At 40.3% G+C, this 288,358-nt stretch overlaps 1 protein-coding gene across 4 annotated transcripts; it reads right to left on the reverse strand.

Annotated features, from left to right (window-relative positions):
* Positions 1-44,713: 44,713 nt before the first annotated feature.
* EPHA7 (EPH receptor A7) lies at positions 44,714-216,650 on the reverse strand. Of its 4 annotated transcripts, XM_045010812.1 has the most exons (18): positions 216,477-216,650; positions 211,767-211,831; positions 206,765-207,434; positions 151,030-151,185; positions 149,811-150,146; positions 139,081-139,122; positions 77,934-78,058; positions 74,640-74,808; positions 68,972-69,080; positions 68,182-68,237; positions 63,742-63,867; positions 60,644-60,829; positions 60,021-60,082; positions 58,828-59,037; positions 57,728-57,877; positions 52,809-53,002; positions 48,190-48,345; positions 44,714-46,907 (listed from the first exon to the last, which is right to left on the reverse strand). In XM_045010812.1, exons 1-18 carry the CDS (start codon positions 216,571-216,573, stop codon positions 46,793-46,795), a joined length of 3,024 nt encoding a protein of 1,007 aa, XP_044866747.1. In that variant the 5' UTR covers positions 216,574-216,650; the 3' UTR covers positions 44,714-46,792. The 4 variants fall into 4 exon arrangements, with proteins under 4 accessions (XP_044866747.1, XP_044866749.1, XP_044866748.1 ...); XM_045010814.1 differs by lacking the exon at positions 139,081-139,122 and having other exon boundaries at positions 44,715-46,907; positions 63,742-63,855; XM_045010813.1 differs by lacking the exon at positions 139,081-139,122 and having other exon boundaries at positions 44,715-46,907.
* Between the last annotated feature and the right edge of the window lie 71,708 nt (positions 216,651-288,358).

Raw genomic sequence — 288,358 nt, forward strand, 5'->3', positions numbered from 1 at the left:
CCTCTAATTGGCTTCTCTGATCTTTCTGAAAAGTGTATATGGATCTTTTCCAAGATTAATAACTGTACATCTGTTAGTTTAACAGTGAAGAAGGTTTGTGATCAATAGACCTACACGTATATCTGAAGTGATCAGTGGCACTGCAAGAGTCTAACCATGTAATTACAGAAATTGGGCCTTTTTAAAAGTCATTTGTGTGTCTGTGTTTTGATGACGTTTGATTCTGCTGCAATATTTTGAGTGTTCCAAAGTACACACCACAGATGCCCATTTTAATGGCCTCCTGGTTAACCATTTATCAACTAGAATGAAAGACCACTCTAAAGACCATACACAACTCATATTCCACAATATCAGAGCAAGCAATGATGATTGAGATAAATTAGCACAAGGGTACACAAACTTTTTCATACTGTGGACCACATCTTAATAGACAGATTTTCTTGGGCACAACTTTTCCCAATCATGACCCAACTCACTTGCTTATGGTGAAGAAATAACATGGAAAATCATTATTAGGAAACATACTTGCTGGATTTTAGCTTCTTTTAATGTGACTTAATAGCTGACAACAAGGGAGAGACCCACCACCATGAGTCTGATCCAAGCACATGAAAGTGAATGGGTAGACACCAATTGATTTCAACTGGATTTGAATCAAGCCCCATGGGATCAACAAACCCTTTACAGTACCACCAAGAGCTCTGTGAGCCACATTTTGGGAGCTACTGAGTTAGTGGGACATTTTTCTTTTGTGGGGGATCAGTCTTATTATTTTTACATAGAAGTGAATGGGCTAGTAGATCTTAGTTTACCTCCCCACCACTCAAATAACAAAGCAAAGCCCCCAAACCAGCATAAGCGCCAAGAACCTGTAATAACTTACAGTTTCCCTACAAACAGCCTGAAGCTAGTGATTGGAATAGCCCCTGAAAGCACATCTCCTGCATAAAATATGTTGTTCAGTGGAGGCAGTGAGCTAACAGATCCAAGCTGCAGACAGTTTCCTCCTGAAGATCTCAGAAGATCCAAAGGTTTTGGGGAGGGAGGGTCAAACCCTCACCTTATGTGAGAGAGAAGAGTAATATTATCTTTCAGTGCAAGAATGCAACAGAAATTTCCTATACTTAAACTGTAAATTTCCACTTCCTTATTTGGGTTGCTTCTGCTCTGAATAAGCAGATCCGAATTTTGGCCCCATACAAATACATATGCACATTACTTCACTTACGTGACTTCACCTCTAGGCAATAACACAAGAACATTACATAGCAGTTTAGAGAGGGAAGTGAAGAATAATGCATCCAATTATGACTTCAAGAGCAATTGCTATTACTTTATTTGTTATTTATTATTAATTATTATTATTTTTATTAAACATTAGTTATAAGGAAGATGTAATTACCAAATTAGAGTCCAGTTGAGAAGCTAAGATCATACCCATACTTTTGTGAAAAGGGTTATGGGATAACTAGTTCTGAATTATATGTCTTTTCTCAATAATATACAGGAAGATTTTCCAATTTTTGATTATATAACACTGAGGAATCTTTTGTTTTTATACCGCTCTGCTGCTACCTTGTACTAAGGTTTGATAAAGCCTTAATTGCTTTTAAAAACAGCAGCATTTGGTCTCTAAATACTGTTATTTTGGCCTTTTGTTGAGGCTTCCTTTTAACTTACAACCAGAGATGCGCAGAGTGTGTGTATCTGGTTCACATGGTTGGGGAAGAATCTGGATGAGAGCAGGAGTTCTATCAATTCTCCTAAAGGACACAGCTTTTCAAGATGAGAAATAGCTAGATTCTGATATCAACTTATAATTCTTCACACATTGGCCCTAGTAGTACCTCTTCACAGTGAAATCTTAATATTTGACATATGAAAACACTTTCCAATCTGAAAAGATTGGACCAATGTAGGCATGAAAAGTATTTCACTTATCACTAAATCTCATTTTGGGATTTTTTTGCTCAGATATCTAAGGATGTAAGTGGTTGTGGTTGACCTCAATGAGACTATTCATGTGCCTTAAGTTGAACATGAGTATAAGTGCTTTGCTATGTTGGCCTGAAAGTACTAAGATTGCCATGGTCATTCATTTTTTCTCTGACCTCTTACATGTAGTGTTCACCTATTTGCCTAAGGGTGTTCTTAGCGAAAAGAGAACTGAATTATTTTATTGTTAGTCATTTGGAATAAGTTAATGTTCCTCATTCTTGCCTCTGCATTGTTTTGTTAAATGAGCAGTTTAAAATGACATTTGAAAGCTTGAAGCTGGAAGTGCACTAAATTATTTATTTCTCTGATACTGCTTTTTCTGCACAGCCACATGGGAGTTATGAGTTTGATTTCAGATCCCGATCACCTTCCTGAAGAGAGTCCATGAACAGTAACTGATTGTTAAGAACCTTCGCCAGATTGTCCCCTCCCCAAATCTCCAAGATTAATCCCCACAAGCCCCACACAAATTCCTGAGAATACAATTCCAGATGATATTATCTTTTCTGTGGTGCCTCTTTGTACTGAGGAGCCATCCTTTCAAGTGTGGTCTATGAGACAGCCATAATCATGGAAGGCCCTGTTAACGTGGCTCCATTGCCAGAAGGCTGGACACCCAGCTAATGTGAAGGTGTACGGCTTCCAGACGGATAGTGGTTGCATCCTGTGGCTGCCCAGTGAATTCTAGAGGGTGAACTGTATTCCATAGCAGGCCAAACTCTTCCCATTCTCTTAGAATGTTTCAGAAAAAACTCTGCTAAAAGATCCATGCATAGTTTTCCTTTCCAGAGGCCACCCAAACCATGGGTCTTTCCTAGGGAGAGGATGTTCTAGACCTTTATTTCTAAGCTTGCAGCATTGTACAATATTTCATAATAAATATAATAGAACAGCAGAAACATTGCAATTTAAAAAAAAAACTGTTGGACTACATATTTGTTAGTTAAGTTATGAATTACATATGTGTGTATGTATGTATATAGATAATTAGTGGAATGTATACTTTATATTATCATCATAATTTTTTGTTTCAAAAAGTAGGTGTGCCTTTAAGAGCTCCTGCAATTGCATGCACCCAGAAGGGAACCAGCTACATCCAGTTGTTTTACAGCCACTGTGATCTCTGAAAGGCTGCAATGAAAATTTGTTTGTTGGACCTTCTGGATTGTGCCTCTGTGATAGCTGCCTGAATGTCCAATTCCAAAATAGGGGTTTTCAGTAGTGATCTGGTTGCGTGCAGCATTCTGCCCACACAACAATGGGGACTAATAAAGGCTGTATATAAAATGATGGGAACTGTTTCATGAAGAGTTGTCTATATCTTTGTGGAGATCATTTTTCATACTTGTGAAATTTTGCATTTTTTGTGAAACTGGTGAATAGAAACACACAAAACGTGTATACGTACCATGAAAGTTTGCTGGGACACAAGAAAGTTTATGAATGGGATGATATGACAGGGTTATCTGTGATAGCAGTGGACTGGACTCAATAACCCAGGATGTCTGTTCCAGTCCTGTGGTCTTATGGAGTATAGACCAAGCCCATAAATCAACTTTGTGTGTATAATATATTACGATTGTCTCACAGGCTAGTAAAGGGAGAGAAGAGATGAGGAACATATGAAACCCAAAAGAGCAGTTTTTAGAATATTTTCCCTTCTATCATAGGTGGGCAATGAGCTTTAAGAACATGAATTAAATTGGCCTCAGCCTCTCTGCTGCAGATGGGTAAACTGAAGTACAGAGAGATTCAGTGGTTTGTCCAAACTCTTACACTGAGTCACTGGCAGAACTGGGAAATGGAACCCATCAGTCCTGACTAGGGAGATGTCTGAAGTATTCATAATGAAATGTAAATCTAAATGAAATTGTGGAGGTATTTTTGTTACATCCTTGAAATTGGACCCCAATGGAACATTTCCTTAGGGGATGAAAATACTCTGAGGAAAATTGGGATAATTTTTAAGCAAAGACTTGGCTGGTTTGAGATGGAAGTAGGCCCTAGGAAATGGTTTGGCACTTTTTATGCAAATAAAGTTACATTATTCAAATTAAAAATAAAGCAAAAATGATGAGGCTACAAAATCATACCAAATATACAAATTTATATTTCATGTAAAATTCCGCAAAAGCAAAATTGTGAATTTCTGCCAGCTATAGGCCAGACTATGACTCCAGCTCTAGTAACCACTAGACTACGTTCTTTTAAGCACAGATTTTTTTTTTCTGGTAATTGGTACAAGTTGTTTTATATTAGTTGTGACCTCTTTAGAAAGAAAAATGGTTTTGGAAGCAAGGAACCAATCTAAAACAATTCTGTGCATTTTAGGGATTTATTTATTTTTTATATTGAAAACAAACAGACTTAGATGAAGCCTTTGGTGAACTTAAAATAAAAGTAGAACACATTTTATGTGCTTTATGATGTTTTTGTTCTTAGAGATGTATCTGATTATATTATGTCTGGCAATAGCAGGCATGCAGCTGACAACACAGCACAACAGTGACAGCAAGACATTGTCTCTACTCTCAGTGTGAACTGGGCAAGAATTCTTATTTTATGTATTTTCCCAATTTGCTCTAGTGATGAAAAAAAATCCAGCTAACCTTGTCACACACTGACATCAACACAAAGAATAATCATAAATAAACGTTGGGTTCTTATTGGTTTTGGAAAGTTATCTGAGACGTTAGATGCACAAAGCAGATTTCCTGGAGATTATGTGGGCTTGTCTAGCTAAGTCTAACCAGAATGTCATGATCAGCAGAGCACCCCGGCAACATCTGCCTTAGTTGGGAAAAGATTTCACGATGTGATATTGCAAGCTACTGTATCACCTTGTCACTTTCACATATTTTCCTTGTTTCATATTTCAGTGAAATCTTGTCGCCTGAGATCAGTGCCATCTGGAGCATAGCTGAGGGCCCAATCCAGCAGCCATTGAAATCAGTGGAATGATGGATCGGGGCCTTTGTGTGGAACAAAGCTTGCTTGAGTCTTTCTCCAACCAACCATGCCCTAACATATAGTATCTGCTGTTGGTTGACTAATAAACTCAAAATCACTCCCCTGTCTGATATCGACAGACAACTGAGCCACTTCTGATCCACTTGTAGAACTTACTAAATGTCAGATGCTTTACTTGAGTAGAGAAGGGAACTGAATAGAGAATTTTTTTTTCTTACTCTGTGTCTCTCTGTGTAACTATCTACTCATCACTATAGTACAGGGATCAGCAACCTTTGGCACGTGGCTTGCGAGGGTAAGCACCCTGGTGGGCCAGGCCGGTTTGTTTACCTGCGGCGGCCACAGATTTGGGAGATCGCGGCTCCCACTGGCTGCAGTTCGCCGCTCCAGGCCAATAGGGGCTGCAGGAAGCAGAGCAGGTGGAGGGATCTGCTGACTGCCACTTCCCTGGTGGTCTGCGTGCCAAAGGTTGCCGATCCCTGCTATAGCATGTCTGATATTACATGTTGGAAGGGACTGGGTGTATATTACAAGTGACTCAAATGAGCTTTGTTCCATAATAAGCTATGGATATTTTTTCTGTCAGTATTTTTTTTAATTACCAATGAAACATGCTAATACAGCATAGAATTTTCCCCTTAGTTCTCTTTTCAGATATTCACAGTTTTCATCAGAGAAATGATTAAATGAAACTTCAGTTTGACAAAATTATTATAAGATTTTGATCTGATATTTTCTTTTCTCAGTACCTATCAATCACAAATGTAATATTTTCTAAAACATAAGTAGTTTGAAATGATTACATATTTACATTAATACTAGCCTTAAATCCAACCCAAAACACATTAACTAATATACAATATAAATATGCATCAGTCCAACACATGATTATCTACACAGTTGATTAAATCAGTGCAATTCCCTCTAAATAGGGCTCAGATCAGTCAGAAGCTGCAGCTAATGAAGAATGCAGTATCCTGCTTCTTAAATAAAGTACATATTACGCTGGAGCTACATGAACTACACTGACCACGGGTTGATTTCCATGTGTCATTTGAGCTGTTTGTTTTGACCTTTTAAGTCCTAAGGGCCTGATATTCAGAAGTGTTCAGTGCCCCAGCTTCCATTGACTTCAGCTGGCACTGCCTTCTGACAAATCAGGCTTTAAACAGTTTGCATCACAGCTCTCTTGGAAAATGTCCTCTCCTCCTGTGTTACCAAAGTCATTGACGTGAACATGAGAAGTTCAAGTTAACAACCCTTTCCAAATACAAACTGAAGGGAGGCAGTAGCATGGAGTTCTTGGCCAGGGCAGGGTCTTTGGCTCTGAAATTCAGATCTGGTATTGCTTAGCAAGAATCTAGGCACTGAGTAAGTTACCCAGGATTTCAAAACATACTGCTTGTTCTCCCAGGCATTTCCTGGAGAAATAGTTTAGTGGTTTGGGGAGAAAGGCTGGTTGAAAGTAATAGGGAAGACTAGGTTGGAAAGATATTGTAGTAATTCTGAGTTTTGGGGTTTGTCTGGTTTTTGATTTGTGGGGTATGTTGCTTTTTGGTCATTTGTTTGGGTGGGAGGGATTGATTTTTTGGTTCACTGGCCCATACAACTGTTTGGGTACCCTCTTCCAATATTTTTTATAAAATGCTTTTTAAAAGTAAGTTCTATAGTAAGCTCAGGCCATGGAATAGAGTGAAGAAATATGAATAAACTGTTAAATAAAATGCTCCATGTGTATAATGGCCTGCAATTTTGGGGGTACCCAAAGACTTGATCCAAGACTTTTTCATTTTTACTCTTTTCTAATCCTAGTAGTTTGTATCCTTGTATTGATCAGAGTTCTACCAAAAGAGAATATATCCTTATTATAAATCTTAATGCCAACATATATGAGGGCCCCAGTTCTTCAAGTTAGTACATCTGGGTGAGGCCACAGCAGCCACATAAAGGTCCCGAACCACCCACACCATTCTCCTTGAACTGTTGAGGCACAGAGCTATAATATGTTTCATATTGTTAAATAGATACATACTTAGATTGTAAGCCTTTTCGGCAGAGACTACGTTTTATACAGAACTTAACACATTGATTATATATATATATATATATATATATATATATATATATATAATCAAACAATAAAAAACATATGGGATAAAACATGGCCAAATTAAAATTGCTGTAGGACACACATCTTCTGCATGTCCTTCCTTTAAAAAAAATGTTAACATTGCTTTCACAGGGTTTTTACTTTCCCTTTCTTTGGTGGTTTGTTTAACAGAAAAAGATTTAAAAAAATACAAACGAGCCATGTTTAATATTAGCCAAAGCAGCTTGAAAAAGGCTGACTTTTTTTGGTGAAAAAATGTTGGAAATTTTTCACTGAAATTTCAAAAACTCAGAACAGTTCAACCAGTTGTAATAATAGCGTGTATTGTAGGGCTTGATGTTACTCCCATTGAAGTCAGTGGCAAAAACTTTGACTAAAATAGGAATGAGCCCTTAAATGGTCTTCATCGGACTTTGAAGTTCATATCTCACTGAGGTGAATGAGATAACTGCGGAGGGAATGGTTCACAAAGGTGAATTTGATGAAGTGACAGGTTGGGACAGTGCAGATATACAGTACAATAGAAGGCACATTTTCTTTCTAATTGATATTATTTTTGTTCTGTACAGAGGTTTTCTATGAAGATGACTTTACACAGCCCTTTTTCATGTTCTGTTTTACCCCTTAGTTTGACTTGAAACTGACAAGCCAAACTTGAGTGATTGAGACTTTGAAACGTGAAACTCTCTAGAAATTATTTAAATTCAGTGTGTTGCAATTTCTTTGTTCCCTTTTTTCCTCCAGACAAATGCTAACCGTATACAGCAATATGTCACTGTTATAATTAGTTAGCATCACCAATAATAATTAACAATAATATTATTAATAATAATTAGCAAAAAAAATTTTTACACCCAGACAAAAAATAGGACTAGCTAAAAATACCAGCCAAGTTCTTGATGGCATCCTGATCAAACAAGTTTAATTATGACCTCCAGATAAAGAGACTGCCATTAAGTCATTAAATTATCACCAATAAGACAGAGAGTTTCACTCATTGTCTGATAATAAATCACAGCTAACAACAGCAAGGAAATCAGAGCTTAAACTGCTAATCCTTTTGAGGTTTGTGATGAACACCAGTTCTCCTACTGTTTTGCATCTATTTATATTGCACTCAGAACCCCCAGATGGCCTCTGCTTATCTACAGCTGTAGATAATTTATGTTTTCTGGTGTGTCACCTCACTGTGGTGGCTGTTATCAGGAATGAAGGGGGCTTAGGATATCTGATCCACTGAAATGCTAATCCTCTGGAGATTACTGAACATAAACAAGTTTTCTTCCTTGAGTTACTTTTGTTTATTTGGAACTGGAGACTGTATGATTGCAGTTTGAGACAACTGATTAGTCCAATAACAAAATGATCAATTAATTTCTAGTGTTATCTCTTTAGAAAGTAACTCGTTTATAAAACATTTTGATTCAAAAGTCTAGATTTTTTTTATTTGAATGTCAGTTATTAAATAGACTTGTATATATTTTTATTTTCATGTGAGCGCTGATCTTAAAAGGATCTTCTTTTAGGCCCCTGTTCTGCAAAGCCCTTAAGCCCTTGTGTAACTTGAAGCAGGTGAGTGGTTCCATTAACTTCAGTGGGACTTTTCTTGTGCTTAAACTTATGCACATGCTTACATGCTTTGCTAGATCATACCCTTGCAATCAGGGGTGGGCAAACTTTTTGGCTTGGAGGCCACATCAGGGAATAGAAATTTTATGGCAGGTCATAAATGCTCACAAAAGTGGGGTTGGGGTATGGGAGGGGGTGAAGGCTCTGGTTGAAGGTGCAGACTCTGGGGTGGGGCTGAGAGGTTTGGGGTGCAGGAGGGTGCTGGGATCGAGGGGCTGGGGTAAGAGCAGGAGGGGTATTAGGGCTGGGGCAGATGGTTGGGGTGTGGTGAGAGGCTCAGGGGTGCAGGTTCCAAGAGATGCCTACCTCAAGCAGCTCCTGGAAGCAGTGACATGTCCCTTCTCTGGCTCCTACACGTGGAGCGGCCGCTGAACCTGCTAGAGCGGGGCCATGCAGCTGCTTCCAGGAGCTGCATGGTGCAGTCCCCAACCATGTGCCCCAGAGCAGGGCCATGCTGTAGTGCCCCGGCACCCCAGCAGGAGCACCAGAGTGGGGCCATGCTGTGTGGTGTGGCCCCCGACCTGGCGCTCTGGCTGGAGCACCGGAGCAGGGCAAGCCCCAGACCCTGCTTCCCAGCTGGAGCTCGCAGTCTGGCTTAAAACGGCTCAGGGGCCAGATATATAGGGTACATAAGTACATAAGTGATCTCTCTCCTGCCATCCATCTCCACCCTCTGACAAACAGAGGCTAGGGACACCATTCCTTACCCATCCTGGCTAATATCCATTAACAGACTTAACCTCCATGAATTTATCCAGTTCTCTTTTAAATGCTGTTATAGTCCTAGACTTCCACAAGTTGACTGTGTGCTCTGTGTAGAACTTCCTTTTATTTGTTTTAGACCTGCTGCCATTAATTTCATTTGGTGGCCCCTAGTTCTTGTATTATGGGAACAAGTAAATAACTTTTCCTTATTTACTTTCTCTACATCACTCATGATTTTATAGACCTCTATCATATCCCCCCTTAGTCTCCTCTTTTCCAAGCTGAAAAGTCCTAGCCTCTTTAATCCATCCTCTTATGGGACCCATTCCAAACCCCTAATCATTTTAGTTGCCCTTCTCTGAACCTTTTCTATTGCCAGTATATCTTTTTTGAGATGAGGAGACCACATCTGTACGCAGTATTCAAGATGTGGGCGGACCATGGATTTATATAAGGGCAATAAAATACTCTTCATCTTATTTTCTATCCCCTTTTTAATGATTCCTAACATCCTGTTTGCTTTTTTGACCGCTGCTGCACACTACGTGGACATCTTCAGAGAACTATCCACCACGACTCCAAGATCTTTTTCCTGATTTGTTGTAGCTAAATTAGCCTACGGGCCATAGTTTGCCCACCCCTGCTTGCAATGATGGGTTTCTCTCTGTTGCATTTAGGTTCTTATATTGATTCTTAATACTGAAATATGATTCTTGACTCAGAATTTCATTAAATAAGTTTTTCTCATGCCCTAATACTATTCAACTTTTATAAAATCTTATCTTTTAGAATTTGATGAGGTTGTTTGGCTAGTAGCTAAATGTCTTACTTTTTAGTGCTGTAGAACATTCCTAAATGAATAACTACCAACCCCATAAAATTCACATGCCTATTAGCATAATATAATGAAAGGTTGAACTGCAAGCTTATACTGCTGCTGAAGATAAGTGGACTAACCACATAGATTTAAAAGATTTCTATTTACTTTTTTGCATTCCTTCTAAAGTTCAATAGTTAGACTGAATGAGATCAAACCAACTGAGATGATTGATTAGTAATTAGCCAAGATTTCTTATAGTAGCTATTGGTGCCAGTTATTGAGACACAGTAATAGGTGATAAGGAAAGCTAAGAAATTAACTTGACCTTGAGATTTCATTACATTTAATAGCATCTGATATTTTTATTCCTGGTTGAATTCTCTCCCAAGCCCATTCCTATTGGCAGCCACAATGGAAAAGAAAAATACCTGAGTTTTAGAACTTATGCAGTATTTGCTCTGGGAATATTTCATTATGAAAATATAGATGAGGATGGATATTTTGTGATTCTATGCATCTTCTCCAGAGATACAAGTGGGAAAAAAACAGAAGATGTGTTCAGATATAGAATGGCAAGAACGAAGATTACATCTCTTTGTGCTCATTTTTGCTCCAGCATTCCAGAAAACTACCTCCTCATTCATCATTAATATAAGGTTTCTGTATAATTTCAAAGGATAAGTAATTCCCTTACTCATGCTGAGCGTGTCTTATACCATAAGTGACCTATTGACTTCAGGAACAATTGGAGAAGAAAGGCATTTTTCAAAAATCACTAAAGAAATAGAACATGGCCTTTTGGGAATCACCAATGACAAAAAAGAAAAAATGGCATGAGCAAGTAACATGCATATAGCCAAAACTATAGGTATGAAAATGCTGGACTTGAACCAGAATAGTATTTAAAATCAGCTTAGTTTGAGTTTGATCTCAATTGAAATACCAGTAGTGGTTTGTAAGAATTATATGTCTCTCTGTCAAAGCCTATTCCAAATTTTATCTGATTTGTAAATATATTTAAATTATACATACCCTCAGCACTACATGGGTGCATTTTAAAATAACAGAATAAATGGACTATTGGTTAGCCATATACAGTTTGATGGCTGCTTTTCACAAGAAAATTTTGAGGTAGAACTGTGATTATTTGTATGCATTAACTAGAAATCAAGGTTGACCACTAAACAATTCTAAAGACTAAGTGAGTTATTAAGCAATTAACCTAAGGAAAATTAGACTTGGATTTTGTGTGACCACTGTTATAAAATATGAAGTCACACATACCAACACTGTACGTATACTCAACTCAGGGACTGTTACATAGCATACTTAGCATATGATATTTATTCTTTCCTTCCTCTGAATCTATGCTGGTGTAAAAAGAAGTTCTAAGGGGTAAAGGAAGATTATCTTGTTGGAAAAGGTGAGAAAGAGAAAGGATTTGATTCATGACAGCTCTCATTCTTCGGACAAAATTACAAAAGGAAGGAGAACAAAGTAGTCTGACACCTCAAGGAGAGATCAAACACAAGGACGTGGCTATTGTGTTTTATATATAGCTGTGTTGTCTCATCCTCTGCTGGTTGGTCATCATAAAATAAGCTTACGGTTCCTGCCAACTGAGGGATTATTATCCCTTTAGCTCAAGTGGTAGAAGCCTGAGCTTTTGGTTCTGATTATCTTAGGTTCTCTCGCCACTGATGACACAGGACTTTGTTACATATACAAAATATTAATACATTTAGTTAATCTAATCACTTGTGCCTTAAATGTGCATCTGTGTCCTCTCCTGTATTGTTGCAGGAGTGTTTTTGTTGCTGACAAAGGTAGCAGGTTTATACATCACTCAACGGGATCCTGTGTTTGTGGTATTGGTAAGGGGATACCACCACCTGGGCTTAGGGATCCCACAGCCTTCCTTCTTGGGGCTGTGCTAATTCAGCCTCCCTGGAATCTTAAATCAGCACCTCCCCAGCTGTCCTCCTTTGTGGTTTACTCCTATTCCTTCCTGGGCTAAAGGAGCTCAGCAGGCCTTGCCTTGCTGGTGGTTCTCTTCCTATGAGAGAAGAGACAGGTTATAAGCCATCCTCCTTGTCAGGATTCATCTTGGTTGGCTGGAAGAGAGGGAAGCCTTGCCCCCACCCTACACTACAAGACTTCTGGTCCCAGGCCCTTAAAGTAATAGTAGCCTAGAAATACCCAACTACTATTTATCATCTTGTGAACACTTCCTCTCCCAACTATTGCTTCTGCCATTTCCTGGGCCAGTGGTTCTCAAAGCCAGTCTGACGCTTGTTCAGGGAAAGCCCCTGGCAGGCCGGGCCGGTTTGTTTACCTGCCACATCCACAGGTTTGGCCAATCACGGCTCCCACTGGCCACGGTTCACCGCTCCAAGCCAATGGGGGCTGCAGGAAGTGGCATAGGCTGAGGGATGTACTGACCGCCCTTCCCATAGCCCCATTGTCCTGGAGCGGCGAACCGCAGCGAGTGGGAACTGCAATCGGTCGAACCTGCGGACGCGGCAGGTAAACAAACTGGCCCGGCCTGTCAGGGGCTTTCCCTGAACAAGCGGAGGACCGGCTTTGAGAACCACTGTGTCTAGGCCTTAATTTGTTCCAGTATTCCTGGAGTGGGATAACCTGCCCTCCCAGACTCCTCCAGCCTCTTTTAAAGGGCAAATATACCCTCTTACAGATACCTAAAAGCAGATCGCTAAGTGGCAACTTCTTGCAATGCTCCTTGAGAGACATTGGGGCTGGAATGAATGGGATGATTGAAGGAATCATCATGTAACAGTTCATGATTATGTTATAGTTGAAGTCAAGAATAAGGAGTGGGAAAGCATTTTATGGTAGTCTATCCAGCCATGCACTACTCTTTTCAAGGATCTCTTTTGGGAAAATGGCTGTCCAGAATAAAGAAAATCCTTCAGCATATATCTGAAGAGGGTGACAGTGGTTCTTTCTCTGTTATTATCAAAATAATGCTGCTAAAAAACCTTTCTATATTTGAACTCCTTATCTTGTATTTCCTTGATATATGAGTGAGATAAATGTACATGAGCAATAGTAATTAGAACTGTTATCAGTGAATTGCAGATTAACTACCACCTTATTTATTAGTGAGGAAATTAGGCTGTTTGGGGCCAGCTTTTGTTCACATAAGCTGCATTTTTTCCTGTTTGGTTTAGAAGCATAATAATTTGAAGTTTGGCTTGTTTTCTAGATTTCATTCTCACTTCCTTTGTGCATTGCACAACCAGAGATATAAGAATGGAATCATAGATAAGAATTATTTCCCCACATAGGAACAGGAAGAAATAAATCTCAACATAAGGAGAAATAGTAATAGTCTTTGCAAGTTAGGTACTAAATTGGGATTCAAGAGACCTAGGTTCAGTTTAGCTCTGCCACAGACTTCCTTTGTGACTTTAGGCAAGTTATTAAGTTTATTTGTGCCTCTGTTCCTCATCTGTAAAATGGGACTATTACTTTCTTACCTCACAAGGGCCCTAAGAGGATAACATCTGAGATTCACAGATGTGTAGGTCAGAAGGGATCATTAGGTTATCTTGTCTGACTTCCTGTATAACATAAGCCATACATTTTCTTGCAGTCATCCTGTAGAAAGCCAGAAAGGCATCTATTCATTCATCAGTATTGTAAGGAGCTCAGATTCTATGGTGGTGAGGACCATATAGATAGATGCTTCAGCATTTACGCCCATATCTACTTAGTAGGCATTAGAATGAGGGACATGATTATCCCACCTCTGAAGTTCCTTGTACCATTTTCTGAACTCTTTGGTTCTGACCATTGTCAGAGACAGGATACTGAACTAGATAAACCATAGATCTGATCCAGTATGGCAATGCTTGTATTCCTATGACAGAAACATGTTAATGTGTTATACCTACATTAAACTGAACTCTAGCTTTCCTCCAAACTCTCAGCATTTAGTCTCTGCTTATTGTTTATACAAATTATGCTCAAACTGTGATTTTTTGGTGGAAGTGAGTACTATAGCATGACATTTTCAAAAAGATATATCTATATATGATGTGTTCTATATTTTCATAGATTACTTGGCAAGTCTTTGACAGTTTAAATATTCTAAAAAATGCAGACCTTAAATTTTCTGCAGGAGGCCTGTTGGCTCTGCCTTTTTTAATCAAATTATGAAAAAAATATTATTGCATTATTTATGCGTGGGAATAGTAGCTTGAATACTGGGTCACAGAAGGGTTTGAATTACTGTTATCCAACCTAATACTAATTGTGGTTGACAAGGGTGAATCCTTTTTTAGAGTTCCACAGCTGATCAAGTATCCAATGAAGCATAAATCCAACCTTTAGAATTCATTAGAAATCCTGCCTCCAAGCCAGCCATCTCAATTTGTTTTCTGGATATCCCAGCTTTGATAAAATAGCTAACAACTGGTTGAAGTTTCATATGTAATGTTAATAATGTCGGGGGGGAGGGGGGGGAGGGACAGCGGGAAAATCATGCCTTCTGTTTTCAGGGGTGCAGAAATATGTATGTGTATGTGTATGCAAGTGTATGTTGCAACAAATCAAGGCTATGACTAGCAAAAGTAATTAGTGATTTGGGGCAACATGATTTTTGAATGCTCAACTTGAAGAAGCCTAAATTTCAGAGGGCAGGTACTCAGGTCTTTCAAAAAAAAAAAAAAAGACAGATCCCTTTAAAGTGTCTCAAGTTGGGCACCCAAAAATGGAGGCACCCATAATTGCTAGCCACTTTTGAAAATTGTGGCCCAAATGCACATTCCAGGAAATGCCAATAAGAAACATATTTGTTTTTGTAAACCTAGAGGAAAACAATTATTTCCTTTTCTTCAAAAATTGCATCACTTCATCAAAGCCACATTCTTGTATTCAAACAGTGAATTGAAAATTATGTTCATCTTTCAGTGACAGACATACATTTCACACCCTAGTTGTAAGCAAGGTTATTTGGAATCTTATTCACTCAAAACACAGAAACTTGATACTAAGGTACATAAATATCAACTTTATTGATCATTCTTGTACTGCACAAAGTTCCAAAGTTCACATCCAATACACACAAGAGAAAGACAGATTGATTCAGGTCTTTTTTTATTCTCAGACTCTCTCTCATCCTCTTTCCCCACTGTATTTTTATAGTTGTATTTATTTGCTGTACTATTTATATGTACCACATTTAAAAGTGGGACGAATTAGATCGAACATAAGATTTAGAAGGAAAAGAAAATGCAGAAGCAGTGTTCAGACTGAGACAATAAACTCCTATAATAAACTGAGGGGATACAAGATTAGTTCTGAATGTTGGAGTTATCCACACTTAAGCATTTATGATTATACACTTAAAAGATCATTAACAGTTAAAAAGGAAGGCACATGACAGTTGGATGACCCATTAATCTGTAGCGTCATCAATTTTTTGCACATTACTTTTCAGAGTTCAACTGAATTCAAACAATGCATATAGATTGTAATGGAACAGACCAAAATTCATAATGCTTTGTCTAGCAAAGTCAAAGATCTTCTATGACAGCTAGTCCTCTTTTGTTACAAGCCAGTGAAGTTTTTGGAGGTCTTGAAATAATCATTTTTGTAACTAAGGGGAAATAGACCTACTACTACATTTCTTCCTTTGCTTTCGAGTCTCTATAAAGGAAAGGGGTTCTCTTCATTCCGCACATCAACTATCCCAAGACGCATCTCAGCAAATTCCAAATGTCAGTCGCCAACCACTTATGTTCCCTACTATGTGAGTATTTTAAATATGTTGTGAATACTGCATGGGCTTTTATTAACTGTATGGACATATGCATTTTCAGATTTTGTATACGGTAACTAGGGTAGCTGGGTATAATCTATTTAACTTGGGGTGCACAATTAGATCTTGGACAATTACTACAGTGGTATTTCAGGGTAAATAAGATATTTATTATAAATAAGCTGGTTTGCCGAGTCAGGGTTCAACAGTATTTGCACCCTCTTTCATAGATATATTAGCAAGGACTTTTCCATAAAAAGTAGAATGGTGTTCATCCATTAGGATAAGATGGGCAAACACATGATAAATTTCTTGTGATTGCAGGGAGCAAATATTGGTAGACTTTGACCTCTTTGGTTTTCTTTTTCTGTGCTGCATGTCTCTAAATCTAGGCTCATTAAAATCAGTGGAGAAACATTAACTACAATGGGAGTTAGATAAGGCTTTTAGTCTGAATATAGCTGAACACTACAAATATATATGAGGAGATGTAATGTGCTTTTCAATTGTACCCTCTTCCTGTGTTATGGACTCTAATATGATGTGTATATATAAAAATTAAACTTCTACCAGCTCTTCTAGTCTCTGCCCACAGTTCAAATTCCAGCTGAAGACCTGTTCCCATTGAAGTCAGTAGGAATTTTGCCATTGACACGAATGGGGCCCGGATTTCTACTTCCCTGTTTAAGTGCTGAGTTTTCCTACTTGAAAGTATTATCAAAGATTCCCTGGTAAGAACAGATGCTGTAGAACAACTGCATAATAAGTAAAAGAATAATAATAATAATGGAGATCTCAGTACAAGTAGAGAGGGAACCCACATTACTTAGTTTAATGTATATCAATAATGCTTACCATTTATGTAGCTCTGTAAATGTTCAAACACTATACAGATATTAACTAATTAATCTGCAACACTCCTATGAGGTAAGTGAGTAAATATAATTACCTACTCTTTTTCAGATGAGAAAACTGAGACAGATGTAAAGTGACTTGCCCAAGGCCCAGGTAAGTCAGTGGAGGCAACATTATGCATTTCTTGACTACATATAATTGGTAGAAATGTTGAAAATATAATATTGCTTTATGCTAATTCTGTTATTCCAAGCAATGTAGGTATATAGCTGATATGTTAATAGGTTCCTGTCAAGTCTATATAATTAATAACTGCATTATTGTGACATGTTATGACATTCCCTTGTCATCTTTTTTTCCAGGATATGTGGAATGTAATGTCCTTTTGGGTTACTGTGAACTGTAAGAGACAGGAATCTAACTAAGGTATATTTTGCAAAATGAGTATTCACCATATGGTTTAACTCAAATGCCCTTGCCTGTTTCAACAAAACTTTTTTGGAATGACTCTTGACGGAGGAGGTGGGTTTCTGTCTAGAGTTCTGGTCCTGCAGCACTCCTGGGTATTGTGCATACTTTCTGTATTTACTGTGTATTAGCTTCAGTTCCTGAATAGTTTGAAGGTATTGGCCCTCATAAATCTCATTGCTGAAATCATACCCTGAGGTGACAAGAGCTTAGACAGCTGTGCCAAAGTTCAAATAGCAGGGGATAAAAAGTGTTCTTAGCAGCTTCTGCTATCTGGGAATCCAATAAACCACCATTTTATGAAACCTTGAAACAAATGACAGAGAAAACCAGTCATTCAGGGGTTGGAGGGTGGTATAATTTCAGCCATTTTTTTCACTTATTATCACCAATATATAAATATTGAGTCCTATCTGAACTGAGGTTCACCCAGCCAGTCTCTATCTAAACCCTAATGTCCAATGGGTAAATTGTTCCACTGCTAGAAGATACATAAGTTTAAAGATGGGCATCATATGCATGAGGAAAGACAGCAACCTGTATCCCTCCTTCAGTCGCCATATATACACTGAACAAGCTGAGTGACACATACAACCCTTGGGAGAAAAGAGCAGCTGCCTGATACTGCACTCTGGAAGTTCTGAGAAAGAAGAGTGGAGCCATGCAAGTGACCTCATTGGCCTCTGTTAGGGTCCACAGAAGCATCAACAGTTTGCAGTCAATACCAAAGGAATCTGTGACAGCTAATGGAGTCAGCATGGATACACATCCAGCAGCAGAAATAGATCCTCAACCATCCATTCAATGCAGTTTCCATACTATAACCACATCTAAAAACAATTTGAATCAGAACAAAGATGTGAGAATTACAAATATGTCTGGGAATATTTCACCATAATGTTCTCAGTCATTTTCCCCACCCAACACAGAAGACTTGAGATGGGAAGGTAGAAGAGAAATCGCCTGTGACTGTAAATAGTTTATTGTGCATAGGTCTAACAAATGCTTCTTTAAGAAGCTGTCCATTTGCATTCCTGGGGAGACATTGGCAATAGTGTTCCCCTTTGCCCACCATCTTAGCTGTGGGACAGATGCTTGATTGGTCTGGAAAAGAAAAGATAGCCCCTCAGGTCGTGAGAACATGGGAGAGGGATGGGCAGGCTTGACTGCTCTGAGGCTTGCTCATTTCTCCCCACAGGCCCCACAATGCTTATATTCTAAAATGGTCAAAAATGTTCTGACAGAACAGTTTTCTGTAGGAAAAGGCTGATGAAATGGGTTTTAGCCCATGAAAGCTTATGGCCAAATAAATTTGTTAGTCTCTAAGGTGCCACAAGTACTCCTCATTGCTTTTGCTGATACAGACTAACATGGCTACCACGATGAAATCAAAGTGTTTTATGAAAGAGTATGATTTTGTCAACATTTTTCAGTAGAAAATTGTTGAAACGTTTCATTTGTATAAGCTTAAAACATTTCATTTTGATATTATCATTTTTACTTGTGTAGTTATAAATTACATAAGAATAGCCATACTGGATCAGATCAATGGTCCATCTAGCCCAGTATCCTGTCTTCTGATGGTGGCCATGCCAGGTGCTTCAAAGGGAATGAACTAAACAGGGCAATCATCAAGTGAGCAATACCCTGGCAGTCACTCCTAGCATCTGGCAGTCAGAGAATTAGGGACACTCAGAGCATGGAGTTGCATCCCTGCCTATCTTGGCTAATTGGCTCATGCAGCACAGGTCCATCAATGGCTAATTAATTATTTTTTTAATTCAATGTAGCCTTCAAAACATCTCCTGCAATGAGTTCCACAGGTTGACTCTGTGCATTGTATGAAGAAATACTTCCTTTTGTTTGTTTTAAACCTGCTGCCTATTAATTTCATTGGGTGACCCCTGGTTTTTGTGTTGTGTAAAGGGGTAAATAGGACTTCCTTATTCACTTTCTCCACACCAGTCATGATTTTATAGACCTCTATCATATCCCCCCCAAGGTTTCTCTTTTCCAAGCTGAGTAATCCCAGTCTTTTTTAATCTCTCCTCATACAGAAGCTGTTCCACACCCTTAGTCTAGTTTTTGTTGCCTTTCTCTGTACCTTTTCTATTTCTAATATATCTTTTTTGAGATGGGGCTGTGAGGGGTTCGGTCACAGAGACCCCCTTGGGACTGTCACCCAACGTGCTGAGATTACCTCTGAGCCTGTTTTCCCTGCCATCCTGGAACTCAAGAACCCTGCCTTGTTGAGGCAGATATGCCAGCCTGCTGCAACACAGACCCAGGTCTGGTCCACGTTCCGAAAACTGCAGACTTTAATCAAAAACTGCTCAGCTGGTCATCTATCTCCAGCACGCAGACATTCAGTTCCCAATGGCATCGAAACCCCAAATAAATCCATTTTACTATGTATAAAGCTTATAGAGGGTAAACTCATAAATTGTCCACTCTCCATAACACTGATAGAGAGATATGCACAGCTGTTTGCTCCCCCAGGTATTAATCACTTACTCTGGGTTAATTGATAAACAAAAGTGATTTTATTAAGTATGAAAAGTAAGATTAAGTGGTTTCAAGTAATAACAGACAGAACAAAGCAAGTCATCAAACAAAATAAAGCAAAAACATGCAAGTCTAAGCCTAATAGATTAAGAAACAAGTAAAATCTCACCCTCAGAGATGTTCCAATAAGCTTCTTTCACAGACTAGACTTCTTCCTAGTTTGGGCCCAATCTTTTCCCCTGGTACAGTCCTTGTTAGCTCCAGCAGCCATCTTAGGTGAAAAGCAGGGTCTTTCTCATGACTGGGACCCCCTTTGTCCTGCTCCACCCCCTTTTGCACCTTTGCACCTCCTTTCGCACTAGGCAGGACCCTTTTGTCTCTCTGAGTCCCCACCCCTCCTTCTAAATGGAAAAGCACCAGGTTTAAGATGGATTCCAGTATCATGTGACTCGGTCATAGGTCCTGTGAGACTCCAGCCTCCATTCTTGCAGGGCTGGCTCATAGGAACAGAGGAAGGTCTACAAGTAAACAGAGCCATTTACAACCAATTGTCCTAGTCAATGGGAGCCATCAAGATTCTCAACCACCATCAATGGCCCACACTTTGCATAATTACAATAGGACCTCAGAGTTATACTTGATATTTTTAGCTTCAGATACATGAATGATACATACATACAAATAGGAGGAATATAATCAGTAGGTTATAACCTTTGTTATGATACCTTGCAAGAGACTTTTTGCATAAAGCATATTCCAGTTACATCATATTTATACTCATAAGCATATTTCCATAAAACATATGGAGTGCAACGCCACAGGGCCAACCAGAGCTGCAGGCAGAATTCAAGGTGTAGGCACATCATGGATTTAAATAGTGGCATTTTGATATTTACTGTCTTACTATCTATCCCTTTCCTAATGGGTCTTAAGATTCTGTTAGATCTTCTGACTCCTGCTGCACATTGTGTGGATGTTTTCAGAGAACTATCCACAATGACTCCAAGATCTCTTTCTTGAGTGGTAACAACTAATTTAGGCCCCATCATTTTGTATGGATAGTTGGGATTATGTTTTTCAATGTGTATTCTTTGCTTTAATCAACCTTGAATTTCATCTGCCATTTTGTTGCTCAGTCACCCAGTTTTGCGAGATCCCTTTGTAACTCTTCACAGTCTGCTTTGGACATAAGTACCTTGACTAAAGTTGTATTTTCTGCAAATTTTGCCATCACACTATTTACCCTTTTTCCAGATCATTTATGAATATGTTGAAAAGCACCAGTCCAAGTACAGATCCCTGGGGGACATCACTATTTACCTCCATTTTGAAAACTTACCATTTAATCGTACCCTTTGTTTGCTGACTTTTAACCAGTTACTGATCCATGAGAGGACCTTACCTCTTATTCCAGGACTGCTTACTTTGCTTAAGAGCCTTTGGAGACGGAACTGGTTAAAGATTTTCTGAAAGTCCAAGTACACTATATTCACTGGATCCCCTTTGTCCACATGCATGTTGACCCCCTCAAAGAATTCTAATGGATTGGTGAGGTATGATTTCCCTTTACAAAAGCCATTTTGACTCTTCTCTCCTATTTATTAGGATTTAGAGAATCCTCGTTAATAAATACTACCCTATGGGATTTCTGTCCAAACCATGTGTTCCACTGCATGTTTAGGCTTTCTTCCAGCCCTTAGTTTAAAAACTCTTCTATGATCTTTTTAATTTTACATGCCAGCAATCTGGTCCTGTTTTGATTTAGGTGGAGCTCATCCTTCCTGTTTAGGCTCCTTTTCCCCCCTAAAGGTTTCCCACTTCTTAATAAACTGAAACCCCTCCCCCCTAAACCATTGTCCACCCACTCATTGAAACCATGCAGTTCTGCCTGCTTTTCTGTCCATACATGTAGAACTGGAAGCACTTCAGAAAATGCTACCATGGAGGTCCTGGACTTTAATCTTACCTAACAACCTAAATTTGGCTTCCAGGACCTCTCTCCTACCTTTTCCTATGTCAGTGGTACCTACATGTATCACCACCACCAGCTCCTCCCCAGGACTGGAAATAAGTCTGTCTAGATGTCTTGAGAGATCTGCAACCTTTGTACCCAGTAGGCAATTCACAATGCAGTTCTCTCAGTTATCATAACCCAACTACGTGTGTTTCTATTACTATTACTATTACCTGTGTCTTCCTAATAACAAGGATTCCCTTCTTCATAGAGGTATCCTCAGTGTGAGAGGATTCATAGATTCATAGACTTAAGGTCAGAAGGGACCATTATGGTGATCTAGTCTGATCTCCTGCACAACGCAGGCCACAGAATCTCACCTACCCACTCCTGTAACAAACCCCTAACCTATACCAGGATATCATCTGGAAGGAGGGTCCCAACTATGGGATTATTTCCCTCCACTCCAATTTGGTGTTCTCCTTCCCTGAGACTTTCATCCTCCTCAACAGCACAGGCACTGTAAAACTGGGGGTGGGACTGCTCTGTGTCCCAGAAAGTCTCATCTATGTACCTCTGTCTCCTTAGCTCCTCCAGTTCAGCACTGTGGTCTCAGGAGCCTGTACTTGGTCTCTGAGGGCCATGAAGTCCTTGCACCAAATGCACACATACACCACCTGCCCACAAGGCAGGTAATAATGCATGCTGCATTGAATGCTATAAACTGGATAGTCCCCGCTACTGCTGGACTTCTGCCAGCATTGTTTTTTACTCCTCTTTTTTCTGTTGGTTTTTTTTTTTGGGGGGGGGGGGGATTGGTTATTGGCTTATGCTTAGAGAATGTTTATTAGGTGTACCTAGCTCTCATGTTCCCACTTTACACTCCCCTGTTTGCTAGCTCCTCTGGTTGCTTAGGAAGTGACTTTTTAAACCCCTATTCTCCCTGAGTAGCCCCTTGGTTAAGAGTTAATGGTTCTTAAAGGGGTTAGGGATCAAAGCCTCATTAAGAAGCTCTCAGCCTTGCCTATCAGGCTGCTAGGCTCAGCACACATCCCCCCAAACAGACCACAGTATATACCATAGACAAGCAGCAAGCATACGACAGACAGACAGCAAACTCACCCCAGTCAAATCATCATCAAATCAAAACATTTCAATGTATAAACAAAATGTTTCAATAAGGTCATTTTGGTGTTTCCAAAATGAAATATTTCAGATTTGCAGCAAATTTCACAGTATGTTTCAAAATTTCATCTTTTAATTCTGATTTGGAATGAAAGGACATTTTGAAATGTTAGAATCTTCCTCAAAGCAGATTCAGTTTTCCAGCCAGCTCTATTTGCTACTAATCCCAGTGACATACACTGTTTGCATGACTAAAATAAGTAAAATGTTACCTACATGTTTGCTAGCAGTAGTAGAAGCAGGGCATGAATCCTTGTTACTCAAGAGTCCAGCTTTCTGCCCACCAGTTCATGTGGGAGCTGCCTGGGAACACTAATCCAGCAGCCTCCCCTTTCCCTCCCAATTCTCAGCCAATGTGAAGGAAGTAACTAAGTGGAATGAGTTCCTGTGACAGCTTTAAAAACCCAGTCCATTGCATCTCTTCTCCCTGTCATCAGCAGGAGATCACACCTTTGTCGTCCTAATGGAATCATCAAGCTCTTCAAACTTCTCCTTTGACTCTTGGCATATTTCACAATGACTGGTTGGTCAATTGTGCGGTCTCGCTTCTCCACCACTCATCAGCGTTTACCACATTCTTCCCACAGCTGCCAATCTGATTCTCCTCCTCTGTGCTCCTCCCCATCCTTCTTTTCCTCATCTCCTCCCTCATTTTCAAATGCCAACCATTTATTTCCCAACTTTCTGTTCCTCCCTTCACACCCTTCTTCTACTTGCCTTTTGATCTCAGTCATCCCCTTTAATACATAACTTGTATGCTTGAAACACACACCCAGACATTCACTGAGCCTCCAAAGAAAGCTCATGATCTTATGTTTGTAACTCTTGTTCTGTTGCCCCTTAGCTGCTCTCTTTGCCGTCATCTTCTGGAATCATGTTATCTCTATTTAGACTGTCAACTCCTCGGGAAATGGATCTTTGTGCATGTTTTGCAATGCACCAGGCATTTTTCTGGGTGCTGTCAAACAAATAATTATAGATATGAAACTGGCAGCCTGGCAGAATGCTGATATCAGGAAGAAGTAGAAGCAAATTACATTATTTCTGCCATTCCATGTATATATTGCCACTCACCAACTTTGATAAATAAACCAAAATTTCATGAAAAGTTCTCATTGATTCACTGGATAATATTGATAGAAACCAAAGATCCCCAATTAACCCTAACATTGATGTATTGTAAAGATTTCCATTGTGTATCTTGTGAGGCTTTAATGAGTAAAATGGCTGAAATCTCACATAACACTTTGAATATTTGAAGTGAAGGACATCTATGAGGTTAGGAATGTTTTTCAAACATGTATTTAAAAAAAATAGGGAAAGGTCTGTCTATTTACTGTGTAGTAACTAGGCTAGATCACACTTTAAAATACACACACTATTGGCATTTAACAGTACATATTTTCCAAAAGGGCAGCATCTCAATTTTCCTGATGATGTGATCAGAAACTCACAGTATCACTGAAGAGTGCTATCAAAAACCTTCACCGACTGACTTGTCTCATCATTACATTATATCAGACATTCTAAGAACTTTTTAAACTGCTTACGTTGCCAAAAGAAACAAAAACCAAGAAAAGAAGCTGATTATATTCTGCTTCTAGTGACAGGCCAGCCAAATATCTTTAAAACAATATAGCTCAAGGAGTGATGGATTTAGGCCAGTATTTAATAAAAAAAATTACATATGGTTAGCAATCCCCTAACTAAATTATTTGCAAATTCCTGAGAGAAAAGCAATTTATTACAGACTTTGAGACAAGCCAATGTAACACTAATACTAAAGAAAAATAAACCAGCAAAGGAATGTCCTCCACTTCCCCCTTCATCAGCCCAACCAATATGCTTAGGATTGTTTCCAAAGTATTGGTTGTCATTCTGGCTCACAGATTAGAAGATTATTTAACTGTGTGAATCAAAGGGAAGATCTTCATTCAAGAAAAGAAAAGAACATTATTAATATTCTATAACATGCCATACATCTCAATCATCAGATTGGACAAAAGAGAGCAGATGTTTCATTAGAAGTTCGAAAGAGAATTAATAGCGATACATGTTTGAGGTTCAGCAACAGCCGTAAGAAGTGATCTGATGAAGAGAGAACTTTTATGTACCCAGGTGCTATAATTTTAACTAATTGTACATTAGAAGGCTGTAGCTAAGATAAATCCTTCTTCCATTACTTGTTTTGCACCTGCCTTAGAATACTGGTAATATAGAGAATGAATTGGAGAAAAGTGTGGCAAAGAAATCACAAACACAGCATTGCCCCTGACAGTGAGAGCTTTCTATTTAGTTTGAGGACAAATGAATTACTCCTTGAATTAGCAAAGATGACTGATGTATGAATTTATTCAGGTATAAGGATAAATGAGGCATCCACATAGCACAGTGGTGGCCACAGGTATCAGAGCAAAATAGAAAAAGTCATACTACTTTCTTTGAAACAAATGGAAACCACATTGTTAGGTAAATATCAAAGGAAATGTAAAGATGTACAAAAGAGATGAACTAGGGGAACAGCTGTATAGGATATTACTTTCCTTGTATATATTTCTATTCTTCAGCTGTTGTGAGGATATTTGCATTTGAATAAGGTTGTCCTCCCTGAGGATCCCATTTCTCCTTCTGTTTGATACTTCATTCCCCTCCTGAATTTGTAACACCAAGGTCTATTTACTTGGAAATAGCTGATAACACATGCAGATAATGATGACTTCACTGAATGAGCAGAAATTTGTCTAAGAAAATAATTCTGATTATAAGCAAAACTGAGGGGTTGAGGGGCAGGAATTAAAACAAGTGAGACAGTAGATGTATTTGTTCAGTCTGATACATGGAAAAGTTTCTTTCTGTGAGAAAGACCCTCTTTAATGACCCATACTTACACAATTAAAACTATATTTTGTCTGGGTGCAGACATATCACCAGACATATCACGCATGATCCCCTTAACGTTACACTAACAGAGGGAAGTTTGGAAACTACATTTCTTGAGTTCGTGCTGTACTAGCAGAGCAACCAAAGGGGAAATAAGCTATGAGTCCAAGTGATGCTGAAGAATTCTTCTAATTTATACACTCTATACAAAACAGTCTTTTGCCAGTTCTGAACATATCCCTGATGAACTGGGCAAAGAAGATCAACTTCCTTTTTTCTTGGCAGGGAAATTTAATTAAGGAGCCCCCTAAAAATTTAGAGTATCTTATATACTTCTAAGGCACAGTGAAAAACTAAGTCACTTGCAAAACATGTTTAAGTTGAGCTTTGTGATTATGGCTGTATAAAAAGTGTATCAAGGGAAAAATTAACCAGTCTTAAGCTGCTCTGGAAGTGACTGCTGCAGCTAAGTCTCCTGACTCCATGCATTCTGGAACACCTTGAGGGAATTCTGAAAGACCTTTGCAGTTGGATTTTCAGTGCTGAGGGCATTTTGAAAATCCTATCCTTAATGTCTAACAGGCATAAATATTCTATATGCATTTTGATTTTTTTTTAAATTATATGGTGGTGCTGTGTTCCCAAAATGGATTAAATAGATGTCATTTATTCCAGCCTGGCTTAGTCCACCTCCCTGCACAGACACAAGTGCTGGATCCCAAGTGCTTATAACCCCTTGGGCTTGGGCAGTGTATGGTCATTGTTCTTACCGCTGGATCTCTCAGGTACACTCTCTGTGTCTGACTGCCTTTACCTCATAAAATCATAGAATTGTAAGGCACTCAAGAGGTCATCTAGTCCAGTCCTGTGCACTCATGGCAGGAATAAGTATTATCTAGACCATCCCTGACTAAACTGCTCTTAAAAATCTTCAATGACAGAGATTCCACAACCTCCCTCAGCAATTTATTCCAGTGCTTAACTACTCTGACAGTTAGGGAGTTTTCCCTAATGTCCAACCTAAACCTCCTTTGCTGCAATTTAAGCCCTTTGCGTCTTGTCCTATCCTCAGCAGTTTACAAGAACAATTTTTCTCCCTCCTCCTTCTAACAACCTTTTATGTACTTGTAAACTGTCATCATGTCACCTCTCAGTCGTCTCTTTTCCAGATTAAACAACTCAATTTTTTTCAATCTTTCCTCATAGGTCATGTTTTCTAGACTTTTAATAATTTTTGTTGTTTTTCTCTGGACTTTCTTGTATTTGTCCAGATCTTTACTGAAATGTGGCACCCCGAATTGGATACCATACTCCAGTCGAGGCCTAATCAGTGCAGAGTAGAACACAAAAATTACCTCTTGTGTCTTGCTTACAACACTCCTGCTAATACATCCCAGAATGGTGTTTGCTTTCTTTTGCAACAGTGTTACACTATTGACTCATATTTAGCTTGTGATCCACTATGACCCCAGATCCCTTTCCGCAGTACTCTTTCCTAGGCAATCATTTCCCATTTTGTATGTGTGCAACTGATTATTCCTTTCTAAGTGGAGTACTTTGCATTTGTCCTTATTGAATGGCATTTTATTTACTTCAGACCATTTTTCCAAAATGTCCAAATCATTTTGAATTTTAATCCTGACGTCCAAAGCACTTGCAACCTTTCCCAGCTTGGAATCATCCGCAAACTTTATAAGTGTACTCTCAATGCCATTATCTAAATCACCGCTGAAGATATTGAACAGAAACTGACTCAGAACTGATCCTTGCAGGACCTCACTTGATATGCCCTTTGAGCTTAACTGTGAACCACTGATGATTACTCTCTGGGAATGGTTTTCCAACTAGTTATGCACCCACCTTATAGTAGCTCCTTCTAGGTTGTATTTCCCTAGCTTGTGTATGAGAAGGTCATGTGAGATAGTATCAAAAGCCTTACTAAAGTCAAGATATACTATGTCTACCACTTCGCCCCATCCACAGGGCTTGTTACCCTGTCAAAGAAAGGTATTATGTTGGTTTGACATATTTGTTCTTTACAAATCCATGCTGACTGTTACTTATCACCTTATTATCTTCTAAGTGTTTGCAAATTGATTGCTTAATTATTTGCTCCATTATCTTTCCAGGTGCTGAAGTTAAGATGACTGGTTAATTCCCTAAATTGCCCTTATTTCCCTTTGTATAGATTGGCACAATATTTGCCCTTTTCCAGTCCTCTGGAATCTCCCCCATCTTCCATGGCTTTCTGAAGATCCAGTAACCACCCTGAATACACCAAGAAATCTGTTATATTCAGTCAGGCACTCAAATACCACAGAATATGCTCCAAGGAGGTCTGGGATATACACCTCAACACATTTACAAGCACCTTCACAAACAGGGACACTTCACCAGAGAAGTAGCTCACCTCATGGAATAGGCCATCCATATATCCAGAGAGAATATATATATATTTCACTACAGAAATAAAACCACCTCTGACCAAAGACCCCCAGTTGCCACCTACCACCTCACAGTGGAACCCATGCGGGGTATCACCCGGAGACCACAGCCTGAAAATAACATTTACTGACCCCCCTCTTCTGGCCTTCAAACAACCCCCAACCTCTTCAAGCTTATCATCAAAAACTCCCCGCAGACCAGGACACACCAACTAAAAATGGCACCAGACCCTGTCAGAACAATAGATGCAAAACCTGCTGATATATCTCCATTGCTATAATGATCATCACACCCCACAATACACCTTTAAAGATACATGGGTCTTACACATGCCAATCCCAACATGTGTTTTACCTCATTCAGAGCACTAAATGCCCCAATAGCAACTATGTGGGTGAAATGACACAATAACTATGCTCTCAAATGAACTCACACAGAAATATGATACAAGACAAAAACACCATATCACCTTGGGTGAACAATATAAAGTCATCACTCTGTATATGATCTCTCAGTCCTCATCCTCAAAGGAAACCTGCATAAAATCTTCAAAAGACGAGCATTGGAGCTCAACTTCATAACTTTGCTAGACGCTAAAAATCATGGACTGGATAGAGACACTGGATTCATGCCTTATTACAACAATATATAACCTACGAATCAACGCCCCCACCAGTGTTTATTTTCCTTCTTTCCTCCCTATAACTAGAGAAGTATTAACAGGCCACTTCACCTTGAATGGTTCCTAATAATATGTGCTAACTACTTATGTTAAGCAATGTATTCTACTTTGTATTTAGCTGTGATACTATGAGTACATTTCCAAAACCTGAAGAACTTTTGTAAGCTCAAAAGATTCTTTCTCTCAACAACAGAACTTGTTCCAATAAAAGATATTACCTCACCCTCCTCAGCTCTCCTTTATCTGAAAATGTTATTTTCCCTCAGTTAAGACAAATTTTATTTAGTCGCCATTTATTAATACTACATACTCATATACCTCAAGGCCAGAAGGGACCATCATGATCTAGTCTGACCTCCTGCATATCTCAGGTCACAGAACCTTACCCCCTGACTCCTGTAATAGACCCATAACCTCTGGCTGAGTTACTGAAATCCTCAAATCATTATTTAAAGACTTCAAGTTTCAGAGACTCTACCATTTAACCAGCAAGTGGCCTGTGTCCCAGGCTGCAAAGGAAGATGAAAAACCCAAGGGTCTCTGCCGCTCTGCCTGGGAAGAAAATTCTTTCCCACCCTAAATATGAAGATCAGTTGAACCCTGAGCATTTCAGCAAGACCCAACAGCCAGACACCTGGGAAAGAATTCTCTGTGCTAACTCAGCGCCCTCCCCATTTACTGCCCCATTTCTGACCATTGGGGATTTTTGCTACCATTGGTTGCAAATGGACAACATAACATTGGAGGCAGTTTCATCATACCATCCCCCCCTGGAAAAATTATCAAGCTCAGTCTTGCAGCCAGTTAGGATTTTTGCTCCCACTGCTCCTCTTGGAGGGCTGTTCCAGAACTTTACTCCTCTAATGGTTAGAAGTCTTCACCTAATTTTAAGCCTAAACTTGTTGATGGCCAATTTAAATCTGTTTGTTCTTGTGTCAACATTGGCATTTACTCTCCCTCTCTGGTATTTATCCCTCAGCCTTCATTTGGTTAGGCTAAACAAGTCAAGCTCCTCAAGTCTCCTCTTTTGAGGTAGGTTTTCTATTCCTCTATTCCTTCACTGCATCTATTCCAGTTTGACTTCATCTTTCTTAGACATGTGAGACCAGAACTGAACACAAGATGAGGGCTCATCATTGCCTTGTATAATGGTAATATCACTTCCCTGTCTCTACTGGAAATACCTCGCTTGATGCATCCTAGGATTGCATTAGCCTTTTTCACAGCAAGTTGCTGAGTGCAATGGCTTACAAACAAATACACAAACCCTGAATTATTAAGTGGATATGACCAAGCTAAATTACCATGTCATCTTATTTGTGCAACCTTGAAACTTACACCCTGTTTTTGTAGTTCTCCTTGTGTGTACAATATATCCTGATCTAGGCTGCAAAGTCAGTGGTGCATAGCATGGACACAAAGGTTTATGCAGTAGGACCCCAGAGCAGTACTGGGGTAAGAAAGGCTGGTCTTCGTGGGGAAGGGTGCAATCTTTCTTATGTATGTTCTTGTTATGGGTGGGGTGGGGCCAGAGGCTCTGTTGTTGTATTCTGGTTCTCACACCTAGAAGCGGGGATTCAGCTACCAGCAGAAGTAACCTTCATGGAATGGCTCCACACTTTTAATGAGAGGGTTCCACTGACCTCAGCCCCTGTGCATCTGCTCAGCATGGAGACCAGTGACATGAGTTGGGTATAGGACTGAGGATTTTGGCTCACAAAAGGCCAGTGAATATTATCTTAAATGATTAAAAAATAATTTTAAAATAAAACAAGTAATAAATCAGGGAAAAAATAACCAAAACCAGGAGATGGAAAAGGATTAATACTACCTAATATAAACTTTTCTTCAGTCAGGGAATGTCACACAGGTATAAACAAAGGTTTATGCAGTAGGACCCCAGAGCAGTACTGGGGTAAGAAAGGCTGGTCTTCGTGGGGAAGGGTGCAATCTTTCTTATGTATGTTCTTGTTATGGGTGGGGTGGGGCCAGAGGCTCTGTTGTTGTATTCTGGTTCTCACACCTAGAAGCGGGGATTCAGCTACCAGCAGAAGTAACCTTCATGGAATGGCTCCACACTTTTAATGAGAGGGTTCCACTGACCTCAGCCCCTGTGCATCTGCTCAGCATGGAGACCAGTGACATGAGTTGGGTATAGGACTGAGGATTTTGGCTCACAAAAGGCCAGTGAATATTATCTTAAATGATTAAAAAATAATTTTAAAATAAAACAAGTAATAAATCAGGGGAAAAAATAACCAAAACCAGGAGATGGAAAAGGATTAATACTACCTAATATAAACTTTTCTTCAGTCAGGGAATGTCACACAGGTATACATAATGACACAGGACTTCTGCTTCCCTCATAGCTGAAGTTAAACGTTGTGAGTTTAGAACTTGAAAAATCAGCCTTAAGCATCATACTCCCCTTAAGATGTGGAAGAGAAAATATAAAATATCCATCTGCCTAGGATTTTCAGTTTAAATTATTTCACAATAGCTTTAAAAAATTATCCAGGTTTACATGATCCTATTCCAAAATATTGATATTAAGAGCAGCATTGGATTCTCTGCTAACTTATTTTATAATGATTTGCTCTACGTTTTGCATAGTTATTAGACAACTTTGATATCCATAGAGTATGGGCCTTTCTATAGATATCTTTAAGCTAAAAAAATAATTTTAGTGCAAACTGCTTTTTCTTCAGAAAATAATTCAGAAAGAGATAACAGAGGGAGAGAAGTAGTTTCCATACAGTTTTCATTAATCCATCTACATATTGTGAAATGCATAAGCAATAAGTTTGTGATACTAGTGCAGGCCTAGGGAAAAAGAATGTGAGTGGAATTTTCCCCCTATTAAATTCAACTACAAATGTGCTGATCTGCAACGTATAAAAATTAAAGAAAGTTAAATAAATAACCACCCCCCACAATTTCAGCTCTAACTGTAGTGAGATTTTTTGATTGTGTGTTAATTAGTAAAATTTTCAGATAGGGTGGTGGGTTTGGGTATTATTTCTAAAGGTGTCATATTATCTCATCTTATCAGGGCTCTTGTTGCTTTAAGAGTTCATTGTTGTTTTAACCACTCAGTATTCAACCTATTCTTGTCATTGTCTTCTCATGTTGCCAATCTACTAACTGTTTCTGTTCCTAGTTAGGGCCACACCATTCTTCTGTCTCCTGATACACACAAACATAGTGTTTTCATGGAATGGATGATGGACAAATATAGGGCTCCCAGAAGTAATATCCCTCTTGTCCAGAGTCTATGGACATCCCATTGAAGGAAGCACTTAGGTCTGGTATTTTGCAGAGTGGCTGGGGAGTGGCAGGGAATGGTACACAACACCAAATTCTCAGAAATTCCTCAATGGAAGTTAATACTGCTGCTCACGATGGCGTTAATAATTATTTCCCATTACCATGGTTCCTATTCCTAACCCTAGACCATGGGTTCTGTTGGGTAATTAATACCAGCACTGTCATCCGGGGAAAAGGAGCCCAATAATAATTATACCAAGACCTAGAGGGATCCCAGAGTATTGATTCAGCAGGAGGGACATACTCAGCTGGATGGCCATGTTCTTGGTCATTTCCCTTGGAGGGGAACTCGAATTTAAACTCATGGGATTAACATTCACTCCTCAGTGATGAAATTTGCACCTCTCTGCATCAGCTGTATATGCAGACAGACACTGCAGCTATTTCACATGCAACGTCAATGGGAGAGCAGCTTTAATCTGCAACCATGGCTCCAAACGAACACCATTGACAAAATCTAGCTGACAAATGAACAGAATCTCTGTGTCTTGTAGGCAACATATCTCTAAGATAGTTCTATGGGTGCCATCAGCCTAGCCTCTGAGTACCGCACAATCTTTAGTGTATTTATTTTTATACCACTTGGGTGAGGTAGGGAAGTGATGAAATCCCCATTTTACAAACTGGGAACTGAGGCACAGAGAAGTTAAGTGACTTGCCCAAAGTCAGCCAGGCAATCAGTAGTAGAGCAAGGAACTGAACCCAGCTCTGTCAAGTTGTAAGCTAATGATCTAACCCCTGAAGCTGGGTCCCTAGTTGGCAGTAGAAGCAGCAAAGAATCCTGTGGCACCTTATAGACTAACAGACGTTTTGCAGCATGAGCTTTCGTGGGTGAATACCCACTTCTTCGGATGCAAGACATCCGAAGTCTTGCATCCGAAGAAGTGGGTATTCACCCATGAAAGCTCATGCTGCAAAACGTCTGTTAGTCTATAAGGTGCCACAGGATTCTTTGCTGCTTCTACAGAACCAGACTAACACGGCTACCCCTCTGATAGTTGGCAGTAGTTACTTTCTTGTCGAACCAGGGGTTTGGTGCCTTGAGCCAGTGAAACTTGCCTTCACATAGACTTACCTCAAAAGCTGGCCTGTAGATAGTTCTGCAATAAGCCAGTGGAAGCCAGCGTAATTCTAGGTTGAATAAAAAATGGGTACCCGCCTTTTAGTAACTGTTGTTCTTTGAGATGTGTTGTTCATGTCCATTCAAAGTAGGTGTGCACACGCCGCGTGCACGCCAGCCGGAAGATTTTCCCCTAGTAGCGTCCATAGGGTCGGCCCTGGCGCCCCCTGGAGTGGTGCCACTACAGCGTCCTATAAAGGGGCCCGCTGACCCTCCACCCCCTCAGTTCTTTCTTGCCGGCATTCCGACAGATGGGCAGGAGGGTGGGTATTGGAATGGACATGAACAACACATCTCGAAGAACAACAGTTACTAAAAGGTGGATAACCGTTTTTTCTTCTTCGAGTGGTTCTTCATGTCCATTCAAAGTAGGTGACTCACAAGCCTAACCTTAGGTGGTGGGGTCGGAGGTCACTGCTGACTGGAGTACTGCACGACCAAAGGCTGCATCATTCCTAGCCTGGTGCGTGATGGCGTAGTGTGACGAGAACGTGTGGATGGAGGACCACGTGGCCGCTCTACAAATCTCCTGAGTCGGGACCTGAGCCAGGAACACCACAGAGGAGGCCTGCGCCCGAGTGGAGTGGGCCATGACCGGAGGGACAGGGGTCTTAGCTATACGATAGCATTCCCAGATACAGGTCGCGATCCACGAAGAGATGCGCTGAGAGGAGACCGGGATCCCCTTCATCCTATCTGCCACTGCGATGAAGAGCTGAGTCGAGTGTCTGAACGGCTTGGTACGCTCGATGTAAAAAGCCAAGGCCCTGTGGACATCCAGGGAATGTAACCTCCGCTCCTCATTGGAAGAGTGTGATTTCGGATAAAACACCGGGAGAAAAATATCTTGACTCATGTGGAACTGTGAAACTACCTTGGGTAGGAAAGCCGGGTGAGGTCTAAGTTGGACCTTGTCCTTATAGAAGACAGTGTACGGGGGCTCAGATGTTAATGCCCTGAGCTCCGACACCCTCCTGGCCGAGGTGATCGCCACCAGGAAGGCGGTCTTGTACGACAAGTACAACAGGGAGCACAAAGCCAGAGGCTCAAAGGGAGGCCCCAAGAGGGCGCAGAGGACCAGATTCAGGTCCCAAGCAGGGGTCAGCTGATGAACATGCGGAAATAGCCTGTCCATACCTTTGAGGAAACGCCCGACCAGCGGGTTCGCAAACACCGAGGTACCCCCCTCTCCCGGATGGAAAGCCGAGATGGCCGCCAAGTGAACGCGAATGGAGGAAAGGGAGAGGCCCAGCTGTCTTAGGTGGAGCAAATAGTCTAGGACAATGGGGATTGGGACACCCAGCGGATTGTGACCTCGCTGACCCGACCATATGGAGAAGCGCTTCCATTTGGCCAGGTAGGTGTCCCTAGTTGACGGTTTCCTACTACCGAGCAGCACTTGTCTGACCTGCTGGGAGCACTGCATCTCCACCGGGTTCAGCCATGGAGCATCCATGCTGTGAGGTGAAGGGACTCGAGGTTTGGGTGGCGGAGGGAGCCCCGGTCCTGCATGATCAGGTCCGGGAGCAGGGGCAGCGTCAGGGGCGCCTGAACTGACATATGCAGGAGTGACGTGTACCAATGCTGGCGCGGCCACGCCGAAGCTATCAGGATTACCCGTGCGTGATCCCTGCGAATCTTCAAAATCACCCTGTGTATCAGGGGGATCGGAGGAAAGGTGTAGAGCAGACCAACCCCCCAAGACTGTAGGAAGGTGTCCGACAGAGACCCCCGACTGCAGCCCAGGAGGGAGCAGAACCGTCAGCACTTCCGCCAAGGCAAACAGGTCTAATCGGGGAAAGCCCCAGAGCTGGAAAATTGAGCACACCACATCCCACTGGAGGGACCACTTGTGACCCCGGAACGAGCGGCTGAGGGTGTCCGCCAAACCGTTCTGCTCCCCCGGAAAGTAGAACGCCGTCAGGTGGGTAGCATTGTGGATGCAGAAATCCCACCGTGCGAGGGCTTCCCTGCACAGGGGAGAGGAGCGTGCACCCCAGTTTGTTCATATAAAAGACTGCCGCCATGTTGTCCGAGAGGACTGAAACACATCTGCCGGCCAGGTGGGACTGGAAGGTCAAACAAGCCAGGTGAACTGCTCTCAGCTCCCTGACATTGATATGCAACTCAAGGTCCGCCGGCGACCACAAGCCCTGCGTTCTGAGGTGTCCCAGGTGCGCTCCCCAACCCTGATCCGAGGCATCCGTTACCAGGGAGAGGGAGGGCTGAGGGGCAGCGAAGCGGACACCCATGCACACTTTCTGCGGGTCGAGCCACCACTGCAGCGAGCTTAGCACCAAGCGGGGCATGGACACCACTGAGTCCAGGGGGTCCCTGGCTGGGTGATAAACTGTCGCTAACCAGGACTGTAGCGGGTGAAGCCGGAGTCTGGCATGGTCTACCACATAGGTACACGCCGCCATGTGACCCGACAGCCGGAGGCATACTCGCGCCGTGGTAATCGGGGCGCAGTGCACCCCGAGGATAAGCTCGGAAATCGCCCGGGACCTGGATTCCAGCAGGTATGCTCTGGCGTGGGTGGAGTCCAGAACTACTCCTATGAATTCTATTCGTTGCATCGGAGACAGGGTAGACTTGGCTTCGTTCAAGAGGAGGCCGAGATCGAGAAAGGTCTGCCTGATGAACAACGACCTGAGCCAGTCGTCCAGGTAGGGGAATACCTGGATGCCTTGCCTGTGCAGGAAGGCTGCCATGACTGCCAAGCACTTTGTGAAGACCCTTGGAGCACCTGACAGGCCGAACGGGAGCGCCGTGAACTGCAGATGGGCGTCGGCCACGACAAACCTGAGGTACCGACGGTGCCGGGGAATTATGGCAATGTGGAAATAAGCGTCCTTTAAGTCGAGGGTGGCATACCAATCTCCTGGATCCAGGGAGGGAATAATCGAGGACAAGGAGACCATGCGGAACTTGAGCTTTCGCACAAACTTGTTCAGCCGCCGCAAGTCTAGGATGGGTCTCAGGCCCCCTTTCGCCTTCGGTATTAGGAAATACTGGGAGTAGAAGCCTTTGCCCCTGAGCTCCCGAGGAACTTTCTCCACCGCCCCTGCCTCCGTGAGGGACTTCACTTCTTGAGTTAGAAGTTGCTCGTGAGATGGGTCCCTGAAGAGGGACGGGGGCTGGTGGGGCGGGAGGGAGGAGAACTGGATAGAATATCCTCTCTCTATCGTGCGGAGCACCCAGCTGTCCGACGTGATTTGGGACCAGGCACGGTAGAAGGGGGACAGACGTGACCCAACAGGTAGGGGTAGAAGGATCCAGAGTCTCGATAGGTAGGTTGCCCTCGACCGTACCATCAAATAGGGGGTCTAGGCCCCGATGGTGGTCTGGATTCACCAGATGCCTGCCGGAGGGGTGGCGTTGGTGGCGCCTCCTGCCATTTCTGCCCCGCCTGCGCCCGAGCTCCTGGCGAGTCTGTGGCTGGTATGGGCGTGGGGCCGTCTGTGGCCTAAACTGTCTGTGCTGGGTCGCAGGGGTATGCAAGCCCAGCGAACGAAGCGTGGCTCTCGAGTCCTTTAGGCTATGCAGACATTTGTCTGTCTTTTCTGAGAATAACATCTGCCCCTCAAAGGGGAGGTCTTGAATTGTCTGCTGGACCTCATAGGGCAGGCCGGAGACCTGGAGCCAGGTTCCCCGCCGCATGACCAGGCCCGTGGCCATGGTGCGCGAGGCTGAGTCCGCCGCATCTAAGGCAGCCTGGAGAGAGGCTCGGGAGATCAGCTTCCCTTCCTCCACTAGGGCCGAAAACTCTGACCTTGAGTCCTGGGGAAGGAGCTCCGTAAACTTCGACATGGCTGAACACATGTTATGACCATATCGGCTTACAATTGCCTGTTGGTTGGCAATGCGGAGTTGTAGGCCTGCCGTGGAGTACACCTTTCTACCAAAGAGCTCGAGTCTTTTAGCGTCCCTGCTCTTTGGTGTTGACCCCTGAAAGCCTTGGCGCTCCCGCTGGTTGGCCGCATCCACTACCACGGAGTCCGAGGGGGAGGGGGAGGGTGTACAGGTGTTCGTGCCCTTTAGAGGGGACGAAATAGCGCTGCTCCATTCTCTTGGCAGTGGGGGCCAGTGAGGCTGGCGTTTGCCATAAGGTGTGGGACGTATCCGCTGTAGTCTTTATCAGTGGGAGAGCCACCCTGGATGGCTCTGAGGGAGCCAGGATGTCTACTACAGGGTCCGCGTCCACCTCGATTTCCTCAGCTTGGATTGCAAGGCTCTGAGCTGCTCGCTGGAGCAGTTGTTGGAGGATTCGAGTGTCCTAAATGCGGCACCGCGACCGGTACCGGGGTTGCCAGTGAGCGGCTTGGCGTATTGGGTGGTGCCTGCGGAGCCCGAACTGAAGCCACTGCCGGTGCCCGGCTAGGGGGTGCTGAACTTGGAAATGGCACACCCCTGCCCGGCGATGGTGCCGGTGGAGGAGGCAGCTGTGCCGGGGCCACCGACGCCGAGGAGACCGAGGCCGACCTTGATCGAGGACCAAATGCCTGGCCTACCGACTGGTGGTAGGCTCAGGGAGTCCAAAACGGCCACTGCGAGTGTGGCTGCCATTGTTGCTGCCATTGTGGGTAACGCCCGTGGCTCACCCCCCCCGAAACTGATCTCCTGCTCTGCGACCGGCTGGAGTGGTAAGAGTCTGCCTCTGAGTCTGAGGTCTCTGAGTATGAGGATCTGGGGGGAGCAGCACCTGGTGCCGTTGGAGAGCAGTGCGGAGGCGGCGGGGAGCCTCTTATCTGGTCCAGTGCCGCTTTAGCGGCACGGTGCAGGGAGGGAGGCGACAGCATGGCCGGCTTGCCCCTTGATTGTACTGGGGGACAGACCACGGTAGGCAACTCCCTATGGTGCAGGGAGGCTGGCGCCAGGAGCCCCATCAAACCTGAGACCGCCTCGAACACCTCCGGCATCGAAGGGAAGCGCAAGTCTCCGCTGAGGTCCGGGGATCTAGGTTGGTCCGGACTCGACCGCCCTCTCTGCGGTGCGGGAGTTGACGGAGCCGCCGAGGGCTGTAGCCCAGCCTGTCCGCTTGCACCCGCGGACAGCGTCGGCCTCAGATCCTGGTGGGGTGACCGTTCCCTCACCGGCTTTCTCTTCTTGGCAGGCACCGGCGACGGTGAGTGGTGCCGCACTGAGGCCGACTTCCTATGACCCGACTCCGTCCGGTGCTGGGTCTTTGACGACTTGGGCTGGGCCCTAAGTCCTGATGCCGGTGCCGGGGTGCTCCACACTGAGGAAGATGTGCTGGGCACCGCGTCGGCTGGTTCCGAGTCTGAGGGTGGCCTCAGGGCAGCCTCTATCAGGAGGACCTAAATCTTTGAGCCCTGTCCTTGAGAGTTCGCGGGCGGAAGCCTCTACAGATAGAGCACCGGTCTTTTTGGTGGCTCTCTCCGAGGCACCTCAAACAAGCCGAGTGCGGGTCACTCTTGGGCATGAATTTCCCGCAGTCCTTGCAGAGTTTAAACCCGGGGGACCCAGGCATGCCCCAGCGGGCGACGAAAACATGGGGGGCCCCCCCCAACTACGAAGAACTATATACAACTATATAGTAAGTAAGCTAACTATAATGCAACTATATACACGGACTATACATAAAGATAGGACACTGCAAACTTGCTATGTGCAAGAGAAGTTCCAGCTAGCTGTCACCGGCGGTAAGAAGGAACTGAGGGGGTGGAGGGTCGGTGGGCCCCTTTATAGGGTGCCGTAGTGGCGCCACTCCAGGGGGCGCGAGGGCCAACCCTACAGATGCTGCTAGGGGAAAATCTTCTGGCTGGCGTGCACGCAGCACATGCACATCTACTTTGAATGGACATGAACAACCACTGGAAGAAGAAACACTAGTTTCCTAAGTAACATATCCCCTTGCACAAAATGCTGCTCATTACAATAGTTGTGTTTCTTTCTTCTCCTCTGTTTACAGATCTCCTCTCCCCAGGTAAAATCTTGATTGTATTGAAGATAAGGTTGAGTTCTATAGGAGCCATATTTTACCCTATGACTTAGATTGGTTCTTTGGGACAGGGACCCTGCCTTTTAATGTATTAAGTAAAGACAGATGTAGATTTATAACACTGAATATATTTTTCAGAGCATTAGTGGTTCTTTTAATGTGCACTCCCCCCCACTTTTTTTTGAGTATTTAGTTGACTAACTGGGTATCTGGCACACAGCTAGAATAAAGCATCTGAGAGCTCTGATATCCTACTTTAATATCAGTGGCACAGGTAGGCCTTTGGCTGTAACACAAGCTAACCACTGGATGTGTTTTCCCATGTTAACCACATTATTTTAGATGACCCCTAAATTATTGCTTCTTATTCATTATAAACTCTTACCTTTCTACAATCAGGTGCTCAGTTCAATTTAACACAGGCAGTTTGGTCCATAGATAAGTACATTTGCCATTCTTGATTTAGCTTCTCAGGTTTTAGAAATTATGTTCCCTTGTCTTCATCCAATATGCATTTGGCTGACTGGATTAGTTTGGCATGGCTATATCTCATCTTCTTCATACTTTGTCTATGATGACTGTGATTGACTCTTCCTTGACTTGGGATTCTTTCCTGGTCTAATCAAGTCTAATCAAGAGTTCACTTTGCCCAATTTGCATATCATCAGTGCTGAACTCTGCGATCATTACACCATTCTAGATTCCTCTGAGAGGAAATATCATCATACTTCACATTTTACTTTCATGCCTTTAATGTAAAAGTTTCCTTTCATGTCTTTTTCAAGTCTGCTTCAATGGGCTGTGTATTACCAGTTGCTTTCCCATCTGTCTCAATTTAGTTTCTTTGACAAATTCCAATCTGGCCTTCAGAAAAATCATAGTATTAAAAACACTCCTCTCAAGGTTATTAGCCATATTTTATTAACTACGAGACTTTAAAAATAAATCTTGATGTTTCTTGACCTCCCTGCAAGCTTTGGAGCCATCACATGACTCCACACTGTAAGAGTCACACATTCTAAACATCTTCACATTTCCCCCTATTGTTGCACTCACTTTCTGGTTCCAGTCACGTGCAGGACAAGGTTTTTCCTTTTTGATTTTTAATGCTCTTCATAATCTTACTGCACATAACCTTCCAGGTCTCTTAATTTCATAAACTTCAAAAAGTACCCATCCCTCTTAAACTGTACACCATTTATCTGTCCTAAACACCCACGTCCAGCTTCATGGATATCATCCATTCACTGTTGTGGCCCTTAGGGTATGGAAGCCTGAACCCTAACACGGTGGCTTTCAACCTTTCCAGACTACTGTACCCCTTTCAGGAGTCTGATTTGTCTTGTGTACCCCCAAGTTTCACCTCACTTAAAAACTACTTGCTTATAAAAATCAAACATAAAAATACAAAAGTGTCACTGAAATATTGCTTACTTTCTCTTTTTAGCATATAATTATAAAATAAATCAATTGGAATATAAATATGTACTTACATTGCAGTGTATAGTATATAGCGCAGTATAAACAAGTCATTGTCTGTATGGAATTTTAGTTTGTACTGACTTCACTAGTGCTTTTTATGTACCCTATTGTAAAACCGGGCAAATATGTGCTCCCTGGATGAGAATCGCTGCCTTAACATGTGTAAGCCACCCAACCTAACACATTTTAAATATATTCTTTAAAACAAACAAACAAAAACTATCTAGTTTGCTTTCTGCTTCCTTTCAGCTCTAGGATACAATGCATTTTTATTTCCGTCTTTTAATCTGGTATGTAATATGCCTCAGTAATTATGCATATTCTGCAAAGCACTACATAGAATGCAATACCAATAAGGACAGGAGAACCCAAGAATATTTTGGGTTTCATGACATTTATGGTCTCTTTTTGGTCATATTTTTTCACCAACCTCTTAGTCCCCCCCCCTCCCCCTTTAAACCACTGTTTTTCAAGGGAAATTTAATTTAAGACTGTATATTCCTAAGTAGATGGAAGGCTGCATTATGCAAGCAATAAAGATTCTTGCTTGAAAGTAATTGTTGGCCAGACTTCTGATTCTTAGGGGACTAATGGGGAAAAACATGCTGCTGCCCAGAGTTTGTGTTTTACGGGAACTAAAATGATTCTAAAAGAGCTTGGCTTGTTTAGCCTAGTAAAATGATGGCTGAGAAGCAATATGACTGCTCAGTATAAGTACATCACAAGAGTGCTATTTAAGATAAAGTACAATGTTGGCACAAGAACAGGTAAAATCTGGCCACAAATAAATTTAGGTTGAAAATTAAAAGAAGGTTTCTAACGATCAGAGAAGTTAGATTTTGGAACAGTCTTCCAATAGCTGTGGAGGCAAACAATCTAACTAGTTTTTGCTTGAAAAATGTATATACGGGATTTATGACAGGGTTCCCTGTGATAGCAAGGGACTGGACTTGATGACCCAGGAGGTCCCTTCTGGTCCTGTGTGCTACCTCAAAGCTTAGACATTTTGAGTTGTCTCCTAAATCCAGAATCTACCATCTTCAGGTGGCTACCAAATTTGATAAAAAAATAACTTTCCAGAACCAATCACTTGAAATGTGAGCTGGTATTACTGCAGCCTCAGCTCAGGTGTCAGAGTTATTGTAGGCAAGCATTTGTATCACACATTTCTTATACCGGGATTTCTAACCTGGACCAGGGAACTGTTCTCTTCCCCTGCCCTCCATATACGCTCTATTTAAATAAATAATTTTGAAATAGAAAAACCACAGACATTTGTGAAAATAATTGTATCATTTTAAACTCCAGAAATAGTATGGTTGGCTTTAAAAAAATGTAGATTTTAATCTCTAACTTTTTTAATACTTTTTTTTTTAAGTGAAGTGAAAAAAGGACATACTCTTATTTTGGTTCAGTAGCATCATACTCCATGCCTACTGCCAATGATCTGATCCGTTCTGTTTCTAAGTGGTAGAATGCTTGCTGAAACTTGCCCTGGGCCAATGTACTTCTGCATCACTTCTAATTATGGGCTATGAATAAATGACACGAATCTACCCTAAATTAGTAATATAATTTGTTATATTGCTGTTATTTTGCTATATATCAATTCTTTTGGAAGCTAAGGACAAATTCTGCTTTATTTCAATTCTTACCTGACAATCGTAAAGTAAAACTCATTCCCTACATTAAAGTAATAGTTTTTGTAACATTCCAAACACTGGGAAACTATTTTCTGTGAATTATTAGTGGAGAAAAGCAAATGTAATTTAAAATAATTTCTCTAAACTAACTCAGTGGATGCCAAATGACTTCTGTTTAAACATATCAAAAACTAATTTTAAAATGGAGAATACAAAGAGAGCTGAATTATTGAGATATTAAGAACAACATTCAATTTTTAGATACATAAAAGCATTCCTTCCTGGAGTTTTTTTAACATGTCAGAGTTTCAGTTAGTTATTATTTGGATAAAATCATCTTTATCATATATTACCATGTAGCCTCTTGAGTGAAGCTGTATGTAAATGAACATTTCAATTTATTTTAGATGTTATAGAACTGCAATTTACCGGTGGGCCAGTTGGGTCTTTCACTGGAACATCAACAAAATTAGAGCAATAAAGAATTAATATCTTATTTAAAAGTTGCAGGTAGATGAGCCATTGCACACTGTTGGAAGGAAAACGATCCTCCACACAATGTGTTTTGATACAATCTGGAAGATATTAGTTATAAAACCAAAATTTGGTTCATGAGGAAGAAATAACTTTCCAGCAGTCAAGCACACACAAGGAGAAATTTTAATCTGATTTACGCCCTGTACTTCAGTGACTTCAATATAGTTGGATGGGGTACAAGGCTCTAATTTGACCCAAGTGATGTTTCATTATCTAACCAATCATAATCCTTTTTTTTTAATTTCCACTTTTTCTTCTATTCCTCTCCAAATGCTTGCGTCTCAATAGACGATTTCAACCTTTTTCTGCCATTGTTTTCCTTACCTGGTTCCATCTCTCCTTCAAACATAGAGAATTTAAAGCAACATTATGTTAATGCTTTGCCAGTTAAAAATTGGATATGCATACATATACTCCTAATTGCAATAATGTTCTAGACAGAAAGATAGACTAAGTATTTGAATATTGATTGTGCTTTGAAGGTCTGTCCTTCCCGTTCCAAAGGCATACGAATATGTAGCAACTTTAAGGCAGTCAAGATATATAGATGAACAATCAATGTTATATTATCTATTCAAAGCAGATGGCTTGGCTATGACTGTAAAGGAGAAAGATAAGGTAGCCATAAGCAATGTTATGAGCCTCATTTTAAAATTTCATTGCCTAACGTTAATATTTCAAACCTGCATTGATGGCTCCATGCTGCCAGCAACTCCTAAAGGTGCAGAGCAGCCCTCAACCCTTACTAAAAAGGAGTAGCATTGCACCTTGCATGAGCGAGCCCCTAAACCCCCAAATCTTCAAAAGTGGGAGCATGAAGTTCAACTCTTAAATCCATAGTTAGGTACTTAAGTAAGTGGTTTGATATGGAAAATAATTGATCATCCTACAGCTTCTAAACTATGAGGCCCCAATATAGCAAGGCATTTAATCACGTTAAGTTAACCCTTATTCAGCAAAGCACTTAAATATGTGCTTAAGGTTAAGTATGTGCCCAAGTCCCATGAAGGGTCTACAAAGTGAACCACATGATTATATGTTGCTGAGTCAAGGACTGAATGCTGGAGGAGGCTCAACACTTTTGAAAGTCAGACCACTTATTTAGAACTTCTTCTTTCATATGGCTTGGCTAGGTAGCAATTATTACAAATTTGTATCTAGATTTGATAGCCAGAACTGGAGAATGTCCTTCAGGCCCTTGTTGGAAGAACAAAGGGGACACTCAGATATGATGTGCATGTTGAACACAGTCGCATACAGGTGTTTGCCTCATTTTCCATTTAAAATGGGGTTTGTCCACATCTCCCATGAGATGTGTATATTTAGAACTGGGGCTTTCAAAAGGCAGTAGTGGAGTTAGGCATCCAAATTCCACTGCAATATGATGGGATGTGGACAGCTGAGTACATTAGGCCCCTTTGAAAAGTCCAGCCTAGGTTCCTTACTGTAGATTTAGTGTCAACATTTTCAAAACTGGCTGCCTACAGTTAGATTCCCAATTGCTAACTTAAGTGCCTGATGGTTTAGGTGCATTAGTTTGAAAATTGGACTTGCAGTGCATTTTGTCTTCTAATATATATATTTTTTTAGAAAATTATTAACAGTAAAAAAAGCTTGCTGACTTGTGTGTATGCAAATAACTCAATTTCTTCTGAGTTGATAATCTAATAGGAAATAAGAATTTTCGCCATTCTTTCTTATGGCCAAACGAGGCCATAAAGTATGCTTCTGAACATGACTCCACAGTGGTGTGAAATGCATAAACGATCATATATGGACGCTGAAAAATAATCCTTGTGAACGTTGTGTTATAGTTCCAAAAATATATTTACAGTCTATTACAAAGATTACAAATGGAAGTGTCTATGTAACGGGATTATGCTAATTAAAAGCTTTTTACAGATTTTCTTCAACAAAGGCAGAGGGAGAAAAAAATTGGTATAATCAAACTGATTTTTCTAACCAAACAAATAAATAAAATGGAAAATGTAACACTGCACAGGAATAAAAAAAGGGTGTGGGGAGAGAGAGGAATGATCCATTTGAGTTTTCTGTAGCTGTCTTTGGTCCTAAATGTGGGAAAACACATTATGTAGCACTGAAAATACATGTTTTTTGTGATGCTCTGCAAGTAAAATAGAAAAATATAGTGCATTTTCAATGTATTCAGAGCTCACTACACAGAAATGTGTGTACAAAACAAGACAGTATAAATTAAATTTACAAGTTTTACAAAGGAAGATTTACAGTTTTTTTGTGGATGCCCACGTTATCAAACAAGACCAATTATGACTGATCCCTGGGATCGTTCTCTATCAAAATCAACAGAAGCAGCCCAATTCTCTTTGGAAGTTCAGCATTTCACTGAAGGGGTAGTTCACGATTTTCATAATTTCTGAAAGCATCTCTCTCTGATGTGTATACATTCCTGCAATATCTGTAGCCAGACTTCCTTATTGCTTCTGGTAGTTTAATGTTTTAGTAAAATAAGGTACATATATAAATAAAAATGGCGTAAAAGTTTTTAATTGAGGAAGTACTTTTGCTCTCGAGTTCCCAAATGAATGTGTGTGTGTACAGTGTTTGTGTTGAGAGCAATAAAAGCTAGTAAAAAAATGTGAAAATTCTGAACTGCCCCTTGCCTCCTGCTCTACAGTTCTAATATAAAAGGAAAATCCTTATTCTCACAGCTGGACTGCACTCAACTGAAATGCATATAAAATATATGCCAGCCATTTCTCTCAGATTTGCTAATGCAGAGCATTGAAAAAAAATGTGATGTGCTCAGATTAAAATAGTTAGGTAACACTGGAGAACTGCACCTGACTTCTGAGGCACTCCATAAAATACCTCAGTAGGTTTACAGTTATGGATCTACTCCTTAGAAAATCTCACCTTAAATCTAGTCCACTAAAATCATCTTGCAAACAATTTGTTAAAAGTGCCTAGGACTACTTAGGGGTCATTATTGCTTTTTTTTCCTTTTTTCCTTTAAAAGATAATATATGTTTAACTTTAAAAAATTCTTTAAAAAATATCAGAGCTCTTAGCAACTTGCATTTTCTTGACTCCCTGCCAGTTAGCAAACCATGTCAATACACTGTTGATTTAACAGAATAAAATGGCACAAAAAAGGATACCAATGTTTGGACGGATATATGTTGCTCAGTCATGCTTCTTACATTTCTAAAACTTCTAGTAACCTTTCAGAGGTACCCAGTGTAGTAATGTGTCATAGAATTAGCCCTAGAAAGGTCCAGAGATATAAACATCATACTAAAAGAAGGTCTTTATGAAGAATAAACACAAATGATTAAAAAAAGATTCTTAAATCAAGATTTAAGGAAAATATTTTGCTGAATTTAACAATAATATCATGATTTTATCTGACAAATATATTCTTTTTTAAATTCTTTATGTACATTTTAAAAAGTCTATTAGATAAAAAGGAGGTTAGAGAGCTCAAGGTGTTTGTATGTGTTTCAGGTAGTACTTTGTTTATTGTCACTGCTGTTTTCCTTGCCATCAGTGGTGGATCCCAATTCCCTTTTAGTAACCTCTGGTGGCACTTAGGAGTTCAAGTCTGTAGGTGCTTCTTGTAGATCTTCTCTTCACTGCAGGAAGGACCCAGGAGATCAAGTGTCTTCTAGCAGCACTTCATATATAGTGAAGGCCAGTGTTGTTCTCTCAGTCTGTCACCTCCCTCATAAGGGAGAAATGTCTATCACACTTGGATGCCAGTGCCATGTAAATGTAGCATTTGTGCTCTCATAGTCTGAATGCTGCTCATAATTTTCTTTTGATGACCAACCAACGTGATTCCTAAACTCATCACATCACTGGGAAAGATAAATGTGTACAGTATTAATTATTCAATGTACAGTGCACTTATATAGGACAAAGCAGTCACTTAAAACTAACTAGTACTCTGGGCACCCATGTTTGAATATACCAAAGCTATACTGGAACCTTGTATCAATACTGTGAATTGTGCCTAAAACCCTACTCAATCTTTTCATCAGAAATGTACGTTTCCCTAGTTTTGGGAGTGAGACAAAATTATTTTGCATCACTTATCATGTGTAACTGTGCCTATGAAGAAAACTCAGTGTAGGAAAACATTCCTACTGGGATGCTTTCAGGATGAAGTCACTGTATAAGGGGAAAATTACTGTCACTACACTGTGCCCTTCAGAGACATGCATGTAGGAACCCTCTGCATACGGATCTATCGCTGCCATATGGTAGGTGGAAGGTAGGGAGCAGCTGCCTCCATAACACCATCCCCACTATGTTCTGACCTGCAAAGCCTCTCTGGGAAGAGGGTGGAATGGGCAGGGCCTGAGGCTCTGCTTCCTGGAAGCCAAGAAGACCTATAAGAGACAGCAGAGCCAATATAGAGGCACACTTGACCTCCAGTAAATCATTGTGCCTCATGCTAACCATCTGCTTCCTTTGCAGGGATGCAAACCCCTTTCTCCCACAACACAGACAGCACGCAAAAATCTGCAGGACATTCTACAAGGGGAATCTCAATATCTTCCATTCTTTGAGATATGCTCGTTAGCAAGGAGTGATCTGGGGGTGGGGGTGGTGATTTTCATATAAATAAAAAAATGGGCTACAGTGTCTCTGAGAGTCTGGCACATTTGTACTGCTCAGGTGGCCCAAAAATTCAAACACTGGCCATATCTGGGCAGCTAAGAATTCCCCCTTTTAGGGGGAGCTCTCAGCTGGCATGGGCAGCTTCTAAGCCTCCTGCCTCCTCAGCCCTAGTATAAAGACATGCCAGGGAGGAGAAGGGGGTTGTTTTTGTTCCACTGATGTCCTCCGCCAATTTTCAGTTGGCAGACAGTCCTAAAATGACTGTTACCAACTGGAGTAGGTTAGAGATGCTGCTGGGCTGCTCTAAACTACACTAATTGTGCAGGGCAGAGAATCAAGAAGCCATGAACTGCTCCCTGGACTCACTCTCCTGTGCTGAGTAAACCTCAGTGAAGGACAGAATCTCACCCTATGAATTGAGTTTGTACTGGGTCTAGTACTTTGCAGCTTAATATTATTTGGCTTTTACTTAGAAGGTTGCCAAATGTAGGTCATACACGCTCAGTGTCAACTTACTCAATAGTCATCCTGGCTACTGATTCAAGAGAGTTGTAGCCTGCTGCTGTGAAGTTATCCTTATATCTTTCCATCTTAATAGCTTGTAACCATTCTCCTACAGAGCAGAACGTGGTGAAATCAGGAGTGTTCTGGTCCAGAAGTGGGCTGATTGGTCTAGGCAGAAGAAATAGTAACATAAATTGTTTCCTAAAATAATTAAACATAAGGGAGTATTTGGCAGAGTCAGAGAAGGTGGGAGTATTAAAAATTCCTAAGGAATAGAAAATAATAGGGTCAAATATTCAGTTTCACCTGTTCTGTTAATTGCTTTGCCACAGCTATCAGTCACATATGTAAGAGTATTTTGCAGATTCTGGTAACATTCTCCTTAGCATATTGTAATGCATGACAAAAGTTCATTAAGAGTGAAATCAACCTGATGGGCTACTGTTATCAACTGGAAATCAACATTATTTTTTTTTATCTGTAGGGCTGTCAAGTGATTAACAAAATTAATTGCAATTAATCACACTGTTAAACTATAATAGAATACCATTTATTTAAATATTTTTGGATGTTTTCTACATTTTCAAATATATTGATTTCAATTATAACACAGAATACACAGCATACAGTGCTCACTTTATATTTGTTTTTTATTACAAGTATTTGGACTATAAAAATAACAGAAATAATATTTTTCAATTTACCTAATACAAGTACTGTAATGCAATCTCTTTATTATGGAAGTTGAACTTACAAATGTAGAATTATGTACAAAAAAAACTGCATTCAAAAATAAAACAATGTAAAACTTCAGAGCCGGCAAGTCCACTCAGTCCTACTTCTTGTTCAGCCAATCGCTCAGACAAACAAGTTTGTTTACATTTGCAGGAGATAATGCTGCCCACTTCTTGTTTAAAATGTCACATGGAAGTGAGAATAGGTGTTCTCATGGCACTGTTGTAGCCAGCGTTGCAAGATATTTACGTGCCAGAAGCGCTAAAGATTCATATGTCCCTTCATGCTTCAACCACCATTCCAGAGGACACGCATCCATGCTGATGATGGGTTCTGCTCGATAACAATCCATAGCAGTGCAGACTGATGCATGTTCATTTTCATCACCTGAGTCAGATGCCACCAGCAGAAGGTTGGTTTTCTTTTTTGGTGGTTTGGGTTCAGTAGTTTCTGCATCAGTGTTACTCTTTTAAGACTTCTGAAAGCATGCTCCACACCTCAGCCCTCTTAGATTTTGAAAGGCACTTCAGATTCTTAAACCTTGGGTACTATCCTTGGAAATCTCACATTGGTACCTTCTTTGCATTTTGTCAAATCTGCAGTGAAAGTGTTCTTAAAATATTTACTCCTGGGGGAATTTTGCATCACTGCGTGTGTGCAGAATTCATGCTCCCCCTCCCTCCACAGATTTCTTTGCTTCCCCCCAGAAAAATGACTTCTGACAGGGAAGCAAAGAGAAGCCACAAGAGCGGTCACGCACCCTTTTCCGGCAGTGGAGGCAGGTTGGTTCACGCACCAGAGCAGCCAATAGAGACGTAAATCACCGCAGTCATGTGAGTGAGAGAGAGACTCTCTGTCCCTCTCGCTCGCTACTGTAGCACACTTGGCGTGGAGGGGCAGGGCTTCGGGGTGTTTCTGAGGATGCAGGCGTGGGACAGGCATTGTCCCCTCAGGCGGGGCAGAATATAGCAGCCTGCTTGCTTAGTGAATTGTTCCCATTCTCTTTGTGAATACCCCCAGGAGTAAAAAGGTGTAAAAGTTTTAAAGCTCCTTTACATTGCCAGACTGTTGTAAAGGACAGTATGGCCTTATAAATGCTTATGATGCTTTAGTGATCAGAATTGGTCTAAATCTTTGGACTAAATTGTGAGCTTGATTCCCCAGCCCTCACTTGGTCTTCAATTGGCTATGATGTAACACTGAGCATGTGGCTGCATATATTTGTTGATTAATAACTAGAAATAAAGGCTTAAACCTAGTTACATTACTGTTAGGCAAGGGTATTGGGAATTTTCTCCAATGCTCCCCACCTCAATTCTCCATCCATTTTATAGTAGTTTAAATAAATTACCACAATAATTGAAACCAGAGTGATTATATTGTTATTTTGACAAATAAAGTATGCAGAATTCTATAATATCTTGCGCAGAGTTTTTAATTTTCTGCTGCAGATTTTTTAGTTTTTTTGGTGCAGAATTCCCCCAGAACTAGCCATGACATGAAATATATGGCAGAATGTGGGTAAAACAGAGCAGGGGACAGACAATTCTCCCCAAGGAGTTCAGTCACAAATTTAATTAATAAATTATTTTTTTAACGAGCATCATCAGCATGGAAGCATGTCCTCTGGAATGGTGGTGAAGCATGAAGGGGCGTATGATGTTTAGAATATCTGGCACGTAAATACCTTAAAATGCCAGACACAATAGTGCCATGCAAATGCCTCTTCTCACTTTCTGGTGATATTGTGTTTGTCTTAGTGTAGTGGGGTGGACTGCCCCACTCCCTGTGAGAATGGGCTGCGGCAGGCCAGGGCGCCTGCGCAGACAGGGAGCCAATCAAAGAAGGGCTTACTGAGAGCCAATCAGGGCCCAGTTTGGAGACAGCCAATCAGGGCCAGGCTCAGACATATATAAAGGCTGCACAGGAAGGGAGCAGTCAGTCTGTCCCAGGCCTTTGACAGGGGAAGGTCAGTCTCCAAGGGTGGAGACTAGCACCACGGACAGCGCAGTGCTGGCTAGGCTCGGGGAGGCTAGAGAGCTTGAGCCCATAGCTGCCAGGCTGCTGGCCCTGAAGGGAAGGGCCTAGCAGGTGCAAGGGGCCGTAGGGGAAGCGGCCCAGGGAAGCAGACAGACGAGGGGAGAGAAAGAGGACAGCGAGGCTGCCGCCAGAGGGTCCCTGGGCCAGGACCCAGAGTAGAGGGTGGCCCTGGGTCCCCCCCTACCTCCCTTGCAGTACACCCAGCCACTGGCCATAGGGAGCGGCCATTGTGCTATGCCAGATCCCTGACAAGAGGGATTGGATGCAGAGGGCGGTTGGACATGGTGGCTGGGGTGTAGGACTGCTGATCACCAATCCCCGGAAGGGATGCAGATGGACTAAGGGGCACTGCCGGAGGGCAGTGGCCTTGAAGAGGATGCCGCTGAGCAGGCAACAACGTGGGTCCAGAGACAGCAACAGAGGGCAGAACGACGGACGGGACACCACCAGGAGGAGGCGCTCCACTGGACAAGCTAATTCCCAGAGTCACCAGCAGGAGGCGCTGCAGGGGTGAGTCCCAACCCATTACACTTAGCAATTGGCTGAACAAGAAGTAGGACTGAATGGACTTGTAAGCGCTGAAGTTTTACATTGCTTTGTTTTTGAGTGCGGTTATGTAACAAAAAAATCTACATCTGTAAATTGCACTTTCATGACAAATAGATTGCACTACTTGTATGAGGTGAATTGAAAAATACTATTTATTTTGCTTATCATTTTTACAGTGCAAATATTTGTAATAAAAATAATATACACTTTAATTTCAATTACAACACAGAATACTATATATATTTGAAAATGTAGAAAAACATCCAAAATATTTAATACATTTCAATTGGCAGTCTATTGTTTAACCCAGTGCAATTAAACTGCAATTAATTGTCATTAATTTTTTAAATCATGATTAATGGAATTAAAAAATAGAGTCATGAAAGTAAAAAGGAGAGTTCACTCTATAGCACAGGATAAAAAGGGTGGCTATATAGACACTGTATTTAACCTTGGCAGAATTTGATTCTTTTTTTATAATTTTGACAGAAAACATCAATGTTTATTTTTAAGCAATTTTTTTATTTTTATTGATTACATTTTCACAGTTCTGGGAAATTGGGGGAGGGGTTCTCAGACAATGGTAGGATCAGACAATAATTATTTAATGACAGCTGACATTGAGATTGAAAAAGTTAAAGCTTTTTAACCACTGAAACAAAAATTGTCAACATCACGTATCAAAATAAATATCCTTAAATCAAACTCTAATTAAGTTCTCAAGCTGCCTTTTTCTCACTTTGCATTTGTAAACGTTGATTATTACTGATGGGAATATTTTGTCATCGGTTTGCGTGTGAGCACAGTGAAATTGAAGTTTACCGATTAAAATCAAATTCTTCCAAGCTTAACTGTATTACTACTATTATTTTTATTGCAGCAGTGCATAGAGGCCAGGACCCTGTCATGCAACTACAGAGACAATGATGGTCCCTGCCCTGAGGAATTTATAGTCTCAATAGACAAGACATACAAAAGCGGTGGGAGGGGAAAGAGAGGCGGAAATGGGCTAGAACGTACAAGCAGAGTGAACAGAGTGATGGTTTGCCAACAGGATGAAAGTTAGTGGCAAGATTTTTTTCTTTTATTTGGTATTTTTGTTTTAGTTAAGTCATTTTTGGGTGGATTTTATTTTTATTGAATGGCATTTAGGGCAGAAATGGGGAGAGAAGGAACAAAAAGGGAAGAAAGAAAGGAGAGTAGCAGGATGAACAGCTGGACGGAGCTGGATCCAGCAGCTAATCAGAACACATTCAGAGTCAATATATATTCAGAGAATTATAAACCCTCACTGGCAGTTTTCTTACCTGCTGCAGGTTCCAAGAGGGGTTTTCAAACTGTTTGGGTTCCGAATCATTTTGTCCAAAATACCAACTATCTGCTCAAACTTTGGCCTTTCACCACGTTCCTTTTGCCAACAGTCCAGCATGAGCTGATGAAGGCCTGCTGGGCAATCCATGGGTGCTGGCAAACGATAGCCTTCTTCAATTGCTTTTATAACCTAATGGCCAGAACAAGAGGATGTCATCAAGGCAGAAATATTTAAAGAATGAATTTTAATAACTGGGAAAAAATCAAGCAACTAAATTAAGCAGTCAAAGTATTATGAAAGCAGAGTCTGTTGTTTTGACACTAGCATTCTTGTTTTCATATAATACCCTTGATTTTTATCTTCCATGATTATTAAACATATTACTCTATGGTGTGCAGAACATGGTTATATAACCTAGTCAAATCAGCAGCAGGGAGCAACAATTAAATTCACCTAGGGTGCAATAGATAAATGGATAGATGGAGATATTCTAGAAAGCAATATTATTTGCCCAAAGGCCTTTGAGAGAGAGGATGCAGTTGAAGACTGATTTGTAAATGGATATGAGTCTGTGCATTTACCCACAAAATCCCAAAAGCCCAAAGACTTAAAAAAAAATCAGGAAATATTTAGTGGACAGGAATTATTAGGAAGAAAAATTTGCATTTTATGCTAATCTGTGTTATTAGAGGCAAACAAGCAATCTGAATACAATGTGAAATGGGAGAGTGAGGCCTGGCTGAGTGATATCTTAATGTAACAGTCTAAAGCAAGGTCAGACTTAATATGAGAAGGTGGCACATGGTGATATGAGGGAGGACATAATGTCTGAAGCAAGAATTACACCCACTATTTGACTTCCTCAGTCAAGTCCATTTGGATTTAAGAGAAAGATAGAAATGATTAAAGAAAAATCACAGGAAACTGCTATGCACCTTGCGGGCAGGATAAGAAAGCATGTCAGGAAGCAATGCAGATAAGAAAGGCTTGTAAAAAAGGGCTAAAACACTGTTCATGAGAGATTTCAAGTACAGTGACATTGACTGGCATAACTGTATTAGAATTGCTATGGAAGGGTGCTGATTCTTGAAGGGGGGTACACTGGGCTGTTTCCTCTCAGTTTGTAGAGAAACCAAGATCAGGTCTGGATCTTGAAACGAATCTTCCGTAATAAATAAAAGTTGGTGGATATCCAGGGTTTAGTCAACACAATAACTTCATCTATAAAATACTCCATAGGATGTGTGAGAAAGTGCAAGAGCACTGGACTACAAACTAAAGGCAACTGCAGAGAATACAGAATGAACTTCAGAAAGTTGGTTGGAATCAATGGTTGTATCAGAATCTTTTACAGAGGGGAAGTGAAGTCCCTGGAAACATGGTCTAATGGAAATGGCTCTCATCAGAGATGTGTTCAATACCCTGCTCTGCCACAGACTTCCTTTCTGACATTGGGCAAGTCACCCAGCATCTATGTGCCTGCGTACTATATATGTAAAATAAAGAGTAGCACTTCCATACCTCACAAGGGTGTTGTGAGAATAAATACATTAAAAACTGTCAAGTTCTCAGCCCCTTCAGTAATGGGGGCTATATAAATACCTAAGATAGACAGTGATGAAGAATACTCAGAGGTAGTACAAGTGCCACTCAGATAACAGGAGGGTGAGGGGACAAATAATGGAAAGAGCTGTACTGTATACACACAGGGAAAAGAGTAAAAGATAAGATCCATTAGTAAGATTTAAGGGGAAAATCCTCACATTTAAAAGCAACAAATGATTCAAAATGAAAAAAATAAGCACTATTCTGATATGCTAAAGAATGAATACAGGAATTACAGACAGAAGAAAAACACACGTCAAAATCTTCTTTTGTATCTCTCGTTATAAAAGTATCAGTTTTAGGTCAGGCTTGTAGAGACAATCAGTGAATAATGAAAATGCATCCAGACAACACCCCCACAGCCATTAAAAGGTTAAAGGGATTTAAAACTGACAAGACTCCTAGGAATGATAACATACATTCAAGGGCTTTAGAGGAAGCGGCAAATGAAATGAGAGGCACATTAGTAAGTATTTTTACATGCTCACTGTGTTCTGGAGAGATCCCAGAAGATAGGAAGTGACTATGATAATGACATTATTTTTAGAAAGGCCTTAGGGATGCAGCAGGACCAGTTTCTTTGACATCTGGTGTGAGCAAACAAGTCTGAAGGATCAAATTGGGAAACAAAAAAAGAATGGATTTGACTATAGCCAGAACGGTGGGAGCAGGAAGAAGGTGATTTCCAAAAGATTAAAAATGTAGTCTCTGCGTGTTCAACATTCAAAGAACCAAACTGACGGCTAATAGCTAAAATTTTTAGCAACTTTGGTGCCTTTAAAATATTACTAATATCTAAGGGGAAAAAATAGTTCTAAACTAGATAACAAGCAGTAAATAAAAAGGAATGAATGAAGGGATTTTTTTCTATAAACTATACGATTATAGTTTATAGAAACAAATATAGCTAATCAAATACAGTGAGGATTCAGGCTAGTAGCACAGATTTGTATCACTTACATTTGCCTCAATTCTCTGTTCCTCCATTTCTGTGCTTGGCGCACTGTTTCTTTTAGACACCTTTGTGCTTCCCAAATTCCCAGGCTGCCTGTGGACTTGCCTAGTCTTAGCTTCAGATAAGGAGCTACCAGCTCTGGGGACAGAGCTGTGTTAATTGGGTACTGTGATGCTTTGTTTGTTGTAACAGGTCACTGCCAGGGACACTCCTTTTTTAAAACGCCACAACAGAAAACAGTTGAGTAAGTGAAGGAAAAACATCCATTTGCAGGGCGACATCCTGCCCTTTGAGGAACACAAATATGGAGAAAAAGGGAGTGTAGTGAACTCCTCCTTCCACATAAGTATGGGGACCAGTAGTCCTGTACGGGACACACACCAAAGCTCTAATGGGTACCAGAGAAGGGTAATGAGCAGTAGTTGAGATAGTTAGTGACTATTGTTTGCTAGTTTTGGCAGCCAGGGTTAGGAACACACAGGCACTGTGCCTGCAGAAAGGCAGCAAGCAGGGTTCTGTGCCACTCACCCTGAGCCATCCTGCTGTGCAATTGCAGGATTGCTCTTGGGTTGAATGCTCAGCTAGTACTTCTCAGCTCTGTATGGATATATCCACTGAGAACAGGAATGTGCTTAGACGGTCATGACTGTGTTGCTACGCACAAATCCATCCAAAGGCACTGAAACTGTTAGTATAGGATAAAATAGTATAGTAGAGGCTAAAAAAAAACCCTCCAAACTCAGGAAACTCAATGAGGTATATTTTTAAAGGAAACATAGGTCTGTAATTCTGCATCCACACTCAATTGTAGGCACAAATGATGCATTTAAGTGAACAAACTGCTGACAGTATCTGCAAATCTGGTAAAGACACATTTAAGTGTTGTCATTTGTGTCTGCAGTTAGTTGTAACTGTAATTCATTGTGGGTAATTAGAGGCAGTTTTTAAAATTTAGCCTCACGGGTTAGTTGGTGTGCATGTGCACACAGTGTGTTCATTTTAGGGCACACCTGCATATCACAATACACATCAGTGTCTGAAATTATTTTACTAGGAATTTATAAATCCTTAATCTACATGCTAATTGGGATATAACTTTTCATTTCATTTCTTTTGTCATTGTAAGGATTTGAGATTACTGTTTTTATGAACAAGGATAATTTACATGCTTCTCTCAGCTGTTTACAACACAAGGAAATAAATTAAAAACATTTCCAAAATTCAGCCATCAGAAGATACTGGATTTTTTTTTCAGTTTTAAAGTTTTTCTTTACTCTTCCTTGAAAGATAGGTAAGCTTTGCCTTTGAGGCATCTTATATTCCTGTCAGACCCCTTTTATGTTTGACTCGAGTACAGAAGGAAGGTGTCAAAAGAAATGAAACTCTACTGGGCATCTAGGGAATGTAAATATTTCTTTTTCTTTGCCTCAAGGACTTGTTTGCCCATATTTTGACAGTCCATGAAATCTTTGACACTGAGACCTGTCAAATATTAACAACTTTGCACTCTGCCAAACTGACTCATCATTTACACTTTCATATTCTTTTTTTTTTAAACTCTGATGTCGAGCATTTGAGCAAAAAAAACCCCCAAAAATGAACAACTGAGAATGATTCTGGCATATAGAATATCATAGTTGGAAGGGACCTCAGGAGATCATCTAGTCCAACCCCCTGCTCAAAGCAGGACCAATTCCCTGACAGATTTTTCCCCCAGATCCCTAAATGGCCCCCTCAAGGACTGAACTCACAACCCTGGGTTTAGCAAGCCAATGCTCAAACCATATATTTATGTACAGAGTCGCTGTGAACAAATATCCTTGTAAGAAATGCAAGATTAATACTATTCTGTGCTATTGCTGATGACCTGCTGCTTTAGGTAACATTTTATACTAACAAGAGTATTGTTAAAATATAGTGAAATTGCTAGAGTATGTCATTAACTGTTGCCTTGGACTCTGGACAACTTTTTCCACTTGACTAACCATAATTATGAGTTCAAGAAACTAAGAATTCTTGTTTGAATGAAAACATGTCATTCTTGCTAAGCTTAATGTAATAAAATAAGTACTTGTCTGTCTTATCATTTCTGGAGCCCCAATCCTGTTTCAGACTCATGATATAAACCTAAAACCCATACTTGTGTCAAAGAAGATGACAGTTTTAATGTTGTTGGCTAAGTAATCATCTATTTAATTTTTCACTATATAAAAATCCTAGAATATTTTTACAAAAATTATTATGCATTAAAACAAGTTATGTCTTTGTGTGTAGAAAGAAAAAAAATGATATGAACATTTATTTATATGTACACATGTATGGAATCATACAAATATAGCAAATGTATAGCTTACATCTTGATTTGACATGTCCCAGTAAGGCCGCTCTCCGTAAGACATTACTTCCCACATAACTATTCCATAGCTCCATACGTCACTTGCTGATGTAAATTTACGATACTGGATGGCTTCTGGAGCTGTCCATCGTACTGGAATTTTCCCACCCTATTTAAAAAAAAAAAGACTTGTTTATAAATAAAATTTCCATAGTGTTTTTCTTAGTGGCATTTTTACAATTATTTCCATTAATCCTAGCACCAAAATTATGCCATTCTGAAATGCTGATCAATGTTGAAATTTTCAGAGGAGTTTCAAGTGGGTCTGACTCTCAGGGAATTAGGTGTTCAAATCCCACTGAAATTTCCTAAGGCTCCTTTGCAATCCATGTCTGATCACGTAGGGCCAGATTGTCATTAGATTTAGTGTGGCAGAAGTGCCAACTCTAGCCCTCTGTGCGTTCTCTCTGGATTGTTGTTCCAGTGAGGGATCAGGGATCAGCTCCATGAGGCAGTTATTATCTACACCGTAAGTGAGCAGGGTGAGGGTAGGGAGGAGTGGGAAGTGGAGCTGGCTGGGCAAAAGAGTAGAGAAGTAAGCTGTGTCCTGTGAACAGCTATGGCCAGGTGATCCCAACCAGGAATAAGGGAAGATCCGGGGGTGGTGGGGATTGTTACCCCTTATGTGGGAGTAGCAGCAAAGTTTCAGTCATGCCTTACATTAGTTAGCTTTCAGGTGAGATTAATTCAGCTCTGAAAAAGAAGTACCCCTGGATTTCTGTGTAAATACTTTTACTTAGCTCAAAACGGAGATAAACAGTTTTATAAATCAACCTTCCACATCCATTCATTCAGAAAATTATAAAGATATGAGTGAGACACTAAAACTAGTAAAAACTTCCAAGAATTCTCCCCACTAGAAGATTATGTTATTAGATATTTATTGAAAGTTATTTAAAGCCAGGTTTCTGAAGACAACTCATAACTCCCTTGGACTACTTAGCACCTCTCAGGCCATTAATGTATTTCCCTCAACCATATCTTCAAGAGGCTATTGCCCGGTTTATAATAAGATCTCCTAACCCCTAAGAAATATTGTCAAATGGCTGGGTTTCTTACTGTAGTGGTGTAGACAGCTTCTGGATCATCTTCTATAACTCTGGACAGGCCAAAGTCTGACACTTTACAAACAAGGTTGCTGTTGACAAGAATATTGCGTGCTGCTAGGTCCCTGTGTACATATCCCATATCAGCCAAATATCTCATTCCGGCAGCAATTCCTCTCAACATTCCCACTAGCTGAATGACTGTAAATTGCCCATCATGTTTCTGAAGGGAAGACAGGAGCAGCACACTTGTTAATGCACTTGAGGGGGAAAAAGAAAATCAGCTTTGCACACTTTCTTCACTCTAGTCACTTATTACCCCAAAAGCAATGCATCTCGGGGCAAAGCAATCCACTTTAAACAAAATTGTATTTGTTTTAGCCACAAAGGAGGACACATGGTTGAGAAAGGCCTGAATAGCTAAACATTTAAAATGAATGGAACCTGTTAAAAGTTATAAAAGCCTAATTAACTTGTGACATGACAGGTTCTTTTCTTTTTTTAAAACTACTTTATATAGCATTGTTTGTAACTCACCTCCATGTTTGTCACCTTTTACAATGATCAATACATATAAAAAATAAACTGTATTACACTTTTGGGATCAAAGCCTCTGTTTATCCTAAATACTGAAGATTTATTTACAGCATAGAATTTTTCAAGGAAACATCATCATCTTTCTGCTTTCTCTACCATCTTGCAAGTCATTCTACATTTTATGGTTTGTACATGTGGAATGTTAAGATGGTGAAGACATTGCCTGGCAGTTCTGAGCACTCACTCAGCAAATGCTAAATTGTCATAAAGTAGTTTTTCTTTTCCCTTCATTCTTCTCTGAAGTACTGCTGTACTTCATTTAGGGATTCCTGTGCAGTGACTTTGACCATGCTAAAAAAAATAAATTGCTACTCTAAACAAATGTGTTCACACGACAGGGCTTCAGGTATCGTGGTATTAACCTCAATCTCCGATGGTAATCAAAACCACGATTTCTGTACCACAATGGATCACTTAAATGCCAAGAAATGTATCAGTTTGATCCTGTCAGGTCTTCTGATTTCTAATCTGATTTTGCTGGGACAATTTAAAGATCTGTTGGTATTTGCCATGTTCACATTTCAGACTGCGAAAATGTTTTATTATGCTAAATTGGTAACATACATAATATATTTTGAAGTACTGTACATATTTCCCTTAGGTACTCACCCTAAGAAATGCATCTAGGGCCCCATTCTCCATGTATTCTATTACAATCATGACTGGTTTCCCTAAAGGAAAAGAAAGGACATTTTGTTTGAAAACCCATAATCTGAACTGAGTGCCTTTTTCTGATAAAACACATATTGCTCCTATAAAAGGGCTGAATAGTTGAGACCAACATTCTTGAAGCCTCTAGCACTGTTATTGAGCTCTAAGTCCTTAAATGTCTGCATGGAGCATGGTCACGATTCGCAAAATTAAACTGTACAAATCAAAATGTCAGCGTGTTCTCCTGACTCCTGCTGTGTGACGAGGACTCTGAGAAAATGACACTTCAGATAATATGAAAGGACATAAGAAACCTTATCTTCCGGCATGGTCTTTGAGGCTAATTGAACCTAGAAAAATAGTGTATTTCAAAGTACTCCATCTTTTAATCATGTGTGCATCTTAATTTTTTCCTTAGGTTGTAGCATAAAGTGAGTATTGTTTTAGTTAGTTATGCCTCAGGAGAAAATCCATTAAGAATATGCAGTACATTTCTAATTTGAATCTCTGACCATGGACATCTTATAGCAATTACTGCCAGTTAGCTTATTATCTGACTGATACATCTAGTCACTACTTACCTCTGGTAACTACCCCTTCTAAATGAACAACATTGGGATGGTCAAATTGTCCCATGATGCTTGCTTCACACAGGAAATCTCTCCTTTGTTTTTCTGTATAGCCAACTTTCAGGGTTTTGATGGCTACTGAAACATCTCGCTTGCCTGGAAGTTTCAGACGCCCACTGCACACTTCACCAAACTCTCCTAAAATAAAGCAGATTGACTATGAATGACATGTCATTTATATAATGTCCTCTCTGGGGCCCTCATTCAACATGGCACTTTGTACATGCCTAACTTTAATCCCATGAATCATCACATTGATTTTAACTGAACTACTCAAGAGCTTAAAGTTAGGTACATGCTTAAGTTCTTTGAGGAATCGGGCGTAAACAGAACACATTTTATGTCAGTCCCTTCCCCGCCCCCAATATTTGTCTTTATAAAATATCAGTAATTTTTTCTTTAAATATGTAAAATAAAATAAAATAGTTTTGTAATGGATGATGGATTTCTTTGCTTTTTTTAGGCCTGATTCTTAACTCACCCCTGTTTTCAAGTTACTTCTAATTTATACTGGTATGAGGTCAGAATCAGGCTGTAAAGAACTGTAAAAAAATAGACTAATCACACTGAAGTTTAGGAAATGGAAGATATAGATTTAATTAAGCAATGAAATGGGTAAATTCTCTCTCCCATGCCCCAACATCAAAACCTTTCTAATGAAACTTTCATAGAAACCAAAATGCTCTGTTTGATTAAATGATGAAAATGCATAACAGGAACACACATACACATAGTAAAACAGCGCAGGCTGGCAAAGTCCAAATGCCTTCACAAACACTGCTTGTCCAATCATAATGACTGCTAAAGTTGGTCATCTGGCATAGGCATTCAAGGCCAGGCCCTTAGATGGCCCCAGAAGATATGTCACAGAGTGTGTAATACTCACAGCCAAGCATCCACTGGCTCAGCATGTCACCAGGGAACTGGGTAGAAACAAAAGGCTATAGTGTAGAATAAAGACTCAGCACAGTGGCACTAACTCCTGCATATAACAGCTGGCATCAGCAGGATGGCAATGACAAAGTTAGCAAGAAAAATCCCATAACCCTTGTGAAAATCAACAACCACATGCTCACACAGCACTCATCCAAGACAGGCTCAGTATTCTATCCTACCATAACAACTGAGGCACACTGAGAATTCTATGTTGCTTTTCTGCCTGTCCCTAGCAGACGTTCTATAGTCTTCTTTGCTGTGTAGTCGAGCGGTTCCTTTGTGTCTCTGTCAGCCTGCTGGAAAAGGTATACCTTCCCTTTCAATCTTGCTAGCTAATCACATCCGCTGATTTGGACCACAGCTAAACCCAGCAAAAATGACACCTGCACCACAATAGAACTCTGCTTCTAATTTACATGGTCCAGAAAGCCCATTTTACCCACTGAAAACAAACTGCTCTTGCTTATGTGTGTGCAAATCCAGAGTAACTCCAGGGATGCCAACAGTTATTCTGGATTTACACTGTTGTAAGTGACAGCAGAACTGGATTTCTGTCTTAAATTCCACCTCGTTTACATGTGATGTTTTTCAGGATTTCGCTCAAAGTGACCTGACAAATAGTATTTCAGCCTAATCAAAGGAGGAGCACAAGAGCCTTTTACTCGAAACTGTTGATGTGGTAGTTTCTCATCTCAAACAATGGATTAGCAAACCAGCAAAGACCATATTTACTGATTGTACTGTGCCAATCTAGAATTTAAAACCGGAAGCATAAAAAGTAATGCTCCTCTGAAAGAGATACTGTTGTTCTAGTATCATGCTAAATGTCACTTACTTAGAGCTAGTCCACACTAGAAGCGCTACATTGGCACAGCTGAACATAAATCCATGAGGGGCAGTAGCTATGTTGGCAGGAGAAGCCCTCCCTCTGTCCATACTGGTGCTTAGTCGGTGTAACTTACGTTGCTCGGAGGGGCGGGGTGTGTGTGGCTTATTCACACCCCGAGCGACGTAAATTATACCAAAGAAAATGGTAGTGTAGACCCAGCCTAAGAACCTGATTCTGATGCCTTTACTCATTCTGAGTAGCAGCTTATTGTGTAAGAAGTTCTATTAAGTTCAGCTGGGTTACACCTAAAAGTAAGGTAACATTCATCATGTGTAAGGGTACCTAAGGAACATGATTCTGAGAGTGGAACATTAGCTAATTCTAAGTTCTGTCATTCTTTTTTATAGCCTAAAACTTAATATTTGTAGAGTTTTTTTTAAATAGCAATGTTACACATAATATACAGTGCTTGACAAACCATAGTAGAGTGATTGATAAAGTATTCTAACAATACTTGATAAAAAGAACAGGAAGGCAAAGGAATGTTTCCTCCAGGAATCCAAAGTATTTGATATTTTTCTTACCCATGGAAACTTAATTTCACTACATCGACTAGTGCAATAAAAATGTCACATATCTCATTAATGCAAACAAATGAAACTGCTTTTTTAGAGTATGAACACCACACTGCTTAAATAGGTGGTAGACAGTTCAAGAGGAAGAAAAACAATGTAATGCCAGTACAATTACAATCCGGCATGAGAGGTAAAACAAGAACTTTTTTGTACTAATAAAATATATTTATTTTTTTTAAAAAGAGTAGAACAGTTACAACAAAAAGTTTTAAAAGAGGATTCTGTTCTATTAAAAGGGCCTCATTAGACCATACATTACAGGCTGTATCCTGCTTTCTTAATGCATGGAAGTCAACGGAACTACTTATGTGAGTAAAGTGAGCAGGATTTACACTAACATCCAACCTCTATTCTGACAATGAACAATAGGTAAAAAAAAATACTTTTAAAAAAGTAATAATATTGTTTGCAATTTTTTAAATGGATCTGGAATTAGAAGCATACAAGCTTTTAATCCCACACAAGCCTTTTTATTTTTCTATAATTATTTTTTACATTTCATAAGCAAGTGCAGCTTCATTGCTCTATCCGCTCTGGTAAACGCAAAAAGTACTATACTTGAGGTATAATTATTTGCCTGTCATTATGATGTATGAGTTTTGATTCCAGCTAAATGGAACAGTTGAATACAGAAGCCACAGCAGCCTTACCTGCACCAATCACACGCTCAATTTTAATACAAGAGGCATCTAGCTCCTTGGCGAATTGATGGACAGCTCTATTTGGGTCCTCGTAGGTTTCAGGGTCAATGTAGGTTTTGGTGCCTGGAAATTTAACTGTAATGATGTAAGAAAGCATGACTGTGATGAAGCAAAGCACTTATTGTGCAGTCAGCCCAGGAATTTCATTATGCAGAATGCTCCTTGGAACAGTGAACCTGCTTCCATGCCACCTGAATCAGAGCAGCTTTAAGAGGCAACTTTAGTCTGAAGCATCATCTGTAAGCTTCCTTGCACAAGTGCATGATCCTTTGTCATTAGCAACTATATCTGTGGCTGGAAATGTGAAACATTTAATAGAAGTAATGAATATTAAATAGTTTTCAATGGGTGAAAAGTAATCAGGGATTAAAGTAAGAGGGAACTGGGAGGAAGGAAGGGACAGCTCCCTCTGCAAAAAAAAGTAGAGGGGAGCCACCTGGCCTGGGTAAGCAGCACTCTCCCACAACTACCCCTTGTCTTTGGATGGGAGATGAGAGCTCCCACTCCTGTTTCAATATACTTTAACAGAATTTAACAGTGTTTATAGGCTATGGTTACAGAAGCTAACCATCATTTCGTAGGCCATATTAGAAGGCTCCTGAGCTGGTGTGCAAGGGAACAGCAGGGACGTCCTTACTCTCTGTGGGTTACCCACATCAATGGAAGAAACCCAGGATCAGAGAGCAGATTCTGTGGGACAAATACTCCCCTTACCAAGCAAGGGAGTAAGTGAGTGGAAACTTGGGTCCTCCCCTCTTCCCCTATGCACCAACTATCTCAATTGAGGATGTAAGTGGCACCAGTTATATGGCTGACGCAGTTTGCTTCCTTCCTGGAGAAGAGGGGTAAAAAAGGGACAATCGGTTTCTGCTTTGCTCCCGGGGCAACAAAATTACAAGTTGCCCTTTGTTCGGGACTTGTGGTAAAGCCAAAAGAAGTTTGAGAGTCCATACTAAAAGTCTGTTAACCAAATTATTGTTATGGAAGAAGTTTGGATCCCAATCATTGGCTGCAATCAAATCAGCCTATTTAAAAAGATACAATAATTGTTCTCTATATGAAAATAAGGAAGAATGTTCTTATTCTAACAATACTGAATTGCTGAAATATTGAGATGTAGGAATTGGATCAGAAGTCAATACAAAACACAGATAATTTATGCAACCTCTTAGTTATGTATGAATCTATTGCATATTTTGAAATGTAATTATTAATAGCTCAGTTAGTGGTATGTGTTAATATGTTTCAATTAAAATCATTAAAAAAAATCATATAATGGAAAAAGGCAAAACCAGATATAGGAAGTTTGAAGAGCCAAATGAATATACCAAATTCCTGTAGAAATTATTTAAGATTTCACCAGAAGTTAATTTTTATTATAATCTGTATTTTGACAGATTTATTTCTAATCTTAATGACAATGTTTCAAGTTTCTGAGCAGATAAACTTTTATTTGTCATTTAAATGAAACAAGAAGATCTGAGAAAGAAAGAAGAAAACAATAGGTTAACCTCCTATATTGTGCTTTCAGGCAGGCAGATGGAGAATGAGCCATCCTCTTGTGTCTGTGATAAGGGCCTGGATTGGAGGTAACCTTGTGAATCTCAAATGGGGCTCTGATGGTTCTTTATTCAAGCTGTCATAAAACATTTTGACAGGCCAAAGCTATCTTGGCATACCAACGTGAAATAGTGCTGCTGTGGATCCGAACACATTGTTAAAAGAAATGGTAGGAGGAAACAAAATGTAAATTGGAATTGCTTGACAAAACTCCTCCATTGTGCTTATATCTTTAAATGTAGCACTTGGGGCCATGGAAAGTTGAGGAGGATTGAAATAAAAGATTGGACATTCTATTAAATGCAGTGCTCTAAAAGCTAGTTAAATGGTTGTTTTCAAGTTACTGTAAAAATTGAATCTGTGTCTTAGCACATAAGAAAATTGTCTGGATACTAAAGGAAAAAAAGGACACCAAATTGTAAATAGCTGGTGACCACAGTGTTGTGTTTCATCTCACTGGGGAGACAGTCATCAAATCAAATTAAATACCAAACTTTCCATCAAAAACATTAAAAAGTAGCTTGGTAAAAAAGTAATTTTTAATATTTCATCCTACAGTATTAATAAAGGCAGTGTATGTTAACTGTTCTGACATATTTTCCAGTTATTGAGTATTAAATAACTAGATTTCTAGACAAGAAAGAAAGAAAGAATTTCCTGACCAGCTGCTGAATATTAAGCACTAGCTTCCTCGTGAACCTTTTTATATCTTCACTGAAACTTAGAATCTGAAAATGACCATTCACAATTTATACTGGGGGAAGGAATTCTTTAGCTGGTATATTCTTTTGCCTTTATAGGCAAATCAAAGAAAATGCAATTGATTTCTCCCCTCCCACATAAAAAAAGAAGTGGATCTTTTGGAGATGTATAAATCCTATATTATAAACAAAAAGAGGCAATTTTCAAATCTGTCACCCTCTAGAGTAGCTACAGTTAAATAGCATTAGATTTCTGATGCATTTTTAAAAAATAAGCTAGAGTGAAGGCTATGTGATAATTAATCCTTCTCCTATTTCTATTTTCCACTTCTTATGTACAATATAATAGGTTGTCTGATTAAGGCTGTAATGATGTCACCATTTGATTTAATATACCCTGCACATAAATGAAGTGACTTAAGGCAGTGACACATCCAAAACTCAGGGAGTCCAAGCTGACCTAATATTGTCAGACTAGAAAGGTCAGACGGAAATCTTGCCACAACTTTGACCTGAGTCTTTGGCTAGCCTTACTAATTTAAAGAGTTTTGCACTAAGAAGATGCTAGAAAGTAAGGTTTGTGGCTAGTAATTGTCTCATCCACTATGTGATACCAGACTCTGATAAACTACTGACACAGTAACTTTAACACAAGGCAATAGAAGATTTAAAAATGTATTTTTGTGGGCAGTCACTTGTAAGAATTAACTTATGGCTGTAGTGACAGTAATTGATAAAGATAATTGGTGGCAAGGTAAGAATCAACAGAGTATTCTACTGGTATTTAAATTATAAGGTATGAGAGGATACTGGCATAATCAGAAAATTATTTTGTATCACAACTTAAAATTAGAGCTGGATAGGAAATGGTTTTTGTGTCCTGTGAAAATTTTTGAGATTAATTGAAAAAAAAATCCTGTCCTAAATTGTAACAAAAAGACAAAAATCTTAAAAAAAGAAATTGTGAACTGAAAATAATAATCATAAAAAAATTCTGTTTGCATCAGTTGTAACATTTTCTTCCAATTTTGATCATTTTTTAAAGTTTTTGAATTTATTTCTACTACAATTAGCTTACGTTTTTAAAATAAAAAGTTGATTCTAAAACTGGAATTTTTTGTTTAGAAAATGCTGAAACAAAACATTTGGACAATTACAAAACTTTTTCAGATTTTTTGAGTTGAGAAATTTGTTAGTACCATCTATGAAAAGTTTTGGTTTTGATAAATTGGCTTTTTCCAATTTAAAAAAATGTAGTCCAAATATTCCTGAAGGCTCTACTGAAAAACAATTACGCTGTATTTTATTATTTTATATTACCTGTCTGAACTGATACAGATGGTCAAACTATTTTTGCACGGTTCTAAGAAATCTTATAATAATCTGCCTAATGAAGTATGAGAAATGGGCACAGAACCAAAATGTATTGAGTATCAATTAACCTTCTTGTTGTCTTGACAGCATTCCTTAATACTGGGTGAACAGGTATTAGGCCAATCTTTCACCACCAATTTCAGAAGGAGCAGTTTTTAGTGCTATTTTTGCAGCTAGGCAAGTGACTCAATGCAGAGATTGGGAATTACAAAGATGAGCCTTTTTCACATCATTTTATTTTTATTTTCTATTAATATTACGATCGACAAATGTCAGTGATGCAATGTTCACAGTAGCAGAAAACAGTTCTTGACCAGAACAGTTTCGCTATTGGGGTGACACAGTGACCCTTACTTTCTTAATCAGAAGCTTGCCTGAGGGAAAGCTCACACAGTCACTTGGCCAAGGACCTATCAATTTACAGCATCTCCAGGGGGATCATTAGGATGGTGTGAAACAATTATTCAAAGGAAAAATGCAGAATGGGAACAACAGTATATCACACAAATGTACAGAAATAAAATGCATGGCATAAACAATGTTGATTATAATCTGTCTCCCTTTTTGTGTAGGTCATTTATTTTTATGGTTTCTAAATTCACACTTGCTGTTTACACAGCATTTCAGATTTATTATAGCACTTTCTTTATAGAAATGTGGTTTGGGTATTGTCTATATTCCAATACCGCTAGTCCAAATGTCTTATAATTGGCTTGGGAATTCCTGAGGGGCAGGGGGGAAGCAAAACACTTACAATGAAAGTAAAGTTCTTCATCCCCTTCTTGATCAGCTTTGCTATAGCCACAGTGCCTGAAAAAAAATAAAATAAAATAGGTCACTTTTACTGGAAAATAATGATTTACTGCATCATATTTAAAGTTCTACCAGATTGGAATTTTTGGAAGTTAGCAGCCTAACTCCAGCAGGCATTTTAAAAATATCCCAGCTGTAATTCTTTCAATAACAGGTTTTAAAACAAAACACAAACAGTTCCAATCAAAAGGCTTTTGTATCTAATAATTGCTGGGAAGAGTCCTAAAGGCTTAAACAACAAAATTGCAGTCCTCATTAGAAACTTTCTGTGATGCTATGAACAAAATAGCCTGAAGATTAAAGAGTCTGAAGAAGGAGTGACAAGCCTGGTATTTTTGACATGATGCTGCTCTTAAATTTACTTTTCTGGTTCTTGTCCCCAAATGCAAGTGTTATTTGAATGGCTGAATAGGTAAAATGTCAAGTTCTCTATGTGTGAACAATTCAACAGAAATAGCACACTTCAAGGAAAAAGATCAGAGAAGCTGCAAATATTTAGAAGACACCTACTATAAGACAAAAAGAATTTCTTAAGCTAACAGAGTCCTTCCAAATGTAAAATAAGTGGACTAATTTGTCATCCTATAACGGAATTTAGATCTAAATTGTCCACATTAGATTATACATTGCTTTCGTTTCCATTTACAGATTCTAAGATACAGGCTGGTATAATTCCAAGGAATCTACAACAGCGGGGCCAGAAATGCCGACAGCTAGACAACGTCCAGTACCTTCGTCCAATGATGAATCCGAACACCATGAAGACCAGAATGATGGTGCCTGCCACAGCAACCACAGCTATGATAATGACAGGATTCTGCTCACTGGAAACGGCTGTGGCTACAAACAGAGCAAAGAGCTACAGATTAACTCAAAATATACTGTAGAAAGGAAATGCAAAGGTTAAATAAACCCTCATAAATCACAGACAGATAGTTTACCTCTTCTGTAACCTGAAACTTTGTACAGACATTAAATGTTACGATAATGTTGGTCTAAAAGAAAGGCATCTATCCTAAGTTCACCAGAAATGTTGGGTGAGTTAATGAGTATCCAGGGGGAACAGGACTTTAGAAGTGAGGCTGTTTTAGTTGAAAGCACACAATAACTATTTTCTAGGACTGTACCCAACCTAAAGGAGCCCTATGTGCATCAATTTCTGAATGAACACATTTTTGTCTCTTGTTGATCATTTTCATTGCTGTAATTATCATTACTATTATTTATCATTTGTTTCCAGATGCTCCCCCTGTGCTAGGTGCTTTCCAAATGCAAGAGAAAACACAATCCTTGCTTCAAAGGACTCCAAGAAATCTGCACGATTCCCTTTTTTTTTTTTTACTCAGTGACTCTACTATTGTTAATATATATGTCATATTAATGTAAACTGAGGATATAAGCACCCTGCTTCAGGAACCTCTATGTTTGAAATGCATGTGGCTTGCTCACCATATACTGAGGGGGCAACATGCTCAGAAAGGGTAAATCAACAGAGCTCTACTGAAGTCAATGGAGTTCTGTTGATTTACACCACTGAGGATCTGGCCCATGAACTGTACACTCAAGTAACAGATGTCAGGCAACATTGTTGAAAAAAGCATTTTGGAAGTGAGTCATTTGGAGGCAGTGGAGGGATAAGAGCAAGGAAGTGTGGCAATGGCTCATTAAATAATCTGAGGTGGTACTTTTCTATGATTAAGACTTTGTGCTGTTAACTAAACAAGAATGGCTGGAGTCAGGGCCCTGTGAGTTCCACAGGTCTGGGGCCACTGAAATAACCTCAAAATCAGGTTCCTGTTCCAGAATTCCCAGGGAAACAAAACTCACATATTCTTTGCTCTGTTTGGCAGCAGGTGAGCCAATCAGCATGATTCCTCTGCTTCTTACAGTGGCCAATACCAGTTGCTTCAAAAGAATGTGCAAGAAACCACTCAGGAGGCAGTTACAGAATAAACTGCCAATAAGGGACTTTTCTTCCTAACGCTCCTAAATTTGGAAAATGTTTAATCCCTGAACAATGAGGATACAAACCCCTTCCGAACTATATTTTTCAAACTTCCTATCTGATATAACTCTGGAAGATCTCATTATTCGTATACATGTCTACTCTTTAATCTGGAGCACATGAAATGTCTGTTGTACAGTGCAGAGAGGCAATGGGTCCTCCTGGTGAGAGCACTGCTCTGGCTGGAACTGAGGAAACCCAGGTTCTATTCCTGGCTCTATCCCTGCCCTGTTAGGAGACCTTGACCAAGTCACTTCACCTCTCTGGGCTTCACTTTTCCCACCTGTAAAATGGGGATAATGATACTAACCTGCTTTGTAAAGCACTTTGAGATCTACTGATTAAAAAGTGCTAAATAAGGACAAGAAGGTATTAAAGGTAGTCATGGGTAACTATGATTTGGGTCAGCTTTGACAAGCCAAAGGGTTGAAAAGTTATGGAGATGCCTAATGGACTACCTCTGTAGTGGATAATGGGAATATATGGAGATGGACTTAAATTTCTAACTGCCAATTATGGAGTAGTTATTTTCACTAAACACTCCTTGACTCCCACATTTATGAAGAGGATAGAGTTTCCTATCAAAGCCCATAATTTTGAAATGCTAATTCTGGACGAAATAGATTCCACTTTGCATGCTTGTGAGATAGGTAACTCATTCCAAACTACAGTTGGATGCCTGGAATATTAAATAATTGATTCTGATCCCAGTTATCCCCCACCCTCCCACACACACTGGAATCGTGAGTAAGAAGGGTTAAAACAGGCTCCCCACAAAAGCTTTCTTTGATACTGAAGTCCTCAAGTGTATATATCCCCATCTAAGAACAGGCATCCCTGTTTAATGCTCTGTCTGTGGTGAAAGATCCCTCAAACTGTGTGTGGTCTGATAAAAGCAGGAAGATTGTAGCTCTACTTAACAGATGTCTGCATACATTCACAAATATTTAGTTCCTTTTTTTCCTATCAAAATTTTGATTAAAATATCAATGCATCCAGTTTTTCAACCAGCTCACTACATACTTCTGTTTGAACTCAAGAGTACAATTCAGGAGCACAATATATTCCATATACTTACTGGAACAAATAGTGCCCATGAACCTCTTCAGATCCACTGGCTATAAGTGAGTTAAACCATCTTTCAAATAAATCCAACAAATCAAAAGACAAAATGATCATTTGAGGGACATCATGTAGATTTATAACACTCCCCAGGGGACTGGTGTCTCTACAAACCAATGAATGAATTATAACGATCCATATACTTTGATCTGTGACATACAGAATACACATACCTTGCTTTACAGATAATCTTAAACTCCTTTTATACAAATATATACAGCACAAAAATTTGTGTTTGTTTACTATATAAAGGGTCTCCTTCTCCCAAGACTGAAGTGCTGCCGTCCAGAATGGAAGATAATATCTGTTTTAGTGAGTACAGCACCACCATTCACACAGCAATTTGGGATAAGTAGTGAAAACACATTTGAAACTCAATGGAAAATTTAGGTGGGCAAAATATATTTATCTGAATTTGGATGCTGAATAGTTATCACCATCACTATTTCAAAATGTCATTCATGGGATCTGATCTCTTCAGCCAGATCCAAGAACCAGCTCAAGAAATCATGTGGAAGATGGCACCTCAGCAGTAGAGAGACTAGGGTGACCAGATAGCAAGTGTGAAAAATCAGGGACCCTTTTTTTTCAGGGAGATGGTATAGTTGCCTATACAGGAAAAAGCCCCTAATATTGGAACGTCCGGTCACCCTGAAAGTGGTCCACCACCACTACTACAGAACACTGGTGTGCTTCTCACTTTGACGGGAGTCACATACAAATTTATCTACTCAGCTCCCTGAAGCACTGTGAGTTTTCTTGGAGGTCTCCCTTCTAAATGTTGCTAAAGCCTCAATTAGATTAAATTATGAAATAGAGTCACAGAGTTTAAAGCCAGAAGGGACCACAAGAACATGTCTGCCCTTCTGAACATCACAGGCCACCAACATCACCCAGCACCCACACACTAAACCCAAAAACAGAAATGAAAGCAAAGTGGTACAACCCACAGGAGACTAGACTATTCTGTCCACAGGCAGAGAACAGGAGGGACCGAGGGACACGATTCCTGAGGCCCCAGCAATGGCAGGGAAATGATAAAGTAAGATATACTCAGATAATCCTTGCAAGTGACTCATACCCACATGCTGCAGAGGAAGGCAACCCCTACCCACCAAGGTCACTGTCAATCTAACCTGGGGAAAATTCCTTCCAAAACCCACATATGGCAAACAGTCAGACCCTGATCATATGAGCAAGAACCTGCCAGCTAAGCATCTGAGAGAAAGATTGCTTAGTGCCACTTCAGAGCCCTGGCCCACCCCACCCAATGTCCCTGATGCTTCAGAGAAAGAAGATAAATAAACCCTAAATCTACTGCGGGAGAAAAAAATCCCTTGCTGACTGCTGCCATTGGCTGTGTGAAGCTCTGAAGCATGAGCTATAGGAACATAAGATATAAACCAGAAATGATATGATAAGGCTAGTAGTATAGATAAATGTGACCAATGAGAATTCAGTGCAAATAACCAACCTAGATTAAAAATATCCTCCATCCCAGTTTCTGAAAAACGGTATATGGAAGAACATATATGGAAGAGAAGAAAAGAGGAGAAGTTGCTTATTCTTGATGAGAGAGAAAATTGTGTCCTGTGGCATTCCTCTCAAAGTAAAAACCAATTTTATTTAAATTGAGGAATGGGGCAGCTTATGTGGTATGTCACAACAGAAAGCTGCCCTGTGACATGCTTTTGCCTATTTCAAATTTCAAAGTTTTGCAGTGCATACTGGATAAGCATACTATATTGTTAGTCTGTCTGAAATTTCTCATAAGAGTCAAAAATGGGATACATAAAAAAGCCTATGGAATATTTAAACTATTGTTTTTCCTGGTCTGTCAACAGCGGTTCTCAACCTGCGGCCCACTGGCCGCATGCGCCCCCATTATCACACAGCTCCGGCCCTGCACAGTGGGAAGGGTCCAGGCTGCCACTGCTCTGCCACCTGGTTCCTGTGGCATATGATAAATAAGTGGAGAACCACTGGCATACATACTGATACTTGTAGATCCTGCCAAAAAATGTTTGCTCCTAAAATTATCTATGCTAATCTCAGTGACTATTCTGGTCTACAACATGGACAATAAACATGGGGAACCTCTTCTTGATTGGTCAACCAAAATGAAACAGAATACAGACACTAAATTAGAGACACTGATAATTAGAACTTAAATACCAAGGTGATGGGTGCCTAAAACAGAGAGAATCATAAATAAGGACTAAACACTGAATTTATTTTCCAGAAATCTATTCAAAGCAAAATCTGTCAACAGACTGGCTAAAATGGAAAGAATAGGATGTGCTATAATTTGCACCGAACTTCATTTTCACAGTCTTCCGTTTTTTCACACAAATAAAGGTCAGTGGCAAGACTTAACTATGAACTTCCTCTGTCTCATGGTTGTAATACCTAACTACAATTTAAGTCAGGCACTAAATGTGTATCTTGGTACAGGAATTCTTCAAAGCATAAAGAAATACCACATTTAAAATACTAACTCCATGGCCTTTTCACCTTGCAAGCAATCACAGGCTACATATTTTGGCTCCACATCAGGGTGAGCTGTTTGGCAGAGAGGTCTACCTGAAGCAGATGACCCAAAAGAGGGAAACCTTTGTTTTAGAGGCAACAGAGTTGTGGAGCTGTCAGGTAGGTAATTCGTGTAAGGGATCTCAATGTTTCTGGAGCTCAGTGAGTAACATTCTCAGGCTCCTCACTCTTCTCTTCCTCTCCCATCTTGTCCCATTTAAGGGGCAAGAATTGCTGTAGTCCTGCAGTCCTCAACATATGTAGCTATGTGGTGGTGAAGGGTTAGGAGGAAAATAAGGCTATGCACTTCTTAGAAAAAATTTAATGATCTGGCAAAGTGTGAGTAGAGGCACATTCCCTATTACTGGAAAGTCCTGTGGGGTCCTCCCTCTTTCCACCAATCTCCTTTTATGTGGGGAGAGCATAGGGTAGTATTTGGGCCAAACAACCTTCTCTCTGTAGAATGGGGCCATCAGACAGGGGTAGCCCAATAACTTACAATTCTTCCCTGGCTATCTACAGCACTATAATTATTAGTAACTATGGTAAAACACAATAGGCAGCTCATCACCCATATCAAAATACAATGGTAGTAATTCATGTCTTCCCAAAGTATAAGATTCCATCCACAGAAAAATACTAAGTTAGTACAAACTCCATCCTTTCTAGTTCAGATAACACTTTAGTATATTAATTTTTTCTACTAAAAATGTTAATTGCCTTCAATCGTGAATAGATTTTACCTGTGGCTTCCTCTAGTGTGGCAACATCTAGTCTGGGACTATAATTTCCATAACCAGCAGCAGTAAAAGCACGAATCTGGAAAACATACACTGTTCCTGGTTTCAAATTATTAATGGAAGCTGAAGTGGACTTGGTTTTTACTGTTGAATAAGTCCTCTCCCTTTGATCCTAGAAACAATAAGACAAAGAATGAAATTATATTTCCAGGTCAGATTTCATTACTGTTGCACACAAGCAACTGACAACTGGTCCTGGCAGTTTATTTCAATTTTCTGGTTTTTTTTTCCATATAAAGAATGTAGCACACTCTGTGGAGCATTACAACACAGTGTCATTTCATTGAGGGGTTTTTAAAACAACATAAAATTTAAATAGAAAGCACATGCTGTTAGTCATAAAAATCCAGAGATTAAATGATTGGCTTTGTGCCTCATTTCCTCAGATTCTGATGTATGAACAGTTTGATCACCAGCGAACTCCAAAGAAGTTCTCTGTTGGCTGAGGAACAACATTAAAATGGTATCTTAACAATTCAGCTCCTACATTTAATGAAAACAATTTCTCATATTGTTCCACAGTAAATAGTCTTTATCTTGAACCCCTTATTCAGATAACTACGACTGTCCTCAAAAGAGATAGGAAGCTCTCTTTTTTCATCAGAGCAGTGCTATTTGCTTTCCTTTTTACAGCTTTCTACTGCTCTTTTAGTGTCAAAAGCAATATATCAGTATCAGGGCCAAACACTGAGGTCCTTGACTAGTTATTAACTCAGATTTCACTCAGGCAAATTGACATGGATTCCATTGCATAAGGTAAAACAGATTAGAAACTGAGTAGGGAGTTCAGGATTTGGACTAGAAAAAATTAAAAATAGCAATATCTATACATAATCATTAATTTTTAATGCTACACAAGCTGTATCAGAAACTACAAAACAATTCAGATAGCAACCTATACAAGGCATTCGCTGGGCCAAATTCTCTTTCTGTGTAAATTTGGGCAACTCTGTTGATTTCAATGGCATTTTGCCCAATTAAACCAGTGTAGAATTCTGTCCACTGTATTTCAGTGTAACAACAAAGCCCTTGTGTTGAAATATAGCATTTCATATGATGTGTCAGATTTCTTGTATAAGATGTGATAATGCCTTCTCCCATGGTTTGTCCACTCTGTCTTTTGAATGAGCATGTCAGTTAGTGTAGAAATATTTTTCATATCTTCCCCAAGAGGAAATCCATCATCTATAAGCATGGTTAGGGATGCTGAAATATATGTGTATTTGGGGGAATGGAGAGAAAAGGGGATGCGGAAGGAGAAGGAAGCAGAAATACCAGGAAATGGTGAATAGTTCTGTAGCTCTAGTACTGTAAATGTCAGTAGAACTCCAGAGTTTGGGTTCAAATACATAAACTAAGCTTATTTGAATTTTGAAAACCTCTTGAATTTGGGGAAAAAACTGGGCTAGAAATCTCACAAGAACAGACTTACCTGTGAGATTTCTGGCACTTCCAGTTCCAGCCCTAGCCAGAAATCATACAGGAAGAAACACTTATCAGAACATTTCAGAACCTCAGAAACTTTTGATATGAGTTTGGTTCTAAAACAAGGTGAATGTTCAGGAAGGTTTTTTTCTTTTTTTTTTATCTAACTATGACTGTTCCTGTAAGCAAGAGTCAGACGCACATTTCAAATTAAAATACATTTGCTTGTACATGCATGTGAGCAGTGCCACTGAATTCAAAAGACTACTCACAGGTACAAAGTTTAGTTTCTGAGTGAATATTTGCAAGATCAGGTCCTTAGTCTTGAATTCTCATTAATTAATTTAATTTTAATTGATGACTGGCAGGTATTTCCCTTATAGCAGTGATTTAATACATTTATTGCCAATCTCTTGTTTGCACAACTCACTGAAACAACACAAATATATTGAATAAATAATAAAAATCATATTCTCATGAGTCTTATTCACAAAAAGTTAAATGTTTTGTGATTTCATCTTGCATTTTCACTGTTTTACAAAGACCAGTGATGATTTTTACAGGCAAGAAACTATTTAGGATATGTAAAAATGGCATTTATTTGCAAAAAATAGGACTGTTTAGTCTTTGGTAAACATATGAAGACTTGTAATTTATTCCAAGGTAGAATTTCACTATTGTGTGTCTGTGAAAAAATGAATTAACTTGTAGAAACAGTAAAATTTTTATTGCAAGCTATAAAAATTGAGGTATGCAGCTCTCTGATAAGTGTTGTAATAAGAGTAATTAAACTACGTTACTCAGAGTTATGATAATTCAATTATCTACCTTTTTACTCTCCTTTCTAATCCAAGTAAAAATAATCAGTTAAGTATATTTGTGTTATTCAGCACAAAAAAACTAGATGAGACATTTGATATTGGCTACAATCTGGTATGAATTTAACTAATTGTATGTTACCTAGAAAGTTGACATACTCAGCTCTGAAATAAATATAATTATTAGCTTGGCTATGGAGTTAAAATGCATCCTCAACAGAGATCACAAAAGCGCTCCTTCCTTTATGATATCTTAATTCAGCCATTTTTAAAAGCCTTTATAGCACTAATTAATATTTTGCATGTATAGAACATTTTTCATTCTGGAGGATTCATATTTTTTTTCGAGATTATGGATAAAATCCTGGCCTCACTGATGTCGATGGCAAAAGAACCCTCATCTTCACTGGGGCCAGGAGTTCAAGCTACATATAAAAGGATGACTTCACCCACCATGGAAATGCAACCACTTTCTACCAACACACTATTGAGAGCTTTTAGGGGACCAAGTGAAAAATAATTCATCCAACTGAAATTTCAGGGAAAATGGATCAAGATTTGAGACATCAGGTCTAACATGCCCCACTCTGGAAAAGTGCCATAGGTTATTTTATTACCAAAAATGACTGGAGCTTCATTTTTTGTCTGATCTCAACAGCATATTCCCAACAGCCTAGACGTATTAAAAACAAGGGATAAGAGATAGAAAAGTCACAAGTCTCTTGCAAAAAACATTCACAGCCCTGCTTAGAACAAGCAAGATAAGCTATCGAGTGGATATTTTCATTTGTGTAATATGCGAATACAATATACAGAACCTATCATGATAATAAATTAATGGGATAGAAAGACGGTTATTAAAAATCAACTACAACCTGAAATGACACAGACAGATAATAGCTGGCATAATTACCATGGCATTAAAATTTGCCCACGGAAGAGTGGGATGACATGATGCAAACAGCACATTGCTGTGCATTTCACATGCACTTACTTTCTCGTAATACTTGATTTCATATTCAGTGATGACTCCATTAGGATGTTCTGGTTCCTGCCAGGAAAGCTCCACGCTCCTCTGCAGCACTCTCTCTTTCATTACTTCGCTAACTTGCGAGGGAGCTGTTTGGATGAGATGTGTCAATAAACAATGAGCAAATTTGCTGGATGTCTCAAATCAAACGTCACTACCGATCAGTCCCATGCTGTGCCACTTTCATTAAGGTAAAGGAAAGCACCTTTTCATAGTTCACAATTCAAAAGTTAATGAATATTCAAGCAGAACCTTATTACTGTTCATAAACCATAATAGAAATCTAATTTAAAGTGCAAACAGCAACAAGATAGCATTGTTCAAGCTAGTGCAAAACTGGAATTGATAGGATCAGAATGACAATTAAGCAAATGAATTCTAATTAAGCCAGGAAAGTAGATTTTCAGATTAATCTCCTGTGGTAAATTAAGAGTCCAAATATTTATTACACATGTTTTGACAAAACATATAAAAAAAGAAAAACGAAGAGAAAGAAACAAAAAGACTATCATATTCGGACTGATTTCAAAAGGCTGCTTCCAGATCCAGTTCAAACAATTACCAGCAATGTTCTTTTATGACCGCATTTTCTTGGTAGCGAAAACTAACATAGTAAAGATTGCAAACCTGTTTCAATTATAAACCTTTGTTTTCACTCACTCAAAACATTCTGAAACTTTCTTCCTTTTGGAATTTTCAAGGCTTGATCTCAGTACTTTATGAAAGTTTGACAAATTAATGAATACAGTATGTTCTTGCAGAGTGAGGAGGTAAAACAAAACAAAACAAAACCCCCAAACCCTCAAACAAGCAAACAAACAAAAAACCAAAACTCCATACTCTATGTTTTTCCTACTGCACCATTCTTTTGATACACATACTACAAAAACCAGGTGAATTTTAGAACTTGAAGCATGGTATGCAAATAGTGTGACACCACAGTCCTATTTGAAAATATATTCGTCAGGTAATAAAATGATAATTAAGTTATAAGTGATTGAAAAGGTTTTTGAACAAGTAATTTTGATTTCTCTTACAACGGATCCAAGTTCTGGGTAAAAATAATAATGTATGGGTAATCCAGTCTAATGATACTGAAAGGTGGCAGATTTTCTTATTTATTATTAAGTGGATCTAGTGACACCATCCCCCAATGGGTACTTCCAAAGGTGTGGAGACAAAAAATTACAATGTGGCATAGAAAACTACCCAAATATAACCACTTTGCAAATGTCAGTTGTATGATATTTTAGCCCTGTTTGATGTTACGTCGTCCTGACAAAAGACAAAAGATTCCCATGGTATACCAGGCACATCAGAGCTGGATCCTACTACCATTCAAGTCAATGGAAAGGCTCCCATTAACTCTAATGGTGCAGGATCAAGTTCATGTAGAACAGGGTTTCTCAAACGGGGGTCGCCGCTTGTGTAGGGAAAGCCCCTCGGCCCACACTGCTTCCAGCAGCTCCTATTGGCCCTGAGCAGCGATCTGCAGCCAGTGGGAGCCGCGATCGGTCAGACCTGTGGACGGGGCAGATAAACACACCAGACCAGCCCGCCGGGGCTTTCCCTACACAAACGGCGACCCCTGTTTGAGAAACCCTGATGTAGAATAAGGTTATTGAGATGGTCTGATCCTCCTCCCACTGAAATCAATGGTGAGATTCCCACTGTTGTTCATGAAAGTTGGATCAGATCCAGAAAATCTATTCAGAGCAATGGATCCATACATACTAGGAGAAATCAAAATTAGAAATAAAATTGATTTTACCTTTGTCAGACACAGGATCCACTGTTCTGGTCAGATGTCATAATCCATGAGAAGTGACCAACTACATATGGAAAGTAATAAAATAGCAAACACCCCCAAAAATAGTCACTACCAACAAAGGTAATGGGTGGCTCTGGGGCAAAGAAATAGAATCACTTTTAGTAACTCTTTCAGAAGATGGAAATAGTCTGAGATTTAAAAGATGCAGTAAAGACTATTCAAGTAGTTCTGAAACTAAAAAAAAAAATGGTTTCCCAGAAGGAATCCCCACACCCTCTTTTGTATGCATAAAATTACATAATATGTAAATTTCATTCCTTCTTAACTATCACAAATTTTCAACCTGAAATCAAGGCACTTAGAACAGACTGAAGGATCTGAAATCTAGTATTTGCATGCAAAGAAACTAGCAACTCAGTTTTGCCATTGTTAAAAAAAGCATATATTGACAAATAGGCTCAAAATATTACCCACCAACCCAAGATGTTGCATATGCCTGTTAGAATAAGCACCAAATGGGAGTCTAAAATAACTTTGTGAAAGAAGGTAAGACTGAGGAAGATGTGGTTAGTATGCTAACAGGCAGGAAGATCCAACTCCTAAAAAAAGAATTCTGCTTCCATTCACTTGAGCTGGACAGGAATACCCATGAATTATGACACCCGTCCAAAGAAGTGAGAACGAACAAAGGAGAAAATCACTTCTAAGCATGCTCCTTGGCATCTAATATTTTTTAAGAATACAAAACTCAAGCCTTAAAAAAATGACAGCTTAATATCAGCAACAGAAGAAAATCATCAGTGAAAAAAAATATTGCGGATCCCATGATTTTAGGGGCTTTCCACAAATTCTCCTGCATTCTCTGAGATTCTGAAAGTCATAAACCGTTAGTCAGGGGAAAAAAGTTATCATTGTTTTCAGATATGCAGATAGTGCATCATTTCACACAGCGATTGCTGTATCTCTAGACAACTAATGGACCTGATCTTACTGATGTCATTGGATTCAGGCTCTATCCATAAGGAACCCAGAGAAGAGCTGGGGCCTTTTGCTGCAGCAAATGAGTGAACTCTGCTTTCCTTTACCCAAAGCCTAATTTGAACCTTTTCCATTCCAATATTAAGCATGGGCATTTTTCTTCTCTTAATTTAAAGAATACACAAATTAAACTCTAACATTTATGCTAATTCAAAATTAAATGTTGTACAAATATAATGAAAAAGTCAAAATATGTGTTGCATGGCCAAGTTAATGTTGCTCTAGAAAACTGAATTGCTGCATTTCTAACCTCTTTTTATTTTAATTGTGCATTACTATATCTTTTAAAATATAACCTCTTTATGTTTCATGAGTGGGCTCAGAGAATCCAGGGAAACAAAGGATTCAAAGCATGCCTGATAATTTTCATTATAACCTATTATGTCATTAGTCAATATAATCAAAGTTGAAGTCCCTTAACATAGGCTGCTGAACTGATAAAATCTAACTGTATCACACAAACTTCATGGTTTAGTAGAAGCATTCCAAATCCAAGATCTCTCTCTCTCTCGATAACTGCATGCTTGGAGTATTTTCACTCTAATTAGTGGCAAATACTCCTTTGGTAGCTAAGACTCTGGAATGCAGCAAACCAATTTGCTCTGTCTAATTTTCTTTGTGATGATTAACTAGTTGTCTTCTTTGTCTAAATGAGTAGCAACAGCATGCTGGCTGAATTTCAGAGGGGTCCTTGTGTTCCATGTATCATATTCTATTTCACTCAGTAAAATGTTTTCAGGCTGTTAATTTAAAATTTTAGATGTCCAAAATTGTTAATGTACATACTTATTCTAATACAATTATACAGTACTAAGGTCATCTGAAATTGTTCTCAATGTTCACTCCCTTTGGTTCTATCTGATTTAATTTTTTCATTCCACTGGTCATCCTATTTATTTTTCTTTTAACCAAGGAAGCAATATGAACTACTCCCTTTGGGATTAGTTAACCTTGCTTATCTGGGGATATTGGGAAAGTAGTGTGTGCCATGCATGGCTCCCACTTAACCTCTGGACAAAGCGTACGATAAAAAAAAGGGTTATTTCATCTTTTCCTTTAGAGAAAACAAATTAAGGGGAGGAAAATTAGATTATTTTGCAAACCTTCCAAGTTATATTGTAGATGTGCAAAACTAGTCTCAGTTGGTGAATCTTATTTCCTGTTAACTGGCAGCCCTATTTTCTTCCAAGACGGATTTGATTTAAAAGCAAAATAAAATACGGGTATGTTCTTTTCCTAGTTAAAGGGAAGACTGTGCTGTGTACTTGTGCTAAGAAAAGCCACAATCAGTAATTCCCTTGGTGCAAAGTGGTTCCCAGATTGGTGTTGGTGGCCCCAAGACACATTATAGCTCTGCTTGAAGCCCCTGACATAGAGCAGGGGGAGGGATGTTGGTAAGGGACTGACTAACCAGAATGTTCTGGGCTGGCAGAGAAGTTCACTGGTGCCTCTAGGAAGCCACTGTGAGTTAGAGCAACAATGTGGGCTGCTCCAACTTTGTCTGGGTGCTGATCCCAGAATTCAACAGGCAAAGCCACCTTATCTTGCCTCTTGGGCTGCATTTTCTGAGCTCCTTTTGAGAGGTGCAGCTCAGAATCAGGGCCTCTGTATTTATTTTTTTCCATTACGATTTTTCTCTCTTGTTCTCTGAGGTCATTTTCCCCATAGTCTCTCTCTCTTAATACTATCTGTTTTGTATTTGAGTTTTCATTGATTCCCCCACCCTGTTTCTGGCTTCTTTCTGATCCTTAAACCCATGCCCAGCTACCTCCCCACAGTCTCTCCTGAAGGACGTGAACATTCATTAATAAACCAATAGAATTTTTTAATCCACAATGTTTCTGTGAGTTGAAAAATTGTCAAACCATGTTAATCCATCCCTTAAAGAGAACCGGTTTAGCTAAAAGATAGTGTAAAAAAAAAAAAGAATTATCATACCCCCAAACAACCCTAAGCAACAAAAACAAACTAGAATTATGGCTACATTGCTAATGTGAGTATTTCTTCATTCCAGTAAACTGGTAACCGCAGAAAGATCCTTAGCAAAGATGCTTGTGGTAGAGACATTTCTGACAGCACCCCCAGTCAGCTAGGAACCTGATGGTAGGGCGGTGTGCTGTGCACTCTTCAACTCCCAGTGCACCAGTGCTCCCAAGAGTCACCATTTCTCAGAATCCAGCTAATTATTTCTATGATGTGCTCCATTGGGGAACACATGCTCTTCAGAACACTGTCTGCTACCAACCTTCTTTCTGACGTTCCTCACCTCCTGTTTCCTTCCTTCGTGCTGACACAACAACCAGCACATCAAACGCTCACAGCCTACCAGGGCTGACAGGTGGATGTCCCTACACATGCTGCAGAAGAAAGCACTGCTAGCATGACAGGCGCTCAGCACTCCCCTTCACCGTTTTTTAAGTGCTTCAAATATACCACTCAGCACAAGAAAAAATTGATTTTTCACTGGGTTTCAACATCTTAGCCATAGAGAAATATAACTTTGCTGGGCTTTGCTGATAAAGCCTTCAAATTATATGGATTTCAAGCTGGTCATCATGTTCAGATCAGGTTGTAGAGAAAATTAAAACTGAAGTGTCAAAAGGAGCAGGATATTCCAAGGAAATACTCTTCTATGGCGAGAACATTGCATTCGGTAGGGCAATATGTTACATCCATCTCCCTAAACCAACCACATGGCACATTATTAATAATATATATGAATACTTATAGATAGAAAACTGCAACAACTAATTAGTTAGAAACTAATCCTTTACATTCAACTTTTTTAACACTTTTTTTAAACACACTACTTGCCCATGCCTTTAACCTATATCTTGAGCTAAATAAATTAGTCTACTTCTCAGTCCTAGAATTTTCCTCAATACAATGTGATAAAATTTCCAAAGCACAGTGATCGATGTGAAATGCTTTCCTCTTTATATTAACCTGAAACTAGAATTAAAAAACAAAACAAAACCATGTCAGCTGAAAAATTGAAAGTATGGAAAGCTGGAGTTTGCTGTGTATCAGCAAGTAAGGTATTGCATGGGCACTTTTAGCACAAAATCAACTGAAATGCAGCTTTCATAAAAATACTCTGCAAAAGAGAGCTACTCAGCCATTTCTCCAAGATTTGTTAGACTTAAAAGTCCCGTACATCAATGCACTGCAATTACACCCAGCAACATCAGTCACGGAAACTTTTCATTTGATGTGCTTTGTGAGAAATCTGTCTTGAAATAACATTTCCAGGCAACAAATATTCATGTAGAAGTGGAGTTTGCATTAAACAAAATTGCTCAAATCCTTAAGGAGTGAGGGATTCAATTCTGCAGCCATGGGTTATGCGAAGAAGTCCTGTTGAATTGATGACAATAAATACTGCAAGACTGGAGGATCCCTATTATAAAACAATAGTAGAACTATGGATGCAACTGGACTTTCCTCATCAGTGTTGCCATAATAATATTATACCCAGTAAGTGAACAGAGCTGACTGTTTGTAGTATATCCATTTATTTTATGACAAAAATAAGACACTTAGGACAATTAGGGCTTGATTCTATACTCATTGAAATCAGTGGCACAACTCCCATTCACTTTAATGGTACAGCACCCTAACAGCATTTCCGCATGAGGAAATAAGGAAACAGATCAACAAAGCCAGACGTGTACCCAGAAGCCTCCTACTGCAAGACAAACCCAAGAAAGAAACCAACAGGACTCCACTGGCCATCACATACAGTCCCCAGCTAAAACCCCTCCAACGCATCATCAGGGATCTACAACCCATCCTGGACAATGATCCCTCACTTTCACAGGCCTTGAGTGGCAGGCCAGTCCTCGCCCACAGACAACCTGCCAACCTAACTGCACACTGCACCACAGTAACTCTAACTCAGGAACCAATCCATGCAACAAACCTCGATGCCAACTCTGCCCACATATCTACACCAGCGACACCATCACAGGACCTAACCAGATCAGCCACACCATCACCGGTTCATTCACCTGCACGTCCACCAATGTAATATATGCCATCATATGCCAGCAATGCCCCTCTGCTATGTACATCGGCCAAACTGGACAGTCCCTACGGAAAAGGATAAATGGACACAAATCAGATATTAGGAATGGCAATATACAAAAACCTGTAGAACACTACTTCAATCTCCCTGGACACACAATAGCAAATTTAAAGGTAGCCGTCCTGCAGCAAAAAAACTTCATTACCAGACTTCAGAGAGAAACTGCTGAGCTTCAGTTCGTCTGCAAATTTGACACCATCAGCTCAGGATTAAACAAAGACTGTGAATGGCTTGCCAATTACAAAACCAGTTTCTCCTCCCTTGGTTTTCACACCTCAACTGCTAGAAGAGGGCCTCATCCTCTCTGATTGAACTAACCTCGTTATCTCTAGCCTGCTTCTTGCTTGCATATATATACCTGCCCCTGGAAATTTCCACTACTTGCATCCGAAGAAGTGGGTATTCACCCACGAAAGCTCATGCTGCAAAAACATCTGTTAGTCTATAAGGTGCCACAGGATTCTTTGCTGCATTCGACGCAGTGGGTATTCACCCACAAAAGCTTGTGCTCCAATAAGTCTGTTAGTCTATAAGGTGCCACAGGACTCTTTGCTGCTTTTAGCATTTCTTGTGTGGCTTTTGGCCTTGCACTTTTTTGTATCCCCAAGGTATGCTGCAATTATTCAGAAATGGTAGATTTTTTGTAGTGCAGTGTTCAGACCCGCTTTTATATCACTGTAAATATTTATCTTAGACTACAATAAAATTATATGAAATATTAACAAAGTTTTTCTATAAGGGCATATTGTACCAATTGACAAAGCATTCAGTATTCAGTATCAGTCTTAAAAATGCAAAACATAAATGGGAGTACCAATCATAACATTACCTATATTTATATAAATAATCTCTCTTTCAAATATATATTGTCTGTCTGTTTTCTGTGGAGATTATTGTAGACTGGAATTGCTTTGAATTTACACCCATTTTATCTGAGCTCAGTATCTGGCCCATTATATACAGTGCATGCAAAGGTCTATGTAGAAAGAAACTGAAATAGGAAAATATTTGGACAGGACTAGATCAGTGGCTCTCAGCCTTTCCAGACTACTGTATCCCTTTGAGGAATCTAATTTGTCTCGCGTACCCCCAAGTTTCATCTCACTGAAAAATTACTTGCTTATAAAATCAGACATAAAAATACAAAAGTGCCACAGCACACTGCTAATGAAAAATTGTTTACTTTCTCATTTTTACCATATAATTATACAATAAATCAACTGGAATATAAATATTGAAGTTACATTTCATTATATAGATACGTACAAATAAGTCATTCTCTGTATGAAATTTTAGTTTGTACTGACTTCACTGGTGCTTTTTATGTAGCCTATTGTAAAACTAGGCACGTATCTAGATGAGTTGATGTACCCTCTGGAAGACCTTTGTGTGCCCCCAGTGGCACATGTACCCCTGGTTGAGAACCACTGGACTAGATTATTGTGGCTGTTAAATCTCCCCACTTCTCCATTATCAGTCCTGTGTAAGGACTGTAGCAAATTACTCTTCCCACAATGCAACTAGGGAATTTTGGAAGATGGTGCAGCTCCACACCACATCTTATGCTAGACTGTAGCTAAATGCCACAATTTAACCCAGAGAGTATATGCTGGCACTGACTTCAGAGTCTCTCTGGGTTTACACAGGCATAGCTAAAATCAAATCTTGCCCCATGTCTGCGTGCATTGTATAACTTTATTGGTGTAAATATTTCCCTTATTTGTTTACTAAATTTCCCACACACATGCAAAGCATTTTCAGGAACAAACCAAAATAGCCCGTGCTCCAGGATGGCACTGATGCTAAGCTTATGACAGTGATCTGTTCTACCTCTCTTCCTAGACCGTGTCTGTTTTGAAACATTTGTGTATATCCGTCTTCATGTTTGCGCTAATGTGCCAAAATCACACAGTAATACGTTCAGAAGTGGCAGCAGAAACCATGGCAGCTCTTAAACTGAATATTTTAAAATAGATGGACAAAAAATTACAGCACTCTCACTTTTGTTACAGCGTATATCTCTGGCCCTCAGTTAAGTCTCCACATGACAAAGCAGCCTGTGATAAAAGGTTATTGAGTACCACTGTATTATGCCATTAGTACCTATTGCTTTGGATCAATGACAGAGAAATTCCCCACTGTGTTTACAAGCTGTAGCATAGAGAAACATATCCAAATAAATCAGTTATTTTACACTAACAACATCCTACAGAGAAGCCACTCTAACTTCTCCTCAGATACACTTTGCTTTCTGGCTCATAAATATAATACTGTGTGCTTACAATGCTCTGTAAGCTGTGGGCAGAGAGGCAACCAGCTCACTGAACCACTTGGGGATTTTTAAGTAGTAGATAGTAAAAGGCACAAACTCAAGTAATAGCTGACTGCACTACTCCATTACAGTTTTTCTCATTGTTTTTGTGGTTGAAAAGCTCCTAAATTACCTGCTGATCTATGGGGAGCAACTGTAAGAATGGCTGTTTGAATATATCTGCAAATTGATTAAGGAAAAACTAGGAGTCAGAAATAGATTAAAAGGAATCTACATTCTGATCAAATGGCTTTAATTGCCCTCCCACCTCACATATTAGCTAAATAGGATCATATTCACACCGTTCTTACTAAAATTACGCAGTTTCAAATTTGCAAGAAATGCCCTTATTTAGTATTGGATGTGCAATAATTTAGTAACTTCACATCTGTTTGTTATTGCTGATGTATTCAGAATAATTAAAGAGGTTCAATGCTAATTCCTATTATCAAGCTTTGTAAGTCAGCCCTGGGATGAGTTATGTGTGCTGTCTACAGTGACACAATCATGGGACAGAAACCAATAAGGACAAAAGAACAAACAAAACAAAAACTCCAACCTTCAAAAAGACATAAAACAAAAACAAAAAACAGTTTATGACGATAAGAGCTAAATGTTTGTCTGTCAAGTATTTCTGGCAAGAATCTGCTCCAAGACCTGTTGTATGCACTTCCCTGTTTCTTTTGCCTGACATCTGGTACAAATATTATTGGCATCTCTGTGTCCGATTTTTTTCAAAGCTGCTGACATGGGTATCAATCAGCACCGAACTGATGCTGACTTGTGTAACAAGTGACAATATCAGTTCCCAAGGCATCCACAACTTTTGCTTCCCGAATGAGTTTTGACGTGTCAGGAACAAAGCGGATTCTTACAAATGTGTTAGAATAATAAACTAGCCTTACAACTAACACAGAAAGGCTTTTGTTCTCTAGCAGTGTTTGTTTTCTTCCACAGAAGAAATATTTTTATATTAATTAGGTTTTTTATTTTTGTTCTGCCTTTTTTTGAAATTCAGCTCTTATACTGATTCTTCAAAAGCAAAACATCTGCCTCTGGATTAAAACCCTGACCCAGAGGTCCTGCAATATATAAAAGTCTCCGAAACACAGAGACATTGTTTTCCCAGTGGGCTACTCATCTACTTTATGTTTTCTTTCTCTTGCTATTAATCTCTAGTGACGAGTGTCAATTATGGACAAAAGGTTGATGGGATGAAAAAATAAAGCACAATTTACAAATCATTTCCCGTGGAAGTGGACAGGTATAATGACAGAGACTGTTTGCTGTAATTGAATTCCTTGCTGCTCTCTACTCAGTCACAAGAAGATGTCAACTTCAAGGATGTTAGTCATGGAAAAATATCTTAATATATGTTGATTTTTCCTGTATAGTTGGTAATACCATTCAAGCTTAACTTGTCCACAAAAAAGAATATTTCTGCAGGGAAATGTGATGCCTGATGAATAAAACAATGGTTTCAGAGGCCTGCACGCTGGTATGATTATGTTTATTAGAGTAGGATGTCCAAGCGATACTTGAATACATTCCAATTTCAGAAAAAAATATTTTGTTTCAGACACAGCCAACAAAACCCTGGAGATGAGTGCCATTAAAAAAAAATCACTGATCAAATATTAACTGCAAAATGTATAAATAGTCCATAAAGATGTCAATGAAAAACAATAATTAGTACCGTGCCACATTCAAGGACATAATTGTGTGCTTGAAGAAAAAAAAAAGTTTTCTTTGCTAGCACTCCTAAAATGTGTACAATTTCTATTTCATCTTTCCAATTTCATTTGAAATTCATTATAATAGCACTGCTAACAGTGAGTACATTTATGCAAGCACAGCAGGCAGCAGTCCCAGAGATTGCAGTGAGAGTTCCTGGAACAGAGGGCTCGCAAGTACACACTATGGACCTGATTCTCTGCTCCTTTATAAATCAGAAGTAACTCTACTGAACTTAATGAAGCTACACAGCTATAAAACTGGTGTAAATTAAGCCAGACTGTGAACTCCTTACCGACAAAGATGCAAAGTTAATCACAACATTAGTCCCATTAATGGAAGTGAGATTACTATTCTGAGTAATTGCTCACTAGTGTGAATAAGGTGATCAGCATCTGGCCTTATGTCTATGAATGTACAAACCTCCTGATTATTGATAAAAATTCCCTTTGATACAATGTTACTTTGATGTATCCGTACAACAAAATGTTAAATGAAAGTCATTTCAAGCAGGAGAATCTTTTTTCCATTATCTATTCCATAAATTAGATCTGGCAAACCAAGACAGAGAAAATACATTCAATCTTAAAAAAGAATCTCTATTTATAAACAGAACAATAGATATTTCAAAGAGAGAACATATATATTCCTTTAATAAAGTCATGCCCAAAAGATATGCAAATATTTGAAGTTTATTATACTGTCTCAGTTTCCTGCAAATAATGTTCAACCAATTATACTGATAAAAATAACACATTTCCAGGGTTTATATAATGTTACTAAGGGGTAGTTTATACATTTATACATATATACAGTGGTGTAATGCACACTGCAGTGGGGAAGGAGGGGATTTATAAAATGTACTAATGTGTTGTGCATTAATTGATCTGTGCAGACATTGCTAGTGAGCACAAAGACTACATCTATATGACGAGATAGGGGTGTTATCATACACATACTCTCACCAGTCCTCATCACGTGAGCACCAATAGCAGCGTAGCCAAGGTTGTACTGGCAAGGGCAGCATGGCTTAGTTGTGTTGAGTATGTACCATTGGTTTCAGGTGGGTTTGTACTCACTACAGCTTGGTTGCACCACTATTTATACTTGAGCTAGCTGTATGAGAGTTCTAAGAGTATGTGCACACAAGCTGGGAATCACAACCCAACCTCACCCCTAGTTTCAAACAGCTCTACATTAAAGTACACCAGGGAACATTTAGTGCACACAAGCAGGGTCTACATGGGTCAGTGTGTTGTAGAACTCATACTACAGTAATGTGCATTGTTGCATTGTGTAGACAAGCCCTAAGAATTTATCTAGCATCATTTTAAAAGATACTCTTATTGTCAGTGTATCTGACCTTCCTCTTGCATAGACAATACACTACTACTATCTTCAAAAATGCTTAAGTCTCATTGACTTTCAATGTGACCTAGGCTCCTGAGTCACTTAGGTGCTTTTGAAAATGTTACCCTGTATCATTTCAGGGAAAGTCTGTTCCCTTTCCAGTTTCTGCTTATAATAGAAGTTTACACATGCACTTGCATGGTGTAAAAAAATGTATGACTGGACAGAAATCAGTCATGTCGTGAAAGACTTAACTAAATGATTTTAAGGTACTAGGAAATTATCAAATTGTTACACGCATCTTATTGGCTACATTTTCCTATACACTAGTGTAGTCTATCATGGATATGAGAGGAACCTAAGCTTATTGCCCAAAGGTTAAGTTTTTGTGTAATTACTCCCCATCAAATTTACTGTTGATATACATTACGAAATGTCAGTTGTGCAAATCATAAATCAATTTCCTTTTTTGATTAGTTCCACTCTTAGCAGAGTCAGATTCTGATCTCACATCAATTATACACTAGTTCAGTTACACTGCTTTCAGTTGAGTTACTCTTCATTTATACCACTGTGAGCAAGATCAGATTCAGGCCCTAGAAGTGAAATGATGCTTTATAGCACAGTTGCATTTTTTTTAATGAATGGAATATGAAGCATTTCCATGCCATTAAAAATTTAATTATTGCAACTGATCATGAACCTAGCTGCATCACTAATCAGCTAGTCTCTCATTTTTCACAACCAGATTAAAATGTCCTTGTGAATTCTGCCAAGGTATGATTATGTTATTACTCTGTAACTAGTTTTGTCTACAACCTTCTCCTATTATCTAGGATTCCCTGTCCTTTTACAGTACAGAAGATGTTTTTCTATGTAGACTGTATAGCACAACATCACACAAAGAGGTCCCAAGGTTACAAAACAGTAATATTTCTAAATATACAATAAAAAAAAATCACAAAAACGTGTTTACCAGTCATATCAACCAAATAATAATTAATGCTTCCATAATTCTCATCCATAGATCTCAATACGCTTATATGAGTGGGCATAATAAACATTATTGTCCACATTTAACAGAACTAGAAGCCAGAAAGGTTAAGTGTCTTTTTCAGGTCACACATTATCCCACAGAAGAGTCAGAAGCAGAACCCATGTTGTCCTGACCGCTAATCCTGTGTTCTGTCTACATGACCACACTTCAATGGAATTCCTTTTTTTCACAGCAATGTAAGTGAGATCAGGCCCTGTATCATAATGAATGCACACACATTGGTAGACTTAAAGTTGCATGGTCAACTGTAGCTTTTATTTCCTGAATTTGAATTTAAAGTACTGAACTTAATGTTTTCACTGCTGTTCTTTGTATAAAATGGAAAAAATAAATTATTTATGATTCCCAGTGCAACACAGACTGGCAAAAAATATAGTGCATGTTAGTTCTTTTTATTTGGATACATATGTAAAAACCCTGCTTAGAATGTTGCTATGCTAAACACTTCCCTGGCTACTCAGTGATAAAAATGTTTATTGACTCATTACTTCAGGATGCAGTTTTCTACGGAGGCCATCTCTAGCTTTTGCATGAGTCCTGCTGGATTCAGAATTAGAGATACAGTTATTCAATCATTCATTGAACGCTTCACTGTATTCAAGGATTAGAAATAATAAAAGAAGCAAAAGAATTCACCTTCTGTTCCAATTAACCATCAGTGGCTCAATTAATCATAAAATATAACTGGTGAGGATAAGGACAAATCTTATTTTAAATCACTTCTCGAGGGTTTTTTAACCCGGTATCTGTCCTTTCCTAAGTGAATTAAGGGTTTTGTGATAATATGGGAACTTGAAGTACTCTTTTCAAAAATAAAACAGGTACCTCCTGGGTAACAACAAAGAGAGCTTCTTACAAATAGGATTTGGGCACATTACCTGGGGTTGAAATATCTGAAATTCCTTTCAGTTTTGGGAAGTTGAGGCACAGCCAGGGCCGGCTCCAGGCACCAGCTAAGGAAGCTGGTGTTTGGGGCAGCCAATACAAAGGGGAGGCACTCCGCCTTCTGTTGGGGTGGCACGTCCGGGTCTTCAGCGGGAATTCGGCGGCGGGTCCCTCAGTCCCTCTCTTCCTCTTTGAGCTGCCGCCGAAGTGCCACTGAAGAGGAAAAAAGGGAGTGAAGGACCCGCCGACGAACTGCCGCCGAAGAGTGGAGCGGGGTGATTGAGCTGCCATGGGGTTTTTTTTTTTTGTTTTTTTTCGCTGTTTGGGGTGGCAGAAAACCTGGAGCCGGTCCTGGGCACAGCCCAGTGTGGCCACAGAATATCTGGGAACTCAGTGGAGAATGAGAGGGAGGCAGCAAACTGATACTTCCCTGTGGTAGATGTCCAGGGCAGGTACTTGTTATGGAAGGGAGACGAGTTTTGGAGAAAATGGATTGAAAAAGAATTTAAAAGAAAACATTCCTTAAGGGAGCTTAGGAAGTGTGGTTCTGGGCTCCTGCCTCTGGTAGAGCACAGAGCCATCCCCCCCTCTCTGGCCCTCTTAACCTCTTACGAGGGGAGGGAGGCAGATGCCCAGACATGGGATGGCTGGGAACAGGTTGGGGATTGTGTGGAAATGATTAAGGACATGATAACCATCTGCACCGTACAATTTATTGCAAGATACGCCCAGCTATTTGAAGTGAATAATGTGGCCCAATTAAACCACATCTATTGCATCACCTGTCTTCTGGCATAGATGGACAATGTCACTTTATTCATTCTGCCTTCACTCAAGCCTCCACCTTGACCTTTTCTCTCTGAGGTTTCTGGAAACAATTCTCATCCCTTATACACTAAAACACCCAAAGCTCTGAAAACCCTTTCCATAGGAATTTTAAAAAATATATATTTGTACCATAGTATTGTGATTACTGCAGCTTTGTGAGATGTAATTCAAAACAACAACAACAACAACAAAAATAATTAGCATAACTAGAGCACATTACCAATTAATGTAGGTTAGACTACAGAAACTCTCCTCACCCATATAGTAGTGATATTTATCAGAGGAACCGTGTCTATGACTCAAGTGTTTAACAAGTCAAATCGTGCACAAACACGATAAATAAAGGCATTCTTTAAAGCTCTAATATTACATAATGGAAATTTCTTTTGAAGAGCTGGCTGTATATGTTCATGGAGGGTTAGCAAACTGTCCCTGCAGGCACTGGTAACATTCAGCAGCATGTCATACAGTAATTCACTCAAAGCAGATCTGACTCATTCTATTGGCACAAACATCACATGTTTAACATTAACAATTTTTACAATCTGTTTTATAAATACTATGTTTTGTTTTCCTTTCCAGATCTGTCTTGTCCTTCCCTTTGTTGTGAACATTTTTGCTTGTCATCTTAGTCTGCGATAGTTTGATGGTTATTACCTTAAGACACTGCAGGTGTTCTTTAGTGCTTTTCAGGGAACAATCTAATTACCTAAAGCATTTAACACGTTAACAGAGAGTTAATTTCAAAGGTTATCCGCAAAGAAATAAAGTCCCCAGGGGGAAAACATCAATAAAAACAAATTGCATACTAGTGTATTTAAAATTCCTTTTAAATTGCAGTAATACCATTTTTTAAAAGATGAAATAAAGAATAATTGAATCAATAGAACTTTAATACTATGGTATTGTAACAGATGAACAAATGGAACAAACTGAGAGTCTATTTATTATTGAAATGACAGGTGGATCAACTGTGTTACCATTTCCTTGCAATCCAGATTGCCCGGCTGTCACTAATTGTCCATGCAGTGGCATCATTTCAGGAATGCTGTTTATGACTAGAGAGGCATCCTTTGCTCCATTCTCTCTCATTAAAAGAGTAAATCTCCTTTTCTCTTTTCCCTCTCTGATTAATCTCAAATAAGAACCGACTTCATTGCTTTGAGATTAAAATTTCACTAAGGGCCCAATGCTGGACACAGAGAGTCAGTCCACTGACTTCTACGGGTGTTGTATGAGGATGTGCATCTTTCCCCCTCCCCAGAAAAATGAGAACAAGATGGAAGAAGATATTAACATAGCTCATACTCTCTCTCTCCTCCCTTTCCTGTGACTCTCTAATAGGATGCTTCTGGATTCTTTGCAACTCTATAAGTCCATCCTTGATCCCTCCCGTTTGCTTTTCCTTTATTTAATTGCATGCATTATTTCTAGCCACCTCTCTGTGGGTCTTGAGCCAGTGACCACTTGAGCATGTGAAATTTAAGTTGTCTGCACGGTGCACTCTGAGGTTTACCAGCAGAGAGTGTGGAATTTTAATTAGGTAACAGTAGGACCCAGCTGAGAGGCTGAATCTCACCGATACCATTACATGAAGTGGTAAGAAAGATCTTAGGCTTCTCCCCTGTTGAGGAATTGTCAATGGGGGAAAGAGAGTCATGAGTCCCCACTCATCCTGCTCTATCAAGGTAACTTTAGAGGGAAGGAGGCCTTTGCCCTAAGCCACATTGACTGCAAGAAGGGGAAGAGCAGGCCCAAGCTACAGTATCAGATAAGTGGGAAAGTATAGTCCTGGTTCTCTTCCAGTCCCACTGCAGAAGAGAAAGGCAATGAGCCTATCTCCTGGAAGTCAGAGAAGAGTCCAGAAGTCAATCCAAATGAGAACAGACAGCCAGGGCTGTTGGGCCGGTCATTGCAGAGAGAGTTTCCAAAAGGGACTTATTAGCACAGCCTCCATACAAACTGAACTCTGTCATCATTTTTCACCTGCTCTCACTTGAATTCATCATTTTCCTTTAAAATCTCACTGCACTCCTCAAAGCCTGGGAACCATCTTTACAGTAACTGCAAAATCATCCTGAGCCTAGCCACTCGGAGGTGGTCTAGGGCCACGTTTCTCAATCTTTTTGATATCAGGGACCGGTTTGCTGCCTTCCCAAACTGTGTCAGGGAGATCTCAGGGACCGGCGCCTGTCCACAGACCAGTCATTGAGAGACACGGGAGCTATCTGCCAGCACTGCAGAAGGAAAATGAAGATAGTGTGTATTGGTGAAAAGGAGGCAGGCTCTGAGGCAGGAGTGTCTGCCAAGTGCTGAAAAACAAATTCTGGTCTTTTAATCACTGGAATCAGCCAACCCAGCCTTAAACCATAGATTGAAAAGGCTGAATTATGCATATGGTATGAAATGATAATCTTAAAAAATTGAATTCTGTATCCCTTCTTGTTTTCCCATTGGTCCCTTTTCTCAGTTTGTTCTTCACAGTCTTTTCTTCACCTTTTTTTCAGACTCAGAGGCTTTGTTTTTTTCCCAAATTCGTTTTCTGTAATTTTCCAATCTTTGAAAGTGGTTCATTTAATTTGTCCTCTAAAATCATTGCACTCTGTTTGTGACATGCTATTATTTATTGATTTGGACACTCTACCTTTATTTTTAACTTTCTAGGTTACTTTGCTTTTGTATTTGTGTTCTCTCAATAGCCCTAGTCGAGACAGACAAAATCAGCTAAGTACCAGGACATTTTTAACCCCAACTTCCAGCACAACAGAGATAACACAATGTGCTTCCATACAAGACATACTGCCTGACTCTTTTTTTTTATATGTTTACTTTTCATTTAGTTTGTTGGCCAATTTGATTCATTGAACATGCACAGAACTTTGTTCTTCTGTTCTGTTTTATATTGCTGTCTGCATAAGTAATCACAGCTACTAATGACTTGTGCTTTGGTGACAAAGAAAATGGTGTGAAACTAATAATCTTTTTAGTCCTTACATCCTTGTTGAGATAATGACAAAATAGTTTATTTGTAAGGGTTGCCTGACTTCTCTATTGCCAAGGCTTTGATTTCAGCAATTAACAAGAGAAGATCTGTGCTCCCAACATCCAGGGCCGCTCGAGGTGGGGGGAGGAGGGGGAGAGAGGCAAGTGTGGCAATTTGCTCCAGACCCCGGGCCCCAACGGGCCCCCCACGAGAATATAGTATTATATAGTATTGCAACTTTTTTTCTGGAAGGGGCCCCCAAAATTGCTTTGCCCCAGGCCTCCTGAGTCCTCTGGGCGGCCCTGCCGACATCCTGGGAAACATCACTAGCTTTCTGAGGTGGAAGATGGTGTGTCTGTTGCACAGTAGGGACATTTCTTAGGAGAATCCATGTTAGGATATGCCCCCATCCCACTCAGGTAGTGTCAATTAGGTGCACCTGCAGAGCATGCTCTACCTGGAGGAGTGGAGCTTCAAAAGGTGAAGATGGCCACAGAGCGGGGGAGAAGGTCAATCCATATCTTAGACCTTAAGAAAGGGCATTCTGGCAAGTGAGCCTGAAGAAAACAAACTGTCAGGAGTATAATCTGGCATTGACTTCTACAACCTTGTCCCTACAAGGTTGTTCAAAATGCCAATGACATCCTTCTCTTTGCATCTCTTCACTGGCTCCCCCCTTTTTCAACATATCAAACACACAATAGTCATCTTTGCCTTGGTGATTAAGGACTCTACTTTACCTTCCTCGACAGTGTCTAAAGAATCTTGTTTCTACAAAAAGAAGCTAAAGTTAGCCTAGGACACACTTCCTTATGAATAGAACAATGGTCAATATTAACCATTCAATTTTTACCCTCAGTCATCACACAAGATTATTCTGGTTATTTCCTATTACAGACACAATCCTGCTCCCATTGAAGTCACTGGCGGTTTTGCCAAGTGTAGGGAAACAGTGATGAGATATCTCGGATCACTGTGTGGTAACTATGTAAATAGCATCTGTTGATGGCAACCATCATAATTCTCTGTATTCGTCAAAAAAGAAGCTACTGTCTTTTGGTTCCATATGAATTGGATGCCCTAGGGAGTAAGGGAAGGTGATTTGGGATGTGATCATGGCTACTTATCTGCTTATGTTAGGATAGCTGGGTTGACTGTGGCCCTTCTTATGCAGACTTAAAGCAGAACCTCAGTTGGTGTAAATGGCTCCAGTAAGTACTGTACATTAATTTATATAGATGTATTCATAATGTGTTTGAAAGACTGATCTATTTTAAATATAGGAGCCAAATTCTGCTCTCTGTTATACTAGTGCAACTTCACTGATGGAGTAACTGAGACCAGAATATTGCTCCACCCCAGACAGATGCTGTGATTAAGAGAGATTTTTTTCTTCATCATAATTTCAGTTAGAATACAAAAAAAAATCCATTAAGGTGTCTTTCATCTCTTTGAATTTAATCCAATTTCTCAACTTTAACAATATATGTGATAACATATGCTGAAATGTTAATGTGCTCATGTGCTCTTTGAAAGGAGCAGAGCTACACAAATGGATCTGTATTCTTCGATAACCACTAAGAAAAGTCAATTGTTAAATAAATAAATAAAAAGAGTTACCCAAAAACTAGAAGGACTTTATTCTATTTTATAAGAAAACCATATATTGATAATTAAAGCAAGATAAAAGATAAAACAAGAGTACTGTCATAATAAACTTGCATAACACTGAAATTGGCAAATAGATTAACAAGTGCCAAACATATTTCTACATACTATTTAAATATTTCCTGTTTTAGCCAAAAATAGAGATATAAGCAATGATACCACTGCATTTCTTGTAATAAACTTGTTTATGGAAAAATTATGAATCATTGTTATGAATATATATCTGGTAATTACTCCTCTTCACTGTATCCAGAAATCTCAAAATAGGTCGACAATCAAAACAGTTAACAGCAGTAACTTTTCTAGAAAAGACAAGTATATTTCTGTGGTCTTGTCTATGATGATGTTATCCTCAAGGCAGGTAAATGCATCAGTTTAAATCCTCCAGAGAAATGACATTTTCGCTTTCCTAGTTCTATGTGAATATGTTAAATCAAATGTTTCTGACCCATAATGCTTCACATCACAGATATATGATGATATAGGTGATCAAGGCTGGTTCAAGTAAATCAGTGGCTACCTGGAAAGCCATTTGATTGGGGCTCCCCACTGTAAGGCCTAAAATTTGTTGTGACACCCTCTCAATCTCATCTACTCCAAATTTCTCTGCTCTATCTGCTGAAAGGATTCAGCACCATGGAAAAGGATAAGAAAGGAGGCAATATGTACTTAACGAAGGGATGGAGATTTCCTTTTAAAATGGTGGAAGGAAAAGTGGGGAACTTGTGATGTGCCCCAGACAATGCCATAATAGAGGGACATATCCTAATTACTCAGGGAATTCAAGAAATAAGAAGCATAAAGCTCATCTTCCCCATGCAGCATGAGCAGTAAATAAGACACTAGCACTTCAATGTGTCCCTGACGAGGGATGGTGTTATTTCTTAGTCTTAAAACCTCTTTGGGTCAGATACCCTTTTATTATTATGTTGCTTATATGTATACACAATGCCCGGCATAATGAGGTCTGGAACCTGACAGAAGACTCTACAACACAAAGAACATATATCCAATAATTAATAATAAAGGATGCCTAATCATGAACTTAGATTCTCCCTCTGTGCAAGACTGGCGGTGTTGTCTGATTTGGCCCTGCAGATGTTTGATATTTTCATTGGCACTTCCAAACGCAGGGTGAAGAAGTTGCTTTGCAAATCAGATTTCCATGGATTTAAAGAGGCACATTCAAAGCAGAGTAAGTAACAGACTCAAACAAATCTATTTATTTTTACTAGTTTTGGACAACTCTTCTTCCCACTTAATCAATTTATCAAGGGTATCTGTGCTGAAACAAGACAGTCTACATCTCTTCCCATCTTCTTTAGCAGGACTTGAGCCTGCGGTGCAATCACTAAGCTGATTTGTGATATTACATTAATTTTCATAGTAAGAGACCATCATGAAAACTTGATTCTGACTATCCTGAAGGATCAATCAGTAAGAGATGGGCTGTGGGAGGAAAAGCACTTGTTCAAACAAAAATATCTGAAGTACATGTAAATGGAGTGGAGGAAAGGACAATTATTAGTCAGTTGAAATGGGTTCCAAGACAAGTGTGCTTTTCTAAATTTTACACCCCTTGAAAGATTCTTTAAACTGTCATGCCTTTGGCACAAATCTGCCATATGTTTGCTTTTGGTATAAATAGGCAAAACAGTTGGGTAACAAACGCTACTAGTATACTTTCTTATCTTACTCTACCATCAGCAAAATCAGGTGTCCAATAATATAGGTGGTAACCTAGACCCAAATATTGGTCTGATTATTATTAATAATGGTTATTTGTTTCTAGTAGATCCTACGTGCTATGCATTGTACAAACAAAAAAGAAGGCAAGGTCCCACCACATGTGTACTATTTATTACTATATACTACTCTATGTATGCCAAACAGAGTCCATGAATGTCAACACAAGCGGTGAATAAAGCAGGGCTCCACAAAACGTATTCCACATGAATAACATGCAATTTACAAAGGCTCATGACTCTGCCAAATCAAAGAAAAATTTCACCAAAATAATCATGGATATGTCACCTTAGTCATGGTTATTTTCCAGATCAATTTTAACTTTCTATCCCCAAGCAATTTTGGTGCCAGCGCTATTCAAATAATATTGCAAGATTCTTTTTTTTAAGCGGAAAAGTGTATTTTTCCTCACCCACTCTTTTTATATCTCCAAATAGCTGAAACATTTTCTGTTAAACAGTTAAGTCCCTTCTTTCTTAAAGAAACAAACAAAAACTTACCTTTGGTCAGAGACCTGGTCTGGAAATTACAGCCATAAAGGTAAAAGTTTATTGAGAAAAAAATATTAATTTAATTATTGCATACATATAAACAATAAAACTGCAAATAAACAATATATGTTTCCTTTTCATTTTAATGTAAACAATTTTAGTGACAGAAATCCCTAGCAATATGCACTCAAAGAAATGCTTCAATATCTTTGAAACCAAACCGTTTGAATGGAGAATGCAGTTGCACCCGGGACTGTGTGGTGACTCGCCTTCGGGTCACACCCCACAATTTGGAAACAATTTGCCCTAGCATAGCCATGGAACCAAACACATTTCAGGCAGGTGTGGCTTTATACAGTTATTTCAGTTGTTGTTTATGATCAGCTTAGTTATGAGTCTACATTTTGGAGTCTGATCCTGCAGCACTTACTCAAAGCTTGTCCCACTGACTTCATCTGAGTCATGGCTGGATTAGGCCTCTGGTTTTTAAATTATATTCCTTTATTACTTTATTTTATTCCTTCTATACTAAATAACCAGATTTCTTATGGGCTACTGAGAGGGTTCACCATGGCTACCCATACTATTCAAATAACAAAAGCGTCTAAAAATTATGGGTTTCTTAGTTGACAAGCTTTATTTGTTAATATGAAAGGTCACTGAAAGGAAGGGGTTACAATAAAACAGGAGCCATCCACACACTGCAAGACAAGATAACCAACCTTAAAAACACAGAGCATTTCTTGTTAAAAATGAAAGGTTCTCTTCATGATAGTATAGGGTACATTTCAATTTTAGGCACAGCCCTGAGCAGGGGGTAGTGTGTAAACTGCAGCCTTCAAGAAGTATCCCCAGGAGGCATCGTGACTCAGACAAATCCCTCTGAGTCACAACTTCTCTCCTGCTTTCTCCTAGCTCAGAGGTGGAGGTTGTAGAGATTTACTTCTGGCCTATACAAACAATAAAGTACTAACCACACTGATGTGATCTTAAGCACCTATATTCATATCCTATACCCTGCTGCAATAATATTTGTGCAAAATATGCCTTATGAGGTATATGAATGCTAACACCACACTGGTTATTAATATCCTTGTAAAATGAATGTGTTAACATTATATGTGAAGTTATGAATTCTGTCTGTATGACGTTACTAGAACATGTTTAAGAACAGCCTAGCCTAGGTAAAGGAATATTAGTTTACCTCAATTTACATACTAGCCATAGATAAAGCCATCAAGCTAAATTGGCGGGTGTTATTCTGATCCTCAACTGGAGAAATAGAGAATTATCATGGCTCCTGCACCCCAGAGAGGCACATGGGACTGAGTCCCCAGGAGGCCTTCCTGACCTGTAAGACAAAGAATACAAGGAACAGAGAGAATCTCCATCTTGCACTTATAGCTTGTGAGACAAAGGAACCAAGTGACTTGGTCTCCGTGATGTGTCCAGTCCAGGTTGATTAGCAAATGCTGGGAAAGAGACTGTAGATGAGAGAAACCCTCTTGAACAAACTGTATCTTGCTAGATTAAGGCTTAGTCTTTTAGATGTGTTTTGCTTTGATTTGCTTGTAACCATTTCTATCTTTGTCCCCTTTACTTGGTATAATTAATCCATGTTCTTTTGTTAATAAACTTGTTTTGCTTTCATTATAAATTATCATTGCTGTGTAAGTTCAGTAAAGTTTGTGCTTCAGAAAGCTGACAGCATGGAGCGTTTTACTGTCTCTGTAAAGGCAGCGAACCTCATATTTTCTCTGTGAGGGTCAGTGAGGGGGACTGGTCCTTGCAGTGGGAGGAATTCGGGGCGGGAAGCGTACTAAGGTCAGCCTGCAAGGAGCAACCGGATTGGGCAAAGCCAAGGTGCGGCTTGTGAAGTGCTGGGGTCAGAGAACTGGTCTGAAGGTGCACAGCCACAAGACACCCAACGTTACAAGGCAGATGGTGACCAAACCCCTTACTGGCCTGGGTGAACCCCAAACGTCACAACTGTTCCCACTTGCAACTACGCTGCTTTGGCCCAGCAGCATGGGGAAGTGAGTGGATTGGGGTGGAGTAGAGACTAGGCTCTTCTCATTCCCTGCCCTACTGCACCCACCTTTCTCAGGAAGGGCGTAAGCGTGTGGCCTAAATGCCCAAGACACAGGTAGCCTGTACAGGGGGCCTAAAATCAATGGTTCTTCCCTCTTACTCTCTGGCATGGGTATGTCATGTAAGTCACAATATACCCTTACAAATACAGCTTGCTATAACTCAGCAAAAGCATTATCCTGTCTTCGCTTCACCCACACACGTGAATTGTTTTACATTTTCATTATTTCTCCTAGCCCTCAATAATAAAAGCAGTACGGTAAGGGAGGGGAGTCTGATGCAATGTACATTTTCAGCATGGAATAATAACTAAAAAACACTGGAACACATCATGTCCATATTATGTTTATTCTGTGCTCCTCCCATGGGACCACACTAACCAACTTGAGCAAATAGTGCACAATTATGATTTAGGCTGACTGCTGTAAAAATATATCCACAGTTTTTGACTAGTTTTATGGTGCCTATCTTCAATGAGATCATAAGTTCTATCATGTTGATTTACGTACTTTGAGATGAAGAGAATTAAAGAGAGGATTTGAAAAGAGGGAGTCATCACCCACATGATCCTGCAGTATATGCAGAACCAGAACCTGCAAAAGCAAAACCAGGCAAGGAGGCGACAGCAGCATGGTGATGAGAGTGATGAGGACACAGACATGGACACAGACTTCTCTCAAAGTACAAGGCTCGGCTATGTGGACATCATGGTGTTAATGGGGCAGGTTCATGCAGTGGAACTTAGCTCTTGAATTTCAATATTACGTTCTTATGAATATGGATGGGTGAGCTTTTTGGTAGGCTCTCGTACCATGGAATATAAAAGGATAAAGTGAGATAGAAGCCTTCTAATTGCATTGTTTTAAAAGACAGATGAGAAAACAAGATCAGCTGCACAGTAAAAACTGAAGGGGTCCTAGTAAGACAATGTATTCTTTCTGTCTTGTGAAATGGTTACTGTTTTCAAGCCTTTGAGGTTAATCTCTATTGAGTGATGTGCTACTTGATAACTCAAAGCTCCATCTCAGGATCTAACCAAACCGAAACTTTATTGCCTCTGAAAACTACAACATATTTCTCAATGGCTTGCTGAACTGAGCTCACATAGTTCCTTCATCACCTGCTCTGGCAAGTGCAAGAGGTTTCAATAAACCCAATGAAAGACCTGTCAAAGGATTGTCCTTTATTAGCAGCGTGCTTTAGAAAGAAAAATGTGGGTTCCAATCTCCCTCCAAACTAAATCAAAACTAATCTGCCTTTAAAAAATAAAAAAGCTGCAGCAAAACTCACAGCTGGTAGAATGCTGGGCTATAGATTAATCGAGCCTAATCTGCAATAAATTCAGGATGTGATCCACTCCGACCTCATCAATGAAATCAGTTTGAATGCTACTTTATAAACCAGTCATTCTTTAACAGGATGAACGTTTGGCAAGATCCTTTTCCTCCCCTCCTCCTGGAAGAGATTACATTTAGAAAAACTATAATTTCTGAAATTCCTCAATATGCTAAAACACCGGCTGCTCAGAAAAGCAGCTTTAGCTCTGCATTTCAACAAATAAAGTGAGAGTAGGAGAACATACAGAGAGGATGACATTTACACTCGTCATCCAGAAAACACTATTTTCTGCACAAACATTCTCTTATTTTTATTGAAATGCTAATTCTGAAACAAAAATAATTAAAAAATCATAAAAGAAATACTGAAGTATTACTACTTAAAGCAATGATACTTTCTATCTGCAGCACACTTGGCCAAATTCATCTCTGGTAGAACTCTGAGTTGCACTAGGAATGAATTTGGACTTGGTGTCTACTCAAACAATCTACCTGTACAAAATAACTAGTCAGGAGCAAGTGCTATTATTATTTTGGTTCACTTCTGTAAATATTCAGGTGATAGTTCAACAGTTAGTTTTCCCACAAACTGCATTGACTTTTTTATCTTTGTTTTATCCATATGCAGTTATAATGAGTCAAATTATACTCAGCCAAATCCTGAGTGGAGTTAATCTGGATCTATATGTGTATCTCCCGCAAACTGGGCACCCAAAATTAATGGATATTTTTTATCTTGATCTCTATCTAAAGATGCAGATAGACACTTAGTGGGGTTTTCAAAAGTGCCTAACCACCTAATTCCTCTGAGTTTTGAAAATCCCCATCTACATCTTTAGGTGCTTAAATACTTTTAAATATCTGGCTCTCTGCACTGTGGTGTCTCATCTGAAAATGGGGATAATAAAACCATTTCACGTAATAGGGATGTCGAGAAAATAAATTCATTTACATTTGTAAGAAAAACAAAGATAACACCATGATTAAACTGATGAGGCTTCATGAACACTTCAAATGTCCAGTTATCAAACAAACAAAAAAAGAAAAAGAAAACCCAGAACCTTATTCATAGCAAAATGTTTGACATAATGCAAACATTCTGAAAAGAAATCATGCGGTTCCATCCCTTAAATCACTGTATTTGTACAGAAATGAGAGACAAATGAGGTTCAAAGCAAACTTGCTTGATTATGACTGCAGCCCTCTGATATTTCTGAATGACATGTTCTGGATATTATTGGATGTCAAATTAGTTTGCAGTGATACTTAAGAGTAAAAAAATACATATTAACTAAATGTGCTTTAAAAGCCGAAAAGCAGCAAGATGCACAGAAAAAGCCTGTTAAATACCTTACCCTGATGCTGAAATTAAATCTTTATTTAAGACTTTCCTTCAATTTTTAATTGTTTTATTAATTATAGTTTGGTTTGGTACACAGAAAATAGATTTTAACATACCTATTCCTTTCATATATCGATTTTCTGTTCTAAGTCACATTTGATGCCTAGTGTTCATACCTTTGATGGGTTTATTACTTCTGTCACAAATATATATAAAATATGTATTTTCATGTTTTTAACAGTTTTGTTTTGATGTTTGATATATCTGTTTTTATAGGAAATAAAACAGCATTAATCTAATTGGAAGCAGGAATCACTTTGTGCAAAAGTCAGACAAAATCATCATATTGTTTCCTTCTATGAACATTATTGTTATCAGTGAACAGGTTAATTTTAGGAACCTCCATGGTCTTTGATATTAAGAAATTTCTTATAAATTCAGGATATGAGATGATCAGAGAAACAGTGACTCTTCTTTGGTCAATTTTAATGCTTTAAAACAAAAACACAGAAAGTGCTTTAAACAGGACCCCAAATATTATATTCTTCTTTTAGCGTGGAAGATGCTACAGAATTGGGTTCCAGAATTTAAGATTTCATTTTCAAAACAATTCGTTTTTTAGTCCTGGTGGCAAAGGAAAATGTTCAAATATGAAAAAAATGCAAATCAATGCAGTGGTGTCTTCTTTCATCTGCAGAAACTCTGAAATAGTATTTCTAAGATGTGTGAACAACTTCTACTCATTTCAGTGTACTATTAATTCTGTAACTTTATAACATTACTTTAAAGTCCACATTATTAATTATTCACAACTAAATATTAAACATCCAACTAATGTGCTTGTAAGGACAGTAAAACTTTTGCCGTTGACTTCAATAGGTGTCTATTCAAAGCCCATTATTACAGATATTCCACTCTGAAATTACTATACTTTTGCATGAAACTAATTATTTATTGAATCTTCCTTGTTATGAGGAATAGTTCTTCTTCTGGCATTTTGACCTTCTGTGGGAGCTAAAGAAACACTCTGTCTTTTGTATTCTACTCCATCATGGTACTGCCAAGTTCAAGTCTGACCTCCAAAAAAATGCATGAGTCAGGCCATAAAAAATCATGAGATTTAAAAAAAAAAAAAAAAAGGATTGTTTTTATTCTGATCGCTGACCCATCAGGGTGCACTCACTGTAGGCTTTCAAGCTTTTCTCCACAACCATGAGGGTTAGAAAAAAATGGTTACCTACCTCTCGTAACTGTTGTTCTTCAAGATGTGTTGCTCATGTCCATTCCATGATAGGTATGGGCGCGCCTACATAACATGGAATCGACATGAGCCAGCACTTGAAGAATTACTATTTCTTTTTAAATGAAAACTTAGGTTCTCATACAATCTCTTGATTCCAGCATCTGGGGCTTTAAGGGAAGAAACTCACTAAATATTGTGAGACACACAGTAATAGTGCAAATATTGTCAACACTACCATTTCTGAAAGCGAACATGGTTGTTTTATCTGGCAACTTCATCCAGCGTTTTTCACATTAATCTAGGTCTTGGATGGATTTTTTGCATTTTACCAGCAGAAATGGGAGGACCTGGTTCCACAATCTGCAGAGGGAAAGGGAATTTACTGCTAAAAAGCTTTTAGCCTATTAAAGTAAATCATGCTATGCTTAACACATTTACTCAAGGTGTCCATCCTCTGCCCTCAGCCTTGTCCTGACCTGCTTGAACAACTATTAGCCTTTCACTCTGAAGAGTCATATATATTGTGTATTACAGCACAGTGTGCTAACACTACACCACCACAAAAGAAAGTTGCAGTTGAAGGCTCAGACTATTATGAAATCACCCCAATATATCACTGTGGAGGGAGGGGGGGAATCAGCATTCACTAGCCCAAAGGATATTTCATCACTTGCCAGCAATGAGGTGATTAGGCATCAATATATGGCACAGGGGAACACATTTAAAATCTCTTAAAAGGGCTTATTCATTTCATGCAATGTAAAAAAACACACACTCCACTTTGCCACTTGTCAGTAGCAACTTTCTTGCTTTCTTCATGATATTTAAAAGAAGAGAAACAAGACTTTTAAAACGGCATTGGTTTAATTTGGAGAACACAGAGAAGTCAAAGACTAGAACAAAAACTAAAATAAATGCAAACTGCTCAGAAGAAGGGCCATACTTACTAAAATAACTTTGATTCTGGCAGTTTCCCAAACCACACTGCAAAGCATATTATAAACCAGCCACTTTATAAGCCAGTGAAAACTGTGAAGGCAGCAGTGTACATTAATCCCAGCCTGCACTTGCCCATCCCTTTTATGTTCAATAAGGGTAGGATCAGTCTCTAATAGCTTTGAAAAAATTGGAGGATATAGAGACAACAAGTGTGGTGCCAAAGCTTGATCAATAAGAGAAAAACTGGTGGATTTTAATGGCAGCACATCTAAAAATTAACGTAGGGTTTTTAGTTTGTAGATCTGTTTCTCTTTTTCCACTCATACATTCATTAGGCTGATCCAGGTATGCTGGATTACTCACTGGCATTTTGACAATACTCCATAATGGTGGCTGGTCATACACACATAAAAGTAAAATAAATCAAGTCATATATTTTAGCTAAATTCATAGCATCCTTTGAAATGGTGAATTTTATGTAAAGCCCTTCTTTCTTAGAACACATTTATATTAATTTATTTTAGGGCTGTCAATTAATTGCAGTTAATACGTGATTAACTCAAAAAATTAATTGTGATTAATCACAGTTTTAATCACACTGTTAAACAATAGAATACCAATTGAAATTTATTAAATATTGTTGATGTTTTTCTATATTTTCAAATATATTGATTTAAATTACAACACGGAATACAAAGTATATAGTGCTCACTTTATATTATTATTTTACTAGAAATATTTGCACTGTAAGAATGATAAAAAAAAGAAATAGTATTTTTCAATTCACCTCATTCAAGTACCATAATGCAATCTCTTTATTGTGAAAGTTTGACTTACAAATGTAGATTTTTTTTGTTACATAACTGCACTTAAAAACAAAACTATGTAAAACTTTAGAACCTACAAGTCCACTCAGTCCTACTTCTTATTCAGCCAATTGCTAAGAGAAATAAGTTTGTTTACATTTACAGGAGTTAATGAGGCCCTCTTCTTATTTACAACATCACCTGAAAGTGAGAACAGGCATTCACATGGCACTTTTGTAGCTGGCATTGCAAGGTATTTACATGCCATATATGCTAAACATTTGTATACCCCTTCATGCTTTGGCCACCATTCCAGAGGACATGCTTCCATGCTGATGACGCTCATTAAAAAAAATAATGTGTTAATTAAATTTTGACTGAATTCCTTGGGGGAGAATAATATGTCTCCTGCTCTGTTTTACCCGCATTCTGCCATATATTTCATGTTAGAGCAGTGTTGGATGATGACCCAGCACCTGTTGTTCATGCAGATTTCACTGCAGATTTGCAAAATGCAAAGAAGGTATCAATGTGAGATATCTAAAAATAGCTACAGGACTCGACCCAAGGTTTAAAAATCTGAAGTGCCTTCCAAAATCTGAGAGTGATGAGGTGTGGAGCATGCTTTCAGAAGTCTTAAGAGAGCAACACTCTGATGCAGAAACTACAGAACCTGAACCACCAAAAAAGAAAATCAACCTTCTGCTGGTGGCATCTGACTCAGATGATGAAAGTGAACACGCGTCAGTCTGTACTGCTTTGGATCGTTATCAAGCTGAACCCATCATCAGCCTGGACACATGTCCTCTGACATGGTGGTTGAAGCATGAAGGGACATATGAATCTTTAGCCCATCTGGCACGTAAATATCTTGCGACGCCGGCTACAACAGTGCCATGTGAACATCTGTTCTCACTTTCAGGTAACATTGTAAACAAGAAGAGGGCAACATTGTCTCCTGCAAATGTAACCAAACTTGTTTGTCTGAGTGACTGGCTGAACAAGTAGGACTGAATGGACTTGTAGGCACTAAAGCTTTACATTGTTTTATTTTTGAATATAGTTATTTTTTGTACCTAATCCTACATTTGCAACTTCAACTTTCATGATAAAGATATTGCATTACAGTTCCTGAATGAGGTGAATTGAAAAATACTATTTCTTTTGTTTTTTACAGCACAAATATTTATAATAAAAAAATAAAGTGAGCACTGTACACTTTGTGTTGTGTGTTGTAATTGAAATCAATATATTTTAAAATGTAGAAAGCATCCAAAAATATTTAAATAAATGGTATTCTATTATTGTCTAACAGTGTGATTAATCACGATTAATTTTTTTAATCACTTCACAGCCCTAACTTATTTATGTATTGCCTATTAAGTTTTAATTTTCAATTCCTAATCATAACAAATAGATTATGAAGTGCCTTTTATTGTCTCTCTGTTTATAATGGTTAAACTTTCCACTTCACCAGTCCATTTTTCTCACCTTCAATCATGGATTACAAACTATTAAGCGAAATACAGGCTTTGTCCTAATTGGAATAATTCTTCTTATCTTCACCATGCACTACACTTTAACATACTCTTTTTCTTCTGATCTCTTATAGCAACAGCCAAATCCTGCTGACCATCACCATGCAAAACTCCCATGAAGAAAGCCAGGCAAGCAAGATCTGGCCCTAAATCTCAACATTTTGCTATCTATTTTGACTTCAGTATTCATCACCAGCTGTTAGTGCAAAGCCGCATCTGGATTTAACCCAAGATCAGTCTGCTGAGTTCAACCTGATGTACGCTGCAAGCTGTCATCAAAATAAAATAAGAGATGCATCCTGAGAGTGGGAAATAAATATTTTTTCGCACCTGCGCTTGGTTTTTTTTTGCTCAGCACTTATTAAATGCTTAGTTTCATTGGAAAAGAGAAATGAGCACGTTTTTAACATACTGCTTTTTTAATGGAAGTGGTTATTGAGCAGACCAATTTGTGCATTTTTTCCTCCTTGAAAAGAGCCTTCTGGAAAGTGAACATTATGTTACTATGATATGCAATGTGGCTGGAGACCAGTTATATTGGCTTTCTTTAAAATAACATGACCATTAGGACACACGGCATTTTAATGCAAATTCGTTACACAGGGGAGAAACATAACTCTCTTTACTTTATTATGAAAATTACCTCGTGGAACATCTAAAGGTGCCATATCCGCAACATTTTCTTTTTTCTATTTTCTCACAAAAAATCTAATCTGGATACAATTAAGTATATATTATCAAAATTGAAAAATAAAAATTTGGGATATTCCTTTTCATTTATCCATAATATAATAAATTATATAAGCATTAGTCTAAACATATAATTTGGCCAAGTTCATATTTAAAGCTTGCATATTTGTGCTAATGTTTAGTGCTCTGGAGCCAGCATGGCCCAACACAATTAGTGAAGCTCAGAGACAACATTAAAAAGCTAAAAGGCAAGATAAGAATAAGCTTACTGAACCACATGTTACAAAAAGAATGTGGATTTCCATACAGTATAATCTCATTTTTAAAGGGTTCCACATGTTCCTGAATATAAGTAACTGTGTTCATGTTCTATGGAAAGAGTAGAAGTTTGAATATATTAAATACAGCCACTGCCTTATAAAATATCACGGCTGTGTATATCATAAAATATTATCTCACCATCATTTGACTTGCATAATTATAACTTAACTGTATGCAATTGCCCAATACTGTTGGAGAAGAGTGTTGGATGCATAGTCCTTAAAAGGGACACTGTCAGTTTGAATTATTTGAAGCTGACTAATTTTTAAAAATGTCTGGTACAGAAATAGAATTACTTAACCTTTTCAGTTTTTAAATGTTCATAAGGGCTTTCCTACTGCCCTGTAGATATTTTTTATAAGGGGCTTTTCAACAACAGAGAATCAAAGGCCCAAAATTCTGCACATGCTTAACTTTTGAAGAGGTGCAGCCCAAGGAAATGGGGTTGTCAGGGCGGCTTTAAGCCACCACTGCACCCTCCCAATCCTAGACTATTCCAGGGGCTAGAGAGGTCCCAAGTGTAACTTTGACAGCCCTGGGACTCTGTCTAAGTTACACTAGCCTCCCAGGCTGTATGGAATCTCCCCAGAGCTGTCTGCTGCAACTTGCCCTTCTCCTCCAGCATGCCCCCCACACTAGGGCTTCTAAGCAGCCCTCAGAGGCCAGAACAGTGCCTGCACTGGGGCTTTTAGGACTCCTTTTTATGCTGCTCTGGCCCTTTCCCAGTATAAAGGGCCCAGCGGATCTCACCATGCTTTTTATGTTAACTTATCTCAATGATAATAACAAAAGGCCAAGTCTTGGTAGCCCCAGCTCTGCCGCCTTTGTACCGAGTATATAAAAGAATCAGCTCCTGGTTTTCAGGTTTTTTTGTTGTTTTGTTATTGAGGGCACTCTCACATTTTAAGGTCAGATCCATGACACAGAATGTTTACTCATCACCAAAGAGGAAACAAGCATCTGTGTGCAGCGAGTAGGAGTAGTTTAGTGCTATGGTTCAGGCTAAGAGAGCAGAACTGTCTCAACTCAGTCATCTATAATGTTGCCACTTCAGATGGCCAGAGAGACACTTATCTCTGCTACTTGTTCCACTAGCAACAAGTAACGTAGTATATTCTGGAACTCCACATGTCAAAAAAGGGAAATTAGCACTGCAGTCTACAGTATGGAAGGGTAAGAGGAACAGATCTCAGTTGCAGTACACAACTCCTTAGATATAGAAATTATACGGACGTGTCCTGTACAAAATAGCATTATGTAATACAATCCTTTACCATTTCAACATTCTGGAATATTGTATCTAATAGAGACCAGGAAAACTAATGCACCTGTCAGAACTTTCTTCCATAGTCTTATGTTTGCAGAGGACCCAAAGGAAAACAAGCAGCACAGAAAGAAAAATTGTGTCTGGAAGAAAGAAAGTATGCTTGATCTGGTCATCCTGAGTACAGTATAATTCCTGTAATACTGTCAAAGTCAGTGGTCCACATTCAAATTAATAAATGGGTGTAACTTTGGCTTGAACCGTTCTATCCATTTTTTAACCCAATTTGGATTTAGCCCAGGGTACATAAGTTTTCTATCACTTGTATGTCTTAAATTTGACTTAGGAGCTTTCAGTTGCAATATGCAGTTTGTAAGTAAGTTTTCAATTCATGTATCTGTCCTCTTTATTTAGCTTATAAACTCTTTGGGACAGAAACTCTCATTATGTGTTTGCATAGAGCCTGGCACAATGGGGCACCAATTGTGGTTGAGGCTTTTAAGCACTATTGTCTTACTACTAATAATGATAGTAATTTATTTGCAATTGTTCAGTTCCTATTCCTCCCTGGTCATGCATCCCTTCTTAAGCTCCATCTAAATTCTCTGCTGTATAATAAGAGACCATGCAGATTCTGTATTCTGCTAGCAAAACATACATGATAATTAAACATTTGCAGATGCATATTATTCGTCAATTAAGCCTTCAGTTTCAGTGCACCCAAGGTTATGATCTGAATGCCCCAGGTTATTTATTAAAACAAAGTTAGAGTAAGTATGTAAATATTTTATTTGATATATTTTTCTATATTATTTTTAAATTTAAAACTTTTCCAGATTGAAACTATTCCTCTGAGGCTGGAGTGCTGAAAATTAAAGAATTTTACTCCTAACTGATCAAATAAAGTATCGTCTCAGCTTCCAGTGACTGCTGCATTTTAGATTCTTTTAGCTTGATATCAGTTTTGGATACAGCTAAATGCCAGCTACTCTGATAAACATGTACACTACCAGCTGTAGCTCCATCTGCTATGCTAAACATTTTCACACCAAATCTGCTGGGGGAAAAAAATACACTGGTTTTGGAGTCAGTTTGTAACAACGAAATATTAAAATCTTCACTCCAGGTGGCTCTTCAGTCTTCTGTTCCTCTGACGAATATATTTAGCAAAAGCAACAAGCTATTTATGTAGCAATAATAGCCAGCCTTAAACTCTCAAAATTCAAAGAACTTTATGGGGAGGACCTTTGGTATAAGTACGAGTGGATGTGCAAATGTAGAACTGCAGAGCTGATGAAACCTTTTTCAGGAGGTCTCTTCTTAGGCCTCCAGCCTGCATATACACGTTTGCTTAACTTTATTATCATGAAAAATCACGCTGACTTTAATGAGACAAATCTTAGTAGTGAAATTAACCATGTGCATAAGTGTTTGAAGGATAAGGATTTAAATCAGTAGTCGTAGTATTCATTCTTTTGGCATTTTTACTTTTATATTTTACTGTGCAAAGAAATTCAATGATAAAAATGTCCATTTTTCCATTTCCCTTGACAAACTAATTTCTTTCAAATTCCTGAAAGCTCGGAACCATGAACTTGGCTTGAATTTGTTTAAATATTGAAAGTTATGTAATCAAGCAAAGCCCACCACAGTAATGAGGGCTCCAATAGAGCCATAATTGTGAATATTTTGGAGTGACAGTCAGTTTACCATATGTTAGTAAGAGCTAACACCTAACTTGTACCAGCTAGTACGCAGGACTTTCCATTCAACTATGCATGGGCTAACCCACCATTAAGGTATGTAACAGCCCAAATGACCGCATCACACCTGAAGCCAGGGGGCTGTTGTCCAGGCTTCCAGAGGAAGGGTAGCAGTTCTTTATGGGTAGTGTGTATGGGGGGGAAGGAGGTCAGAAGCTGCTGCAAAAAGGTGGGTGGGGGTCAGCGTGATGATGTTGACTCATTCCCTGGGAATGTAAGTGCAAAAGGCTTTAAAAAGGGCAAGCCTGGGTGTTAGAAACCCTTTCTCCATGCAGCAGGCAAAGCAGCATCCACCCTCCGAGATGGGAAATATCAGGTTTGGCTAGGATCTGCTGTGGGCATTGCACTGGGGGGAGAGGGGGGCTGGGAAGGAATTTTCCCCTTGCCACCAGATTGCCTAGGTGGAGTGTGTTCTTTTATTTATTTATTTGCCTTCCTCACAGCAGGTTTCAGGGAGGAGGTTCTGGTGAGGAGGAAAGAGGGTTAGGCTATATGTCACAACTCATTATGTAAGTGTGGAGAGGATGTCCAGTGCAGATTCTTGATAGAGAAGGCATCCAGTGATTGGATAAATGACCTGGTAAAGGACTTAAAAGGAGGTGTTGTTTAAAGGAACAGACTGGGGTGGGGGAAGGGCTGCTATGTTTGGTACGGCGGAGAGCCACCCCCCCTTTCCTATAGCTCACTGTAACCCTCCTATGAGGTGGGCGGGGTGGATGGTAAGGTCCCAGCCATAAGTTGGCTGAAGCACCTGGAGGAAGCCTCTGGGCTGTTATTGAATGAACATGGTGCTGCCTGCACTGTACACTTTTATCCGCCGGGTAGTCCCACACATCTAATAATAAATTTGCAGCCTGATTATCAAGTGGCTCCTGTCCTTCTTTCAGTATTGTCAGACAACTCCTCCGTATGTTAGAGCATGCTAACTGAATGTGAGACAGGTAGCAACACTGCAATGGGCCAGGCAGAAAGGAAAGCAGAGTATAGTCACAACAAGATTTTGAAATATTTCTCTTGGTAAACACACCAGTGCTCGGGATCCAGTGCATTAAATCCTTGAATTCCCTTTTCCTGAAAACTGACATGATCTCTGGTTTTAATGGAGAGTAAAATGAGAACAATGGTTGACTGAGTGATCCACGTTGAAATTCATTTGGAACTGAGGGAAAAAAACAAACCATGGCCAGGGATGTATGGGGTGATTTTTCTAATATATACAGTAGTATAAAGCAGTGATTCTCAACCAGGGGTCCAGGGCCTCGAGCAGGTTTCAGGGGGGGGGGGCGCCAAGCAGGACCAGCATTAGACTTGCTGGGGCCCGGGGCAGAAAGCTGAAGCCCCACTGCATGGGGCTGAAGCCCAGGTCCCTGAGCCCCACCACCCGGGGCTGAAGCTGAAGCCTGAGCAACGTAGCTTCATGGGGGGTCCCTGTGGCATGGGGATCAAGGCAATTGCCTTGCTTGCTATCCCCTAATGCCATCTCTGGCTTTTATATGCAGAGAACCAGTTATTGTAGCACAGGTGAGCTGTGGAGTTTTTATAGCATGCGGCGGGGGGGAGGGGGATGGGGATGGAGGGCCTCAGAAAGAAAACGTTTGAGAACCTCTGATATAAAATAGTATAGTGGCAGGGCACAGATGCAGGTGTATTTTGGAGCAAAACACAATTACATCCTGATGGAAACCTAGAAAAATAAAGGGTTGGATACTTCTCTGACTTACACTAATGCAAATTAAGAGTAATTCTACTGAAACAGTAATTCTACCATTGAAAATCAGTGCAAGAGAGATCAGGCCACAGATACTAGAAGTATAGGTGGCATGAAAATAATTGTTAAAAATGCTGTTAAGTTGCATTAAGTATTTTGGAAATTTTGATTTTCCCCTCACCAAACAAAAATTTCTCTTATAAAATTGGGTTTTTTTTTGCATGGGCTCCTATAAAGTCATATTTCCCAATATTTCCATATTGCCAAAAGATAAGGAAGTCATCTACAAAAAGACTTTATAAAATGATGAGTAAGATACTTGGATAAGCAATTAAAAGGGTGGATGCTTATATAGATGTACCTGAACCTCTTCAGTGTGTGACTCTTAGGAGACAGATTTTTTTTAAATGTTTCTTTCACTTCTTGGTTCCTACCAAGTGTAAAATCCAGACAGAAAAGTCTCTCAGAATGCACAGATTGAAAACAACCAACCAACCAAACCAAACCAAACCAAAAATCCCCCTGGGCTTGTCTATACATGCAGCAATGTGCAAATCAAAGGAGTAAACTGTAGAGCAGGGCTCGGCAACCTCTGGCAAGCGGCTCGCCAGGGGAAGCGGCGCAGGCGAGGGATGTGCTGGCCGTGGCTTCCTGACACCCCATTGGCCTGGGACGGCGAACCACGGCCAGTGGGAGCCGCGATCGGCCAAACCTGCTTACCCTGGCGAGCCGTGTGCCAGAGGTTGCCTACCCCTGCTGTAGAGTGTTCTAAAATGTTGCACTCTCCCTGCCCCATGAAGACCTACAAGGTACCAGGACTACATCAAATTGTACTAGTTACCTTTTAGAATGTGTTAGCAGGGTCTACACAGGGCAATTAAAGTGCTCTACAATTACACAATTACACACCTCTGGTGAGCACCAGATACAGAAGCTCTTGGAGCTTTTTAGATCATCAGAAAGGGAGCAGAGTTCTGCTCGAAGGTTTGTGTATATTTTGTCCTATCTGACTCACCCAACTCTAATTTGTACGCCCAGACTAGAACAAATTTTATAAAGTGATAGACAGAAAAAGGACCTTGGGCTAGAATATTATCCTATGAGATCAAAGTGATTAATTCTAGCATCTTCTAACAAAGTTGTTAATGTCAGACACACTAGGATTAAATTCTTGTTGCTGTAATGTTTGCTAGTTGAAAGCTGTTAAAGCCAGAAAGACATATATGTTGTCTTCTTAATCATCAAGTGCTTGATGTGGGAGGCAATGACAAATAATCTCAGTTGCTACCTCCCTATGATAGTCCCAGATCCCAGGTATAATCTAACAATTTCTATTAGGCACTGAGAGGAACAATGTGAAAATACTCTCTCCACCACCTTCAGTAACAGAGAAACCAAAGAAAAATATCAGGAATAGTATCTACAGGCAGAATTGACTGTACAGAGATCGGTTTTCAAATTCTTCCCTGAGAACCCAATATCGCTGCAACAGCAACATGACTAATATTAGGTAAAAATGATTGAATGTCACAATGTTTATTATTTTGGTATTTAATTTCCATGTAAATATTGTGTTATTTACGTTCATGAATACTGGCACAACTAAAGATAGTTTAGCAACTTCTTTAGAAGAGAAGCTTATGAGCCACCTAATCCAACCAACCATCTCCAACCTTTGAGAGCTGCACCAGTTCACACTAGCTGAAGATCTTAATCCCTATAGGATTCTCACCTAGAAAGATCCAAATTCGATTCTATTCTGTATAGGTTCGTACATCACACTGATCACCAGAATGTCTGAGTGCCTGTCCACAGTGCATTAAGAGATGTGACAATGTGGTATTTGTGTCTCATCTTCACCCCAGGGGGAGATGAGCATGCAGCAGAGCGTCTTATTTTGCCAGGGTGTTTTTGTTTTGTTTTGAATATATATGTTGCTATGTATTTATGTCAGAAAAGACCACGTCAAAGAAAGGTGCCTTGCACTTGGAGCAGAAGATGGTGAGGTTTGTGTCGGTCCTTAGGTTCCTGGGGGAGTTTGTTCTACTGTGTCTGACCAGCCCCAAGGAAGTTTTGTCTCCCCTACAGATGAGCTTTACTGTTATTGTAGAGGGTTCCATTGTGCCAGAGGAGCAAAGTTGTTGACCACGGTTTTCATCCCAGAGCTTAAGGCAGTTTAGGCCCAGGTCACACAGCACCTTGAAATTAAGGCCAAGACCTTGAACTTAATTCAATATTGTATGGAAAGCCAATGTAGAGACAGGAGGATAGGTGTGATGTGCTTGTGGTTGTTTATGTTGCTGCAGAGACATGCTGCAGTGTTCTGTACTAGCAGGAGTTTCCTAAGCACTACAGACTTTATGGGCAGGTACACTGCATTGCATAGTTCATCTGAGAAGAGACAAAGCTGTGAATAACTAAGGCCAGGTCAACATCTGCCAGGATGGGATTCAGTCGCCAGCTGGAGAAGATAGAAAGCATTATTCATGGACTGAATCAACCAACTGTGGATGTGAACCTTCAATCAAAGGAGACTGCACTGTGGTTGCAAATTCTTTCCCCTCTCCACTATCACCACCTTTGACTTGCTTGGATTCAGCTTCAGACAGCTGTACCTCATCCATGAGTCGATCATATCTAAGCACTGTGCAGGTTTGGTGGAGTGGGGTGGTCATGTCTGCTGAAGGATATGTAAAGCTGGATGTCATCTGCATGTTTCTGGCACTTCAGTCCATGTCATCTGACCAGTTCACCTATAGGGTGAACGTAGATGTTGAAAAGGACCAGAGAGAAAATTGTTCCTTCTGGGACTCAACAAGTGATAGGTCTGGTAGTGGAGGTGCAGTTTCCCAATATTACTTGCTGGATGCATCCTTCCAGGTAGGACCCAAACCTTTTTAGCACATTTCCCTGGACCCCTGCCACCTCTCTCAGGTGAGACAGCAGAATCTCATGGCTGACAATACTGAATGCTGCAGAGAGGTCCCAAAAAATGAGAACGGATGTCTTTGTCTTTCCTCTATCCATTGAAAGGAGGAGATCATCCATCAGTACCAATAAAGAAGTTTCAGTTCCATGTTCTGGCCTAGATACAGATTGTGCAACGTCTAGAATATTAACTTCAATTTCTTGAGCTTGTAGTTGGCTTCTGGTGAGCTTCTCTATGAACTTGCAAGGGTCTTCACAATTACTTTGTGTGTGTATGGGGAAAGATTGAGAGAGACAGAGAAAGATCACTTCAATCAGGTCTCAGGTGAAATGTGCCAACAGCTAAAGAGCATCTGGAAGATGGAATTACTTCACCAAAGTTTGGGACAGGAAATTAATAGCTTATCCAATTGAACTTACAGGTATGCAAGACATAACTTCTCTAACTAGAATTTGTTCATGACACTGGGGTTAACACCTGTAACCCTGCAAAGAATGCCAAGGCGACATTTGACAGGACTTTGGTTTTGTCTCTCATCTGAAAGGCAGCAACTCCATTGGCACAATTCCTTTTCTCATGGTGGGCTATGGGTTCAGTATGATCCACAGAGAAAGTATCTGTTGAATCATCAACACCATTTCTTTCAATACTCTGATTCTCACTGCAAGTATTCCACTCAATATGAGATATGGGGAGATAATAAACTAAGGTGCTGTATTTACAGACCATTCAACATTCAAACTTTTCCATAATTTAGTCAGAAAAGCATCTCTCTTGACTATACCAAAAGCAGTATTTTGCAACCTACCATAGATATTGGTCTGAACACTGAAATACGTATTGGATAGATGCTAATTAGTTAATTAAGATCTTGTCTACACTGAGAAGTTAATTTGGATTTAAATTTAATTTAAATTAAAGCAGAATAGCTAGTTTTTATTAAGTCCCTATACAATTGTTTTTATTCCAGAATATGAGTGTCTTATTCCAAATTAGCTTAAATCCACTTCTGAAGTAGATTAAGCTAATGTAGACGCAGAGGGTCCACACAAGAAGTTGACCAGGAATAGCTATTCCAGAACACCCCATATAGATTAGTCCCTAGTCTAAACAAGGGTGTAAAACAGGAGAATGCAAATTAAACTAGTAGATTACAACAATTCATAAAAACACAACAAATAAATTTAAAAAGGTTTAAAAGCTGTACAATGTTATAGCCACCTCTTGGCAAATAACCTAAGATTTTGCTGATCTTGACAGCATTACAAGGCAGTTAAAGGATATATTATTCTTGAAAACTGCAACAAGCTGTTACTAATCACCAAAGATTTCATAATCATGGAAGAAAAAACCCAAAGGAAATTCATTCTTCCTTTCTGTTTAAGTTGCCGAATGATAATATAATAAAGATAATAATATAATATAAAGATAATATAATGATAAAGATAATAAAGCGCAAGGGATATGAACTGAAGCCCATGTTCTTAAATGTGGCCTCTAAGTTTGGATGCCTCAAAGCATGATTTTCACAGATGCTGATCGCCTACAACTTCAATTCCAATCACTGATGAAAATCAGGCCGTAGTTATCAATAACTGGGCACTCAAAAATGGATGCTTCAGAATTACAGGCAAAATTTTAAAACCTTAGCCTAGATACTTTATTCTGTATCATATGGTAATTCTGCTAGGCAGGATCTTCACTATCCATAGCTTTTTGGATCTTCCTCCAGGAGTTCAGTGCCATAGAACACCAATGATCTGCTGCTCTAGTAACTTTCTTACAATGGGATTAAAAAACTTCCTCAGTTTAGCACCTGACTATCCCAGTATACTTTATTGCCCCACCCAGTGCTGAGCCATTAGCAGTACAGCATCTGAATAAAGCAGCTTTTCAGTTATCAGATATGGTAACATTAGCAGCACCAGTATACACATGCTCCCTTTAAAAGGCATTATACCTGGTCACCACATAAGACTGTACTATTAGTATTTATACCAAGAAGTTCTAACACTAAGTAGTTCCTGTGCAGTACACAGTAAGGCCAACCCTAGAAACACATTAATAAGATGCACTCAGCATTAAGGCTTGTAAAGTTCCCTATAATGATTAAAGGGAAGGACCCAAAAATGGTTTAATGCAACCCTTAAAGAAAGTTCAAATATAAAGTCATCTAACTCTTGCCTGGATGTGAAGTAATGTTTTCTGGACATTTCTTTTTACTGACTCTAATATAATCCAAGCACTTTTCTTGCCACATACTGTAAAAAAAAAAAAATCTGCTCAGGAAAAAGGATGACGTCAGAATAGAGCCTGATGTATATTTGGTATCAATAATGCAGAATTTACAAATCGTTAACGGTTAACAAAGGTAACATTCATTCATAAAAAACAAGCTGGTAAAAAATCTTTGTTCTGGTTCTGAATTTGTATTGGAATTTGTAAATCCAATAAAAGCAACAAATATTTTAGGTTATTATAGGTTTTGACATCCATATTAAAACAGCAACATAAACTGTCAACATTGTTTATACATAAGTTTTCAACAGTCTTAATGTGAACAACATCCTTCTTGTCTCTATTTCATAATACCCTGTTCACATGTAGCTCTAGGAAACCTACCCAGTATCAGCTAGCTAGTTCTCTTCTCTATGTCCATCCTTTTAAAATAGATGGTCTCTAACAACACATGCCCCGTCTTTCTAAGTTACTGGAAAATAGCACCATCTGATTATAGCAAGGGCATATCTGTGAAATTGGAGAATGGTAACGAGAGCTTTTCACAAATTTGCAGTGGTTAAAAGTTGTTGCCATCTGCTGGATATCCAGCAAGCTTTGAAAAATGAGAGAAGGATGGAATGAGGACAATGCAATGAGAGGACAAATGGTCTAATAGTTAAAACACTAGCTTGGGACCTGGGTTCAAGTTTCTGCTCTGCCCCAGACTTTCTGTGTGACTTTGGACAAGTCACCTAGTCACTGTGCCTCAGTTCTCCATCTGTTAAATGAGTATAATAACACTTCCTTACCTCATGAGGGTTTTATGCGAAGAAATACACTAGAAATTGTTAGGAGCTCAGATACTGCTGTAATAAGAGCCATATAAGCATGATAGACAGATGGTCAGCTGGGCTGGTGTCCACAAAACCACTATTACAACTAGTACCCTGACTTGTCTCAGCAGACAGGCCCAGCGTGGAATGTGTTTGAGGATTAAGTATTTTAGTTTCCACCAAACTGTATAGAATCACATGGGTGAAACAGTAAAGAGAAGCTTGAGTTGGTGCCCATGTTGTCTCAATTCTGCATATAAACACAGAGCTTAATTCTTCAGGGTTGTCAATCTTGTACTTTTCAGAAGAAATATTTTTACCTTTATCAACCACCCAAAACATAAGTGTTAGTAGGTCTCATTTATCAAACTGAGGTGCAGTATTATTGACATTAATGATAAAACCATTATTATGTCCGGAGTCTTAAAATGCCCTTCTATATTTTTTAAAAAGACTAGCCCCAAACAACAAAATAACAACAGTATCTAATGTCACAAAATTGTGGAACATTTAATCAAATTCATGTTAGAGTCAGCCTCTTCTATTTTATTTTTATCACTGCTAAATATTAAACTATATTAAATTTACACCAACGCTTTATTTATTTTTGAGCTCTACTGCAATATATATGTTCACAACAGACAGTAAACAGATGTTTTGTGTGCTTAAAACATTTGAGTAGTTGTGGTTTAATGCATAATCTGTTACCACAGATCAAAATTTGCTGCAGGAGATTTGTCTGTCTATGCCACACATTTCCAATCACCTACATAAAAACTAAATATTTCATCCACTGTAACACTTACCCTTAAATTACTTTGGCTTAGTAAAATGGACTTGTAATTACTAATGCATTTGCTATAAATGGTTAACACTAATCTGGCAAGAGTTTAAATAAATTTAAAACTGTATGTTTAAGCACTTTTACTGTGCAATTAATTTTGCTGCACCTCAATGTACTAATCTATAATTTCGCGTAGAAAACTTACGACTAGATTTTCAAACTCTAGCCTGCATTTCAGTGCAATTTGTGGGTCCAAGCAGGTGTAGGCAGTTTTATGTCCACAATTTAGTGAGTACAATCAAATAATTAATAATCTAACTGGCATAGTATGCACCTGCAAAATCATGAGCATAAAAATGAAGACCCGGTAAGGCTGACCTGAAAATGTGTCCCTTAATGGGTTCCCTTGAAAAAATTAAGATAAACATTCTCTGGAATTTTTAGTATCTTCAATTGCTTGTATATGCCCTAACAAATCATATTGATAATACTATCAAATAGAACAGACTAAGGAACCCTTTTGTGTAGTTGAATATATCTTGGTGGAATTTTTATTTATTTATTTATTTATTTAAAATTTGATCACAACCTACCAGTTTCAAGGTTGAAAGAGTAATGCAAATTAACATGGCTCCCCAATGATCGAGGCAGAATTTACATATTTTCACCTTCACTAACAATACTGCTTTGGTACCACGTACATTGTTCTGCACTGTCATGATACATGACTTGTATTTAGAAACCTGACAGTTTAAGAACGGATCATAGCATTACATTAAGTTGAATATATTTCTCTGCTGCAGAGGAGAAGATAAAGAGGTTTCTCTTAAAAAATAATGTTTTTGCTCCATCTTCTCACTTGGCTTGTAAAACTGGTATAAAAATGCTGTATTTACCCCACTGATAAAATTCTATTTCCTTTGTTTCTAATACCAGGAGGAAAATTTCACTTTTCATTTAATATATCCTTTAACTGTTTTCATATGCTATACGGAATACAATAGTTGAGTATAGCTCTAGTATATAAGCTTCAAGGCCTACCCACAAGTGGGGTCAGACTAGTACTGGAATTCTTTCAAATTTTATTTGTAATCAGATTGACATATTGGTCAGCCTTTGGAAGCTATTAAAAAAGTTGCTTTAAAAATAATCTGTAGCGTGGGAGAAACACTAGTGCTGCTATGCAGAAGATCACCATCAGAAAGGCCTAGGAGAACTACCAGTATGGTGAAGGGGGAAAAAAGCAAAGACTAGAAATACACCATCGAACTGGTCACAACCACTAATTGGTCCCAAGGTGGTGTGATAGTTGTGAGCAAAGGGCTACATAGCAGATACTCGTATTAAAGGGTTTACCATATTTTGGAATAGGGCACAGTAGAACTCATTGTACACTGTGCACATTTGATAGCAAATTAGCCAAAATGCTTGCAATTAATTCTCGCCCATTTTCATTTGCAGTGGCAAAGAAATAATGGGGACTTTGGGAACAGTCTTTTTTATTATTCTCTCCTCCCCATCCCACCCAGTGCTACATATTTTACTTTCCTTTCAACCTTAGAGAAGCAAAGCCTACAATTTTGTGAAAGGTTTCAGAGTAGCAGCCATGTTAGTCTGTATCCGCAAAAAGAACAGGAGTACTTGTGGCACCTTTGAGACTAAAATTAATTTCAGCATAAGCTTTCGTGGGCTACAGCTCACTTCTTCGGATGCACAGAATGGAACACACAGACAGAAGATATTTATACATACAGAGAACATGAAAAGGTGGAAGCCTGCTTACCAACTGGAGGAACGGACTGGAAAAGCTGATGCTGAAATAAATTTGTTAGTCTCTAATTTTGTGAAAGTTCGGAGTGAAAAATCTGACCAATGAGAAGCTGGCTTATGGTCAGGTCATTAACTTGATGTTCATTATGCCTTTTTGGTCTTCATACTGAGAAAGCCAGATTTCTCTTCCTCCACTCGTTGCTTATGGGTGGCTCTCTGAATAAAGAGGTTTGAAAAGCTATACTCTTTTTGAAACTGCAAAGCAATTTAGCATTTGCTCCCTCACACTCTTTCACGTTCATCCCTCCCCTCCCCATTTTTGGATTTACTGTCTAAAATTACGGGACAAGATGTATGCTATGAAGAATCAGGATTTTTTTCTTTATACTGCACCCCTTTTTAATACAGGGTTCAGGGGCGGCTCCAGGCACCAGCGCAGCAAGCGTGAGGGCGACAGTCAGGCTGCCTTCGGTGGCATTTCTGTAGGAGGTCCGCCAGTCCTGCGGTTTCGACGGCAATTCGGCGGCAGGTACACCAAAGGCGCAGGACCGGCAGATCACCCACAGAACCGCCGCCGAATCCGCGTAACCGGCAGACCTCCCGCAGAAACGCCGCCGAAGGCTGCATGCTTGGAGGGTGGCAAAAAACATAGAGCCACCCGATAGGGTTCCATGATTTCTTAAGCAAAACTCAGTGATTTTGTAAACATAATGGTCAGCTATATATTTACAGCCTGATTTTGCCACATTTGTTTTATGAAGCTGCAATTCATTTTAATGAGACTTACAGCAATAATGAAAGTTATAAAATTGAGCTGAAAATCTGCAATCATTTCAGCTGCTGTTTTACAACCTGCCTTATCTTATAAGAGCCGTAGATGTACAGTTGCCTAACCTCATACCAATGCAGACACAGGCTACCGATCATATATACTCGTATACTAGAACAATCTCTCGAGCTTTTTAATGACTGCAAATCAGCAGGTAGGTGACAGACATGATATCTGAGTTTTAGGGACATCTATGGTATATAACATCCTAAGGCCTTTTCATACAAAAGATAAACAGCAGTGATACTACATCTAGCCAGATTAACTGCCTACTTTGTGGGGGAGGGAAGTGAAACATGCAAGATCACTTTAATATGACCAATGATGTTATTTTAGTACATTAGGTGAACTATTAACCACAACAAAAGAGGGCCCTTAAATAAAGTGCCTACAGGGAGTAGTGGAGTGCATCAATGCCTCAATTTTAAATCCACAACTCAAAGACTCACTTTTCTCCCATGGGAGACTGACCTAGAACAGTACAGAAAGATTCACAAGGACCAGGTTGTCAAAAAAAAAAAAAGGGTGTCAAACTGATTAATGATTAAAAACAAAGTTACAAAAATTGTACACAATTTTTAAAAAGTCACAATCACGAGATTTTTTTGGTAAGTGAATATATTTAAAAACAAAAACAAAGCACCACCTTAGGGTTAAATCGTGTTATCTGTGCAGAGCATCTAAGCATGGACTGCATGCAGAGGAATTATTTCAGGGTCAGAGGAGGAGGGGAATGCATAGGGGGAAGTAGGTTAGTCCTCTTTCCAGGCTTCAGTGAGTAGCTAAGCTACTCTGTACATTCTACCACAGTTGTCAGGCTTCGGTAGACTTCCCCACATACTTGTGGCAATACTCACCCAACCCTGCTCCACAACTTTGCACACTAGAACTCAGGGTACCTCTATGGAGCTGTACTCTGCAGCAGGTAGGGCTGCATTCAGGACCTTCTGAAGCTTTAGGGAGAGAGCAGGTGGGTCTATGCAGGGCAGGATTTGCCTGCTATTGAATCGGGGAGGCCAAAAGCTGCAAGTTAGGAATAAAGCCACAAATGCTCAATTTTATTTTATGTTTTATAAAAGAAAAATTTGCACGAAGATTGAGAATTTAGTCTCTCAAAGTACTTATATGGCCCACAATACCTGAGTATCTGAGCTCCACACAATCAATAGTGGAGTTTTCTTTACAACTCCCCTTTGATGTAGGAAGGTTCTATTATCCCCATTCTTCACATATAGAATGGTGGTGCAGAGAGATTAAATGACTTACCCAAGGTAACACAGAAAGATTGTGGGACTGACTAATTTTTCATAGATCTCGTTGAGTCTCAGTCCAACGCTTTAATCAGAAAACCATTTAGCTTCAGAGACAGCAATAAAGGGACCAGATTGCCTCCAAAGAGGTGCAGAGACAGCAGACACCGAGAGAATCTTCATGCTACGCACATGTTCAAAATCTTTCACAGCCCAACCTGTCAGTGTGCCCTTCTCAGACTTTATTCTAAGTCTGCCTGCTTCATACACAGCGCTTTGGAAAACAGGTAATATGTTGGGGACAAAGAAAAATGAGAGTGCATGTGCAAAAATTTGTTCACTCCAGATGAAATGTAACGTTAAAAAGATCAGTTTGCCACTAACCACAGTTGCTAAGAGAGATGGAAATTAAAGAGGGGGGGGAATTAAGAGCACTGAGAAAGCTATGACTAATTTTAGTTTTTCCTTGTTATGTTCAGTTAAGTGAACTGGTTTGGTTTTAATGGTTCACTAAGCAATGATTACAATCTATAGTAAATGTGTTTAAATGTTAGCTAACTGAACATTAGTACATTTTAATTCTCTGTAACAACCATGTAATTCTCTCCATCAGTGGGAATGAGAGACACTAGGGTAGTGTACAATGCAAGTAAGTTAAAAAATAAAATATTGTATTTAAAAGACTATTCTGTTGAAGGTCCTGGCCAACAGTATATAGCAGAAAAATGAAGTTCTTTCTTTATCCACAGCACAACGTATCAGCATAAGATTCTCCATGTTTTGCCTTCACCTAGAGGGATTATGGTCAGGGATGAGAAGGTTCACCATGCCGTGAGCCTTTAATCCTTGCCTTCTGTTTTGGGCCTTCCACAAGTACCAGTTATGATGATGCTTAGACACTGGAAAATGAACCGAGACCTTCATTTGATTTCACATAATTGTTTGCTGCTAAACAACTTTCAGATGGTAACAATTTTTTATCACTACCTCACTAGACTGGATTTGAACTGGTAACCTAGAGGTGAAAGATTCTGTACTCCAATACCAACCCTGTGTTATTCTCTCACTATTTTTGTTTGTTTGTTTTGTTTTAAGGCTTCAAAGTGGTGTGATGTGGGTTAAACAATCGGAAAACCAATTTTATCCCCTCACCGCCCAAATTTAGATCCAGTTAAATTTTTTCAGCCTTTAGATACTGAAGCTAAATTTTCTATATGTAAGCTGTATATTTTCAATAAGATTTCTGTGTATGGGAAACTCTTGATAAAATGAAAAAATATTTTTTTCAAATAAAATAAGACTGTTCCGATTGGACGAGAGATAATCAACTGATTTATATTAAAGAAAGTCTTGAAACCAACATTTAGAATATTTATTCTAAAGGTTTAATGGGGGGGAGAGAGGGAACAAAAAGCATTACAAGTTCTATTGCATCTGTGTTAAACTCCCTTTATGTTTTAAGGGGATTACGCTAAGTTATTAAAACAGCCTGCTACAACTAATTTTAAAACTGCCACTCAGAACTGATCATTCACTTCAGAAATGTTCATACTTCCCAAATGCAGTGCTAAAACACAGTCCAAAACCTTGAGCCTTCTGGCCTTAAGCTCTATGACCCCCTGGAAACCTTGAACTCTGGGGAAGTTTGGAACTGGATATGAGCTAAGGGACTTGGATCACTCTCTAGTTAAAATGGGAGCAACTAGAATTGGATTCATTTTAATTAAAACTCAGATCAATTAATTTTCTTTTTCAAGGTGGAAAAATAAACAATTTTAGAAGCACTACGAAGGTTTTCATAAGATGGATACAGAATTTCCCCCATTAAAGTAGACACCTAACAAGAAGGTTTTAATTGTGCTCTTTTATTTATTCATTTTTACCCTTAAAGACTGTATTTTCTCCACAGCTTCCCACATTCTGTAGCTTTCTAGCACCTGAGTCCTTAGTTACTATTTCTAGGTAGCAGTGAATAAGATATAAGAATAATCATCTCTACAAGAAATGTACATTAATCTGCTGGTTCAGGGCCCAATGTTTCTTAAAACTCTATTTTTCACCCCACAGAGCAGTGAAACTCAATTCCTAATCTTATAGTGGTAGGAGGAATATTAATATGACCTCTGAATGCACCAATTCTATGCTATGAACTCAATAAATTATTCAAGGACTAAAAATTATTATTTTTTATACCTAGTTTCACTGTCTGCTGACTACTACTTCAAAGAGTGCATGGCTCTTGAGATTCTGCTATTTTAATCATTTGTGCTTCAGTCAGTATTTGCCACAGAGTTTAACTTCTGTAAACTCTAAAAGGCTTGATAGCATCAAACACAGCAATTGAGCTACAACAGTCCACAGCAAAGGAAAAACCTTACCGGATAAATTGTAAAGAAAATTTGGAGCACCCAAAATAGTGTTTCGTGGCCTGTTTGGTTTAACAACAGGCCCAATGCCCATTCAAGCACACATAATTCAGAAGGTCTGCCTGCCTGCAATAAAGGCCGAAATTGGATACTTGGCGAGATTAATTACCTAGATAGGGCATGATAATGCAAGTCAAATGGGAATGTAATTAAAGTGCACCTTCCATGAAAATTATTCATTGCTGATGGATCAGGTGACAGATAAATCAAAAGGCATTTTAAAAAAAGAGCTCCAGGTTAACTGGAGGCAGGCCTTTCCTCTTTAGAGGCTACGGTAACTGCAGACATTGAATTCAATTCACGCTGTCTTGCTCTCATCATAGTACTATAAGACAAAAGAATAGATTGTAATGTAACCTCAGAGAAAGAGAAACCAATAGAGAAGTTATCAGGATTGTGCCTGCAAACAAAAGGTCAACTAGAGTGGAACCAGTTGGCTGGCAGCTTTCAGATTAGTATATCTCTCTACTTTTGCGCCATAATAGGAGTCTGCAACCGTAAAAGAAGGCAAGTGATGAATTAATAAGTTGACTAGTCCCTTGGGTACAGTCTTTACAGATGAAAGACATGATGTCATAATCAAACAGGGTTCTAAATTAGGTAAATCAAGTGGCACAAGTAGTATCTCACATTACTGCTATTTAATAAAGTCTTCTGAAATTTGTCATTAACTCTTTAACATCAATATACGTATTTACAGTCCAGAAACAACAACAGTAAAAGAAAGAATGTTTTACAATAATGTGCAAGTGATATTTCCCAATGGGATATTTATTCTAAAGAAGATCACTGCCTTTTACTTTTTACAGCCATAGGGGTCCACTGTGGACTCCTGGCATGCCAGAAGCTCCTCTTGAGACATACTGAGGAAGGCGGACACATTGAAGTAAATGGATTTTTGAATGCAGAAGGAATATAAGATTTGGCCCCCATTTGGCCAGATTCTGCAAATCCATATATATTCAAAGTCCTTGACTCAAACAGGACTACTGAGATGAATAAAGGTTTCCAAGATCTGTCTCTTTTTTACACATTTAGAAAGAAAAATAGTAGGCTGATTTTAGATTTAATATCTGATGGTCAAAGAGTACTGGAACATGCAGCCCAGTTGTTAACAGCAATTCCCCAGAATTTAAAAAATATATATTTTCCTATTGATTGGTGTTGCACATTTACTTTATTTTATGTTGTCTGTAAGATTAACATAATCCCACAATTAAATGCTGTCTCCACAATGAGATTACTCAGGTGAGTAAAGTGAATAGGATTGTGGCCCATTCTATGTGACTTTTATAATAAAATAAATAATAACCACCTCCACCACCATCTTATGGGGCTTGATCCAAAGCCCATGGAAAGCAACAGAAAGATTCCCATTGCCTTTAATGAGTTTTATAGAAAGACAATTATCCTGAAACAGCAAGTTATTACATTACTTCTACAAAAAAGTATATTCAAGATTTTCACAGATTTCCAGAAAATAGTATTGTATATTTAACAAACAGGTATCTTCTGTTCTGTTTTTGTTTTTTTTTAATTCATACGTTATCATTTATTTCCCCTTCTCATACAAAATTGAGAGATAAAAAAAAGAATGCAATTTTTGGCAATAGATGAGTATTTTGTTCATGCTACTTGGTGCAACAGAAAGTTCAAATTCAACTGAAATTTAGTTTACTTGATCCCAAGTTCGGTTTTTTAACTATAACACACTATCTGAGCTTGTCAATAAGTTCTGAAATTGCAGGAGGAGAGAATGCAATACAAAGAAGTCCAATCATTTGGGTGCTTTTTTAAAATTTAAATTTGAAATCATTTTTGGTTCAATAAAGCAATGTACCAAAATATATAGGTCATGGGGTTACCGATTAGGTATTCAATACTGTATGTAGTTCTATTTTCTTAATGGTTATTGATTACATTAAAAAACACAGTCACTCTAAACACTTGACTCATTCTAATGAGAGATTATTTTTTACCTCTCCCGACATGTTTTCACTTATAACTAGATCCCAACCAAGCTCTGAAGCAAAAACGTTTCTGTATGTCAGACTACCAAGCACTCATCTAGAGAACTGTCTGATATTTAGCCACCAGGACACTGCAATTAAGATTCATTCGTCCATTTCATCCGTGGCTCTGAGAAAATAATGAAACATCAGTGAAACAAGATAGCAGTTCACAGAAGGTGATTTAGCACCTTTCCAATTGGAATACCTGTATCTCCTTTGTGTTTTCCTTTCTGTGTTGTAGATTAACTAACATAAATAAATCTACATAAAGTCCATCAGTTTCCTAGTCTGTTTAAATGACACTATTTCTGACATTAGAGTTATCAAGGAAAAACTGAACCAAGAAGAAGGGCCTGATACAGTTCCCATTGAAGGCAACGGGCATTTTGCCAATGTCTTCAGTGGGAGCAGGATTTGGCCTACAAGAGTCATGCAGCAAACATACTAATGTGAAATGCTTCTTTTAACCATTAAATGGAAAAACTTAATTGTCAAGCTGTGCTGCAGTGGCTCAAGAGCATGAGTACAAACCTCAGAGTAGACTGTTAAGATCCAGGGTGCACACCCCAAACTGGCTGTGAGTTCTATACTCAATTTCACCAACCATTTATCAAGTGTTAACTCCACAGGCATTATGCCAGCCTTAACATGGAGTCACAGACAGTCCCCTTGGGAATTCTGGCTTGCCACCCAGGTGAGCCCACCTTTGTGATACATGGCCCCTTACCTGAATACTAAAAAATAATAATAGGAGATATACCAATCTCCTAGAACTGGAAGGGACCTTGTCATCAAGTCCAGCCCCCTGCCTTCACTAGCAGGACTAAATACTGATTTTTGCCCCAGATCCCCAAGTGGCTCCCTCAAGGACTGAACTCACACCCCTGGGTTTAGCAGGTCAATGCTCAAACCACTGAGCTCTCTCTCCCCCCAAATTCTGTTGTGATTCTTGGTGTTACTCCCAATCCCAAAGGACCAGTCACTTAACCCAGGTCAGCTGCACCTTATAACTCACACCAAAGACAAAGCTTGTATCCAAACCTATAATAACCTATCTAAAGATTTATTACATAGGAAAAGGAAATAAGACAGTTATTTACATGGTAAAAGCATGCACACATATATGCCCACAAGTTCCAATTAAGTTTCAAAAAGTAACAGAAGATTCTGTAATAAGTAAGCTTTATATGTATTTTTGGGCTAACGAAGGCTAAGCACCACGGACCTTTTGCTTATGTCTAGTCATCCTTGCCTGCTCCCCATCCCCCGAGTCCCAGCTGCATGAAGATACAGTTCCTCCTTGTTAAGGTTTTTCATTTCCTTCTCCCCTTCTGCTTTGAGCTGCACACTCGGCAGATGGGAGGGATTCCCTTGCAAGACTCATCCTCATGTGGGGAGAGCAGGACAGAGTAAAACTAAGTCTTTTTTCCTCTTTAATGTTCTACTCTAGCCTGTCTGGTGTCAACAGGCCTTCCTTTTCAAGCAGGACATAACACCTTCTGGAAACCAGCATTTCACTCAAATGAATGTCTCTCTCCTGTCTGGTGATCTATACAGTAACAGAGACTTACAATGTATATTCCGAGGGAATTCTGCACCACTGCACATGCACAGAATTTATGTCTCCCACAGATTTCTTTGCTTCCCTGCAGAAAAATGACTTTCTGAGGGGAAGCAGAGGGAAGTCACAAGACCAGGAATTTGACAAATAAAATTTGCAGAATTTTGCAGAATTTTAAAATATTGTGCATAGAAATTTTAATTTTTTGGTGCAGAATGCCCTCAGGGGTAAATGCTAAAATATTACCTTACAATACGAGATACAGATGTTGTAAGTCAGACTAATGCATGAAGCAACTCACAAGCATTCAATGAAGTCTAAACACTAAACAGATTCTTATAACTCTAATACTTATCTGAATAATACTAACACACAGGTGAGCCAGACTGGCTCAAGCTATGTATATGTCAGCGGAGACACGGCATCTTATCATGAGCTGGCACCTGGTCTGCCAATGTCACACTAATATTTAATAGGACTTTATTTGTTTCTGGAGGAGGGATAAGAAGGCATCCCAGTCTTGCTCATGTTACTCTTCATAAGACATCAGATACAGAAGAGTTGCTGAAAGTATTCAGCTGTCAGTTAAGATATGGTATGTGGACTATCAAGAGTTAAAAGAATGCACACAAACCAGATGTCTCATATTGAAAAATAAATGTTAATGTTCTAAGATGTCCCTCTGTCCAAGCTGTTTGCTTTCTTTGAGGGAGCTTCTCCCTGTGGACACAACAAGCAGGGGGGAAAAATAACTGATCTGCAAAAAGAAGTTAGAAAATATATTCCTAGGCTTAAAATAATTTGAAAAATCATAATTTTCACTATTGATGAAATGATTATCTAGTTAAGACAAAACAGCCAGATAGGACTTGACCATTAATAGTTGAAAATCAAGTTCCTTTGCTGTCTCCTGACTTATTGCTGAGTGACTTGACATATTCCTAACTTGAAAATTTGCAAAGTACCTTAGGACAGCTCAACAGGAAGCCAACCTTATAATACAGAATTTTACTAAGGGACTAAGCCTATAGGATAATCAGGCATACAAAATCACCACCTTCTATATAGACTTCAAAATGTCCTAAAATTTCAACTTCACTTGGTGCTTGTCCACATTGCCCCTCGGTTCATACTACAGTGATGTCAACAGCATTGTGCACCAAAGTGCTGCACTATAACTCCACCATGTAAATGCTGCGTGTGCCAATGAAAGGTTCCTAGAATGCATTAGCACAGTCCTCTTCAAACAAGACTACATTAAAGCAAACTAGGAACTCTGCATTACAATGCAGCATTTTGGTGCACCTTTCTATTCACGTCTATAGTCCTAACTGCAGGGTAGTGTAGACACAGCCTTAGGATTATACAAAACAATTATATATTATATTAAAATTAAGTTTGATTGTTTGCATCAGGATGGTAAATGTATGCTACAATCTGTAGTTGTGATGGCTGCCTCTCCATATTAAAGAAAGCTGGACTCCGAGCACCTCTGTTTATCACTATTGTTAGAATTTTGTTTTGTTGTTAATTCACATAGTGGAATTTGCTCTGCTCTTTTAGACACTGATCCTGCTACTGCTTGTGTTTAAAACTGAGACCCCAGGGTCCAATCCTGCAAGCTCTGAGTCTCATAATCTTTTTCCATTCAAGTAACCACATTGACTTCATTAAGGATTAGTCTGCCTCATGTGAGTAAGGGTTTGCAAGTTCAAGCTCTTAATTATCATGGCAGCTTCACAAGAGGCAGAAATTGTTTCAGTGGCACCTAACACGGCTATAGTCTTTCTTAGCTGAAAGGCAGAATGCAGACTTTCTCCAACTAAGGATGCAAAATTCCAACTGCACACAAATGAGGTGCTTCTTTTTAAAAAGCTAAGAGCAGCCCACTTACAACTTTAAAATATCTAATGCACATGGTCAATATCTTTGCTCATGCATGTCTATGCTGATATTATTAGACCAATCAGCTGCCTTCAATACCGTTTATCACAAAGTGGTGTTGTCTCATCTGCAGACCTCAGAGGGAGATGATGGGGCTGCCTTCCAGAGGTTTCATTCTTTTCTCTTGGAGAGATCTCAGTGGGCAGTTGTGGACAAAAACTCAGAGTGCCGCAGAGTGTCATTCTGTCATCCCTCATTCAAAGCATAGATGGGGTCACTAGGAGTGTTTGAAGGAGTCACGGGGTGCAGTCTTATCAGTATGCCGAGGACACCCAAATGTATGTCTCTATCTCATCCTATCTGGACAGAGAGGTTCAGGGCCTCAGGCAGTATCTAGCTGAGGCTGGGGAGTATATGAGAGGCTGGTCGAAGCTCAACCACACAAGATCAAAGTGATAATGGTGGGTTGAGGAAGCAAACAATTGCTGGCAGAGGTAATATCAGACCCTTTAATTCAGGGAATATGTCAGACATTGGTTTCCACAGTTCCCAGCCAAGTGATGATTCTAGACCCCCAGCTGCTGTTAGATAAGCACATTACAGCAGGAGCCAGATCAGCTTTGTACCATCTGTTCCTTGGCTGGAGGTTGGGACATTTTATTTTAGATTGGGAACTTGCCAGCATTATCCATTCTTTTCTCCCTCAAAATTAGACTATTACAATGTACTCTAGTGACCAAAGTTAGAGCAGAATGTAGCAGCTCTCCTACTGAGCAGGGCCTCTCTCTGGGAGTACTTGACACTCATGCTCTGGGATCCCTGCCTACTGGTGCTCTCAGGTGTTGGTTTTGACTTATAAAGCTCTAAGTCAGCTGAGACCTGCTTTCCTGAGAGATCACCTGAGAGGTGCTCAAAATGGATCACCCCCATTTAAAGCAGAGGAGGCCATAAAAAAAAATTTGGTGAGGGCCCCAGACCTTCAGAACTTGCTCCCCATCTTGGTTCAAGGTAGCCTGAACTTGATAACTTCTGGGCAAGAGGGGAGAAAGCTGAGCCTATGTTCCTGGAGAAGGGGGAAGGGGAGAGGGAGGGTTCTGTTGCTCTGATTGAATGGCTAGCTACAATTATCTGTATATATTTATTTAATTCTACTGGCTGGCTGGCTGTGAATATGTATTGCAGATGAATAATCATTAGTATAGGTCTGATTAATCGTTAGGGCACCTAGAATTTTATCTATGGCATTTTTTTATTGTTGCTTAAATCTAAAGAAAAAATGAATAAAACAAGTATTTTATACTGTTATTCTCATTTTAAACATTCAAATATCATATATATTCATATCACACTAAGTATTTAAATACTCAATTTAATTATCCTTATTTTAAAGACATCCCTACATATGCATATACTGAATAAAATGTCTCTTTGTCAGTTAGTAGTAAATATCTTAAACACAATGTACTAATATGATTAAATAAATAGCCTTTAAGGCCATTTTAAAACACTGATTATGTGTCATTAATTTTCTTGTTTAGTTTTTTTTAGTACTTTCTCAAAAATTAATGAAACATTAGAAAAGGCCCCAAAGATATTAAGTATATGACCTACAATTAATTAATTAATATGTTATGGTTGTGACAGGAATTGAAATAAAGGGCCACAAACCAACTTGGAATGCACACATAGAAAGGCAGAATGTAGCCCTAAAGCTCTTTACTTGATTTATCCCACTGGCCTCTATGGATATGTCTACATGGCAATTAAAACACCTGCAGCTCGCCCATGTCGGATGACACAGGTTTGAGGGGCTCAGACTGCAGAGCTGTAAAACTGCAGTCTATATATTCGGGCTTGGGCTGAAGGCTGAGCTCCAGGACCCCACCGGTGGGATGGGGGGAAAAAGCGAGATAGCTTGGACACCAGCCCAAGCCTGAACATCTACACCCCAGTTTTACAGCACCACAGCCCAAGCCCTGAGAATATTTAATTGCCGTGTAGACGTACCCTGTACGATACAAAAGAGTAAACTGCTCCCTCTTCCTTGCTAATCAGATAGCAACTAAAGAAACTTAGTTACATCAGTGAATGTCCGGAGCAATTCCACTGAAGGCTTCTGGAGAAAGAAGTACATTGGCTCTGAAATGCTATCACTCGGTTCTTTATTTCATATATACGATTCTGTCCAAATATTATCACACAAGTGGGTACACAGAACTTGCTGGGACAACAGTGTGCAACAAAACTCTTAATGTATGTGTAAGGGTTTGGAGGATATGCCCCTAAGGCAGAGAAATGGAAAACAGAAAATTACAGCTATAGGGCTATATCCTGGGAGGTCTGCCACAGACTTCAATGGAACTGAAAAAATTGTCCTACAGAGACCAGGAAATATAGTCTGAACCCAGGAGAAAGCGAGAACAGGAAATACTTTAAAACATTGGTTGTGTGTGTGTATCAGAGAGAAGAAGAGAGATGGGATGAAGAAGGGGGGCATCCCCAAACTGTGGTTCTATATGGATTTTTCATAATGTTTTGTATTAATAAACTATTAGGATTTGCATGTAATTAGCTCATAGCCATGCCTTTAAAAATCTGTTAATACTGAAGTGACTTGAGATAAGTGGCCAACGTTGTCTGTGGTATGCTTTGCCAAGAATACTCAACAGTTTAAGGACAAACAGGCAGTGGATTATAGAGGGAGCTTTAAGTTACAAATTTCATTTAAGGCTGCTTTGTTTTGTGGGTTGATATCTCAGTTTTAACAGCTTACCATAAAGGGGCATAAAATGTAGTTTATGGTACATTACAACTTAGTGCATTTGAATCAGTCACACAATAGCAGGATTTCCATGCTGTTATCATCAGCATGATTTAGTTGACTTGTGTTCACATGCGGGTGCAGTTATGTAACACTTAGCTCAGACAAATGTCTCTGCTCTTGCTCTTCTCTAGTCTGCTGTAGTTAATGACCAAATATTGTTAAAAATTGGGACACTAATTATCTGCTGTCGACATGCTATGGATAATTAAGAATTGCTCACACTGAAGCCATGCTAATTGTTTTTCACAGGTCTCCTTCTCCTGTCCTTGTGTCCTCAAAAAGGCAAGCAGCTACAGGTTTGTACAAACATCTCTGTCACGTACGTTGTCACAGAACATACATCATTCTTTCTGGCTCATCCCCGATTAATTTTGCTGGCTTGCAGCAATTATCTCTCCCTTTGTGACTGACCTCCTGGTAAATGGAATGCAGGATGGCTGAATAATTTTTTCCTGTGGATTTTACTACTCCATTGAACCTTGTTGGCCGCCCACAATAGAACACAGTGAACTTAAGTCATAAAGTATTTGAAACTGAAACAATGTAGAAACTGTATTTTAGCAATTGTAATTGATAGCTCTAAAAAGTCAAGTCTTGATAATGTTCTCTCATTTACCCTATTACTTGGATCAGTTATTTAAAGCTGTTAATGATCCTCTTGGATCAATGTCTTTTGCTTGTAGCTATAATTTACTGTATTGGTGGATTAGTACAGATGTTTTCATAAATGGCTCTGCATCATTTCACCAGATTGCTTGTCTGCATCAAATTTGCTTCCAGTCATCATTTATGAAGCAAAGAAGATAATCAGCATCTACTATCTTAAAATTAAATACTGAATGTAGGATAACAGTTTTATTGTTCTCAATTTGCAGCTTCCCACCGTGGTCTTCTCAGATTGCCCTAGAACTAGATCCAATGATATATTTTGACTTTACCACTGATAATTTATAATAGAAATGCAAATGTATACAAAAATAGTTCAACCAATAAAAGAATCACCATTATCACTGCACTATCCAATAAAGAATGTGTATTGAGTCTGATGGCTTGGAGAAAAGCACTGGAAGAAAACTATCCATGCTAGGTCTTGAACACTGGCTTTTTGGATCCAAAAGCAGCAGATTTATCTAATCTTAATATATCCTCATGTTTTGTTTTGTTTTCTATAATGCCCCTCACTAAGCACTCACGAAAGCAGAGGAGGAAGAAATGAAGATATAGCCTCTCTGCCTTCCAGAAACCATTCACTCTCTCTCTCAACACGGACTCATGCATTTTTACTTCTGGACCCCTTGCCAAAACCTTTTTTTTCCATGAAGTTGAACCTCTGCTGCCACTTAAGCAAGAAGAGTTTAACCTTAAGCAGCAGCAGCAGCATTATTATTGTTATTACTATTATGAATCATTTATAATATGGTAGGGCTAATCAGGACTAGACTTAATTGAACTAAGTGCTATATAAACACACTTGGATCTGCTTTTTAAGAACTAGAGGATGGGATTAAACATCCTCACTGGAGAGTTGTCTGAACATCATTTTAAGAAAGCACTCCGCCCAAAGCATTCTCAATCCATTGCCTCATTGCACATTTGCCCTACAAACCATGCCAGCTGTGACAAATTCATCACAGCGGGCATCCAGCTATTAAATAGGCACCAATGTGAGGAATCTATCCCTCCTAGAACTTGTAGACATAGTGTCCTCCCAGAACTCGACAAGATGTTCTGCATAAACTGAGCAGAAAAGGTATCAGAAGGTATCTCAGCACACAGATACTCTCTCATTTAAGCTTAATGTAAAAACTCGTTATCCCTATGTGAACTTTTCTTTACTTACAGTCTTCCATAGAGACCATTACAGTACACTGCCTCTATCATCATATTGTTCATTATGTAGAGATGTTACATTTAAAGAAATTTTAATTCACTACATAGGAGCTCAATTAGGCTTTCAGATACCAGAGCGCTTATGCATTTGCAATAGCGTTTTTCAGCAGTAGTGTTCATTTGCTTATCTAAGAGTGACTGTGAGCCTTTACTATTTAAAAAAAAAATCCAAAAAACAAAAAAACACCCTATAATAACAAGGATGTGATGTCAGCCTACAAAACTCAGGAAATTCTGGGTCAAAAACCTTTTCACATCATCTTTAATCACAATTATAATCAAGCACTGCTCTCAAAACTCTGTTTTTACTAGGCAAAAAACATGAGTGGAAGATTTTAATTCTAAATTTGCCAGTACTTCAGTCAGATCTTTGAAATCATGTTAAGTATTTTGAGTTTAGTATAATTCAAACACAGTAAACCAAAATATCTATACATTATATTATATTGATAATACTTTAAACTCTCATTGTTTTTTCCACTGGAAAATTTCAAAATGCCTTGCAACTCCTGAGAAGTGAATCCTTACAACTAAGGATAGGCTAAGTATTATTATTCCCATTTTACAGATGAGGAAACCAAGGCAAAGGAACTAAATTTATATACTCAGGCCACACAGGAAGTCTGTGGCAGAGCCCAGAATACAACCCAAATCTCTTGTCTCCCAGCTCTCTATTTTCTCCACTATTTTTCCTCAATAATTAGTTCTAAATATAACCACTGCAATGCTGTAACTAATATGATGCATAATATGGAACTTCAACATTTTCAGAATAAGTACTTCTATCCAGATCATGGTCATTGATATATAATTTATTTACATAATGATGCAGGTTTACACGTGTAAAGCATTCCAAGAAAGTGTCCTCACTTGAGCCCCTGACTTATTCTATAGCCTTAGGCACTTACCTGGACTGCTCCATCCCTGCATCCCCAGTGGCTCATTACATCCTAAAAGAGGCAGGCAGAAAAGGAGGTGGGGTCATGACTTCACTCTCAGAAACATTAGCCTATGGAGTTGCTACGTTCTTACAAAGGAGACAGCACTTCATAAAATGGTGTATTCGTGGGTGTGTTGGCCTTTGCACTACAGAGATGCAGAAAACTTCCTGGTGTTCTGTTTTGGGAGGGGCAGTTTTTCACTGACCCAAATGCAAGATTGTGCTCACTTAGCATAATCACATTGGCTGCACAATCTCTCATTTCTGGGTTTAGACTGTGCTTTGTATCTATCAGTTTCCACTACTGGGATGTGGTCACTGATTCTCTATTTGATGAGTCTGCCTTGGTTTTGCACATTTCACTGTGGTGAGATAGACTTCTACAGAACTCAGAGTTAATGTGAGATGTTGGTGAATTTACCAACCACCTGATTAAAAGGGATAATCTGATTTGCCCCATAAACAGTTAGGAGACCACACACACACAAAAATCCATCAGATCTATAAGTCTCTGAGGCTGAGCGGGGGAAAAAAAAAAGACTGACTGTGGTGCTGAAGTAGGCATGGAATAGTGCCTCTACATTGAAATGGAGGAACAGATGTAAGGCCCAACACCAGCAGTAGCTGAGTATCTGTAATTTAATAAGTATCTGCAACAATCAATAATGCACAGACTCCAAACAGCAGCACTAATATCAATTCAGGCATGTCCTCTCTTATATAACCAAATGGTCTATATATATGCAAAGTTAGACACATTTTGGTCCTGTCCAAGGAGCACAGAAAATGGACAGACACTTAAATAAGCTCATTTCCACAGCTGGCCACTTTGTGCATTATAAGAAGGCTGAAAATAACATAGCTACTTCCTAAATCAGTAGGTAGACCATACATTAACTAGATGGAACCACCCAAAATTATGCTAAAATTGGGTCTACAGCATCATCCAAGCAGATCTTAGTGGTACATTCCAGCTGCTTCCATCACACACTTGTTAATTTTTCAAACAAGCACCTCCATGCTTTCTCCTAGGCTCACATTTGGGAAGAATATCCACAAAACTAATCCATTATCCTCCTTCAAAACCCTCCTGAAAACACTCCTTTTCCCACAAGACCTACAAAAAACTTGACAACAGGCTGCTGGTGTGGAGAGACCACTGTCTATCAGGCTGACCAACATTGTCTCATTGTTTCCTTGTACTCCCCCATCTCCAGCTATTTGTCTCATCTTATATTTAGATTGTCAGCTCTTTGTGGGAGGGACCATCTTTTTCTTCTGCATTTGTACAGCACCTGACACAATGAAATCCTGGTCTCTGATTAATATAAACAGTAAATAATAATTGATGTGTGTGACACTCCATGGTAGAGGGATGATTAACGCTCTCTTTGTCCACAACAGAGCTGGCGTTATTCAGCCAAGAAGTTTGATTTCATGTTCCACTTTTGTTCCCACTTTGGAAATTTCTCAAAGAGGGATTCACTGAAGATGTGCCAAGACTTACCTCCCTAACAAAGAGTCATTGGCCTTGTCTACACTATGGGGGGAGATCGATCTAAGTTACGCAACTTCAACTACATGAATAACATAGCCGAAGTTGACATACTTAGATCTACTTACCGCGGGGTCCACGCTATGGTATGTCGACAGGGACATTCTCCCATCGACTCCCCTTGTGCTTCTCGTTCAGGTGGAGTACAGGAGTTGATGAGAGAGCGATCTGCAGTCAATTTAGTGCTAAACTGACTGTCAATGCCTCAATCCCCTCTTGTTGATCCCCCGGTAAGTGTAGACAAGCCCTCATAACATATCTTCAGATAGCCTACTTACACTCCCGTGGCCAGCCAATTCACCCATCCCATAATTTCTCCATACAGAGTCATCTTCCATCTACACTAAGAGAAGACAACGTAGTAAAAAAAAAAAGTTTGAGACATGGGAAATCTGACTACCCAACAGTTAAAGTCACGTAAGTCAAGGTTGAGGACAAAGCCATTTTTCAGCATTAAATCACTGCTTAGTATTAGCATTGCACAGTCCATCAGTAAGCCAATGTTCTTTGGCACATGCTGTTTCTGTGTATCCTATACACCATTTTATGACATTAGTTTAGTTAACAAATTTGGGGAGGGAGGAGGAATGAAGGCACAAAGTAAGTGAAAAGTAGCTTCAATGCACAAGACTGAACATTTAACAATCACACTGCCAGGCCTGATTATCTCTATTTCACATTGCTTTTTGATTGTGTAGCTGGCAACATAGAATTCAGCTGCAAATGTATAAGCCAATTTCCTATTTCCCATAAATTGGTTAGAGTAACCCAATATTATTATTAATTTAATAATATAAATTTCATATATGCTGTGCCACAGATACTTGCTGTATTCTTTTAAATGACTGTGGCACCCTGCTCTTGAAAACTTTCAGGTGTACTGCTGGTCAAAATATGGGAAACATTTCTGAACAAAAAAATTGCAAAAAAAGGCCAATATTTCATCAAAATATCAATTTTGACAAAAAATACTCAGGTTTAGAAAACTTTAAACAGCTGTAGTTAGCAATAAGTAAGATGTGATATAAAGTGAGAGCTTTCTATTCTATTCTATTCCTATATCTTACCCAACGTTACAGTATCTAGCCAGTGCATTAAGGCTCAGACCTGCCTTTCACTGAAGCGAATGACAGAATTTCCTTCAATGGTGCAGGACCAGACCCTAAGTGACATGACTAGCATCTGCCCTGTGTGTTTCTTTCCTACCTCTTAGTTAGGAATATCTACCTAAATAGTAAAACAAATTTAAATCCCATGTTCTGTGGCAAGTTTTCAAGAACATAATCTTTGCTCTTTCAGGTTTTTTTTATTATTAACCTATCAAAACAGCCTGGAAATCACATATTTTGATGGTTGTAGTTTACTGTGACTGAAATCTCAGTGGATTGATTACTATGCTTCAGATGGTTTAAAACTCTTAATATAATATTTAGGGCTGATTCTATAATAATGCCCTAGCTAGCATTTTAAAGTATCTCTTTAATCTTGTGGATCTTCCACTAAAATGCTACATTGACTGACATAATCAGTCAATGGACAAACTCCTTCCTCAGATCTGGTGGTCTCTGTTTCAGACAGAGGAATTCTTATTGTCTTTCTCCATAAGCTTCATTCAGGCATAAAACCAGCTACAACCTCCTGTCAAATACCTGTAATATTAATCTGACAAAATTATTTAGATGAATATGTATTTATTTCAGTGGAAATAACCTGATCTATTTCTTAAAATATTAATAATGTACAGAAAAGGCATAATAGCAATTGTGAGAAAAAATAACTTCAATGGGGCAATAATTTTTTTTACAGTATTACTTGTACTCAACTGAAGCCACAGACTGTACAGAGTTCATAAAGAACTATCCTGCCCATCTTTTGGCTTAGATGGGTGTATGCAAGGTTGAAGAAAATGCAAAGTAAACAAAAGACATTAAGATACACCTTGGACATTATTTTAATAAATAGAAGTAGCAGTGGTTTTCTAACTCTCACTACGAAAACCAAACACAATGGTAGCCTAAAATATAACTATCAGTACGTGTACCCTTCTGATCTCTACAGCTTCAACAGAACTGATTTATGAATGTTACCCTGTACACAATCTGGGGCTTTATTTAAAAAAGTTTGTATTTTTAGTGATAATGGACCCGATCCTGCAAACATGTATGTACATTCTGAACTTTAAGCATGTGAGGCATTTGGGAACGGAGCTGCACACTAATGTGTGTGTGAATTGGTTCTGTTCCAAAGCTTAATATCTCGGAAAGGAGGAATGGAAAGGAGTGGAGAAAGGACATGCTGGGTTTTGTCAGTTTTCTCCTTAAAATAGTTAGTAGATCGGGTTGATAATCCAGTTAAAATCGAAGAAACCCACAAATTTGTGTTTGTTTTTAAATTTTTGAAACAAGTAAAAAAAATTGATTATTGAAAATTTTCCACCAGTTCTGCAGCTGGAAATTTTTTTGAAAAAATTTTTTAGCTGTTCTTTAGTTGAAATTTTTTTGACAAAAGATTTTGTCAAAAAATTTAAAACTTGGAAAAATGTGAGCACCTCTAGTAGTTAGCAAAATCTGGGCTTACAGTGCTGCAAAGGATAAAGGCTTGAGGAAGATGTTGAAAAACATTAGATGTGGTGGGGATTGAAACCTCTGAACACAATGAGAGAGGAGAAATAGTGTTAAAAAAGGAGAAAAAATAAATGTATAGGGAAGAAAGTCTGAATAGTTCCTGGATTTCCTCCAGAAGTGTTCAGAGGCACATAAGCAGAGCTGAGGAAGAGGGTGTGAAGTGCGGGCTAGGGCTGGAGTTTGTGGTGAGAGAGAGGGACAAAGGAATCAACAGTGGAAGATAGAACAGAGCTGACCAAGCAATCCACAGTGCAGAGGGAGGGAAGGAGTGGATAAAAGGTGGCAGAGACCTTAGGGATGTTGATGGATTAAAGCAGGGGTAGGCAACCTATGGCACACGTGTCGAAGGCGGCACACAAGCTGATTTTCAGTGGCACTCACACTGCCCGGGCCCTGGCCACCGGTCTGGGGGGCTCTGCAATTTAATTTAATTTTAAATGAAGCTTCTTAAACATTTTAAAAACCTCGTTTACTTTACATACACCAATAGTTTTGTTATATATTATAGACTTATAGAAAGAGACCTTCTAAAAACATTAAAATGTAATACTGGCACGTTAATCCTTAAATAAGAGTGAATAAATGAAGACTCAGCACACCACTTCTGAAAGGTTGCCGACCCCTGGATGAAAGCATGGAAGGCTAAGTGGTTGGTGACTAGTGCACAAAAGTGAGAGAGATCAGAGTGTGATCAGAGAAGAGGAACTTGGAACAGATGTAGAAAGGGAGTAGCACGGCATGAACAAAAAGTCCAGGGAGTGGTCATTTTAATTGTGGGAGAACTAATCTAGGCTTAAAAGATACATGAAGAAGTAAGGTCCAACAAGTTGGAAGCTGAAGTGTCAGACAGGACATCCGGGTGAGAGCTGAAGTCACAGAAGGTGTAGATGGGAAATTGAGAGATGAATGTAAGTGTTAAGAACTGAATACATGAAGCCATTTGCAGTACATAACCAAGCAAACACTGTCCGGGAGAAAGGCAGAAATGGAGTTACAGAGCAGTAGGCAACAGACTGGAGTGGGAGATCAAGAAACCAATAGCTCTTCTAGTGCACCTTTCCTTGCTCGCTGCCTCTGCTATGAGACAGCTCATTGTTGAAGGAGGAGAGTCAGATTTCAGTGAGAATGAGGAGGAGGACAAAAAAAAGGATGTGGATAGTGGTGAGATAGTTACACCTGGAGCAGGCATTCCAAAGTGAGCAGAAGAAAGATTGAAGGGGATGGGATAGGATGGATGGTGGAAAGGGAGGGGAAAAGGTGTGGGCAACAATCCTGGGAAGTGTCAGGAGAAGCAAGGAGAGAAGAGGATGGGGAGCTGGGGTAGGCGGTGAAGGAGAATGCAGAGGCTTAGATACCCATAATGAAAGAGACTGCAGAAGTACCTAAGAATGCTAGAAAGAAGTTCATGTCACACAACCTTACTAGAGGGATATTTTAGACCCAGTTTAATTGTTTTATCCATTTGTTCATTTCTTATCTTATATCAAATAGCCAACTCTCATGATTGTATTGTGAGTCATGATATTTTCTTTTCTTAAAGCCCCAGCTCTTAGAATCCTATAACAACAGCAAAATCTCAGCTTTCATTTAAAAGGGGCAGGGAAGTTCTAGCCCTAATGATTACAGAGAAAAGCTTGAAAACATCAGTCCTGAAAGCACAAAAATTAAAAGGCAAATAAAAAGAGCCTGAGTTTGTTATTTTTAAAAATCTCATGAGTTTCAAGTTAATCTTTTTTAGGGGAGGGGGCTTAACTCATGGATTTTTAAATGTTTTGGGCTGCCAATGTGAAATGGGTTTGGAACAAAACTACTGGGTGACTTTCACTTGTCGAGACAGAGCAAGCACTCGGCAGGTAATTCCTGACAAGGAGCCTGTGCAAGGAAGGGGGAAGGCCGCTAAAATTTCTAACATCTTATTTATTGCCTCTGCTTGTCACTGAAAATACAGAGTGATCCATCAGTGTTTATTGGATAAGAAAGAATGCAGAATAAGGTAGTTTTAAAAACACTGGTAATAATACACATTGGTAAAAAATGTGATGACTGCTTAAATATCTAACTCCCTGAAACAACAACTCCAATTATATGGGATAGAAATATCAGTGATGTAAATATTGGGGCCTAAGTGCCAAAGTAGTCTAAGTTGCATGCCTGATAAGTACCAAGTTAGCACAAAAGGAATCTAACTCCTTGTAGTCTCATGGGTGGTAGGTGGAGAGAGTAGGAAATCTGGAAGGGAGAGGGAAGGGGGTTGTGATCAGTCAGAAAGAAGATATTCCAGGGGTGCGAAAAGGTGAATTTCTCACAAACACAAGACCAACTGTGGTCCAGGAAGTCATAAAAGGATTAAGAGGATGGTGTAAGACAAAGAAGTTCATCAACCCTACAGTAACTTACATTAGAACAAATGCATTCCCAAGTGCACTCACAAAGCTCTCAGTGGCATCACGCTGTTGCATGCAAGTCTGCTCTTGGATCCAAACAGCATTTCAACAATGAAAACAGGGCTTCAGTGGGATTGTCTGCAAGAATCAGGTGATTACATTTTGGTCCAGTATTCTCTATCAGTATCAATTCTAGTTAACTAACATACATTTACATACAAAAAAAATATATTGATGTATTTTGCAAAGAAATTGAGGGCTATAAGCAAATTACCAATACATAGTTCATATATTTGATCTATTATAAAAGCGTTTGATTTTGTAACATTTTCAAACTTATATGCTGTATATTACTAACAGGCCATTCATTTAGGACCTAAAGTGGTTCTCCATAAGGGTTCCTTTGTGGGCTGACCCTAAAAGCTACAATGGTTGCTCTTTCTCTCAATTTCTTTGGTCTCCTTGTGTTTCGTGCTGAATCAAGTTGAAATGTGCCTGTATGCAAACAGATGACATGAGGTCCAGGCACCATTTAAGCCCCATTTTGAGGATTTAATGGAGTCTTAAATGGTGCACAAGCCTTGTGTGGCCCCTACCAAAAACATAGGTGAATTTCACCCTCCATGAACAACTTTCTTACAGGTCCCCACAAGGTGGGTAGTGCACCACTCCTTTGCCTCCCTCGCCAATGCACTCATCCACTGTGTCTGGGGCTTATACAGGAGTAGGTCCCACTCCTACAAGACTGGCGGCCACTGGGGTCTGCATAGATCAGCTTGCAGGATCAGAGTTTATTTTGCACATTTCATACCAGTAAACCTCAATTTAGATTCATATTCTTTGGAAATTGCTAGCTCACACCTGCGGGCTCACACACTTTTTGTATCTCCACTTCTGACTTTGTTCTTTTGTGTTTTTGTAAAGTAGGCTGCATGGCTCTGGATACAGCCTATAACACCACACAGTTTCTAAACACAAGATCCAACAGCTGTGCATCACACATACGTATTGTGAGCATTGTGGTGCTGGAATGCAGTTTATCCACTTACCTACCTCCTCCTCCAATATTTATTTCACAAAAACAAATAATTTGATCTTAAACATCTAGACCCTTATGTTAGCCAACTTGGCATCCCCTTCCCTGACATGATCTCTTTGTTCCATTAGGGTCCTGTTATACGTGGGAGAATAAAAGCAAATTAATGAACAGAAAGTATTCTGTAACCTCATTTCTTTATAAATGAGTTCATGTCATCATTACACAATTATTTGAATTTTGGGAAGACAGCCCCAGGGATCCATTCATTGAAACAAAACACAAAAAGGGCAAATCTTACTGCAAGATTCCATGCATGTGGTATGCCCAGTTATTACATATAACCACCTAACGTGACAACACAATAGAAAGTGCAAAGGGTTTAGTCAGACACACATTTACACAAACAAAACCCAATACAGGCATACAAAAAGAATCATTTTTGCAAGTAGTATAGAAGAGTCCCAGTAACAAATGAGAGCTGCATGAATTCAAGTTTACTTGGCTATAAATAAATCTAACATTTTTCTTCTCTCCATGGTAAAAATAAAATAGGAGCACAGATGCATTACACTCTCCTTTGTGTAACCAGTCTCTCCATTTTCAATTATAGTCATCAATCTGTTCCATATAAAATACCCTCCCCCCTCACTTAACCAAAGAAATCAGCATCATGCAGCAAAACCTTTTGCTACAAAATAATGTAAATGAGAACATTCCTTTTTTGTGAATATAATTGTTCTTGAAAAATGTAAAAAGGACGCTAGTCTTTTCTTTAAAAGGATTTCTGTAGTTGAGATAGAAAAAATACTTTACATTTATTTAGCACTTTTCATCAGAAGATCTCAAAGTGCTTTTTAAAAGATGGGCATGTATTGTTTCCATTTTACAGATGGGGCAACTGCAGCGCAGAGTTGGAAGACAAACTTTCAAAACCAGACCCATGGTGTGTCACTATTTGATTGCCAAATCAGAGATATCCAGCTCCTGATATTCAGAAGCGATGAGCATCCGAAACCTCAACTGAAATCAGGCTTTGTGCCATAATTTCAAAATCAGTGGACACTTGAAAATGTTGGCCTAAGTGACCTGCTTGAGATCACACAACAAGCCATAGAGAGCATGCTAAAAACAGAATCCAGGTCTCTCGACTCCTGTGCCCTTACAAAATTTACTTAGAGACATGGTGGATTTTCCACCACTTACACGCTTTAAAATTAAGACCGGATGTCTTTCTGGATGAGCTACAGCATTTATTGTAGAAGTTATGGGCTCGATGCAGGAATCACTTGGAGTAATTTTATAGCCTGTGTTACGCAGGATATCAGACTAGATCATCATAATGGTCCCCTCTGGCCTTAAAATCTATAAATCCATGACTATGAAAATACTAGAAAATGTAGTAGGAACAATCCTATATTGGCAGACAGATAGAACAGATGACCTAATAGGTCTTTTCCCACCTCCTTAGCTATGAATTCAGCCACTGGACCACACTTCCTCATACATATTTGGTGTGCTACTGGATCACCAAGGTACATATAATGGAAGTCCGTTTCGCCAGCTAAATACCAGAGAACTCTAATTCTCTTCTCCATAGGATAGTTCAGAATAGATGTACTGCTGTCCTGAACACCGTCCATCTGGTTGCTTGAAATGAGACAGCCATTTAACTAAATTGGTGGCAACTTCAAAAACAATAAGCAAGTGATTTAAAGGCAGCAAAGTAGGGTGCCAAAATGGGGTAACTTCTGGACAGTTATTAGTCTACATTCATAATCCCAACAGAAAGGCCAAAGGCTGAATGAATATGGAAACAGAGATTTCCTATAGGCAAGAAATGAGGTATATTGGCAGATCAGTGTGAAGATACTTGAACTACCCTGACAAAGCCTAAATTTGAGGACTGTGATCCACAGAACCTAGAAATGTCACAGACAATCTCAGCATTAGATTAATGTATAGCCCCTTTTCATTGAAAAGATTGTAATCATTTTTTTCATTTTCAAGGCTGTTTTTCTTAATTATCTCCACAGATCCACCCCACAGCCCTTCAATTCACTATGGAGACCAAAGTGGGTAGACTATGATTAAATGAACTGGTATAGTGAATGCTTCCATAGAAAAGAATACATATATGCATTAAAAAAATCAGATTATGATGATCAATAAAAAGTGATAAAAAACATATAAATTATGAGAAATACTTTAAAACATTACTTAACATTATTTCTTAAACCAGTCTATACACATTCATTTCCTATTTGCCACTTAGAATTCCTTCAGAAACCCAGCAAATGTAATTACTGCATGGGTTAAGACTTCTGCTTAAACCTCAAATGGTTAGTTTCCTAGCAGGGTTACTACCCTGTCCCAGGATCATGCCACAAAGCAAAATACAGTAGAGTCATAAGACCATTTTTTATCAACAAGCAATTTACCATTCCACTATCCTGATATGAGATTTCCTAGATTTTTTTTATTCCACAAGGAGAAAATTGATACATTTCCCCCGCCTGGGCAATATGCTAGTTTGATTTTATTTTCCCTGACATTTCACCTGTCAGATTACGATAAATATAAGAGACAAAGAATAATTGTCACATTCTCACTGAATTTCATCATCAAATATCTGGACAAATTAAATAAATTGGAAGTGTAATCCTGAGGGAAGACATGAATGCTGAAAACAGTGTCAGATACCCAAGTCATCTTCCAGGTACCCAGGATTCTAATACAAGTTTAAAATACTCAGAAAGGGAGCCTATGCAGAAGAACCTTCACACTGTATTTTTTCTTCAGCTCCTTGTAGCACCAATACCATAGTAAGTAGAAGAGAGAATTTTTGTACAGACCCAAGAGAACCTATATAAAAGGATGAAGATAAATACATTCTGCAAAATGCTATTTGCCAAAAGCAATTATCATGCCAAGAAAAGGTAGCAGGTTATCATGATATAGTATAAACATATGCTAATTAGGTGGCAAAATGAAAAGATTCATGAGATAGAACCCATCAAACATAAACCTGAAAAAGTGCACCCGCACTTTGCAGGTTCACAGTCTCTCTTGCTCTCACAGTGAGTCATGAAAACTTACCTGCTTGACCAGTGGTAATACTGACAGCTGCAAAGAGCCTCTGGGAACGGCTCAAGTCAGATACTCCATTTACAGCTTCCACTTCAAAAGTGTAATTAGCATGAGCCAGCAGGTCCAGGACAGTGACGTAGTTATCTACTAATCCAGTTTGCTGGGGCATATATCCAATGTTACTCCCACAGGGAACACATTCACCCTGCTCCCAGCTGCACCTTTTGCACAAAATTCGATAGGTCACATCATTTCTTCCCCCATTGTCGGCAGGAGGACTCCATTCCAAACTCACGGTAGTCTGGTTGATATTGAAGATGAGATTCTGTGGTGCAGATGGAGGTCCTTTGTAACACACAAAAAGGACAATGTAAACATATGAAATCAGTGAGGGACATTTACTTAGTGTTTTAATTACTGAGGCTCAAACTTGACAAAGCATTTTTCTTCACATAAACATTTTATTACATTTACTACAAACTACATAAAAGCCTCCTTGACCTCACTTGGCAAGAAGCTTTATTTATTTTCCATTAAGGAATCAGGATAACAATTGTCTGTGTATTTACTGCAACTGACTTTAGCCATTTTTCTTCTGTGCAATTAAAAGGATCAGTTAACACACCTCAGAAGTTTACTCTTACAACATTTTTAGTATGGGGATTTTCCCCCCTTTTAAGCAAACAGCACAGAATGCATTTAGACATTCCTTAATCAGCTCTGATTGATTTACAGCAGTATTTGGGTACAGCTTTGGATTTTGGAGACTTTCATTACTTGAACCACCAATCTGTGTAGGTTAGTCTATTTGCAGATGGAATGTTAAGCTAGATCCCATTACATTTCAATCAAAGTCCAAATCCACACAGGTTACTTTTCATTTTGCATTCAATTCATTTTTGTGTAGTATCATATTAGGCATGCAGTCTGTGACAATTTTAAGACTTTAGGAAAACCATGCTTGCATTCTTTCTATCATGTCTAGTTATGTATTTACCCAGTAACTTCTTTCCCAAGGTTACATCGGGCAAACATTAAATTATATTTATGTTGATTCTATATTCAGTGTACATTTTCCCATTGCAGTTCAATTTCATTTATCAGTTTCATTTATTACTTTGCAAACATACTGAAGGCCAATAGTAAGTAATGGTGAGAACAAACTACAAATGGCTGCACCCTGTTGGTTAAGCAACGTCCTTCACTATTAAATTCATGACTGACTTACTTGTGCATGCAACATATGGTGGATCAGAAGGCGCTCTATAATAGCTATCATCACAATCACATCGGGAAGATCCTTCCTTGTCAGAGAAACTGTGAGTAGGACAACGAGAGCACTGTAGATCTTGAGAAGATGATTTGTAGAATCCTCGGCCACATGCTAAGGGAGAAGAAGAAAATCTCAGATATACACTTGCATGTGCATCTGCCCTGCTTCCTTCTCCATCTCAGTTATATGGAGAGTGTACACTTCCACAGCACTGATATTGTTGACATCAAATTACTTCAGCAAAAGCAAGGCATTGTGCTCAGCTACTTCATGACAAATATATATTATTCTTCATCTTGTCCATTAACTTGATTTAGTGGCATAAGCTGCAATGCAAACATACACTACAATTGGACCAGCAGCTGGTGGCCAAGTATTTTGACTGTGAAGAGTAAAGAAATATGACAGCTAGGACCCAATTCTCCACTCAGACACATCAAAATCAATTAAGACTGGACCAGAACCTCAGCTGGTATAATCAGCATAGCTCCAATTTAAATCAGCTAACCATCTGGCCTCAGAAGTGCGTATCTACAGGCATGATGAACCACTGAGTAAATTAACTCAGCAAAAGTTCAAATACATTGAAAGTCTTAATAGAATAGAATGAAAATCATGGCTTCAATCAGTACCAGTACTTGTGTTATAGGTACACTGTGGGCCATTTGGTGGCATTTAGCTACACCCCTCAAGGGGAGGCACAATCCCTTCCAGAGTTCCCTAGTACACAGAGAAAGTGTGCATGCTACCCCATTCTTCTGGATCATAGAATCATAGAATATCAGGGTTGTAACGGACCTCAGGAGGTCATCTAGTCCAGCCCCCTGCTCAAAGCAGGACCAATCCCCAACTAAATCATCCCAGCTAGGGCTTTGTCAAGCCTGACCTTAAAAACCTCTAAGAATGGAGATTCCACCACCTCCCTAGGTAACCCATTCCAGTGCTTCACCACCTTCCTAGTGAAAAAGTTTTTCCTAATATCCAACCTAAACCTCCCCCACTGCAACTTGAGACCATTTCTCCTTGTTCTGTCATCTGGTACCACTGAGAACAGTCTAGATCCATCCTCTTTGGACCTCTCTTTCAGGTAGTTGAAAGCAGCTATCAAATCCCCCCTCATTCTGGATTAAGCAGTCTGCTTTCACCAGGGTGCTCAACCAGCACCTAAGGCCAGTAAGAAATGGAGCCTGGTCCTTCTGGCTGTCCTGGACAATTGTGCCAGGGGTATAAGGAGTGGGGAATGGCTCACTGGATTCCCCACTCCCACCCCTGTGCACCCATTAAAGGGCTATGGACAAACTAGCTCATTGTGAAGTTACAATATTCGTTTGCTTGCTTGCTTATTGTACTAGCTATTAAACTGATTTTAAACATATTTTCAATCACCTGCATTTATCTTCTATTAAACAAATCACACTGCGTTTTCTTGCTTATAGAGCAAAAACATTTAAAAACCTACCTGAATGTGATTAATGGATATATTTTTAACCTTTACTTCAGTTAACTACTGGGTGGAAAATCAACCTGCACAGGTTATTAAACAAATTATTTTCTAAGTAATCCTCCTTGTTCCCAAACCTGCTGGAATGTTTCAAATGTAGGATGGCTGCATCGTACTGAACAAAGGGAAATGCCACCAATGGTAAACAGATTATGACCCCATTTCACCTTAAGTGAAGAAGGTTACAGGGGCACACTTGCTAATATAGCAACCATTGTCAACAGAAAACACGCAAGAGTACAGAATTCCTCTAAATGCTTCTAATGAAACTCAGGCTCTTTCAACTGCACAGCTTCATTCAAGTTCTGTTCTCCAATAAATCAGGCAACCACAGCACAGACAATTTAACCTCTAAACCACTGCTTATGTGTGTGAAAAATGTATTGTGGGTATTGTGGGTGAAGCTTAATATCAGGTGTTAAAATCTTCACTGGGAAAAGCTAGTTAAATAGTCCTTATAAATCCACAGAAAAAGCATTTGCTCTGGTAGCATTCACATTTGATTGGTGAGGCTGTCTCACAGCAGCTACTGAGTTACTGATCTTAAAATATTTACATGTGGTTTTGGAGATCAGATACCACAGTGATGGGCACGATCTAGTGTAGTAGCCATACAATTCCACTTAATGTATAGGAGCACTATGAAACTCTGATATAAATTATACAGGTCAAATTTTCCTCACTTGGAATTATAAAATCCACTCTTGATTTAGTTCATTACAGATGAAACAAATGAAAAATTGTCTGATTATTTAACTCTGATTTTTTTCAGTTTTCTAAAGAAAAAGCAGGTCGAAAAGAAAATAATCATGACGACATTTTGGAGTTTGTCCTGTTTAAAAAGTAGGGGTTCTAAGCCAAATTGTCTGCTTGACGTCAATGAAGTTGCATTAATTTACCTCAGAAGAGATTTAGCCCTATGTTTGGAAAATATATGTTCTCTTTCACTGATTGTATCCCTGCTGGGTAACATTCCTAATATAGCACCACTAAAAAAACAAACATCTAACAAGAATTCCTTAGTATGCATTCATCAGAGCATTTTGGAACAAACACTTGGATAAACTTGACACATTGAGTTTTCAGATGAGGGTAGGAGTTCAAATGTAATGCAGAATTAGTCTTTTTCATCCTCTTTCAAGATTATTCCAAGATTTCCAGGACAAGCACTGATGCTAAACTGTTTTGTAAACATGAACTATAAATAAATATTAATGCATTAAACTTACGTCTATTATTCCAGCACACTCAATTAAGATCCAGCCACCTGATCAAATAATAGGTTTCCTGTCTTGTCTTAGCTAGTCAAGATCCTCAGAAGATGAGGAAAGCACTGGACAAACACACTGCATCTTCCAGCACGCAGTCCTCTTGCAGAGCAAAGAGCAACTTGAAAGGCACAGATGCCTACTGTGAATCCAGTCTGTCCCTCTCAGCAGGGAACATTACAAAGCAAAGATGCCAAAAGAAAATAGAGATTTCAGACAAAACAACAAAACAAACAGAAAACCCCTTTACATTTTTTTTTCCTGATGGCTTGATCTAGACATGTATATGCTCAGTCACTTGTTATTTAAAGTAAGTGTGCATTTCTTATTATAGATCAAAGGATTTGAATGTCTGCTACTAGTCTAAGTGAATGCTCTTTATTCTTGTGCAGTGCATACCAGAGGCAGCAGGATCAGACACTCATTGTATCATACTACTATCTCCATCATCTTTAGTTGTAAAAGAGGTCCATGTAATGGCATTTAATTACTATTCCTTCAACTTAAGCACCCCATAAATATAGAGCAACATTATCCCTGCAATGCATTCCTTAACAGCCTTAAAAAGGTGCTTTCAACTGATTCTACCACAAAGTCTAATAGCAAATTGTTACCAATATCACACACAAAAAGGTTTTAAGAAATGTAAAAAGGGATATTTTCAAGGTACCGTACATTATATTAAAAAGGGCAATGCTCCTCTTTTTCTGATGGAATTAAAGAAACAAATTAGCTTATTGCTATTTTTTCCTTTCCAAATTTGGTTTCTGTTCTTTTAAGCTAAGACAGAAATTATCTATTGATTGTTTTTCCCCTTGGCCCAATCTCCCTGAATTGTCAAAATTTAATTTTTTTAAATTATAAATCATTAAAATATATATTTTGATCTAATGGAGAAAAAATGACTAACATCCCTAGATGTTCTTTGAAAGGTCTTTGGAGCTAGAAAATTTACCTTTTTCAGCAACAAAAGTTGGTCCAATAAGAGATATTGCCTCACCCAACTTGTGTCTCTCATTAATTGTAAATAACCGTTTGCCAAAGAAATGCTGCTAATGCTATCCGCAGACCTGTATATATAGTATTATCCTTTTGTAACAGCTACTCTTTAGCCAACGCTGAGGTGGTGATTTCAATTTAACCCCCAGTTTGCTTTTGATCCTGTATCTCTCAATATTTTGATACTTTGCCTAGGTAGCAAGTAGCTTTGTTTTTAAATTTCAGATTTTGCATATGTGGTGGTCCTAAATGGGAAAAAGACAATTTGCCGTGTTTGAAAAAATAACAGGAGTCACATTTAAATGTGGCACGTGGTGCATGATGAGCAAAACAACAAAATTATTGTTCATGCCACATTAGCACCTAGAGGCCCCACATAAGCTCAGAGCCCCATTGTGCTAGGCACTGTACAAATATGTAGGAAAAGACAGCCTATGTCCTGAACAGAAATAATAGAAACAAAGGCACACAGAATGAATGCAAATTGCCCAAGGTCAAATAGTACATCAGAGCTGGGAACAGAACGGATGTCTCCAGAGGCCCTGTCCAATGTACCATACTGGAGTAACTCAGGGTATTTCCTAGTACACATATGGCTGTACAGGGAATTGAAGGGCTGAACCTCTAGTCCAGTACCCTCGAGACCTGACCAGTGCCAAACCAGAGAATTTTCCAAACCATGGGAGGTCAATGCAGAGTGCAAGCGGGTCTCCATAGGTGCAGGAAGTAGGGATGCGGGGGGTGCTGCAGGCTTTGCGTGAAACGTGGCCCCCTGCCCGTGGTCCCCGCTGCCACCCAGGGTCCCGGTGGCCAGCCCCCCGACCGGGGCTACGATGCCGGCCCCAGGTCCCAGCCGCCAGCTCCTCGCCTGGGATCCCAACCGCTGGCCGCTCTGCTGCCACCCAGGGTCCCAGCTGCTGGCCCCAGGTCCCAGCTGCCAGCCCCTCTGCAGCCGCCCGGGGTCCCAGCCATCAGCCACAGGGCTCCACAGCCACCCCCAGCTGTGGTCTCAGCCTTATCCCTCACCTCAGTTCCCCGGGCTGGGACCACAGCTGGGGGCAGCTGTGGAGATCCAGGCCAGGGCCAGGAGCGGAGCCCAGCGGCCAGGACCCTGGGCAGCAGCAGAGCCCTCGCAGCCGGCGGCTGGGACCATGGCCAACAGCAGAGGGACTGGCAGCTGGGACCCTGGGGCCTGCATTGGAGCCCCCAGCCGGGGGGGCCGGCAGCTGGGACCCCGGGCAGCAGCGGGGCCCCACCGGGTGCAAAGCCTGGAGGTGCTGCAGCACACCCCCGGCACCCCTACTTCCAGTGCGTATGGGTCTCTTATTATTTTTATCTCGCCACCGAGGTGAATATACTGAACAATGCTTGCAAGGCCGCCTAACCAAGGCTTACGGCTCACTTCATAACAAAGTGTTACTGTTGTTACCCAATTTACTGTATTGGCACATGGAAATAAGTAGATAAAGCATAAAAACAGATAGATAATAATAAAGGCAAATCTATAATTTACTAATCTAAAATGATTCCTTCCAAAGTGATGAGACAATGACTGCTAACTCAAGTTACATCTGGGGTCTCTGCTATAGGTATATCCAGAATAGATGAAGTGGAGGGTACAGGACTTCTGACTGTAGAGTGCTGTTCCACACTCCTCTTTGCTACCTTTAACCAAACTTCCAGCGGGGCTTGTCTCATGTATTTTGGTTTTTCTGTAATGAGTTTTTCTCGTATCATGTAGAGAGACATGATCGCTTGCTCAGAAATGAAATGTCTTTGCTCCAGTCCTTCTATTAAATTTGTTGCCAACTAAATGCATTTATCGATAGAATTTTTTTCTGTGACATATTCCTCATCATTTTATCACCATCACTGGCTTCTTCGTTATCTTTGTTTTTTTCCCTGCTGTACCATTTGCACAATTTCTTCATCCATTATTTGATTAGCAATTGGTGCATCTGTGTCGACTTCCATCCAGTCTAGTAAATTCTTCTCTCCCAAATCCTTGGCCAGTTCAAGTACTACAGAGTGAGACATATCACTGGCATATTCCATTAACTCACTAACAATTTTTTGGTTTTCAGACCCTTCAAATCCAGTGAACTCGCACTCGTCATTGACATCAGGACTGTCCTTAAACATTAGGGCTGGCCACAATTTGTGCCATCCATTCTTCAGAGTAGATGGAGTTGCTCTTTTCCAGGCTCTAGCTAGTGTCCAAATCATATCCTTGAGGTAAAATTATTTCCTAAATGTTGTCAAACTCTTCCCATCCTTAAGCAATACTGGTGCATAAATTTGAGGACTTCAATAAATCAGACATAGGTTAGGGGTTTGTTATTGAAGTGGATGGGTGAGATTCTGTGGCCTGCATTGTGCAGGAGATCAGACTAGATGATCATAATGGTCCCTTCTGACCTTAAAGTCTATGAGTCTATAAGTCTATAAACTCGGACCTGTACATACACTTCAGGAGCATAAAATACCTTGATCACAAGGCTGAATCACCGGCAGTTTGGGGGTAAATACAGTCCCACCATGTTATTTTTGACAAGCAGCTCTGCTTTAGGGTAGGCAGAGCAATTGTCGAGAATTAGTACAATTTTGCACTTCGGATCCAGATCTACCAAGATGAAATGGGCTCTTGCCTCTGGTACAAAATATTTCTCAAACCACTCGGGACATAGATTAGTTGTTATCCATCCCTTTTTGTTGCCACAGTAGATCACTGGGAATATTTTCACCCCTCTGAATGCCCTTGGGTTCACACTTTTTCCCAATAACCATGAGCTTACATTTGTGAGTGCCTGATGCATTGCTACAACCAAGGACAGTTATCTTGTCCTTTGACTCCTTCATACCAGATGGTGGCTCCTCTGCATCACTAGCCAACATTTTTGTAGGCATACAACACCAATAGAGAGCAGTTTCATCGGCACTGTATACCTGCTCTGGGGATAACTTCTCATTTGCAACTAACTGTGCAAATTTATCAACATACTTAGTGTCAGCTTCCGTATCTGCACTTCTTTTTTCACTGCACACGCAATGTAGACTAATGCCATTCCTGTTTTGAAATTTCTGAAGCCATCCTTGCGAATAGTCACACTCATGCTGCAGGTTAAGTTCTTTGTGGATTATTTTTGCTTGTGCCATCACCATCTCACCTGAAATTCTAACACCTTCGTTCCTACGAAGCTTGAACCAATTTATAAGCGCACTATCTAAATCACTGCTTTTCCCCTCCTTCAATGTCTTACGAATACTCATACTTTTTTTACTGTCACGTTTGGCAAAATACTTAAGGATTTGATTCTCTTGATTCTTCAAATCATATACTGTAGATCAGTGGTTCTCAAGCTATCTGATGTGGGGGACCGACAATTTTTTTTCCCAGTGTGCCAGGGACCAGTGCCATATTATTATCCTATTTGACGCTCTTATGAGGAAACTCGCCATGGACTGGCAGCCGATGGCTCGCGGACCAGCACCGGTCCATGGACCACCACTTTGAGAAGCAGTGCTGTAGATGACCCTACATTGTTAAACTCACACAAAGCACGCACCGATGTGCCCTTTTCCATTTTCTGCAACAATTCCACCTTTTGCTGTATTGATATTGACACATGCTTATGTTTAGCAGCATTATCAACACTGCCACTGCTTGCTGGTCTCTTAGAAGACATATTTACAGGTAAATCTGAGGTAAATACAGCACAGAACACTGAGAGCCAGGACTGGTAGGACTTTGCCTGACTACGGGAAAGTTGGGCCCACCTATGATAAGCAGACATCTGGCTAACTAAATATCATGCTTAGGAGCCGACTCCTCATCTTGCTGGGTGGTTCTCGACCCCACCCCCTCTGCTTGAGGCCCCGTCCCCACTCCACCCCTTCCCCCAAGTCCCCGCCCCGCCTCTTCCTACCACTGCTCCATCCACACCCCACCTCTTCCCCGCCTCCTCCCCCAAGCGCGCCCCATCCCTCCTCCTCCCCCTCTCTCCCAGAGCTTGAATACTGCGAATCAGCTGTTCATGGTGCTCCAGAAGTGCTGGAGGGAGGAGAAGGAGTTGGTAAGCGCAGGGTCGCCGGTGCGTGAGAGGCATGGGGGAAGCTTGGCGCCGGTGGATCTCCGCACCCTCTAATTTTTTCCATTGGGTGCTCCAACCCCAGAGCAGATGTGGAAAGCAGTATATGGCATTTTGGAGTCCCACTTGTGGGAGACAAAGAGGACAAAGAAAGCTGTTAACTTAAGTAATATACATTTTTTTATGCAACTTTAAAAACTTTTCAGTGTAAAAGCTATGAAAAGCTAGAGGTGTTTTTTTGTGCTAGTACAGCTGGGTTGGAATTCAAATTGGGAGAATATGGGAAAGAAGGATAAATTAGCAATAAATCTTGTTCAGATAATAGGAGGAAAGATGGCAAATAGGACTGACGTTAATGATACATTCATTCAGGAGAATTATTGTTATGAAGAAATGTGGAGAAATTAGGGAGAGCAGTTAGATTAGAGAATCAAAGGGCACGCAACCACTCTTTCTACCATTTTTGGCATGGTGGATGCTTGACTGAACATTATTTTTTTATCATAACTTCTCAGTCTGCATGAAAAATAACAAAACTTAATATGTTGCATGTGGTGATTGGAACTTTAATTACTGTTTGTTACCAATATATAATATTAGAATAATCACTGTAAGAAAACGAATAAATATACACTGCGTTATCAGAATAATAGAGCTTATTCAGTAATTCTTGATATGTCATGTTTAATTGACCCTGCCATCATATGCAAATCATACTGGTACAAATATCATAGTTTTATACATAGTGCAGATTAAAGTAATGTTAATAAAACAGTAGCCTCTAAGAAGTTAATAATCCAATGGTGACAAAAATGTGGACCTTGGTGGAGATGAGGGTTAAAACTGCTAGCAATTTACTTATGAATGTGGGGAGAAATCCTGGCCCCACTGAAGTCAACGGCAAGACTCCTATTGACTTTAGTGGGGCCAGGTTTTTCACCCTTAATCATCTCCTCTCGTACATTTTGAATAAAAATTGATTTGATCAACAGGGATTCCCATTTACCTTTTAGTTTTGCTCTGTTCAGTTATTATTATTTTCCCTAGACAGTGGCTAGAATTTTTGTTTTGTTTTGATGTGGACATACTGAACATAAATATCCATTCTCCAGATAACGCAAACCAAATCACAAGACCACTTTCTTGCCAGTAGACATTAAGGGTAATTCAGCTAAGCCCTTCTTATATATATGCTAGGAGTTTGTGCAGATGTTTCTTGGCTGAAGTTATGCAGCTGCAAGGAGCTTATTAATTATAAAACATAAAATGGATTGTTCTGTAATTGTAACTCTCTGGGGTTCTAATACATTTTAAAATTAACATACATACATACTCAGGACTGGGATGGATATTGCTAGATTATTTATTACAGATGGACAGTTTAGTTAATGCAGAAAAAGGCTGGCCTTTCACACTGGAGCTTTCAAATATTTGTATCATATTAATATCTATGGTTCTATAATTCAGAACTGAAAGAACAGCTTGCACAAAGAGTACTCACACTGCTAGTGTTGCTGACCTCATCTAGGATGGACAGGTCCAGAATCTTTATTTTAATCCTATTGACAGTGCCTCAGTGGGAATAATTACAACCATCAGCCTCAAATCCAGACCTCCTGTCACTGATCTATAATGATTTTTCACAATGAAAATGAACAGCAGACTGGGAGGATGAAAACAACATGGTGTAATGATTATGTTAAGATTTGTGAGATCCCTTCTGTATTATCCTACTGCAAAGACATGACAATTTGGCACAGGACATATAAGATTTGTAATCACATGGGCAGTAAATATAGTTACAAACAGAAGTTTTTAAAAGAAAAAGTTTCACTCTTTTACAACATAGACTTGACTGGTAGTTTTAGAGTCAGTCTATTTGCAAAGTTTAGGTAAGTAAAAGCAGATCATCCTATAATAACTCTCAAATGCACAGTTCAGTGCAAAAGGGGGCTGGGGAAAAATCCAGCAGCAAAGGGACACTTTATAATCCCAGATGCCCTTTTCCAGTAATTCATGTGCGTGTTCCAGTCATGACTAAGTTAGACAGTGTAAATTACTTTTATAGTCAGAGATGGCATCTGTTATGCCTTCTATGGCACCTAATATATAGTGTTTTATAAGGATCCCAGACTGTAGTATTTCATTTATCTAACTACTATACAATGATAAATGTCTAGCTGAAAAAGATGTTTATTTCATCTCGCAAATGTTTTTTTAACTGCAATAGTGTCTAAAGATTATGTATGTTTCAATCAAAGAATTATGTTGTATGGTTTAGCCAGAGTAAACACAAGACTTTTAATGGTGCATCAGCAATAGTGTGAATGACATATCTAAATAGGGCTGTCCTGTGACTGCATACCATCACTAGCAGAATGTTTGCTGTTGCCTGTCAAGAATCTCTCTGACTTGATATTCACCTCCCAAACCTAATAAACCCTTGTTGTCCAAAGCCTTACTAATGTCTTCCCTGAGACATTCACATAATGCTGTTTGCACACATTTTTGAACATTTAAATAATACTATGGAGGGTTTTTTTAAGATTAAATGAAAAATCCTACTTCCTACAGATCCTCTTAAATAAGAGGTTCCTTCTGATACATTTAAAATTCAAACAGTGTAGCAAGATGCCAGATCATTTATTTAACTTCTCTAGGAGCAAAGAAATCCAATAGTTATAGAGCAATACTCTCAAATGTTTTGCTGGCTTATACTTAAACAATCACAGAATATAAAGCTTCTTTTAAGTCAGAGAATACACAGTTTCACTGCACTGCAACAACAGAACTACTTAGAGCCTAAATATTATGAATGAAAACGCTGTAATAAAGAATGAATTTAAATGGCAATTAAAGTGACACTAGTGCAGTCTTGAACAAAATTAAGTGTTTGGACAAATTTTACTGTTGCATAGTACCTAACGCTTACCCCCTACATTTCCAAAGTATGTAAAGATTTAGACATGTGACCTCACATTAACCTTCATGGGAATGGCACAGCTAAATCACCACAAACAGCTTTGAAAATTTAACAGGTGAAACTCACAAAAAAAGGAAAATGAAATAGGCTGAAACTCTGTTAATGATGACCTGCAAAAAAGGGGATGGGAAAAGAGGAAAATTGATTAGTTCTTTCCATTTTTGTTTTTTTATGATAACACAAGGATCAAACCTTCAAGATGCTCGAACGCTTGAAGTTCATCACACACTAAGTGCTTTGCTTGATCGGGCCACAGAACTCAAGCACCTTGCAGAATCATACCCATAAAAAAGTGCCTAAAAGTTCAGGATTTTTCCAGTTCCTCACAGAAATTTATTTTTCCCTGCTGGAGTCCACTGAATATTCTATGTTAAACTGGGGAATTAATGGTATTATGATATTACAAGTATGGAAGAAAAACATAATTAATTGAGATGGAAAATGTGGGGTTTTTTTTACTTAGTTAAGTAAAAACCCTGGTATAAAAATGACTATAGTTAATTATTTAACATGCCTAGTCTTTCAAAAGGTTGAGCTGATAGAAATATTCTGAATTTAGATTCTTTTCAAAATTATTTTTGGACTCAATTAGAAATTCTAATGAATGTTAATATTTCAACAAGAAAATTTGGTCAAAATTTTCTTAAAAAGAAGACAAATTTTTCATCAAGACTTTTGTAAATAATTGTACTTGTTCTTGTTCAGCTCTAATAACAGCTGAGAAAACTCCCACTATATGTTTCCAAGTCATGAAAGAAGTACCCCAACGAAAATAGGGAAAACAAGACGACATTCCTGATATTCCAGAGGGGAAAAAAAGGTAAAAAAACAAACAAAAAAAATAATCTTTCCAGGTATCCTGTATACAAAACACTCACTTTGGGTTTGTGTGGACTAGGATAAACAGGGTTTTTTTTAAATAGAACATGTAGCTAGCACATAGTATCTAACAGCTTCTAAAACTCTAATACAGATGAGCCACATTTTACTTTAGTGTGAGCTGCTAAATACAACTCCTTGTATGCTAGAATTTTAGAATCCATTAGTTGAACATGCTAGCTAACATGTTCTAATAACAACCCTTTATCCTATGGGTGAAATTCATAACACCGGGGATACAAGCTCTATGCAGGTGTGTGGAGTGGTGGGGGAAGTGAAATGCATCCCCCAACGGAATATCAGAGTACAGAACTACATCCCCAGCCCCACCAAAGAAGAAAGTGGATTCCCCCTACCAGAACCTGTTCCATTCATTTGGAGACTGTGTGCCTCCACATTTGCTCGGAGGGCCTATCCATGGAGAAGTCTGAATGAACTAGAGGGAATGATGCACTAAGACTCTCCCCTCCCAATTCTGTCTTGGCTCTCCCATTTCAGCTACTGGCCCATCCTTCTCCTTGTTGAAGGCTCTTCAAAAGGATTCAGAGCAGCATGTATGGTTCCTCCATGAGCAAAGGGTGATAGACACCTTCAGAGGACCTCAGGGGAACAATCAGCCCCTAGATTATTATGCTCTCACAGTGAAGTTTTATGATTATATAACACAAATGCTGACAGATCATTTCGCTATGCTGGTTTTAGTCACTAGACATTGTTATAATGAAATAAAACTAGCTACACAAACTCAAACTTTCAATACAAATACAGCGACATTTTCTAAATAGACTCATGAAAGGTTTTTGCTGAAAATAGGTCACAGATTTGTTTCAGTGTGTAGCAAGAAATAGCTCCAAAAGCAAACAAAAAGGCAAAAAAAATTACCAGTAAGGAAATCAATAAAATAGATTATTTCATCAGCTATTCCTTTGATTGTAGCCTGGATGAACCAAGTTGCTTGAAGCTTTCCAATGAGAATGATCCACAAACCAGCTACATTTTGTGCTCTCCTTTTTCAAACTCCACTGCAATTAAACTCCAACTCCGCCAAAATCAGTGGAGGTCTTTGCAGGCACAGGTGTCTGTCCACGCACAGGGGTCTATCCATCAGCAAAGCACAATCAGGGCCTTAGATATCAAGCAGCTCAGGCAAAGGACTGTCTTCTTTTATGTCCTACATAGCATCAAGATTACTGCCAGAGCTCAATAAATAATATTCGGTAATAATATGATTCAATTTTCCGAAAAAATGAAAAAAGCAGTCAAAGCTGCCAACTGTTGTATTTGTCTGAAGGCTTTATAATGAACTACAAAAGATCCATAGATTTCATGGCCAGAAAGGACCACTATGATCCTCTAGTGTGACCTATATAACATATGACATAGAATTTCACCCAGGATGGCTTTAAAATATTTCTATTTAAGGAAGAAAGTTCAGGTAGAAATACATAGCAAGAGCTGAAACTATAGGTTACCATGTGGTAAATTCTGGGCAGCAATTTTTTTTCCTAACACTATATGCTCAATTAAAAAGCAAACAGGCTCTGCTGATGCTTCTTGTTACACAGCCTCAGAGCAGGGGTGGCCAACCTGGGGCTCCAGAGCCACATGCGGCTCTTCAGAAGTTAACATGCAGCTCCTTGCATAAGCACCAACTCCGGGGCTGAAGCTACAGGTGCCAACTTTCCAATGTGCTACAGGGTGCTCACTGCTCAACCCCTGGCTCTGTCCCAGGCCCCGGCCCTACTCCACTCCTTTCCCCCGGGCCCTCCACCCCTTCCCCTGAGTCTGCCATGCCCTTGCTCCTCCTCCCCCCCGCCCCGAGCCTCCTGCACACCGCAAAACAGCTGATCGCGGCGAGTGGGAGGTGCAGGGATGGAGGGTTAGGTGGTGATCGGCTATGCTGCTAGCAGGTGGGAGACACTGGAGGCAGGGGGGAGCTGACGGGGGGCGGGGGCTGCTGACATATTACTGTGACTCTTTGGCAATGCATATTGGTAAATTCTAGCTCCTTCTTGGGCTCAGGCTGGCCTGCCTTAGAGGCTGCTCCCAATTCAAAGGGAACTTCTGCTTTCGCGGCTATCACTAGTTTAGGCATTATGCTGCTGTCAAATAGTTCCCCCCTTTCCCAGGGCTAGAGTCACATACTCTGTAAAGATCAACACCTTTGGCAACTGGGTGCATGAGAATGATGTTAGAGAACACAGTGAACAAGTGGAAGGTTTATTCTTGTCTGATTAGCTTTAGAAGAGCCATACAGTCTGAAGTAGCCTTTCAAAATGAAGTCAGCCAGGGAGAGCACCCAAAACACTATCGTCTCCTTTCACTCTGCTGTGAACAACTGAAATCTGTGGCTGGATCTTCCATATTCCTCTCATCCGATCATAGAATCCAAATATTCAAAGACAATCTGCATTACCCCTGCATTACCCGGCAGAAAAACCTGTGAGAGGGAGTGTGAGGTTGGTTGAGGGAAAATTCATGACATTCTATTTGTGGAGCTTCTTCCAAATTCTTCCTTCAAGGGAGGTGAAGTGGTAGGAGGGCTAAGGAAGGATGTTTTTCTCCTTGTAAAAATAACAGGGAGCTTACTCCCCCGCAGTGCCCTGTATAATTTGGGGTCTGCCAACACTAGAGGTCTATGTGTTCAGATGCCCTGTGCCTCCATCCTACCTGTCCACTGCAGCTCTCCTTTGGTTGCCCATTAGTACAGCTCTGTCAGAGCCAGATTGACACTGGGCTTCCCCAAAAGGCAGCAGCCCCTTGAACAACTTACAAAGGGAGGCTAAACTACTCAGATGAGCGCTTTCAAGAATTAAGGCACCCTCAGGTATAAACTTCTGAGCACATTTCCCCAGTGTTGGCGGGGAAGGACATTCTGAACACTCCCACCCTTCCCCAAATTTGGCCCCATTCTTTTCAGTCCTGGATTCCCATCCCTACAGAGGCTTTCTGCAGGATCTGGGCATTCTGTCTGAGGGCTGTTGACCTCCTTATTCCACATGCGAAGGATGACATGCATCATAGTGATGCGGGGGCGCTGCCACACCCCTGGTTGGAAGTGGTTGCCATTATACACAGGGTTTACAGCTTGATTCAATGGCTCTCAGCACCCCCACTATCAAAATTGTTCCAGTATCCCTGACATGCATGCACAGATCTCCAAAGGACAATCTCAAAATTCTGCTTCACTACATGAAATCTCTGTCACAGATTGAATTACAGGGATTTTCTTGAGAAAACTAAAGTAACCTGTTTCAGGATAAACTATTTTGTTTAATAAAAAAATAAAAGCAGTAAGTGTAGATTTTTTTTAAAATGCTTTGACACGATCTATTTGAATGAGATTTTTAATTTAATTGTAGTAATGCTTAATGACGAGCCAGCAAGAAATAAATCCGGAGGGCTTGTTCGTAATGTAAAACAGCAGCAGACATCTCTATAGGCTTTCCAATTTAAATGTAATTAAAATAATTCAATACCAGATTTTTGTTTCCTTTGGATAGTGTGACCTACTGTTAATGTTCTAGGCCTTGATCCAGCAGAATATATGTGGGGGATTCCAGGCTGTCCCCCAGAACTATACAGCTGGCCAACCTATCCAAGAGAAAGGTCAGCCTATTGTGACAAGGAAAAGCAAAACAGGCCATTCTCTGCATTTCTGTGCTGGGGAATGGAGGACCTGATTTAGGCCCTAATCCTGCAAATATTTATTCATGTGCTTAACTTTAAGCAGTAGGTCGTCTTATTGGCTTCAGAGGGAACAGTCACATGGCTATAGTTAAGGAAGTGCACAGGTATTTGTGGTTTTTGGAGGAAAAATTATGTAATTGAGCTCCCCGTACTCCACAACTAGGTCTAGCTGGGCGGGAGGACTAGAAGGTATGGGGAAGGAAATAAAAACATTAAACTTTTTCAAAATATGGCGCCACTCCAAATCCCACTGAAGCCAAAGGAACTTTTGACAGTGAATTCAGGAGGAGCTTCATCATGCCCTACGTTTCTAATATTATAATAAAAAAATTAAGTTAGATTAGGTTTTATTAATAATCTAAAGAAATAGGCAGCAGTTTCTGAAGAGATAAAAACAAATCTAACATGCTCATTTGAAAGAAATTCAGGAAGAAGGATATTATCATGGTAATATACTAGTACAAAATGGAGTTAGAATAAAATGTGAACAGATTTCTTTTTCTGGGTTTGCTTCAGTAAGACTGTGGTACTAGAAACGGTGATAACCCTATTTGCTTAAAGTTTTCATGAGGGAAACTTCCCAGAATCTCATAACTCTGCAGATCCAAATAGTAAAGCAAGAGGCACAATACTGTGAAATGAAGCTGTCTCTACTAATTGCACACCCTGATCACCACTGTATCTTATAGCTGATATATCAAATCTGCCTGGCTGATCCTGAGGATATGGAAATGTCACTTCACACTAAGCAGCTCAGAGAAAATAGGGAGGAGTAGTAAGGCAGTTCAAAGACAGCACCCATCTGAAATGATAAAAAGCATGCAGAGGAAAAGCAGACGACAGATTGTGAAAACAGAATAATCACAGATGGAGGCCAGGTGGGTGGGTCAAACAAGGTTTTTTTTTTAAATGGTTTATTTTCATACTTAAACAGCTCCCTGTTGTGTAAATGTTCAACAAAGAACTGATAAGAAAATGTATTTGTAAATGCCTTTGAACAAACAAAATGTCTTATAGTCAAGAGGGGCTTAGTTGTATATAATTAAGGGATAATGTGCATGGTTGAAGAGTATGAAGCAACACATGGCTTTTGCAAGTGATTAAACACCAATGCAAAGTGGAGGAGTTGGATGCCTGAAAAAGCATTTTAGTGCCAGCATGGCATGGCATCCTCTGAAGCAACAGACTTTATTCCTGTTATACAAGACAAAAAGATATTCACCAAACCCACACAAAAGAATATTTTTCTTGGATTGGAAAGTCCTATACTGCTCCTTAATCAAGCTTTCTAGCTATGTCACTCTCTGGGAAAAGCTACAAGAAGTAATCTTTTCATGGGCTGCCCTAAAAAAACAAAAAAAAAGGTGGAAAAGTAAAGTAAGAAAAAATTGCAAACCAATTTAGGGATTTCAGGGGCATTAATTTTTGAGGGTAACTTAACATTCTTCTTCTCTGAAATTAACTCCAGTCTTTATTCTGAAATCATTAGCCATTTATCTTGACTGTAGCGTTGACTGTACTGTTCTGAAACATTAAAAAATGCTTCATTGCACACTCATTCACTACACTATATTTAAAGGGTCAAATCCCTCAAATACTGCAGAACATGGATAACCCCATGCACATGAGTAGTTCAACTGAGTTAGGACAGTTCACTGGTTGTGTATCTGCACGTCTGGAGCCGCAAATGGGACTATTCACATGAGTAAAGTAAATTGGGCCCTAAAGACCTGATCCACAGAAGTCAATGGGAGTCTGACTTTAGTGGGCTTTCGATTAGGCCCTGTGATAGTGCATCCAAAGGGCTATTTATTCAAATGCCATTTATAGATTTTACTTGATAATTGCCACTATAAACACACAATCTGCATTGTCTTGTGTGGGGCGGAAAGCTTTCCTTTACAAAGATCCAATGTATTTACCATATTTTAGCGTCAGACTTAAAATTCTGAAAGTTCTGATTTTTGTGTATGTTGTGCCTTCCGCTTCACGTTGGTATCAGAAAAGTGAGGCAAAAGCATTCTAAAGACGCTGCAATGCGATAAAGAAATCAGAGTTCTTAATTTGGGGGAGGGCCCTTTATGTTATCATGCTGCATCTATTAGTTTTGATTGCCAAGCCAATTCATAAATTTATCTAACATGTGTGACCATGACTCAGAGTCCTATTTATGAATAATCTGCCCCCCACGTAAATTCCTTTTTTGAGTAATCATTCAGATAGCTACTCCATGTCACTGGTTTGAGACAAGAACTCTCATCAACTTTGATTTCTTAGTTCACAATAAGACGTGTGGACGTTTGGTCCACAATCTGCTTGCTAGCTGCTGAGCAGGAAAAAAAAACTGAGAGGAATTGGATGGAATTGTTACAAGTAAGCAAAGAAAGCTGATTCACAAAGTAAAAAAATGGGATTTTTTATAAGTCAGATACACAAAGTTCTCCAACTGGCCTAACTTCTGCCCTCATATCACGAAGATGCAATTCCCTAAAGAGTTACTCTTGTGTTATAGAAGTTCCCTAGCAGCTCCATAATTAAGGCTGAACTTAGTTTTACCTCTTAAATCTTTCAGTCTGGGAGGAAAATCTATAGGAATCATTCTCAAATGTTGGCTGCCTCAAGGAAGAGGCTAGAACACATCCTAGGGAGGCAGTGATGGGCATGGCTGGAGGTGCATGGACAGATGCAACATGCAGACTTTGGCAGAAGGCATTCCGCGCTGCCTCTCTGAGCTCCACCATGCATCTGTCCCCAGTCCCACTACACAGTCCAGTGCCCTGGCCCCAATGGGAAGCCTAACTCTCTAGTTTCAGCCTCCCTCTCCCACAATGGCCTTCATGCCTATTAGTTCCCTTGCCTACATCTATGTTCACCCCCTTCCATCTGAGACTTCCTGATGCCTATTACATCTGGCAGCAGGAATATAGTCCAATAGACCTGCTCATTTCAGTCTGAATGGGTTTGCTCTCAGGAGAACTACAGGATGCTCAAAGGAGAGGGTCTCTTCATAACAGATCTGCAACCTTCACTCCTGAGAAACTTACAGCTCAAACTGTCTCTCTTTCTCCTTACCACTTTATTAACAAACCTAGGAGATGGAGTGGAATGCCTGACGGCCACTCCCAGGAAATTTGTGGTGGAGGGGATTGTTGAGAGGGAGGCATATATGGTGACTGCATGGATGGGATGAATAAACACATGCAAGGGAGCTCAGGAACAGAGGTGCTAACAACCAATGCCATGGTCTGCACTACAAAGCTGTGCAGAGACTTGCTGACTAGAGGTTCTAGACTAGTTTCTCAGCTACTCATGTCAGTTCTAATGTATACAGCCAACCACAATACACCCATCCAGTTCCTCAAATCACACTCAAATGCACAACTTAACCCTCAATATTTCATTTTTTCATGCAAAAGTAACACCTTTTTAAAAGTTTACCTGAGCCACTAGATGAAGAATGAAGAGTAATGACAAACGAACATAGTGGATCAATCTCCAAACAGAGTGTTTAAAGCTGTCCTGGGCAGATCATACCTTCCCCTGACAAATACCACACACAGACTTTTGTAACATTTGTATTGCTCTGTCATGCCAATAGAATCTCAGTGACTAAAATGAGGCCAACAATCTGTTTACTGTGGAGATCAGATCTTAATCAGTTGAGGTTGGTACATCTGAGTGTGCATGTGGAGAATTGGTCACGTGCACTGTGACTGGCTATCTGTTGGAACTGAAAGTGAGTTAGTTATAGAGCTGAATCTTCTGAGAGGGTTTTTTGTTGTTGTTGGGAGATATTAAATTTTTATGGTAAGGCACTAATATAGAGTTTGGTGTGAATATGAACATTGGCTTAGCTAGTAATTTCTTTGATTTTCAGTGACTGTATTGAGTGAACATGCACTTGAGCAACCTTAGCGCTAAATTAAGGATTTTCTGTATGTGGTTATATTAAAGAAGAATTGAATCTATAGGGAATAACTTATGTGCCACAGCTTAAAATGTAAAAGCAGCAAAGAGACCTGTGGCACCTTATAGACTAACAGACGTTTTGGAGCATGAGCTTTCGTGGGTGAATACCCACTTCGTCGGATGCATGTAGTGGAAATTTCCAGGGGCAGGTATATATATGCAAGCAAGAAGCAGGCTAGAGATAACGAAGTTAGTTCAATCAGGGAGGATGAGGCCCTCTTCTAGCAGCTGAAGTGTGAAAACCAAGGGAGGTTTGTAGCCAACTACAAAACCAGTTTCTCCTCCCTTGGTTTTCACATCTCAGCTGCTAGAAGAGGGCCTCATCCTCCCTGATTGAACCAACCTCGTTATCTCTAGCCTGCTTCTTGCTTGCATATATATACCTGCCCCTGGAAATTTCCACTACATGCATCCGACGAAGTGGGTATTCACCCACGAAAGCTCATGCTCCAAAACGTCTGTTAGTCTATAAGGTGCCACAGGACTCTTTGCTGCTTTTACAGATCCAGACTAACACGGCTACCCTTCTGATAGCTTAAAATGTGTAAGGTTTTTTTGTTTTGCTTTTTCCTTTTATGAGCTTTTGCAATAATTAAAAGTATACATTCTGTCAGAAAGTAAAATGCAGGAATTGAGTAATAAATCACAAAGAAGGGGGAATTAAAGCATATCAAATCCTACTATAGAAAACAGCCAGTAGAAAATAACACCATAGAGATGACTAAGTATTAAAAGAACTGAGCCTCTTTTAGCTAGTATTTATCAAAGAGAGTGTAGTATAGTGATTTTTGGCATAAAAATAAATTAAACCCTAGAAAGATATTGTAGGAAAGAGAATATCACAAGATATTATTGATATTAATGATATTCAGGGAGCAAGGATTTATCAGGGATTTCAACACCTGAATCCTGTTCTTCACTTACAAGATATGAGTTCTGTTATTAAACTCTAAAATGAAAAAAGATTTTGCATTACAGCGTTATGTAATGGCTTACCATTTTAATTAAATAAAGTTAGTGGAAAGTGATACCAAGAACTGGAAAGGCACAGAACAGAATTTGATAATAAAACTGATAATTTTCTATATGGAGTATAAGTAATTTTATAGAAAGCAAGAAAAACTGAAATTTTATTTCAGATTTTCTTTGTTTCCAGATCTCATTCATTATCTATTTGTTGAGAAAATGATATTAGTTTTACTTACAATAGACATGTTCTGCAAAATAAAAATTGTTGGGTGTTTTTTTTTTGTGTATTGTTTTTTAAGAAGATGTATTTAGTTTTTCAGGAATCCGCATAGTGAATATTAAATCTCCTGAAATTCCCAGAACCAACACTGCTATGCCATGCGCTAACTTTCTTAAAAAAGTTATAGCCACTGGTTTATATTAAAGGTAACAAGCAAATATGAACGCTGTTCCTATTAAGACTTGAGCATATGAATGACTTTAGGTACACAAGTTCCATTGACATCAGTGGAACTATTTATGTTCCTAAAGTTAAGCCCGTGTGTGTTTGTAGGATTGGGGCCTTAGTCTTGGCTGACTAGTATTTTCTTTAGAAGTGCTATCATTAGATCCTTTATTTTATTTAATATACAATGGTAAAACACATCAGCAATGACAGTCTCGATATGCATTGCTATTTTACTTTGTGCTATGACACTCTATACTGGTCTTCTATTTTTAAACTGGTAACTGACAGGAAGAGGTAAGCAACTGAGATGAAGCCAAGAGCAGTTAAACATTACCAGTTAATACTGGCCTTGCAAAACTTCAGATTTCCAAGGCTTTATCGTTACCTTTAGAAAAGTAAAGCACTTTAGTTGGTTTTGCCCATTTTATTTTCCTTTAAGTTTTGAGTCACATCACACACATGACATCTGTGAAATCTCAGATGCAACAGTGACATATTGGACTTAGCCATCATGCACATGGGGCACAATAAGCAGGAAGCATGTACAATGCAAGGTTGTGAGAATCCCTAATTAACAGCCCACCATCACATTCTGCACTGAAGAGGCTGCCAGCTCCTCTGTCTAACCATTAACTACATTGTTCAAATCACAATGCATTTTTGTATTTATCTTTGCTGCCCTTATCCAATAAGGTACCCAAATAGACCAAGCTGAACACTGTTTGACCTGCAGCATTTATTTATTTTTTATAATGGTGGATAACTTTGCCAAGTAAAACAGAAACACTTGGCTAGTTGTAACATGGTTTAAGATTAAAGAGGAACACCAAACTCACCTAAAACCCTCAAGCACTCAGGAGAAGGCCTCATCCTGCAAACTCCTACATGCTTAACAACAATGAGACTTTTCACATGAATGACTCTGCTTAAGTGTATTTTCAGGATCAGGCCCAAATATGTACACAACTGTAAGAGAGTTGTTTTTCAGCCAGTTTTCATTCTTAAACAGACTTCAGTCTTGCTCCTGCTCCACAAACTGCCTCCTACCTTTCCACAAGTGCCCAAAGCTCCAAATGTATGGCTGCTAAAACCTCCATCTCTTCCCTCCTCGCACTAGTACCCCAGCACACACTGCACAATGTGTGTGCATCATCAACAGAAAAATCTGTCACGTAAGTATGAAAATGGGAGGCAGCGTAAAATAAAATGGAATTTAATATGAAAATAACCCCGGGGATCCTGTAATGACAGAATCTGTTATTATATTCGATTCATTGACACAACCATCTTATAGTTTGAGTGAAGCTGCTACAAAATGTCCAGTTTACCACACTAGAGTGGGGTAGAATACACACAGCTTGCTTGCAGGAGTCTAGTCTAGACTTTTTACCTTTTCCAAGATAAAGTTTCTACAACATCCCTTGGGCAGCTTGTCCCAATGTCTAATTGATCTTATAATTGTTCCCCATCTCCCCCCTCCCAAAAAAAAAACTTAATGTGAATTGTTCCTGCTGGAGTTTAAGAACATAGCATCTTTATTTATGCCCACTGGCAGGTGAGAATAAATTATCCCTCTTCTTTTTGGAACACTCCATAACAAGTCAGCAGATTGTAAGACTCTGCAAAAGAATGCAGGGTTCTTGTGTTCTGTCATCTTTGGCTCAAGTACTACAACCCCACATTAAGATTCAGGGGAAATATTGATGATCCTTGCTGCCAGGTGAGTCCAATTAACTCCTACCACAACATAAAGGGGGTGGGATGGGAGGGTGCCTCTTTAGGCCAGGGAGAAGTAGAATAGAAGGACAGGTGGAGGGAAAGCCCAGGGACAGCCAAGCTCAGGAAGGAAGATGAGGCTGAGGTTTATGATGCCTTTTAGGTTTTGATTTACCGATAAAGCCAAACTTCAGAAATGGGTCTTTGTGCTCTGCTAAGTATTGGGAAGGAATCTAACTCATGTACCCACATACCCCTTTCCCTATGCATAAATGTTCTGGTTTTATACTACTCCCATTAAATCCAGGAAATAAGAGTACCATACTATTCTACTGAAGGTCACACAGCCATATAGTCTTTTCTGAGCAGACTCATTTACTGTCTGTATCTGTTAAGCTTTCGGAGGGTAGTCTTAATTTCATGAGTTTTAAATTACTCTAAATTATGATATATAGACACTCCAAATATTGTGGTGCAGTGAGGGGTAAGTAACTTTATAAATTAAGATAGTATACCTCCTTCATTAACCTAAACATTTCCATTTTCTCCTTAACCACAGTTTAGCGGCCGGGATCACAAAGTACATTACTGTTATTTTCTTTACTTCTCAGTCTTTCCAATGAGCTACTGCTGTTGAGTTGGGTAGGTTCTCTCTTGAATATCCTTTTTCTTAGAAGATGATGACCACAATCATTTGATCTGTCCCCTCCTTGCTTCCCGTTCTATAATTGGAGCTTCTAGCAAAGTGTTTCAAGACTATTTTTGTCTGTCTACTCTTCCTCAGATTGTCCAGCTGGCATTTAGATTCACAGACCTTCTGTTTCAGTTTGCACTGCAAATTCCTTCCTGCTGAAACATGCCTATTATTCTTCCACTGCTCATTATTGCCCTCATTCAGGTCTCTATACTGCAAGGTGCTGAGTAACCTCAACTTCCATGGAAGGCAATATAGCTAATCAGAAGCTATATATAGAAGGTGCATTGCACCTATCTTAAAAAAAAATAGGTTTGGGCTTTCTTACTCTGCCTTGCTCCAACTGTCCTTGATATGAGGCACACACATTTTAAATGTCATGCAAACAAACAAAAAAGCACAGCAAGTTTTAATGCTGACTTTTTCTTTTAAAGTTACATATACATATATTTCTTTAAGTATGCAGGAGCAGATTCTCCACCCAGTTCTACTTCCTTTGGCCTGGTCTACACTAAGGGGGGGGTGGTCGAACTAAGGTACGCAACTTCAGCTACGCAAATAGCGTAGCTGAAGTCGAAGTACCTTAGTTCGGGCTACTCACCCGTCCAGACGCCGCGGGATCAAAGTCCGTGGCTCCAAGGTCGACTCTGCCACCGCCGTTCGCGGTGGTGGAGTTCCGGAGTCGACCGGAGCACGTGGGGAGTTCGAACTATCGCGTCTTGATTAGATGCGATAGTTTGAACTCCGAGAAGTCGAACTCTCCGCGTCGACCCGCGCAGTAAGTATAGACCTACCCTTTGTGATGCTCGGATAAGGAAGAGAAAGCAAAAAACAAAACAAACACCCAGCATGGAAGCAGCAGAGAATCTGTTCCATGAACAGATTGATATCTGACTCACATTTTTGGTTTGACTAATTTTTAATCATTACTGGGATACCATCTTACCTGGACAAATTGCACATACAAGCAGTGTTTGTTTCTGTGCAGCACACTGGGCTATGTGCAGCAGCTTTCCAACCTCAAACCTTTTTTTCTTTATTCACTTTCAAGACGCCATTGCTAGCTAAATATTACAGGTGTTTGGTAAGTTTTACATGATCTGCTTTTGCACAAAAAATTGTCTTGCTTGGGAGAACTGTCCATTTCAGCTGATGGCACTAATGCTGACGCAACAGATGCTGTGAAAGCTGCTGCCTCTTCTGTCAGTGTTGTTGATACCACTGTGAGGCAGTAAAGTAAGTAGCCAGGGGACTAGACTGGGAGCCAACAGCCCTGGGTTCTATTCCTATCTGTGCCACTGAGTTTGCCACTTGCCATCTCATTTTCCTCTTTGTTTTGTCAGTTTACACGGTTAGTTCTTCAGGGCAGAGACTATCTCTTACTGGTGTGTGTACAATAGCGAGGACAGTGGAGCCAAGATATTTCTGTAATAACTAAAAACAATTTTTTTTCAATAAATATATACAGCTCCAGAAAGCACTTTTATTGTTTAAAGGAAAATGTCAGTGGAATAGAGAAATTGCCCTAAGCAGTCGATCCACTGAAAAACCCAGCTACAAAAATAATGACTATATTTCTTTCAAAGAATAATACCTGGCTCCTACATAGTGTTTTTCGTCAGCAGATCTCAATACTATACCTATATATTTAAAAATAAATAGGAAATAATGAAATTGGAAGCAGCCATATTGTCAGCCTGATGCCATGTACGTATCAAGAAAAGAAAATCAGAGCTGTAGTAAAGAGGTAACAATTGCCACATCTTTTTACGTAATTGGGGGTGTGCACACGCATGAGCATGTCCATATGCAGGAGGGGCTTATTTTGACTGGTCTGTTTTAATGAAATGCTTACATTTCCTACCTACAGAGAGCGTGAAAAATTCCTGCTGGTCCCTGTGCCTTTAAGTATAGTTTTCTGTATCTCTGGCAGCAGCTCTGGTATTCCTGTCTCAATTCATTTCATCAAAAGGCATTGTCTTTTAGAAGTGCCATTAAAATGGCAGCTTCCAGAGACTACACAGATTCCTCGTTCATATAAAAGATGGTGAAATAGTTCCAGAAATTTTAAAATACTTATTTGCATACTGAGGAAACTGAGGCTGAGGGGCTGAAGTGACTTTCTCAAAGTCCTCCAGCAGGCCAATTGCAGGATAGGGAATGGAGTCCAGTCTCTGAGTCCCAGTCAGTGCTCTATCCGCTAGGTACTCAACACCTCACAGGATTAGGCTGTAGTGGATTTTTTTTCTTCTGTAATCACGTAAAGCTATAGTAAAAGTCATTGTAGCTTTCTTTTAAAAATTCATAATGGTATCAACAATGGTGACAGAGGCAGCAGTTTTCATAGCATCAGTTATATCAAAATTAGTGTCATCAGCATAAACAGATCATGTTTGACACACTTTTCCCACGTGAGTCAATAAGATTCAGCTACTCTGTCCACTGATTGCTGATGGAGGATTCCTTTGAGTTGATGAGTAATGTCTGAAGTTATTTAGCCATATTTTAAATTGGAGCTCATGAATTATTTTCTCCAAATCGCTGTCTGATAAACATACACTGCTACTTATTTGGGAATTTGTGGCTAAGGAATACCGTGCACTCAAAGTACTGTACCTATATGGCAATGTAGAAAAATCAACTTAATTATGATTTTGTCCATACAGGCTAAATAATGGTGAATAAAATGTGAATTCTGAATTAGGATCTTTCCACAACCCCCTTTCTAATTTCCAGTATTCAGAGTCACAATGTCAACCAAAGTCAGGAGAAATGGCATTCCAGAAAGCATTACGACCATTATTAGGATGCTCTGTTCCAACTACTATTAGACTCAAATAAATCTTGATGTCTGTGTGACTCATTACAGTGAAATTAAATGAGAACAAATAGACAAAATATATATCTAGAGCTTTTATCTCTAGATCAGTGAAAGACAGTCACTGAAACATTCTGAGGTACAGTAACCAGCAATGAGTTCTGTAACCTTTAGGAATATAATTTTTGTTACTGTTTGCAATTAGCATACTTCATTAATCTTTATAACAGATAAAACCAACCAATGACTGAACTCTTCAGTATTTCCACACAACAGCCCCACTCTTACACTTACAATTGCCAACCCTCCAGGACTGTCCTGGAGTCACCAGGAATTAAAGATTAATTTTTAAATAAAAGATTGTCATGATGAAACCTCCAGAAATACATCCAACCAAAATTGGCAACTCTTCTTACACTTTAGGTAATAATTGGAGATATACCAATCTCCTAGAACTGGAAGGGACCTTGAAAGGTCATTGAGTCCAGCCCCCTGCCTTCACTAGCAGGACCAATTTTTGCCCCAGATCCCTAAGTGGCCCCCTCAAGGATTGAACTCACAACCCTGGGTTTAAAAGGCCAATGCTCAAACCACTGAGCTATCCCTCCCCCCTTACCTAAAAACTGCCCCCCCCCCCAAAAATACAACATGCAGTTTAATTCTAAAATGTTCCAGGCAGAACTAAAAGCAGCATGGGTAAGCAACAAAGGAAGACTGATCTTATACAGCTAGCAAGAGTGTTAAAACATGTGGTTCCCCTTTTATAACTGCATGCATTGTAAAAGCACAGAAGCTCTATGTTCACACCAAATCAATCCTCCATTTACCCCTAGACATTTTAATCTGTTTCCTTAAAAGGACAGGTGCTGATAAAGATTTGAAACAGAGCCTGAATTAAGAAAATGACAGGAAGAAAGGATCCCTGCTGCTGGTAAATGGCACTCTCACTGGGATTGCATTTCTTGAATATTCTCCTTCAAGGAGAAGAGCATATCAGTTTTTACACTTCAGCCAGGGAAAGCGATTGACTGAAATTAGAGCTGCTAAAACTAAACAGGTACTGTGAAATCTAAGGAAACACTGCACAGAGACCTTAGAAGGGGGAAAGGGGATAAAATTCTCTTTATCCTTAGAAAATCAGCACATTATTCCTACTGAGCTAACAGGCTTAAGCGTAAGGCAGATTACAAGGTAGCTGAAGACAAATGTTTCATTCAGAAATCCATCCTTTACAACAAATAACTTTCTGCACAGAAGCATAGTAAAATCACATCTCTTATTAAATTCACTTCTCCTGTTACTATAGAAAACACTTTAAAAAAAATAGTTCATGAATGTATTGGCAAGTGCTCTGTGCATTGTTCATAGCTGCAAAATTCAACATGGAAAAGTAACCTATATCCTACCTCTATTAACCATCTTTCAAAAAGTTGACAATTTTCCTTTTCACTTCTAATCATTATCCACTGAGGAGCAGCTGACTCATCAAAAACCTAGAAATAAACCTTGTGTGTCATGGACTCCTCTCTTTTTTATTGTCTGGTTTTACAAAACACATTTACCTAAATCAGGATCTTATGTTGTTTAGAAGTTCAGCTCTTGCTGATATTTCTTATCTGAAGTCACTAGTCTTCTGTGACATCAATTAGTTGGCATAGAAATGATTATGCTGTAATAAACAGAATATTCAAAATCAAATCCTGGCCCCTTTGCACTCAATGCGGGCCAGGATTCTACCCATTGATTTTAGCTGAGAAACAATCAGCTGGAACTAAGTAACAAAGACCAGTTTTCATGCAAATATTTGGACCAATCCAATAGTTTTGCCATTTATTTCTATGGGAGCACAAGGAGACTCATCACCTGTAAATAGATAGTGGTAGAAATAAATATACATGCACACATACATGGCAGCACCCATGAAGAAATATTTCTGTGTACTATGGAATGTTTTTCAGACTTTCCATAAGGAACCAGTATATCTTTAAAGTGACCTGAAGATCCCTATAACTTTAGCAATGTGCTAATTCTCCAAAGAGGCAAATTAAGTGAGGGCATTCAGTATAAATGTGAAGGTTACTTTTTTTGTTCTTGAATCCCAAATTATCCTGCCTTGCTCTGAACACCACCTCCTATTTGAATAATGATGGGCACTTTGCTGGTGAGGTTGTATCAACCTTGAACCAAGGAACTGGGTTAAGGAATGTGTGGTGGAGGGAGAAGGGAGGGGTAAGCTCTGGGTTTTTTGGTTTTTTTTTTTTTAAGCATTTCACATCATTTCGTAGATTTGTGGGGAAATGTTTTATCATTCTTTCAGATTCAAAATATTAAGAGTTAAAGTTACAACACCTACATGATATACTATCTAATTAGAGAAGCAAGGTGGGTGAGGTAATATCTTTCATTGGACCAACTTCTGTTGGTGAGAGAGACATGCTTTCGAGCCACACAGAGCTCTTTGTCATGTCTGGGAAAGGTACTAAGTGTGTCAAAACTAAATACAAGATTGAACAAATAGAATACTTGCTGTTTATGCTCAACTAAAGGACCATTCAAGGTGAAGTGGCCCTTAAACACCCCTATACTCAGAGGACAAAAAGGGGTGGTTAGTAAATTACAGATTATAAGAAGAAGCCATAAATCCAGTGTCTTAATAAAGACCATAATTTTTAGTATTTAGCAAAGTTATGAATTTAAACTCCCAGGCTCAGCTTTTGAGAGTGTTGTGCAGGTTTTCTTTGAGAATGAGGATTGATAGGTCAGATATAGAGTGATTGCTTTGTGAAAAGTGTTCATCAACAGGTGAAAAGGGTGTTTTTGTCTTTTATTGTTTTCCTGTGTGAGTTCTTTCGAAAGCATAGTGATTGTCTGGTTTCACTCACATAGTTAGTATTGGAGCATTTAGTGCACTGGATGAGGTGCACACCACATGTTGTGATAGGCATGTGAAGGACCCAAGGATTTTGAAAGGTGTGTTGTGCGGGGTGCTGATCATTGTAACAGTGGAGATATGTCTGCAGGTTTTGCATCCATTGCTCTGGCAGGGTCTGGCACCGCTTTGAGTTGGTGTGTCCTGATCTGCAGGGAGCTTGCATCTGATGGTGAGCTTGGAGAGATTGGGGGTTGTTTGAAGGTCAGAAGAGGGGGTTCAGGAAAGATTACTTTCAGGATGGGGACCTTATCAAGTATGGGTTGTAGTTTGATGTTACCCTGAATAGGTTCCAGTGTGGGGTGGTAGCTGACAGCTAAGGGTGTGTGATCAGAAACGCTTTTATTTCTGTATTGAAGCATGTTCCCTCAGGGTATTTGGGTGGCCCATTCTATGATGCAGTCTACTTCTCTGGTGAAGTGTCCTTGTTTGGTGAAGGCGGTTTTGAGTGTGTTAAGGTGTATATCCTGGACTTTCTCTTCAGAGCACATTCTGTATTATGTGAGTCCCTGGCTACAGATAATAGATTTCTTCATGTGCTTGGGGTGGTTAATGGATCTGTGAAGGTAGCTGTGGTGATCCGGGGGTTTCTTGTATATAGTTATTTGTGAGGTTCCATTGTTGAAGCTCATCTTGATGTCCTGGAAGTTAATGCTAGCATGGGAACATTCCAGAGAGTTTAATGGATGGGTCGTGGTTGTTGAATTTGTGGTGGAAATCTATGAGGGCCTTTAAGTTGTCCGTCCAGAGGATAAAAATATCATTCATGTATCTCACCTATATCATTTGTTTTGTGGTGCATTTTGTCCAGAACAACCCTACAAACTATCTAATTAGCACTTACCTTAGAATTTTAGCAACAGAATGAAAATAGCCGAAATGTAAAATAAAAAGCTGACATCTAAACTTTTTTAATCTGTTCTTGCCCTGATAGTTAATATGGCTCATTTATCACAGAAAAGTAGTGTATGTGCTGACCCAAGAATGAAACTTATTGCAAATGCACAATAGCAAGATACTAATAGCTCTGAGTGCTATTAATACATGGTGGTAAGAATAAACATATCTATGTGATTTTAATGAGTTTAATAGGGATGCTTCTGGGCAACATCAAGGATACTCTTGCTGGCAGGCACTATACACAAATATAATCCATTATTTGTTATTAATAAATAAATCAATTTTCTTCCCCTTCCACCTCTGAAGCACATAACAGGCAATTAAAAAGAAAAGAGGGGAAAATGAGTCCACACAAAACAAGATCTAGCTTCCTTCTCCATCCAAAAATATAATACCACAAAACGTTAGTTGCTTTCCCCCTCCAGAGCATGAATATTCCTCTTGGAAGCTCAAAAGACTCTAGCAGGTAGGCAGAGTTAGTCCAACCTAAACCTCACAAAAACTACTGGCGGCTGCCTAGTGATGTAGCAGTCATCCAGAAAGTCCTGCCATGGGACGTGTAACTTCACCTGTTTGTGTTCCTGTGCTCTAGGAGTCAGACTGCTAGGGTTCTTTTTTTCTGGGCAGAAGGACTTCTGTGTAGCTTCTCCCACAGCATGGTATAGCATCTCACATCACAAGTATGTGATCGCTGTCCCATGACAGATTTCTCCTACACTCTGTGTATGCGGTACAATAATATTTGAAACACATTTTAGACCAGCTGTCACAAAGTAGTCCCCACATAGCAAATGCACATCTGTCGCATGAACACATGAACTTGAGAACTTTGGTACAATCTGTTTATGTCAACAGCCTCATTCTGATTCCACTTACACCCATGAAAATTAGGAGTAACCTCCTGAAGTTAGTGTTGTAAAAGTGATATGAGATCAGAATCAAACCCCAAGTGTTCATGTTCCACTGTCACCAAGGGGAAAAACAACTGACAGGCACTAACATACATAGAGAGAGGAGAATGCTGTACAAGGGGATGAAAAGGAGGTATGTTCACTACTGCCAACATCAAGCACAAAAACAAAACAAAACAAAACCATGAGCCAGGCTCCCCAAAATCATGAACTTGGCTTAAAAGTTGTGAGGTTTTTAAATAATATGTGTAGGGTTCTTTTTCTTTGCCCTCTGGTTTGTGACCCTCTGAGGTACATTCAGGTCACATTTTCCAGCTTTGCTCCTTAACCAAAAATGAAAGCTGAGATTCATGGCTCCAGGAACAGGATCTTTAAGGAGGGGGACGACACACACAATATCACAAGATGTGATAAAATTGTTCAATTTGGAAACACTGTCCATTGCAGAGGAATAAAATTCTGTCCTGATATACATGGCTACGGCATCACATTTAGTGAAGTGGTAAGTGAAGACCTGGAAGTTATACTACCCGACATACCTGCCCACCTCCCCACAGGTCACCCACTGCTCCATGGAGATTCAGTGAGTGATGCTATGTCACCAGGATAAGACATGCCAAATATCAGAATGAAGCAGGAATAGGAAATCCAAACAGGGCTGGATGTTGTGAGACATGAGAACAGAAAAAAAAGGAAGTTTTAAATGTACAGGGCTAGATCTGCACAATGTAAGTGCAGTATTGTACAGTACATATAAAAGAGGATGTGCAGGATAGGGAGAGCAGTGGAAACCAACCCTGACATAATTAGATTGCTTCTGCATAGCCACCAACTTACTCCCGTTCAGCAGCAGTAGTAAGGCCAAATGGAGAAATACATAGCTGAGCATTTGATCTGCAAACTGAGGATCAATTTTCAGCCCACGTTTCCTCAGATATGCTTGCTTTTCACCAGCCCTTCCCCCCTTCCTTTCTTATCCTGCACTTTTGAGTAGAAAGGAGTAGGTATCCATGGGCCTAAAAATTATTCTGCTCAGTGCAGAGGGAATATTCCTAATTCTGAACCCAACTTGAGACCACACGTAGCCTCCGTTTACATGAGGATAGGAATGCAACTATCATGTGCTCCCTGATGTTTACCATAGAAGGATTTGCCATTATGTGTTCAATGTTCCATTTAGCTTGTCCATTGGGGGTATTCAGCACGCACTACTTAAAGCATGGTTCTACTCTAAAAATGTCATTATGTGGATCCAGGTTTATCATCCTTCAATTATTTCTGTATCAAATTTGCTCAGTTTGCAAGTAAACAGGTATTTTTGCTAGCTGCCAACCATGCAAACTCAGTCTGGACTTCTGGACTGTGAAAGCCAAACAGGCTTCTTTCCATCTCAGGCATAATGAAGTTTCTCCAAGCTAAATTACACCCTCAATTATACCTGTGCAACCCCATTGTATTCAGAGAGACCTCTGCAACCCATTTGTCTTCTACGGGTTTGCACAGATATAATCTATTGGAACTCAGTAAACAATGTTGTTGGTGATGATCAGATTTAATAGCATTCTCAACTCACTCTTTCTGAAGTGCGTTGGCTCTGTAGGGCTAAAAAACAACAAGAATATGAGCAGGCCTGACTATGAATACACAAATGGAACACATCTATTCAGTAAGAAGGTCCTATTTTTTACACAGGAATTTCAGAGAAGAACTACACATTTAACAGTGTTGCCAACTCACATGATTTTATGGGGATTCTCGCGATATTTGGTGCTTCTCTTCCGGTATGCCTATGGTGAGGGAAGAGTATAGACACTGCATTCCCAGCTAGCATGGGTACAAATAACAGTGTAGACGGTGAGGCACAGCTCAGGCAAATAGAGTAGAGTGCCCTAAACACCTGAACCCACAGGGTATATATCCTACACAGCTCTCTGTGCACTCAAGCAGTGCAAGCCCCATCTACTCTATTTTTAGCAGTGAAAGGCCCTGGCAGCTGGAAAAAGGTTCTGGCAACAGGCAGGACATGGGGAAAGCCTTCAGCTTCATCCACTTCTGCCAGTCCATTTCCACCCATTTGAGCAGGAAGGTCAGTAGCAGCACCCTGGTGCCTACTACACCCTCCAGTGCAGGGTACGGTGATGCGCACAACCCACACAGTACAGCAAAGTAGCTCCTCATGCTTCCTTAATTCACTGTATGGTGCGCAGCAAGGCTCATAATTGAGCCCTTCATTGTCAAGTTTAGTTCTCCAGGTTAAGGCCTTTGTATCTATCAGAAAATGTGTCTCCAAAAAGAAAGAAAGAAATTGCTATTATATTAAGGTACAAAGTGTACTTTGGAAATAGTATTAGGGGAGAAAAAAACAGTCAAACAGGAACTGAGCCTGCCCCTGTACCCACTGACGTCAATGACAAGACTCCCACTGACTTCAGGAGAAGCAGGATCAGGTCCCAAACTTGTTTTCTTGTGTTCATTTTACCACTTTTCACTAATCAAAACCAAAAGGTACTTCTAAGAATCTCTCAAATAAACCTATTGCCCAAAATGTATCATTCTGTGGCTAACCCCAGGCGCAGCTCTTCAGCATAATGGACATTACCGTGGTTGAAGTGTAGGTATATTACAGTATGAAAACAAAGAAAAGCCCTTTAACCAATTGGAGGCATTATGCTGCAATTGCCCTACTGGTGGAAACAAGTGGACTGTTTCATTAATGTGAGGATTAAAGAATAATATCTAAGATTTAACCAAGATCCTTTCTGCATGTCCCAGATGTTGTTTGTTGTAAAATTATATACTTTGGTTAAATTAGTGATGGGCTATCTGGTCGACTCAGCTTTCAAGGTGACTCTTTATTAGTGTTCTTTTTTTCTTTTAATTGAATAGGGCAGGCTACTCACCATAGAATATTCAGTCTCCTCTTTCAAAATGATTTTTTTGCCTTTTTCCTGCATTAAGTTTTTCAAATACTTTTTTGATGTTTATTCTTTATAAATGTAATCATCTGCAGATGTGCTGAAGACTGCATGGTACACATTCGAAATTTTGTCTAGAACTCAAGAGAACAAAGCAATTTTTCATGCCTAATTCCTTTCTTCTCATCTCCACTGATGTAACTGTCAAAGAAAATCACAGCTATGCTGACAATGCAATTCAGAATGAACACCGATCCATACAGATCTTTTCTACAGAGACCCAGAGGTAGGAGGTGAAAGTTACCCATTATTCTGAATAACGGAAGCAGACCAAAGCCTGTCACTGAAGTCCTTACCTCCTACAAGTTAGATTAATCATGGTAAAATCATCCTAGCTCCCAATGAGAATGTTATATCCCCAGTCCCTGCATGCTCTTTTGCCCGGTTTCCTCCACAGGAACAGCTGGACAGAATGACAATGTTAAACCAGCTATTGGTACTATCAGGCTTATTTCTCCCTTCAAACAGCAACAAAGAGAAAACAGCCACCTCCTCAGACACCCACAGTTCACTATTGGCCTAATGAATCTTCCACTGACATTTAATACAAAGAACCTGTCTTCTGTCTTTTTACAGGGAAAAACAAACAAACAAAAACAGAAAGGTACATTAAACCAAACATTTTCAATTTACATTATTTTTGGATCACTTGCTCAGTTTTTTGCCTATAGAAAGCTAAGATTTTGTAAACTTTCAACTAAAACAGGACTCATATTCAATACCAAAAGGAGAAATGAATCCACTTCCCCATGGTTTAATTCAAACAAGTTTTTTCACCCTCAAAGCAAAACACAGCATTGCGCCAAAAATATTAAACAAAACACCATAGTCCACTATTTATAAGCAATGGCAAAAACAAAAACAAAAAAGTTTCAGTATGTTTCTGGCATTCCACACCTTCCCCAGGATAAACCTGACAAAGGGACAGAATATCAGAACTGAGCCAGAAGTCAGTGGATTTAGGAAATCAAGACCTAGCCCAGAATCTAGCTACTACTGGATATTGTCTGCAAAATAAATAGATCCTTTTAAAGGTCACATAGGTAGTAATTTGCTTATATAGTAATTTTATGGCTTGATCCAAAGCCTAATGAAATTAATGAAAAGACTCCCATTGTCTTCAATGGACTTAGGATGAGGCCCCCTATTGCACAGTTCAATGGTTACTGTATTTCAGCAATTCTCTTGCTTCTCCGGGTAACTCGAGAATAATAATATTGCCCATCCCAAAACCACTGTGAAAACATCCTATTTTAATTAATCTGTCTGTACAAATTGGTCTTGTTGACCACTTCAGAATGATCAGTCCAAAATTGAAAGTGGACCTTTTAATTATTTGCTCTGTGAGATAGACTGCATGTGTCCTCTCAGTCTGTAGGTGACTATCCAAAAGCTAATGGAACGCGGTGCTGTATTTTAAACAAAACTGGTCAGTGATTTCATAAATGCAGGAACATGTTCAGACTCACTCTCTTTTGAAATCTCATCTGAAGATCTGAGTTGGTATCAAGCAAAACCTATAAGTAAAACATCTATCCGATCAGATGCTGTCTAAGTAAATCTGTCATTACAGGAAACATGTTCACAGCTATAATAGATACAAATAAACAAAACTGATGAGGTGAACAAAATCAATACACAGCTTCCAGAAAATTCTAGGACTGTTTACTTTCAGATCAAATATGAGTGATGCCAATTAGATGTAGATCTGTTCTGGTGATTGTCATGATAGCCAGCATGTCAGATAATCATCTACCAGCAATCCCTGTGATTATAGTATTCTCTTCAACCATTAACCCAATCTTTCAGAGGGAGAGATAGCCCAGTGGTTTGAGCATTGGCCTGCTAAACCCAGGGCTGTGAGTTCAATCCTTGAGGGGGGTCACTTAGAAATCTAGGGTAAAATCAGTACTTGGTCCTGCTAGTGAAGGCAGGGGGCTGGACTCAACTCAATGACCTTTCAAGGTCCCTTCCAGTTCTACAAGATAGTTATATCTCCAATTATTATTTGCCAAAAATGTCAGTTTGGGATTGTTTCCTTACAGATCTGGGTTCTAGCCCAAACATTAATAATCATCATTCCACAGAATTTTCAAAAAGACTGATACCTATAATATATTTACAGATAATTCTATGAGGAGTCCTTATGGCATCTTAGAGACTAACAAATTTATTTGGGCATAACCTTTCATGGGCTAGAACCCACTTCATCAGACGCACAGAGAGGAAAATACAGGAGCAGGTATAAATACGTGAAAGGATGGGAGTTGCCTTCTACCAATGTGATATGTGCCATCATGTGCCAGCAATGCCCCTCTGCTGCATGCATTGGCCAAACCGGACAGTCTCTACGCAAAAGAATAAATGGACACAAATCTGACATCAGGAATCATAACATTCAAAAACCAGTAGAACACTTCAGCCTCTCTGGTCATTCAATAACAAACCTAAAAGTGGCAATTCTTCAAAAAAAACTTCAAAAACAGACTCCAACGTGAAACTGCAGAACTGGAATTAATTTGAAAACTGGACCCCATCAGATTAGGCCTGAATAAAGACTGGGAGTGGTTGGGTCATTACAAAACCTAAACCTAATTTCCCCAATACTAATTTCCCCCTACTGCTACTCACACCTTCTTGTCAACTGTCTGAAATGGGCCACTCTCATTACCACTTCAAAAGTTATTTTTCCTCCCTTGGTATCGTGCTGTTAATTGATTTGTCTCGTTAGACTGACCTCACACTTAGTAAGGCAACTCCCATCCTTTCATGTATTTATACCTGCTCCTGAATTTCCCACTCTATGCATCTGATGAAGTGGGTTCTAGCCCATGAAAGCTTATGCTCAAATAAATGTGTTAGTCTCTAAGGTGCCACAAGGACTCCTCGTTGTTTTTGCTGATACAGACTAACACAGCTACCAGTCTGAAACAGATAATTCTGTTATCTATTGCTGTTTTCTGTTCATGGCGGGGACGGCAGGGGAAATGCAACTGTGCAAAGTTTGCTGATGGATACAGCTGGACATACTTGATTAATAATAACTGCTCAACCTGCAGCCATACTTTGCTACCACAAACTGTGATCTCCTAATCTCTTATAAAGTAGCATGCCTGACATGGGACAGCAGATAGCTGGCATACCTGCAGGGAAGACTAGAGGGGGTGATAAGCATTTCTGTTAGATAAGGTAGTTTTCACCTCCAGTGCTAGGTGATATTCGGAAAAGCACTTAAACACAAGTGCTTCCTTGGATCAGGGCCATACACAGCTGTGCAGCATTGTTGTGCTTTAAAAATAGCTGCAGTGTTTCATTTTTGAACTATGTTAGCTGTTTTCCAATTGATTTTATACAGAGATGGTACACATGCATTCAGTTAGTACATCTGTGAGGTGTTTGGGGATCCATTTGGATGAAAAGTACTATATAAATACAGCTATCTGCATAATAATCAACACTCAAGAGAACATATTCAAGAAGACAGTTTATACACGCTCCTTCCTGTGTCTCTTCATTAGCTAATATTTTACTGAACTATAAGTCCTTCTGTGAAAGCTCATGATGATATTTTTCTCTAAAATACATTTTCTCGCAAAGCAGGATTGTGAAAATTGTTGGACTTTCTGTAATTAAAATACTGTTAGATGAACAAGGTTTGGTCATGACAAACAGTAGCGGAGACAAAGGAAGATCTTAGCGATTAATTTTAACAAGGTCTCTCAAAAAGACTTTCATAGTCTTGTTTTAAAATACTGTACTTTCTCTGAATAAATCTATAAATCAAATAAACTCTAGTCTGAATTTTTAACTCATTGGGTTCTGAAAAAGGCATTCTCTTGGCTCAGATGTTCTCTTGAAAACTATTTTAATTTCCTATTCAGTTATCAACATACATACAGTTTTGCTCGCTGGCCTCTACATTTCTTATGCAAATCAGCCGAGGTACCTCTCACAGACTAAGAGTAAGATATAATGATAAACAAACTGAAAATATAACAAAGTTGATTTAAGGCCAAAAAGACATTTGTGATTATGATGGAAAGCAGTTAAAATGTGAGGTGGCTAAACAATATATATTTGTTTACTTGCTCAGCAAAAAAAAAGAAAAAAGAAAAAAAAACTGCCAACATTTGCTTTTTGAAGTGTCAGATAACATTATTTCCAAGATGTCATCAGAGGGCCTTCATTGGCTATGCATAAGGTCAGTGAATATTAACTTCATTTACACTTGGCTGAGAATTGGCTGGTGTCAACAATAGAGGTGTTTAGATCCTCTGCTGAGCAGGGTTCGAAACTGACAAAAAGCTGCCAGAGAGGAAGATGGATGATCATACTAGCTGACCCTATTCCTCTCTAAGTGTCACAGTTTCAGCCTCCTTTCTCTCTCCATAACAAAAGACCCTCTCTGGGCTTCCCAGTGGCCTTCAGCTTTATTGGTGCTAACAGGTCCAGACATTTTCATCGATTGGATTCTATACCTTTTAAACACGAGAGCTTGCCCTCTTTGGCTAGCCAAACCTTGGCACAGATGTCTTTTTCTGTAATTGCTTCTCTGCTGTCTGTTGGGAAGGATGCAATCGGACAGGCGAACATCATGTCAACACAGAAAACGTTTCACCATTTATCTCAGTTTCCCAATGGCATTTTAAGGAAAGAGATATGTGGTTTGCCTGGAGAGTTTAACCCTTTCATATCTTATAAAGTGCTGATAAGCTGAGAAACAACCATTGTAATTTTGCGACCATCAGGGAACAATACGTTTGTCTTGATACCAGACATAATGGCTAGACAAATTAATTTCACTGACAGAAAATACCAAAAAGTAAAGGACTTGCTATTAATTCTCATAACTGTACAGTATATATAGAAATCTGTCTACAAACAGTAGAATTCTATTTTATACTGTTTGCAATCAAACTGAAAGGCTACAAATGTGTAAATAAAAACTAGTTTAAAAACCCTGCACATAATTACCCTGTGGAGCTTGCTGACACAAATAGCACTGAGCCCAACAGCTTAGTAGGATTCACAAAAAGGGTTAAGCATTTAGACGAATGGGACTTTTCACAGTTATGGTAGATAGGATAAAAAATAATCAGAGATTTAAATCCTCCGGCATTCTGATACCATAGTTATGGGCATGGTACAAGAACATGAAAAGAACAGAGTTAAAGCGAATGCTTCAGGGAGGAGGAAAGATGTACAGGGTTCTTGCACCTTCTTCTGAATCATCTACAGATGGCCACTGCCAGAGAAAAGATAATGGACTAGATGCCCCACTGGTCTGTCCCAATACAGCAATACTTACATTCCTACACATGCTATGGAAACAGCCTCTCACAAAAACTTACACATATTGCCCCAGAGTCTGGGCTGTGCTACATTTGTTTTGTACTTCACTGGTGCTTCAAAGTGATCCTACAAACAGTGTAACCAGACACAGAAAGATTGGTCCGCCGGTGCTGTATAGCCACTGTAACAACCCCTACGCCTTTTCCACCAGGGCCAACATAGGTGCCAAGCCAGGTGCAAAGGGGCACGGCCACATACATCTTGCTAGATCCTATCTGTCAGGTCGTCACCTTGATGTGATTTGCAATTGGCACAAGTGAGAACAGCTCTCAGGAGCTCCTGGAGTTGTACTGTGCACTCCTTGGCCACAGCTAAGAATCATATTTAAACTATTTCAGTGATGCATTCCCCAATTAGTTAAAAGTACAGCTGGTCAAAAAATTTCATTTAAACTGATTTTTAACTGAAAAGTGGGTTTTTACTAAATACTGGTTCCCCTCCCCCACCAAAAAAACAAAACATCTGAATGCACAAAAACCAAAATATTTCAGTTCTGAAATGTTGAATCAAGATGTGATATAGTCAGGCAGGATGGTCAAGTGGTTAGGACACTGGCCTAAAACATGGGTTACTTCAGTTCAATTCCCTGCTTTGCCATGGACTTCGTATAACTTTGGGCATGTTGTTTAGCCTCTCTGTGCCTCAGATCCCCATCTGTAAAATGGGGATAATAGTGCTTCACTATCTCACAAGACAGTTGTGAGGATAAATACTCAGAATGACTATGAAGTGCTCTGAGGTCTACTGATCAAGAGTGCTAGATAAGAAAAGCATTTTTATAGTTATTATTACTACTACAACCAGGGACCTGGCCTACACAGGTGAATGGAAGCATGAGGCAGCTGAACTACAACTCCCATGAGACACCGCAATGGCATTTCCAAATCAAACTATTTCAGTGTTCCATCAAAATATTTTGCTTTTTTTTTTGCCAAAAATGTCCCACAGAAAAAAAGCCTATTTCTCAACTAGCTCCAGTTAAAATGAAGTTTCCCTCAATCCCAAAACCAGCAGAAAAAGAACTCCAGTCACAAATTTAATACAGATGTACTGTGAATGACAGCATGCATAAATACATATGAAGCTAACTCCATCTATTTGCCTAAAATTTGATGTTTACTGCATGCAACATACTGCAACTTAAAATATATGATGTTCATGTGAATTTATGCCAACACTCACACTTGTTGGCAATCACTAAAAAATAATAATAAAAAAACAAAACAAAACCCACCACACTACTTCAGGGAATATCGTAATGGTAATAATAAGAAAAACTGCATGTTTCGGAGGCTAATCCTGCATCTTTTTTTCAAGATAACTCCTATTAAAGTGAAGGGGGAGTTCTGCTTTTGTAAGGATAGCGAGTTTGGGCCCATGCTCTTTGTGTTAACAACAGATGGTTCTGACAGGAGGCCAATTCCTGCTTCTTTTTACTCCCACAAGTGGTCCCACAAATGGACTAATTACTTGTAGGTCTAACACAAGCAGGATTTTGCCAAAGGGAAAATAAGCAGTTTTATATTTAAAACAAAGTGAGAAAGAAAGAAGCTTTTGGTCCCGCGCTTCACTACAAGAGATAGGGGAAAGGGAACCTGTGCCCATGAAAGGAGGCAGAACCGCCTCTGCAGTAAACTCCACCCAGCCATGAGGAAAGCTCGAAGGGGTTCTACCTCCACCTAGCTGGAGCGGGAAGAGAGGAAACAGACCAGAGAGAGGGAGATTAGTTCCCTCATCCAAGCCTGAAGCTATGGAAACTTCCACTGGATTGCCCCTCCATGCTACATAAACCCCAAAAAGGGATATCAGTGGGCAAGGGAGCCCAGCAATGCAGCAACTTCCCTAGCTCGGGGGGACCCAAAGCAGAGGTGGAGACATAGGGTCTTCATATGGACAGGTCTGGTCCTTCAGTGGAATGAGAGATCCATCAGCTGACCATGGTAGTTAAGTTCTGGAATAGAATTCCAGGGAGGTTGTGGAATCCCCATCACTGGACGTTTTCAAAAACAGGTTAGACAAACATCTGTCAGGGATGATCTAGGTATACTTAGTCCTGCCTCAGCACAGAAGGCTGGACTTGACAATCCCTTGAGGTCCCTTCCAGACGTATATTTCTATGATTCGATAAGCACTTGAGGCAGGGGAGATTTAAATTGAGGGTCTATTCCCCACAGGTAATCAATGGGGAATGATTTAGTCCAAGAGATTCCCTTCCTTCCCCACCCCATCTTAATGAATAACCCATTTTCTGTTTAACCTTGGTCACATAATGCAAGTCAAATACGATCACTTTGCCGGTTGACTTTACTAAGTGTTAAGATGCAGGAAAATGCAAATAATAATATTTAGTGCTTATACAGCACTCCACAGCTTCAAGTCACTTATATTGTACACCAGCACAAGGGAGTAAGAGGCTAGAACGTGCCCCCTCACTCCTCTACATGGGCTACCAATATCGCAGATTGCAGCACCAGGCCATTGTCCCTACTCGTGCACATGTGTGGGTGGGCAGCAGTGAGACGTGGGCAGAGCTTACGCTGTCCTCTCCTGCACCAGCCAGCACAGCTGAACCAGCATGGAAGGGAAGTTACATTGTGCCAGATATAAGTCTAGGGCAAAATTCTTCCTATTCCAAGGCAGAAGTAACCAGTGACCAAACTGCAGTCACAATATGGTCAACGGTCTGCTCCCAGGGAAGCACAACACCGCAATGCCCTTTACCTTGGGTTTGCAGCAATACCCACAATCAATCCTATATAGTACTTAGTTACTGCACTAGATAAGCAAAACCACAGGTTCATTTCTGCATTATTTTGGAGACTGAAAGCTTCAGTGAAACACTGGGTGGTGCCTTATCAACATCTGAACTCTTCAAGCTCTGCATTTTTAGTGTTCCATCTAGTTGTTCCCCCCCACCCCCCACCCGCTGGCGAGAACCAATCATCTTTAGGTATGCATATAAAATGCACATTATAAAACAGCATAAAAAAAAAAAGACGTGTCAAGCTGAATGAATAACCACCAGATTCCCCCCTCAGACACTCAGCTCACAGCTAGAAGCAGCATGAATACAATTCACCCATATTTACCAGATCAAACTAGACACTTTCCTTAATTGATGACAATGCTGTTCGAAAACTAAGGTTTACCTTATCAATCATGTGAATCTCGGATACTCTGGGATACTTTAGAAGGAAAGGAAAGCCTAAGCGAAGAGTCTTTTTGTGTCTGTGGAGCCTAGCTATAGTGGTTTTTATGTGTTCAAAATGAACTAAGCAGCCTATTCGTGCATATTCTCAGAGCATGTCCATCAATCAATGTCAATATTCACCCAGACTCCATTTTGACTGGCAACTGGCAGTCAGCTATCTCCTGAATGTTAATGAATGATCAATACCCTTGTCATTGCTTAAATATACATACAACTCTTTAAAATGATGGACTTTAAATGTGTGGTTTGATCAGGGAAAATTTAGATTGTGTTTTCATGTACATGCTGTATTAGGAGAGAGAGAAAAAGAAAAGCCTGTGTTAAAAGATTTACATTTAATTTGAACTATTGTGAACATGAATGTTTCTATTTTCTAACAAGGCAACCTTGTCTCAGCTTGTGTTATACAAGCTTAAATCTCAGACTTCTGAATATGCATTTTTAAACCATTCTAACGCACAATACTGTGGCTCTGCAACTCTGTACTTGTGACAGGAAATCTTTATATTAAGGATCAAAAGGAAATATGTCACTCCTCCCCTCTCACTCCAAAAAACATCTTAGAAAGACATTATTATTCTACTTTTCTTCATTTCTTGTCATAATTCACCAGCAATCTCACTGACAAGACTTTTTTTTTTTTACATTAGACTAGTCACAAAGATAAACAGATTCACTTTAATTGACACATTGAAACAACTGACAGACCGCGATCCCTGGAAGGCCAAAGAGTATCCCTTTGTATTCAGCCAATGACATCCTTTATATAACTAACGAGAGGCAAAAGTGAGTGGAATGAAAAGGCATATTCACGGTCCATGGATAGAATATTGTGTTCATAGCCAAGATAATATTTTCTATCTTCCGTAAGATTTAAAATATATATACAGTATGTTACTTTTTGGTCTCCCAAGAGACTGCAGGTTGGGTCTGTCTGAAAATTCTACAGGTGAGTTAATTAAGAGCTGACAGTATGGAATGTTGGAATTTGCTGCCAGTTAAAACAGCAATGCCACTTTCTAAATCTTGCAAAAACAAAAAACAGACAATTTCCTCTAATTCCAAGAGCAACCAGGCATAATTTTTATTTTCCATTTGCATGTTACAAATATATTGCTCATATACAGCAAACATGAAAATAAGTATGTTAAGACTCAGAATATTTTCTAGTGACAGTATGCTCAGTGTGAAAAAAAATAAGTGTTTAATTCTACTGTACAGGGGTCAGATGCATAATAACACACAACCAATATAGCTTGTCAAAACAAAACAAATAAAATGTGAAAGCTGTCCAATCCCAATTCTTTGCCAATTCTTTGGCAAAATCCAGCAACAAATGTTGAAATTTTGAAACTTGAAAGACTATGACCAGCTCTAACAGCCAACTTTAGTTAAATGGTTGATGTATCATGTTCTAAAATATCTCATCAGGAATTAAGAAGGAAACATTAAAACAAGTCAGAAAGCACATGAGAGGCTTTCAAAGAAGAGAGGGATCTTTTAAGAAAAATAAATGAGAAAATCCAGTCAGGAATAAGTATTGTTAATATTATATAGCTGTACAAATAGGACGGTATATGGCCAAATTGAAAACATCAGCTTTAGGTGCACTTAGGGCCAGATTTTTAAATTAATTTAAGCAACTAAAGATAAAAACAGACACCTAGTAGGATTTTCAAAAGTGGCTAGGTGCCTAACTCCCTTTGACTTCTGTATCTTTAGGCATCTAAATACCTTTAAATATCTGGCCAAGGCCTTTGCTAGCTTTGACTTCCATGGCAAAGTTCATACATTAGAAAGACAATTACTGGAACCCTGTGCCAGTTCTGGTGCCTCAGTTAACCTACTGGAAAGGGTTCAGAAAAAAGGTACCAGAATGATTCAAGGTCTGGAAAACCTGCCTTACAGTGAAAGCTCAACTATATAGTTTATCAAAGAGAAAGTTAAGAGGTGACTTGATCACAATCTATAAATACCTACCTTTGGATAAAATTTCTAATAGTACAGAGCTCTTTACTTTAGCAGAGAGAGGAAAAACAAGATCAAATGGCTGAAAGCTAAAGACAGCCAAACTCACGCTAGAAATAAAGTGCAAACTTTTAACAGTAAAGGTAATTAACCACTGGAACAATTTACCTAAGGACATGGGATATTACATCACTTGAAGTCTTTAAATCATGGGATGTCTTTTTAAGATATATACTTTAACTCAACCCAAAGTTATAGGCTTGATGCAGGACACTGGACTTGATGTTGTCCTGCATTATGCAGAAGGTCAGACTAGATCTTAATAGTCCCTTCTAGCCCTAAAAATCTAGAGGTGAAATCCTGGCCCATTGAAGTCAATGGCAAAAATGTCAGTCATTGGGGTCAGGATTTTACCCTATCAATCTATATCTTCTACTACTAATAGGAGGGTAATGGTTAAGGCCTTGTCTTCACTACGGCGCTAAATTGGTGCCACTTCCATCGATGCAATGGCATAGATTTAGCGGGTCTGGTTAAGACATACTAAGTCGATGGCTGAGCGCTCTCCCATTGACTTCTGTAATCCGACTCAACTAGAGGCATAAACTATGTCAACAGGAGAGCTCTCCGATCAACATAGCGCAGTGTAGACACTGCAGTAAATCGACGTAGGTTACATTAACTTCAGTTACATAGTTTATGTAACTGAAGCAGCATAACTTATATTGACTTAGTGCCATAGTGAAGACAAGTCATAATATGCTAAATAAATACATTAATTTAATCTAGACTATTTCTGGTATTTTACAGATAAATAATGGATGGTTTCTGTGATGGCATTTATTTTCATGAGTAAATCAGAAAAGATGGTGCAGCCATGAATGACAGAGATTAGTCTGTGTGTTATGTGAACATCATATGTGATAACTTCAGTGGAGTTACTCTTGACTCATCAAATATTTACTTCCCGGGTATATGTCTACTCCTACCCATATTACCCAAATTCCGGAAAACATATCTATTCAGGAAAGCATTTAAACACATGCTAAACTTCCACTGACGTCAAAGGGACTTAAGGATAGGATTTCAGCATGATACTGCTTTCACAGAAATCAATAGGAGATTTGGCATTGACTTTGATGGACCAGGATTCGGCCCATCATTCCATTGCTTTAAATAGAGAGTTTGTAGGATTGGGTATTATACACCCAAAACTCCAATGTCCTCTAAAAGAAAAAGCATCATTATGGCTTGAAGTCTTTAAATCATGCACCATATATGGCAAAAAAATTACATTGGAAATATTTTGGGATTACTTTTTTAAATTTCTCTCTACAATTGTGCAAGTAAAAATTACACAATGTTAGTTGAGTGCACAATTTCAAAAAGCAACTTTTGAAAATTTGACCGTAACATTTACTCCACACTTGGCACACCATCCGTGGTACTCTTATGCACCGAGCGATATGCACAGTAATATTCTGTGTAAAAACAAAAAAATTAATAACCTAGCTCTCATATAACACATTTTGAAGTAAATATGAAGCACCAGAAACTATAAAAATTGGTAGTAATGTTAATTATTAACATTACTGTTAACTGTTCATTCAAGATGGCTGATGCTATTATTGCAGTAGATCTGCTATTATCTAAAAGGATCACATGAAGCTATAATCTAAAACAGAATCAGCAGCAGAGGATTACTACAGCTGCAGTACATGTAAGACAAAAACCCACAATATTAAGCTCCAGTCCGGCAATCATTTATGCATGTGCCTAACTTTAACCTCATAAGTTGTTCCAATGAAGTCAGTGGGGCTACCCACACAAATAAACAGGGTCTGATAAGGTAAAATAATTGAGTCAGATTCTGATTTGACTTACTCCAGTTTTACACTTCTTTGCCTTTAGTAGGGCTGTTCCTGATTTAGTCCACTAGAAGTGAGATTTGACTGAGGCCCAAAGACAGAAGTTTTTATTGTATGAGGAAAATTATTGCTCAAAGGATATAATAAATTACCTCCATGAGGGAATCATGTCATCAAGAAGCCATGAGTGTATTTTCCCAACTGTTGGTCATTTGTTCAATGCATTGGACAACATTTTTGTATTACAGAGGTTCAAGCAGAGTCACAAGCGGTTGCTGGTGGAAAGGTTTAAAAAAATGCTCTTCTCCCCTGTCAAAAGAGCACCTTTAAGCTCTGGGCAGATTTTGCCATGTTTGGCACATGTCTGACGAGGGTCCTGAGAGGAAAAGTTCTGAGAACACTTTTCTACTATAAACTATAACAGAAAGAAAGAGACAGAGAGAGAGAGGGTCACACACACACACTTTAAGAAAATCATTTTACTTCCTGTAGAGACTAAATGCTTTCAATGACGGTTATGGACAATTAAAGGAGTTTGAAATGTAAGGGAATGAAAGCTCCTGAATGAGATTTAAACTTTAATAATTTGTGAGCTATTAAATTATGAATGAAATTCTAAGTGCATATTAAACTCAGAACACCACAGTCCTGGAAATATCTCTATGTAATAAGGTATAAATTTGCAACAGTGAGAGTAATTAACCGTTGAAAAAATTTACCAAGGGTCATAGTGAATTCTCCATCACTGACAATTTTTAAATCAAGATAGGATGTTTTTTTTTCTAAAAGATATTCTCTAGGAATTATTTTGGGGAAATTCTATGGCATGAGTTATACAGGTGGTCAGACTCACTAGATGGTCACACAGTAGTTCCTTCTGGCCATAGAATCTATGAATCATGTTGTTTCCACCTTCACTGCACCAGCTCAAGGCCAAAGGAGAAGTTGGGTAGTTCACTCATTGTCTGGTAAGGAAACTCTTGCAAACAGCAGGTAACTTCAGGGAATTAAATGACAGGTAACGCTGAATTAAATAGGAGCTGGCCATTGTTTCTTGGGCTTCATGAAAAAGTTGATCACTACACCATATTTTAGTGAAGACTTACAATGGCAAATATGAAGTTTCTCCAATCACATGAGTGATGGGGTCTCTCACATTTATTATGAACCCTTGAATCAACATTAGATTTTTTTTAAATCCAGGTTTTCTTCTTAATTCTGTTCTGATCTCAGCAAAAATTTAGTTCTTAATAATAAAGTATATTTAAAAAGCATGAATTCTAATATTTACAGAAGAATAAAATGTAAAACAAAATTATTCAGTTCATAAAGACCTACTGAAATATTTCAGTAAGTGAATCCACTTAGAAAATTCCAGTTTACCTTTTGCAGAAACAGGAGTTTAAAATAGTTTAATTCATAGTATTTCAGATTAAGTGAATATACATTCACATTCTATGAACATCTTAGCGTTTTAAATCAACCAGACTACCACTGCAGTCCAGGGCTTGCAGTATGGAGGGAAAATATTTAAATCATGTATTATTAATGCCTAAAGTGAGGGAGCAATAACTGTTTTTTTTACTCTAAAAATCTTCAGTGGTAATAAAACAATAGCAACTGCAGGCCCAGATAAAGATCAAAGAAAGAACAACTTCCATGATTTCTCAGGTAGTAATAAGAGCCAAGTATTCTTAGAATGCCTGAGCTAATCAATACTGATGAACTGATAGCTGGGACAAAGTGAAAACATGATTTTATGTCATACACTGTTGAAGCTCTGAAATACAATAAAACTCTTAAAATACTAGCCCAATCATGCAAAAACTTTGCGCATGGAACTTCTGTTGCCTTCAACTCCTGTGCCACACAAGGCAGGTATAGACTCACTTTTTCAACAAATGCCACCTCCTGCCTCTCTTCTTTTTTGTTTCAATAAATCCCTATTACTCCCCCACTGCCCCATATTTATTTCAAAAATAATTTACCCAAACACATTTACACGTTTATCAGCACTTGGATTCCAAAGTGACAGAGGTCTTATATATACACACATGCTCCCCTATCTCTCCTGAGAAAACACAAAAACAACCATCTGCTCCCCCACTCATTTGTAGTCTCTCTGCTGCTTCTTTAGTTCCTCTTTGCTTGCAACTCCTTCTAGCCCCATTACTGCCACACACACCCTGTCTCCCTCACTCCAGCTGACTCCTTGATCCCTCTAAACAAATGTAAAAAGTGAAAATGGAAATAATTTTATCCAGTGAATCAGAATTCTACATTTTATGATTCACACCAGGTGAGCATCAGGTTTGTAATTGCTCATTCTTAAGCTAAAATTCTTTAGCCTGGGAAATCCTCACATTTAACTCCCATTTTTCTGGGCATCTGTGATGGGGTATTCACTCCACACTAGCCTGGAAAGGGTTAACGAAACTGACAAGGGCCAATTAAGCAGATAGGCCACACCTGAGGAGAATCAGGTGGCCTAAGTAACCCCTGATTTATGAAGGAGCTCAGCTGAGAAGGAACAGACAGGGCTAGTAAAAAGCCAGGAAGTTGGTACCAGAAAGGGCTGCAATGAGGGAGCCTGTGGCTACTTTCCGGATTAGAGAAGGAAGGAGGACCTAGGGGAAACAGTGCAGGAAAAGGCTCAGGAAAACATCACAAGTATTTATCTCCAATGTGCAGATCTCACAGCTGGACAGCAATAGGAGTACTTTGGAGATCCTCATGGCTTAAACACATACCCAGCATTTGATCAACAACTAAACACAAATCTCGATTTATACCAGATTTTGATTATTCAGGGAAGGCTTCTCTGGCACAGGTTCCTCGACAAAGGATACCCCGTTCTTTGCAAACAACTCTAATCTCAGATATGACAAACTCACTACATCAAATACATTGCTCACAGGACAATTGTCCATAAAGGGTAACACGTAAGGTCTCTGCTGAAAGCTTGTTTATAATCATGGCATAATGTATGTAGGGGTAATATTGAAGAAATAATGTAACTATATTGTAGTTTATGGCCCTAAGATCACAAAGTTAAAAGGAGTCCCCATGGAGTGATTTTTTTGGTGATGGCCTATTCAGGCAGGAGGGAGTTGCCTCCCTCCCTGGTTAGCCAGTGAGGTAATGCAAGGTTCTATTGTCTACCACTGCCCCACCATAGAACAGTCAATGGAAAACCACCAGAATCCCCCTGCCAACAATCGAAACCACTTGGAAACAAAAAAGAAACATTATAACATACAAGGGATCGCCCTGCCTATGAATAGAGACAAAAGACTGTTTCAGTATAACACAGTGAGGAGAGGCACTCTGAATCCATTCACTGATCAGATTCTTTGTTGTGCAGAGGTATTTTTTGTGAAAAGCTGGATCCTGGTTCCTGTGAAGCCAGTGAGCTCTGCAACAGACTGAACTTTGGGGGAAAAAACCTACTATTTTCCCCTGTTCCTACTAGACAGAAAAGAACTATTCATAGGTGTAGGCCCTAGTCTGCGTTTTATGATTTTGTTTTGTACTGTAACCATTTGTCCACATCACTCTCTTGTTTCTAATGGAATCTCTATTCTTTCTTAAATAAGCCTACTTTTGTTTCATTGCAAGTGTTGTGTGTTATGCAGGAGCAGTAGTTTAAGGTAAAACTGGTAAAATGGGCTACATTGATTCTGAGGGTCTGGGATTTCTGTGAGTAGCCAGTTTCAGGGGCAGGATACCATAGGGAAATGTTTCAAGGGAACCTCCTGTCTATGCCTTGCAGCTTAACAGGCCTGGGATATCCCATAGGCAAGTACTTGAATGACTGAAAGGGTGGTGGTGTTGGGGACCTATCACACAGTGACCACAAGCAAGACTCCCTCTCTCTCCTTTAACTTAGGAAAGCATGGAGTCCTGCAGGAGCAGGGGGCTGACGGAGAAGGGGGAGAAGGCTGGAGAAATAGTAAAGTAGAATAAACTTCTTCCCCCTTCCCTTCTCTACACAAAGCAGCCAAAAGGCTAGAGGAGCAGGACAGTACTGAAGACCCATTCCACCTTCAGTGAGACCAAAAGGATGTAGCAGAGTAGTAAAAAACCCTTGTCTCCATAACAGCTAGGATGCTGTGGGAGAGAGAGAGGGCAGAGAAACACTCTCCCACCCAGCCGCTTCATGAATGGCAGCCAGAACACTCTGGGAAAGAAAAACAAATCAGTATCCTTTTACCTTCTAGTAACTGAAAGGGGATGGAGCTTCAAATTTAGAGTCACTTTCTAGCCAAAGACCAATATAAAAACACGGTGTCCCTAAGCAGCATCTTCAGGAAAGCCTGTGGAAATCCCAGCTCCCCTCTGAACAGCTCGGGATGGCAGGGGGTCAGAGCCCTGTACTTACCTTTCTCATCCTCCAGCAAGTAGGTATCAGCCACATTTTTTAAACGCTGCCTAAATTCTTCACAAACTGATATATACAGAAGCATCCCCCACTGAAATAGAGTCACATCTGAGGACCAAACCAGCAACTGTTTAACAGTGCACAGAAACATTACAGAACACTTTAGAAAAGGAAAATGAATATGGGGCAGAGTCTGCCGCATCCAGTTTTTGCTGGGTGCAGAAAGGAGAGAGGCCATCAGAGAGCCAGCTACAAATTGCTTATGCTCTGTCTTAGCTACAGCTTACTTGAAGTCACACCACAGACAGGTGAGGACAGCTAGTGCATTGTGTTCCAAGCACACCTCCTCTCCACCCTGAAATGCCCCATCTAATACAGCTCTGTGCCTGGGAGTACTGGGAGGGAGACGGGATCCAACCTTACTGGCTCTAATCCAGCAAAGGACTTGAAGGTGGTTTTGGCTCTGTATGAGCCTTCTCAGCAGTGCAAAGGAAGAGGAGCAGGGAAAACTGAAACAGCATGGAATTTAGATAGACAGGAGATAATTAACTACAGGTTAGCCACAACTCTTGAGAGAGACACCCTGGGCCAAATTCTACATTGATTTACAGTCCATACAACCCACTCTTATTAGAAGTGCTATGAGATCTTTAATGGCCAATCTTTAAGTCTCAGAAACAGGCTCCTCCAGCGGTACAGTCCCTCCTAATGGTAGGCTAGGACATTAGCTCAGTGTCAACTCAGACTGATCAGAAAAATTATTCAAAGTGGAATATGCCTGAAAATGTAACTAAAAATGCCATATCGCAAATGTGTCATATATAATATATCTCGTAGGCTGGACCTCTCTGTCAAGTCACATTTACTAGCACCAAAAGTTTATGTCCCAAAAGAAATCAGTAGTTCCTCTAGCAGTTCATAGCTTGTTGCAAGTTGCATACAGTATACAATGCAGCTCAAAAATCAAGCATGTATTCACTTCAGTGACATGCATTCCACAACCAGCTGTAGTCCTCTCCCATTTTTTTGATAAGCAAATTTTATTCTGTTGTGTTCTTCTAATGCACATAGTATTACAAAACAGGTAAGAGTAAACTGTACCTGTTTGGCTTACTCCACAATTCCGAATTTTCAGACGTGGTGCCAAATTAATTTTCATATATATTTTTTCAGTTCATTCATGTTGAGAGGTGCTTCCTACCTTCTGAAATATCATACTGCTGCTCAGGAGCGAATGGGTATAGTTTCTCTTTAAATAATGTGAAACATATGGAAAGTGGATTATACTAGAACTTTATAAAGAATTTACCTCCTTCCCCCCAAACCACAGTCATTCAAATATTATCCCAAATGTGGTCCTTGCATAGGCAAAATAGGTGAAATTCCCACTGCACAGGTCATAGGTTATGTGAGAATTGCAGGAATGGGTCCTATGTAGTGCTCCTGAGTGCTAACATTTCCATTAGTTTTTATAGTAGCAGAAATGGTATATCTGTGGATGTTTTAGGGGCTCACCATTTCCTAAGCACTGTCAGGATCAAGCACTAGAATGTTAGCTCCCCATCATCACCACCACCACCACACACACACACACACACACACACACACACTTCATTTCACCTAGTTGTTATGGCTTGCCTTAAACTAGGACTGTAAATTCTTTGGGGGCAGAGACCGTTATTATTACACATCTGTGCAGTACCTAGCACAATGTAGCCCTAACTTGGTTTAGGCATCTAGATGCTACTTGAATGCAAATTTATGATGTGAATAATTCAATGTATATCCAAAATAAGGACAATTACATATGGATACACATTGAAAGATTTGGTGCTGGAGATAGAACACAAGGGGAAAACTAGTGCCAAAGTTCAGTATTTAATCTTTGATAAGCAGTATCATTTACTACTATTTGCAGAGTATTTGTTTACATGACAGAGATATCCTCTGCCAACATATCAGGAGTGAAATTTGTCTAAATTACAAATAAAAGATAAACGTTGTTTCTTAAGGTCCTGCAAATACTTACTCATAGGGGATATCATGAGAGACAAAAAGGATGACTTTGTCAACTAGTGTAGCTCAAATAAGTTGGCATAACACAATCAAAAAGGCCTGTTAGGATGCTGGCTAACACATGTATTAGATGGCTATGTTGTAGTCTATACTCTCGCCAACCATCCTCCTTTGGCTACAACACAGCCAACTAACACATCTTCAGACATGTTAGCCTGCAACTTAGCAGGGTTTTCAATGGTGTTAAATTAATTCTATTGAGCTACCATGATTGAAGGAAAAAAATATATCCTTTTCGCCCATCAAGACAGGGTCTTATGTCCAATGCTTACTAGCATGAAGTCAATGCAGAATGCCTGGCACTGAGTTTTTGCAGCACTGAGCCCTTAAGAAGGACCACAAAAGCTTTGGATTAAGGAAGCATGCACCAACTTGCTTCTGCTTGATCTGTTACAAAGCTTGACAGTAACAGATAGCCACTTGCATTACTGTCAATGTTCTGATAAGTTTCTTTCAATATCTGTCACAAAAACAGTGACTGTATCAGTATGTCAGCTGCATTATCAGTCACTATATAGTTGATCATACTTAATAACACCTTCAAGTGCAGAGAATCCTAACAAGTATCAGAGACTGCACTACCGTAGAGCCACAGAGTCACCCAGATCATTTTGACTTCAAGCTGGTAACATCATTCATTCAGTGAGTGGCTGCCTCCCACCCTCTCTCTCGCCTCAGTATATTAACTTGTCTCAATATGGAGCTAGAATTTGTTTTCAAACTCTTAACAAGATCACTGAAAGAAAAGAGGAGAAATCCTATCAATGTGCCTCTGGACTGCTTCCAGAGTTGCGTATTCTCTTAGCAATTGCTCTGGAAGCAGGCCAAAAATGGGCAATGTTCTTGCAAATGAACTCAAGTACAAGTTATCATTTAATTCTTTTGTCAACATTGCTGTGGTTAGAAATTAAGAAGCCTATTTACTAAACAATTTCCTTGAATTCCAATTACCAAACACTGATTCCCTTCCCCCTCCCCCATTACCCCTGCTTTCCCTTTGGCAGGACACTTTCTCTTCTTTACTGAAAGTCAAAGAAAATTAGTATTATAATTATAGACCTACCCATGATTCACATCATCAACTGTGAGTTAACTAAGAAGCTTTAAAAAAAAAAGTCAGTGTTGCTAGAGAATACCTTTGAAAGTTTAAGAACGTGCTTTGATGGGGGCAGAATGATTTTAATACTTTTAACAGAACCTAGACACACCGTATTTAACTGATTTGTGTAAGCAGTTTTTCACATTATAACTCTTAATGAGATCACCCTCCACATGGTAGAAACTCAGCCCTTTCCCCCACAATGCTGAAAGAGTGCTGGAAAGCTCCCAGATCAACTCCACACACTCCAACTACGTACCAAATCTTCCATTGTAACCCCTGCTGAAGGCAATCATGTGAGTTTCCTGAGGACTAAGGATTCAGGATGAGACACTGCTTTCTTTCTTTCTTTCTTTCAGTACGAGCCAAATCCTGCAGTCCTTTTCCAATCCTTACACAGGCAAAACTCTCATTAAACTCATTGACTGCAGGGTTTAATCTTAGACAAACCCCAAAATAAGTCAGGTATACGTCACTCCCTGGATTCTTCAATGCCAGTAATGGTTTTACTTTTTGGTGTTTTCTCACTTTCACATTTATTTTTATATCATTTTTTTCTGCAGCCCTACAAACAGACAAGTATGTTTCTATCATATGCTACAAGAAAAGTCTGACGGATATCAGTTTCTGTGTTAAATATATTTGGAACCATTACTCACTATACAAAGTACCTATTATCCTAGAACCTTCACTGTAAACAAAACAGCCCAGTTGTGTCACACTTATGTTCAGAATTACCTTTGTATCCAAGTAGCCCCATTTAAGTCAGTGGGGACACTAATTGCAGAGTAAGTATATGAATACAGGTGACAGAATCAAGACCTAAAAAGATTGTTTTCAAAAAACAAACTACTTTGAGATTTTTATTCACTAGCCAGGGTGAAAATGTTAATCCTGTGAGTTACTCTGAAGTGTAACTTCTTTCCAATACCTAACACTATCAGATGAACTACATGCTGAAAATACAAAATAAAAAGCTCTCCACAGTCTTGGATTTACTGATAATTTAACCAGACCCAATGTAATCCATAAATAACCCAAAAGTTTTATTTTTAAGATTCTAGCTGAATTAATTTTATGTAGAAAAATATTGACTGAAATTCTGCCACTCAATATTTTGATATATTCTGTTTGAAAGATACAGATTTAAAATAAATAAATCTACTGCATTTGCACAGGAGTGAGAATGAAATGTAGATTCAAAACTCTGTAGCTCAGTTTTCATTTGGAGTATGTGGAGTAAATTCCATATATCCTGAGTTTTATTTTCCTTATAATTTTCTGTCACAAAACATATGGAACAACAGCAAATAGTTTATATCAGGGATCAGCAACCTTTGGCACATGGCCCGCCAGGGTAAGCACCCTGGAGGGCCAGGCCAGTTTGTTTACCTGCCGTGTTCGTAGGTTCGCCGCTCGCAGCTCCCACTGACTGCGGTTCGCCACTCCAGGCCAATGGAGGCTGCGGGAAGCAGCAGCCAGCACATCCCTCGGCCTGAGAACTGCGGCCAGTGGGAGCCGCAATCGGCTGAACCTGCGGACATGTCAGGTAAACAAACCGGCCCGGCCCGCTAGGGTGCTTACCCTGGCGTGCCACATGCCAAAGGTTGCCGATCCCTGGTTTATATAATGCTCACACGCAAGAACGTTAATAAGGTCTTCTTAGCAAGATACAATCTGCTCAGTAGCATTACAAAGAACTACACGGAATGTCATCTTGACCTTATTTCTGTGTGAACTGTTAATTTCTGCAACTGTATTTACATTAAACTGTGCTCTGAATTGCCTGTTTTATATTTGAAATGCACTACGCAACTGCTGACTTCCATTCTTGAAAGAGCTGATTGTTTTAAATTAGCCAATGTGAAGTGTATAGATTCAAATGCTCAAAGTATTAGTATGGGCCTAATAACATATTTTGATGCAAAGACAATAGAAATGTGACTGCAGAACCCAACTGCTATTGTAGGATATTATTAAAAGTGTAGGTTTACTCACGTTCACAAGTGTCTCCTTTTTGCTGGTACCCAGCTTTGCAGATACACTTTCCAATAGGCACTAACCATTCTCCTTCTGCACTACAATGCATCCTAGGAGAGTTATCAGCCTCCTCTTCTGCGCTGCTGACACAAGTTCCTCGTACCTCAACTAGAGAGGAAAACTCTGAGCCAGTCACTGTATCTGGAAAAACAGCTAAGTTCTCAATAATAGACCAGCATTTCTTGTAGTAGACTTTGACAGAAACCAAAGCAATGCAGGCACCTACATCTTGAAATGCAAGATAAAATCCTTTCTTGGACAAAGGTCCAATCTCTCTCACCTCTGTGTTAAGTTTCATTTTTCTCTCCCCAAGGTCACCTTGGGTAAAACTTTCATCTGCTGCAATGGTGTCTATTTTTACATACTGATTTTCTCGGATATTCCGGCCAGTGTCGTAGTCTGTTTCATAATAATATAAGTTAAAAGTTTCTTTACATGTCCCCAGTACTCCAGGAAGACTGTTACAATCCCTCAGAGTGAATTTCAGTTCTACAAAAATCCTTTGTGCATTGCCTTTTGCAATCCAATTAGTCCGAAGCCAGTTATTTTGGTTAGGTTCCATGACCTGGCATACCTGGTATGTTCGTATAGGAGTGTAATTTTCATCCAGTCCACTAATTTCTTCCCACTAAAACAACAACAAACAGTTATTAATACAAGACAGCATTTTACTGCTGTACTAAATCCGTACATATATAAAAATACTCTGACACAGATCTGGTCTTCCTTCTTTGTAAACAGTGAAGCCTCATAAAAAATAGTGGAGTATTATTAAAATGCTAATGTTTTGTGTAAGAAAATCACAAATTTTAATGGTGTTCTAGTTTGTGTTTCATGTATTTTAACATGTAGATAACCTTCAAAATATATTATTCATATTACAACAGTTTACAGTTACATTAATTACAAGTTCTAGAAAGTACTGTACAATATACTCAAATACAGCTTATAGTTGGGGTTCAGTCCTACATTTTCTTACATCAATCAGAACTTTAGAAAGCAAGGAATGAAGAAGGTGGTCAATGATGTGCTGCTAGAAACAAATCTACAACCAACAAAGAAGTTTCAGAAACTGAGAGCCCTTAAACTTCCAGTCCTTGCACATTTAAACCTCAGTGACACTTTTTGGTGCACAAGCAATGAGCTCTGACTCTTTATTAGTAACTGTAATCTGCATTTGGAATTATTATTTTTATGTTTTAATTTATTACCATTATTGAGATCATCATCACATTTTGCAGGGAAAATAAACTGAAAATGAAAAGAAAAAAATCATGAAGATGACATTTCCAGCTGTTTTAGCACTTTATGCATTTAGGGCCATTTTCAGCTCCCATTTACAAACTACAAACCTGATCCTGCAAACTCCTACTCATATGAATAGGCTCACTGACCAATGGTGAAACAATCTTACCTCACTACAATGGAATTTCATTTGAAGTCAATGGGGTTACACACTTGAGTAGGGCCTAATCATTTGAATAACGATCTGCAAGTTGAGGGCCTGCTTTCCTTCTTTTTTCATTTCTCAGGCACCATGGTATCTAGGTGCTAAAATGGTAAATGCACAATAATTCCATTGTCTTTACAAAGTTGGAAACAAATCCCAGACCTATTGAAGTCAACGTTAAACCTCCCACTGACATCAGTTGAGCTAAGGTTAGACCCTTATTCCAGATTTACCCAGGTACAACTAAAAGCAGAATCTGGCCCTTAGACTTTTTATAAATGTATTGCAGTTCTCAATTCATAGCAGAAATTACAACTTAAATAAAATGGGACTCTTTTGAAGAGTTCAATTAGTTAAATGGTGTCTAATAACACAGCCAACAATAGCTCAATCCCTCCAAGTGCTCAGCCCATTTCAACGAAGCACTTAACCACATGCTTAACATCAGTGGAACTACTCATGTGCTTAACATTAAGCATGTGTTTTATTGGATTGGCTAGAGCACATAGCACCTGCCAGGATCAAACACCTGTAGAATGTGCTGTTACTGATAATCAGGCTGGAAAGGCAAACACTAACGGACATTGGTTTCCCAGACCAAAAGTCATGCAGCATGCAATACTTCATGAGCCTACTTGACAGCAAATGAGATAATTTAATGTTGCTCCAAGAAAAGTAAATGTTGATGAACTGATGCTGGAAGTTATTACCACAAAATATATTATGGCTGTAAGTGTTGAAATGTACAGAAGTTGTACATATCAAAATACATTTCAAATTATTTCTGTTACTATAGGTATGGTATATATGGTACCACACATCTGGTATTAGCTTACAGTAAAATATTATGAAATGTTTCTATAGTTAACAAAGGATTACATTTTAAAACCTAATACTCTTTAGAAAGGAAGAAAGCTTATCTTCATTATACATTTAGTAGATTTTAACTACCAAGATTTTTTTTCTCCTATATGAACTAGTATTGATAAGGTTAGCAAAAAAACAACAACAAATCAACATGGCCATGGAGCAGGGCTTTTGGCATTACTTCAGTTCAAAAAACAGTTCACAAAAAGGGCTCAGAGCCTAAGTTCACTCTTAAGAGTTTCACTCTGCTGCTCTCATTCTCAGTTTCATTTTCAGTATATTTTATCTCATGTAAGCAGTTTTCCCATCATGATCGAGATCCTGCTCTCAGATATTCCAAAGTTACAATAGTGTAACACCTTTGAAGTCGAATTAGTTACCCTCACTTATCCAAAGAGCAGAATACAGACCACTGATCATCTTCATTCCTTTCTTCCCTCCCCAAAATCCTCCAGAATAATCATAAAAATACAAAACTCTGCATTGGGTAGGGTAACACAAACCAGAAGAAGAGCCAGAGATTCCATGCTTGTTAATTAATGTAATTAATCTTGGAAGTGCTCAGATTACTCCTTTGGATGGAAAAAAAATCCAGTAGAGATCATCTCTTATGCTAACACCCATCGTCACACCTTCCCCCATCTTTCTAAAACCACGGGGAAGATCATAAGCATAGTTTATATGCATTTCTTTTTTGGTTTATCTAAAAAAATTCAGTAGTCATAGCTGTACTACTCAAACATTCCTCTGAAAGGGTTCAAACTTCCTCCCCTTGATAGGCACATATTATAGGTACTTCGGCACATAATTGTATTTGTCTACCATATTTGAAAACTACTGCTTAAAAAATCATCTTGGAATGAGCTGAACACTATATTTGATTTGTCACACACTTAACATTTTTAATTCTCTTTCTCCCATTGTTAAAACAATGGGATATATATATGTCATATGGGAGATATATATGTGAAATACATGAAGTTCTCTTCCTCCACTAATACATATTGTATACCTACACCATATTACATGTTAATTCCTTTAGTTATTTAAAACATGTTTCATGTCACTCAGAGCCAGAGAGTACATTTGCCACTGAAATTTAACTAGCATATGATGATGTATCAGTTTCTCTCCTCTATTGGTGCATGTTTTCATGATATTTGTATTACATAGGGGAGAATTAAATGCAGCTGAATTTAACAAAACATTGTACTATATTTTTAATTTTAAACACCATTAATAAATTGTAATTTTTTGTTAATTTATAGGAAACTACTTTTTAGTCATCTTCACTGACTATCGTTTAGCTGTTATTTTGGATTCTGAATGTTCCTTTGAATCCGTATTTCTAACCTTAAAAAGTCATCTTTTTACCATTTGTACAATATTAGTCAACTATGTTTCCACCTTTCATTCTCAAATACGTTAGCAAAGTTCATACTTACATTACCTCCAGGCTAGACTACTGCAATTCTCTTTTAACTAATCTTTCAGACACCTCTATTAAAAGGCTTCAATCAATGTAAAATGCTAATGCCAAAGTTATTATCCACCTAAAGCGTTCAGCTCACATTATGTAGTTTCTCAAGTCTTCAGACTCACTTCTGGTTTGTGCTTGTATTGATTTTACGATCTTGCTTTTAAACTAAGACACTTTCATATTTTCATTCTTCTTATTTAAAAGATTGGTTACACTGTTATATCCTCACGCACATGTCACGCTCTTCTGGTTCCAGATTTCGTAAGGCGCTGAAGATTAAGGGCCTGATCCCGCAAACCCTAATTCATGCGAGTAGCCCCAACAAAGTCAATGAAATGGCTTCCAGGAGTAAGAACCACTCACATGACTTCAGGTTTGTAGGACTGAGTTCTAGGGTAAATACAACTGGCCATACTCTCCTCCCTTGAAATGTTCTTCCTCAAGAGATGAGGGATGTGGTTTTTTACAATTTCTAATTAAGAGCTGAAGACACAGCTATTTGCATGTTGATAAGTTTTCATAGAACATCTTGGGATGCATTTGTTCTAAAAGGCATTGCAGTGTATAAATGAGAAGTAGGCCCAAGCCACAAAATTTGAACTTAGATATCAAGCTCCTTAAAATTCGGGAATGTTCAGGTCTGGGTTTGGTTTAGACCTAACTCTAATACAGACATTTATATTTCAGAGCACTTCATACCATGCTATTCAATTACAACAAATATATTGTATATACATTTCTTATCACTGTTTATCTGGAAAATATCAAATAACATGTTCTGAGGCATTTTCCATATACAAATATATTTGCTTCTAAAAATAAAAAGAGAAAAGAAAATATATTTAAAATACAGTGTCACATGTACACACACCACAAGGATTACACTACTAAGCATAAAGCTAATAAAGGGGTTTAGGTGAGTTACTGAAGAGATTCTTCCTTGTAATTAGCTTGCTTTTGTACACTGTAACCTGAGGTATGCTTCTTTTCACAACAGAAACTTAAGAGCCGTAAACACTCACTATGATTACTGAAGGAAATTTGGGAAATACCAGCTTGTTTAAAGCATGTTTAAAATTTTGTCTAGATGAGACACCCAGCAATGTTTGGAGTGTTTTGGGGGGGCGGGGGTTGTTTGTTTGTTTGTTTGTTTGTGTACTTACCCCATTGGGAGGAAAGGAAATCCACTCCAACTCTGTCTGTTGTGCTTTAGAGTCCAGCAATATTACTGCAAGAGAAAAAGTTTCCACTATGTATTAAATAAAGAACTTAAGAATTTTACTAAACCAAATAAAAAACTTTGTGATGAAATTCAACAAGAATGTATATAAAGTCTTCTTTTTATCAGTCAATATTATTTAATAAAGGAATAAATATATGATGTATGTTCACCACTATATGCATGTTTTAATTAGAAAAGTTTGTTATATTATTTGAGGTATGATAGTCACATTTTTTATTAAGCAGAAATATTTAAATCTTATTTTTACTGCATCTTTGTCTACATATTTATACTTACCATCTTATTATCTAAGTGTCATAAAAATTCTAAGGTTTAATCGTGAATATGTGTTCCTCTTGCTCCTTCTTACAAAGAATATTTCCCATGTGCTTTTTATTAAAATTAGGATTTTTTAAAAAATGAAATTCGTCAATATTTCAACATTGTCCAGACTGATTTGGACACTGTTGGACACTACATCCTGCTTGGATCCCCACTCTGAAGTCAAGGGTAGTGCACAAGAAAAGATAGTCCCTTAATACTTATGAGACTATTAATTTAAACAAGTCAATATATGACAAATAAGGTTCCACAAAATAAGACTTTATACTTATGTAGCATTATGCATTTTCAAAATACTGAACGTGCATATTAGTTAGAACTAATTATTGTGCAACATTTTATTAAATAAATATTTTCATATGTGTATACATTTCCAATGAGACTTCTAAAAGAAGTACCGATACACAAAGCTGTTAATTAGATGTGATTTGCTGGTAGAAGTGTTTAATGCAGACTTCTCAATCTTAGTCCAATAAACAAATTATTAAATATAAATATAAAATTTCCACTTTATTACATATTGGGGAAAATCATATTGACATTTTGTCAGCTATCAGCATGAGATTATATTCAATTATACTATTAAACCTCAGAATATATTATTGCATATGTTTTCACAAAATTTCTAAACAGCACTTACATTAGTTAACCTTGACATTTCTAAGCAACTATATGAAATAACTTCTTAGATTGCATTTTAAAATATAATCTTTTAAACATAGAAAGAGATAAATCCTAATGTTATATCTGTCCAGATATGCTACATTTTTGAACAAAAAAAGTCATATTTACTTCTTAACAAATAATTGTTCTATTTTTAACAAAAGAGAAACCAATTTCAGTTTCAAATAACCACAATATACATTTTAATTATAAAAAAGTATTACATCTCTACCAATACCAATGTAAAAAGTTTTATATGAGTAAGTAGTTACATATATTTTGATCTTCTGCTTTAATTCTTAAAACTTAATTTCAGTATAATTAACTTTTTGTTTGTTAGAGCAATATCTTTGGTTTAGAGCCTAAGTCAAATATAATTTAGAATCCTAGTTTTGTATAACATTATTAGAAGGATCGCAACACTTTTTTTTACATAAAGGTTCATGCTGAGACAGGAATAGCTAAAACATGTTAAAGACAAAACTGTAACTTCCATTTCTGTAAGACAACATACACTTGAGCTAATCAATTAAATTTGCTATTCTCTCTTTACATAGATTATCTTCTTAATTAATTAATTAATCTTGCTATCTAAGGGGCTTTAACTAGTAATACTAGGTAAAGAAGAGTTGATGGTGTGTGTGTTGGCTTGCTAATCAAGCACAATGCTGATAAGCTAAAAATTGAGGTACAGAGCAAGTTTAACCCCTTCATCACCATGCCCATGCAATAGTGGATGGCCACATCATGTTGTAATCTGGCAGTAATTCTTCATAAAAAAGCAGTATGAAAAGCCAGTGCCACACAGATAACCTTCACATAATCATATGTTGTACTTCTCACTGCACTAAAAGTTATTGGGAAATATCTTTCCTACTCAGACGTTTGTACAATGCCTTGAATAGGTAAAATGCTATATGAAATGCTAATTTCCTAGTGCTGGCTTAGTTTTCAAAAGTTATGTGGGTGACGCCGTCTTTTTTATTACACAGTTACAGTCTAGATCCAGCATGTCCCGTTTTTGAGATAAAGACACTTTCCCCGAGAGGTGGGCAACTTTCTTCCTCTACTTCCCAAGGCAGCCCTGAAGTTCTTCTATGCAGCGCTCAAAGTGAGCAGGAGCTGAGCTTCGGAACTTCTTGTTGTTGCAGAAACTGACTAGCAACGCTATACCCAGTTTTGAAGAAAGGCAAGTCTGCCTGGTTCACTGCGTTACAACGGACACAAGACAAAGCTGGGACAGAGAGGAAAAGTTGTTGGGGAAGTCAATGGGAGGCTTTAATCCGCCCTTTTCGGCCTGAACCATTAACTCCCCCGGTGCCCCTTGAGCTGAGCTCCCCTGCGCTCCCCGAGCTGGGGACTCCCCCGCGGGCTCTGCACCCAACCACAGGGGCGCGCTGTTTTCGGAGAGCCACGGGCAGCCTCTCGCCTCCTCCGCACCCCCGACCCACGCGTGTTCTCAGGGGAGCTGAGATCTCCCCCTAACCACCGCCGGCGCCCTCACTTCGGCGCTGGGGTTCAAATGCTGCCAGTCCGCGCTGGCAAGGCAGCTCGGTGCCCAGCTCACGGGTGCAATCGCGCCCCTCACTCCCCCCTTCAAGTCAATGGCAAAGGCTCCCCTTGGCTTCAACAGGGCTGAAGCAGCCTTTCGGAGCCCAGCAGCCGCAGCCCACGGGAGCCAGGAGGGAGCTGAGTCAAACGTGGTGTTTAACCTGTGTCTAACCTCCGAGCCATGCCGCTGCGATTCCAATCAATGCCTTCAAGGGCTGGAAGGCAGCGAACTCACTGCCCCGTGTAAGCCAGCGCGCACCCCAACCCGGGGACCCAGTCTCAATTCACCCCACACTCAGGATGCCTTTATGCTAAACTTTTCAGACCCGGCCTGGCTGGGTCACCTCTGCCCCTGCAAACTCCCGTCTCGCTAGTCATACCCCCATCACCTTCTCTCCCCCGCGAGGCGCCCATTTATCCAGCTCCTGCTGGGAAAACTTTGGGACTTCTCGGCTCTCTCCTCCCTTACCCCCAGCCCCTCTGCCTTGCTAGTTTCCGACGGGGAAGGAGGTGTCTGCAGAGGGCTGGATTCTCTCATCACCACCGACGGTGAGATCCAGTGGCAACGAAAGTTACTTTGCGCAGGAGCTTTGCAGCAGGTTAACAGCCATAGGGATCCGAAATCCCTGCCCGCCTGCTGCTCCCCCCTCCTCCTGCCAGCTCAGCCTACAGCCCACGAGCCGCTGAGCGCCAGAAGCGGAAACACAAACTCGAGGGGTACGTGGGACTCTGTCCCGGTGAGCAGAATGTCACAGCTCCAAGCGCTCTCCCCAAGCAGCCAGCACAAAGCAGCTTCCAAGCCCAGCTCCCCACTCCGCTCTGCGCTTCGCTTCCGCTCACCTCCCCCCATTCAGCCTCTCTCGCCCTTCCAGGAGTTAGCTCATTATCCCATTTTTTAAATCTCTTCAGATAAACTTTGGAAATGCCGCCCAGGAAGGGCCTTCGGGGTTTTCTCTCTCTCTCTCCTATTAGGAACAAAGAACATCTTAATTGAGAGAGCGCTTAGTTTTAAAGCTCCAGCTACAGGCTCAGAAAGGTACTTTACCTTATGCCAATGGTTCAAAGACGAATATTGACATATCTGGGAGAGGAAAAAAAAAACCCAAGCCCCCTCCTCCCAAAGATGGAAACTGATACCACACTATCAGAGGTAAAAGGTCGCCAACCCCATACGAAAAGAAATGCCCGGAGTAACTTTCTGAATTGATTTGTAGGTTAGTCTCTGATAGAAAACTGCCTGTGCTCGCTTTTAATAGGAAATATTATGTGCTTGTTTTATGTAAAATAGACTGATGCTGGAGTCATGGGATTTATGAAGCCCTGTTTGTGAAACGCAGTTGGAACAAAAATCTCTATCTATAAACATCCAGTCAGAGATGCCTACAGATGATTAGATAATATACAATTTATACTGACACACAGATATAATACATGTATATAGCTTCCTATAGATCCATCCCTCGAATGCATTTAATTGTACCCCAGCATGATCTATGCCACATCTTTCCGCGTAGCGTCTCAGTCCCAGCGGCTTCTGAGACCTGCAGGCCCGCATGAGCAGGAATCGGAGAAGCGGACTTTTATTAGCCAGCTTATGATTACCCGGGGGGCTAACAGAAAGTCCCCCACAACCCCTTCGGGGGACCTCCAGAGTCATGAAACTCCGCTGCAGTCTTGGCTGTGGCACTCGGGTTGCGTGCCCCTGACAAACTACAGTAGCTTCCACTCGGAGGGGGGACGGGGGGTTTCTTATCCTCATCTTACTAACAGTATTAATACTACTAGTACTATTAATTCAATAGACAGTATCCTCTGTATTGACTCCCCCTCCCCAATATATCAGCTCTTCAAGTGCAATGCCTTGCAAACCCAATTCCTTAAATGAAATGCAGTTTGTCCCGACCTCCCTCCCTCCCTCTCTCTCACACACACACGTTCACACACACTGCCCGTGGCCTCTCCCCCACCTCAGTAAGAAGCTGTTTAACTAGGGGAAGGGGCTGCATGCAGTTTGCACCAGACCCAACACTAAAACACTGCAATGTGTGCGCACGGAAATAAATAAGCCCAAACTTTGTTTTCTGCATCACCTTACCTTCTTTTGCAGCCTGTGCCTCCCCCGTGTGTGCAAAGCGAAACAGCCAGATGGAGCATACAATAATCCAAGAAGGGAGCCTAGTTTGAAAAACCATGATGCAGGAGCAGGATATTTTTATATGTACTGTACGATCGCTGCTGCTACTGCCGCCGCTTGTTGGGGATTAAAGGGTTTGTTCTGCTATGTGTTTTATTTTGCCTTTGCATGGAGCTCTCTCTCCCCCGGCTGCCTGCTCCTCTTGCCTATGCGTTTCCGCTCACCGTATTTGCTGCCTGCGAGTCTCCGACTGCAGCCTGGCTGCGAGCTCCACACTCCAATAATATCAATTAGGGGGGGGGAAGGGGCGGGGCCGGAGCCAGGAGCGCGGGCCGTCCCTCAAAATGACTGGCAGCCGCAGCCGGCCTAAGAGGAGCGGCAAGCTGGACCGGGGAGGCTGAGCTGGGGAACGCCTCGCCCCGGCAGTGGAGGCGGGGCCGGCGGCGCTGTCCAATGAGCGGGGAAAGGTGTCAGGTTGCCGCTGGCACAGGATTCCCCGCAGGTTGAGTGTGTAGCCGGGGCCGGGCTGTGAAAGTGGAGTGGGCACGGCAGGACCGGGAGACTCGTTACTGCTGGGGATTGCAATAAAGCAAAGACAAGAGTAATGGTTAAAAAACACGACAAGATCTCTCAGGGTGGCGTAAAGGAGACTGGCTGCACAAGCCCCGGTCCTTAAGGAGACGGCGATTTTCTGATCGTTCCTCTAAGTCAAATGATTCATTCCCAAGGCACTAACTCGTTAGACCATCCCTTGCCTGCTAAGTTCCCCCGAGCGGGCACCGCTCGAAGTGGGTGATGAACGCAGTGTGTTTTACTGGTCACAGTGAAATAGCACGTTTGCAAGAGTTTTAAACAAGCCCCGACCAAGGAAGCGGGGAAAAGAAAGGAAACCCCCCAAGCAACGTGATCATTTAAAAAACCCTTTCGATCGCGGCATCCGTGCCACGATGAACATCCCCAAAACGGAAGCAAAGGTTTGTTGAGAAAAATCTGGACAAGTCGAAACCACTCAGCAGAACATTCCGCCTTGATAGTTTTTCTTATTTCTCTAACCTCTGCGGGAACCTTTTACTATATTTTCCGATCTCTGTGGTGCCACAGAGCAAGTAAACACTTTGCTACTGAAACTCAGAACTTTTTGTACGTTTTGTGTTTCATTTCTTAAAACAAGTCTCTGTAAAAAAAAATTAAAATTATTCCAGACATAACACTAACATTTAATTTCCCTACTTTCCCCAAACTATGAAAAGACCAGTTAATGGCAACATAAATCTGATTGATATTAGACGCTTTTACCCTATCGGGTGTAATCCAAAACGAGGGGTAATCCGATAACAATGAGATAAGAAAAAGAAAGAAACTTGCCAAATCTCCCTTTGTCAAAGTTCACCCTCACTGACTTGAATATTGCTTTTCCAACAGAAGATCCACCCTCCTGGCCCTTATCTGTCTGTTACCTATATCTTGCTTTTTAAAAGGTGAATCAAACAAAGTTTGTTCCTGAAATGAAGCTTTACAAAATGAAAAAAAGGAAGGGTGGACTTGGAGATGGAGTGAGAGGAAAATAGAAGTGCTACTGATTACTATAATGGGGATGTTACCATGGATGGCCTTTGTCTGAATGGAATACACAACCTAATTTTGTCAGCAACTACCAGATGCACAGTTGTGCTGTGAAGGAATGTGAAGTTTCTACTCTTCAGATGAGTTTACTGCAGGACACCATAACATAATAATTCAATGATCTTCTCCTTTCCTTTCTCCTTCTCTCAAATTCTTGGCATGGTATTTTTGATTTTATAATGTATATGTCCCACAGATTTATTTTATATTACATTAAATGTTTTTATATAATTATATAAAAATATCTTGGCTGTGTCCTTTTAAAGGATATAACTGAATAACTGATTATATCTTGGAAGCAGATAATTATAAAGAAACACAGGGAATGTAACTACAATTCAATGCCAAGATTATATGAGAATCTGAAACAATCCTTATATAAACGTAGACACTGATACTGCAAAACAATATGTTATAAATAAAAATTTAAAATGTGAGAGATTGTTTATAGGATCCTTGAGTAGATAAAACAAAATTAGAATTTAAAAAATCATCTATGCAGCACTGTCTGATAAGCAACCTCCAAAATGGAATAGATCCTCTAGGCTTTCAGCACTTTCCCAGTGGCCTCATCATTACTTCTGAGAATGACACTGAGGTAGCATGTGAAGTTTACTGTATTCCTTTCATCTACTGAATAACTAATACTCACTGGTGAAAGTATGAATACTTTTCCATTAAATTCAAGAAATTCTTGAACATATCATTTTTAGCTATTGTAGATGCTGTTATTAATATGGTGACATGCTTTCTGGTGCTATTATTTTCTTGCTGTCTCTCTCGCACTCAGAGAGAAAGAGAAAAACAATGAGTTTGCTGGTACATTTTTTTAAAAGGCTATTTCATTTTAAATCCATATATACAGGTATTTTGTAATTTCCCTGCAGGTTTTCACAGGTAAATTTGGTTTTCATATAGCGTCAAAATGTCACACACTATAACTGTAATAAAGCCAGATGGAAAAAGGTCCTTAATCCAGCTAGTCTTCTAGTTTCCTAGCATAACTGTGATGAGAGGTAACATTTTAATTCAGAATCACTAAGTCATAAATATGATTTTCACTATATAGCATTTTTAAAAAAGAAAAAACAATATATGAATTTCAGTTGGGACAAAGGGTGCTGGAACAATTTTCGGTGGGGGATGCTGAGAACCAAACTGAACTATTGAACCAAACTATAGAGCCTGTATATGATGGAAACCACTTCAAGCCAGGGGGTGCGGCAGCCCCCCCAGCCTCCATAGTTTCAGTACCTATGGTTGGGACTAGGGTTCGCTAAGAATAGAAAACAAAAGCTTTTTTTAGAGGAAAGCTAGGGAAGAGGGTGATAAAGAGATATATACATGTCCTGGGTATAATAAAAAAATAAGGGTTTTGGTTGTCTCACCTGCAGTATACAAACATTCTTATAATTTTCTATACTATATGTTATGCATCTGTTATGTTAATTATTTGAACACATAAAACCCTTCAAAATTTGGCAATAAAAATAATATTGTGTGTGTGTGTGTGTGTGTACTTTCTCTCTCACAAACACAAATGAAATTACCATATTTCTTAAAATACTTATTTTTTCCTCAATAGCACCATTTTCAAATTGACCTGCCTGCCTGACCATCAGACATTGGGCTAAATCTGGCAGTCTTACAAAATCCTTTACACATTTTAAGTACCTACTGCATCCTAAAGACAGTGATGGATTTATTCACAGTTAAGATGAAGCAACTTTAAAATACAATGGTAAAACATCTTAAAGCTCCCCTGTTGTACCTCCTCTCTTTTATGGTCATATGGATAGGGAAAAAAATAATATCATTAATGAATTCAGGTTGTACCACAAGGAATCTTTATGAGATGTACACTGAAGTTGAAATCCTTTTCAATTAATATGATTTTTCCTTCTCCCCTGCCTCTTGGTAATGTTTCTTAATACTTTGTTTTATTCCGTACGAAGGTACAGAGTTACTTTGTCTCATTGTGCTGAGTGGTTGCTATTTACCTTGTGTGAACAAGGTCAGATTATAAAAGAAGAAATATTACTTACAAGTAAACTGAAATACCTGAGGGGAATGGACTATAACCATCAATTTTCACATACAAATCCTTGAGAAAAAAGCAACTGGAAATTCCATTCAACTCAGTATGTTACCATTCAAACACCGTCAAATTAAATGGTTAACTGCAACAATGAAATCAAAAGGCTGGCTTTTTAAAATAATCCTTTTTATTGATTGAAAATTTAGGGTTACTAGGCCAAATCCTGCGTTCAATTAAAGCAGCGTGAATCTCAAGCTAATGTGATGCCAATTTTTTAAAAGGGCTCCAGAGGTGATCCTGGCAATTACAAGCCAGTAAGCCTGACTTCAGTATAGAGCAAACTGGTTGAAACTATAGTAAAGAACAAAATTGTCAAGACAAATAGATGAACATAATTGGGTGGGGAAGAGTCAACATGGTTTTTGTAAATGGAAATCATGCCTCACCAATCCATTAGCATTATCTGAGGTTGTCGACGAGCATGTGAACAAGGATGATCCAGTGAGTATAGTGTACTTAGATTTTCAGAAAGCCTTTGACAAGATTCCTCACCAAAGGCTCTTAAGCAAAGGCAGCTATCATGGGATAAGAGGGAAGATCCTCTCATGGATCAATATCTGGTTAAAAGATAGGAAACAAAGGGTATGAATAAATGTTCAGTTTTCAGAATGGAGAGTGGTAAATAGTGGTGTCCCCCATGGGGTCTGTACCTGGACCAGTCCTATTCAACATATTCATAAATGATCTGGAAAAAGGGGTAAACAGTGAGGTGGCAAAATTTGCAGATGATACAAAACTACTCAAGATAGTTAAGTCCCAAGCAGACTGCAAAGAGCTGAAAAAGGATCTTACAAAATGGGTGACTGGGCAACAAAATGGCAAATGAAATTCAATGTTGATAAATACAAAGTAATGCACATTGGAAAACATAATCCCACTATACATATACAATGATGGGGTCTAAATTAGTTGTTATCACTCAAGAAAGAGATCTTGGAGTCATTGTGGATAGTTCTCTGAAAACATCCACTCAATGTGCAGCGGCAGTCAAAAAAGTGAACAGAATGTTGGGAATCATTAAGAAAGTGATAGATAATAAGACAGAAAATATCCTATTGCCTCTATATAAATCCATGGTACACTCACACCTTGAATACTGCATGCAGATCTGGTCACCCCATCTCAAAAGAGATATATTGGAATTGGAAAAGGTTCAGAAAAGGGCAATACAAATGATTAAGCATATGGAATGTCTTCCCTATAAGAAGGGATTATTAGACTGGGACTTTTCAGATTGGAAAAGAGATGACTATCATGGGATGTGATAGAAGTCTATAAAATCATGACTGCAAAGAAAATAAAAAAGGAAGTGTTATTTACTCCTTCTCATGCCACAAGAACTAGGGGTCACCAAATGAAATTAATAGGGAGCAGGTTTAAAAAAAAGGAAGTATTTTTTTCACACAAACAGTCAACTTTTGGAATTCCTTGCCAGAGGATGTTGTGAAGGCCAAGACTATAACAGGGTTCAAAAAAGAATTAGATAAATTAATGGAGGATAGGTCTATCAATGGCTATTAGCCAGGATGGGCAGAGATGGTGTCCCTAGCCTCTGTTTGCCAGAAGCTGGGAATGGGCAACAGAGGATGGATCACTATTAGCCAAGATGGAACAGGGGATGGATCACCTGTTCTGTTCATTTCCTCTGGGGCACCTGGCATTGGCCAACGTCAGAGTACAGGATACTGGCCTAGATGGACTTTTGGTCTGACCCAGTATAGCCATTCTTATGAAGCCTCATTTTGTTGACCTGACTGAGTTACACGGATTGACTGCATTGCACCAACAGCAGAATTTGGACCACTGTTAAATGAATCAGTCCCTTGGCAAATGTGAAAATGCACATTTGGTCACATAATTTATTGTGAATTAGTAAAGCACCCATGTAGAAAAAATGGGCCAAATTCCGAGGTTGTACAGTTTACACTGGAGAAAGAACTGAATTTGCAAATAGTTTCAAAATTCAGTTCACACAAAGCTTCCCTCTCAGCCAATTTTGAGCAATCTTTGTTTGCTACTGTTTACAAGTTCAAAACTGTGGTTACAAAGATGTTCAAAAACAGCCTCAGGCATGGTTTATGAAAATGATTCTGAGCACAGGTCCATCCACACAAGCCACTACCCACAAAACCAGTTCTAAGGACAGTCACATTTGAGCTGTTTTAAAACAATGAGTGAGAGTAGAAATCAGTCTATATTAATAGAAATGATAGGAAACAGTTGTCTATTTGTCTATTTTAGTCCAAATCCAAATAATCTTTTCTCTGTGCAGAAAACTATTTACATACTGTGTTTATATATACTCGCAGAATTTTTGTACCCTGTGATAGGGTGCACTCACCCCACACCAGACAGAAAGAGGTTAACACCACATTGTGGGCTGAGGAAGCCATGCCCCCTTCTCCCTACTGGGCATTATCCAGGTGTACCAGTATAAAAGAGAGCAGCCCAGCTCAGTCAGGAAGAGACGCTGATGGGGAAGGATGTGTGCCAGAAGCTCCTCCTGAAGACAGCCTCCAGCCTGTGCTAGAAGGGAGTGGAGATGGGCACCATAGCCTCGGACCCCAGAAGCCCACAGAGCCTCAGGGAGCGGCCGGTGCTAGGGAACTAAGAGATCCCAAAGCCTCCTGGACTACAATGCCTGAGACTGTGATAGGAAGTGACCCAGGGGTGGTGTCAGAGGGGTATCTCCCACCAAGGTAAGCTTGGCGCGTTTCATGGGACTCCCCGCTAAACTGGTAGATCCACCGCTACTAGGGCCCTGCATCGGGGCCCAGTAGAGTCGGGTGGGTCTGGGCCCCCCTATCTGGGCCGCTGGCCCCCTGCTGGGGGCCCCTCTGGCCATTTGGCCACACTGCCCTGACAGTAGGGGTGTGTTTCATGGACTTTGGCCACTAGGCCATACTACCCCGAATGAGCAGGGCGTTTGCATAGACTCTGGCTTTATGTTAATTTGTATAGCTAAATATTGGTGATGGACCTCCTTCAAAGTCACCCTAATTACCTTTTGTTCCCTGAAGAAATCCCCACTTGTCAAAAGACATGAAATTGTATAAAAGATCCTTGGGTCCTGATTCTGTCATTTCAGATCTGCTTAGACTTCATCAGGGGATGTTTGAGTCGCAAGACTGAGATCCCAGTTATACTGGTATGTCCTGAATATGAGATTTCAACAGTGGACTCTTCGCAATTACAAAACTCACCATCTCAGCTGTGAATCTGAACCTCAATGAATTGAACTCATGTCTGCATATATAGTAATATTTTAACCATACTCTCTGTCTTTTGCTTTTTAATAAATTTTAGTTTAGTTAATTGGCTGTAGCATGTATTTGGGTAAAATCTGAAACATTCATTAACCTGGGATGTAATGTGTTTGATACTTTGGGACTGGTAGAACCTTTTCTTTTGTATGATGAAATAAGATTTACAAAAAAATTTCATCATATTTGATGTGGGTACCTGGATGGAGGCCTGAGGCTGGATCACTTTAAGAGAACTGTGTTGTTTGGACTTCTGAGTAACCAGTAAGGTAATAAAGAAGCTGTTTTATGCTGGCTTGGTGAATCTAAGTATTGGAATATCCACCAGTTTGGCTGCCCCGTTCTTTGCAGTTCACCCTAATTGAGTGACCATAGCTGGCCCTGTGCTCTACTTACTGCTTCTTCTAGAGGCATGCTCAATCTACCTTCTCCCCACCCCCCCAGTTCCTTTGGAGCCCTGCTAGGCGTAGGGGATTGGAGAGAAATGATTTTTTAGCTCTTGAACTCCTCCTGTGGTGGGTAATATGAAGATCCAAGTGGTAGAAGCCCACTATTTAGTTAGGTGAGGGAGAGAGCAGGAATCAGCGGTAGGATCTCTAGAGTTCTCATCCCTAGGTTTGGGAGGGGTAGTGGTGTGTGGAGATATTGGGGAGGTGGTCTGAATGTTCATGAAAAGAGGGGTCTGAATGTTGGGTTCACTGCCTAGTTAGTAAGTGTGTGTGCAGTTAATGAATATTTGTGCTAGGGAAGGTTGGGCAGGGAGGAGATTGATGAATATGTGTGATGGTAGTCTGTTTTTTCCAGTGATTGGTTGTTAGGGAGGAGGCTCATCAATGTGTGTGTGTTTGGGGGGCTGTGAATGAGTTGATGTGTGCTAGGCTATGGTACTTCAACTGGTTTCTTCAGTGGTTGCTTCTGCCCTGACTGCAGATCTTTACTAGAAATGGTTGAAACATTTCAAAATTTGAAATTTAGATGATTTTTTTAGTCAAAACTACATAGCAAAAGGGGACAATTTTTTAGCAGAAGTGTCTCATTTTTCACCAACATCCCAATCTCAACATCCCAGTCTGTCCACTGAACCTACACCTATTCCCTTCCAAGACACTCTAACTCCACTTACCTGTGCCTCCCTCATGGCCATTTGCTCCCTCACTTTCCACACCTATGGGTCAGCCCTCACCACATTAATTCATTAAAAAGCTTGAGAACTAATTTTGCTTTGTATAAGCTTTGCATACTCACAGCTAACTTCTTCCTCTGCCGCTCATCACTCACCTCCTTAGCAAAGTTTGTGCCCTCCAAGCTAAAATAAATCCTCTTCTAGGAATCTTATCATTTATGAATGAGCTCCCCCAAAGAAAACTTTCCACTACATAACTCCCTCTTTCCCCTCATCCAGATCACTCCTACAATCCCTGAAGTCTTCACCCCTGCACACTGTCAGTTGTCTTCCTCCGCAAAATCAGTTCTCTCTCCTTCCAAAATCAGTCTTTCTCCCCACCTTTTAAAAAGATAGTTTTAAGGCCAGAAGGGACAGCAGATCATCTAGTCTGACTTGTTGTATACCACAGGCCACCAGCACCATCCAGCTGCTGCACACTAAACCCAACAACCAAAACTAGACCAATGTATTACAGCTTAGGAGACTAAATTGTTATGTGCCACAGTCAGAGAATAGGAGGGACTGAGGTGCACCAGTGCTTCTGCAACAGCAGAGAAATGATAAAGTGAGATTTACTCCTGGGGGAATTCTGCACCGCTGTGCAAAGCAGAATTTTGCAGTAATTAATACTGTGTGTGCAGAATTTCCTTTCCCCCACAGAAATGGGCTGCAGTACTGCTGGCCCAGCTCGCACATGAAGACACTGCTGTGGGGAGGGGAGAGAGCTAGAGCAGGGATCGGCAACCTCTGGCATGCGGCTTGCCAGGGTAAGCACCCTGGCCGGTTTGTTTACCTGCTGCATCTGCAGGTTTGTCCGATCGTGGCTCCCACTGGCTGCGGTTCGCCGCTCCGGGCCAATGGGGGCTGCGGGAAGCAGCAGGCATCACATCCCTCTGCCCGCGCCGCTTCCCGCAGCCCCCATTGGCCTAGAACTGCAGCCAGTGGGAGCCACAATCGGCCGAACCTGCAGCCACAGCCGGTAAACAAACCGGCCTGACCCGCCAGGGTGCTTACCCTGGCGGGCTGCGTGCCAAAGGTTGCCGATCCCTGAGTAGAGGGTTCCTGGCAGCTGCAGTTTCCAGCATGCCCTGAGGGAAGGAGAGGACGGTGTGCAGGAAACACCATGCAAGCCTGGGACTGAGCTGTTTCTCCCTCTGGATCCCTGGGCTTGGGGCAAGGGGGTGGGTGTCTGGGCTCTAGGGATGCAGGTATCTGTGTTAGGGGCCCCATGGCTGGGCTCTTGGGGAGAGGAGGTTTTGGTGTATTGGCCAGGGGGGCACCATGGCTGGACTCAAGGGGAGGGGTTGTGGGTGTCTGCCTCCCCCCACCCCCAACTGGGCTCTGTACGGGCGGAAGGGGGCAGAGAAACAGGAACTGAGTTGTCATAGGGGTTTCTTTAACTCTCTACTCCTGGAGGAATTTTTGTGGGTGTCTGTATTGTTACAGACATACTTGCTAACAGGTATTTTGAAATAAATTACCAAAATAATTGAAACTGGCATGATTATGTACTGTAATTTAAACAAATAACATTTGCAGAATTTTAAAATATTTTGTGTAGAATTTTTATTATTTTTGGTGCAGAATGCACCCAAGAGTATGAGCTATTCCCAGATAATCCCAGCAAGTGGCCAGCACTCCATGCTGCAGGGAAAGGCCATCAGCCGTCTGGCATTGACCATCTCACATGAGGGAAAATTCCTTCCCGACCCCACATAGGGCAATCGGTTAGATCCTGAGCATGTGATAGATTGCTAACTATTATGCATTATCTAATCTAACATGCCCATTTGTGATGTTTCTTCTTACACCCAGACAGTGGTTGATATATTGTTCTGAACCATGATGTTTTATATCCTATACATTTGATCACAAGTGCTGTAACTGTGGAAATTATCTTGTGGCTGTGAATTCCACATATTAGTTATGCTTTATTTAAAAATGTTTTTATTTTTATTGGTTTTAAATTTGCTGACTTTAATTTCATTGAGTAACCTCTTTTCTCCTTTTCTTGTATTATGACAAAGAAGCACTTGACTGACTTCCTCTATGCTATTCATTATTTTATATACCTCTATCATGTCACGTCTCTTTTTTTTTTCCCCTCTAAGGACAAGATTTTATCATCCTGACTCAGGTGTTACCTTACTCTATGAGTAGTTGCATTGAGTTCAGTGCAGGTAAGGTACTAGTCAACCTGAATAAGAGTGAGAGAATCAGGCCCTAACAGAACGCTCCAAATCTTTTTTTCAATGCCCACTCAGATGAAAGTCATTCTATGACACTAATCATTTTCATTGCTCTTTTGTAGATCTTTTTCTATTTCAGCTATATCTTTTTTGAGGAAGGGGTGGCAGGAATTGAACACAGTACTCAATGTGAGGGTGCACTATGAATTTATATATTATATTTTCAGTATTATTCAATATGACTTTTTAAAATATAACCTAATGACTTTTGTTTTGTTTTTTTATCAGTGATGGCACAATGAGCAGTTGTCCCTGAACTGTAGAGTTTACAGTGATGTCTAGATCTTTCTCTTGAGAGGTTGCAATAAATGTAAAGCCCATCAATGTGTTTGAATAGTTCACATTTTTCTTTCCAAATGCATAACCTTGCAGTTGTCTACAGTGAATTTATCTATTATCGTGTTGCTTGGTTGCCTAGCTTTGTTAGGGCTTTTTGAGTCTTTTCCTTTTTCTCACAGTCTTTTCTAAAATTGACTACCATAAATAATCTTGTGTTATTGGCAATTTTTATCACTTCGTTGTTCATTCTTTTTTAGATCACTACTAAACATATTAAATAATGTTTGTCATAGTATGTTACTTTGGCACACCCCATAATTTACCTGCTTCTGTGATGAGATTTATCATTTATTAATACTCTTTATTTCTTATCTCTTACCTAATTTGCAATCTGTCGGAAAGTTAGCTGTCACTCTGCAATAACTCAGTTTCTGGAATAGTCTCCTGTGAGGGACTCCCCTGTTTCATTTTGAGTTTAATTTTGTTTTTTTCTTTTTAAATATGATCATAAGCAACCAGATGAAATGAAACCAAAAATATGAATTCATATAATTTGAATTGCCTGATTTAAATCTATAGAAGCAGGAAATTTGAAATTAAGATACCTTGAAGTAAACTGCAGTATTTTCATGTATTATAGTCTATTAGGGTCCAAACCATTGAGCAAAATGAACCAGTCTGTTGCAATAATTATCCTAACAATAGGGAATATATTTGAAACCTAACTGAGCCTTTTATACCTTTCATACCTTTTAATTTTGTTTTAATGTAGTTTTACAGCTCAATGGATCTGTCAGGAACACATCACTAGACATTAGTTTTCTGAACACTTGGTGCAAAAGTCTAGACTAGACTGTCCCCTATATAGTTTTAACATGTGTTTCCTCCTAATCATCCCATTAGGAAGAGGGGAATTTGCTTCCCACGAAGCAAGAACATGGCTCATACTGAATGTTTTCACCCAGGTGAGATATGTAGAGGCACAGCACAGAACTTGCAGCTCAGGGAATGGGGGGCTAAGACAGCTTTCAGCCACTTCTGTGCTCACCTGATCCTGCAATGCTCTGGGGGCTGGGAAGGCCCTGGGAGCTTGTCTAAATTAAGGCAGTGTTCTGGGGATGCCCTGAGGGCAGCAGCACTGGCAGCAATCTCTGCATGCTGAAGCTCTGCCCCTGACATACCCTTCCCATTCCCACAATGCCCTTTTTGCCAAAACTTGTGACAGGATACTTGGAAGACCGTTTTGCATAGTGCCTGCACCAGGGGAGTCCTCTCCTAGGCAGAACTAGGATTTTTAGGACCATTTATGTGGCTCCAGCCCTTGTATCCTGCCATATAATGGGCATTGCATGTAGGCAGTTGAAGCATGATTATGCTAGATTTGGGGAGCTTAATCAGGCCCAGCACATTAACGTATTTGGTCACATTCCTTTCTGCTGAAATCAGTACATATCTTTTAAGTCTGTACTGCTTCTACTGCACCTGTGCATCACTGCTATCAAAGACTGAAAGGGAAGGATGCTTTATCAGAAATCGGAGGAGAACCCAATATCTTATCCTTACAGAAAAAATGCTGGAGCATATCTGTTTAGGGCCTGATCTTTCAGTATGTGTATAACATGCAAGTACATGCACAATTCCCGCAGAATGTTCATAGTAGTTTTACATAAAGAAAGAAGGTTTTTTCTGCAGATCCTGAGCTGGACTAACTGCCATCCATACTTATGTCTGTTGGCTGAGCATTTGGGAAATCTATATTGCAGTTGTGAAAAATTGCAAATTAAAAATATCTTTAGTTATATACGGTGTACATGTTCATATTAGAAACTTGAACATAGTGAAACTATATACATGACCATATACAAATAAAGAGCCAGATCCTTAGCAGCTGTAAATATGCTTTGTCCATGAACCTTGTGATTATGCTAGAAATTTGAGTATTTAGGCCCATTAGGGTAACAGTGATTTCACCCCATTGTAACCTACTGAACTCTCATACATATTTTAAAGTTATACTGCCTCTGCAGCCCCTGTGAGTAAGTGCTGTCTGTGGCTCCGGAGGGAAGAACCCAATATCTCCTTTTGATAAGTCCTCCAAACATGTGCTGCATCTGCCACCTCACCTTTGGGATCTGATCTTGTAATATTTACTTGTTGTAAGTCCCCCAGAAGTCAACAGAAGCTTTGCATGCATACATGCTGTAGGCCTGGGAGTTGGTCCTAGCACTGCAGAGCCTGAGATAAGGTAACTAACTCCCCTCCACAGCTATGTCCAATGAGTAAGCACTGGGGACCAGATCCTTAGCTGGTGTGACTCAACGTAACTCCACTGGAGTCAATGGAATTGAGCCCTGGTCTTCTGAGTTCCAGCCTAGTATCCTATACAGGGTTTCTCAGCTTTTCTTTTTAGCTGGTGATTTGTTGGTCCTGTACACTTACCCAAACCTGTTAAAAGTAAGTACAAATTAGTTGGTTTTGAGCATTACTTTTCATATGCAACTATAAATATAATAGGTGTCTGTCCATATCTAAATGCCTGTGGAGTTCATAAAAAGGCTATAATAAGAATTAAAAAAAAATGAGATTTGCTTAGGGTTTAACAGTTATGTCTCTATGAAATGCAGATATTCATGATAACCCACTTACCTGACAGAGGCAGGTCACATTAATGAGACTACTTCTAGAGTTGCTTCTTTCTACCTGCAATGGGGTATCCTTTTCAGATGGAATCCAATGTACTTAAGGATAGTTTAGAAAGACAGGGCTAATTCAGCAGTGCTTTGCTGAGCTGCATTAAGCTGTTCGTCTAAATGGAAAGAATTTAATTAGTTCACATCAAAGTTACACCAACTTCAGTGGTAGGTAAAATTGATGTGTAGCAATATGAGCTGGATCAACATGAACCTACATAAAGTATAGAAATAGAGCTTTAGATGGGCTGCTTAATGCAGCTCAGAAAGGCAAATCCCAAACCATTATAACACATGAAGAGAAGTAAATGAAGGAAAACTGAATGATTAAATGCTTTCATCTGGAAATTTTTGTTGCAATATCCAGAAACTCTACAAATTCTCCTAATTCATCATACTCTTTGTTTATTACTAATAAATTAATGTGCTGATGGAAAGAATTCATTACCCTTTCTACACACTTCACTAGTTTCAGGTCATTTATTAATCTGTGTTATTTGGTAAGACTAAAAACAGTTGTAATTACATTGTTAAATATTGATTAATAAGCAACCCACATCACTAATATATAAAACAAGCAAAATACAAATTAATTTTTAAAGATTTAGTGTAAAAATTCACAGTTCCCTTGGGAATAAAGAAATCTGGAACTTAATCAATATTCATATTTTTTGTAAGATCCCATTTGCTTGTGCAGCTGCATCTCCAAACACTTTTTGGAAACAGATTAACCAGCAAATTTGATTACGCTAGAATAAACTAACTGCACTCCCAAAGTGGCGGTAATACACTAAGGCCTGGTCTACACTAGGACTTTAATTCGAATTTAGCAGCGTTAATTCGAACTAACCGCTCAACCGTCCACACCAGGAAGCCATTTAATTCGAACTAGAGGGCTCGTTAGTTCGAATTTGGTACTCCACCCCGACAGGTGGAGTAACGCTAAATTTGACATGGCTAGGTGTGGATGCAAATCGAACTTAGTAGCTCCGGGAGCTATCCCACAGTGCACCACTCTGTTGACGCTCTGGACAGCAGTCGGAGCTTGGATTCTCTGACCAGCCATACAGGAAATGACCCGGGAAAATTTGAATTCATTTTCCTGTCTGGGCACTTTGAATCTGACGTCCTGGCTGGACATCGGGGCGAGCTCCGCAGCACCTGCAACGATGCAGAGCTCTCCAGCAGAGGAGTTCATGTTATCTGTGAATAGAAAGAGGGACCCAGCATAGACTGACTGGGAACTCTTCGATCTGATCGGTGTGTGGGGCGAGGAGTCTGTGCTTTCGGAGCTGCGCTCCAAAACAGGGAATGCGAAGACCTACGAGAAGGTCTCCAAAGCCATGAGAAACAGAGGATACAGGCGGGATGCAATGCAGCGCCGCATGAAAATCAAGGACCCCAGACAAGGCTACCAAAAAATCAAAGCGGCAAACGGACGCTACGGAGCCTGCCACCACTGCCCCACCAGTGACCGTGGACTCTGACGATGGGACAGTGTCGACGGCCAGTTCCTCGGTGATGTTCGCGGACGGTGAAGATGAGGAAGGGTTTGTGGAGGACGAGGCAGGCGAGAGTGCTTACAACGCTGGTTTCCCTGACAGCCAGGATCTATTCATCACCGTCACGGAGATCACCCAACAACCCTCCCCGGCCATTAACCCGGACCCTGAATCAGGGGAAGGAGCAGTCGGTAAGTGCTTTAACCATGTTAACTTTTATTCTTAATATAACAGGAATCTTAACTGTGTGAAAAGGAGGTCTCTCTAGATATGGGGATAGAACAGAAATCATCCTTGGAGATCTCCACGAAGCTCTCCTTGTGTTAATCGAAAAGCATCAGCAGGAGGTTCCTGAGGAGAGCTGCCTTATTGGGTGCTCCGTGATAGCACAGTTTTCCGCGCAAGGCTTTCATGAGGTACTCAGGGAGCACTGCCTCCCCGAGCACGGCTGTATCGGGCCCTGGTTCGTGCTAGCTTTCACGCAGCATGCGCTCTCTATCTCCTTCAGTGACCCTCCTCAGGGTGATCTCGCTCGGAGACTCCTGCATCTAATTAGGGTAATTACTGTAATTTTACGCCTGGTCCAAAGTATTTTTAAAAAATCTACGGACAGACGGCATAGCACAGACTCAGCACGCAGCTGCGTGACGAGCGTAACGGAAAGCCAAAGAATATAATGGACGCTCATGGAGGGAGGGGGGAATGAGGACGCAAGGTATCCCACAGTTCCTGCTGTCTCCGAAAAGTATTTGCATTCTTGGATGAGCTCCAAATGCTTCTAGGGTCAAACACAGTGTCTGCGGTGGGTCAGGGCATAGTTCGGCAATTTGCGCACACACCCCACCCACCACCAGAAGTGAAAACAATCCTCTGTTGACTCTTTTACATGTCACCCTATCTTTACTGAATGCTGCAGATAGACGCGATGGTGCAGCACTCAACACCAACATCCTTGCTCCCCCCACGCTATGGATGGCTGATGGTACAAAACGATGGAAATCCGTCCTCATCATCAGCCTATTGGCACATGGGGCAGTGCAAAAGGGCTGGTAACCATGCCGACTAGCATCAGTAAGGTCGATCAAGGGCACCTGTCCCTAATTTTTGATGGCAGATGGTGCAATATGGCTGGTAACCGTCCTCATCATTGCAACAGGGGGCTGAGCTCCATCAGCCCCCACCCTTCATTGTAAATAAAAGATTCGATTGCCCCTGGACTAGCACAGGGATGATGGGCTCCTTCATCCACACTCCTTAATGTCCTGCCTGGACTATCATTGCAGCTGGAGGCTTCCTTCCACTCATTTCTCACAAACAAGTCACTGTGTCTTATTCCTGCATTCTTTATTACTTCATCACACAAGTGGGGGGACAATGGTATGGTAGCCCAGGAAGGCTGGGGTAAGAACGGAATGAACAGGTTGCAGGAGCACCCCCTGTGAATAGTATACAGCTCATAATTTATGCAGGATCGGACACAGAGCAGCTGTGCTCTCTGGTTCTATGACACAGTGGTTCTCTAGTACACTTGCCCATAATCTAGGCAGGACTGATTCTATTTTTAGGTACCAAAAAGGAGGGATTGACTCAGGGAGTCATTCCCAATTTTTGCTTTTGCGCCCCTGGCTGCTCGGCCAGGGGCACTTATGACAGCCCCAAATGGGGCAGTGCAAAAGGACAGGTAACCATGCCCATCTTATTACCATCTTATTACCAATTTATGGTATGGTTGATTGTACAATATGGCTGGTAACCATCTCTGCTGTCATGCAAAAGCAAAAGCATGCTGCTGTGTAGCGCTGCTGGCCCGCCTCTGTCAGCGGCATCTAGTACACATACGGTGACATACACAAAAGGCAAAACAGTGTCCATGGTTGCCACGCTATGGCGTATGCCAGGGCAATTCTGGGAAAACGGGCTTGAAATGATTGTCTGCCGTTGCTTTCCCGGAGGAAGGAATGACTGGCGACATTTACCCAGAATCCACTGCGAAAATGATTTCTGCCCCAGCAGGCACAGGGGTCTCAACCCAGAATTCACAGAGACAGCCTAGACTCAGTTAATTGTTCGCAAAAATGTATCTTTGCAAGGAATTCACTCCCTGTTTCCCATCTCACAGCTTCCACTGTCTCCAGACCTGCCACAGCATCCCCCTCGCAGAGGCTGGCGAAGATTAGGCGGCGAAAGAAAAAGACAAGGGACAAGATGTTCGAGGAACGTATGGGCTGCTACCTAGCAGAGGCGGACCAGCAGAGCCAGTGGAGGGAGACCGTCTCTCTGTGCCAGCGCTCACACAGCGAACGGGAGGAGAGGTGGCGTGAGGAAGACAAGCAGGCGACTGAAACAATGCTTGGACTAGTGAGGGAGCACACGGACACGCTCAGGCGCCTTGTGGATGTTCTGCAGGACCGCAGGAGGACAGAGCCCCCCTGCAGTGTATCTGCAACCGCCCTCCCCCGCCACAAAGTCCCATACCCCCCTCACCAAAAATAATCAGGAGGAGGGGCGGCCGGGGACGTGAATACTGTCACTGCACCACAGCACAGTGCTCAAGTACCCAAAAGCTCTCATACCCTATATTTGCCGAAGTCCTTCACTTCAAGACTCACAGTAGTCCCAATCCCAGTCCCATCCCCTAACTGTCTACTTAATTAATAAAAATGCTTTGCTGTTAATTACTGTTTCCGTTATGTTTTTTCAAAGAAGACTGTGTTCGAATGGGGGGCGTGGGGAAGGGGGTGGTTAATTGCATAGGACAGTCACCTTTCCCAGGGTACAGACACGGGGGCAGGATCAGCAGCGGGTCACACACACGGTGCAGTCAGTAGGCAACCTGGTCGGTTTTTGGAGGTGGTTTCCAGGATCTGTGTGGGCGGGGGAGATGTGACTTTGCAGCGGGGGAGGGCGGTTACAGATCTTATACAGCGGTCCTTGTCCTGGACCGCTGAGTCACGCAGCTGAGGAATCTGTATCCGTCCTCCTCCACCACAAGGTCACATATCCGCCCGCACACAGAATTCCATAAAGAGGGATGGCAGGCTCCGTTGAAAGAAGCCTTCCGGCACTGCGGACCGCTCTAGGAGCAGGAGCCTGTCATTCCTTGAGTTTAGAGGCGGTCTTTACATCACTGCACACCCTACCCAGCACAGCCTGCGTCCCAGTTTCAACCCTTTCACGAAAAGTCATGAATAAAGAAACCTTTGTTAAGTAATAATGGGACATGTATTTTATTTTTACACGTGTGCTGGAAGTGGGGGTAACGGGGTGAACGGGGTATGTAACCGAAGAGGAGAGTCAACAGTAACTGGGTAAAGAAACAGGGGCAGGTTCAGCTTCTCTGTAAAGAAACTGAACAGTCACAGGTCACGCTGCTCGCTGCTCGCTGGTATTTGAAGAGTTCCTTGTCGCTGTCCCAGGCGCCTGTATAGGGCTTCATGAGCAAGTGCATTAGCGGGCAGGCTGGGTCCCCGAGGATGACTATAGGCATCTGCACATCCACAACAGTTATTTCGTGGTCCGGGAAGAAACTACCTTCCTGCAGGCGTCTGAGCAGCCCACAGTTCCTGAAAACACACGCATCATGAACCTTGCCCGGCCACCCGACGTTGATGTTTGTAAAACGTCCCCTATGGTCCCCCAGTGCTTGCAGCACCATTGAAAAGTAGCCCAATTTCTCAGCAGCTGAATGTGGAAGAGGTGGACGATAAAGTGCGAGGAGGAGAAAACGGCGATGATCGCAGCGGGCTCCGTGCTTGCAGTGCTGTGGCGTCCGCGCTGTCACTGACCAGAAAAGTGCACGAACACATTGTCCGCAGGCGCTTTCATGGAGGGAGGGAGGGAGGGAGGTTGTGATTGACGGTTCAATGACGACACTTACCCAAAACCACCCTCGACACATTTCTCCCCCCAGCAGGCATTGGGGGCTCTACCCAGCATTCCAATGGGCAGCGGGGACTGCGGGAACTGTGGGATAGCTTCCCACAGTGCACCGCTTCCAAAGTCGACGCTGGCCCCGTGAATGTGGACTCAGAAATTCGAATTAGTGTATTTAGTATGGATACACAAATTCGACTTCATAAGGTCAAATCCACAAATTCGAACTAAATTGATTCGAAATAGTCTTGTAGTGTAGACAAGGCCTAAGAGTAGCATTTAGAGTGGAAACCTTTTTTAAATAGTCTTCAGCTAAACAATCAATTTTTTGCATTCTTATTTTAATCATGCAATTAAGCATGCATCCAGTTTGAGTCTAGTTATATTTTACAGATTAACAATACTGTAGCTGTTGGAAACACACGGTTAAAAACACTCTGAAGTTTCCAGCCATGTTTTTTGTAGATTTTCAGGAAAATCAGTTTGATTGAAGTGGAACATAGCAAATTATTACATGTCAGAAACTTGGATTATCATTAGGGATAAACAATCAGAATGCCTCTGACACTTGACAAAGTTGGGACACTTATTTTTATGATACAGTACTATGAGAATTTAAAGTAGAATGGAAAGATGTTTTAGAAAAGAAGTTTTAAGACTGTCTCCAATTAATAATGGATGACATACAGATTCTTATTACAGCAACACTATACCTATGGGTATGTCAGTATTTCCATTTCAAACCTACATTTTAGGAGTTTATAAATGGGCCATAAAAATTAAGGCTGAGTTGAAATTTGGTATTCACAGTTCAGGCTGGAATCTTTTTTTCCCCAAAAAACTTTAAAAAAAAACCCTATTTGCCTTTTTTTGAGCTTCAACACTGCAAAGAGATCAGAATTGAGAAGTTTAAGATGAGTTTTTATGCTTGTATAACTCTGAAAATGTTGAGATTAGAAAGAACAAAATTAAAGGGATTACTTAAAGTATAATCTAATGACATTTGCAACTGAAAGAAGCTAGGTATAAGAATATTTTAATATTCAGGGGTCAGATTCAGGCTCTTTTCTTTTCTCCCCCAAATAGCTGTATTTTTTGCACCATTAATTTTCACTTGTATCATTGCTGCTCACTGTCCTATAATGCAGTCCCACTAGCCCCCATGGATTATTTCTGATAGTTTCACAGCTGATCAAGGGTCTGAAACCTGCCAACGAAACCCCCTGATCTTAAGCCCCACCCTAGAATATGTCCCTACATCTAGGACCACACAGAATCTCTACCATCTCTGCAGGTGTGAAGGTAGGAGGTGAATTGGTCCAGTTTTCTGTGGTTCAGTGAGCTGATACTTTGCATTTATGGCTGTCATCTTGTGCTCAAGAATCTAAGCTTTCCTATTTAAAAAAATAATTGTGTCTATAGATGCCCCCAACAAGCATAAAGACTCAGATTCTGCTATTTGTTACTGGCCCTGGCCCAGCTGATGTGGTACAGGTGTATTCTCAGGCTTTTGATGTCTCCCATGAGGATGAGCATGTAAGGAACCTCTAAATGAGTATGAGAAGTACTAGAACCTGTAGTCCAGATCCAAACCCTATAATTCAGAAGATCGTCTGGCATGACACAACACAACACTCTCTGCCACTGACCAGAACAGGCTGCCCTAGGAAGCTATAACAACTGAGTGGTGGGAGGCAGACTAACATGTAATAGCATGGATCTTGGAAGGAATGAAGAAATCACCCAGATTGTATTGCTTCAAATGGGAGGAGGCATGATTCTTGAAGCCTTCCACAATGCTTCTGAGCACTTTGGGGAGAAAAAGACCAAGTGGATCTTCGCTTGGAACTGAGATGTACAGGAAGGATGGAAGGACTGCCAGGCTTTTACCAAGATGAGGAACCAAGTGTCAGAGGATAGGAGACCAGCTTAGATTTCAAGTTGGTAGTCTTAAGCCACTTGAATGTAGAACAAAGACACTTTAACAAATTTCTAGTTGCCTTACTCTCCAGGACATTATTGCTGGGTAAACTGCAGAAACCTTTTGCTCTACTTTGTCCAGTCCCATGGCCACCACATCAAAATATAATGCACACCCTTTGAATCACAGATGTTCAAGGAATTGTGCTCTTTGGCAGACACAAGCTAAAGACCATGGCCTATAATCTACAAAGCAAGGGCTTTGTGAATGAGCCAATCAAACACTAATAATGGTTCAGAGGTCCCTATCAGAAAATGTCAAGTATCAGAGGGGTAGCCTTGTTAGTCTGGATCTGTAAAAGCAGCAAAGAGTCTTGTGGGTATTCACCCACGAAAGCTCATGCTCCAAAACGTCTTTTAGTCTATAAGGTGCCACAAGACTCTTAACAGAAAATGGCCTTTCTGCCTGCCCAGTCTGACTTTTGGTATAACAATATAACTTAGTGGAAGCATATGCATGCACCTTATTTCTTGATGTTCAGCAGGCATGGATGGCTCACAGACATGATCCTGGATCTTAAAACTGGAGCTGAAGAGGCTGGAAATGAACAGGTGATGAGAAGAAAATGAAAGTTCTCAGAGAGCTTATAGAATGAAGATGGAGGATCAACAAACTCTGCAATCTAAAATAAAACAAACATTCAGAGTGCTCAGAAAACTATCTACTGGTTATTAAAGAGAATATAGTTGTACAATCTGATGAACATCGCAAGACTGAAAGCTTGGTTTTTTGATTAACAACTTTTGTTGCCTGAAAGTTTAAAATGGGATGTTTTAGATGACTTTATTATTGATGGCATTATTATTGTTATGCTGAAAGTTATGAATTTTATGGTCTTTCCTTAAAAGATACTGGATGTGAATGGCAAAATACATGATCTCTCATTCACACTTCTGTTTAGGAGACTTTGTATTAGAGAGAACTACAAACTATAATTCAGTCTGATGACATGATAAACTTGGATTATAGGTGCAGAATATGATGCGGAGAATAAAGATTTAAAACTTTCTATTTTATTCTGATATAAGACTTTGAAACTACCATACTCTCCCTGCTCTCTCCTGCAAATGGAGGGCAAACTATATCATTGCATTGAAATTTCTTCTTACTTACTATTTAATTCCTTGCAATGTTTTCTTTCTACAGCATATATCATCCGGGGGCAGTAGAAAATTTGCATAGAGGAAACTGGAATCAAACTGAAAATATAAAAATCTGGAGTGAGGAAAAAGCAGTGTACTTGCAGGTAATGTGAGAATGCAAATTGTTAAATTATTGATGTCAGAAGAAAGGGTCCAGCAAACACAGAGAAAATTATTTAATACAACTTTCATTAACCAATGTCATCTTCGCATAAAGCCATTTCAACACTGATTGTTTTAACTGAAATAAAATTTGTGGAGAGAGGCTCCAGTTGTTGGTTATAACTTTCAAAATGGGAACTGTTACTTGGTCTCAATGACCAATAAATCCATTTTGTGTTCTTGCAGAAAAATTCTGTTCCATTAATATTTTCATGGAAATATTTTCTAATCCCAGTTCACTATGATTTTGGGACTATATTATTGTGCTGACAACCAATTGCTATTTCTGGAAATGCTTGTCAATCCCAAAGGTCACACACACACAATTATTCATAATAAGTGTGTTTATTCCCCGTACTTCATTCTCTTGTTGTTTCAATCAAACAGTCAGGAATGGAATCAATACCATGTGGTTTAGATGACCAACCACTTGGCATCAATATTGACTAGCTGAGATGAGCAGTTCATGAGCAGCCCATAGCCTGAAAATTTATTTATTTTGTATGGTCTAGATTTGTATGGAATATTGTTAACCAATAGTTTGAGCAGCTCTAGCAAAAAGTAATTACTGAACTGTGCTCCAACTAAACAGTGCAGCTGGAGTAACTCCTCTGCTTTAGTATCGAAGGATAGGCAAAGTAGGATAACTCTTCACTGTGGACAGGTTTCAGTGGTAGCCGTGTTAGTCTGTATCAGCAAAAAAAAATGAAGAGTCCTTGTGGCACCTAAGAGACTAATTTATTTGGGCATAAGCTTTCATGGGCTTATGCCCAAATAAATTTGTTAGTCTCTAAGGTGCCACAAGGACTCTTCATTTTTTTTCTTCACTGTGGAGTTAACTCTAATTAGCTGCACTTGAGTTATTCCTCTTGAATTAGTCTAGCTTGAGTGAGAGCAGTCACACTGTGAAATAATACATGCATTGTGCCATCCACACAGGTGCTTCACTGACTTCATGTGCTGCACTAAGCTGAGCCACTTTATTCATTCCTTCACAGTGTATTGTAGGAGAACTTGTCTGTCCTTTCTGGGCAACTGGGTGGAATTATGGGAAGGCATTGGAGAACTAGAGGCACTTGAGTGGGGCTAGCCTGCATCCACTCTACAGTGTGCTCCTGTTAGCAACTGATGAGTTGTTCTCACTGGAGTTTTAGCCTATATCCCTTCTTGGGGCAGCTGGCTTGAGTTAAAAGCACCACTGAACTTGAGTAAAAGGTTTAGTATGTTGAGAGGGCTTGAGTTAGGGACATGTAATGGGGTGGACTAAACTCAGAGGCCTCCTGCCAGAGGCCTCAGAGTCCTGGCACATATGTTCCAGGAAAGGAGCAGTAGAGAGGTCCTTCAAGTGGGCTAGAGTGGCTGAAGAGAACAGCCAATCAGGGCCCAGCAGACCCATATAAAAGGAAGTGTTGGTCCAGCATCACTTCAGTTTGTTAGCAGAAACCAGGGGAGTAAGAGGTGCTGCTGGCTGGCTGGCTGGTTGGTGGGGCTGTAAGGGCCAAAGTAGTAGTTACTGGCAGGGACCGGGAGAGTGAGGAAGGAGCTTCAGGCTGTCCCCTGGGACTCAACTAAGACGAGCTATGGAAAAGTGGCCTAGAGCAACAATTAGTAAAGTGATGCCGCATGAGGCCACTATACTTAAAGGGTCCCTGGGTTGGGACCCAGAGCAGTGGATGGGACTGGTTTTCCCCCTCAAGCCACTGGTGGGAAGCAGCTATGCCCTAATGAAGGGAATTATAACCGTGGTATCCCAGGGAAGGGGGCTGCACTGGACTGACTCAGTGGGGAGTTGTGGTCAGTGAACTGAGTCCAAGATGGGTGGCTCAGCAGGAAGGCTGCTGTCACTGAGGACTCAAGTAGCGGCAAGGAGTCCCCAGGGAAGAAACCCTGGAGGTGTTGTTCAATTCCAGAGTAGGAGCCTTGCAACCTAGCTGGACCAAGTGAGGATATCTTGATGGGCCCTGTTCGACTGGTTAAAGTCTGAGCCCAGGGATGGCTGCAGAGGAGGACACACCAACTGAGGGTACCGCAATAGGCTCTGTTGAACTGTTTTAGAAGACTGTGTCCAAGAGGGGCTGTGGGATATTGGGGGACACCTTGGACTGTGTAGCTCTGAAGGGGTTTGTTTATTTTGCACATGGACTGTGCCTTGGCCAGTGGGCTCAGTCACCGAAGACCTGCCTGACAAGCATAGGAACCCTATCATATGATCCCATTCATATGTTTGTCCAGCTTTCTCTTGAAACTAATTATGTTGTTTGCTCCCAAAAATCCTATTGGGAGGCTTTTCGAGAACCTCAGGTCTCTAAGTAGATTTAAGTCATGTTGGCTTCAATGGGATTATCCCTGTGATTAATATTAGGCACATGCTTAAGTATCTTGCTGAATTAGGGCTTCAGCGATTGGATGAGTTGCTGAAAAATAGAGCCATGTTCACTATGGCTGTGGGTGATGGGTGAATGTAAGCCGGTACAGGCTGGTATGGTGTACCAGTAAAAAGTGACCGCTGGTACCGGCCTGTACTCAGCTGACATTAAAGTGCTGCCACGGAAGCCCTTTAAGCAGGGTCCTTAAAGCGCTGCTGTGGCAAAGGACCCTGCTTAAAGTGCTCATTGTTGCCTCTTTCCCACCCCACCCCCTCCGGCAGGGCAAAAGGAGCAGCTGCCCCGGGGCCACAATTTAAAAGGGCCCGGGGCTCTGGCCATTGCTACTGTGGCAGTGGCCAGAGGGCCAGAGCCCTGGGCCCTTTAAATCCACAGTAGAGCCCCAGGTGGCACAGGCCAGGCAGCGCAGATGGGCTGGCTGGGGGATGCTGACCCCCAGACCCACCCCTTCCGCCTGAAGCCCCGCCCCTCCTGATGGGTGGAGCCAGCCCCATACCAGTAAGCGTTAAATGTTACTTTCACAGCTGGTGTGGGTCTATATGCAGGTGGGAACTGTGGTGGAGGAAAGGGCTCTTTGAGGGTCTGTACTGCATTGAGCTCACCATGATCATTTTAAATAGTGTGTGAACTGCTATACCATCAAGAAAATAACATACAGAGATGAGAAAACTGGCAATATAATTATGTCTCCATGGGCTATTACATGACATATAATATGAATTGAATCTGTTGTAATAAGTTACAAATGTAATTTATTATGAGTTAACATCAGGACCTACGTAAAACATTAAGGGCTGGATCCACAAGGGATTTAGGTGCTTAACTGCCACTTTAGGTGCTTATGTCTAATATCTACATCTTCAAAATCCTTCTGCAGTCTCCCCCCAAACCAATAGGCACCTAAATTCGCTAGGCACCTTGATTCCCTCCCTGTGGGCTTGAACAAAGCTCCCTCGTGCCCAGCCTTTAACTCAGCCTAAATCCTGGTGGGCCCCTCAAGCTAGACTTTCCCCCAGCTAACTCACCTGCTGGGCCTGATTCAATAGGTGTTTTCAGAGCACACCTAGCCTGCACAAAATACAGTCATGATGGTGATATCACCCTACTCTTACATCTAATAGCTCACTGGTTAGAAAACTCACCTGTAAGGTGGGAGACCTAGGTTCAGATCCCTGGGGAGGTAGAGAGCCCTGCACCACCCCCTCCTTTTTTTACCATGGGAAAAAGTGCTTAAGCACCTAAGTACAGGAGAGGGTTCATGTCTGTGAATCCAAAGCAGAGATTCATGCTTTCCTCCAGCCCAGAATTAGTTGACTAACTATATTTGAGGGATGGGACTTAGGCCTCACCCCTCTCCTTGACATATCCTGTTGGCTAGTTTAGGCAGCGCTCCCTGCTCAGCATGCTGGCTTTTCTGGATCCCATTCTTAGGTGGCTAGCTCTCCCCATGCATTGTATAGGGAGCCCCGGTGCCTAACTCAAGGCCATGGATTCCACTGGATGGCAGGGTGCCTAAAATTAGGTGCTGCAATGCTGAGTCTAAGTTCCATTTATGGATCTAGCCCTAAGATTTTATATATATTACACATTTTGTTACCATGATAAATATGTTTTGAATAGTCTGAACTTGCCTCACCTCATTAATGTGTGACAGGGCCTAGATGCACTTTGAGGCATAACTCTGTACTTAAATGCTGAGTGTCATAAATACATTATAATTTTATTAACAATCTTAGAGGTTTAGCATAGTACTTAATAAAAGATCGATACAGCAATATGACTAACCACCCTACGTTACCTTCTTTATGTTTGAGAAAAGACAGTCCCAGAGCTACATAGCAGTGAATAGCAAAATGACTAATTGGCAGGCACAATAATGATTATCCTAGGTATTTATTTTTATTATGTTTTATTAGGGCTTTCATTGTTGGTAGAATGCTGTTAACTCCTTTGTTTAGGGACTCTTACCTTTACGCAGGCTTGTGGGAGTTGCCTTTCATATTTTTTAGCAGTAGATTTACTTGCCCAGTACATATAGCTGATGAAAGAGAAACTGGTGATCCATAAAAGACCAGGCTGTGGGGATCCTCATTAATCTTCCAATAGTTTTTGCTGTCAACCCTCTTTAAAGTTCCTTGCCTTGTAAAGTTCCTTTACAATGCAAGGAGCACTCTCGCCTTCCACTAAGCTATGACTTCCAGCCAAATCCCAACAAAAGCTTGCACTCCCTTTGAAATAGTTTTAGCTTCAGTTGTGTCATTGGCCAGGGTTCTTAACTATGAAAGGGAAAGTGCTGTTTGATTAACTGGATATTACAAAGGAAAAAAAAAAGCCAGAGGAAAATACAACTTTCCAAGTTTTCTTGTTATTTGCTGACAGCAATGTGATTATCTCTTTGGTTGCTTCGGTAAGTGGGATATAATGAAATATGTTGTGTAAGTTTGCCTTTAATAAGGAAGACTATTTCCCAGGAAGTTGTGAAAGCTAATATAATTGGCAGTGGTGGATTAAGGTAGGATCCTTAGGACTTTCGGCCTTGGGCCTGGAGTTAAGCCATTCCAAATTTGGGAATGCTGAGCACTGAGTACTAATGGTCACTCAGCAGTAGCTCATGCCGAGGAGCTGTTTCTCCTTATACTGAACATGCTGACCATTGCTTCTCTCTGCCTGATAGGTCTTCTTTCAGAATTTTCTGGACAGTGCTAACAGTGTTTTGGAGCCACCAGGAATACTTCTGCCCACGTGAGAAGCTGCAGGAAAGCACCAACATCCCCCTCCTCCACAATTAACTGGGATGGAGAGAACATGGAATAAGAGAGAAATAGCCACCAGGACCCCACCACCACCCCACCTGGCAGATGGGGAAGCATTTTTTTTGAGGAGGGGAGAATGGATAGAGTCCTCCCAGGGCTGAAAGGCTGGGTGAAGGAAAGTTAGTATCCTACCTATTGTCCCAGGAATGGAATCTTTGCCAAACAGAACACTTGTTGGTTACCTTTCTGCTTTCTACATAACTGTTTTGGCACTTATTACCAAGTAGATGGGCATTATAGAACTACCAAAGTGAATTAGATAAGTAACAGCCTGGACAATGGGAGGATGGGGTTGAAGAAGTAATTTTCCATTCCCCTCTGCTTTCAAATATCTAGGAGGGAGTATTCACGCACTCCCCTTCCACCTCCGTAACCAGGAAAATGCTAGTCCTAGGCAGGTGACAGTTGGCTGATAATGTGGGAGCAATTCCCACTCAGTGTGTTGCACATATCACATTAAGGAGATGACAACTAAAGCAAACACACCACACTGCCAAACTGGCATGAGACAGCACCCATGTTCAGGACTTCAAAAGGGAGTGGAATCAATGATTAGCTGAGACATTCTGGGATGATGGAGGAGCTGAGAGGGAAAAGGCTGTCAGGTGGGATCCTTAAAATGTTTGTGGGTCTGGCCAAATTTAGCTTTAATTCCCCTCCAATAATTGGTAATAGTAAATAGGATTAACCATAAAAACACTGCAGTAATATCCCAGACATTTTAAAAATAAGATTGTGTAATAAAACAAAAATATCAATCATACATTTGAACTCACAATTGGTTAACACTGTACACATTTTTAAATAAAGAATACAGTGCTTGGAGATACTTGAGAGGTTTATGCAACTTAATTTACCCCAAGAATACTTTGGCAACATTCCTTTGTATAAAACTTTGATGTCTATTCTAGTTATTTGCACAAAACTTGACTTATGGAAGTTAGGGAGGATTTCAGGTTTCACGCAAGAAGGAATAAAAAGCCCAATGTATCAATAATTTTGTGGGCTATGCAGGCCCTCAAAGGCCACAGACGATAGCTCTGTGGCAGGCTGACCTATTCACAGTATAGGTTAACCTAAGACAGATGGCTAGTGCCCCAGAAAACCAAACCTGCAACAGTGAGTCTCAGAACTGCCTGAGGGTGAAGAGAATTAATGGAAATGAGCTCATCTCTCCCTGCACTTAAAAATCCCTACTTCTTGGAAACACCTGTCCTCTAACCTGGGGTGCCTAGCCCAAGAGAGCTATTTCAGCTCTCTCCTGTGTGCTATGTTTTTGTGAGTCTGATGGGAAGGCGAATGGATGCTTCTTGGTTTAAAGAAAGAAAAAAAACTGAGCTGGGAGAGAAGTTTATGGAAATGTATAAAGAATTTAGCACACCAGGACCCCAATTTTCAACTGGAAGGCCCTCCTACAGTAAATAGTAATAACAGAATAAACAAGCCCAGAGATTAATATTAATTATTTGTATTACTGTAGTGCCTAGGAACCCGAGGACCATGACCCGATTGTTGTAGGGGCGGCACAAATAAAAATAATAGATTATCCCTGCCCCAAAGAGCTTGCAATCTAGTATAAGACAAGACACAACAGATGGAGACAGACAGATGGTACAAGGAAATAATGAGACAATATTAGTCAGCATGATAGACAGTTGTATCAGCACACCAGAAGCCTAACCATTGTCAAATATTTTGTAGGCATCACGGCAAAGAAGAGTTTAAAAGAAGGCTGTGAAGAAGGATAATGTGTTAGCTTGGCAGATATTAAGCTTGGAAAAAAGCATAAAGGTGCTTGTTTGAAAATTTAGCAAGTGAGCAAGAGAGGCTGGCATCATGGGCTGATTGGAGGCTAGAACTGACATATTTATAGCAAATGAGAGATAATCGGTGGGGTGAGAATAGGCCGTGAAAGGCCTTGAAAATGCAGACAAACAACTTATATTTGATTCAGTAGAGAAGGGGGAGCCATTGGAGGGATACCAAAAGAGGGGTTTAATGGGCAAAGTGATGGGCTGGAAGAATGATTTTTGCAGCAGCATTCAAAATGGGTTTGAGTAGGGCAAGGCTGCATTTGTTGAGGCCCAAGAAAAGGGAGTTACTGCAATCAAGAAGGGAGATGAGATCCTGGAGGAGAATTTCAGCTGTGTAGATGGATAGGAAAGGCCATATCTTAGAGATATTATACAGAAAGAATCAATAAGAGTTAGACATAGCCCAGGATGTGAAGATCTAGACAAATATCTGATTTGAAGATAATACCCAGGCTATGCACCTGAGTGTCAGGAGTGGATGCTGGCCACGTTGATCGAGAAAGGAGGTAATGGACTTGGTCAGGGGTGGGGGGGGGGAGAGAGATTAAGACTTCTATTTTAGCCATATTGAGCATGAGATGACGACATTCTAGACAACTGCTAAACATCTTTGATGAGATGTCAAAGAGACAGGCTAAGATTTTAGTTTGGATAGGAGGCAACAGGTCTGGAGCAGAGAGAGGTAGACCTGTGAGTCATCATCAAAGAGACAGTAGTTGAATTTGTGTCTGTGAATGAGATAACCCAGAGATAAGGTTTAGCGGGATAAGATAAGGGAACCAAGGCCAGAGCTCTGTAGAACTCCCCAGAAAGCTGGAAGATGGATGAGGAGCACCCTCTGAAGAACATGCTGAAAGATTAGAGAGGTAGGAGAACCAGGAGAAGAGACTCACAGAAGCCAAGGGAGGACAAGATTTCAAGAAAAAAAGCATGGTTAGCCATGTTGAAGGCGGCTGACAGATCAAGGAGGATGAAGATGGGGTACTGGTTCTGAGTCTTGGGTAGGAAGAGGACATTAGAGACTTTGGCGAGAGCAGTTTCAGTGGAGTTCAAGGCATGGAAGTCAGATTGGAGAGGGTCTAGGATAGAATTTGAGGAAAGGAACTACAGACAGCAATTGAAAACAGTACGTTCAGTGAGCTTTGAAATGGAAGAGAGATGGGGCTGTAGTTGAAGAGGCAAATGGGGTCATGGGTGGGTTTTTTTTAAGATGGAAGAGATTAAAATATGATTGTATTGTGAGGGGAACAGATTAATCCACCTCTCCAAGAAGCAATAGTTTATACAGAAGAATTCAGTCAACCTCACACTGTCTAAACCAGGAGTTAGGTCAGCTTAACTAGGTCTCTGGAGTATGGATTTTTCAGACCCTTGAGAGATGTAGCTGTGCCAATGTAAAGTTTCTGTGTAGACCAGTTATTAATCATCAGTCCTCAGCTGTGCCCAATATTTTCTGGGCACGGGTGACTGGGGGAGCCATTTGTGGCTGCTTGCTAGTGTGGCTGATTTGGCCCCTACTATATTTTAAAGCTGTCCTCACACTGTTCTAAAATATACTTCGCTGGTGTTGTAATAATTGGGCCTACAGATTCACCTTTGAGCTCAACTGTAAAAAGTGAATGAAGGTTTATAAAATATCACAATAAGCTATAACAGATGTTGATGGAAAAGGTTGAAAAAAAAAGAGAGACAGAAAGATTAAATTAGTACAAACAAAAGGGCCTACTGATACAATTCAAGGATTGTGTTGAGATCATCCCTGGTAAACAAGAACAATATGAGACCAGAAATCAGTGAATCAAAATTTGGAAACTAGGCCTAACTAGCAGACAAAATAATAAAGGGATGAGCTATTCTACCCATCACACCCTTTGAGGTCCTTTAAAGAAAGATACTTTAGGAGAAAAATTGTCTAGTGGAGTGAGCTTCACCTCATAACTGCCACCCCCACTACTTCCTGGGGCCACAGGCTTTCATGACCCTAGTCCTGAGAGATGTCCTGACCATGCAGAAGACAGGTACCAGATGACATCACCACCACTACTGCCTCTGGCTAAATCCCAATCACCACCTGGAATGTGAGACTGTCTCCCCCACATAAAATGTATCCTTTTCATTCCTTACCTTATTTCTTCTCTTTCCTATCTCTCTCCTTTTTTCCTTCTATCTAATGAGTGTGTGTCTTAGGTGGCCAAGGCTGTATATTTTACAACACTACTGTGTGCCTGTGACCAGAAATGCAGTGCTGGACTGGAATGATGTCCCTAGCCTTTGTTTGACAGAAGCTGGGAATGGGCAATGGGATGGATCACTTGATGATTACCTGTTCTGTTCATTCCCTCTGGGGCACCTGACATTGGCCACTGTCGGAAGACAAGATACTGGGCTAGATGGACCTTTGGTGTGGCCAATCTTATGTTCTCCTTATGTTCTTAATGCTGTAAGCAGTCCAATGCTGGTATAAGTTTGCCAGGTCTCAAACTGGCTGCTAAGACCATGTACTGTGCCTGTGTTTTTCTAGCAGTGAGGTTGCAAGTGAGAACCAATAACAGACATAGAAGCTCAATTTTCTGTCTTTGTTATTCTTTTCTCCCCTCTTTTGTGTGTGTTCTTCTTGTTTTGTCTTTTAGGAAATGAGATTAGACTTTAACAACAGCAGCAACAAAGACAGCTCCAGCCCATCTCAACCAACTTATTTTTTCCCGAGAAAGGACAGTTATTACCATATTTAATACCATCCAAGAGACTGCCAAACAAGGGGGTTATTCCTTTTAAAAATTTTCCCCAACTAAAGGAAACAATGTTAAAATGTAAGGTTTATTTAATAATGTACATTTCAAACACTTCAACTGTTTTTCCTTCTCATCTATATTTTTAATAAAAGGTTAAAGACTTTAAACGGTGTTTTTGCCATGATACTAAGCAGGCTGAAGTCTCTGTATACCAAACCCCAAACTTTGTTGGAAACTGTTTACCGTTGGACAAGTGACTGAGTTATGTTAACACCTTGATGCTTTGGGATCATATATTCCATCTAAATTAATACAACACTGGCTATGCTTTCATAGAACCATCCATTGTTGTACACTGGTGTCAGGGTTCCTCCCTCCTCTGAACTATGGGGTACAGATGTGGGGACCTGCATGAAAGACCCCCTAAGCTTATATTTTACTAGATTAGGTTAAAACTTCCCCAAGGCACAAATTCCTTTCCTTGTCCTTGGACAGTATTGCTGCCACCACCAAGTGATTTACACAAAAATTCAAGGAAGGATCAGTTGGAATCCCTATCCCTCCCAAATATCCCCCCAAGCTTGTTCACCCCCTTTCCTGGGGAGGCTTGAGAATAATATACCAACCAATTGCCTTAGCAATGTGAGCACAGACCAGACCCTTTGTCTTCAGGACACTGAAAATCAATCAGGTTCTTAAAAGAAAAACTTTATTATAAAGAAAAAGTAAAAAAATCACACCTGTAAAATCAAGATAGAAGGTAACTTTACAGGGTAATAAATAGATTTTAAACACAGAGGATTCCCCTCTAGGCTCAGCTTCACAGTTACAAAAACAGGAACAAAACCACCTTTGTAGCATAGGAAAATTCACAAGCTAAAACGAAAGATAACATAACGTATTTCCTTGCCTACTTACAATTTCTGTGGTTTTAGATCTATTATTCCAGGTATATTTTCAGGAGATGTTGTACCTGCTTGTTCTCTCCCTCCATCTGGAGAGGGAACAACAAAGAGAGCTACATACAAATCCACCCCTCACCCCCACCAGATTTGAAAGTATCTTCTTTCCTCATTAGTCCTTCCGGTCAGGTGCCAATTAGGTTATTTGAGCTTCTTAACCCCTTACAGGTAAAGCGATTCAGTACAGCTGCCAAGGAGGGATTTTATGCTACCCTTCTCTCTATATTTATTATGCTAAATTAATACAACACTGGCTATGCTTTCAAAGACCCATCCATTGTTGTACACTGGTCAGATCTTCTCTTCACGGCCAACTCACTTCTCTGTACAACCCCTGTATCAAGGCTGCAGAGCAGGTGGTGTAGGAGCTAACTGTCTGCTTTACTTGCTTGGGTACTCATAGCATGGGAACTGCTTTCAAGCCCCTTTCTGCTCTAAGTTTAAATTGGGCCTTTGGTATAAATTTTTAGCATGGGTGCAATTAATTAGATCTGCAACAACAGTGTTTAACAATTTTTTAAAAGGCTTTGGCGCATTTGTGTACAGCACCAGGTGTTGAAAATGTACTTGTAACTTTACACTTAATTCTTTGTCATTCCTTTATTTTATCTCAGAATTTTAAAGTCAGTGTAGCGAAGTCCTGTTGAAATGCGTTGGGTTTGCAGGCTTTTTCAGATGCACCGTTTTGTCTAATATCAAGCAGATTTTTTTTCCTAATCTCAGTCTCAGGAGTGGTTATTGCACATACTATGACTGTGTATGCACAATAAAATGGAATGGTTATGGTGGATTTGCATCACCTAATGCAGAGTGAAACTCCTTTATGTAAGGCAGTTATTGAGCAAGCTCAGTAGACACTTTTCCAACATCACCATCTTTTATGTTTTATAAATACAAAGAACAATCTCTACTATTATTCCTTTGCATCAGAATGGTGATTGCCCCTCCAAACATGGACTTGCTGTGTGGTAATAACAGTATACCCGCAATACTTAATGCACAGTAAACACACCAGTCGAAAACAGATAATGTGCAGTAGCTGCTTTAAAAACTCAACATCTTGTCCAATTTAAATTATCTAAACAGATTATTCTGCATTACAAGCTAATTGCCTGCAAAATTTCATTATAAAAATGACAGCTGTTTTGGGGTGTGGTCTTTTTTTCATTTGCTTGGAAGAGAAAAGAAAGCATCTGAAATGTACATATTTGGGTTTCCTTTAACATGAGTCTGGAGAATCAATTTTAGTACAAAATACTGAAAGTGAAAAACAGGGGTGTCCTCTATATGAAGGCCTTACATGCCAGATTTCCGTACAGGTCCTTATGACACCGAGGAGTAGATATGCAGTGTTATTGTAGCCATGTTGGTCCCAGGATATTAGAAAGACAAGGTGGGTGAGGTAATATCTTTTATAAATACAAAAAGCAATGTCTACTCTTTAAAAGTTGGTCCAAGAAAAGATATTACTTCATGTTATATCCTTGGGGCAGCCGGTGTAGGAAGCAATCACTTGAGGCCAGAGAGCAGACAGCTATCCAAAACCTCCATTTTATTTACAGAAACAGAGAGCTCACTCAGCTGGTTGAAACCGGCTGAGCTATCCCTTAATAGTCTAACTCAGTTGCCATAGTAACAAAACCCATGACAACCAAATACACAACATATTCCTCCGCCCCTAATAAGAACATCCCCTAAATAAAACACACACTAAACTAGAGAAGGAGGGTAGACTGCCTCCATTCCCGGCTAAACCCTGGGGATTATTTTGCCCCATAACCGTGGGTTCGCCCTAACTAAAGATCCAGCCGATGAGGAGGCCTTCTGTCTCTAGGTGGATTACGGCGAACTTCTGGTGTTGTTGCACCCGAAAGTACTAGGGGCTCAGGGTCCGCAGCACGAATAGGTGAGGAGGTGGTATCAGCTCGTGCTGGGCAAAGGGGTATCTCAGCTGCCGGCAGTAATGGAGGAGAACAGTCAGGAACAGGTGACTCATGATTCGGTATCTCACCAGGAGGGGTGAAGTCAGACCCCTCAACTGCAGATGGGTCCTGAAGACTGGCATGACCTGGCAACAGCTGATCTACATGTCGCCGCCAGGTAAGATTCTCTGCAGTCCGGACTGTATAGGAAACAGGTCCTGTTTGAGTGATGACTGTGGCCGGGACCCATTTAGCTCTGGAAGTATAATTCCGAGCCAAAACTGGCTGCCCTGGGCTAAAGGTTCGGTCTTTTGCTCTGGGTGCCTGTCTGATTACTTGATATTGCTGCTGATGTTGCACAGTTTGTCTGGATTCAGAAGGTTTCAGCAGATCAAAGCAAGTGCGCAGCTGTCGTCCCATCATTAGAAAGGCTGGGGAAGCCTGGGTCGTAGCATGAGGTGTGTTTCTATAGGAAAGTAAGAAGGTATCCAGACGCTTTTGAATGGAGTGTCGTCCCTTTGCTGATTTCAAAGCGTTTTTCATTGTCTGCACAAATCTTTCAGCTAATCTGTTGGTGGACGGATGATATGGTGCTGACGTGATGTGGTGTATCCCATTTGCCTTCATAAAATTTTGAAACTCCTGAGAGACGAACTGCGGTCCGTTGTCGCTCACAAGTTGTTCTGGCAGACCAAAACGACTAAAGAGTCCTCGTAGTTTTTGGATAGTACTCTCTGCAGTAGTGGACTGCATTATAGAGACTTCTGGCCATTTAGAATGGGCATCTACTGCCACCAAGAACATGCTTCCTTCAAGGGGGCCAGCAAAGTCAACGTGAATACGTTGCCACGGGTTTTCAGGCCAGTCCCATGGGTGTAGGGGTGCCCACTGGGGTGCATTTCTTACACTCTGACATGACATACAAGCTTTTGCCTTCTCTTCAATAGCACTGTCCAATCTAGGCCACCAGAAATAGCTTCGTGCAATTTCCTTCATGCGCACTATTCCACAGTGACCAGAATGTAGCTGTTCTAACATCTGTGATCTCAGGGGTGGTGGAATAATGACACGCCTCCCCCACAACAAACAACCAGATTGGACCGATAACTCCGTCCGCCTGGACATGTAGGGAACAAGGTCGGGTGAGACCGGAGAGGTTTGTCGAGATTTTCCATGCATCACCAGGTCCATAACTTGGGATAATACTGGGTCAACGCGGGTTGCCTTCTTTATCTGAGTAGCAGTGATGGGTGTATTCTCTACCTGTTCAAAGTAGAAGATTTCCTTTTGGGCACTATCTTGATGTTTGACCGGTAAAGGCAACCTTGAGAGGCCATCTGCATTGCCGTGCAGAGTGGATTTCCGATATTTGATTTCATATGTGTGTGCAGAAAGTATCAATGCCCAACGTTGCATACGACTAGCAGCTAATGGGGGAATGCCTGTGTAGGGTCCAAAAATTGATGTCAGAGGTCGATGGGTCTGTAAGAAGAGTAAACTTTTGCCCAAACAGGTACTGATGAAACTTCCTAATTCCAAAAACAATTCCTAATGCCTCACGTTCGATTTGGGCGTAGTTAGTTTCTGCTTTGCTTAGAGTGTGTGAAGCAAAAGCAATAGGTCTTTCTTCTCCCGAAGGCATAATGTGTGACACGACCGCTCCCACTCCATAAGGGGAAGCATCGCAGGCCAATTGCAGGGGTAAGGATGGATCCAAGTGCGTTAGAACTTCAGAATTTAACAATGCATCCTTAGCTTTGTTAAATGCAACATCACAGGCTTCAGTCCACTTCCAGGCCTTGTTCTGCCCAAGGAGCTCATGAAGTGGTTTTAGCAGTGTGGCTAACTGTGAGATGAACTTTCCATAATAGTTCAGTAGTCCTAGAAATGAGCGTAGCTGGCTTACATTTCGAGGTGGGGGAGCCTCCACAATAGCTTTAACTTTTGCAGGGGCCTTATGAAGACCTGCAGAATCGATGATGTGTCCCAAATATTCAACAGAGGGCTTGAAGAATTCACACTTGTCTTTGCGAACTCGTAGGCCATACTCTTCCAGTCTTTGTAGGGTAGCCTCTAAATTCTTTAAGTGATCCTCTTCATTTCTTCCAGTGACCAGGATATCATCCAGATAGCACTGAACTCCTGACAAGCCACACAAGATCTGGTCCATAGCCCTCTGGAACAGGGTGGGAGCCGATGTGATTCCGAAGGGTAGGCGACAGTATCGATAAAGCCCCTTATGAGTCACAATAGTCAACAGCTCTTGGGACTTTTCATCGACGTGCATCTGTAAATATGCTTGACTCAGATCAATCTTACTGAACTTTTGTCCCCCAGCCAGGCCTGCGAAGAGGTCATCGATGCGGGGAAGTGGGTATTGCTCTGCACACAACACTGGGTTGACAGTGACTTTAAAATCACCGCAAATCCGGAGAGAGCCATCTTTCTTCACAATTGGAACGATAGGAGTGGCCCATGAGCTATGGGTAACTGGTATTAGGACTCCATTGGTGACCAGGCGCTCCAGGTCTGCTTCAACTTTTGGCCTGATGGCATATGGCACAGTTCGGGCTTTCAGATATTTTGGTGGACTGCCAGGTTTAATGTTCAATGTCACAGTGATTCCCTTCATACTTCCCAAATCATCTCCAAAAACAGCAGCATGTTTCCTTAGTATAGGGGTTAGACTGGTTTCTTCTTTAGTCATCCGGTGCACTTCTGCCCAGTTCAGCTGAATCTTCCCAAGCCAAGACCTACCCATTAAGGCTGGGTAGTCACCTCTCACCACAAACAGTGGCAATTTAGCCGCCTGTCCATTGAGCTCCACCTTAACATCAATAGTGCCCAACATGGGCACAGCTTCACCTGTATACGTCTTCAGAACAGTTTTTGTTGCCTTAAGCGGAAGATGCTGTAGCTTTTCCTTATACACAGTCTCAGGAACCAGCGAGACAGCTGCACCGGTGTCTAGTTCCATGCGTATAGGTTTGCCCTCCAATAAGGGGGTTACCCAGTATTCATGTGAGCCCGCTGCCAAAGACAAAACATGCAGTGGCACTTCCTCTTGTGAGGAGGTGTCACCTTGATCATCCTGGGTCTGCTCTAGGGTATGCAAGGTTCCTCTTTTTGTCGGCCAGACCACAGGCCTCTTTTTCTTTTGTTTACAGGCATACTCAATGTGTCCCTTTTTGCCACAGTGTCGACACACCAGGTCCTTACACCAGCATTCTGATGCCTGGTGACCCAGCTTACCACAGCGGTAACATTCTTGACTCTGCACCGTTTTGTGGGTCAGTTCTTGTGACACTTTTTGCACCCTAGGGGATGCACCGATGTATTGTGCCTCCCTTGTAGCCAGTTCCATGGAGACAGCAATATCAACAGCCTTCTGTAATGTAAACTGAGCCTCTGTCAGTAGGCGCTTCCGTATAGCTTCACTGCAGAGGCCACACACTAACCTGTCACGCAGGGCATCATTTAACATCTCTTTAAATTCACAGTGTTCTGCTAGCTTTTTTAAAATGGCTACAAATTGTACAACTGTTTCATCTTCCTTTTGGTCTCTTTTGTGGAACCTATATCTTTCAACAATTACCAGTGGTTTTGGGGAGAAATGAGACCCCAGGATTTCCACAATGTCACTGTAAGATTTAGTCTCAGGCTTAACAGGGTGTAGTAAGCTGCGTAGCAGAGAGTAGGTTTTAGCCCCTACAACAGTTAAGAATATTGGCACCTTCTTCGCTTCTGTAATGTCATTTGCAATACCAAAAAGCTCAAAACGCTCAGTATACACATGCCACTGCTCTATATTCTCATCAAAAGGCTCCAGGGGCCTGGTCAGAGTAGCCATGATTTTTAGTTTCACTTTCACAGTCAGTGCAAACAAGCAGCTTTTTTTCTTTGTTTGGTCTTTACCTTGACTTCTACTTCCTTCTGTTACTGGAGCAGCACCAGGATCCCACCCTCGTCGCTAGTGTTATATCCTTGGGGCAGCCGGTGTAGGAAGCAATCACTTGAGGCCAGAGAGCAGACAGCTATCCAAAACCTCCATTTTATTTACAGAAAGAGAGAGCTCACTCAGCCGGTTGAAACCGGCTGAGCTATCCCTTAATAGTCCAACTCAATTGCCATAGTAACAAAACCCATGACAACCAAACACACAAACTTCACTCACTGAAGAGTAGATGCTATTAGAATGATTACTGGAGAATATGCGCAGGTTTTAAGACCATAAAATCAGAGCGAGAGCTTGGGACAGGATTTATACTAGAAATTAATTAAAGACAACCATTGGTTTTCACGCACAAAGAGACATAGGCTGGCCCTGATATGCAGTGGAACACCTACTGACATCAATTGGAGTTATACACATAGACAGAACAGCATATGGTTTAATGTTTGTGAGAGACTGAAAATAAATTCTGGACTATTTCTACTTTTTTGAAGATTTACACATAGGGCCATAAATTGTCTAGAGTTACATGCCCAATGCCTATTAACTGTCAAACATAGTCAGCGTTTAACTCACACATGATTTTATTTATATGCTTTCTGATATATTCCTCTATCCTGCCTCAAAAGAACCTCCTAGTCATTTCTTTAGAGTGCATAACAGGGACAAGCATAAAATGGTGACTAGCATTTTTTAAGGAATTGCTACAGATCAGTGTCTCATCTATTTCAATATCCTGTCTCCAGCAGTCAGCATGCTTCAAAGGAAAAATATCCATCATGCACCTAATTGTGCAATGCCATCCCTTGGGCAGAAGATGGTCTTTTGCCTGGCAACATTTGGTGATCATCTTGGCTAAAATTTTCAAAAGTGCCTAAGTGACTCACACTCCTAAGTTTCATTTTCAAAAGAGACTTAGGCCCATATTTTAAAGGTGTTTAGAAGTTGCTGCACTCAGTGTTGTAATGCCTAACTCATTTAGGAGCCTATATCTCATTTTCAAAAGGATTCAGGCACTTAGGCGCCAAACTCCCATTGACAGTCAATGAGATTTAGGTTCCTAAATGACTTTTGAAAATAAGATTTAGGCTCCTAAATCAGTTAGGCATTGTAACACTGAGCACAAGGATGTCTAAATACCTTTTAAAAATTGAAGCCCTAGCATTTAGGAAAGTTAATAGGAATTAGGCTCCTAAGTGCCTAAACCATGTTTGAAAATGAGACATAAACTCTGAAGTCACGTAGGCACTTTTGAAAATGGTACCCTTAATGTTTTAGGATTGAGAACCTTTATAATTTTATTCCTGCTAGTGTAACTGAAAATTATGGGCTTAGCTGTGTTCCTTAGGCAAAACTAGTGCACCACACCACAGGAAGGCATATGCTTCTAGTCCTTTAAGTGGTTTAACTGATTCATACATTCTGCCATGGAAGGGGAAATGGGACCATGGCCTACCCTTTGAACCCTTACGCCCTTCACCTCCTCCCTAGTCAGTTAGGACTAGATTCACAAAAAGACTTAGGCACCTAACTGCCACCTTAAGCACCTAAATCCCCAAATTAGGCCCCACTGACAGGCACAAAACCCCTGCTCAGCTGCTGCCAAACCCCGTAGGTACCTAAACTTGCTCAGCGCCTACATTTTTGCAGTAAAATTTCCCTAGGCACCTATGTTTCCGCCTATCTACAAGCAGTGGGCACCCCACATGAAGCCCCAGAGCAATGTCCAAATTGGAAAAAGACAGGCATCCCTCTGTCTAACTTACTTGTGGGGTCTGATCCAGTAAGCATGCTCAGAGCTTGCCTACCAGATCCACAGCTTCTACAGGAGAGGCTGAGGGAGTCCCACATCAGAATATCCAATAATCCACTGATTACTGCACTCAACTGAGGGTTGACAGATCCCTGTTCAACTCTCTTTCCTCCCTCCTTCCTGTGCCCTAGGTGGAGGAGTCGGGGACTTGAACAGTGGTGTTTTCCACATTCCAGGTAACTACCCTAATCACTGGGCTCAAAGTCATGAGCCTCTCCTGGCCTCATAAAAACTAAAAAAAAACAAAAACGAAAAAGATAAACAGTGTAGGAATCTAACTCCAAGAGAGGGTTAGCAGCTGAGAATCCCAAATGCAGTGAGGTGCCTCCCTAAAGCCTTGATTTAGGTTCTGACCTCACTGAGAGAAGCAAGACTTAGAACATACCCCTCTCCTTGGCATCTCACATTGGCTACTTTAGGCAGGGAGCTGCCTAGCCATGCTGGCTATTGTGAATCCATTCGGAGGCACCTTTCTCTCCCCTTTCATCATAAAGAGAGTCTAGGTGCTTAACTCAGGCTTTATGAATCCTAGTGATTTTCTAGGCACCTAAAAGTTAGGCATGGTGATGCTCATTGTTGGCAGGTATACATTTCTTTGTGACTGTAGCCCCTACAGCATGAGGGGCCAGGATGATGTTAAACTTCATACTTATTCCTATAATTCTCTAATCTATTTGTAAAATTTTATAATATGTATTTTATTTTATTCAGTGCTGTAAATTCATATAGTGCTTTACTAATATAGAGTAAGTTAAACATCTCTGCTCTCAAGCATCTACAAAGTAAGGACCAGATTCTGTCACCCCCAGGATGAGAAGTGCCTTACTCAGAAAGTAGTGCCATTGAAATTAATAGGACTACTTAAGAAGTAACATTCTACTCACCTTGAATAAAGGTGGCAGAATCTGGCCCTAAGTTAATCAAGACCAACAATGATAAGACACAAGACAACAGTTGTGGAAGGGAAAGTGAGATGAGATTGTGAGGAAAAGAAGGAAGAAAGGATTCCTGGAGGAAGTGGGTTTGGAGAAGGAAAGAGGATGTTTGGTGGGCAGGAAGTGGGAGTTACTTTTACTCTGTTTATAAGATGTGCAGTCACCTTACTATATATGTGAGTCATCCTTCCGGGGGACTATGAGTAGGTGCAAAGACATGCTATGTCTCTGGAAAACAAGGAGTTGATAGGAACTGAGGTGCTGCAAAGAGGTATTATAAAAGCAGTGTCTCTAGTTATAAGGGGGAGGAAACTGCCTGGAAGAAGGATGTTCTCTAAGCCCAGGGCTTTGTGTCTGGGCAGGAAACCCTGAGATGGAAAATATAACAGGTTTGTCTATTTTTCTGTGACCAAGGAAAGAGGGATCCGACTAGCTGACTCTGTGGTTTTTGTACTGATTTGGTTTACCAGCTCATGTGCAAGGCTAGCAGGATTTGGCCCTCAAGTTGTAGTCACCAAATTATGCTTTGGAAGAAAAAAATTAGTGTCCTTTCAGGTGCCACTTCTGCAGTTGATGAAATACTAGAGATCTTAAACTCTACGTGAATTGCTTTATTAGCACAACAAAACCTCCCTCTGAGAATTGACATCATTGTCACCTCCAGAATGTATACTTCATTTTTTCTGTAAAGTAAATCAAAAGTCGTGTAAAGTTACAGTAGAGTTCTGTCAATGCCAGCTGAGGATATAACAGAATTTATGAAATGTCCATCTTATAATTCTGAATACAAAATAACTTGAACAATCTCCAGTTTTGATTTAGATGAGGTGACCCCCAAAGTTTATGATTCAAGTGTTGTGAGAACTTGCTGCTAATTATTAGAGCAGCTACCGTCAACAATTTTGGCATATAAATTTGAATCTTAGGCCTGGTCTACACTACGCATTTAAACCGGATTAAGGAGCGTAAAACCGATTTAACGCCACACCCGTCCACACTAAGAGGCCTTTTATATCGATTTAAATGGCTGTTTAAATCGGTTTCTGTACTCCTCCCCAACGAGAGGAGTAGCGCTAATATCGGGATTAACATATCGGAATAGGGTTAGTGTGGCCGCAAATCGACGGTATTGGCCTCCGGGCGGTATCCCACAGTGCACCACTGACCGCTCTGGACAGCATTCTGAATTCTGATGCACTGGCCAGGTAGACAGGAAAAGCCCCGCAAACTTTTGAAATTCATTTCCTGCTTCCCCAGCGTGGAGAGCTCATCAGCACAGGTGACCACGCACAGCTCATCTGCACAGGTAACAATGCAGTCTCCTGAGAATCGAAAAAGAGCCCCAGCATGGACTGCACGGGAGGTACTGGATCTGATCGCTATATGGGGAGAGGATTCAGTGCTAACAGAACTGCGTTCCAAAAGACGAAATGAAAAAGTATTTGAAAGAATTTCAAGGTCTATGACAGATAAAGGCCACTGCAGTGCAGAGTGAAAGTCAAGGAGCTCAGACAAGCCTACCAGAAAACCAAAGAAGCAAACGGAAGGTCCAGGGCAGGGCCAAAAACATGCCGCTTCTATGCTGAGCTGCATGCAATCTCGGGGGCTGCGCCACAAGTACCCCACCCCTGACCGTGGATTCCGAGGTGGGGGTGGTAATCTCTGCCATGGCTGAGGATTATGCGGACGGGGAAGATGACGATGAAGAAGGTGAGGAGGACGAGCTTGCAGAAAGCACACAGCACTCCATGAGCCCCAGCAGCCAAGAGCTTTTTCTCACCCTGACGGAATTACCCTCCTCCCAGCCCTCCCAAGCCACTATCCCAGACAATGAAGCCATGGAAGGGACCTCTGGTGAGTGTACCTTGTAAATATAAAACATTGTTTTTTAAGCAAACGTTTTTTAATGATTGATTTGCCCTGAGGACTTGGGATGCATTCGCAGACAGTATAGTTACTTAGTACTCCAGAAGCCTTTGCAGAAGGTTTCTAGGCAAGGCAGCCTTGTTCCGTCCACCATGGTAGGACATGTAGCAAACAATCAGGTATCATTGCATGGCAAAGCATAGCTGCGTATGGTCCTGGTGATTGCTGGTATTCAAGCAACATCCGTTCTTTATCTCGCTGTGTTATCCTCAGCAAAGTGATATCGTTCAGGGTAACCTGGTTGAAAATCAGGAATTTAAGTAAGGGGACACAGAGATGGCCATTTTCCTACTGGACTGCAGCAGCTTAAAAAAAAATCTTTTCCTGCACGTAGCCAAGCGGGGGGAGGGGAGGAGTGAAATACCGATGATCTTTTTCGCGTTTGGTCAGCGGAGATCTTCCCAGCTACCAGCCCCGCGTTGGGTGGGGGAACGGTGGTGATTAGCAGTGAGCTTGCATGGTATTAGCCATGCGTTGTGGGGAGGGGTAAATCACTGCAGAAGCCGAAAGACAGTGGCTTACCATGGCCGCATGCAAGCTGAATTCTGATGCCCGGACCTGTGTCTGTGAGATCTGTAACCCCAGAGCTTCAGGCACTCAGTATTAAGATGAAAAATGCGACCTTGTAGTGAAATCACATGTGCTATGTAAGGTGAATAGTGCTGTTCACTGTGAAAGAGTATAACCATTGTTCTGTAAAATGTATCTTTTAAAATACTTCTCTCCCTCATGCAGCTGCAAATTTTTCAAGCCTCCCTACTCCATTCCAAAGGCTAGCCCAGATAAGGCGGAGGAAAAAGAAGACGCAAGATGAAATGTTCTCGGATATTATGGAAGTTACACGCAAGGAAAGAGATCGTCTGAATGAGTGGAAGGAGGTGGTATCAAATTACAGGAAAGATGCCAGTGAACGTGAGGACAGGAGGGACACCCGAGATGAGAGGTGGCAGCAGGAGATCAGCGGTGGCGGGATGCAACTCTGGGGCTGCTGCGTGATCAAACTGACATGCTCCGGCGTCTGGTGGAGCTTCAGGAACGGCAGCAGGATCACAGAGTGCCGCTGCAGCCCCTGTATAACCACCCTCACCCCTCACCATGTTCCACATCCTCCTCACCCAGACGTGTAAGAACGCGTGGGGGGAGGCTCCGTGCACCCGCCCACTCCACCCCCATGGACAGCCCAACCAGAAGGCTGTCATTACTGTGAAATTTTTTTAGTGGCCTTCTCCATCCCTCTTATCCTCCTCCCAAACCACACCCTTACTTCTCTCCCTCTTTTTATAATGAATTAATAAAGAATACATGATTTTTAAACTATAGTGACTTTATTTGCATAAGTAAGCTGTACTCGAAGGGGGAAAGGGAGTTGCTTACAGGGAATGAGTCAATCAAGGCGGGTGGGGGTTCATCAACAAACACAGCAGTCACACCCTACCCTGGCCAGTGATGAAGCTCGTTTTCAAAGCTTCTCTGATGCGCACCGCTTCCTGGTGTGCTCTTCTAATCTCCCTGCTGTCTGGCTGTGCATAATCAGCGGCCAGGTGATTTGCCTCAGCCTCCCACCCTGCCATAAAGGTCTCCCCCTTACTCTCACAGAGATTGTGGAGAACACAGCAAGCAGCAATAACATAGGGGACATTGGTTTGGCTGAGGTCAGAGCGAGTCAGTAATGTGCGCCAGCGCGCCTTTAAACGGCCAAATGCACATTCCACCACCATTCTGCACTTGCTCAGCCTGTATTTGAACAGCTCCTGACCACTGTCCAGGCTGCCTGTGTATGGCTTCATGAGCCATGGGATCAAGGGGTAGGCTGGGTCCCCCAGGATAACGACAGGCATTTCAACATCCCCAACTGTTATTTTCTGGTCTGGGAAATAATTCCCTTGCTGCAGCCGTTTAAACAGAGTAGTGCTTCTGAAGACGCGAGCGTCATGAACCCTCCCTGGCCATCCCACGTGGATGTTGGTGAAACGTCCCTTGTGATCCACCAGTGCTTGCAGCACCATTGAAAAGTACCCCTTCCGGTTTACGTACTGGGTCCCCTGGTGCTCCGGTGCCAAGATAGGGATATGGGTTCCATCTATCGCCCCCCCACAGTTAGGGAATCCCAGTGCAGCAAAGCCATCCACTATGGCCTGCACGTTTCCCTGAGTCACAACCTTTCGTAGCAGCAGCTTAGTGATTGCTTTGGCTACTTGCATCACAGCAGCCCCCACAGTAGATTTTCCAACTCCAAATTGATTCCCGACTGACCGGTAGCTGTCTGGCGTTGCAAGCTTCCCCAGGGCTATCGCCACTCGCTTCTCTACTGTGAGGGCTGCTCTCATCTTGGTATTATGGCATTTCAGGGCAGGGGCAAGCAAGTCACAAAGTTCCATGAAACTGCCCTTACGCATGCGAAAGTTTCGCAGCCACTGCGAATCGTCCCACACCTGCAACACAATGCGGTCCCACCAGTCTGTGCTTGTTTCCCGGGCCCAAAATAGGCGTTCAATGGATAGAATCTGCCCCATTACCATCAGGATCTCCAAAGCGCAGGGGCCCGCGGTTTGAGAGAATTCTGTGTCCACGTCCTCATCACTGTCATCGCCGCACTGCCGTATCCGCCTCCTCCTCGCCTGGGTTTGAAGGTCCTGGTTCATCATATACTGCACGAGAGTGCGCGAGGTGTTTAAAACATCCACGATTGCAGTATTGAGCTGAGCAGGGTCCATGCTTGCTGTGTTATGGCGTCTGCACAGTTCACAAAGCAAAAAAGGCGCGAAACGGTTGTCTGCTGCTTTCAGGGAGGGAGGGGTGAGGCTGTACCCAGAACCACCCGCGACAATGATTTTTGCCTCATCAGGCACTGGGAACTCAACCCAGAATTCCAAGGGGCGGGGGAGACTGCGGGAACTATGGGATAGCTACAGAATAGCTACCCACAGTGCAACGCTCCAGAAATCGACGCTAGCCTCGGACCATGGACGCACACCACCGAATTAATGTGCTTAGCGTGGCCGCGTGCACTCGATTTTATACAATCTGTTTTACTAAACCGGTTTCTGTAAATTCGGAATAATCCCGTAGTGTAGACGTACCCTCAGAGGGTCTATGTCCTAGCCACATATAGGACATTTATTCAGGCACTTCTCTTACTAATCTCTACATTTGCAAAATGGTAGCTGTGATGTAGACAATTATATATTTGAGTACCTGAATACACTTACACCTCTTTAGAAATGTAAACATTTATTTTCCAAGTAAATATATATTTTTTCCACTAGTACTCTACTTTCCATGTCAGTAAAAGAAAATACTACATGCAGTTTCCACAGGCTACTATACACAGAAATGTAGACTGAGTGTTTGAAAATCATATTCCTTCAATCCTTGTATTATTTTTAAGTACCTTATTGTGGCCAGATCTTCCAGACATTTATATGAATACTTTAAATGGGACTACTACACGTAATTAAAGTTACTCATATACTCATGAGTTTGCAAGACTGGACCTTTATATGATATAGGCAAACCATTCTTTCTGTGGTGTATGTGTCACCCATGAAAGGGTTACTTTGTAGAAGCCAGCAAATCTCAGTAGTTACTAGGTGAAAGATCTTGAGATACGATCAACATGAATGATCAATAAGAATTTGTTCTCTTTCACAACTTTGTGGTAGGAGAAGTTTTACTGGAACCTTTGTGAATTGGAATTATTTTTTTCCCCCTCTCTAGGCTGTTTGTGCAGTTTCAGTTAGGCATCTGAATTTACCTAAATATAATTAGTATTTTTTCTAATTATCCTTCAGACTCAAAACTTTTACTTCCAACACACAACTTCTGTATTCTGGTGACTGGAAAAATATGCACAGTTTTCATAAGTGAGATTAGAACTTTTCTCCTGAAAGTGTTAACATGCTCCTACACTGCAAATGTTAACAGCATGATTTTACATTGTTAATCACATACAGTGTTTAAAATCATTTTTTCTTGTATTCTAAGTTTATTGAGAGTTGGCAAGTCACTTAGCAAGGTTATCAAATGGTGCTGTCTAGGCAGTCAATTCCACCTATCAGTCTATGGCGCTGAATAGTGCCATTGGCTTGTGGAAATGTCAATGCTTCTGTCATCTACTCCCAAACAGGCAGAGCTGGGAACTGAGATAAAAATAAATCAAGGGGCAGGGGGAGGGAAATAGATTTTCTCTCATATAGCTCATCAAATGCTATGTGCAATGAATATTATAATATTAATATTGGTAAAATGAGATTTTTCAATCCTAAACATTCTGAGACAAAGATAAAATAATTTTCAGACAGTATGTTTTATTCACTTACAAAATCCCAGACTTTTCTATGACTTGTATTGAGGACATAAACATCAAACAAAACATTACATATGAAAAGATGCAGCGTGACCCTACTATTCTGAGCCCCAGAGTGCCCACTGAGTAGTCCTTTTCTATTATAGTTTATTGGGATACATCTAATAACTGTGTGGTAAACATTGTTAACAACATTAAATGCACACTTCCCTTCCCTTTTGTCCTTAAACTAGTTACTTTTGTTTTATTAAGAGAAATGTCCAGTCAGCCCTCCATCTCTCCATTACACTGAGTTCTAAATGTATGTGGAAATTATATATGGATATCCCTTTAGCATTAATTAAAAATATAGTTATTTTTGTGGGAATTTTCCCATATTGCCAGTTAGAAAACCATACAATGTAGCAAATAATAAGGCTGTGGAGGTTGGTCCATGCATAGGAGAGCATGGAAGAAATCATTAAGGTGTCTGGTGAGGCAAACAAATAGCAATGGAGGTTGTCATTGTTGAACTGTAGGAATTATGCTGGGGCAGGAGGGAGTATGTCTGGAGCACAGTTATACACTGTCTATTCTCAGCTGTCAGGTGGCCCTTGGAGCCTGGTACCAGCTGGCATTGTTTCGAGCAGTTCCATGCCATTCTACATTATGCCATACTAGTGTAGAGTCACTCTGAGAATTAGGAATCCATAACTGGCTCCTTTCTGACCCCCAACCAACGCCACTCTGCTGCACCCAGTAAAGACCGGATGCAGCAACAAATCTGGACCAATAACTTCTTTACAGAAATTGGTGTTCTCAGGTGGTAACAACTGGCCAGTTCAGCAGTGCAAAAGACAGAGACTCTGGCCTATTATCATCATCAATATGTATGAATATTTATTAGACTTTTATATTATTCAGCCAAGATGCAAAAACTGAGTTCAGGTCCATCAGTCTGCAATTATAATGAACTATGTAATCATTTGGTTTGGAAAAAGACCTCTAGTGAGTTACATAATCCTTTTTTCTATATGGTAGCTAGACTGATTCTACTGCTCACAATCCACCTTTACTAAATGCATGTTTAGTTCAGCATTGAATAGCTGAAAGATATTCCACTGGCAACTGTTTCCATTGCCACTTCTCATAGGTAGCCCCTCCCCTGAGGTGTTGGCATAAACTTTCCCCCTTTTATCTCCCAGCTGTTTGCTTTCTCCTTTCTCCTCATGTGAGTTGGGTCCTGGTTATCCAGTGCCTCCACTCAAAGTGGTTCCTCTCTGTGCTAGATACACAGAGGTGCTGTCCCTTGAGTAAAATCGATACTACAAGCTGGCAAGGAGTGTAAAGTTCAGCTCACAGGAGACAATAAGGTAAACAACACAAACCCCAGCAAAGGAACGACACATCAAAAATAACTAAAACAAAATGGGAGGAACTTTATTGGGAACACAATCTGGGGAAGGAAGGGATTCAGAATAATTGATCATTAATAAACATTTATAAATAAAATAACACCCTGCCTCCTAACACCCAGAAACTTCTCCAAAGCCCAGCTCTATCCCTGACATGTTGCCAAGGCAGAAGGTAAGCTGAGGTTGCATGTCCTGAGATCAATTATTGCAGCACTAATCTCCAAACAGATTTTTACTCCAGTTCCCTAAATGGCCCCTGAAAGGACTGAGCTCACAATTCTGGGTTTAGTAGACCAATGCTCAAACCACTGAGCTATCCCTCCCCCCCAGTACAGTGCCTTAGAAGCTCAGGCCCCAGTGGCTGGCAAACTCCAAGAGGTGGTGGGTGGTTAAACACAGTTAAAGTTTTCCACAATACTTTAGTTAAACTTTTCTCTTAATCCAACAACTTCTTGTTTAATAATGGTTAACATGAGGATTGTGAGCCATGTCCTGTTTACAGCATCTATTTATTGTTACATTTATTGTGTCTCAACTTTTCTCTACACTGAACATACCCAACTTCTTAAATCTTTTCCCTTAAGTCTTTCTTTCCAAGCTTGAGAAAATCGGTGCTTCCCTCTAATATCTCAGTTTTTTCTATGTGCTTTTCTGAGTTGTATTCAAAACTGAAAACAGTTACTGCAACCAGAGGTGCCATGTAATACAGCATAATTGCCCTTCTTGTTTTACATGATATTCCTTTTATTGCAACCCACGATACCGTTTACTGTTTTTGAAACTGTCATATTGTTGACTCATTTAATTTATCACCCTAAAATGAATAGATCTTCCGCTGTACTGCTAAGTTAGGGAGTTCTCTCTCATTTTGTATGTGGGCATTTGATTATTACTTCTTATCTGAAGTACTTACTGAATCGCATATTATTTATTTCAGTCACTTTCTCCAATTTATCATTTTTGTTAATATTAATATGCTAAGGTCCTGCCCAGAGTTCGTGGTCAGGGTTGCCATCCCAGTGTGCTAGGTACTGTACAGACACAGTCCTTGACCACAAAAAAGAGTTTGTGATTTAAGAACATCAACATACAGTTTAATCCTGTCCTTGCCACACAACCGCAAATTTTTTATTCTTTTCAGCATTGGATTTATCCACAAATGCAATTAGCATATTTCCCACTCCAGCCTCCAAGTCATTAATGAAAATATTGAATAATACTGGAGCCAGAATAGGTCCCAACTTACTATCTCCTGCCAACTTGACAATGAGTCATTAATTACTAGAGTAGGAGAATAGTGAATACTGATTAATTTACTGGATGAGTTTCACCTTCTTATGTTCACATATTGTTAGTGAGCAGATCACATCTTTAAAAATGTATTGTTCAATTATTCATTTAATAACTTCAGTGACTAATTCCTGTAGCTTGTTTGCAAGCAGTTCATTGCAAGTACTGAGTATTCAGAATTTGAAATCTGAGCAATGAGATTGGTCATATTTCCGCAGAGGTGGGGTGTGGAGCTGGATAGACTGGCAGCTAATTTTGAGCAGCCAGATACCAGGGCAATAAGAAAAGCCCAGTGAGGAGCTCTGTGTCTCCGGGAGGCTTTGAAAACCCATTTTAGTAATGAGCCACAGCAATGTGCACTGCTTATCTGCGTTGTGCCTTCTCATACCATCCCCTTGGTTGCATCAGTTTCCCTGTACCTCTGCAAGCCAGAACATCATAAATATCCCTAACTATTCAATGAACCCATTTCCTGTTCCAGCCATGGTGAGCATGGGCCAGCGGCATGAGCAACGGGCCTTGTGCTGCAACTTGTGGGCAACCCGTGTTGGGAGTACAGGTGGGCAGGTGAAGAATGCCTCCTTCCCTTATCCCCCAGTATGTTAGGGAAACTGTGGTTGAGAAACCTGGAAGTCACCATGCGTGGGGATCACAACCTCTATGGTTTGCGGTACGAGCACTTGTAATGAAAACTTCCATCATCTCCCCTAGGTGACCCTATGTGATATCAGTCTCTGGAGAGTAACAAGGGCACCAAGGGAGCAGGTGCTGCAAGTGGCTGGGTGGGAAAGTTTCCCACCAAGGTGGAAGAAATAAGGCATCCCTCCCCAGAAACCTTCTTCAAAGGATTGCAGAGTACCTTCAAAAAAGTTCCCTAGAGATCTCCATGGAGGATTCCCGGGCCATCCAATGCACATAAACAGTCTTTTCCAGGGGGCACCCCCTGCATAGCTGGAGCGGCCACTAGGAAGCAGATATCCACTGCACCTCACTTTTCTTCATATTAAACATAAAACATAAGAGCATGTAACCCTACAGTTTGATTGGAATTGTATGCTCACCAGAGGTTCCTTTCTGGCATCACGCTTGGTCATGATGCTGTCCTGTGACCAGCTGGAGTGCTCCAGGGTTAAAAATAGCTCCTGGCTCCCAGGGAGAAAGGATACCCTGCTTGCCTGTCTCCCATTTTCCTCCTACTTGTCTTCCTCATCCAAAATGTCCTCCTCGTTGTTGCCTGAGATAGCCCAGGACTCAGACTCCTGGGAGGTGTCCATGCTGTATTTGGGGGTAGTGGTGGGATAGTTGCCAAAAACTGCATGCAGCTCATTGTAGAAGTGGAATGTCTGTAGTCCAGAACCAGAATGACTGTTTGCCTCCCTTGTCTTCTGGTATGCCTGCTGAAGTTCTCTGATTTTCACTTGGCACTGCTGCATGTCCCTTCTGTACTCCTTCTCCCCTATGCCTCGTGCGATCTTTGCGTAGATGTCTATGTTTCTAAATCTGGATTGGAACTGCACCTGCAATGACTCTTTTCTCCACAGACCACTAAGATCCACCACCTCCTATGTACTCCAGGCTGGAGCACGTTTGGGGCATTGAGTCACCATGACCAGCTGGGCTGGCAAGCTCTCCATGCTGATCAAACAGAAAATGGGAATTCATGAGTGCCTGGGGCATTAACAGGGGAGGTGCTGTTTCCTGTGTACCTGGCTGCTCTGCAATGGCGTTGAAAACAATGACCAGAGTGGAACATTATGGGACACCTCCTGAAGGCCATTTCAGTCAGCTTACACAACACTGCATTACACTGCCTCTCTGTTGACCCATCGACATTGAATTAAGTGCTATGCCTCTCACAGAGGTGGAGTAATTAAGTCAAACATAACAGGCGAATTGGGTCAGCAGATGGGACCTGGTAGTGTAATGCAGTCGACCTAAGTTTGTAATGTAGACCAGGCCTCAATGTTTTGCTACTTCAGATCTACAGGCCTCCAACAGCTCATACCAAAGGGCACAATGATGACAGAAGGACATCCTGAATTATACTGATAACTCAATATTTACAAGGTTGTCAGTGTGTGAATATATCTCCTTTTCCCTTTCAGAATATAATAGAGGGAAAGTGACTGGGTTTACCAGAAGGAAATTATGATCATTGAAAAGAAAACCATACATCTGGAATAGATAACTAACGTCTGCATGTGTGTATTTATGGTTTATTTTATATATATTTGAGCAAGATTCAGTTCATACACTACAATAATTTTGAAACTAAGCTACCTTAAATTTCTCACTTTAATATAATCTGACATACAAATCTTGTTATATAGTTCTTTTAATGTTATTCAGGATGTTCTACGTTATTAGATCTTGACCAAGAAATATTTATGTAAAACGGCTCTGTGCCAATAAAATGCCGTTTAATAAAAATACACGGTGAACAGTTTAAAAGGTGTCTGTATTTAATGGTGAATAAAACACTGGCTGTTCCTTTCTACAGCCAAGTTGCTGTCTAGCTTGAGGTGCTAAATAACACAGAGTGAGTTTAGTGGTCTGTGACGTTATTGATATAAATGGGGACCATATAGAACATGGGTTGCAACCAAGGTCCTGTAGTGGCACCAAATCCTAAGTAAAGGGGGTCATATAAGGTGTCTAAGACCAGGTTCTGGGTTGCTGGTTATGATTATGCTGTCTGTATGTCTGTGTATCATTTTGTAGTTGAAGTTATAAGTATTGGCTCTGTAATGTCTATATTTTGTTTTATGCTCTGCCTCTGGGAAGTGTCCCAGACAAGCTGATGTCAGCCCTGCATAGCTGGCTTGATGGCCCATTAAGGGCCATCGGCTACACAATGGACCCATGGAGAGAAGGCAGACACGCCTTGTGACTCAGCAAAGTATGCAGGGACTGGCCCATGTGACTCCAGGCTCCATTTTGCTGTAAATTTCCACAGTGAAGACAAAGGGATTCTTACACCTGGAAAAGTCTATATATGGCTAATGCCTCATCTCCATCTTGTCTTCAATCCTGCTTCTAACCTCTGGAAGGACTTTGCTACAAACTGAAGCTCTGCACGAAGGACTGTTGACCCATCCCAGCAGGGGATGTTCCAGAGACTTAATCTAAACCTGCAGTTTACTCCAGCATTGCTGCAAGCCTGAACTAAGAACTTTGCCATTACTGTATGTAATTGATTCCATTTAACCAATTCTACCTCTCTTCTCTACCTTTTTCCCTTTGTAAATAAACCTTTAGATTTTAGATTCTAAAGGATTGGCAACAGCGTGATTTGTGGGTAAGATCTGATGTGTATATTGACCTGGGTCTGAGGCTTGGTCCTTTGGGATTGAGAGAACCTTTTTCTTTTATTGGGGTGTTGTTTTCATAACCATTTATCCCCAGGACGAGTGCACTGGTGGTGATACTGGGAGACTGGAGTGTCTAAGGAAATTGCTTGTGTGACTTGTGGTTAGCCAGTGGGGTGAGACCAAAGTCCTTTTTGTCTGGCTGATTTGGTTTGCCTTAGAGGTGGAAAAACCCCAGCCTAGGGCTGTGACTGCCCTGTTTAAGCAATTGGTCCTGATTTGGCACTCTCAGTTGGGTCCCGCCAGAATCGCTCCGTCACAGTGGCGTAGTCGTGCTTGGATCCACAGAACCAGGTCGATTAAGCTTTGGGTCAGAACCCCACGCTATCCAAATTTTAACTGTGGGATTGAGAGTTTGGTTGGTTAAAGATCAGTGACCATGAGACAGAAAGCATCAGGAAAAGCAAGGAAACTGCAAGCCTTGAGAGACAGCCTGCAGTTTGATTATGAGCAAGAACTGGCAGAAATTCGAATGGAGAAAGAGGCTGATGAGAGAAAGAAAGAAGTTGCTAAGAGAGAAGAAAAAGCTCGTAAGAGGCGTCTGGAGCTGCTGGCTGCTGAGGAGAAAACTCAACAGATGCAACAGGAGACGGCTAGACTCCAACCCCAAGTCAAAAAAGCAATGGAAGAACAGCAGAGACTGTATCCTCTTGAAAGTCCAGTTTGTAACAATGTTGGTATGTTGTATAAATCTGAGCAGTTGTCTGGGGGTAACCAAATGTACCCCAACAATGCCACCTTTTATGTCAATGCTGTTACTGTGTGTTCAATAGGGGGTGGCCCCATAAATTGTGCCAGTGCTATGGATGGGAATGGTAATGGAAAATTCATAGAGTGTGTAAAAGTCAATGGTAAAAGCTGTTTAGGGCAAATTATGGCTTCTAACATCACTCTTGTTAGAGCAGATCTGGTCAAAGAGGAAGATTATTTACCAAATCAGAGTGTGAATGTTGTGATCCTCTGTGAGTTTACTGTCCGTGTGCCTTTAGCCAGAATCCACCTTGAGTGGAATGGGGCTCAGCATGAAGTGATAGCTGGCGTCAGGAAGTTATTGCCTACAGATCTTTTAATTGGGGAAAATGTTAAAGCCTTGTTCAGGCCAGGTAGCCAGTCACAGGAGAGGAATAATCTTAAACCTGTGTCTATTGTGGGCAATGATTTGCCTGAGGTGGGTTGCTCCAAAGGTTTGTCTGTGCCAAGAAGCAGTGTGTCTGGGAATGAAGTTTCTGAATGTCTGTCTGATGTCTCAGAAGTTAATCTGGAGTTAGATCAAGAGCAGAAAGATCTCATTGGGGAGGAAAATGTTTCTCAGGTTAAATCCCTAACTGAGGAAGGAGAGGGTAAATTTGTAATGGGTAATGGATTGGTGGCTAGTGCAGCTTGTAGAAGTAAACCTGAAATGGGTAACTGTGATTTGCTAAAAGTAGCTCAGTGTAGTGAAAAGAGCAGCAGCTTATCTGTTGGGAGAGGCGATGTGCCTGGTAGGGAAAGTTTGGAGAACCCTAGGCAGCCTTGTGAGCTGATGGCTTTGTCTAATCAGCAGTTTGGGAAGGAGGGATAGTGGAAGATGAGTGTCCATATCCCTTACCTGTTTCCTGTGTGGAGAAATGTGACAGTGAAGGGAATGTGCCTGTCTCTGTCAGGGGTATTGACTTGCCTATGAAGGGAGCTACCTCGGTCTCCGAGCAGTTGTCTGTGAACAGCCCTGTGTGCTGGGACAAGGGAAATGAGATCCCAAGCTGTGTGTCTGGTAAAGGAGAATGTGTCTCCGGCTCTTCTGTGTCTGTGGAGCAAACAGAAGGGGCCTTTCAGCCTGTGATGGTTGAGGGTGATTCAGTTGTCTCGGAGTTGGTTGTAAATACAGCTAAAGCCCAGGAAGGGAATAGTCCTAAGTTTGTGTCTGCTGGGGAGAATGGCACTGTGACTAGGTTGCATCCAGTTAGTGTCATAGCAAGGTCCCAAAGACCAGACAGTTCTGGTGCTTGTAGTTTGCCAGTTGCTAATGTGTGGTTGGAAAAGGGTGCAGCAACTCTGTCTGATCAGGGTGATACCCTAGCCAGGGCACAAGGAGAGCATGAAGGTGATTTAAGTGTGTTACCTACTGACAGTTTGACAACTTGTAGCAAGAAGGAAAAGATTCCTGAACTTGTTCATGGCCAAGGGAAGGAGACTGCTTCTGACCTGTTATCTAGAAAGTCTGTAGGTGTGCCTAAAAGGGGATTGTGTAGAAATCCGCCTATTGGGCCTGAAGTGATTCTAAGTGTAAGTGAGACCCAGAAAGCGGCTGTGGTTGCTCAGGGAAGTGTTCCTGTAGAGCAAGCCCTAGGCGGAGAGGGGAAGGGCAGAATTTCTGAGAGGGGTGAATTGCTGCTTAGAGAAGCTCCTAGGGAAAGGAATCCTCATGGTAGCCTGTGCAAGCAGTTTACTGCAACTGAAGGGTGTAAAAGTGATTTAATCAAGAAAGTTTCAGTTCCTAACAGCCAGAAATTTTCTGTTGTGAATGGATCCACTGATTTTCCTTTTGAGAGATCCAGTGTGGGCAGCTTTGAAAAGGTCTCAGGTGGAGTAGAAGCTGTTAAGGAAGTTGAGCAGCCCTATAACCACGTGGCTGTGTGTGGCCAGCTTGTTGGGGAGACAATGCTGTTGGGACAGGAATGTCTCCATGCTGAATCTGTAAGTGAGCAGTCCGTGCTTCAGGATCTGAGGACAGATTCAGTTACTGGTGTTTCAAAGCAGAACAGTTTTATGGCTGAATGCTTGAGGAGGCAGGGGAGTGCAAGCCAGCTCTCACCCTCAGACCCTTTAAATTGGTGTGATGTCTCTGTAAGACGAAGTCCAGCCTTGAAATCCATAGCAGCTGAAGAGTTAAAAGCTAGTGTCTGTGTTAATGCAAATTACTTGGCTGGCAGGGAGAAGAAAGAATTGCTAAGAGCTGTTAGCACGGAGGGCCCACCCCATCAGCCAGTGAATTCTGTTAAGCAAGAGGAATCAGGGTTTAATCCAAAAGGAAAGAGAAGACTGAATTTTGCAAAGGGAAGCCACAGGTTAACCCTAAAATGCCCAAACTCCAATGGTATTGAGCCAAGGGTGTGGCATGACAAACATGATTGTAAATGGACACTTGCAATGAATTTGTTGTTATTGCTAATGCTAATTTTTGTAACTAATGTGTTGCTATTGCCAAGAACTGTAACAATGTACAATGTGCCTAATCTTTTGGAAAATCCCTTGAACATGTTGGAAGGAATACATGAAAACACACTTTATGTTAAAGGGCCTTGCTATACTGATGTTTCACAGTTAATGCCTGTGAACGGTATTGGAACTTTTCACAGGGGAAAATACATTCCAGACCTGATGTGCTGTATGAAAGGGGAAACTGAGGCACACTACCATATTGCTTTCATGGCTAAATGCCAAGAGTCCTGTACTATGAACAATATCAATATCTACATGGGTTTAATGTTAATTGGGTTCAAAACATTGGCCAGAGCTGGTATGGATAAAGTAGCTGTTTTCTTTAGCTCTTGGCAAGATCACATGAAACATATAGGAACCATGCTGCAAAAGCTAATCAAGTTATACCTTGAGTTTGTAAAGAGATTCATTCATGTTATTGAACATGACTTTGATAAACCATTTCGGTTATACACTGGTACGGCCTCTAGCCCAACACTAGCTGTAGTGAGACAGACCCAAGGAAAGGGGGCTCTTGGGATGCAGTCAGCGATGTTTTGTCATCCCTTCCTGCATCAATTTTGCGTTGGGGGTGTGACGTTATTGATATAAATGGGGACCATATAGAACATGGGTTGCAACCAAGGTCCTGTAGTGGCACCAAATCCTAAGTAAAGGGGGTCATATAAGGTGTCTAAGACCAGGTTCTGGGTTGCTGGTTATGATTATGCTGTCTGTATGTCTGTGTATCATTTTGTAGTTGAAGTTATAAGTATTGGCTCTGTAATGTCTATATTTTGTTTTATGCTCTGCCTCTGGGAAGTGTCCCAGACAAGCTGATGTCAGCCCTGCATAGCTGGCTTGATGGCCCATTAAGGGCCATCGGCTACACAATGGACCCATGGAGAGAAGGCAGACACGCCTTGTGACTCAGCAAAGTATGCAGGGACTGGCCCATGTGACTCCAGGCTCCATTTTGCTGTAAATTTCCACAGTGAAGACAAAGGGATTCTTACACCTGGAAAAGTCTATATATGGCTAATGCCTCATCTCCATCTTGTCTTCAATCCTGCTTCTAACCTCTGGAAGGACTTTGCTACAAACTGAAGCTCTGCACGAAGGACTGTTGACCCATCCCAGCAGGGGATGTTCCAGAGACTTAATCTAAACCTGCAGTTTACTCCAGCATTGCTGCAAGCCTGAACTAAGAACTTTGCCATTACTGTATGTAATTGATTCCATTTAACCAATTCTACCTCTCTTCTCTACCTTTTTCCCTTTGTAAATAAACCTTTAGATTTTAGATTCTAAAGGATTGGCAACAGCGTGATTTGTGGGTAAGATCTGATGTGTATATTGACCTGGGTCTGAGGCTTGGTCCTTTGGGATTGAGAGAACCTTTTTCTTTTATTGGGGTGTTGGTTTTCATAACCATTTATCCCCAGGACGAGTGCACTGGTGGTGATACTGGGAGACTGGAGTGTCTAAGGAAATTGCTTGTGTGACTTGTGGTTAGCCAGTGGGGTGAGACCAAAGTCCTTTTTGTCTGGCTGATTTGGTTTGCCTTAGAGGTGGAAAAACCCCAGCCTAGGGCTGTGACTGCCCTGTTTAAGCAATTGGTCCTGATTTGGCACTCTCAGTTGGGTCCCGCCAGAATCGCTCCGTCACATGGTCTCAGCTAAGATTGAAATTAAAGTTCCAAGAGAACGTCCATGTGGAAGGAGTTTTGCAACAGGAGATGGCAGGTAGTTGAGCATGTGAATGAAACACTGAGAAGAGTGGGCCTACTACTGAATATATAAAATGACCATGACACCATAATTTCGGGTGAGATGGTGAACACACTTAACTCTCATTTTAATACCATTGGGAGTTGAAAGTGCTAAGCATTTCTTAGACACCCCCCCCCCATAGGATTGGGCCGATAAGAAGGGCATTTTTGAATCCTCAATGACTACTTCACTGTCCTCATCCAAATTAACAACAAACAAAATTCTAAATCCTGCAAACCTTCCGGCTCAACTATTATACGTCATCTTTGAAGTCAGTATGGGACTCTGCAGGTAAGTAACAATTACTCACTGGCATAAGGTTTTTCAGGATGGGAGGGATAGCTCAGTGGTTTGAGTATTAGCCTGCTAAACCCAGGGCTGTGAGTTCAATCCTTGAGGAGGCCACTTAGGAATCTGGGGCAAAAATTGGTCCTGCTAGTGAAGGCAGGGGGCTGGACTCAATGACCTTTCAAGATCCCTTCCAGTTCTAGGAGATTGGTATATCTCCAATTATTACCTTTTAGGATAAATTTCTTACGTTCCATATTTTTCAGCCTAGCAAAAAGTGATCTTCCACAATCAGGGGCGGCTCTATGTATTTTGCCGCCCCAAGCATGGCAGGCAGGCGGCTTTCAGCAGCGTGCCTGTGGGAGGTCCGCCAGTCCCGTTCCTTTGGCGTACCCGCTGCTGAATTACTGCTGAAGCTGTGAGACCAGCGGACCTCCTGCAGGCAAACCCCCGAAGGCAGCCTGACTGCTGCCCTCATGGCGACCATCAGGCTACCCCCCCGTGGCTTCCCGCCCCAGGCATGCGCTTGGAGCGCTGGTGCCTGGAGTTGCCCCTGTCCACAATGGCCAGAAGAGACAAAGACAGAGAGAGCATTTCTGCCCTTACAGCTTGATCCACATAGTAGTGTTAAAGTCAATAACAGTCTTTCCAGTGACTTCAATAGGCTTTGGATCAGATCCTTCCAAAACAATTCTCTAAAATAAGTGTGGATTGAATCCCACAAGAATCCTAAATATTGTCTTAATGTTAGATTGTGTGGTATTTTTGAAGGCGTGAGATCTGAAGAAATATTGGAAGATAATACTTACATAGTTTGTATACATTTTCTGTAAATATACAAAATGTAAGCCTTCCATTTTATATAGATTTCTTATGGATTATGAATCCTTTAAACATAACTAATATTTCCAGTTTGTTATGGTGTTAATACAGTGCCACTTTGCCAGTTCACCTTGTTTTATAATTATTTGGAGAATTTATTTTTTAACCCGTTTAAGTGGTTGCAAAGCGAGGTCCGACACTCAACTTAATTACACTTCTCTGTATGTCTATCTGAACTTGAGGATGCTTGTATGTCTGGCAATTGTTTAACTGCTGTGGGATGGATGCTTACCCAGCAGGGGATTGTAGAGGAAGAAGAGAAGGCTGCATTTCTTCTGGGCTGCCTCCCCAAAGCATACTGTATGGTGGGCTGGAGGGAAGAGAAGGGAGAGGACTCAAGCTGTCTGCCTATCGCTTCCAATTCCAGGGGAAGAAAGGTAGTTTTGGGGTCCTGGCATGGGAGGGAAAAAGGAAGAGGGTAGGGATGGGGGATGTGGAGTCTATGGCACAGGGGAAAGAATGGGGAACCGTGGCACGGGGATGGAAATGTGTGGATACACAGAGCCCCTAGCATAGGAGATAGGAGGAATGGGGGACCTGGTATGGAGAGGGAGAAGACATATTGGGGAATATACGCCTCAGCTTAACTAGGTTTGCAATTAAAGCCAGTAATTAACACAAACTTAACTACTTACATATTTATATATAGTGTTTTCTCCTCACAGGACTTTTTCACGTCACCATCCCAATCAATTTTACTCCTGTCCACATTTCTTTGGCCCTTTCCCCTCCTTGCTCAATTTCTCTTCAGCCTTCTGAGAGGGGATGATGTCAAAGGACACCTGAAGGGTTTCTATTGTTTCAGTGGAGTCTATTAGCTAGGACTGACATTGCCCATTCTCTTCTAATGGAGAATTCCCAAGTCTTCCAGCCTCAGGTTCAACAGATACATTCTCAGTTTCTGAAGGCAGCCAAGCTAAGATTCTGAACCCCTGGACATTGAACCTGAAAAGCCATTTTCAGTTAAAAAGTTGGATAACACACAGCACTTGACCTCCATGAGTGTGTGATCCATTACTGTTATATTTTATCTTTTTAAACACTTGTTTATCTGGAAGGGGGGCATAGAGTGTAGCACAGCTGGAGGGCAGTGTCACTGAAAGAGGATGCTGAGGTCTTAGGAGTGACATGGGTTCAGGAACAGAAGTGACAGCAAGTGAGACATGACCAGAAGAGTGCTCAGTGCTCATTCCCTGACAGCCAGCAGGAGGTGCACGCCCCATCACAGTTTGCAAACCCCCTAGCTTTGTGTCATCTGCAAATTTGATCAGTATGGTCTCTATTCCTACATCCAGGTCATTAATAAAGATGTTAAAAACACTGGACCCAAAACAGATCTCTGGGGAACCCCAGATGAGACCTCCTTCCAATTTGACATAATTCCATTAATAGTTATTCTTTGTTTGAGGTTGTTACCCAATTATGTATCCACATAATGGCAGTTCCACCAAGCCCACATTTCTCCAGCTTACTTAAGAGAATGTCATGCGGGACTGTGTCAAAAGCCTTGCTAAAGTCCAGGTATCTTATGTCCATCGCATTACCACTCTCCCCCAAACCAGTTACCTTGTCAAATAAAGAAATCAAGATGGTTTGGCATAATTGATTCTTAATCAATCCATGCTGACTGCTAGTGATCACCCCTTCATCCTACAAATATTTGCAAATTGAGTGTTTAATACATTGCTCTAGTAGCTTCCCAGATATCAAGATCAGGCTGACAGATTTATAGTTCTCCAGCTACTCCTTTCCCTCCTTTTAAAAGATGGGCACTACATTAACCCTTCTCCAGTCTTCTGGGACATCTCCTTCCATCCGTGAATTCACAAATATTATTGCCAGTGGCGCTAAGATTTTTTCAGCTAATTCCCTCAGCACCTTGGGGTGAATAGCATCAAGCCCTGCTGAACTGAATTAATTTAAATTGGTCAGAAGATCCCTGACATGTTCTTTACTTATCCTGATCTGCATCCGTTCCCTTTTATTGTCTCTGGTAACTTCACTAGTCACCTGGTCACATGTTATTTTTTGTGTGAAGACTGAAGCAAAGTAGGCATTGAGCAGCTCTGTCTTCTTATAATCTTCTGTTACCAGCTCACCTTCTCCACTGAGCAGCAGACCCATATCATCCCTGATCTTTCTTTTTTTGTCTGACGTAATACCTACAGAGGTAGTAAGTGGAGTATTATGCTATTGGAAAAGGTGAGATTCCTAATTTCCCAGTGGGATCCTAAACTTGCTTCTAAGCCTTAGATGGGTCTAAAATACCAGATTTCAGAGTCACGACAAGGAGTCTGCCATAGCATGTTCCACCTGCATTGGAACATCCCCTATCTACCATAATTACAGACACTACCACATATAAGCATTCATGAATAGGGTGTGTGACAGTCATGTTATTGTGTCCTCTATAGGCTACTCCCATAGTATATTTATATTTCACGTATCAGACCTAAAGAACAGACTTCTCAAATTGCCTGACAACAGTGAATGATTGTCAAGGCAGCTCACAGCTTGTAATTCACATATAAGTGCTTATGTGATGACAGCAAATCTTTACATGTCCTCTTTCAATGAGTGTTATTGACATGGCATCATCAAGATTTGTGATGGACTCTGTGTGTAGTGATTGACAAGGCACCTGTGCAGCACTTGGTGAATGTATCTCCACAATGGTTGCAACCGTGCTGTCAAAAATGCATTCCTGTTCTGACATATTAGCATCCACTCTCAGAACTGATATGTGTGACAACTATAGGATACTAACTGAGTTGTTTCCTCCCTAAGCAGTACAGCTAAGAGATGTTTCTCATATGAACCACTCAGCCATGTACCTATGGCACACAATGTGATATCTTGTACCATGTTGATGGTTTCTTATAGATGGTATAGATATGGCTGTGTGAAAAGTGACTCATCTATTCAATTTAGACATGGAGACTTTTGATAGTAGAGCACTGAGATGCATTGCTTACTGTACATGTGTATATTGAACAATGATTCTCCAGGCCACTCTGAACTGTGAATGCTGTGAACATTGATGTGGATTTCTGTAATGGGCCTTTCCATTGCATTTTAGGTCAATCTGTGCCATAACAGATGTTTCTGTGTTCATAGATATGGCAGAGGATCTAGGGCCTTTCAATTTGTTTTATGGTAAGATAAATTAATAAAAGAAACTTTTAAAAGGGTTATACCCAATCTGCCTCTGTGATCATCAGTGGTGGAGACTGGATGTATTCATCTGGAGGCATGAGCTATCTCCTCTAGAATGGAACAATGGCAGACTAAAAGTTGATCCCTATATTTAAACAAATGAAACTCACTGGGGCTTATGATAGCCTTGAAGATAGGATGGCTTGGGGAAACTTCAAGAGGTGATTGAGAGGCAACAGTCACGTGGCCTTCTTCCCAGCTAAGACTTCTGATTCAAAGACTCATTTGTATAAAAGTTAGCAAAATCTCACCTTGGTGCGTGAATGGATTCTAACACGTGAGAGATGGATGAACATTCAGGAGAGGCATATCAGTACATGCAAGATGATCCAGGGATGGGGACTTGAAAAGGGGATTCTGGGGACAACAATTGATACTGACAGGTGGATGAGATGATAGAGAAAGGTGGATGAGAAGAGTGGTCAGATATAAGCTATTCACTTTCCTTTACTCCGTAAATAAGTTGAAGATGCCTTATATAGTTTTCTGTTGGGATTCCCTCTGAGACCTCTTTCCACTCAGCTTCCCAAGAACTGTTTGACTTCATCTTTCATCACTCAGGTGTCTTTATATAGCATAAAGCAGTGCTATGTTGAGTTGATCAGATTCAAATGCAGAGGAGAGGATGCAGGGTACATCACAGCTCTAAGTTATACTGAAACCTTCTCCCTTTTATATACATTACACATCTCATTACATTTACTATACATTGCATCACACATTTTTGGATTGGCTTGGTTACTTTGCAGGAAACAATCCCAGTGCAGCACAAGCTGTCCATGCACTGATCATGGTTCGACTTCCTCATTTCTACACTGGTATTAAACTGGAACAGTTCTCTGATGGGAGACTTCTATAGAGGTAATTTAGGCACTACAAGAATTCCATGATGCTAGAGGTGCCATCTTGGAGAAGAGACATAAGCCAGAGTGTTGACTACTCATGGTTGTTAGTGATCAGAGGGTATATTTTGAATAGTAGGAGTGTTAAGGCTTGCGTGATGGCCAAAATCAAGATCCAGTCTTCATTAGGACTGGACAAAATGTAAATGAAACAATTGTGGTGGGGGTGGAGGAGAACGGTGAAAATGTTTGCAACTCTTTTTTATCATCCATCTCTAATAATCATATTCTCTCTGTTCCCATTTTTGAGTTACATATATAATCTTTCTTGTCTTAAAGTGTTGGATAGTGTTGTGTTGTTAAACAGATACATTATTCCCATCTCATAGGTAACCACCATCATGCTAGTTCTAGGTTAAGTGGTCCCTTGTATTCTTATTTCACAGAGTTGGGGGAGCTTTAATTAAATAATATTTTGTAAAGCTGTTTGAGATTATTGGATAAAAGGTACAAAGTAGAGATGGTCCAGAATTAAATCACTCATTCTGAATCACATCAAATTTGGGGAAGTTCAGCTCCATAAATTGCATTGTGTCAAGCTTGGATGTGAGGGGAAAGACTTCTAAATGGTGTAAATCTGTGTTGCTCTGTTGAATTTAATGGTGTGACACTGATTTAAAACAGATGAGGATGTGGCGAAGAGACAGGGAGGAGTCAAAGATAACTTCAAGACCAGGCTTGAGTTATTGAGTTGGCAGAAGGTGGAATGGCTGGTAATCCCAAGCAGACAGGACCTTTGTTTCTAAGGTTGCATATAAAAATGATTCCAGTACAATAAACTGCATGGAACTAAGTAGCACTATATCAGGATGGTCTTCAAAAATATAAGTGTAGATATCTTTCTCAATAAATTTTAATGGTTCTGAAGGACTTGTAAAATCAACTGCTTTTGGGATGTCCCAAGAATTCTATAAATGGGTAAAATCAAGGACAGAATTTTCTAGCTTCAGAATTAACTAGCAGAATTATCCACCAGAAAGTCTAACGCTTATTGGTAAATTTGAGAGTATCATGTGATATTTTAGTCCCAAGTCTCCCTTTAAAGGCTGCGGAATCCATGTAGCTAAAACAATATTCAGTGGTTAGAAGAGGTAACCTTTAATGTTACTTCAATTTGTGAGTGGGTAAATTTCATAATACCTCAAACTCCAAGTTAAATACAGGTTGGTATTCATTAGTACAGGATAAAATAAGCTTTGTCTTATGTCTGTGTAAGTTATGAAGCTATAAAGATTCCTAGAATGTGCATTATTTCCCCCTAAATATTAAGAAATGGAGGTTTTTCTTATTAAAGTTCAATCTAAAATTACAACCTGAGACAAAAGATGAAAATAGAATTAGACACTTGGTAATAACATTTTAAAAGAAAGACCCCAGTTAAACAAAGCTATACTTATGATTCTGATGGAAATATGACTCCCCCCGCCCTCAAATAGGGTTTACCCTGACAATCCAAGAAGAAACCATCAGGTTTGATTTGCTCTTCTATAAATGACTCAACTATTAAAATCATTTTGGCTGTACTTGTGTCTAATCAAAAAGCTATATAACATATTTAAGCACTTTGAAGTACATTACTCTTTATAATTAGAAGTAGAGTTTAGAAAATCTTTTATATTACATAGATGTTTTTCTTGATTGCAACTTGTGCTGCGTTGCTATCTCTGCAAGAATAAACCAAACATGGAGTAATGAGTATTGGCTTTACAAATTTTCACAGCAACAGTGCTGTTGATTTGAATAAAAACAAAGCAAACCTAATTAGTATTTTGAATTCAGAAGATATTCCTACCCTACCCGAATTGTAACAGTTTAAAGTTGGTCAAATGTTAGGCCTAAAAACGTACTTGATAGTTTTATTCTCTTTGTAAATAGAAAAAAGATTTAGTGTCTTTTTTTGTTGCATGTTTTCTGTTAGCTGCTGTTTTAACATACAACATTTCAGATGTCCCTCTCTTCATTGCTGTTTAGATTTCCCTCTTCCTATTTCAGCAGAATGGCTTATAAATAAACATGTTCACATCTTAGATTGGGAGTGACAGTTTATTCCTACCATCCTGATGGATTGTACTGGATATCTACAGCCCTTCACTAGCTAAACATCCGTGCATAGACTATAAAATTAATCATAATATGGCAAGATATCTTAAAATGCAGAACCATTTCCACTCATGCTCTGTCTCTCTCTGTTTCTCTCTCTCTCTCTCTCTCTTTCTAAACTATAAACTTTCTCTAATAACAAAAGAAGAATGGCTATACTGGGTCAGAGCAATGGTCCATCTATCCCAGAATCCTGACTTCTGATAGTGGCTGGTGTTTCAGAGGAAATGATCAGGATAGGGAAATTTATCAAGTCATCCATCCCTTGTCATACAATTCCAGCTTCTGGCAGTCAGAGTTTTAGGGACACCCAGTGCATGTTGTTGCATCTCTGACCATCTTGGCTAATAGCTGTTGATGGTCCTATCCTCTATGAACTTACCTAATTTTTTGGGGGGTTCAGTTATACTCTTGGCCCTTACTGAATTCCAGGGCATAACCCCTTGTGTTATGTGAAGTGGTAAATAACACTTTACTATTCACTTTCTCCACACCATTCATGATTTTATAGACTTCTCATATCCCACCTAGAATCATAGAATCATAGACTTTAAGGTCAGAAGGGACCATTATGATCATCTAATCTGACCTCTTGCACAATGCAGGCCACAGAATCTCACCCACCCACACCTGTATCAAACCTGTGTCTGAGCCATTGAAGTCCTCAAATCATGGTTTAAAGACTTCAAGGTGCAGATAACCTTCCAGCAAATGACCTGTGCCCCACGCTGCAGAGGACGGTGAAAAACCCCCAGGGCTTCCGCCAATCTGCCTTGGAGGAAAATTCCTTCCCAACCCCAAATATGGCAATCAGCTAAACCCTGAGCATGTGGGCAAGACTCACCAGCCAAACACCCAGGAAAGAATTCTTTGTAGTAACTCAGATCCCACCCCATCTATCATAGAATCATAGAATCTCAGGGTTGGAAGGGACCTCAGGAGGTCATCTAGTCCAACCCCCTGCTCAAAGAAGGACCAAACCCAACTAAATCATCCCAGCCAGGGCTTTGTCAAGCCTGACCTTAAAAACCTCTAAGGAAGGAGATTCCACCACCTCCCTAAGTAACCCATTCCAGTTCTTCACCACCCTACTAGTGAAAAAGTTTTTCCTAATATCCAACCTAAACCTCCCCCTCTGCAACTTGAGACCATTACTCCTTGTTCTGTCTAACATCCCATCACAAGCCATTGGGTATGATTACCATTAGTAGTCAAAGACAAAATAATTGCCAAAATTTGGCTATCCCATTATATCATCCCCTCCATAAACTTATCAAGCTTAGTCTTGAAGCCAGATATGTCTTTTGCCCCCACTGCTCCCCTTGGAAGGCTGTTCTAGAACTTCACTCCTCTGATGGTTAGAAACTTTCATCTAATTTCAAGTCTAAACTTCCTGATAGCCAGTTTATATCCATTTGTTTATGTGTCCACATTGGTACTGAGCTTAAATAATTCCTTTCCCTCTGGTATTTATTCCTCTGATATATTTATAGAGAGCAATCATATTTCCTCTCAGCCTTCTTTTGGTTAAGCTAAACAAGTCAAGCTCTTTGAGTCTCCTTTCATATGACAGGTTTTCCATTTCTCAGATCATCCTAGGAGCCCTTCTCTGAACCTGTTCCAGTTTGAATTAATCCTTCTTAAACATGAGAGACCAGAACTGCACACAGTATTCTAGATGAGGTCTCACCAGTGCCTTGTATAATGGTACTAACACCTCCTTATCTCTACTGGAAATACCTCGCCTGATTCATCCCAAAACCACATTAGCATTTTTCACAGTCATATCACATTGGCGACTCATAGGCATCCTGTGATCAATCAATACTCCAAGGTCTCATAAACTCATAGACTCATAGACTTTAAGGTCAAAAGGGACCATTATGATCATCTAGTCTGACCTCCTGCACAATGCAGGCCACAGAATCTCACCCACCCACTCCTGTAACAAACCCCTAACCTATGTCTGAGTTATTGAAGTCTCAAATTGTGGTTTGAAGACCTCAAGCTGCAGAGAATCCTCCAGCAAGTGACCCGTGCCCCATGCTGCAGAGGAAGGCGAAAAACCTCCAGGGCCTCTGCCAATCTGCCCTGGAGGAAAATTCCTTCCCGACCCCAAATATGTCGATCAGTTGAATCCTGAGCATGTGGGCAAGACTCACCAGCCAGCATCCAGGAAGGAATTCTCTGTAGTAACTCAGATCCCACCCCATCTAACATCCCATCACAGACCACTGGGCATACTTACCTGCTGATAATCAAAGATCAATTGCCAAATTAATTGCCAAAATTAGGCTATCCCATCATACCATCCCCTCCATAAACTTATCACGCTTAGTCTTAAAGCCAGATATGTCTTTTTCCCCCACTACTACCCTTGGAAGGCTGCTCCAGAACCTCACTCGTCTAATGGTTAGAAACCTTCGTCTAGTTTCAAGTCTAAACTTCCTAGTGTCCAGTTTATATACATTTGTTCTTGTGTCCACATTGGTACTAAGCTTAAATAATTCCTCTACCTCCCTAATATTTATCCCGCTGATATATTTATAAAGAGCAATCATATCTCCCCTCAACCTTCTTTTGGTTAAGCTAAAGAGCTCTTTGAGTCTCCATTCATAAGATAGGTTTTCCATTCCTCGGATCATCCTAGTAGCCCTTCTCTGTACCTGTTCCAGTTTGAATTCATCCTTCTTAAACATGGGAGACCAGACCTGCACACAGTATTCCAGATGAGGTCTTACCAGTGCCTTGTATAACGGTACTAACACCTCCTTATCTTTGCTGGAAATACCTCGCCTGATGCATCCTAAAATCACATTAGCTTTTTTAATGGCCATATCACATTGGTGGCTCATAGTCATCCTGTGATCAACCAATATTCCGAGGTCCTTCTCCTCCTCTGTTACTTCCAACTGATGCCTCCTCAGCTTATAACAATAGTTCTTGTTATTAATCCCTAAATACATGACCTTGCACTTTTCACTATTAAATTTCATCCTATTACTATTACTCCAGTTTACAAGGTTATCCAGAACTTCCTGTATGATATTCTGGTCCTTCTCTGTATTGGCAATACCTCCCAGCTTTGTGTCATCCACAAACATTATTAGCACATTTCCACTTTTTGTGCCAAGATCAGTAATAAAAGATTAAATAAGATTGGTCCCAAAACCGATCCCTGAGGAACTCCACTAGTAACCTTCCTCCAGCTTGACAATTCACTTTTCAGTACAACCCGTTGTAGTCTCCCCTTTAACCAGTTCCTTATCCACCTTTCAATTTTCATATTGACCCCCATCTTTTCCAGTTTAGCTAATAATTCCCCATGTGGAACTGTATCAAATGCCTTTCTGAAATTGAGGTAAATTAGATCCACTGCATTTCCTTTACCTAAAAACTTTGTTACCTTCTCAAAGAAGGAGATCAGGTTGGTTTGGCACGATCTACCTTTTGTAAAACCATGTTGTATTTTGTCCCAATTACCACTGACCTCAATGTCCTTGACTACTTTTTCCTTCAAAATTTTTTCCAAGACCATGCATACTACAGATGTCAAACTGGCAGGCCTGTAGTTGCCCAGATCACTTTTTTCTCCTTTCTTAAAGATAGGAACTATGTTAGCAATTCTCCAGTCATACGGAACAACCCTTGAGTTTGCAGATTCATTAAAAATTCTTGCTAATGGGCTTGCAATTTCATGTGACAGTTCCTTTAATAGTCTTGGATTAAGATTATCTGGGCCTCTTGATTTCATCCCATTAAGCTGTTTGAGTTTGGCTTCTACCTCGGATGTGGTAATATCTACCTCCATATCCTCATTCCTATTTGACATCCTACCATCATCCCTTAGTTCCTCACAAGCCTCATTAAAGACTGAGGCAAAGTATTTGTTTAGATATTGGGACATGTCTAGATTATCCTTAACCTCCACTCTATCCTCAGTGTTTAGTGGTCCCACTTCTTCTCTCTTTGTTTTCTTCTCATTTATATGACTATAGAACCTTTTACTATTGGTTTTAATTCCCTTTGAAAGGTCCAACTCTACATGGCTTTTGGTCTTTCTAACTTTATCCCTACGTGTTCTGACCTCAATAAGGTAGCTTTCCTTGCTGATCACTCCCATCTTCCATTCCTTGTAGGCTTTCTGCTTTTTCTTAATCACCTCTCTGAGATGCTTGCTCATCCAGCTTGGTCTACAACTCCTGCCTATGAATTTTTCCCCCTTTCTTGGGATGCAGGCTTCTGATCATTTCTGCAATTTTGACTTCTTCTATGAGGTACTCACTACTCACCAAAACCAAATCTAAAATGGCATCCCCTCTTGTTGGTTCAGCGACTACTTGGTGAAGGAACCCTTCAGCTTTCGCATCTAGGAATATCTGAGCCCTATTATTATTACTAGCACTTGTCCTCCAGTCTATATCTGGGAAGTTAAAGTCTCCCATGATCACACAATTCCCATTAGTAAACATTAAAAAGGTCTCTATTCATATTCAAATGAGATCCCAGCGGTCTATAGCACACCCCAAGCACTATCTCAGGGGAGGCTCTAGTAGCTTTCTTCCCCAATGTGATTTTTGCCCAGACAGACTCTGTCTTATCCGTTCCATCCCTTCTTATTTCTTTACAGTCTACCTCATCATTGATATACAATGCTACTCCACTACCTTTGCCTTTATTTCTGTCTTTCCTATACAGCACATACCCTTCAATACCTGTACTCCAGTCATGATTATTATTCCACCATGTTTCTTTTATCCCTATATTATCCAGTTTCACTTCCTGCACCAGTAACTCTAGTTCCTCCATTTTGTTACCTAGGCTCCTCACATTGGTATACAAACATCTTAATTCTTGCTGTTTGGCTTCACTCACAATCTTTACCCGATTAGGCATAGACATTCTACCTCCAGTATCACCTATTAGAATTGTATCTACAGTACCCTTCCTCCATATGTCCATTGTCCTACCCACAACAGTATCCTTTCTTGCTTCATATGCTTCCGTCTCAGTGTTAAAATCTGACATGGAGATTACCTGGACATCTCCCAACCATCTCCCCCCAATTCCTAGTTTAAAGTTCTCTTAAACAGTTCTGCCAGCCTCCATCGTTGAAGTCTACTTCCCTCCTTACTCAGGAGAAGTCCATCCCGAGAGAACAGTCCTCTGTCCATGAATGCCTCCCAGTGGCCATACATCCCAAAGCCCTCCTTAGAACCACTGCCTGAGCCATCTGTTGATCGCAATAATGTTTTCACACCTTTTATGCCCTTCTCTAGGAACAGGCGATATCCCACTGAAGATCACCTGAGCCTCGATTTCCTTAAGTGCCTTCCCCAGCCTGGCCTAGTCTCCCTTGATATGTTCCAGCGAGAATCTAGCTGTATCATTCGTTCCTACATGAAGGATAATCAGCGGATTCTTTCCCGCTCCCGTTAGGATCCTCTTCAGACTCAGGTCCACATCCCGTATCTTAGCACCCGGCAGACAGCACACCCTTCTGTTCTCTGGATCAGCTCTGGTTACAGGCCTGTCTATTCTTCTTAGTAAGGAGTCCCCAATCATGCCTTTTCCTGGTGATGGTGTGATTCTCTGGTCTATTCCTTGTACTCTCTGGCGGCAAGTCCTCTCGATTCCTATTCACCCTTGCAATTCTCTGCAACCCATCCCGTATTCTCCTGGGGCTCATGTTTGGTGTCATCTCCATTGACTCGTCCCCTCTCCTTTTAGGGCTAGCTGCTCTTCTCTTCTTCCTTGCCCTCTCACCTTCAGCGACCACCTGCTGTGCCCTTCTTCATTTTCCAACTCTGCAAACCTGTTTCTGAGCTCTATTGCTCCTTCACTAGCCCATCTTTTCCTCTGTCTGGT

The sequence above is a fragment of the Mauremys mutica genome, chromosome 3, assembly GCF_020497125.1.
Source record: "Mauremys mutica isolate MM-2020 ecotype Southern chromosome 3, ASM2049712v1, whole genome shotgun sequence".
NCBI classification, from domain to species: domain Eukaryota; kingdom Metazoa; phylum Chordata; order Testudines; family Geoemydidae; genus Mauremys; species Mauremys mutica.

Coding starts and splice junctions, on each gene's coding strand:
- EPHA7 (XM_045010812.1), bottom strand. CDS start 216,573: ATGGTTTTTCAAACTAGGCTCCCTTCTTGGATTATTGTATGCTCCATC. Junction 139,123..149,810: donor TATTACCACTGGTCAAGCAG/GTAAGTTTTCAT, acceptor TGCCTCTTTTAG/GATGTAATGAGCCACTGGGG. Junction 46,908..48,189: donor GTAGCCAGGATGACTATTGA/GTAAGTTGACAC, acceptor TATCTTTCCCAG/TGATGTGATGAGTTTAGGAA.